At 33.9% G+C, this 288,358-nt stretch overlaps 5 protein-coding genes across 6 annotated transcripts in view; 4 read left to right on the plus strand and 1 right to left on the minus strand.

Moving 5' to 3' along the window:
- Nucleotides 1-33,642: 33,642 nt before the first annotated feature.
- On the plus strand, nucleotides 33,643-171,236 carry GLI3_1 (Transcriptional activator gli3). The gene is made up of 11 exons (XM_051213838.1): nucleotides 33,643-33,714; nucleotides 72,302-72,531; nucleotides 128,062-128,594; nucleotides 133,318-133,642; nucleotides 149,490-150,097; nucleotides 151,721-153,663; nucleotides 156,124-156,273; nucleotides 158,303-158,560; nucleotides 160,835-161,896; nucleotides 163,791-164,220; nucleotides 166,672-171,236. The coding sequence occupies exons 3-11, from the start codon at nucleotides 128,282-128,284 to the stop codon at nucleotides 169,227-169,229; spliced, it is 7,647 nt and encodes a 2,548-aa protein (XP_051069850.1). The 5' UTR covers nucleotides 33,643-33,714; nucleotides 72,302-72,531; nucleotides 128,062-128,281; the 3' UTR covers nucleotides 169,230-171,236.
- Nucleotides 171,237-182,749: 11,513 nt separating this feature from the next.
- GLI3_2 (Transcriptional activator gli3) lies at nucleotides 182,750-222,936 on the plus strand (the record flags this gene model as incomplete). 2 transcript variants are annotated; one of them, XM_051213839.1, is made up of 17 exons in its annotated part: nucleotides 182,750-182,813; nucleotides 185,023-185,156; nucleotides 185,197-185,421; nucleotides 185,458-185,739; nucleotides 190,983-191,137; nucleotides 191,804-191,939; nucleotides 193,742-194,428; nucleotides 200,064-200,519; nucleotides 201,746-202,041; nucleotides 206,020-206,341; nucleotides 207,602-207,879; nucleotides 210,934-211,239; nucleotides 213,454-213,586; nucleotides 216,063-216,291; nucleotides 217,807-217,972; nucleotides 220,839-221,066; nucleotides 222,066-222,936. In XM_051213839.1, 16 exons carry the CDS (start codon nucleotides 185,147-185,149, stop codon nucleotides 222,369-222,371), a joined length of 4,215 nt encoding a protein of 1,404 aa, XP_051069851.1. In that variant the 3' UTR covers nucleotides 222,372-222,936. The 2 variants fall into 2 exon arrangements, with proteins under 2 accessions (XP_051069851.1, XP_051069852.1); XM_051213840.1 differs by lacking the exon at nucleotides 182,750-182,813 and having other exon boundaries at nucleotides 185,121-185,156; nucleotides 185,211-185,421; nucleotides 201,746-206,341; nucleotides 216,063-221,066.
- A 20,551-nt stretch (nucleotides 222,937-243,487) lies between these two features.
- MS3_00010669 (uncharacterized protein) lies at nucleotides 243,488-255,960 on the plus strand (the record flags this gene model as incomplete). The annotated part of the gene is made up of 9 exons (XM_051219064.1): nucleotides 243,488-243,691; nucleotides 243,730-243,810; nucleotides 243,846-243,906; nucleotides 243,946-244,082; nucleotides 244,116-244,274; nucleotides 244,307-244,385; nucleotides 247,263-247,390; nucleotides 250,172-250,354; nucleotides 255,351-255,960. The coding sequence occupies 9 exons, from the start codon at nucleotides 243,488-243,490 to the stop codon at nucleotides 255,480-255,482; spliced, it is 1,164 nt and encodes a 387-aa protein (XP_051069853.1). The 3' UTR covers nucleotides 255,483-255,960.
- An 8,319-nt stretch (nucleotides 255,961-264,279) lies between these two features.
- Nucleotides 264,280-268,452, plus strand: MS3_00005754 (uncharacterized protein). Its single transcript, XM_051213841.1, has 4 exons — nucleotides 264,280-264,425; nucleotides 265,451-265,578; nucleotides 267,196-267,349; nucleotides 268,304-268,452. Exons 1-4 carry the CDS (start codon nucleotides 264,379-264,381, stop codon nucleotides 268,326-268,328), a joined length of 354 nt encoding a protein of 117 aa, XP_051069854.1. The 5' UTR covers nucleotides 264,280-264,378; the 3' UTR covers nucleotides 268,329-268,452.
- A 7,077-nt stretch (nucleotides 268,453-275,529) lies between these two features.
- KLHL18 (Kelch-like protein 18) overlaps nucleotides 275,530-288,358 on the minus strand; it is a 13,501-nt gene continuing 672 nt past the window's right edge. Inside the window, exons 4-6 of the mRNA XM_051213842.1 lie at nucleotides 286,746-287,339; nucleotides 285,115-285,353; nucleotides 275,530-283,860 (exon numbers count right to left, since the gene is read on the minus strand). Of these exons, the coding sequence (XP_051069855.1) occupies nucleotides 283,637-283,860; nucleotides 285,115-285,353; nucleotides 286,746-287,339 (1,057 nt within the window). The 3' untranslated portion in view covers nucleotides 275,530-283,636. The remainder of the gene's footprint in view (nucleotides 283,861-285,114; nucleotides 285,354-286,745; nucleotides 287,340-288,358) is intronic.

Consider the following 288,358-nt stretch of genomic DNA (forward strand, 5'->3'; position numbering starts at 1 on the left):
CGGAGAAATCAGGACTTAGTTTTATGCCGCCCAGACAAGGGTGCAGGAATTGTTCTTATGGATCGTATTGACTATGTTACAAAAATATCTTCAATATTATCTGATCCTGTCAAATTCTCTATTGAGAACGTTCAAAAAGACACTACTGAAAAAACTGAACAAATGCTATTTAAAATTTTGAAGAAAATGAAAGATGAGGATATTATCAATCATGACCTCTATGAACACCTCAAACCATCTGGTTCTGTTGTACCAAGACTATATGGACTACCAAAAGTTCATAAGAATAATAACCCACTACGTCCTATACTGGATATGAACAATTCTCCCTATCACTTAATCGCTAAATGGTTAGTTAACATTCTACAACCTGTTAAAAATCATATCAACAAACACAATGCTCTTGATTCCTTTGACTTTGTTGACTCCATTAGAAATATCAATGTATCCGGTAAAAAAATGTTCTCATTAGACGTCACTTCTCTTTTCACAAATGTTCCTCTCACAGAAACCATTTGCTTTTTATGTGACTATATTGAAAATAATAATCTTGATATGCGTATCCCGATACATTACCTTAAAGAACTACTTCTAAGATGTACGCTCAACGTGCAATTTAGATTTAATGATATTTTCTATAAACAAATAGATGGAGTTGCAATGGGCTCTCCATTGGGTCCTCTCCTGGCTGATTGTTTTATGGCGAACCTAGAAAATTCGGTACTTCGACCAATAATTGAAAGATTTCATTTATATAAAAGATATATGGATGACACTTTCATTATTTGCGAAGAAGACAGTGACCTCAATGATATTTTGAATATTTTCAATAACTGTCACCCATCAATCCAATTCACCTTAGAAGCAGAGACAAACAACGAATTTCATTTTCTTGATATCCATTTAAAAAGAATGCCTGACGGTTTATTACAGAGATCGATATACAGAAAACCCACTTGGAATGGACAATACACGAACTTCCACAGTTGGGTTCCATTAATTAGAAAAAGGAACTTAATTCATTCTTTATCCTCAAGGATCAGGCGAATTTGTTCCAACGACACAATAGATGGGGAACTATTTTATCTTCGACAGACCCTCATCAAAAACGGTTATCCACCGAGATTCATCGATAGAAACTTGGTACCTAGACCCCATGATAAAGCATTGACAGTAGAGAAAAAACTCTATTTATGAATATGGAATTTAAGGGAGATACAGCTGCTGAAATCCTAAATAAACGGATTTCGAAATCAATGAATAAAACATTCCACGCAGCTAAACTTCGAATCATCTTCTCTAGCCGACCTACCATTCTGGGGTGTGTAAAGGACAAACTTTCGCTTTGGGCCACTTCAATGTGTATCTATAAATTTACTTGCTCATGTGGGGCATGTTACAAAGGCCGCACAAAGCGATCATTATCCAAACGCATCTCGGAACATTATCCGGCTTGGCTTTTGAAAGGGGAGCGAAAAACAATCACGAGTTCTATACAGGAGCACTTAATCAACTGTGGACATATCGCTCCAAAAGACTCTTCGTTTAAAATAGTTTACAGAGTCAAAGGAACTGGATCGAAGGGGGTTCGAATCAATATTTTATGCACCGCAGAGGCATTGGCAATCCACAAACTAAAGCCTGAACTTTGCGTGCAGAAACGATTTGTCCAGCCTCTTATCCTTCCTTGGCCTTAATGGGTATGTTGCTAGGTTGTTGTTGTTGTTTTTTTTTTTTCTTTCCTAATGCACTTTTATTATTATCCATATTTTTAAATTACTATTTTGCACTTTAAACTTTAATCATTTATTATTATTACCTTTTACAAGTTTTCTTGATTATCATTCAGTTTATTATTATGACCTTTGTTGTTTTGTCGTTTTTCTTCATATCTGTCAATCTGTCAATTGGACTATTATCTGACCCTTAAATTTTGTTCTTCCTTACCCCTTGATTAGTACATTAACCTCATTTGTTATTTATTGTCGAATCCATTTTTTTGTGATACAACCCTTTCTATCCTTCTATAGACATACATTTTCCATATAACTATATATACGAATGTACAGCTTAAGTAAATGATTTCGTCGAAAAGAAAATTTTCTTCGCTGAATTCTCTTTTTCTTATTAATTAAATAATTGACTGTTATTATTCCGCCAAAATTACTTTCGTTTAGTACTCAACTAAGCATATTTTATTTAAATCCTTAAACATTCGCACAAAGAGTCACCAAATGAAGTAGTCATTATTCAATTCGTATGTGGGCTGGGATACTGTCCGGGTCCCCAAATTGCGACGGATTGTTCTCTTACGAAGTCACTCTTCGAGCATCTGGTTCGGAGGTGTAATCCACGAGGGAGTGGAGCAATATTAGGATGTGTGGTCCCGTGGTAGGCGGTGACGAAGAATGGGTATATATGCTGTTTTTCCCTCAGGATCCTGGAGTTCATGTGCACCGTGGGTTTGGAATCAGTGCTTCTCAACTCCCCTACGTGGGTTCTACTTACCTACCAACTCAGTTTAAGCGTCGGATATTCGTTTTCGGTCCCCCCATTTTCGTAAACAATTCCTCCGCCGCTAAAATGTGATGAATAGGACTTCTCTGGTAGTGGCTATATAAATGCATGGCTATATGAGAGCATTTCGAGATGGAGATGGGACTCTTTCCAACCTCGGCCGTACCAGGGAACTTGGCGGCAACTAAGCAGGTAATAATGGTCTGATGCACTTGTCACAAAATCATCTCGTTGAAATCAACCTTTATGTTTGAACAAATTGTGTACTTCATCTAGACTGACAGTGCTTTCATTTTTAGGTTTTCTGCTTGGGAATTGTATGAGAAATTAGGATATAATGTACTAAATATCTGTTATGAATAGAACCAGAGTGGCGACTTACTGATACTAGCTTTGTACGTCCTTGTCTTGTTTGATTATGTATCCAACCAAAGTTAGTATAAGAAGCTTTGTACTGAGGAGACATAAAGAATACTAGGAAAGTTTAAGTGATCAATCTAAAATGTACGTACAGTAATCAGCATATAATTTAACATAAGTAATCACTTCGTAGGTCACTAGTAACAGTTAGATGTATGAAGCACATGAATAAAAACATTTTCGTACCGTGCTTCTCTTTCAGATTGTTTATTAATAGTAACACTTTGGAGAAGGAATCATCCAGCCTCGACAAGAAACATGACACCAATATAATTGCACTAACATTTTAACTTAAGTGCTTTTTCAAATTATAAACAAAATTCGTTTAAAATTATGGTTGTATGTATATAGTTTTTATCACCATAATAATTGAGCATATTTATGTTGTTTGGCTTTAACTTTCAGAAGTAAAAACTTATTGGGATGCCTGGAAGTTCTAGTTTTGGCCATTTAAAAGATTAGTTGATGGGGTTTTGTGAAGATTACATTTATAGACAGCATCTACCAGAAATTAATGTTGGTTAAGGTATCTTTGGATGGCGTCTCAATTGCTGTAAGAGTTACATGACCAAAAAGTTCCAGGTTCGATGCCTGATGGAATCTTGATTGCTCACTCATGAGAAGTCTTATACTAGGAAGAAACAACTGTCAATCAATAAACGATGAGCTTTGAATTTTGACTATATTTAAAAACGGAGGTGAATCCGTAACGAATATAACCTAGTGAATAAGAAATGAAAAGAGTTAGTTGACTAGATCTAATTTTGAGATGGTGGAGAAGATTTGTAGCTCAGGTGGATGATTTTGGTGGAGTTTTGTTCTCTGAGCTGGATGGTTTGATCTTATTGAATAAGAACCAATCAACATCGAGGTGCACAGAACAAGCTGTGAAACACCTATGGAGAAATTCGAACACTTCGATTCTATCTGAAGTTTGTGCTGATGATGTCGTTCAGAAGAACGATGAAAGCTCCACGACCAAACCATCCGGCTCAGAGAACAAAACTCCACCAAAATAGATCTAATTTATAATTTAAATTATGATTAAAAATCCACTTAACTCAATAGAATAAACATTGTACACATTTACACTAAGTCTAGTTGCTTAGTTAATCTTCTAGTAATTTTATTATCATTACCAATATTCATATTATTATTACAATTAATAACATTACAGTTGATAGTACATACCTATTCGTTGATATGGTAATTGACGATGTTCTAACTTTATGTATTTTATGACGTAATTAATATACATATATGCTTATTGAATACTTTTGTCCATCTTAAGTCACTGAACTCTGAAATATTCATTATCATAAATATTCAAAATGTAAAAGTAAGTAATTTGACTTGTCTGATTTCTAATATTAACATTGGTAATTACTGAGACAATGACATAGTTGTGATAATAATAATAATATTAATGTCAGCATAATTAGTAACATATGTTATTACTAAGTTATTTCAGTGTTAGTTACAGTGTATACAAATGAACACATTTGTATACATGTACAAAAATGCAAACATTAACACACAAACTTATATTAAACCTATTAAACGAGGTAAAAGTCAATTCTAATTCATCTCATTTACAGGTGGGCAAAATAAGGTAAATTAAGGTGTTCTATTGTCGGAATGATAAAAAACAGAAATATTAGTAGTATCTAACTTATATTTTGACTAATATAACAACGAAGAAGAAAAAAAAGAAAAGACAATTAGTGAAAAAAATAATAAATTGTTTTGATTATTAATATACTTTATTCTGCATGATTGAATTTTCAATTGACGACTAATATTCAGTAACAAAGTAAATGATGATAACAAATTAAACTTTAAATAGACAATGGCACCATGTCATCTTAGACTATTAATGAAAACTAAATGTAGGGAATCAATCACTTAAGGAAAATTTGTTTTTCAATGAATTAGTAATATTAGTTAAATGTAGGAAAAAGAAAATACACCCTGTAAGTAATATATATATATATATATCCACAGGAGATAGCTATATCGGGCGTACTACCAGGCAACTTAACCAACGAATGAGTGAACATCTATCAGCTTGGTATATAAAGGGCCAGATAAAAACAATTCACAGTTCTTTCTTGACACATCTTATTGATAGCGGTCTTGCTGTAGATAAATCGAAATCATTTCGAGTGATCTATCGTATACCTCCATCATTTCCCAATGGAGTTCGTTCCCGCCTCCTACATATAGCTGAAGTCATAGGAATTCGTACATATAACCTCAATTTATGTGTACAGAAGAAATTCGTAACCCCCCTATCCCTTCCATGACCAGTTATAACTTAACAAACGATTGTTTAAAATTTTTATTATTGTTATTATTTATTTATTTTAAAGCAATTAGTCCCTTTTTATAATTTTTGATAGAACAATGAGAAGACGGGGTTTATCTGAAAAATGTGATGCAGTTGCGTTATGCATTTCGAACAATCTGGTCACACATATACTTATCAGGGCATTTTTATATGAAAATACTAAAGGTCAAACAAATAAAAGTCCATACACATAGTTCCCTTTATCATTTTGAAAAGAGCAAGAACAAACATTCTAGCAGAATAGCATGAATTCATTTTTATTTCGTTGGTTCTCGTCAGCTGCTTACAACCTGTGATATTTAAAATAATAATTAATGGGTTTAAATTACTTACATAAAAGAGTTTGATTGGAAGTTATATTAAAGACATATTCAAATAAAAGTCCAATTGAAATAACTAAGGGGATAGAAAGAATAAGAAATTGTCACGTTATCCTAGGCCATAGAATGACTTAAGGATTACCAAGGTAAATTCAAGGTTACGACAAATTGTTTTTGTACACATAAGGGGGGGGGTTAAATTTACGAATAGCCAGGGCTTCAATAAACTTAAGAATTCGTCCTTGACAATTTCTATACAACATTCTAAATGCTGTATTAATGTTAATTTTGTGCCCCGTCTCAATTATATGTTTTGCTATCGATGAGCTTGGTTTTCTACCTCCTACATTGATCGGATCATTTGACACACATTGATTTTGAAGCCATCTAGGCACATGTTCATTGACCCTTGATTGCATTGTTCGATTACTCCTCCCTATGTTTGTGTGCCACACAAACATGTAAATTTGTAAATACAATGGGATATGACGTAATCATTAGTGCATTGTTTGGGTCTATTAAGAATCATGGCCTTAAACTTTTCAATCACAACCAACTGGGCAGCATAATATGTATTCTCGATAGCTGCTTTCAATCTGTGCCTTAAAACTATACTGTTAGATTCGCTTCTATATGCTAGATTGATATACACTTTTTTCTTTGGAACTGAATAAATTAGAGGTCTTGGCATTAACTGACTTTTGCACCTATTAATAAACTTGAGTGGATAACCATTTGCTATTAATGTGTCAGTCATTTTATTCTATTTTTGTTATCACTAGCCTTATTTTCACATCCATTATTTGTTTGTAATTTTCCGTCTCTTTCCGTTTGTATTCTTCACTATCTAATTATTTACTCACTTCTTATTACGTAATGATTTCAATGTTTTGTGTTGACTATTCCAAGTCTATTTACCCACGTTTGTTTGACCTTCTATTGCCAACGTTTAACTATTGATAAGAGTTTTGTTATCGTATTTTATTATTCTTACTACTATCAGTACACCTGTCTTCCTATTATCAACTTGTATTTTTACTTATTATGTGTGATGACCTATTCTATTTCATTGTGATTATTGACCCATATTGCCTTGATTGGTTTACATTTCCGTATAAATATTCATGTATATTACAGTAAAGCCTGATGACGATCTAATTGAAAACAATTGTTTGCTTACATCTGTTTTTCTAATAAGCGTATGTGTTTGCAGTTCTCATCTTACCCATCACATATTTGTAACTTATTTTTGTTCGACTATAAATATCGATTCACGCTTCATTAAGTCAAATTGGTTCACTCGTCTTCTCCATTTTGTTTTGCCTCGTTTTCCAATCAACGATTGTACGGAATATACGTATCCATATTCTTGTATTTGACTTATTTAATTCTTGAAAACCTGGAAGCACTGGACGGCCGTTTCGTCTAGTGTGGGACTCCTCAGCGCACTACTGAGGAGTCCCACACTAGGACGAAACGGCCGTCCAGTGCTTCCAGGTTTTCAATGGTGGTCTAGCTTCAACCGACTCATGATTTCAACCTGTGAAATTTCCTAAAATCTCCACAAAACTCATCCTTATTTAATTCTGTTATTCATTAACACGAATTAAGTTGATAATTATGTACGAGGACTGACGATGTATATAATTCGATAATGATAATCACACGATCAAATTGAAGTCACTAAAAAAAACAACGAATAACCGGGAACAATTACCATCCCTTTAAACGATACTAAACTTATTCTATCCAATTATAATATTCTTAATAAAAAACATAACATATACTAATCTCAGTACATAATGCAGTTTTCTGGATTGATTTGTACATTAGAAAGGGAATTGAATAAATCATTTCTTTAGCTGATGTTGTGGTGTGTGTTACTTATATTGACATAAGCAGTATATAATGTTAGTCGTCAACAGAAGGTCTGGCAGCAGAGAAACAAGGGGATCGAACAGTAAAGAATGGAAACAGGATGCAATTTGTATGAAAATGCAAGAACAATGTAGTCTGAGTCATTTTGAGACAATTGATGGACATTTTGCAAATTAAGCATTTACTTTACGATTGTTAGATTTTATTAACATGTCCTGTAATTTTATGCTAAACACATTCGATTGTCCTCATCGGTGTTCTTGTTTGCTACAATGTTGGTTCATACAGAAATTGATCTTTTAAGTTCGCCCATTTGTTATAGCAATGGTCATTGATGTGATGGAAAGAAAAGTCAATTTTCGATTGATTTACTCAGTATACGTTTTGTTCAAGATTACTTCCGTTTTGATTCAATGTAATGATTACTCAATGTAGTATTTGTTTTCTTTTCTCGTATGATATTTTATTCTGTATAATATGCGATATTCTTGTATTCCATTGACATGAACTATGCTCAGTCTGTGATTTGTTATATATGTGATTTCATCCTAATTACTGATCAAAATGGGTGTACAATCAATATATAAATGAGTGTATTTTCTACTAGGGTCGTCGTCGTCGTCATCGTGTTTTGGGGTTAATAAATCATCACTTATACCAGTCTTTGTGTTCTTACTTTCGCGTCGTGGGAATTGCAGAGGTTTCTCGTTTCGAGTATAAGTGATAAGTGTTTCCGACATAACAATCAGTGACCACCAGATACAAAAAGTAGCATTAAAAGAGCCAAGACAATAAGCATTCAAACGACAAGTTACAACAGTCATAATTATGATTTATAAAAACCAGGGATCTGCTTGTAGTAACAGAAATATTTTTAGCGACACTTTTTTTTACAAGGGGAGATTTATTTGGCAAAAATCTTAGAAGATAAATTAACATTCAGACTCATATACCAATTAAACTTAAGGAATATTCGTTACAGAAATGATCCAATTGAACATATAAAGTCAAGAAGAACCAATCAGTTTATTGAAAATTCTTTGAAAATCGAATAAACAAAATTCACACTGAATGATATAATGCTTAAAAAAGTATATGAATTTGTAGTAGCTTCGCTTCGTTAATCAATCACATTTGTAACCGTTATTATATAAATCCCAATGATGTTTAAAATCTGAAGGCAATAAGAAGCGGTGACTACAATTTATTAGCGGATAGTGTAAATCACAAAGATATAAGCATATCGAGCAAATTTGAATCAGAGAGGCGAATGTGTGTATGCGAGGCAGATTTATAGTCAAATCGAATAAAACGCAGCTAGGCAAAGCAAAGGCTAATAATAAGATTCGAGTACATATGTACATGGGAAAGAGAATACCTCGTCGAGAGATATTTAAGCGGTTAATATTTAAGCTAGAGAGAGATATATGTATAGGCTGTCATGTGATCAAGCGTACACATTTATACAGACAAGATATTGATCATGATAGTACAAAGAAATATGCGAATTGTTACTACTCAAATTACATTGTCTGTTAAATAAGTTCATAAAATTTAGCCATAATCAAAATTAATCATAGGAGAGTTGATAGAAATTTTAATGTTGATTTCTTCATAATATTTGGTATTTTTGGATTTACTATCCACTAAAAAGAAGCCAGACAGTTGAGCTTAATGATCAACAGGTCCTGGACATTTATTTAACGTTACTTCGTAATCCTCAGAAACGTTTAGCTTAACAAAACTAGTATTTCTATCTTGTTCATATCTTATAGAAACTAATAATTCTCTAAATTATTCCAAATATGTCATATCGTTAAGTACCAATCAACACAAAACTTAGATCTATAACCTTCTAACGATCAACTCCAACTAGCTAAAATCTGCATTATGATACACCACGATATCATAAGAATCACACAGTTGATTACATTGTTACTTAATCGATAGAATTCAATAAATATTATTTATTGTATATAATAGGGATTATTAATATAGATTTCGATTTTATCAGTAATTGTTGACTGTATTGATGCTTAGCGACTTGTTATCATCACTACTTGGTATCAATCAATTGGTTTTTCTTATGTAAAACCCCTCGCAAATTTTTCTCTTGGTTTACTTTTTCATTGAAACACAGTTCAACCATTATTAAAAATGATATCAGAAGAGAAAAAAACAATAAAAAATTCGGTCTCGCGTGCGAACGCATAACCTCTAGACTACTAGGACGGCATCTCAATCAAAAACCTAATAATCTCCACAACTCTATACCGATAATTACTATGTGCTCACTGGTGACTAGCTTCGTGAGGGAATTCTCGAAGTTTATATGAGAAGCCGTAACCAGTGGAGCTCATCCATGTTGGGTAGACACATGTATCTACCTCAATACAATGAAAAATGGTCTCACGATTTCGTGGATTGGTTGAGGTTAGACATTAACAACGTTGGACGCCAGCTCAGTGGTCTAGAGGTAAAGCATTCGCGAGCCAGACCGAAGGCCCTGGGTTCGAGTCCAGCGAGGGAGATCGTCGATGCGCACTGCTGATGAGTTTCATAATAGGATGAAACGGCCGTCCATTGCTTCTATGTTTTCAATGGTAGTCTAACATCAATCGGTTCATGATCTCAATCAATATACTTTTTTAAGCTCGAAATTCAATATACACAAACATTTACCTAATAAGTTTCTTAATCTTACTGATCAAAACACATATGTGAAATGATATAACTGTGATAATCTAGATTGAAAATTAGTATTCAAGTTGAAAGATTCCTGCTTTTTATTTTTCCGAAAGTAGGCTTCCCTTTAAGTGTTTGAGACTAGCTTTTAATTGGTCAGAGAAGCAGTACATGGAATAAATTTATAATACACTTTCAATTTTATCTTATAGGTGAAAATGAAAACCGATAGTTTCCAAAACAGTGATAACATGATCGCTGTAAGAATAAATAAATCGAGATTCAATTCTATGTTGAGGAGTGTTATATCAGAATGAAGGTTGAAGTAATGGTAACCCCCAGGACTAATTTATGGATTATTATTGTTATATATATTGTTACTGTATAGTTATTAAGTAACTGGATGAAGATGCGTCTATATTCCTTTTGTTATCTCTCTTCGGCCGGCACATTAATTACTGTTATATGATTTAATATTTTAAATCTGTTACCAGTTTTCTATTTAAAGTCTCCTTTAATCATAGCCACTTCTTGGCTTGTTAATGTATGATTACTACTTTTTGTTTTGTGTAATGCAAGTAGTAGAAGCTGGTTGCTGACTTATAGACTCAAGGGAGTGATAGAGAGAAGTTAGAGAATCGTGGACCAATAGGTACATAGATGTCAACTTAAGGTTAATATTGCTGGTGAAATGTGTATTAGTGAAATCCGAGATATTAAACCGTGGAGTAAATAATAATCGCGAAATAAACCAAATTAAATTCGGAACTGTCATTGGTGAATTGTCACGTGATATTAGCCAGCGGTCTTAAGACTATTGGTAGTGGGTTCTCACGCAAACTAATCAATGTTCAGAACTCAGTAGTCTCATCCAGTTCCATTCAGTGCTTGATCTAAGAAACCTACCTTCAAATTATACAGTTTGACAGCTATTTGATGTTAATATGGAACTCCTCCATGTTTTTATAGTTGTTTAACTAAGATCAGTCCTTAATGAACTGAAATTCTACAATCTTTGCTAGCCCACTATAGTAATAAAAATGAATAACTGTTAATAATCAAATATGTTTTACTCAGTTTTTTGATAATGGAGTTAACGTTTTCAAAAGAGTGGCAGATTATTTGACTAAATGGAAGTTATACTCGATTGAAATTTTGTTCCTTTCATCTGATAAGACTGTTAATAAAATCATAGTTACGGTTGGTCAATCATGTAGGAGTTACCAATGTCATATTTTTCTACTTTCGGTGTTCATCAAGTTCTATTGGTCGAATTGAAGCGTTGCCACTAGTTCAAGTGACTTGACATCACGTTTACAATGTTGAAATGTTAAATGATTGGAGGTTACCGATAGGAAATCGTGGACCTGGGTTTCATGCCATTTAGCATTCATTAATAAGGTGTACCTGTAATCTTGAAGCAACTGGTGCTTACTGGAAGATTCCACCCCATTTCGTCTGGTATCGAGTCACTTAGGCTACCAGCTTCATTGTAACTTGATCGATAGTATCCGGTCAGCACTTGTAGGATTAGACATGAATGATAATAAAAACACCAAATTCATCAAGGGAATCTATCTTCAACAAATTTATTATCAAGCTTTACAATTTTATAATAATTCTAGATTATGTAGCGTAAATACTAGCAATAAAAGATTGTATATGTGAAAATAAAAAAACGTTAGAAAGCATGATATTGGTTACCACTCAGTGATCAATAAATTGTAAACACATATCAGTCATACAGGAAATCAGTCACAACCCAAATATGAAAGTGATAACATCTCTGGCAATGAAGGTGGGTGACACGGAATAGAATCCGTTCCAGTTCTCTCAAGAATAAAATTACGTCTTGTTGAGAAGTTTCTACTGACATGAAATCTAGATTTATTGCTTTTTTTAACCGATTATCTCTAATATGTCTCTAATACAAAACAATAGTTAATATTATTAATAGGTTTAAGATAATTTCCATCATCAGCCTATTTCAACTGGTAAATTACTAAATAATAAATCATCTTGAAAAGAACAAGAACGAAGATTCTAGCAGAATAGCATGAATTCATTTTATTTCGTAGGTTCTCGTCAACTGCTTACAATCTGTGATATTTAAAATTCATAATTACATAATGGGTTTAAATTGCTAACTGAATATTGTAAATATATACCTAATGTGAAAGAATATTCTACAACATTAATTGTGACAACAGTTCAAAAGTGGGTTAGAAACAATTGATTACATAATGAATAACATTGATAGGAATGTAGTGAGTAGAGTTCAGTTGAAAGATTATTAATTTGAAAGATAGTTGAAAAAATAAAATAAAATCCATGATGTAATAAATAAAAAAGATATGGCCGAACTGAAAGGAGAGCATATCTTAGATTTTTTGAACATGTTCCGAAAAGTCTTAGAACAAGGGGAAGAAAGACTCTGAATAGTGCAATCACCAAACATCTTGATAGAGGACATCAGGTAGGGTGATTAGTAAGCAGCCAAACTCCAGTCTTCTGAAGTTTGCTGAAGCCATTGCCATCAGGCGTCAAAAACCTGACCTATGTATTCAAAAGGAGATGGTTATTAGGCTTTCCTTGCCTTGGTGACAAATATTCTTTCACTGCACCTTGAACTTTTTTCCCTTTTTTTTCTTTTGTATTTATTACATCATGGATTTTATTTTATTTTTTCAATTATCTTTCAAATTATTAATCTTTCAACTGAACTCTACTCACTACATTCCTTCAATGTTATTCATTATGTAATCAATTGTTTCTAACCTACTTTTGAACTGTTGTCACAATTAATGTTGTAGAATATTCTTTCACATTAGGTATATATTTACAATATTCAGTTAGCAATTTAAACCCATTGTGTAATTATGAATTTTAAATATCACAGATTGTAAGCAGTTGACGAGAACCTACGAAATAAAATGAATTCATGCTATTCTGCTAGAATCTTTGTTCTTGCTCTTTTCAAAATGATAAAGGGAACTATGTGTATGTAATAAATCATCATTGAGAAATGGTTTTTATCTAGTATGAGATAAACATTTATGACCCTATCAAAGATTCAACTCAATTCCTTCAATTTTTTTACAATTTACAAGTTAACTTTAGATTATTAAGTTGATCAGTATTAAAATGGTCAATTTTACCAACTTCTATCATAAAAATAAACTTTAGAAAGTTGATAGATGCATCTAGTAGAGATGCCTAATTTCATTTCATGATTAACTAGTTTTTGACACTAATTATCAACTAATTAAAAAAAAAACGAAAAAACACATTTTTAAAGAAAATAATGAAACTGATGAATATTTTAAATGACAATAATCTATTTCATGATGGTCATATGGGAATTCAAAAGTTCTTGAAGTACTTGTACCGTTGTACATATAGGTAGATAGATAGATAGATACAACATAGTTCTACAAAGAACTAAAAGAACTTAATTGGAATTAAATAATGTATATGTACATATCTAAACATTCGTGAATATGTTTATGTGTGTGCATATTTGTCAGAGTATGAAATTTTCAAAATTCTCAAGAAACTAGGGTAGAGAGTAACAAAGCAGAGAAAGAGAAAGAAAGAGTGTATGTGTGTGTGTGTGCAAGAGAGAGTGAGTGAGTGAGTGATATAGAAACATGGTGAGTGGGAGGTGATATAACATAATGATTTATTATTTTTATAAATTATTCAATAATTGTTCCATTCATTTCTTTCAAAAGAAAGAGTGATGATAGTGACAAATAAGAAAAAAAAAGAAGGAAAGAAATAGTTGAATGATGAGAACTACAATAGAAAGAGAGGTATATTGTCATATTGTCAAGATATAATGACAAGTATTATTACCACTACTATTATTATATTTATTATTTTTATCATTATTACTTATGTAGCCTACATTTTATTATATGATATGCATTTCTCACCCTTTTAAACTAATCAACTTCTACTATTTACTAATATGTACAAGTATATATCGTTTCTTAGTGGAAAATTATTTGAAAAAACGCCATAAATATTAAATAGATTGTTTTTAAATGTATTACATTATTGTGATGTTTACTAATTAAAAGAAAAGTAACAGATTATTAGTAAATTGTTGGTTGACATGACAATAAATCTTAATTACTAGCTACCAACGAAAGATTACAAACTAGAACAAATAATTTTGTAAATGTTGAATAAGTTAATGACTATCTGAGTATAGTAGTTTAATAGATATACAGTTGTAGTTTGAAATGATAAGTAAATGGGTTCGAATTTTATGGTGAGTAATTAATTCTAGGATGAGTTCTAAAGAAGGAGAAAATACATTTGTTGAATTTCACTGTTAATAATAATAATTCGCATATACTTAAACTTATGACAAAATGATTGCATCAGGACAATTCAATAAGATTTCATGTATGTCAACAGAGATTAATCAAACGGTGATTTGAATATTAACTAATACCTGAATTAATAATGTTATAATTATTTTATTGGGATAGTATTTAATAAACTTTTAAATCAAGCAATTTTTAATTGGTAAATCATAAACTTGAAATGAACGCTTGTCATATGTTACTGTCAGACTGACATAAAAGTAGTTGGCAAAGTTAGAAGGTTAGAAACCTTGTAAATATCCTGTCAATTGATCTTTGATTGATCATTGTGGTAGTTAGTCATGACCTGATAAATATTTTGCTATGAGAAGGGGTTTTATGGAGATTTTAGACATTTCACTAGTTGAAATCATGAGTCAATTGAAGCTAGACCACTACAGAAAACCTGGAAGTACAGGACGTCCGTTTCGTCCTAGTATGGGACTCTCCATCAGTGCGCATCCACGATCCCGCCCCTCGCGAGATCCGAACCCACTAGTGACTGACTTCAAGAGGCATTTCTTGGAGTTCTAGTGAGAAGCAGTGACCAGCAGAGTTCAGCCGGGTCTGTTGCGAGATATTAGCTCACTGGAGACAATGGTGTACGGTGGCGCAATTTCGTTAGACATTAACACCGTTGGATGCTGACCGGCTCAATGGTCTAGAGGTTAAGAACTCCTGCGCGAGACTGATAGGTCCTGGGTTCGAATCTCGTGAGGCGAGGTCATGGATGCGCACTGCCGAGGAGTCTCACAACAGGCCAAAAGGACCATCTAGTGTTTCCAGGTTTTCCATGATAGTCTTAATCAATTACCTGATGATCTCAACCATTGAAATATTTAATCATCAATATCAGTAAATCACATTAATCTTTTAGTTTGGAAAATAAATTCAAATAGTTTACCAATTTCAAGTTTTAACAAATAGTTTCATAGAACAATAATACTGAATCCATGAGTGGTATTAATGAAACTCTAAAAATAATAAGAAATTGTTACTACCCATTAAATGAGATAGTTTGTGACTAGATTTATTTGTTATTATAACTTGACTATATATACAATACATGAATTATATATATTGTTTAAGACCACCTATATATGTATATAGATATATAGATAAATGGAGTAAAATTAATTAGTTTAGAATGATGTTCTTTCTAAATTATAATATATTATTTGTCAACTTTAATTTCATTGTAAATTAACAAGTATGCCACCTATTGTTTTCAATATCACTAGTTGAATTTAACACCTTAAATTGTCATATTGAATAAGACAGATTTATATTTATAATATATAATTTTGAAAAAGACCAAGAATAAAGATTCTAGTAGAATAGTATGAATCCAGTTTATTTCGTCTGGAACTCATCAGTCGCTTACAAGTTGTGATATTTAAGTGGGTGTGGCCCCCTAAGAAAACCACATGTTTCGGTTTGGGCACCCGGACAATATCCTAGCCCTCATACAAATCGAATGATTTGTGTAGCGCATATCTTTTTGGTGCCTACTTGTACCAGTGTTTATGTGTTTAAATAATTACATAATGGGTTGAAACGGTTTATATGAAAGTGTTTAGTTGAAAGTTATATTTAAGACACATTAATATAGTATAGCAGGGGTGTAAATACACTGAATAGATCAAATATTGTAAATATAAACCTTATTTAAAAGAACATTCTACAACATTGATTGTGACAATAGTTCAAACGGATAGAAACAAATGATTACATAATGAGTAAACTCTGTTCTAATCCTATAGGTATTAATACAATTTTAAGGTGTTCTTCTGCATTCAGAATTCATTATCCATTTAAAGCTGATAGAAACTAATTTTGAAAATGTCGGTGGTAATGAGATGTATTTTGACATTAAAAAAAAGATTCTATTCAATGAGTTGAAAGTGTCAATCAGCATTTATTCGTCTATTCTATAGACCTGAATAGATCTGTGAAATTTCTTTATGCTAATAGGAAATTATAATAAAAATTGTTTCTCAGTATATACAGTATAAAGTGATCTTATATCGAAGATTTATTAAGATTTGGTTCTTTATAAATCAAAGGATTCTAGTATTATTTGTGACCACAATATTTGCAACTTTTAATTAACAACACTTAATTGGTTTGAATAACTCCGCCTGGAGTCCCTCCGGGGGCTACTGCTGGTCCCAAGCCCGGATAAAGGAGGAGGGTTGGGCATGGGGTTAGCGACCCCATCCCGTAGAAAACTAACTCGCTAAAAAAACGATAACCAGAAAAAATTGTCCGACTGCGTCACAAGACAAGCCCTCACATGGAATCCTCAAGACCAAAGGAAAAGAGGAAGAACAAAGAACACATTACGCCGGTTAATAGAAATAGACATGAGAAAGATGAACAAGAATTGGATGGAATTAGAAAGGAAGGCTCAGGACAGAGTGGGTTAGAGAATGATGGTCTGCGGTCTATGCTCCATTAGGAGTAACAGGCGTAAGTAAGTAAGTAATTGGTTTGAACATATTTACCGATGAATTCAATAAGTATTCTTTCAAACTTCTAAGAAATGTATTTATAGAGGTAATTCAATAATTAGATCCTTTTATATTTACCCAATAATCATAATAGACGTAGAGAGATTGACGAGATTAGTTTGAACTTTTTCCATGATATCAATGTCATGTGTACATTTAAATTATTCGTAATAATTATTACTACTCATAAGTAATTCTGTATTTTTACGCAACAAATATTCATTAACATTTTACATGATTACATGATACCAATCAAAATAATCAGTGTCATTTTGCTTGTATTACTGGTTATGTCATTCAGCTTAGTTTTGTAGCTAGCCATACATGTAAATGACTCGTATTGTAAGATATGTACATTGTTTGTCTGTGTTAGGTAGTATACCATATATATATGCTCACTTGAATTGATTTAGGAGCGACATTTGATAATACTTTCGTTCCTGAGATTACAAAAGGAATGTTTCGTAATCGTTTATTAATCACACAGCAACAAACACGCATGCACACTTAAGAAAAATATATATACATATCAAACTAAATATGTGTTATAAATCAATTTATCCAGTTGTATCTGAATTGAGGCGAATGATTTAGTTTTGATTGTTTTTTTTTTAAATTCATAAAAAACAGCTAGGAATTCTGCATTACATAACTGTAATTATTACACTACATTTATTAAAGAGTAAGTATATTGCAGTGTAGATGTTTAAAAATTCTATGTTCCGTAAAATTATAATCATCATGTTTCTGTTTAATAAAAGTAATATGTGAAATTAATGTAAACATGGGCATTGATCATGTCGTTCCTTTAGAAATCATCATTCATGATAATGTAAGTTGTTTTTGATGCTAGCGAGTTTCCTGACCTAGGTGATCTAATTAAGGAAGTTTCATTACTGTCATGGAAAACACTGAAAGAGCTCAATACATGAAATGACAGCTTTTCAATTAAATAGTCTAACTCAGAGAATCCAACAATACCAAAAGCATTCACTTAGGTTGTAAATCATCTCCATCGCAGTGAGCCACTTTGGTTTCAAAAAATCTGTCTATGACCGCGAGTGATGTGATGAACGATACCTCTCAGTACCGGTATAAACCTTCTTTTTCACTTTCAGTATGAGGTTGTGGAGATTGCTGGATTTCATTGAAATCATAAACCGATCGTTGTTGAACAACCATTGAAAACCTGGAAGCACTGAACAGCCATTTAGTCCTAGTATAGGACTCCTCATGAATTCAACTATTAAACTTACTGCAAACTCCACAGATCCCCACTCTGATAATAGTCCTGTACCCACTAGTGACTAGCTTCAAGATGAATTTCTTGGAGTTCTAGTAAGAAGCCGTGACCAATGGAATTCAATTCGTTTCAGGCGGAGACAGTTATCCACCTCAGGCAATGGTTAAAGGTCTTAGGAAGATCATGGACTGATTGAACTTAGACAATAACACCGTTGGATGCCGGCTCAGTGATCCAGATGTTGAGTGTTGACGCTCCCAAATGCCCTGGTACAGCCGAGAGTGGGTAGAGTCAGCTCTCCCTCTCCAAATGCTCTCACATGGCCAAATGAACACAACCACTGCCATGGATGTCCTACCAACTGCCTCCTCGCGGCATTACTGTTGTTTACGAGGACGAAAAGCGAATGTCCGGCGTTTTAACCGGGTTGGTGGACGCGGAGGGTTCACCTAGGAGAGTTGGAAAAGCCTGATTCCGAACCAGTGGTGCACATGAGCTCCAATATCCTGGAGGAACAAATAATGTATGAACCAATCGTTTGCCACCGGCTACTACGGGACTACATATCCTGATGTTGCTCCATTGCCTTGTGGATAAGAACTTTAGGTCGAAGGCTCCGGGTGTGGCACCCTAAGAAGGCTGCCTACTTCGGTTTGGGCGTCCGAGCAGTAGCCCAGCGCTCACACAGATCAAACGACATATGTGGCGCATATCTGATTGGTGTCTCCTTGTACCAACGTTTATGTGTTTAGATAAATAAATAAATCGAATGGTGCCCCTGAAGGACCTGAATTCGTTTCCCAAGTGCAGGATCGTGGATCGCTCTGCTGATGGATCCCATACTAGGACAAAACGGCCGTCCAGTGCTTCCAGGTTTTGAATGGTGGCCAGCTCATGAATTCGACCATTAAAATTAATACAAACTAGTTGTTCAACGATTTTCTAAATCTCTGTTGATCAATAACATAAAGTCAGTTTATGTTCGACTGTAATTTCGAATGTAAATCTTGTATTTTAAATTAATTTTTAAACTGTACACTTACAAGATAAATTTATAGGCAGTAAATAATAAAATATTTTTTTTCACCTTTAAAAATCCTTTGATATTTAGGTTCATTTCATATATCATATCATATTATTGGATTACTGAAGTTTCATTATGAATACAAGTGATAATCGGTCACTCAGCAACATTTCATGTTAACATGGCCGGTCATCAGAAAAATCAAGAGTGGAAAAGCAGCAGAACCTGACAGTATACTATCTGAAGCTCTGAAGTCGGACATAAAGAAATCTGAAAACATGCTCCACATTCTGTTCAGGAATATTTGGGAGAAAGAACAAGTGCCGATGGACTGGAAAGAAGGGCACCTCGTCAAGATTCCAAAGAAAGGAGATCTGAGCAAATGTGAAAATTACAGAAGCATTACACTACTGTCAGTACCAGGAAAGCTTTTCAACAGAATGTTGCTGAACTGGTTGGAAGATTCAGTAGAAATTCAACTTCAAGATCAACAGGCCGGATTCCGTAAGGATTGGTCGTGCACAGACCAAATTGCAACACTACGGATCATCGTCTGAAAATCAGTTGAGTGGGACTCGTCACTATACATCAACTTCATTGATTATGAAAAGACATGTGACAGTGTAGATAGGAGGACATTATGGAAACTTCTTCGATACTACGGAGTCCCTGAGAAGATTGTCAATATTATCCGGAACTCATACGACGGACTACAATGCAAAGTCGTGTATGGACGACAGCTGACAGATGCATTTCAAGTAAGGACCGGAGTCAAACAATGCTGTCTACTCTCTCCCTTCCTCTTTCTTCTGGTGGTCGACTGGATTATGAGGACCTCGATATCTGAAGTAAAACACGGAATACAATGGACAGCTCAAAATCAATTAGACGATTTGGACTTCGCAGATGACCTAGCCCTCCTATCTCATACACACGAACACATGCAGATAAAGACAGCCAATGTAGCAGTAGTCTCTGCATCAGTAGGCCTCAGCATACACAAAGGGAAAACCAAGGTCCTCAAATTCAAAACGGAGAACAGCAATCCAATCACTCTTGATGGCGAAACTCTGGAAGATGTAGAGTCCTTCACATACCTGAGAAGCATCACCGATGAACAAGGAGGTTCAAATGCAGACGTAAAGGCGAGGATTGGCAAAGCAAGGGTCGCATTCCTACAATTGAAGAGAATATGGAACTCAGAACAACTTTCAACCAATATCAAAGTGAGAATCTTCAATACGAACGTCAAGACAGTCAGTTCTACTGTACGGAGCTGAAACTTGGAGAACTACAACGACCACCATCAAGAAGGTACAAGTATTTATAAATAGCTGTCTTTGCAAGATACTCAACATCCATTGGCCGGATACCATCATCAACAGCCTTCTGTGGGAGAGAACAAACCAACTTCCAGCGGAAGAAGAAATTAGGAAAAGACGATGGAAATCGATAGGACATACATTACGCAGATCACCAAACTGCATCACGAGGCAAGCCCTAACTTGGAATCCAGAAGGGAAGCGGGAAAGAGTAAGGCCAAAGAACACATTACGTTGGGAAATGAAAGCAGATATGAAAAGGATGAATAACGACTGGAAGGAGCTGGAAAGAATTAGCGAGGACAGGGTTGGATGGAGAATGCTGGTGAGCGTCCTAAGCTCCTTCACGAGGAGTAACAGGCGTAAGTAAGTAAGTAAGTAAGTAAGTAAGTAAGTAAGTAAGTAAGTAAGTAAGTAAGTAAGTAAGTGAAGTAAGTGAGTGAGTGAGTAAGTGAGTGAGTAGGTGAGTGAAGTGAGTGAGTGAGTGAGTGAGTGAGTGAGTGAGTGAGTGAGTGAGTGAGTGAGTGAGTGAGTGAGTGAGTGAAGTGAAGTGAGTGAGTGAGTGAGTGAGTGAGTGAGTGAGTGAGTGAGTGAGTGGGTGGTAAGTGAGTGAGTGAGGTAAGTGGGGGTGAGTGAGTGAGTGAGGTGAGTGAGTGAGTGAGGTGAGTGGTGAGTGAGTGAGTGAGTGGGTGAGTGGTGAGTGAGGTGAGTGAGTGAGTGAAGTAAGTGGGTAAGTGAGTAGGTGTGAGTGAGTGAGTGAGTGAGTGAGTGAGTGAGTGAAGTGAGGTGAAGTGAGTGAGTGAGTAAAGTGAGTGAGGTGAGTGAGTAAGTGAGTGAGGTGAGTGAGTGAGTGAGGTGTAAGTGAGTGAGTGAGTGAGTGAGTGGGTGAGTGAGTGAGTGAAGTGAGTGAGTGGGTAAAGTGAGTGAGTGAGTGAGTAAGTAAGTAAGTAAGGTGAGTAAGTGAGTGAGTAAGTGAGTGAGTGAAGTAAGTGAGTGAGTAAGTGAGTGAGTGAGTAAGTGAGTAAGTGAGTGAGTGAGTAAGTAAGTGAGTGAGTGAAGTGAGTGAGTGGTGAGTGAGTGAGTGAGTGAGTGGTGTAAGTGAGTGAGTGAGTGAGTGAGTGAGTGAGTGAGTGAGTGAGTGAGTGAGTGAAGTAAGTAAGTAAGTAAGTAAGTAAGTAAGTAAGTAAGTAAGTAAGTAAGTAAGTAAGTAAGTAAGTAAGTAAGTAAGTAAGTAAGTAAGTAAGTGAGTAAGTAAGTAAGTACCTGTTAACTCTTATTTACATCAGACGGTACGTTGTTGTAACCAGAATATTATTTTGAGATGTTGGCTAAAAGTAACAGCAATGAACAAAAGACATGTCAATACATTCAGTTATCAAAATCCCGTAACCCGACCGAAATAGTTTTCTTGTAAGGAAAGCCAACCAATGTTTGCATAGTGACATAAGTTTAATATAGCATGATCATTGTAATAGCTTGCAAATTTTTTGATTGATTGATTTATATCAAATCTGAGGAAAACGTATGCACGAAAAATTCATCACAACTAAACTGTAAAATATTAGGTTACTGGAAGCAACCAATAGAAATCTTTGGACATTGGCTTCGAGCTGATTGACACTTATTAAAGAAAAGCATCTACAATCCTGGGGAAAATTACATTTTTTCTGTGTTATTCAGTATCACAAAAAGCATGTCACAACCGAAACATTCGAATTGCAACCGACCTCACTAAAATTTAATCTATACAATTTAATCACAATTAATTAAAATACATACATGATATCACTTACTATTCGGAATTCGATCACTGTAAACTACCACTATTACTGTTATTAGTAACCAACCAAATATTGATAATAAGCCCATCAATTATTTACATAGAATGATTTTAAATAGCATTCCATATATTGAAGCTATTCTGTTCTACCAAATACATAGTTCGTGTGATTAACTACGAATGATATAGAATTAACTGAAGAAAAAAATCAATAACAAGGAATATACTAAACCAGAACTGTCTGAGGTGCTATATTGAGTTTGTACTTGTTTTAAGACTGTTCTCATCTAGCACACATACACACAAGCTCTGTAATAATGACCGATCAATGTGTGCATTACAAGAATATCTTTAATTTATTATGTACTTGATGCAAAAAAGAAGGAGATCAATTAACACAATTTATGTCAATTCGTTTTGTTATGCGATAAATCATGGTCTATCTGATACTTGAGTAACAAATAACAGAAATTCGACTACTCTTTGTACAGTTCATAATCTTAATTATTGGCGTCTAGAACAGGTATGATAGTTTCACCTAACTTTATTCAACCTATTCTCACGCCAATTTATAAGGTAAGTTCCAATGAGAAGTTGTTGAGCACGCATTACACAACCTAAGTGTATCATTCGATATGACTAACAAAATCAATTGACTGACTTATTTTTCCTGACTGAAATTAAGTGTATAACTTGAAATGTTCTTAATTAATGGTTCAGATGAGTGACTTATCGTAGAAATAAAGGATATAATAACTGTTGCTTCATTCTAAATGCTCCTAGAAAAATATATAATAGATGACCATTTAATAACCCCATTTTTGGAAGGTGTGCGTTTATAGTCTACTCATATTTAACTGATTACTAATCCGTTACGGTGAAAGTACTTTTCTAGAAAAAGATAAGGAAATGACGATCATTGAACATTTTCCAAAAGGTATGTGAGAACTACATACAAACTCATATGTATTATTTGCAAATAACACCTAAATCAAATACCCATATGATATATTTGATAAGCTCACCAAACATTCAGCTATTTCACTTTAGTAGTAGTAGTAGTAATAGTGTTAGTAGTGTGGTGTATGCTACTTATGCTTGCAGATATAAGTAGTATGTAGTGCCAGTCTGAAGTGGAATACCTGGCTGTAAAGATTGCAATATGGAGAACAGGAAAAAAATCGGAGAGTGATCGAAGTAACATCAAAACTAGAAGAATAATGCAGTATATGAAGGACAACGCAAAGAAAATGTGCAAATGGTGTATTTGATGTATGATTTTCATATTTTAATAAACCAGTGTGTGGTTTTGCATTAAAAAATTAATCGCTTTTCCTACCTGAATTCTTGATCACTATAGTAGTAGTGGTCATAGTTTAGTGATTCAAATTTTCCCAGTATTGGTCGAGTACAATTCTGACTCACTTTCCAATATAACACTTGGTTACATCAAGAGGTTTTAGTTTTTCTATTTTTGTATGCATTTATTTTCCAATTTTTAGGTTAATTCCTTTTAGTTCAGGAAAGTGTTGATCTACTCAGTTTAAAGAATTCACGACTGTGAATCAAAAAAATAATGAAACTGCACGGCGTTTGGAAAGAAATGATCTTTTAAATCACTATTTAGAAGCATTGATAATGCAGTAGTTGATGGTGTGGATAATCATATTTTAAAGTTATTTATGGTAATAGTAATAGCTATACTGCATAAGTGTTGAAGTCATTCAGGATACATATTAATGTTCAGTCTTTAAAGGTTGATGAAATTTGAATTGCCGTAACAACTGAAATTTCTCAAATAATCCCATCCAATATTTCCTAATGTTGTTTTGAGATCTAATTACATAACATTTATATCGCAATGGAAATGATGGTCATTTTTCTACGGGATGTCCTGGAACTAGATTTTTCAATTTCTAGCAGTTAACAATGATTGTAGTTTATGTTGACTATTACACTCGACAGTTCATTTTTAAGTAAGATATAACTCTGACATTGACTAGAATAACTGAGTAGATTGATAGCATTTGTTTAACGGCGAAGAGCTTGATTATAAAGTATTTACATGTACATAACTCTTAATCGTTCAATCACAACGTTCAGTGTGTTTATCCATCTGAATCGTCTTTTCGTCTGGTCACTGAGTATTAAGCTAACGCTGGACTTTCGATACATTGAACCTCTTGACTCCGTTTGACAGTTATTGAAACTTTGATGGCACGTTCCACTACATACTACTTACAAACAATCTTGTGAGTAACATCCACTACGTCTACTTTCTGACAAGTGAAATAATAAAATCAGCCTTCTAAATCTGTTTATGTCTCACAATTTGTACCTGATGTAATCAGATTATTTTTCATAATTATGAAACTAAAGCAAGTTGATTTTCATGACAATCACTTACATATTTAACACAAAATAATGGTAGTTAAATACCCTAAGTATAACTGAATTCAAAATTTGTTCAGTTACTTCATAACCTATAGATTCATCGAGAATCTACTGTGCAATATCATAACTCCAGTATTTTAGCATTCGAGTCGTTAACCAGTTAGCTCGTTGATAATGTATTCGACTTCCGTACTAGACACACCGGGTTTGGACATCTTAACAACATGTCAACGCCTTCAAACTCACGTTTTAGTTTTGATGATGAAAATGGGTAAAAAAGAAATCTAAATTTTGCAGTTCAACATAAATTACTTACGCCTGTCATCCCTCGTCTGGAAGTAAAGGCCATCCACCAGCACTCTTCATCCAACTCTGTCCTGAGCAATCCTTTCCACTTGTTTTTAGCTGTTATTCCTTCTCTTCATGTCTGCTTCTAGTTCTCGACACACTGTGTTCTTCGGCCTTACTCTTTTTCGTTTCTCTCTAGGATTCCAAGTTAGCGCTCATCTCATGATCCAGTTTGGTGATTTCTGCAATGTGTGTTCTATCCACTTCTAACGTATTTTCATAATTTCCTCTTCAGATGACAACTGGTTTGCCATCTCCCACAGAAGGCTGTTGCTGATGGTATCCGGCCAACAGATGTTAGGTATTTTCTGTGGACAACTATTTATAAATACTTGCACCTTTTTGATGATGGTTGTAGTAGTTCTTCAAGTTTCAACTCCGTACAGTAGGACTGTCTCGAAGTTCGTATTGAAGATTGTGACTTTGATACCAGTTGACAGTTATTTTGAGTTCCATATGTTTTTCAATTGTAGGAATGCGACTCTTGCTTTGCCAATCCTCGCCTTTACGTCTGCGTCCGATCCTCCTTGTCCGTCGATATCCATACCTCCCAGAGTTTCCCCGTCAAGTATGATTGGGTCGGTGTATTTGAGGACCTTGGTTTTCCCCTTGTGTATGCTGAAGCCTACTGATGCAGAGGCTGCTGCTTCACTAATTGCCTTTATCTGCATTTGTCCGTGTGTATGTGGTAGGAGGGCTAGGTCATCTGCGAAGTCCAAATCGTCTAATTGATTTTGAGCTGTCCACTGTATTCCGTGCTTTCCCTCAGATGTCCAGGTCTTCATAATCCAGTCGACCTCCAGAAGAAAGAGGGGGGGAAGAGTAGACAGCGTCGTCTGACTCCGGTTCTCACTTGGAACGCGTCTGTCAGCTGTCCTTAATGCACGACCTTGCACTGTAGTCCGTCGTACGAGTCCCGGACAGTGTCGACAATCTTCCCAGGAACTCCGTAGTGTCGAATAAGTCTCCATAATGTTCTCCTGTCTACACTGTCGAATGCCTTCTCATAGTCAATGAAGTTGATGTATAGTGACGAGTCCCATTCAACTGATTTTTAGACGATGATCCGTAGTGTCGGAATTCGGTCTGTGTACGACCAATCCTTACGGAATCCGGCCTGTTGATCTTGAAGTTGAATTTCTACTGAATCTTCCAACCAGTTCAGCAACATTCTGTTGAAAAACTTTCCTGGTACTAACAGTAGTGTGGTCCCTCTGTAGTTCTTGCATTTGCTCAGAACTCCTTTCTTCGGTATCTTGATGAGATATCCATCATTCCAGTCTGTCGGCATTCGTTCTTTCTCCCAAATCTTCCTGAATAGAATGTGGAGCATGTTTTCAGATTTCTCTATGTCCGACTTCAGAGCTTCAGCTGGTATATTGTCAGGTCCTGCTGCTTTCCCACTCTTGATTTGTCTGATGACCAGCCATCCTGATTTCTTCCGTCGTTGGTGAGTGACATTTATAGGAAGGTCTTTAGGCGCTCTCTCGATGTCCGGTTGATTCAGTGGAATTAGTCTATTCAAGAATTCCCCAAACTATTCTACCCATCTGTTCCTCTGTTCTTCAATCTCAGTGATTGCCTTGTCTTATTTGTCCTTGACGGGTCTCTCTGATTTACTATATTTCCCTTTTAGTTTCTTCGTCGTGTCTTATGGTTGTTTCATATTCTCTCTTACAGCCTTTTCCACTGTTGTTGCTAAATCTTCCATGTATTTCTGCTTGTCGGCTCTAATGCACCTTCTCACTTGTTTGTTTACTTCTGTGTATTCGGCCTGCTCCATGACTTTTTCTGTTCTTGTTCGACTGTTGTTAATTACTGTCTTCTTGTTCTTCCTTAAATACAAATTATTAAATTGTTAAGCTCAGTGGGTACCAGTGTATTTTTCTAGTCGACGAAATCCAGTCATCACTTAGAACTGTACAATATGACACTGATTATTGATCAGTGACTGTCTAATACGAACCAATTGTTGGCTGATGTTTTTTAGAATAAAGAAGTTATGCAGCTTGTTGAGCCGAATAGTCTTATATCATGAATTAATAGTAGTTATAAAAAAGTAACCCCCCGCCCTTAAGATAAATCACCGTGTTTACTACAGAAAAACGTCATGAGATGATTTCTGAAGTTCTCATAAAAGTCCATGACTAGTGGAGTTCAACTATGTCTGGTTTAAGACAAAAACCACCAATGCAAGTGGATGACTATTGGAATGTACCGCAAAGTGACTGAAATTACAAATATAAGTCAAAAAAAATCCACACCGCTGATATGTTACAGACAAGGAAGAAACACCTATCTATCATTCTTGATTTTTAATGGTTGTTTAACTATGATCATTCTGTGATGTAAAATTTTCACAAGGTTAACCAAAAGATATCGATCTTTCTCTTAAAAAAAAAAACAAACCCGGAAGTAACTCACAAGATTTCAAGTTCTGATTCCCTCTCTTTAAGTTAACCACAAAAAAACTTGTATAAATCAATTTTCCAGAACAACTAATCAATATATCTGGCTAATATACACAATTCGTAATTATTTCCTTTTTTTTTACTTCACATGTATAATAAATTAATTCCTTGTTGAAATCTTTCTCTATACTCATCATTTTGTGTGCAGCATATAAAAACAAAAATGATAAAATGTCTAATGATTTAATAAGTTTTAATGTACAAAGATTATATTGATGAACATGATCATTATAGTAATGTAAGCCATTATAATAATAATAATAACTATAGTGATAAACATGTATGTAATTCACTTTAAGTAACTTAACCATCTATTTTTTTAAATGTTAAACCTTGATGTATGTTTATGTGTACACTTATATAGATTGTTCTCCTAGTGAATCACATAATGATTTTCATCATACCTACACGTATTCATAACTATTATCAATGAATATGTATTCATCCAGTACAAAGTTCATATCGGTTTGTTTGTTGTTGTGTCTTTTTGAATAGTATCTAATGTTTGTTTTAATGAATGATCTTTTTTGTTTTGTTTTTTTTTCAAAAAAACCAGACTTTTTTATGAAAAGTGAACTAGATAACTTTCAAATCTTATAGAATGCGTCTTGAAAAGAGTAAGAACAAAGATTCTGCTAGAAGGGAACGATATGTATGAAATTTCTCAAAGAAAGCATCTTGCAAGAGTTCCATAATTTTCTAAATATTAATTGTTATATTCCCTTGGTGTTGTTTTATTTGTATCTTCCCATTGTTATTTAGAACAGCAATTGATATATATCTGTGATCAACTAATTCTTAAAAACAGATCAAACTAAGATTTATATAATGTAATGATAATCACAATTGATTGATAACTGGGTGGTGATCGATTTCCTGTGTGTCAAGTCCTTATTTAATGCAGATCGAATGCTATCGACCATGTTGCAATGTGGCCACAAGTCTAGGTGACTTGACATTGCGGGCACGGATAGCTCAATGGTAACGTCTCTGACTGTGAAGCTGGGTGACATGGGATCGAATCCTCCAGGGAGCACAAGTTCCCTTAAGATTACAAATACACCTTGCTGACGAGTGCCAAGTAGCACGAAACCCGGGTCCAGGGTTTCCTGTTGACTACTATAGATAAGAAACTTATTGACTTTTCAATAACACAATAACTATTCATTTACTAAATACATTAATTTACATAAACAAATGATTTCCATTTATTACATAGAATACATAATTGAATAACATCATATTTTCTTTACAATATTACAAAACACCACCCTCAAATGCCCTAGTACGACCGAGAGTGAGGAGCATCCGCTCTCCATCTCGAAATGCGCTCACATGACTACGCGTATATAGCCTCTGCCAGAGAAGTCATACTCACTGCCTTCTCGCATCACGAGTGTTGTTTACGAAATTGAGAGGATGAAAAAGTGAATGGCCGGCACTTTAACTGGGTTGGTGGACATGAAGAGTCCACCTAGGGTAGTTGGAAAACCCTGACTCCAAACCAATGGTGCACATGGGCTCCAGTATTCTGAAGGAACAAATGGCGTATGAACCAATCGCTAGTCACCGGACACCATGGGACTGCGTCTCCTTACGTTGCTCCACTTCCTTGTGGATCATACCTCCAGGTCGAAAGCTCGTGGAGTGGCCCCCTAAGGAAACCACTTGCTTCGGTTTGGGCACCCGAGCAGTGTCACAGCCCTCACATATATCAAATGAGATCTGTGTGGCGCAAATGCATTTGGTACCTCCTTGTACCAATATCTATGTGTTCAAATAAAAAAAACCAAAAAGACACTCAAATGGTAATAGTTTAATTGAAAACGTACCAACAGAAAATGATTATTTGAATCTTGGACATAGCAACAAGCGGAAATTCCAAACTGCACACTTTAACTAACAATTATTGGTTGGACGATGTAACACAGATGTTTTTTTTATAACCTTAGAATAAAAACTAAACTAAATGCTATAGTTTAATCAAGATCAGTCTTTGTCTACTTTTTTTGTTTATTATTAATGATTAAAATTTCTTGATTATAAGATTCAATATGACTTCGGATTTGATAAGCTGATCATCTGTCTGGTTGAATAGATGAAGAGTTGTGGGTAATCTACAGCTTGTATCGCATTCCGTATTGTTTATCCTTATTTTTTTCAATGGATAATACAGATTTTAGTCTGAAAACTATACTTACATTTTTCTTATCAAAAGTAATGATGACTGTTAATGTCTCAAAGTATAAGTTGAAAGACAACATTCAAAAAAAATAATCTCAGATTGTTTCGAGTAGTTTCCTATCACTTTAAAGTCATTAGAATTTTAATAGAATATATATATATATATATATAATAGATTCTTAAACAAAAATATCATAGAGTTCCACTTGGTAGCCTGCTTAAACATCTGGGCTACTTGTTCATGACATCTAGATATTTCAACAAGTTATCTATTTTTCAGTGGTTAATATCATGACTCAGTTGAAGCTAGACCACCATGAAAAACCTGGGAGCATTGGACGGCCGATTCGTCCTATTGTGGGGCTCCTCAGTAGTGCGCATCCACGACCTCGCCCCCCTGCGATATTCGAACTCAGGACCTACCGGTTTCGCGCGCGAGCATGTATTGGCTGTGCTTCATTGACCAATCACCCTAGTAACCGTTATCATATAATCCTCAACGGTGTTTGAAATCAGAAGGCAAAGAGAAGCAGCGACTACAGTTTTATTAACAGATAACTCAGACCACAAAGCAGAGGCAAATAAATGAGTCAGCGAACCGAGAGTGTAGAGTGTGTAGAGTGTAAATGTGCATGTATATATATGGGGAAATGAATGGATCATCGAATCAATTAAACAGCTAATAATAAAGCTAGCAGACTGAATATATGCGTAGGCGGTAAGTAATGTTCAAGCATACATATTTCATTCAAGCACAACAATAAAGGTACAATAAGTTGTTATAGTACGGATGACTCTGTCCGGTAAATAAGTTAACAAAAGGGCTTAACTGAATTAAACGAGAACAAACTCAATTGCACGTGAGTTGCTATAATCACTTAACCACTAAACCACTGAGCTGATCGGTATCCAACGTGGTTAATGTCTAACTTCAACTAATCCACGGAATTGAGCGACAAATCCACCATTGTTATCAGTGGGTTACTATCTTACAACAGACCTAGTTGAACTCCGCTAGTCACTACTTCTCACTAGAACTCCAGGATATACCTCTTGAAGCCAGTCACTAGTGAGCATATGTTGATTAATATCAGATGGGTCGCACAATCTCGTCGATTGGTTGGGGTTAGATATTAACACCATTGGATGCCGACTCAGTGGTACACTAGGTTAAGCGCTCGCGCGCGAGACTAAAGACTCTGAGTTCGAATCCCACGAGAAAGATCATGGATGCACACTACTGAGGAATCCCACAATGGGACGAAACGGCCGTCCAGTGCTTCCAGGTTTTCAATGGTGGTCTAACATCAATTGGTTCATGATCTCATTCAAGAAAAAATTATTTGGAAAAAATATAATATGAGATAACAGCATAGAATTAGAAAGTTAGAAGAAAGTGAATCAAAGTGTAGTGTAAAAAAAATAGACAATAAGATTTTTAACATGAAAATACATCATATAATCTGTAAGTAATTCATGTCAAGAGTTTATATCAATTAGAGAGTCAATGGTAATCAAATAGCTCTGGATAGTTTTTTCTTTATAGTTTGAGATTTTCTAACAGAGAAGACCTGTTTTCATCTATGAAATTGAATTAAGAATCTATAGATGTAATAGTTTGATGTAAAGTAGTTGAAGGTAGTTAACAGAAATTTCTACACCTATGCTTTATTCTCACTGGTACTTGTTAGTTAGCTGTACCTATAATCTTAAGGAAATTGATGTCTATGAGATTAGATGGTGGTTGGAGGTAGTCAACAGGAAACCCTGGACCCGGGTTTCGTGCTACTTGGCACTCGTCAGCAAGGTGTACCTGTAATCTTGAGGGAACTGGTGCTCCCTGGCGGATTCGATCTCGTGTCACCCAGCTTCACAGTCAGAGACGTTACCACTGAGCTATCCGAGCCGTGACTAACCTCCTGTAGGACTGAGATGCACCAGTTCCCTCAAGATTACAGGTACACCTTGCTGACGAGTGCCAAGTAGCACGAAACCCGGGTCCAGGGTTTCCTGTTGACTACCTCCAACGACCATCTAATCTCATTACATAGTGCCCGCAGTGTCGAATCACCTAGACTGGTGGCCACATTGCAACATGATCGATAGCATTCGATCTGCACTAATAAGGACTAGACAAGCATGAGATTGATCACCACCCAGTGATCAATCAATTGTGAATTTGATGTCTTTTTAAATTAGAAATTGCGTCATCTACCAGCATAGTTTGAAATTTTTCCAACGAACAATATGGGCAGTGACTGATCTGTAAAACTGATTTATTTTCAACAATTGTTCATTCAGTAGTAGCCAATGTCATGTTTGTCTAGTATTTAGTACTAATTCAATTCTATAGCTTTGATGAATACATGATTATATTGATAAAAGCCGTTGTCTGAAGATTTTGCAAGGATTATATATATACATAACAATTCCCGAACTAATTAACTAAGATGTTGTGTTACTAAATTAAGCCTGTTGTATCTAGATGTGTATTTAGTCCAAGAAAACAATAAGTAAATTCACTGAACCTAGAGTCTTTACTGTAACTAAGTGACCAGTCTGTTCATGTTTTGAAAAGTGAACAAGAAAATCAACACGAAACAAGAATGATCAGAGACTTTCGTTATTACATTTCTCACAAAATAATGCAAAAAGCCGCTGCAAGTACTCGATCGCGGACAGACAATCACAACAATAGACATATACTACTTACCAATCAAATTTTAATTAGACAATTTCAGTCTATTAACATATCTGCACCCGACCTAAAACATTGGGATGACCGCTAGTACCATAGTAACGGGAGACAGTTTAAATTCGGGCGTCCAAGGCCAGCATCAAAAAATACACATAAACAATAATACATTTGTGGTGTGCATATGCACTCGGTGTCTAATACATACACAAACATCCTACTTAATTATGACTATACTATTTGTTACAATGGAAGGGAAACAGTATCTTTAAGATATATAAACAATTTAAATCAATATAAAAATACCAAATTTAGCTACAGATACCTTACACTCTAAGTGTACAATATGAATATGTTTATCCACTTTCTTTATTGTGCCTGTTTATGTCTATCCACAATTTTAAATCAGACGGAACTGGTCATGAGAATTAGACTTCTGCTTTTAAAGTTAACTTCAATAAACCATATTGGTTATCAAATATTCTCACTAATGCTTTTAGTTCATATATGTGTACTTTTATGCCTATCACCCCTCACCTGTTATTCTCCTCCGCCACAATTTTCACTACCACCAACCTAGCGAGTAGAACTCAACAAAACATAGCACGACACAAAAGAAATTAACATTTATCACATTAATGAAAATACAAATAAATGATATAGTGGTGTAAAATACCGATCTCGTGATAACATATCTCTCTCTTGCATAGTTGTATGTTACTACTTTCATACAACTTCACAATAGATAAACGCACATATATACACATGTAATACAAGGAATTGTATTTCAGCTATTTCGTTGATAACAATTAACAGTAATATACTCATTTCATAATCTTTATTTTCGTCAACAAATAAAAATAAAGTGAATATCGTGAGGACAAAACAAAAACAAAACACACTGAACAGTGACTAAAGCCAACTGGAATTTTTTTTTCGCCAAAAAAACGAAATACGCATCGGAAAAACAATTATTTATCTTTCTTGAATTGAAAGAGAGCTAAAAGAAATTAGGCTTTTTTAAAAAATATATACATAGTGCGAGAGAGAAGAGATTTATGTACATAGATTTGTAAAGGAGTAATGATACATTTTGAAAGGAGCTTTCCTTATCTTTTCGTACTTTATTTTCGTTGGTCTCGTTGAATATACCGTGTACAACAACCTTGATAATTTGATTTTAATTATTTTCACGTGAGTTTTATTATAATATTTTTGTTGCTTGTTTCATGTAAACTTGATCGATTGATATACTCATTTATATTTAAATGAAACGAGTATTATTACCAGTTCCTGGAAATTCTTCTCATGTGCTTGGACGCATTTGATTATGATTTTCATTTGTCATAATATTTGATATTCATTAGTAAAGCGTGTTCACACTGTTGAAGGGATTTCTACTCCATGTAAAACTCAAACACGTAGCACCCAGTGTCTATAAAAGGAGTTGCCACTGAACCACTGGAGCTATTATATTAGTGACTTGACAGAACATTCAATTCATAGATTAGTATACAAAGCAGTTGCGATTCAAGTTGCTAGGTGAATAGTAGGTAGATGTTGAAGCTTGGTCAACAGATTATGGGCACGATATTTAAGAAAAAACTATTTGAATCGGAAGATGATTCTAGTTCACATTCTGATTTATACGTTTTATTGATATAAACTAAACTTACTTCAGTTTAGTATGAAAAGTCAGATGCATAGGTCTTTTATTGTGAAATATATTACAATCTCTAAAAATTGTTTAATAAAGAATAATATAAAACTATAAAATCATTAACATTTTCTACATCCAATCGATTGATATCCTGAATTAGTAGTTGAAGATGCCGAGTGACATGGTTCGAAACCAGTAACAATGACCAAAATTAATTTTCCACTGTTTGTGTTCCTCTGAGTGTTGAGCTTCAGTATTCATCAACACCTATCGTTTTGTTCTTTCTACTTGAACTATATTCTTAATATTTAGTCTTCCTCATTATGATTATTACCACATTATTTGCATTAGTTTACCATTCCTCTTGTTAGTTCCATCTTTTTGCTCTGACATGACACGTTAAATTGATCTAACATGTATTTGTACAAAGTTCTTTGATGATTGTGACATATTACAACCGGCTCTAAACATATAACATCAGATTCGTCTTTCGGTATTCTTTTTTATGATCAAGCTGAATTTAGTAGAGTACGCACACTTATATCTTCAATGCTTTATCGTAAAAAACCAATGAAAAGCTATGTTTATTCTGGTTTGCGGCTACATTAGAATGTTTACTGCAGGTTTGAAGATTTTTTATTTGATCATGAGTGATATCATCGGTGTGAAAAGAATTAGACTAGGCTGAAACAACTGCTTCATGCCTTCTGGTTTTCAATAATCCCTCTACTGATATTAGTAGTAGTAGTAGTTTCCAACCAATAAATTAAAATCATATGATAACAGTTGCTAAAATAAATTAACTTACATATCAAGATAATTAGACCAAACTCAATCTCCTTAATGTTGTTGTCAACATGTAAAAAGGGTGTGTTGTGATAAAACATATTGGCATCAAATTTATAAAGAAAATATTAGTAATTTATACAAAACTATATTCAGTTGGTTTCCTTCACACAGAACATACGTGTCAGGAACCTTGGTAATTCTATTTTGCTTATGACTTATCAATGGGGAACTCGTACAATGAGAAGAATATTATAAAGGAAGGATTTGAATAGAATTATTTCTGTCAATTTAGTTGATCTTACTTATTCTTCTATCCTATTAAATAATTAACTTATGCCTTGTTAATAGTTTTATTTGAAAATTTCCATTAATTAGTCTTGTATTAGATAGTAAGTTTTGTAATTAAGGGCTTGATTACATATGATAGGCAATCATAATTAGTCCATTAAACGAAACTAGAACGGGGAAATTTATTATAGTAATTATACAGTTTTAAAATAAGCACATCAAATGTTTGATCATAATGACTGTTTAGAGGTAATGCAAGAAAATTGTAAAATATTTGTTTTTGTTTCCCTATTTATTGCATGTTTTATATTCTCAAATATTGTTTAAGTTAATCATCACATTCAAAGAATTCTAGGACATTTTACAAATAGTATCGTTTTTCTACTTTTTATCAAAATGATTACTTCCAACTTTAGAAGTAATTGGCACTAGTAGTTAGTAAAATTCGATAAAAAGAACATTTAAGAGACTGAGAGGAATCACCGACTTTAACACATGATAGAAGCGAACATTTAGTTGATCACTAAGTACTGACTTACGTTATGTTTATTTAATCTTTAAGCATTGGTCGAATTTATATCGATCAAGTCACAATGAGGTCCATCAGTCTGAATGACTCAACATCACATACAGTATGCTATGTTTGCAAGTAGTTCTTGTTGATGAGTAATAAATAACACAATACCTAGATCCAGGGTTTCTAGCCGATTACCTCCAACCACCTAATATTGTGAGATCATGGTCACTAATACTATTGAACTTTATCAAATTAGAATGAAACAGTATATAATACTCCTCTTAACTTCAAACAGATATGTGTAAATTATATATTTTCGTAGTCGTTTACGAAGGGAATTATGTTTTTATTGGAGGTATTTATTGATAATTTCTCCATTGTTTTTTATCTATCAACTCACATAATTACAAGTACATTTAATTTATCAGTTCACTAGCCTCCCTCCCTCTCTCTTTCTCTCTCCCTTGTTTTCTATGGGGATTTAATGATCACTTTTACAAATCAACCTAAATCTCTATTCAACTTTATTCAATGTCATTGATATATATATACTTTCTTGTAAAATTTTGTTTCCAAATAAGACAACAATTTAATCTACATATCTTAATTTCTATCTGTCTATTCTCATTTGTATCTTAGTTTTACATCTAAAACAAAAACATGTTTATGAATTGCTTAATTATTAGCATATCATTAATATCACCTTTGATTTATATATATATATATATATATATATATATATATATATATATATATATATATATATATAGTTCAAACATCAACATGATATTTTAAGAAATATTAAGGTCATAACATTGAATATAATTTGGAAAACAAACCCAAGGGTTTCATAGCCCTTTTTTTGTTTGTTTGTAAAAAGAAACCCCCAATTTGTTGCATGTTTATTTAGAAAAGTAAACAGATTGGTACCGTTTACCCTTAAAAAAATGTGTAAATATATACATACATGTATATTCTTTATGATACTATATGTAAATTGTCAAATGATCATATATTTCACTTACTGTTTAATATTAAACATGTTTTACCTAAAATAATAATAATACTAATAGTAACAATTATTATAAGCAAAGATGGATGGTGGTTAGCAGTGGAATCCAGGACGTGAACTCAGTACTGTTCTCTTCAAACGCCATTGTGTTATCCACTTAACTACTGAGTCCTGATAGCCAATTGCTTGTGCAATGGGGTGACGTTTAATTCATTTGGTATTGTTTTACTTTATCTCAGTAGCTAAGTGGATAACGGTGCTGGGTTCAAATCCCAGAGTGAACATCAACTATGAGATGCAGGTACGTCCGGCTGACGAGTCCCAGATAGGATGAAACGCGCGTCAAACTGGATTCCACTGCTATCCACTATCCATCTTTGCTTATAATGCTTGTAAATTAAGGCAATATCGAGACAATACGCACAGTGTGCACATATGCCAATAACAGACTGATCAATTGCAGTCCTGAACATTAATGGGAAGATTCAAGTAAACAATATCAAGTGAATAATAATTATTATTACAGATTTTCTTGACAAATGTAAAGATTGAGTAGTTTTATTATCAGCTTAACTGTAAAATCTTGGTATTATTCAAGATGAAGCAAATAAAAAGTTATTAATTATAAAGTTGCATTTATCAGGAAAATTCAACTTGCAAAATTTTTTAATATTGATCAAATGTGTTCTGTTTGTTATTTTCTTGGCCATTTACTGAATGAGATCTGGATAATGAAGTATATTATTCATTATGGATATCATTTCAAGTATTAACTTTGATTGTGTTTGGGTTTCATGTCTAACATTCTAGGCTGCTCTATACTGATATGTTCATAGAAGACAGTGGTAAATAACTTTGAATTCTTAAAAAGAAATGTCTAATGAAAATTTCAGTCTAATATAGAACACTTACCTGTAAAATAAGAGGAAAATTAACTGGGAAGGATGGATAAAACACACTGACTGAACATTGAGAACGTCACGTACAATCCCAATCATAAAGTGATATAACTTGAAAAAAACCATAGAAAGTATAGTTCTTCTATCCTAGTTTGGAATTTCCAAGAGTTTCATGATTCATTTCCTCAAATAGTTTTGAATCCGAAAGTATCAGGTCTAGCCGTCAGTCACTCAAATGTGATATAAAAACAGGCACATGTGTAGATCAGTTCAAGTTCTCATATCCTATTATCTCAGTGAGTTTAAATTTTCAACATAAATCACAGAGAAGTAAGGGTATTAACATGATAAATGGTTATTGAAAAGATTACGTATCTCAGACACAGTTTGAAAAATAAAAAAAATATTTATGAGGAGTTTAGAAACTTAGGTTTCAAAGGAAGACAAAGAGTGAATGCATCTGCACTATTGTAAATGATTTTTTAGCCATATCATTTAAAGTCTATGCCCAACAATTATGTTAATCACACGAACAATAAACAGTTAGCCTATATCTTTCTACATAGATCAATCCAACACTTAGTGTCTATATGCGAACACAAAATAATATTTAACTAATGAATCAAAATCCCTTAATATAGATGTATAATTTCAATAAATGATTACTATGTAATATTATCCTCATTTCAAATCTGCGACGAGTAATAGGGCCTGTCTTTATCAATCATCACTCTTCTAATTTCAATATTAGCCACAACTGAGTATACAATTATTGTAAACGTCAGTGTTTCTATGCATAAAATATACACATATATCATGCATATATTACACTTTACAATGTTATTAAGTAATCGTTTCCTTACATTAATATTCTTGTCATATAGTTTATTAGTTAATGATATTACCTCTCCTGTATTGATTAAACCTAATAATAAGATAACGACATATTTTGTGTAATTTTCTCAACAACAAAAAAATTATTTTTTAGTCATGAAATTTTGTTCAAGATAACTTAATATGAAACCATAGTAACTTCTATGATTCATTTAAATTTGGTTGGAAACTGTTTTAAATTTCATGTGTATGTGACGATATGGTCCCGAATTCAATTGCTGTATATATATATATATATATATATATATATATATATATATATATATATATATATATATATATATATATATAGATATATGATGGATGTACCCTATTGACTTTATGGGGAATCGATAAAAGGATATTAAGATTTTGTGTAATCTAACGGTAATGTCATTAGTAGTTTTCAATATTGATCATTTACTGCTTATTTATGCTGAAGTGAATAGAATACATTGGTATAATCAAATTATACTGCGACAAATCTATATGTATGAAGGAATATGGTTTGACAGTACTAGATGACATTTCTAAATATATATTTTTTCCATTAGTGACGTAATCAAAAATATAGATTGTCTAAAGAAGTCACTTTCCAAAGGTGAATTTTATTTAACGAATTCCATGAATGATCATAGTTGCAAAATAGTTAAATGTTTATACAGTCTTTATAGTGAAATGATTTCACTTTAATAATTCGGTGGTTCTTGTTAGCAATGTTGAACTACTTATGTCATTCAGTAGTATATCTTCTATAAATATTATTTTTCGTACATTTCACATGGTCACTACTACATTAAATCCTAAACCACTTGTAATTCGTCAATAGGATTATTCTTCTTCTTGAAACATAGGAAATTTTAACGGTTAAACTTTCTTTTCCTTTTAAAATCTTTTAATAATAAAAAAACACAATTGACAGACAAACTATTTTATGCTAACCTATTCTGTGAGACCATAATTTATGAACGATCTTTGAGCGACGCTAGATTGACCTCGATAGTGTCCACTTAATAACTAGGACCAAATGAGGATTATAAACCAGTGTGAAAAATTTACAGTTGATGATTAAGGTTAGAAATTAGATTTTGGGTTTTCATCACGAACTAACATCAGATATAATGCCAAAACTCTATTTTGCCAAGCAGATGAGTGAACTTTGAGGCAAAATCGGAGACTCGTTGTCTTATACGTGATTGGTTCATCCATAAATGATAGTTTCGCTACGTATTCATTTTCTTCCTTTATTTTATTGAGATATCAATATTTTTAAGTTAGTTGTTCATATAATTCACTAATAATGCACATCATAGTGAAAAATTCACTTGTACATTGAACTAGTTAATAGGATGAATTGAAATTTGAACAGATTTTTTTTAATAAAGTAGACTTTTTATACCTTTCATAATAATATTTCTTCGTTAATGTATTCAACTATGAACCATAAAATAGATGAAAAACTATGAATGTGAGAAATTACTTAATCATAGAGTATTTCAGTAAGATATAAGAATCCTGATTAATATCTGATATTAATTCTGATATTAATCAACATATGCTCACTAGTGACTGGCTTCAAGAGGTATATCCTGGAGTTCTAGTGGGAAGCAGTGACCAGTGGTGTTTAACCGGGTATGTAGTGACATAGTAACTCACTGATGACAATGGTGGATGTGTCGCTCAATTCCGTGGATTAGTTGAAGTTAGAAATTAACACGTTTGGTTTGGTGGTTAAGAGTTCGCGTGTGAGACTGATAGGTCCTGGGTTCGAGTCCCGCGAGCGGGATCATGGATGTGCACTGCCAGTGAGTTCCATAATAGAACGAATCGGTCGTCCAGTGTTTCCAGATTTTCCATAGTGGTCTAGCTTCAAGTGACTGATGATCTCAACCACTGAAATATAAGAATGTATTTGTTTTTTTCAAAATACAACGAATTAATTCATTTTAAAATGATAGACGAAGAAAAATTTTTGAGTAAAATCTCGAATGCTTCTTATCTATAACGGGTACATTCAAGTTTTAACTAAGAAAGGATAGCATGATTGGCGAAAACGGTATTAATAAAAGTGGATGGTGATGAAACAGCTATTGCTTGACTTTTATCCGACTTTTAGAATTCTACATATAAACTCAAAATATCACATTCCATGTAGGTTTATTGTTCAAAATCCAAATGTGATACAGTTCGGTAAACTATGTATTTAAAATTCTGAGTTGACAATTTTTGTCTAGCTGATGAAGCTGCTGATCTTTAGTTCACATATTGGAATTCTCCTTCACCAGTTCTGGTTAAACAAACTTCAAACTACTATCAGACTTTATGTACCACATGTGGCTGATAGGTTACTATAAGTTGGTGACTAATCAGATTAATAATATTCAGTTTTCTTCGTCGATAAACAACTATTTAGTTGCTTGGCACTGTACTAATGAATAATAACGGAACTCATTAGAAGTATCTTTTGCCCAGATTATTGATTTTTATCACAGGTTATTGTCAGCTGACATGTTCAATCACATGTGAATCGAAACAGCTGTACAATTCTTCCTTCTTTCCTATTTTTTTCCAGTTGATACTATTCTTTGAGGGAAAAGTCACTTCAAACTGAATGATCATTACAAACTCTATGTTATATGAAGTAGGATAAAGTTAGATTGATCAAGTTACAAAAGAGGGATGGAATCACAGTTTAGATAAAATCAGAATGCTAAATCAGCCTATCCATCTTTGAAATTATTGATATCTCCATCAGTAGTAGTACGCAATTTTACCTAGTAAATCACTTATGTTCGTTTATTTGAATTCCAATAACTAGTTAGATTATTTTTATTGTTATGCATTGTATTTCATTCAACCTCGTTAAAAATGTATTCATATCATTTATGAATCAAGTTAGAATTCCAATTATCTCCATCCTTAATCGATAACATTGATGAAGACACTGATGTTATCGAATGTGACTATAATATGTGCTTGAAATCCATTTTACTTCATGGCTATTTACAATAACAATTTGTATTTCAGTGGTATGTACAAGTTATGGTAGCTTATGATTTACTCAGAATTATTAACAGTAGTATTGTTAGTAGTACTGCCATTATCGTCAAGATGATAATCAAAGTCAACGCTGTCAACAAATTAACGTATTGATACATCTTTCTCTCTCTATGATTGTGAATGCTTGATTCTTAATTGAAGAACATCCATATTTATGCTTATATTTACTGTTATTATTGCGTTTTTCAATATAGTTGATAATCTTTTGTGATTTTACTATTTCCCCTTTTCTCTCTTATATATATATATATATATATATATATATATATATATATATATATATATATATATATGCTCTTACCTCTTCGTACAGTTGGTTTTGTATTATTATTATTATTATTATTATTATTATTATTATTATTATTAGTGTTGGTATTACCAGTCATTTGTTTTTCTCCCTCTCTATACTATCTCTTATGTTTATTTTTTGGTTATCTATTGTGATAATCTGTATTATTACAGTATTGACAATAAGTATTCTAATGAAAACAACAATAACAACCGAGTCTTCAAATAGGCATACATTGTGATTTTTCATGTTTTGCTTTCTCATCTATCATTCTCATCAGTAGTATCAGCATTATCTTCATTGCTTCTGTACAGGTCACTTACTTATTGTATTCGTATACACATGTCTAATGAATGACTGTTTATTTTAAAGCAAATGCATACTGTACAAACTGAATCTATTTAGTATTTCACAGTGAGGAGGGAAGAGATGACGAACACAGTAAACCATTATTACCCAGTCTATTTGTCTCAGTATCTTAGTTGTGAAATTTCATCCCTGTTTACGTGGTGTGCTGTCTTCTTCAGTCGATCCATCTTGAATCGAATCATCATGATGAAAAAGATAAATCTTTTGGTAATGACAATGGTGATAACGTGTGTATGTGTGCATATGTAACGTGAACTTATGCTACCTATGAATAAGATGAAGAATATCCAATACATACACACTACATCTGACTCATCATTTCCCCTGTACTAACATTTTTGGCAATTATCCCTTGTTTATATATTGTTTTAGTAACAATATTCTATAAGTCAGGTTAAAGTATGCAATGTAGTTAGCAAGTTCATAAACATTGTTATGAAATATTTCCTGTTTTAATATTACTATCATTAATAGGATTAGAAATGGTAGTATTAGCAGTAGTAGAAGTAGCATTGTTGATGAAAACAATAATTTTATTTTGTACAATAACATGATTTATCTATTTAGCATTGTATCTTTGTTTGGACAGAGTGTAGACATTTCTCATTGCCACTTATTTAAACTTTGCAAACAATATTAACAAATCTTTTCTAGTTCTTTAAGTTTCATTGTACAGTTATTAGATTGGTAAGTAATAGAATATTGTTTTCATTTCTCAGGTTATTTATATACATTTATGTACATTTTCTCATATATAGTATCTCTATGCATCTATGTATTTACTTAGATGTACTACAATGAAAATTATAAGTGACAGTAATCGTCATATGAACATAATTACTGTGATTTATAACCACAATTCGAGTTAAACAGACAAACAAACAAACAAAAATAACAAGAAAAACATGCAGACGAATAGACATATTATTTAGTAGTTCGTTTTAAGCGTTTCTCTAACCGCCTTTTTTTTCTTCTTTTCATTGTTTTTTTTTCTTTAAAGATCTTCTTTAATCTATTCTAGGCAACTGAAATAATTCCCGCTTTTGCTTGTTTTTCTGATGATTATTTATTACTGTGATTATTGTCTTCGCATTGTATTGGTTTTTAGTGGACAAGATAATCTGTAGCAAATTCATTGAATATTTAGTTTTAAATTTACTCTTCTCATAATAATTCCGACAACAATTTTTTCATTGAATTTTTTTTAGGGTAAGCATCAATTTCATAGGCTTGGTATTATTTCCCATCAAAACTATTACTTACTTACTTACTTCTGTTACTCCCAATGGAGAATAGGCCGCCGACCAGCATTTTCCAACCCACACTGTTCTGGGCCTTCCTTTCTAGTTCTATCCATTTGTTCTTCATTCTTCTCATGTCTGTCTCCATTTCTCGATGTAATGTATTCATTGGTCTTCCTAGTCTCCTTTGACATTGAGGATTCCATGTGAGGGCTTGTATTGTGACTCAGTTGAGTGCTTTCCTCAATGTGTGTCCTATTCACATATAGATAATATTTAAAAGGAAAATTATAGTTTGAGGTTTCCTAACAATGTTACGTTTTGAGGTAAGAAATAAGTACTATTTTTGTGATATATTTTCGTGTTGAGATTCGGACATTAAACCATCCTTTTCATAAACAGTTTATGAGTATCCAGCTCATCATCCAATCTAATTGAATCATTTTTTCCTCTAATACATATGTATTGTATTAACCAAAGCTTATCAATCTATTTTTGACACTAATCTGTACATCTTGGGACCGCGAGATGATAGCAACCGATGGTTAGAGGCATTGAATGACATGGGTCAAAATCCTTTGCAATGGCGCAGGTGCATACACTCTTTGTGTTCTCCCAAATTCGAATCTCCTGAATCCTCCTTGTCTCTTTTTTTCTCTTCCCAAATTTATTTCACTGTATTATACTCTTTAAATAACACCTCCAAACACTAATCTTTCCGATTACTGCTTATACTCTTACTACCTCTACCACCACGGGATTTGAATCGACAATTGTATCTGTGTGCTAATGTGGTATGGCAACTCGAACTGATGTACGTACATATAAAGTTCTTCGTTGTTACTGACTGACTGACATTTCTGTAAATAGATTAGTTTAGTACCATTATGGATCAAACAAAATAGTACAGTTTTTCTTTTGTCATTGTAGTGATATAATAATATTAAAATAATATAATGATTAGTTGAGATAGTTACATTTTAACCACTGTTCTATGATTACCCTTATTGAATGATTTGATTCGTTTTAATAATTAGAAACTCAAAAGAAAAGAATGATTCAAGCTTCTATTACTGTCAATAGTAACTTCATCAGCTCGTTATGAGCAAAAATAAATGAGAAAATTGAAACTTATGTATACCTATTATACATGATAATAAGACATTACAAAAACTAAATATTTAAAACGGCACACAATACAATATTAAAATAATAGACTGTTAATTTATTCGAGACTACCATAGCTTATTGTAAAATGAATGAATGAATAGAATGGTATACCTAGAAAATGTAGGTGTGTAAAATAGACAGAACAAGAGGATAATATATATATATATATATATATATATATATATATATATATTCATAGCTAAGGATAGGTATATTTAAATAAAAATGGAAATAGATTAACATATTAGGTGACTAGAAGATGGCGCTAGATATCGTCTAAAATAAATTTAACAAACAATACACGCCCAGAACTTGGTATATATGACTGATAACAAACTTCATATTATTATTATTATTGTTGCATTTCTAGCCGAGTAGAATGTACAAGTATATTCAATGTGTGGATTATTATTGGCAACAACACCAACAACAACAAGAAAAATAAACTCAGTGAATTAGTTATAAGGTTAACTGTGGTGGTTATTGGTTAGAGAAATTCATTTTGATTCATTGTGAGATGAATATTATTGTTGGTTTCATAATTAACTTTTATTTTTATATGTCTAAGTTAATAAATGAATAAATTCTATTCTGTAAACAATTATAGAAGACTTTCTGGTTTACAATCAGGTTGATATATTAAGAAGGATAATATTGTTAAGGATAATAGTATTACGGTAAATTATTTTAGAAAGACACGGTTCATAAACTGTTTTGAGAGAATATTTGTCATAAGGATTCTAATAATGTAAAGAACCAACTGGTAATGATTGTCTTCCAAGAGGGGGAGAACTAGGAAGTCACATTGTATATTTTATCAAAAATCGATTCTTGTGCCGTTACAGAGTAACTATAATTATCTACAACTAGAGAAAAAAAAACAGAAAATAGAAAAGATGGGAAAATAATAACGAGCTATTTTCAAGTAAACATGAGGTGGTCTTTTGAATAATTTATTGATATTTTTAATCATCATAATGAACAGATATCATCTTGGGAACTGATGAAAACTAGGAAATGTTAGACACGTGTTACACTCTAAGTTGGGCTTCCTCAGATATACACTCCTACAAAGTATCACATGAAACTGAACCCAAAAATTTGAGGTTTAACAGTGTACATCATACCAGTAAGCCGATAATATATATTTTTGGAATTATTCGATCTGGAATAGGATTTAATCTATATGTGGTATCATAAGTGGGTAATTGTTTAATTCTAACTAATTTCACGACTTACGCTTGATATCAATTTGTATTAAAAACTGTCTTCATAATATACTATGCTAGACAAACTGCAGATTAATTAGCTTGTATGAGGTGGTCTGCTTTCATTCGTAAGAATTGTCGAACTGACATAAAACAACGACAAATTTGTCTTGAATTTTCAACCGTATTTCAGTTGATTTCAATTTTTTTCATTAAAAATCACGAACTGATCAAAGTAAGACAACCATTGAAAACTTAGACCGCCGTTTTATCTTAGTATGATTGATTTTATCTTTAAAGTAAACGAAATTTTTTAAAAAAATTCAACAACATGAATATTAGATTTGCTTATCATTAATATTATGATCATTATAATACTATGTTTATTGGTGCATAGATGCATAATTAATGTTACCGATAAAATTATAATTAAAGAAGAAATATAGATAAATCAGCGTAGAAAAATTTCTTCTTGATAGACTCCGGGCTTGAATAATTCAATCATCAAGGCCTCTATAGAACACAAGTTATTGATTCGTGCTTCGCTTCAACTAATTTATTCGACTATTATAGGTGATTTTGAAAGATAATTCTGATAAAGAAAAGTGATATGAATCAATGAGATTTTATTGTATTGCTGTGTTGGTTGTTTTGTAGTGACTTTTTAAAAATCAAAACAGATAATGTTCTGAGATGGATTTAAAAATCATTGGTTATGTTGGGTCAAGGTAACCTGCCCTATAGCTTCAAGAGAAAACTTTTTAATTAACACTCAGTTTTTGATACCTTCATTAAATTACCCATAATTATTATTCATTGGTTGTTATCATTTCTATCTTTTTTCATTTCATCTGCCAGGTGGACGATTGTTTTTATACTTCAAATCTTTAGTTTTTTATTTATAATTGTTTCCACGACATCATTATACAATCATTCGGGGATACTGAAAGTCTCTAAACCCTTTATAATTCACTCTCTACTTTTCAGTAGACTAATATATATATAAATGCTCTGGTACGGCCGAGAGTGGGGAGAGTCAACTCCAACTCTCGAAATGCTATCAAGTGGCCGCATGCATGCAAGCACTTCTAGTGAAGTCTTACTCACTACCTTCTCACGGCATTACTGTTGTTTACGAAACTGAGAGGAGGAAAAACGAATGTCCGGCGCTTTAACTGGGTTGATGTACATAGACTCCATGATCCTGAAGGAAAAAACAGCGTAAGAACCAACTGTTGGTCACCGGCTACCGTGAGACCGCATCTCCTTACGTTGTTCCAACGCCTTGTGGATTAGACCTTTAGGTCAAAAGCTTGAAGTGTGACCCCCTAAGAAAACCACCTGCTTCGGTTTGGGCACCCAGGCAGTATCCCAGCCCTCACACAAATTGAATGGTTTATGTGGCGCATATGTATTTGGTGCCTCTTTGTAGCAACGTTCATATGTTTAAATAAATAAATAATCAATACTATTGTACAGGTTTAGTTTCTGGAATGGAAAATTTTCTTAGTTCAGTTGTCATAATGATGTCATGATTATTAGGAATGTTTATTCCTAGACCTTCGTCTACTGAATGTGTTTTTTTTTACATATCAATTTATTTCTTAGAAGAGTTAGAAGTATTTATCATTGAGAATGAATTGAACAGAATAAGATAACCACAGAAACAGTATTAACAGTTGTGTGTATAAAATAGTCTTCTCATGAAGAAAAGAGTCAATTCGAATGTATTTCAGTTTTGTTTGAACCATCATTATTTAATTCTTCCTATAATGAGTAGCATTATCACTATTATTATTATTATTATTATTACCGTGATTGCTGTTAGTTACACGACTCATTACTTATAATAACGAATTAATACTTCCATAATCAATATCAAACACCAGTCAAACATGTAAGTTACAAAATACTTCACTTATTCCCCTTAATAAAAAGTAAACAGATTAACATTTCATAAAAATGCCTACTTATAATAATCTTTTGTCTTTTCAAGTCGTGTCATTCATTTTCATATTCATTTCGTTATATATATTTATACAATATACTGAAATTATTGTCAGTTTTTATCGGATTAAAACTATACATTATTCCTTTTTTTATTGCCGACACTTGTCTTAGGTGAAGTACACTTTAAATTATTTACAAATAAGGGATAGGGAAGTCGTCCGCCGGGACACTCAATCAACTGAATAGACGCGTAATATTTTCAAATAACTGGCTATAATTTTTTTTTGAAAATATTCATTTATCTTATTAATTTACTTAACAGAATTTACTTATATATATGCGCCTATGTAAGTTATACAACAGTTATGCAATAACTATTCTGTCAAGGAAAATAATCTTTAGATGAATATAATATTTTCAGAAGGGGTTTGTGGAGATTTTAGAAATTTCACAGATTGAAATCATGAGTCAATTGAAGCTAGACCACTGCTGAGGAGTCCCATACTAGGACGAAACGGCCGTCCAGTGCTTCCAGGTTTTCCATGGTGGTCTAGCTTCAATTGATTCATGATTTCAATCTGTGAATATAATATTTATAATGAATATTTGAATTTTCAGTATAAAATAGATCGAAGACGAATAAACTTGCTTTGCATGAGTTTTTTTTTCTTTCTTGATCTCAGGTAAATATCGATCATGTAAATAGTAAGTAGCAACTAATTATATTAAATGTTAAATCTCCTGCTGAGCACCTTGTATCAAATTTGTTAATAACAGTAATTAACTTATGGTCAACGTTTGTATTGCATTGCTTGGTTAATCTCGATCAATGATTATATTACGATTGTCGAAAATTATACTCTTAAGATTGTACAGCTTAAGATAATTAAGCATTAATTTTAAGAAAACCAAAGAGATTTACTTTATGATCAAACAGAATGAAAACGATTTAGTAAAGAAATGGTAAATCTTGAGTGAATGACACTGCCTGAAAGAAACTTCTATTTAATGAACTGTCTTTATTTGCCTTATAATAGATGGTGTATTATTTGCTATCGTAATAAATTATCAATGGAATATCAAATCATATTGTAAATGACTTGAGTTTAATTACTCGTTGCGGACAATATAAAGACTCCTTATTAATCAGTGCTGGGATGGTAAATCATTCATAATGGATAGCAACATATGATTTTTCTATGATATTATAATTTTCATCTGGAAATATATATGATGGACGAGTGATTCTGCACCCGGAGTGAGACATGAAAGTTATGGGTTCACATTATTAAACAATCTGAAACTGGAATTAAACAGTTATTCAGTATTGACCAGTTTCTTCGTTTGTTATCCATTTAATATGAGTTCATTATGAAAATGACTTCCATAATGTTTTTCATAAAACTTTACAAAATAAAAATGATTCACCTATTTAGTTAATGTTCACATGTGTATACTTCATTTGTAAAACTATCTAGTTTATTATTAGTACTTTGGACATTTACCAGTAATATTACAGTCTAAAATTTAATAATTATTCATTAATCATAATTCCAGTTAGTTACTAGCATTGGAATCCATAACGACCGCTTTGTTATACTTGATACTTATTAGCTGGACGTAGATACCGTCATTCCAATCTATTTGTTCAAATTGAAATTCGAACACAGTATATATCACATCACACTTTAGTTACCTAGCATTATTTAATAAGCATGATATTTATTATTAGTAACAAGATTTAGTAATTCATTCGTTATTTATATCCAGAATTGGATTTGATCTAATTCAACTGGCATTTAGGCTTCTTAGATATTTGATTACTATTATTATTATTATTATTATTATTGGCTTTATTCAATATTATATGTTTGGTACAATATAGAATTCTCAGCACAAAGTATCCCAACAAGTTTGCTTATTTCTTGATCAACCCTTGCGATAAATACTGAGTTGTCTCCGGTTAGATGTTAGCAGTTCAGGAATCGACATCTGACTAGTCTATATTCTTTCCGATGCATATTACCAGTAACCACGATGTCTCTGATTGGGCTCTATTGTAATTTGTACAGCGAAATGTCGTGAACTTTTCAGAAATGCACCTAAATAAGTTATGCGATCATTTGGTATAATGATGTGTTAAAACAAACAAGAAAACATATGACTTGTTAAAAGATCCAAATGGCAGGAACAGGTAGCCCAGATATTTAAGCAGGCCGCCTTTCAATATATTCTCTTATATAAATTAAAGTTTTAGTGTTAACATCAATATTGGTAATGTATATGTATCCAACTGAATGGTCTTAAATACAACTCAATATATATCCCGAAATCCACTGAAACTTACTTATTTACTTACACTTGTTATTCCTCGTAGAAGAGCATAGGCTGCTCAGCAACAAAATCCATTGAAAACTAATATACAAAAAAATCTTATAAGATTTTATTTTATTAGCAATATTTCAGTACATTCATTCAAGAGGTGAATCCATCAACAATGAGTCAATACATTAATACCAAGAGGAAAGTATAAACCTTTATGAATAATAATAATAATAATAATAATATGTCATTCTTAAGCTTAATTAATTAGTAGCTTCATACTTTGATAACATGATAAAGTTATTGCATAACTTCGTTAAATTTTTTTATGGAAAACAAAACAAGTAACTTGTTTACATACCTACAAATTTTAATTGTAATGTACTTCAGCACTAACACAAATATTATTACTTTAGAGAATATATATAAATTATTTTTTCTGATGGAATTCCACTGAATACTTCATTTTAAGTACAAAAACTTGTAAAACATTTCAACTTTAACTTTTAAAAATGTCACATTTGAAACACTCAACAACAGCAACAAAGATGCACAACATTCAATGAAGAATAGTTTATTTTATTTGTATGATGGATAGCAACATAAATCATATGATTTATTGAAACTAGTCGGTTATTATTTGAAAGAGAACAATTACCTTAATGACATAGTATAATTGTATATTGAAATCTTTAAATAGATAGATAGAGAGATAGTAGAAAAAAAATTACTGTTTAATGCTCAAAGATTCTTCGATAGTAGATATAAGATGAAATTGTTTATAATAAAGAAGTGACAAATTTATAATAATCTTAATCATAAGTCATAAGCTGCCAATGGAATTAGTATAACTTGAAGTTAATAGTAAATATTGTGTTTTTTGTGATATTATGGAATAAATTCCAAGTAACAATTATTATTCATTGAAATTATGAACCAATTGGTGGTAGGCCACCATTGAAAACCTCGAAGCATTGAATAGCCCTTTCATCCTAGTATTGGACCATTCAGTAGTACGTGCCCGTGACTTTGCACACTTAGCTCAAAGATATTCCAATAGTAGGTGTAGTTATATTTTAATGAAGTGACAAAAAAGTTACATTTTAATAAGGTCAATCATAAGTTTTAAGTCAGAAGTTATGTAATAAATTTGTTTTTGTTATTTACAGGTATCGTTGTGTCTATGAACAATATATTCATGAGATTGACTTTCTAGTTCATGCTTTTACTACTTTATGAGTGTTAAAGTTTTAGAAGATTTCGATTAAGATTATGACAAAAGTACAATGAATGACAATAAGAAAAAACAGGAAACTCTACAATATCAATACTTCTCTTGTCTTGTAATGTCTCATACTTACTTACTTCCTTACTTACGCCTGTTACTCCCAATAGAGCATAGGCCGCCGACCAGTATTCGCCAACTAACTCTGTTCTGGGCCTTCCTTTCCTGTTCTATCTAATTTTTGTTCATTTCCCTCATGTCTGTCTCTTTGGTCTCATAATGATGTATATTTGAATTTTCTCAAAATAAGAACAAGATGTTTTAACTAAATTCGTAAATAACCAAATACCATTACAAGTTAATTTGATCTAATTACTCCAATCTGAAAATAACTAAAGTTTGGATATTTTACTATCCTTCGTTCTTTATATGTATAATAAATATTTGTGCTCATTATACTAAATAGTTATTCTTAGTGACTGATGTAGACTTAATAATATTTGAAGCTCATATATTGTACAGATAACATTGTAATTCGCCGATCAATAAAAGTTTATCAGAAGGGGTTTGTGGAGATTTTAGAAATTTCACAGATTGAAATCATGAGTTAGTTGAAGCTAGATCACCATGGAAAACCTGGAAGCACTGAACGGCCGTTTCGTCCTAGTATGGGACTCCTCAGCAGTGTGCATCCACGATCTCGCACCCCGCGAGACTCGAATCCAGGACCTATCAGTCTCTTTCCAGGCGCTTAACCAACTAGACCACTGAGCCGGCATCCAATGGTGTTAATGTCTAAATCCAACCAATCCACGAAGTTGCGCCACCGTACGCCATTGTCTTAAGTGAGCTGATATCTCACAACAGACCTAGTTGAACTCCACTGGTAACGGCTTCTCACTAGAACTCCAGGAGTCTCTCTTGAAGTCAGTCACTAGTGAGCAGATGGTTATTATCAGAAGGGGTTTGACAGTTAGATCGGAATCTTATTTAAGTTATCGAAAATTCCTATTTCGTTACTTATAAAACAATCTAAATGAGTGTATTAATAACCTTTGCTTGAAACTGATCTACAATTCAATTAATGTTATTCTAAATTAGTTTGAAGCTACCAATTTCGACAATTACTTGAAAAGGTAGTAGTATGCTAGTTGTCAAATAAATTGTTATCAATGACATTTTTATCAAAAAAATTTCAAATTCCATGAAACTATTACCAAAACGTTTAAACCTTAATTATAATAAAAGATCATGAATCGACTGAAGTTAGACATTCAGATTGTTGAATGCCGGTTCAGTGGTCTGAAAGTTAAGCATTCGCGCACGAGATCTAAAATCCTGGATCCGAGTTATGCATGTGGGATTGTGTATGCGCACTGTTGAGAAGTTCCATACTACGACGAAACGGTCATCTTATACTTTCAGGTTTCTGAATGGTGGTCTAACTTAGTTTGACTCATGAATTCAACTGTTTTAATAACAGTAATAATAATAATAGTTACATCTCGTTAACACTCAATTATATTAATTATGTAGTATAATGGATGTCAATTAAATGTCTAAAGTTATGAGTTCCAGTTTGTAGCTTCAATGTAATCTTCTAAATTCTTTTGGTATGTAAGTATATGGAAATAATAAATTTATAAAATGACGAAACACTCATCTCATGAATATATATACTTGTTTACTAAGTCATTTTGAGATCATGAAGACATCAACATCTGAAGGGAAACGCGGGATACAGTGGACTTCTAGGATGCAGTTAGACGATCTAGACTTCGCAGATGATCTGGCCTTTCTATCCCAAACGCAACAACAAATGCAGGAGAAAACGACCAGTGTAGCAGCAGCCTCAGCAGCAGTAGGTCTCGATATACACAAAGGGAAAAGCAGGATTCTCCGACACAACACAGAATGCACCAATCCAATCACGATTGACGGGGAAGATTTGGAAGATGTAAAAACCTTTACATATTTGGGCAGCATCATTGATGAACAGGGTGGATCTGATGCAGATGTGAAGGCGCGGATCGGCAAAGCAAGAGCAGCATATCTACAACTAAAGAACATCTGGAATTCAAAGCAACTGTCAACCAACACCAAGGTCAGGATTTTCAATACAAATGTCAAGACAATTCTACTGTATGGGGCAGAAACCTGGAGAACTACGAAAGCCATCATCCAGAAAATACAGGTGTTTATTAACAGTTGTCTACGCAAAATACTTTGGATCCGTTGGTCAGACACTATTAGCAACAACCTACTATGGGAGAGAACAAACCAGATTCCATCGGAGGAAGAAATCAGGAAGAAGCGCTGGAAGTGGATAGGACACACATTGAGGAAAGCACCCAACTGCGTCACAAGACAAGCCCTCACATGGAATCCTGAATGCCAAAGGAAAAGAGGAAGACCAAAGAACACATTACGCCGGGAAGTGGAAATAGACATGAGAGAAATGAACAAGACTTGGATGGAACTAGAAAAGAAGGCCCAGGACAGAGTGGGTTGGAGAATGCTGGATGGCGGCCTATGCTCCATTAGGAGTAACAGGCGAAAGTAAGTAAGTAAGTAATATATAAATACATATTGAACTCAAACTGTAGACAAAAAAGAAACGTGATTCATTTACAGTTGATAGTGTATTGATAAAAAATAAAAAATGACTCAGTGTGATATGCCATTCATAATTTTAGACTGAATAGTATTTAATTGGATTGCACACTAAAGCAAAAAGAAAAAGAGAAACAAATACACTCGAAAAGGATATACATGCATATCTATATGAGATATCATGAATTCTATCACTTTAGACTGTACCCGAAACAATAAAAAGGAACCTAATAATCATCATAATATATTTTCTGTCTACAAATACATATGCATCAGTCACAAACAGACTACATCTAGATTTGTATTACATCAAAATGAAACAATGGAACAAATAAATGAATGCATGAATAAGTAAATAAATAGGTATCATTATATATATAACACACAAAATGGTTGGACAACACAAAAGCAACAATAAAAACAAAACAATAACATGATAACAATCAGGAAATTTAGTAATTTGAATTCAATCATTTCATTTAAATAAGTGAAAGTAGATGTTTTGATAAATCATTCGATGTATGAGGAGTCCCACACTAGGACGAAACGGCCGTTCAGTACTTCCAGGTTTTCCATGGTGGTCTAGCTTCAATTGACTCATGATTTAAATCTGTGATATATATTAATTATTATTATATATTGGTATACTCAAATTACGTACTTACTTACTTCCTTACTTACGATTGTTACTCTCAATGGAGTATAGGCCGCCGACCAACATTCTCCAACCCACACTGTTCTGGGCCTTCCTTTCTAGTTCTATCCATTTGTTCTTCATTCTTCTCATGTCCGTCTCCATCTATCGTTGTAATGTGTTCTTTCGTCTTCCTAGTCTCCTTTGACATTGAGGATTCCATGTGAGGGCTTGTGTTGTGACTCAGTTGAGTGCTTTGCTCAATGTGTGTCCTATTCACTTGCAACGCCTCTTTCTGATTTCTTCCTCCACTGGAATCTAGTTTGTTCTCTCCCATAATAGGTTGTTGCTAATAGTGACTGACCAACGGACCCGGAGTATTTTGTGTAGAGAACTGTTAAGAAACACGTGTGTCTTCAGGATGATGGCTTTCGTAGTTCTGCAGATTTCCGTCCCATACAGTAGAACTATCTTGATATTTGTATTGAAAATTGTGACTTTGGTGTTGGTTGACAATTGTTTTGAGACCCAGATGTTCGTCAGTTGTAGATATGCTGCTCTTGCTTTGCCAATTTGCGCCTTCATATCTGCATCAGATCCACCGTGTTCATACTCAAGTTAGTTTGATTGAAATAATTTTCAACCAGTAAGTTACACAGTTTGAATCTCGCTTCACTTATATTATGCTTTAGTAAACAATGAATAACATTGTCTTATATCTGAGGTAGATCACCTGTCTCTACTTGACACGAACCTCAATCAAAAATTCAACAATCACAACCCTATACTGATAAAGTATATAGGCTTTATGACTGATGCCCTTTGAATTTGAAAAATCTGTAGTTAGTACTTCTTATTCAATAAACGAATTATTTCATTATCTTTCATTAACCTGTAAAAATTACATTTTTTCACTACTGATTCCTACCTTATCTACTTACGTGTTTATCATCGTGTTGATTTTAATATCTTCCTCATCCTATTTGTTATCTTTTTCTGAGTTGTTGTGAAGTTTCACTTATTCAGTTGTATATGCAAATCAAGTTTGCCTTTTATTTCACTAGCATTAGTAATATTATCAGTTCAAGGCTTAAGGGGATACTTTACCAAGAAAGTATAGTTCAATGATGATTTTTAATGAAATATCCAGATATGTCAAGTTGAATTATGCTACGTGGTTGGAAACAGCTTATGGACATTCTGAATAAATAAATAATTAGTACTATTTGATACTGTTCAAGAAGTGATTACTGAGTAGTACCTAATTCCATGTTTACTTAGAACTTAGTGCTGGATAGACAGCATTGGCCAAACATTTAACTGTACCAGTGTGGGTCAAACACAACCGAATCCGACGCTGAAAATTGATTTCTTCAAGATGGAAGATATATCTTGATGACTAGAGTCATCTAACATGAATTTTAGATTTATCGATCCCTCTATATTGCATTTAAACATCTAACTTTGAAATATAACAAACACAATGTGAATTTCCTTCAAATCAGTGACCACACTGTAACTTGATCGATAGAATCCGGTCATTATTAAGGATTAGGAGATATGGTACTTACCACTACTAAGCGGTTAATTTGGGTAGATTTAAAAGAAAGTCTGTGTTGTCCTAAGATCAGAGAACCATCAATCTCCCACTTACGAGATTGATTATTTTATTAGTCAGACTGACGACTTTATTAGGCTACCACCGATTAGAATCGATTTTCAGCTTACATCATTTCAGTTTTGTCCCTCAGTTATAGTTTGGCTTATCTGAAACATTTATCAAAACTACTAAAACATTCAATCTTAATCATTGAGGTTCCCATGAATCTTTAATACAAAGATATCATTCACTACATTAAACAAATTGATGTCTAATCTTCAGTGGATTAAACTAACATTGAATTTTCATATACTATTATAAGCTTAATTTAAATATTGTCTACAATTTATGTCATCTTGTTTTTATTCATTTTAAAATCCATTTGTTTAAATTTTGAATGATTAAATGGAAAGTATCATTGTATAATGTTAACCACTAGTTTAGTTGATCACTTATTTAGTTAGTTAGTATTGTACTCATGAACATGTGTTCTGTTGTATCTCAGTGACAAGAGCAATAGGGATAGGTGAAATGAACAAGAAGGATAATATAGGGTGTAGAGAAGAAAAAGAAGAAGAAGAAATACAATTTATTATCAGTGCCGATAAAACAGTTAACTGATCTTTGAATTTCAACTTCTGTTCATGTTGTATATATGTATATGTTGGCATGTAAATTCTTAGCTAGGTTTGCATATAATCAGTATACAACTTTAAAAATTCTTCTGAGGTCTTGTAATAATAACTCTGCATATATATATATGTATATATATATATATATATATATATATATGTGTGCTTAATTTTTCACACATCCGTTTGCTGACAAAAATGACAAGCAATATGATAAATACGCCGCTCAGCTTTTTCAATTATATAGACAAACATATGTATATATATATCTGCATACCAAAGTGTGTATCCATATTCTAATTAATAATTCCTTCCGTTTTACCTTTTCAAAGGAATATAATGTACTATTGTTATTATTATTATTATTATTATTACTAATATTATTACCATTATTGTTATTAGTGTACTGTTAGACACCGACATATGAAATAGTGTTTAGACTAAAAATGATCAGTACAGATGGGATATACCAAATCATTTACATAGATTTATTTTTGCATATTAATGTTACTTTCATTATTATTATTATTAAAGTGGATAAGAGGAGTGGAATAAGCTAAGACATGAAATGATTAAAAAAAAGTATATATTAATACATAATTATTGATGAGACCAAGTAGAGATGAAATAAGAATACATGCTTATTGAGATCATACATTTAGACAGATAGTAAAAGTATATATAGTGTACAATTGATGACGATGATGATGATGATGATGAGGATAATGATAGTGAAGGTTGATTAGTTAGTTAGTTAGTTGGTTTGTTGATTAACTGGGTGGTTGGTTGGTTTGTTGGTAAAGGAAAAAAAATATAATTAGTCTTTTAAAATAGGTTAGTTCGCATTTCCGGGCTTTCAGTGGAATTAGACAATTTCTCTTTATACTATTCAAGATTTTCTTTTCATTTGTCATGATTTAAAAGTTGATAAAATCTTTATATGAAGTCTTGATGGGCTTCTTTTTTCTATTATTTTACTTATAGTCTTATTTAAATTTATTCTTTTTTTTAATTGAATAGTAATAATGATACGAATTTCAAGACATTTACTTTGTAGGAAGTATAATGATATTTCTATTAATTGTTAATAACTTATAAAAGCGAGAAATTAAAGGGAACAAATTATAGAGAAAATAAGACTATATAGACGTTGGCTAGTTGCAAACTTTATTTTATTAATTTTCATTATGAGGGTTGGTTAGTTAGTTAGTTGATAGAGTAGTAACCTAATGGTTATAAGGTTTAGCTTTCATCAGCCAAGTTGCAGGTTTAAGCCACGCTCACTCTGTAGGGAATGAGAATATGATGGGTGGGGACAACTAAATATATTTTGGTACAACATTACAGAATGTCTTGGTAAAATCTGGGAACCATAAAGTAAGTACTACTTCATTTGCAAAATATACAATTTTCTCAGACTTGACTGTTCCTTCGTTTTCATACTAATCATTCTCTGTTCTCGTTCTTCTCTCTTCAATTTTCTTAACTTTCTTCCACCAGGCATTTCACTTTCGATTGGTGATACATACTATTTATATTTGTCAACATCAATTTGAGGAACCGAGTAGTATCGCTATCCTTCCTACTTAGAGTGTAGATAGATGCAAAATATATGAGTCTATGTATTGTAAATGAACAGATAAGAATATTAATTTGATCATTTCAGGTACTTTCAGTGATGATTAGTGAATAATGAAGGAGGATATACTATAACAGAATAGTATTATATTATGAATTTCAAAGATATATATGCTCAGTTGGTCTGTGGGGTATAGTAGTATCTTAACCAAATAAATAACCAGGCCTTTCTATTTATACAGTCTATTTGTTTAAGCATTAAACTTAATAATTGAATCAGTTGAATTGTCTAAGTCTTTTACACTAAAAATTGATAGATAAAATAATATAGTTCATGAGTAGGCTATCAGCAAAAAACTTATAATAGACACACTACAAATAAGTATATTATACCACTTCTGTTCATTCATAGGAATTGAACAACATTTTAAATGAATATAAACTTTTAGGTTATTGGATTTATAAGATATTAGAAATGATTGTATATTTATTTATGATGTAACAAAGGGGATTATTTTAAAACACTAATATATGAACGAAGAATATTCTTAAATTCACTTGATGGTGTTTTACTTGTATCTTCCCATTGTTATTTAGGACTGCAATTGATCAGTCTCATGTTGACATATGTGAATCCTGTGGGGATTGCCTCGATGTAGGCTTAAGTCACAAGCATTTTAAGCAAAGATGGATAGCAGTAGAATCCAGGACGCGCTTTTTGTCCTATTTGGGACTCATCAGCCTGATGTACCCGCATCTGTGTTGATGTTCACTCTAGGGCTCGAACCTAGTACTGTTCGCTTCAAACACTATCGCGTTATTCACTTTGAAGAGAACGGTACTTTATTGTTTATTCCTTCAGAATGTTTTAAATTTAGCCTACCCTCATCATTTTCATACTGTACTTCGACTGCTCTATTATTATTTTTGGCAGTAAACGTTGAGGATAAGAGAAATTCAATCAGAAATGAGCAAAGTTCTTCAAGATTAAGTAGCATATATTGAGATTTAGAATGCTATCCACTTAATAAAGTTGATTAGACTTAACGACGAAAACACCATAAAATACTAGAGGCTATGTTTAAAACTACGTGGTACAGATTAGAATTTAGAGTTGGGATTACGTTACATTTCGACCTAACTTATTACCTTTTATCCTGAATCTTAATCCAAATTCAAACCCCTTAGACTGAGCATCTTAACACTAAATCTTATGTCATGAATCATAATTCCTAGGTCTAAATCCTAATCTAACTATTAGTTATCACTCATTCATTCTTGACTATTTTCTAATTGGCTAATTATGAACAAAAAATTTTCAATAAAATTTAAACATTCTTGATTGAAATCATGATTAGATCAATGCTAGACCACCATTGAAAACTTGGAAACACTGGAGGGCCGATTCTTCCTAGCAGTGCAAACCCACGAACTTGCACATAGGATTCGAATCTATGTTATTCGATCTCGCATGCAATCACTTACATTCGACCTTATTCCTAATCTTTACCACTCAATTAATTTCTTCTTTTACAAAATATGTTCCTTTAACCAGATTCTTACTGTTTATATCAGTATTATAATATTATTTATGAATTGATTGTGATCTATCTTCAAGACATCATGTTACTGACAATGTTCATTCACGTAATAGAAATTTAATTTCTTTTTATTTAGTTCCCTTTACTTACTTACTTACTAACTTACTCCTGTTACTCCTAATGGAGTATAGGCTGACGACCAGCATTTTCCAACCCACACTGTTCTGGGCCTTCCTTTCTAGTTCTATCCATTTGTTCTTCATTCTTCTCATGTCCGTCTCCATCTATCGTTGTAATGTGTTCTTTCGTCTTCCTAGTCTCCTTTGACATTGAGGATTCCATGTGAGGGCTTGTGTTGTGACTCAGTTGAGTGCTTTGCTCAATGTGTGTCCTATTCACTTGCAACGCCTCTTTCTGATTTCTTCCTCCACTGGAATCTAGTTTGTTCTCTCCCATAATAGGTTGTTGCTAATAGTGACTGACCAACGGATCCGAAATATTTTGCGTAGAGAACAGTTAATAAACACTTGTATCCTCTGGATGATGGCTTTCGTAATTCTCCAGATCTCCGTCCCATACAGCAGAACTATCTTGATATTTGTATTGAAAATTGTGACTTTGGTGTTGGTTGACAATTGTTTTGAGTTCCAGAATTTAGTTTTCTTCAGCTCAATAATAATAATAATAATAAAAGTTCAGTTAATTAAAACATTGTTATTCCATAAATCATACAACTATTTTGATAGACATTTTATGTTTACTCATACTTCCTTTTAATCTCTTCTGTTTTTCTATTTGTATTATGTTATTTTTCATTTCATAACTTTAAATATTAAAACTTGAATAACAACCTATACAAGTTTCTCAGTTACTGTTTATCAGCACAACTCTTATCTAAATTCACTTGGTGTTGTTTTACTTGTATCGTCCCATTGTTATTTAGGACTGCAATTGATCAGTCTCATGTTGGCATATGTGAATCCTGTGCGGATCGCCTAAATATAGCCATAAGTCACAAGCTTTTTAAATTCAACTCTTTTTAGTATTATGGTAATAACACATTTGTAAATAGAGAATAAGAATTTGTCAGTTTATTATAATTGATCTTTGTGATATGAGTGTTTATCGTTAGAAATGTTTAATTAAACTGATTGTTAGCAAAGATGGTCAATGGCTAGTAATGGAATTCAGGACGCTAATTTCGTCCTATTCCACTGCTAGCCGCTATTCATCTTTGCTTATAATGCTTGTGAATTATGGCAATATCAAAGTAATAGGCACAGTATGTATATATGACCATAAGAGACTGATCAATTACAGTCCTAAATAACAATGGAAAGGTTCAAGTAAACAATCGAAGTAAACAATACCAAGTGAATTTAAAACTGATTTTTAGCTTATTGTTTATGAATTACCTTTGTCATTTGATTAGTTTAATAGTGTAATTTCACACCTCGTATATATATATATATATATATATATATATATATATATATATATATATAGTCAGTGTCAAGTTTATTATATTGTTAGTGTGTTATTAACTAATTGATAAGTATGGATATTATGATGAATAGGTATGGTAATAAGCTTCACTGAACATGGATATTATCATGAGAATCAATAGTTATTCTTCTTCTCCCTATTACAAAATTGTAATTCCAAACAACCTTAGACTTTTTAATTCTTGTGTAAAGCATATTTTCAGTTGGTCAGTGAATTGAAGTTCTTAACTAGTCAGTTGTGCTATCTATAGATATCTGAACCATTGAGTTAGTATATTATACCTTTCATTTTTTACAGACTAGGGTTGTAAATCACTAGATTAAACATTAGTTCTCATATACTAAATATATATTATAATTTGATTAGCTGAGTATCGTTTTCATATATTACTTAGTAGGTATAGATGAGGATACTGTAAATGGGTCAAACCATTTTATTTTACTTATCTGATATTTATATTACTGTGCTAAACTGAAAAATATCAAAATGGAACATAATAGAGCAGTGTCTTTATCCATCTAATCACCATAAGCAGTAAAAATGGACACAAATTTTTAATACACTTAAAAGTATGAATTCATTCACCATGATTGTTTAAATCTTGCTATTGTTGATGTCAAGGACTACAACTGGTCAATTTCTTTTGAAATATGTGTACCATAAGTGAATAACGTTGATATTCTTGTGAATTCATGAGCAGAGTTGAACAGTAGCTAATAGCGGAATACAGTATTTATATACGCTAAAAGGAACCTAATAATCACAATCCTGAATATCAACAACAGAAAAATTCAAAAAATCTTTATAAATGAGCTTAAATTCATCTGAGTAGCTAGGTGGACTCACTGTCGCAGTGGATAACGCGTTCGCCAACTTCAGTTGGCGAATCTTCAGTAGGAAAAAGTCTTATCCTGGACTGCATTACAAGTTACTATTCAATTCTACTTTAAATACTTAAAAGCCTGTTCTATAAATAAAAAAACAAGTGTGGGAGATAAAATATTTTAAAAAGTCGAGAAATATCGTACAGCGTTACTATGCATAAATAGGTTTAGGTACATTATCTCCCATTTCCTTAAAATGTAACTTGTTTTTACGCAGCGTAATATTTAGAATGGTGTAATTCTTAATGTTTATGCATTTAAACAAACAAACAATGATACACACAAACACCTTGTAAATAGGCTTTTTTTATAGTGTATTAGACATAAAATTTTTTAGGTATTTATTTTGCAGGAAGTACTCAGAGTTATTTGTAAGTTAGTGACCAATTTTCTTGTTTTCTGTTATTTTTAACTAAAATATTAACGCAGAAATTGATGTAGAACACTCCGTTTTTGTTCAATCGTCAAGTTTTTTTTTCTAAAAAGAAATAGTGTATATCATACGTACGATATTATGATGGTTTGACATACAGACCATTTTATTCAATAGTTGAATTCATGAGTCAATTAAAGCTAGACCACCATGGAAAGCCTAGAAGCACTGGACGGTCGTTTCATTCTACTGTGGAACTCTTCAGCAATGCTCATTCACAATCCCGCCCACGGGATTCGAGCCTAGGGCCTATCGGTTTCGTATGCGAACGCTTAACCTTGAGACCACTGATCCAGCATCCAACGGTGTTAATGTCTAACTTCAACTATTCTTTATTAATTATTGCTTCATATTAAGTGAATTAATTTTTAACAAGTTAATTTTAAAAAATAATTGGTCACTAGTTAATTCTTGTTTAATTTTTTTTCTGGACAAAATATTTGTTTGACCGCCTATTAATCAAAACACATTTAAACAATAACTATTCAGATACAGTCTGTTAGTCGAAATAATATGTAAATCATATTAAATAACTAAAGTGGCTTATTGCTTAAGTTGTTCGAATATTAGCTATTAAGTCAATAGTTTGAAATCTATCCCAACAACTTTAGTTTAGGTGACCGGGTAGTATCATTAGCCTTGATAATTTTAGTATGGCTCAGATCTAAGTCATCTATTAAATGGTTCAATTAAAAGTTTAAAAATGTCTTGAGTATATGTATTAGTATCCATGTACTGTAGATAGAATGTATGTATACATTAACCTCAAACTCAGATATTATTATTGGTGTTTTGATCGGTTGAAATATTAATGGTTAACTTTGTTTTTCAATGTTTAACCAAGGTTAATTATCGATACAAAAACATCATTTTATCTGTAGAGAAAATAAAATAAATCAAATTGAACGTTGCCCCTACCAAAACATCAGCAACTGTGAATACCGAAACTTGATTTTCAAATACTTACAATTATAAGTTGTATCATTTAAGACTATCTCAGATTGTAAGGACAAATGATAAATATACAATTATTTTTAGTTTAACAGTACTAAATACTGAACTCCACCTGTAGCTCTTCCAGAGTTACTGCCGGTCCCAAGCCCGGGTAAAAGAGGAGGGTTGGGCATGGGGTAAGCAACCACATCACGTAGGAAACTAACTCGCTAAAAATGCTAACCAGAAAACCATTTAAACTCTGTCCTGGGAGTTAGGTCTTCATTTAGAAGAACTATAACGCCTGATGGTGAAAGCTGAGTTCCTTCAGAAGTCACGAGGTCGATGCCCCTTCTAACAACTAGAGCAACAATTTTTATAGGTACATAGAACGTCCGGACAATGTGGGACCAGTAATAAATATTCAAACAGTTCTAGTTGATTTTAATTCAGTATAATTTGTGTAATCTGTGAAACTAGCTAATTAGTAAATTTTCTATCTAAAATTCCCAACGGTTACACAATGATGATGAACTTAACAGTTTTTTTCGAATGTATAAAGGTGTAGTTTTTATTTGAATATGACAAGTGAACTTCACTTAATCTTTGAAATAAGTTGAAACCTATCTATAATGAGAAAAAAGAAACCGAATGTTAGGAGATATAAAACGCTAAAACATCTTAGGCTATCTCAAAGTAATAAATGTCATTCGAATGGCTGTTTGAGTTGAGAACTAATAACAGGAGTTTCTAACTAGACAGATATTTGGTTTTGTTTTCGAAATTCATCTACCAATAATCAACTATTTTATTGGTTTTCATCATGGACCAACCTTAGAGAATCACTGAAAACGAGAAAGGGTTGGAAGCTATGATCATTGGAATTCAGCCATATCGGATGTGAGGCAGTCACCCAACATTAGTGCCGAAAGATGCTTATGCGATATTATTTATCAGTTTGAGTCAGAATTAACAATACCATAATTCCCTGTGTTCCACTGCCGTCGTGGTCTCATATACACGCAATTGGGGAGTCCCATACTAAGACGAAAGAACTGCCAAGTGCTTTTTGGTATTTAGTGACTGGGTTATTAAATTTACTCCATGATATAAACTACAAAATACAACAATCTCTACAACTTTTACTGATTCATCTTTCTATCAATTTTTGTTTTGTAGCTTTAATTAATATCATTATAATTTTTATTTTTAAAGTTGAATGTATGAATGAAGGTTATTTAGTTCAAAGTTCATTTTCAAATATAAAGTGATAACAAAGAATCATTAACTATTAAGAACAACTAAATAAGTAATTTTAATAGTTGAATTCATGAGTCGATCTAAGCTGGATCACCATTATAAACCTAAAAGTACTGGGTGGCTGTTTCGACCTAATATGGGACTCTTCAGCAATGTACATCCATGATCTAGCTTAGATCAACTCATGGATTTAACTATTAAAATTTTAACAATGAAATAAGTGTTTCACTTAGATTTGTAACTCTTCAGAAGTTTTCAAAGGCAAACATTCCTAGTGGTCTAGGAATGGTTTTATTTTCGCTTTTTAGGAAAATATCAGTAGCAAAATATAGAGCGTAATTTACATTTTACTTATCTCTTATCATTATACATCTAATCATTATCAGCCTATCTCTCATTTCTACGTTCAATTTTTACAGAACATTCCAAATTAATTATCATCAATTAGTCATTATTGTAATAAGAACATTCCACCAGTTAAATTTGTCTATATAACATTTGACAATAATAATCAGGTTTTTCTTAACTGAATATTAAGACATAAAACAACAACTACGAATTGTACTCATTTTGGGAAAATATGTGGTATATATATGATGTACAATGTTGTGTACATCCGTAGTGTTTTTCTTTTAGATATGATTAATTAAATTATATACAATGTTATCTTTCGGAATTTTAACCTCTTAACTATTCATCTAATCGTTCAAACTAATGATAATATGTTGATTAACCATCTGTATCAATGGTATTCATGTTTAGCTAGATGTGAATGTAAGTGTATGTTTCCATATGTCTATTAGTTTGCTTAAATCATTGATAGCTTCAATGTTATGAATAGTATTTCTGATAATATTAGTAGTAATAGTAGTAGTAGTAGTAGTAGTAGTGCAGTGAACGGGAACACGGGTGGGGACAAACAAATGTATCTTAATACAATATTATAGAATATTTTGGTAAATTTTGAGAACCATTCAGTAAATGTTTCATTTGCAAAATGTCAATCAACTGTCTCAGACTTAACTGTTCTTTCGTTTCCACACCAATCATTCTTTGTTCTTGTTCTCTTCTCTTCAATCTTGTTAACCTTCTTTCTCCAGGTATTCCCTTTTCAACTAGATGATACATATTACTTATATCTGTCAATACCAATAGCACACATCATAATCATACCAAAGTGAGTAGTATCATTTCTACTGTCTGGTGGTATTTAAAAAGACGAATTTAAAGAAAAATCACGATTCAAATTGAATTTTAATGAGCGGAAACTAAGTAACTTATTAATGTATTCACGGTGATTATTATTATTTTTATTAGTAGCAAGAAGATGATGATGATGTCCGGTTGACGTAATTGATGCTGAAGGTGATTGAGATGAGGATTATTAGGGGGGGGAGATAGTAATTTATTAATGAACATCATTTCAACTCGAATCGAGGAAAAAAGCTTTAATAGTTTATTTTCTCACAGATTTCTCGATTTCATTCATATGTTTTTGGTTAATAACCGGATATAATGACGTACATTTGAGAATGAATAGTTATAACAAGTGTCACTAGTAATGTATATAATAACAATAATAATAATCGTCATCATAGTATTAGACCAGAGGAAATGATTTAAAACGATGTCAACGGCGTCATTAAAAATAAAATGAACACAAATATTTCACAAGTTGAGATTACTGAATTATTGAACTATATGTATTCATGATTATACACCTATGTGTACTCTCCACTCACTCACTTACACACTCACTCACACACACACACTCTATCTCCCTAGTTAGGCATATGTGTGTTGAGAAGTTATCTACCTTGAAACATTATCACAAGTTAATTTATTCTATACTAACTACATTTTTATTTTCTACACATAAACACATTTGTAATTCAATCAATCAGTCAATTTTCAATCAAAATATTAAAAAAAGCAGGCACTGTTTACTCATCTTCATTTGTTTTTTGTTCCACTCATTTTGTTCTCAACAACATCATTTGTAAAAATGTAAATTTACTTTATTATTATTATTTTTTCTAAACATTGGCTATAATTTACTAAATTATTGTCTTAGAGACAGGAAATGAGTACTTACCGTTCTATACATTATTTGTCAGTAACAATATTGGTGTTCGTCAATCGTTTTTTTTTCTTTGCTTCTATTTTATAAATATCTATACTTAAATATGTGTACTCACATATACTACTTACATACATGGAAATACACAAATGTACTTAGTAATAAAGACAATTATTCACTCAGTACATGTTTATTGTTGTATTATTTTCATGAATAAAAGAAACAGGAAAAGACATTTAATATTGTTCTATTCTCCATTTAATTATGTATTATAGTTCATTTAAGTTTGATTCATCTATTAAGTTGTTCTTGTTAGAATCAACCGTATGAATAAGAACTTACTAACTATGTAACGTCAGTGTTACAAATATTTACTATTAGGCATGGAAATCTATTGCTTTGAGAACATTTCATGAATACATTTTATATGTATCTGTATAGAATGCAGTTTTTGGTATATATATGTGAGAATACACTGTTATATTATGTTATTAAAAAGGTAACTTTCAATCGGAATTTTATAAGTATTTGACCCTTTTACTATTAGTATACTCATTTCATAACCCTAGATACAACGAATCAGTCATGGATTGGAATCGACAAAGGTTTGTATACCCATAAAACAACATTAAATCCAGCAGTTATTGTCACTTGGATTTTAGTACTTAAAGTACAAGAAGATTTTTATTTAATTTTATCAGTACCAACGATTAGACAAAAAGATAATAGTTATTACCAAGTTATTTATTAGCATTAATCTCAGGAATCTTCATACATCATACCAGTAAAAGGATATATGATAATGAAAATTTTATGTTGTTTCCTTTTTTAAGAAAGCTGACCTCTCTTGGGTATTTTCTCTGAGGTTAAAGATCACTGAGGAACTTCTCTTTCACATGCTGAAAGATAGTATCGAAAGTGGAATGTAAAGAAAGACCAGAGGCTCGTGAGCTTTTTTTGTATATATGAGTGTGTTTTTATTAATCACTTACGTATATTTGATCATGTATACATAGTACATATATTCACTCACGTATCAGCTTATAAAAAGATTTCAGCAATTAACCTTGATGATAGGATATGCCACAGGTATTCTATAAAGTCCATCAAAACAAAAAACCAAAGAAAGCGATTTCATGGATGGTTTGATTATAAAATCCAGTTTCTAAGGTTCATGCTTTGCTATTCACTATGTACTAAAAAGATCATATGTGGATATTTGCATCTTCGTATTGGTGAATTTCCATCGGAAGTGTGCGGAACAGAGAATGAGACTCTACCGTGTGAATTCTACTTATTTGGTAATAAAATCTGTAGACTTATCCAGATCTTGTAAAAGAAAACCGAAAGTAAAACCATATACTTTCTAAGAAACATTTTATTGCTAGAAGTAAATGAGATTACTGAAAAATTACCTGACGGTTGTTATATCATTTTACCGATCACATGAAGTCTTTACTTAGTATTTCTACTATAATTGTATTTTGTAAAATACACTTATTTTTATTATCACTAATATGTGCTTTGGGGTTATATATTAACCGTCACTTTACACACAATATTATTCTTGAGTCTCCTCATACCTAGTCTTTTCTTTTACTACTGATGTTGTTACTACTTCAACTATTCTGAAATTTTTCTTGATCGCTTTATTTCACTGCACTAAAAAGGTATAGCAACTTGAACCTAAGGATATGTATTAGGTTCTACGTTACACATGACTAACTGATTGACTAACTTGAATCTAATGGTTTTAAATCACTCAATCTCAAGATCTAATCAGATTAAAATTACCACAGTAAGTGCACAAAAGTTGAAATATTTTCCTAATAAATATATCTATATGAGTTTAACTTGTTGTTCTTCTAATAACCAGAATCGTTATTGTTTGCACAAAACAGTGTAAGTTGGTATTATATGTAAAGATAACCACCAATACTGAAATCTACGAAACGTATTTTATCCTATTTTAGACATAACAGTTGAATATACATACATCTCAATGTTAAGGTTCACATTAAAACTCAAACCCAATACTCATCACTTTGAATACCAAAAACATCAGCCACTAAGTTAATAAATCATTAGAACTACTAAGTACATCTTGAATTATACTATTCACCATTTAGTAAAGATATCATTAACCTATTACTACAGGTAATATATCAAAGAATCTGCCAAATGAAACCTAAGGTCACCTGACATCAATTAAACTCAGTCTTCAACAACAGAAGATTACGAATCCTTACAGATGAAAATAATAATAAAACATATTAACAGAATATAATTTATTCTATAGATCAAAAACCAATCATTTCCATTTTCTTGTGTTTTACCCAACAACAACAGAAAAAAACCCAGTGTCGGTGTTTTCTTTTATATACAAATCTATTTTCTTTCCTTGAACGTGTATTTATGAATAATTCTTGTATTCTTTTTTTTCCCCAAAAGTACTTGTTTTAACTAAATATACTAATAAATCACCATCCATACTAGTAACTACAATAATAATTCTTCATTATTATTATTATTATTATTATTATTATTACTATCAGTATCATTATCATTATCAGTATTGTTAAGTAGTATTCAGTAAGGTTAGACATGGATTATCATTTCTGTGTTTAGGCTGATTAAAGAAAACTACGAGTAATTCACGAACATGGGAAATCAGATTTTTATTAGTATTAAACTGATCATGAATATTTTTCCCCTTTTTTTCCTTCATTGGATGTGTTTACACTTGAATAGTATACACTCTTGTTGTACACACACATATACATGGATATATACCAACATTTGTAATATACACTAATAGGTAATATAGTTTACAGGAAATAGACTAGGTTTTCCAGGTATTTTCTTTATAATAAATATTTTTTTACATCACTTAAGATAAACTATTCATTTAGATAATATTTCTATTAATAAGATAATAATACGAAATATTGCTGGCGTCTGCTGGGATCACCGGGTAAGTAATAGTGAGGTTAAACGCAGGGTATTAGGGAAAGATGGTAAATCAGTCAATGAGGTTGTGAATCTTCATCGACTGAGAAGTTTGGGCCACGTGTTACGTATGCCCGAACACCGATTACCACGACGTGCAATGCTAACCGGTGCTGGAGATGGTTGGAAGAAAGTTAGGGGCAGACAAACCAAAACGTCGCATCAGTGCTTGGAGTCACTAACTTCTGGTCTGAACCATGTTGGTAGATGAAAACTACTTGGTTGTGGTCCGCGTGGCTATCGTAACCAATGGTTGGAGACTCTTGGTGACATGGCTCAGAATCGATCACAATGGCGTCGGTGTATACACTCTATCTTCCCTTAAACTAAGAGATTAAAATTGCTTCATATCTTTCTTTCTACGAACTAATCCCTTCTTCCTGTACTATATACTTACTGCAATCTTTCTTTAATATATTACCACCTCTGAATTAACTACATTTATATATCCGGTGTCCATCTTGTTGTGTTAATGAGGTATGGCAACTTGGACCGATGCATATATGTGCCTGGTCCTACGTTGTAGCTAATTGACTGACTGAGATAATAATACAGGTAGTTTTTGATAGGAATTTTTTAATAACTATTCATCATTCCTTCTATGGTAGATTTAAATTAGACTTGCAATTATAATTAATTGTACAATCCGTTTTTGAATATTCTATCGTATTAGCTAAATATCCTAGAATATATCCTATCTTTGATGATGTGAATACAACGGTTATCAAAAAATTGATATTAATACCAAGGTTTAACTTGATAGTTTCAAATCAATTGAGCATTAGGTAGAGAGTACTATTTAAACTAGTATAGGGGGTGTGGAGATTATTGAGTTTTTGATTGAGATCATGAACCGGTTGATGTTAGACTGCCTTTGGAAACCTGGAAGCACTGAACGGCCGTTTCGTCCTGTTGTGGGACTCCTCAGCAGTGTGCATCCACAATCTCGCTGACGGGATTCGAAACCAGGGCCTTCAGTCTCGCGCACGAACGCTTAACCTGATGGACCACTGGGCCGCCATCCAGTGGTGACAGTCTAACACCAACCAATCCACCAAATTGTGTGACCATCTTCCATTGTACTGAGGTAGATACCTGTCTCTACCCGACATGGATTAACTCCACTGGTCACGGCTTCTCACTAGAACTTGTGTTAATTTAATTTCGATTATTTATTTATTGTGAAGAAGTGGCTTAAATTAAGTCACGACACGTCAGAAATACAATTTTTCTATTGATTGGGATATAACAGAAATATATGTATTATTATTAATTTTCAAAAATCTCCGATCGTTATGTCTTAACTCCTTTGTTAATAGAAAGAAGTGATTCCTCCACTTCTTATGACTCAGATTTATTATTAGGATTTCTTGATCCTATAAAAAGATTAAATGATTTAATTGTACTAAAATCTATGAATTGAAATACAAAGATTATGTTTCTTTTTTGTAGGAATAAAAGGTTGAATAGGTCAATGTAAATCAGATAGATTGATAGCTATGATTAGTTCAAAGTGAAATTGATCTAAACTTTAAGGATCTGGTTTTATTTATTTAAGTAAATGTAATTGGATAGAATAAGAAAAGAAAAATATGATATGTATATTAGATAATGACATTGAAGATTTTTACACGAGATCAGAAATCCAATGTTTCAAAAAATGATTGAATTTGAAAAGACAAACAGCTAGATTACGATTCAATAGTTAAATGGTATTGATTTTATGGAATCATCTAAACTTTATATGTATCAATGTATGAGCCTTGTACACTACTGACGAACCATGGATTGAGACAAAACAGACATTTATTGCCTACCGGTTTTAATTAATTTTTCAACTGTTTATTTTGAATAACAGAATCGCTTATCTAGAACTCCACGTGTAGTCTAAATAAGGATCATTAGATTCCCTTGGTACATTTATAGTTCTGAGTAGGTATAACACGATTCTCGTCTTTCAACTGCAGTCAAATCATGGTCCAATGCAAACATCAATGAATGTGTGTGACTGTTTCACTCATAAATATAGTTAATTCAACGGTTTATGAAACAAATTAAAAAGTTTTCAACACGAAGATGATCTTTGGTTATTTGAAGTTGCAGTTTGTAAAGATTTTGTGACATTTTTTAAACTCTCCCTTGAATTACCCAAATAAATAAATGTATCCTATTCAAGTTCTTTCATTTTATTATTTTTTTTTCACAGTTTTTTGGACTGATGAACATTGTACATAACATAAAAAAGATGAGGAATATTTATAGTTGTGGAAAAGGATACTAGAAACGCTGTGTCCTCCGCAGACTTTGATCCGTTATCATTCACACTACTAAACTATCCAGGTCAAATTACGAAACGTATTCAAAATAACTCCAAATCGGTTTCTCTTTAAAAAAATCTGATTAGAACTCCTGACCTACGGAGTTAAACAAGCTACGGTTAGTGATGTTTGATATTTAACGATATTATTATATTTGATAGTGATGCATTGAATATTGTAAAAACCTATAAACCTCTGACTACTGGTCATATAGTTCAGAGCTAACCAACTCTCTGGTAGAATGTAAAGCCATAAATTGAAATTCTGGCAAATTGATTCTTTATTAGTTTTTATAATGTCGTAAAAAATTATGTTACCACTAATTAATTCAATATTAACTGCCTAATTCAGTTATTTATCCCATGAATATGTATAATTGCTATTGTCATAAATCTGGCAATGAATTTCCAATTTAGCAATAATGCCAAACTAAATATACTTCTTGAATAGTTGTTAAAAACCTACTGAATATTACAGAGTACTGTATAGCTTTTATGAACAATATAAATTAGGGGTAACAGTGGAATCTAGGATCCAGGTTTCATACTATTTCAGTCAGGTCAACTGGATGTATCTACCCCTTAGTATCGATATTCGCACTAAGACTTAAATTCAGTACATTTCTCTTCAAACATTGAAAACGTTGCCTACCAAGCTATTTAGTTCATATAGCCACTTACTTGTGTATCTGGTACAATCAATACTGGCATTCAGGTGTATCCAACTGGCAAGTCCCAAATACGACAAAACACTGCAAGCTATAATCACTATCTTCTAAGAAAACAGATAATAAAATGTCTAGTATCAAAACAATCTGGACAGGATAAGTATGCTAATCAAGATTGATGAAGATTCAATCAAAATTATCAATCACAGGATAGTTCAAATACTTTTAAATAATGTTATATGTATTAAATAGCCATTTTATAGTGATCTTAAATTTCAATCAATTAAATTCCATAGTTTCTATATTATTTGTAGTAGTAGTAGTAGTAGTAGTAGTAGTAGTAGTAGTAGTAACAAGGGGTATGAACTTATGGAAAAGTTCCAAATAAAGATGAAACAATCATTGAATAATTTATAGATTTATCAATTGACTGTGATAAAACTATTTGACATGATCATAATGTTATCTTTTGTTTTCGTTTTACTGTTGAATTAGTTCAATATTATATTCATGAAGGGATTGATTACTGATCTTATCCATTATGATAAATTCTCTTAATTTTTTATTTTTTGTTCTCTAGTAAAAATGAGTCATATAAGTAAATTTCCATTTGTTTAATAATTGAGAAAAAAAGAAAGAAGAAACTTTATTGTATCTAGTACAAATGACTTATGTTGATGTACGTGGTCTCTTTATTTAGGCATAACAATATAGAATTAATGATTGACCACAATTACTTAGTAAATATATATATAGAGAGAGATATAGACCTCTTCTCATTACTTTTTATACCATCTACTCTTCTTTGTCTAATTCACTAGTAATATACTTACTTGTCTAATATTCACCTACATTACATTGAACTAAACTAAATATTAGTAGTATTATACATTTTTTTTAAAAAAGTGTATTACAATGTAGAACGATAAAGGAAGGGATGTAAGTATCAAAATATTCCTCTTTTTTTTGTTAAAAAAACGCAACTTCATAGTGAATCAATGATGAATTAGAAAAGAAAAGAAAAAACAAACAATACTTGATTGACATTTTTTTGTGTCTGTGTCCATTTTCATTACAATAAAGTTACTTTTTTTCATTTGTTTGTTTCATAGAACAAACAACACAAATCTAGTAAATGAAAGCAATAGATTCCAAAAGATTAAGCCAAAGATGACACTGTCTATACATTTTAGTGAATTTTTTTTATATGATTAGGAAAATAGGAGAAACTGAGAGAGAGAGAGAGGGGAGAACGGGGGAGGGTGCAAAGTACGAAAGGGGACAACAAATATGCCCTATTCAAATTTCTTTGCAATTTTTAATCATAAAAAAATAATAATAGGTAAACAAAGTTTCATAAGAAGTTGAGTCATCTTTTGAATACTTTTTTTTAAAGTAAATAATAAATAGTCCACAGGTGGATATTTTACAATCACAATGCATTTGTCATTATATAAGGGTGATAGACAAAAATTATTCGAATGGATACAATAAATGATTAGTTCACTTTTATGTTCAAAATAACTCAGACTTAATCATGCTAGTGAGGATTGTAAGAGATGAGAATATTTGTGTACGTGTATGCATTTGTCGCATAAACAGATCTTTATTGAATAGTCTAAAAGTATAATGATCACTTCAAGACTCGATGGTTCTAGGTTTCAACCCATGTTATAGTAATTGTGTAGTGCATAGTAGACGAACAACTGCAATACCGATTCTCAGTGTTACTTTAACTAGTGTTCATTCGTGACGAAAATTGTTTATTAATTATAAACAGAACCTTTACGAATCTGAATACGTCCAGTAAATATTATCTGGTTTATATGGTACTATTATGGATACTAATAAATAAGATTAGAGGTGAAAGTACACATTTTGACTACTTTAATAGACTCTAAAATAATCTTAAAGAAATAGCCAATTAGAATATTGCTAATATGAATCAATAGTTTGTAATATCAAAATTCGAAATGAGCTAGGGTCAGGTTAATTAGTTTGGGTTAGATTAAAGGTCTTGACATAGAGTTATGATTAAGACTTTGGATCAGTTATGGTGTTAAGAGTCCGTAATAATGGTACAAAGAGATAGAATGCTTCGTAGCCATATTAATGAATGCCTATACAGTTATTTCAGTAATTTCAAATTAAAAGAACCTTTAGGTTGTTTTTCAAAGGTTATAAATGATGCTAAAATGTTATATATATTATAATTCAATTTGTTTTATATTATTTTTCTTATCAAAATCTAGTCATTTCTTCATAACCCTATTAAGAATCGCTCAAATGCATCAACAATACGTAGTTTTGATATATTTATCAAGCTTTTGTTTACTAAAGATTGGTAGATTTTACTTCTTACTTAACTCTTAGTAAGATACAAACAATTAGTTGGCGCTTTCTGAATTTCGAGATCAATCCCAATAGCTTACACCTTAATTCTGATTGGTTCATCAGTGTAATATGCTTTTATCAGACTAGCTATTATGTACTCTAAGCAATGTACCTAATTACTAGGTACACGCTTACGTACTCATTTTTGAGATATAATATCTGTGTTATGCCTGATGGTATTGTCCGTTTGTTCAAAACCAAATCAATTTACGGATTGCAGACGGGGCTTCTAATGAGGAAATGGTTGGCCGATATCTGATTGCCTTTTTTTAACTTTTAATTATGCTTTTTACCCCTCGTCGAGGAGCATTGTCCACCCACCAGGATTCTCCATTGAACTCCGTCCTGGACAATCCTTTCCAGTTATTTCCAGTTGCTATTCATCTTTTTGATATCTGCTTCTAATTCCCAAAGCAATATGTTTCTTGATCTTCCTCTTCCCTTCTTCTTTCAGGATTCCGAGTTCGCTAACCAGATTGTTTTTCTTTCCAGTAGATTATTACTCCATTCGGATAAAGTAAATAAAAACAACTATATCGTTGATATATTTTTCACCTCGTCTTTATTACTACTGATACTATGTTACTCAAAGAAGACATTTTGAATAATCTTTTCTGTCATACAGTAAATAAATTTACAGATGTTCTACTTTCTTTCCTGATAAAAAGGTTATTTATTCTTAGGTTTCTTTGACTCACCGTTTTTATTTCATCATTTAACGTCATCAATATCATCATCGCCGTTGTTTAACTATTCGAATAAGTGTATACAATGCCTCTGTCTATTCATAACATTTCATATAAATTGATAAATATACAGATTTTTCCGAAAAAATAGAAATTTCTCAGTCTTGTGTCTGACGTGTATTGTCTGGGTGTGTGTTAAGTTTTTTCTCTCTTCTTCTGTGGTTACTTTAAATCCTTTTTTTCGAAAAAATAAATGCACCACTGTATTGTGTATGCATTACAATAAACTAAGATATCCGTTAGATAGTATCTCAATAAGAGAGAGTCTAATTTAACGTATGATACAATCCGATAAGTATGTATATATTCACTATATACTAATTGAATAGGTTAAAAATGAAACTATGTCGGTATTTTATGTGTATATGTGTGTACTCGTTTTTAGTTATTTAATAAGTAGTTACATGAATGTTTAAAACTAACTACACCCACATGTATACATACACACACTCTCTCTCCCATTGTTTTGTTGTTGTTCCTTTGCTTTCCCACTTCTACATCTTACTATCGTACAAATTTTTTTCTGTACTGAAGAATAAAGTAGACACTGACAAATACGAGATGATATGCTAAACATTTAATATATAAAAATTTTAATTTCTATATATGTATATTCCATGAGGAAGTCGATTGGGTTGTATTATTCTGTGCTAAGCTTATGTTTTATGAAAGAAAAGAAACAGACCAAACATTTCTTTTCATTTTGCTTTGTTTGTTTTGTTTATGCTTCAGATTTCATTCTTTTCATAAATGATCAACAAATTTTACGTGTATATTTTGTTTCTATATTCAAGTGGTATTTGTTTTTATTTCATTTTATATTGACGCAAAATGTATTTTCACTGAAAACAAGTCATGATGACATTTTATCATTAGAAAATTTATCATTTACACAATAGACTTGATATAATGGTTACAAATGTTGTTACTTTGACGTGATGGTTGGGCTTGCCTATCATGATGAACCAGTCGAACTATACTGACTGGAACAATCGTTCCTCAATGTTCTACCATGCCAGACAGGTATGTTGAAGAGCGACAAAATTAAGAGCAGTAAACCCGAGGTCTGAGGGTGAAGTTATACTGCTGACTGTACAGAGGTATGATGGCAGTAAGATGTTTCCTTCAGATAACTAGCATAATAGCTATGCCGCCTTCCCACAAGAAGGGGTGAGGTTAGAAAACGTCGACCCTAAAAATGAACACCTTACCTTATCCCACAGACATCCGTCTTCAGCGGTAAAGTCTCAACAAGTACGGAGCTAACACGGAAACTACTCACAAAAAGGTCGTGTGTGACCGACCTCAAGCAGTTGTCCTTTGTGCACAGCGATCACGCTCTCGGGTCACTAAGACAATCTCTGGTTTAATTTTCTTTTCAAGTACCTCCAGAGGAACCCTTCCACGGTGTGAGCAATCGGGAAGTAATAACCGCACTCATACCTCTAATAGCACTCAAGACCATTGTATTCATACTAATTGGTTACACTTTAGTGATTCATTTTATAGGATCTGTCTGCGAAAAGACCTTATTTTTATTTTTACAAAACATTGGTCATAACAAGAATCAATCATTGATGTTTATAATACTAAGTGATAATATTGTTGAAATTCCATAGACGGATGGAAATCAATTAGGATAATGAGAGTTACTGACACATTACCTTATTTTATTTCATTCAATCTTATTTTCAACTAAACATATACACGCAATTGCTTGTGCTTTCTAATTCTTGACTTATGGTTAGTTGATTTAAAATATGAGGCAACACTATAATTTATGAATGAGCTAATTAGGTTTAAGATAGAGAGTCTTGGATTTTAGTAAAAACTTCATTCATCTATATAACTGACTAATATTCTAAGATTATAGATGATGTCAGTTCGTTTTGAATGCCTTGATTCTAATTCCTTACCCTAACTTCTAGTCCCAAATCCAGAATCTGATTTGTAATCCTATTTAGCCTCTAGTAAGTAGGTGAACTTTCTTGAGTTCACTGTGGCGTTGCTCAAATGTTGTTCATACATTACAGTTTCACTGAAAACTGATCAGTTCATCCATTTTATGCAATAATTTAGAAGAATAGATTTATTTGATTCAGTTTTTACGGTCTCTCTCTTTTTATTCACTATCCTGTTGAGTAAAAAGAAAACATATATTTGAAGGCATGTAAATATTCGGCTTCAAGTCAGATGCTCATTCCCAGAACTATTTAGTGTCATTCATGAGTACTGAAAAGATATGAATTATTCATTCAATCCTCACTTCACAAAAATGGATGAACACTTTTTAACGAAGAAAATCTCTTTGATAATCTCATATTCTCAATCTCTACTGATAAGCATTGAAAAGTAATTTTATATGTGACAAACTATGATAAACTGAGGAATATCACATCATTCAGAGAAATTATCACAGATAGCCTAACTTTCTTAAGTATCCAATATAAAATTCTCTAAAAATTGTAATTTATTTATTTAAACACATAAATATTGGTACAATGAGGCACCAAATACATATGCGCCACACAAATCTCATTCGATATGTGTGAGAGCTGTGATACTGCTCGGGTACCCAAAACGAAGCAGGTGGTTTTTAGGGGGCCACTCCCCGAGCCTTCGACCTGAAGGTCTGATCCACAAGGCAGTGGAGCATCGTGAGGAGATGCAGTCCCATGGAAGCCGGTGACCAACAATTGGTTCATACACCATTTGTTCCCATAGGTTACTGGAGCCCATGTGCACCATTGATTTGGAATTTGGTTAAAGCGCCTGACATTTGCTTTCCGTCCTCTCATTTTCGTAAACAACACCCCCCCCCCAAGAGAAGGCAGTGAGTGATGGAAAAATTATCAAACGGTTGAGTCTATGCATTAGTCTTAGAGGTATAAAAAATAATAATTTATTGATGATTTTCAAATTACATTTGTCCACTTTAAGGTGATGAATAAAATAATAGTTAGAATGGCTCCTAAGGATATGAAAGGATATGGTGTCGAACATTATCTTTTCGTACATAGATATCAGGTTTGAAATGGTGAATTACTATAGTTTCAGTTGTATACTAATCTTCTATGAGCCACTAACTTCTTTTAGCTTATGAACGACGTTGAACGATAATTCGCTTGGTAGTATGTGATTAGACTATGTGACCATGTGTTCAATGATGGAGCAAATTGTTTGATTCGTTTCATAATGATAATAAAACTATTCTTAGAAAATAAGCTAACATAAATAGATACTTTCAAAAATTTACATAATAAGGTTATATTCTATCGTTTGGCGTCAATTCGAACATCTTAACTAATAATCAACAATCAATTATCATAACTTTTAATCATTACGGAGGTCAAGGATTATTATAGTTAATGTATGAAATTGTAATGTATCTATTATCGAAAAATGCCTAGTAATAATAAGGATGAAATTATCGTCATGTCTTATTATTTACTGATATAAACAAACTTTAGTGGCGTCTAGCATGAAATCATAGGTAGACGGTCTTTACAAAAACATGTTAAGATTCAATGAACTATATTTGATTTCATTCTAACTTTATTCTAATGGATTTTTTTTCAAATAACACTGTCAGCTGGATATGTGTATATGAGCTTACAGCTGTTAGAATACAAAAATGCTGATAATATAACGGTCATTATCAACAATACCCGGTGATAATCACGCTACATCATGAACCGGTATTGAATATATGCCACGCAGAAGTCGAACTAATTCACTACTAGCACATGATCTAACTTTGAAGTGAAGATTCCTTTTTACTATCAATTTTTGACTTGTTCGTGATTGTAGATACACAGAGTGATTAGAATCATTTCACTGATCTGAAAATCAGTATTATAGTAGTTTGGAATCAGCACCAAAACAATAATCAGAGTGAATTGATATCAAATAAAGAACAATTAAGAATCTGGAAGAATCAGAAAACTCTTTTAGTGTTGTGCATTATTTAACGTTACTCATTAGTAATATTTTCAAAATATTACCATAAATATCCTTTGTAATTTAGTCAATGAAGCATAAAATAATAAACCGTATCGCAGCGAATCATTATACAAAAAGTGATGTAACTTTGAAGTTATTTATGACTTTGAATAACTTTCATATCAAATGTTATTATTTTAGCTTGTTAACACTTACTAACACCTATTAATTTAGTTAGATTTCAGTACTATCTAAAGGAATTGTATTAACTACATTTCAAGTATAGTTTCCTGTAAAACATAAGTATTTATTCAACTTATGATAATCAGTCAGTAACCTTATTGGAGATTTGATGAATAGAGATAATTTCCAGAATAGGGGTTGTGGAGATTGTTAAGTTTTTGATTGAGATCATGAATTTCATTGACAAGCAAAACAGTATGATCAATTTATACTTTTCTAATGACTATATTTTGTCGCTATTGAAGTCCTGAATAGAGTCATTCATGATTTGAAATACTCAATAATAGCATTAATGATGATAAGTAAGTTGAGTAAAGTAGATTAGAACATAAAGACTATCTTTTAATCTTCTCTGGCTTAAACTAAAATTCATTTTTCAATACTGAAGATTCATCCTTTGTGACTAGTTGTTATAATTAATGTTTCATTTTGATATTGTCACAAAATTGAAAATTCATAATTATAATAAATATTTAGGCGATACTCATACGACGAACTACAGTGCAAGGTCGTGCATGAAGGACAGCTGACAGATGCATTCCAAGTAAGGACCGAAGTCAAACAAGGCTGTTTACTCTCTCCCTTCCTCTTTCTTCTGGTGGTCAACTGGATTATGAAGACCTCAACATCTGAAGGAAAACACGGAATACAATGGACAGCTCAGAACCAATTAGACGATTTGGACTTCTCAAATGACCTAGCCCTCCTATCGCATACACACGGACAAATGCAGATAAAGAGAGCCAGTGTGGCAGCAATCCATGCGTCAGTAGGCCTCAACATACACAAGGGGAAAACCAAGGTCCTCAATTTCAAAATGAAGAAAAGCAATCCAATCACACTTGATGGCGAAACTCTGGAAGATGTAAAATCCTTCACATACCTGCGAAGCATCACCGATGAACAAGGAGGATCCGATGCAGACGTAAAGGCGAGGATTGGCAAAGCAAGGGTCGCATTCCTACAATTGAAGAACATATGGAACTCAAAACAACTTTCAACCAATATCAAAGTGAGAATCTTCAATACGAACGTCAAGACAGTCAGTTCTACTGGACGGAGCTGAAACTTGGAGAACTACTACAACCATCATCAAGAAGGTACAAGTATTTATAAATAGCTGTCTACGCAAGATACTCAACATCTGTTGGCCGGATACCATCAGCAACAGCCTTCTGTGGGAGAGAACAAACCAGCTTCCAGCTGAAGAGGAAATTAGGAAAAGACGATGGAAGTGGATAGGACATACATTATGCAAATCACCAAACTGCATCACTCGTCAAGCCCCAACTCGGAATCCAGAAGGGAAGAGGAAAAGAGTAAGGCCGAAGAACACATTACGTTGGGAAATGAAAGCAGATATGAAAAGGATGAATAACAACTGGAAGGAGCTGGAAAGGATTGCCCAGGACAGGGTTGGATGGAGAATGCTGATGAGCGGCCTATGCTCCTTCACGAGGAGTAACAGGCGTAAGTAAACAGTGAACAGATATTAAAATACAATATGATTTTATTAGTCTGAGAGCAAATATTTATTAATGATCTAGAATGGTAATATTCTTAGTGATTAAAAATCAATAAACAGTTTACCAAATTGACTCAAAGAATACAATACTATTGTAAACTTTTCTGATACAGATTTCTTTACTGACTATTGTGAAATGTTACCAGTGTTTTAATCTGTAATATATATATATATATATATAGTACTCATTGAAAGTAAACAGTAATTCAATATATTATAAAAGCATACACTATTGAGTCTTTCAACCAAAGCCAAGAATTGAAACCGCAATGTCATCTTGTACATCTAAAACAATAGAAAATAATCATTCTTTAACCAATTTGACATTTTGTTAAATTATTTTGTAACACTTCAAAGTGTAAAAGTATAAAACTTTAGCGGCATAATAACTTGACAGAATTTTTATTCTCTAGTGTATTAAAAAGTGACAAATATATTTTTAGTTGGTATGTGTATTATTTCCCTCTCTCTCTCACTCTCTCGTATATATATATATATATATATATATATATATATATAGAACATGAGGGTTGGAGGGGTAGTTGAATAGTTAGGCAACAGTAAATTATTTTTCAAACAATTAAATCAAAAAAGAATATGACCATGATATGTTAGAGATTTTTCCCACCTTTTCAATCCTTTATTGTAACTAGTGTTGCTATTGTTGTTGTTGTTGTGACTGTTATTTGAGACTAGTTCCGATAGTTTGAACAAAAATATAGAAAGTGAGAGAGAGAGAGAGAGAACGAGAGAGTGAGTGAGTGAACTTAATCCTAAACATTTTACCATGACAATCAGAAGAGATAATTAATGATTCATTTTTCATTTATTATATGTTCATTTATGTGACTTAATTCTGTTCACATGTATGTATGTGAATGTGTTTGTATTTAGTTGTCAACCTTAAGATAGGGAATTGTACAGTCGGTTACTTTATGAATTCCATATTAAAACATAATAAATTTTAATAGGGGGTTACTTCATTATAATAATTAGTAGTAGTATTATTATATTAAATCAGAAAGTAATTGATACTTCAAAGCATTTAGAAAGTTATTTTTTTTTCGCATCAGATTTTTTCTGTGCCGATATTATGCTTCATACGGTATACAAGAAACTAGAAAAATTCATAATTGAGATCGTTAGTAACAAAGAATACCCTACTGATCACAATGGGCTAACCAAATACAAAAACCCACATCTTTATTCATGTTTAATTCACTAGAGGATTCTTCTTAGTTTTGTTAGTAAGTAGGGTAATTTGAATAGAGTGTCTAATGTTGGTGCGGGTATTTAATTCATACTATTTCCTCATTTTGTTGATGAATTATTTTTACGCTTAAATTAGTCCACTAAAATTCATTTATGGTTAAAATATAAACGGTTCAAAACATGATCCAATTTCTTTATTCTATTTAATTTACTGAAAGTCATTTGTAATATATAAACCATTCTGAATTTCTCAGATATATTATTTGTTTTGATGGAATCTTACTGTTTAAATAACAAACTGATCTTAGTTAAACAACCTTTGAAAACTAAGGAGCATTCAATAATTGTTTCGTTCTGGAATTGAACTTCTCAGCGGTATTCATTCACGATCTCAGGATCTTAAAGTTTAACTGAATTTAAAACTGTGATCCATTTAAAATGCGGTATGTACGTTTAGGGAATTATTGATAGTTGATACAAATTTCAACTCTAATGATTGGTTTTGAATTATTTAATAAGACTTACTGAAGTTTTAGTCCGTCAATAGTTGGAATCCTGCTAAAGATCAATATTTCTGTCCGGTACTCTGTAATTTAATATGTAATAAGATTGTTAATGAAAAGAACTTCAATATTAAACCAAATTTCATTATCGACAGAAACATCAAGCAGACACTTTATAGAAGGATATCTACAGAAATCACTGAAGTTTATTTCTATGAAAGTACGTTTTCTTCATTAAGTCTCATAGTGATATTGTTTTCTGGCTGCGAAGTTTTCACCAACGATTTAGTTAAATCAGAAAGATTAATAGTATCATCACAGACTTTTTATATTTGTATACATTTTGAGAATTAACGGATTAAGACAGTTTAATATATACTTTTTGAGTCATCATAACACTTTCTGTATATGTAAAAGTTTTGCTACTATTAGGCATTAGTAGTATTTTAAGGTGATCTCTTTTATATTGAGTATATATTGAATAAGAAAACCATAAAACCATGCTATATAAGTCAGCAAACAGGTTACCATATACACCTGATTGCTTATAACTTGATTATTTGGGATATTTTACAATATACAATACTGTATGAATTTGTTCGTTTATTTATGTATGCGCGTGTACGTTTTGACAAACTAATTAGTTCAAATAGTAATAATAATACAGTAATTATCTTTTTCCAAGAGGAGGCCGAGTTCATCTCTTATTCAAGTTAAGAACAAGTAATAACTGCAATAAGAAAAATATGTACATTGCCTAATTATGCTGGAGAACGATAGTATTCAAATGGGTCTGTGTAGGTATATGTTTGTAGATGTGTGTGTGTGTGTAGACGTCTACTGTTATCACTTCTTACCCAGTAATAGTTATGGTTAGTAATACCTTACTTCTTCCTGTATCTTTGTCTCTCTGTCATACTCTTAGGTAATAAATAATGATAATAATAACAAATAATACTAGAAATAGTGGTAGCAACAAAGAGATTAAAATTTCCTTTAAAAAGTTTACAGATTACACCACTAGTCAGTTAGAATCATAAAACGAAGGAAGAGAATTGGGAAGGAAAAAGAAAAATTATATTTTTATGACCTCCCTCATTATTACTCCTTCTACTGTTATCTTCACCATTTTTTTTAGACATTAAAACGTAAAACAAAGAGAAATGCTTATTAAAAATCTTATGATATAAATAAACAGTTACTTGTTTTAACGTACATTATAATACAGTGAGATTCATTGAAATGTTACTTGAAACTGAATTCTTGAATTCTTGAATACTTCAAGTTTAGATGGTAGTTTATATTGTAGATTAATAGCTAATGAGAAGAAATTTACATTTTATTTTGTAGTTCTCATTTGAAGTATTCGACAATGAATACTTTGAACTATATACTGGTTCAAAACTTTTACATTAACAAATAACTAGCTAATTTTGACTCATTTATTGAATGCAGTTTCATGTATTAAGCTTCAATTACACTGTGCATGAAAATTAATAATACTAAGTGATATTCTCAGTCTAATTCGCTTTAACAAGGAATAAGACACAATGGATGAGTACCGAATGTTTTAGGTCTTAAACAACTACTCTATTCATTTACCTGAAATGAACATCACTTAAAAGCAGAGTTTAATTGTTTACCCACCGCATCATAAAACAATTAATTCAACAAAAGAACCCTTTTCAATTAAATGTAAAGCTTTGAAAGTCAACTCCTTGTAGAGGATTCCTTTACTAAATTATTTATTTCAATAATATGTCTTACGTATCTGAATATAATCAATAGACGCCCCTCAATCTGACTTTCTTATCGATTTTCAATCATGAGCACAACTTATCTAGAACTTTAGTACTACCATAAAGATTTGAAATTACAATCAAACATATTACTATTGTTATTCACATCTTTAAAATTGAAACTAGTAATTAATAATTCAGTTTACACTCCTTAGTTTAAATTGCTACTACTATTCAGTATTAATATCATCCCACTGAAATGTTTTGTAACATTATAGAGTACATGGATAATAGATGAAATATGGGTAATCGTGCAAACTATAGCACATGTTTCATCACTTTTTAGACTCATCAGCTTAATATACTTGAATTCAAGGATTAATGTACCCTCTGAGATTCGAACCCATTAACTTTTGCCTTTGACACCAATATGTTATCCACTTAGCTACCGATTTCAAATAGCTACACACTTGTATGAACGGGTATGAATTACAGAGTATAATTTCAATGCATGTCAATGTATCATCTTAATGATCAATGATTTTCTAATAGTTTAATCAATTGGTTAGTATTAATCAAAAGTAAACATCTTTTTTTAAAAAAATGTTTCGTCTTTTTCAAGTAAACTCTGTTCAGTGCATAACTAAAACTTCATTTATACACATGATAAATTAAAACATGATCATGATTACTTATATATACATTCCTTAGAATAATCCACCATAATCATAAAACTGAAGAAAAAAACAACCTCTTTCTCTATTTCCCTCTTCAGTCGAGGTACTTTTAATAATTTATACATATTCACTGAATACTCTAGTTACAGTACAAACTAATTTCACTAACTGAGATATCACTTACGTACATAAATATATACATATAAATAAATATATATGTATATCAATGTGTATTCCTGTTTATTTGTATGATTCTACAACAGATTTTGTGTTTATAAAAGAATAAATGTCCCTATATATCCCAATAATTGTATTACTACATCTAACAATAGTAATAATAATAATAATAATAGTAATTATAATGAAGTGAACTATACGTCAAACGAAAATGTACTTGAAATACAAGACAAGAAGGTTATTGAAAAAGTAGAGAAGACATTTCCTTTTATATAAACTATCTTATTGATACAAATAATATAGTGTCTTGTAAACATATATGTATATATGTATGTATAATACATAAATATGTAGTTGACTGGTAGTTTGTCAGGTTCGCACCTCCACATAAATCTACCATAATAAATGAGATTAGGATTTGATTGTATAAAAGACGTAAAACATTACCTCATTATATTATAAATCAGTTTATATGTATTTGGCATATATATATATATATATATATATATATATATATATATATATGTATATATATCTACGTTTTATTTATATATGTGTATACTTGTTTAAATAATGTCCATTTGATTTGGTTTAAATCTTATTTTATATATTAAATAAAAGTGGTTTATATCTCTTTTTATTTCGAAAGAGAATGATTATATCCATTAGCTTTACTCATTAAAATATATGTTTGCACTAAAAAAACACAAAATAGAGAAATCTTATTTGGACATTTAAAATACAAAATTGGCTTAGTGACTGGAAGAAAAAAGAAAATGAATTTAGCTGAACAGTTGTACTATTTAATAATGAAATGAATAAGTCAGAATATTTTTAATTACAATTAAATAGAATTTAACTACGTTGAATTCATGGGAATTTTGCCGGCTCAGTAATTTAGAAGTTAAGCGATCACGCGCGAGACTGATTGGGTGCTTGTTTTGAATCTCGCAAAGCGGGATCGTGGATGAGCACTGTTGAGGAATCCTATAATAGGACGAAATGGCAGTCCAATGTTTCCAGGTTTTCAGTGGTAGTCTAGCTTCAATTGACTCATGATCTTAATATTTAAAACACAATTAATATGAACGAAGAATATTCTTTTCAATAATTTCTTATCAGGTTCGACAATTATCTAATATTAATAATAATCCATAAAATTGATCAGGTTTAAGACAGTACACCATTTAAAATTGTGACATGTGAATCAAGGGTTGTTGTTTGTCATATAAAATCTAATTGTTAATAAGCAAATATGGTTAGTGGAATCCAGGATGCTCGTTTTGTCTTATTTGAGACTCATCAGCCGGATGTAACTGCATCCAAGAGTTGATGTTCGCTCCGGGATGCAGGTATACCCAGCTGACAAGTCCCAGATAGAACGAAACACGCGTCCTAGATTCCACTATTAAACACTATTCATGATGAATAACCGTAAATCTAATTCCCAACCCTAACCATCAACTGTGAATCATAATCCTTATTCTTCAAACTGGTTTATAACCCTCATTTAGCCCTAGTAAGTAGGTGGACGCTCTCAAGATCACTTAGGCGTCACTCAAAGGTTGTCCATAAATTATAATCTCACCGGATTATCATAAACTTAAACTTTCTTCCTATGTCAGTTATTATTTTCTATCTTATAAAAATAATCTATTCATCAAGATTGTATAAAATGATCTGATTAATGGATGATTAGCATGATTCGCTTATAGTAAATTAATTGTGTGATAACTTATTACAGATCGAACGAAACATTAAAAGCTTGTAAAATATAAACTTAAATATTTTTTCCAACGAAATCAGAAGACCACATAAGGAATCATTACAGAAAAAATACCCAGGAACATATAAATAGTGGAATGACAGAATTATCGAAAAACAGATGGCTGAGCATTTCAATTATAATAGTTAAATATTTACAGTAAAAATACAGTCCGAATTCCTGAAAACCAGTGCGCATTCAAAATATTCAAGTATACATTATGATAAATAAAAAAGAGACCTACCAGATTTTCAATTATACATCAAAATACAATGTTTACATTTCTACATTTCAAAACAAATATGTTCATACACATAATCATGTACATTCATCAAATGGAATTTATCAACACAACCAAAAAATTATTCTTTATTCGACTCAAAAATCCTCAAATTTTTCACCACATTCACCTAATCATTGTTCATATGCACTGAACTGTTTCTGTATGTCTGTTGATTTGCAAGGTGCGAATGTTCAGTTCACAGAACATAGAGCTGAATAGAAAGAGAGTGAGTGAGTGAGTGAGTGAGAGTGTAGCGAACGAACAACATAGAGAGAGAGAGAGAAAGAGAGTTGAGAAAGTCTATTTTTGAAATATCTCACATGATGGAAGTAGATTAGTTGCAAGAATGTCAGTGATTATGTAAAAATAGAGTGATTGTGTAATTGTTTGTGAATGAATGACGAGAGAATTCACTTAATTCTCTATGTGGAGTATGATCTGGAAATAAGACATTTTGATGTTGACAATTTCAATATAACAATAATAATAATAATAATGGTTATGATTGGGATGATAATAATGACTGGACAATTCGACACAAACTATTTTATTGTAATTACCTGTTAAGTGAAGTCAATGTCACTTTCCTACGTATAGTCAAGTTTAGGGAATTCTGATATTTTAATAACTAAATCGATGATCCATTGGTCATTGTACTAGAAGGAGTTATTATACTGTCTTGCAGTTCATATTCAATAGTGAAGAAAAATATATTTCATCATTGAGAAATTACTCATCGTTTGATATCAAATCTACTGAAGTTACCGCAACTTGTTACAAGAGTCAAGCATTCATATAGCATGAATAAATCTTCATTGTACATACTACAACTACAATGAATCTTATCAATAACTTAAACGGAAAGTGTGAATGCGATGAGCGAGATTGTAAACGTGTAGCCTAATTTACTATTTGCAATCCAACCACATATATTGATTAGAATTACTTCTTACCAGTTGATATGAATGTTCGGTGCTTTTAACCAAAGCTAATCCGTGACGAAAACTACAATTTGAGCGACCTACATAAATCCTATTTACATTCATTATTATTGTTATTTCTCTATGATTGACTAGGATTATTCATATTGTATTATGAAATATAATGAAATCAGTGAATTCATTCAATTAAATAACTGATACCAATTTTCAGTTATTCACTCCATAAAACTATCGTTATTATTATCATTATTATTGTCAATATTATTATTATTATTAATGGCTGTTTGCTATTATTCTTATTAACTGGATTAATTGTATATGTATATACTCTATCAATGTTATAAACATGAAAATGTAATAAACCCTGTACTTGAAATAATCAATGTTATAAATGATAAACATTTAATTATTATTTTACTGTTTGTGATGAACATAATTAATTTCAATCATCTATCAGGTATGCAAAGTATACGGTATTGAAAATACTTACAATTCAATGAGAGATTATCACAAAATATACATATTTATTTATCTTCCTAATCTTTGTCTGATGACAACCATACACAGTGTGAAGCATCATTTGTTCATAAATTGTTTCTGTGTAGATATTTTCCTATTAACACTTTCCATTTAAGTTATTGATAAGATTCATTGTAGTTGTAGTATGTACAATGAAGATTTATTCATGCTATATGAATGCTTGACTCTTGTAACAAGTTGCGGTAACTTCAGTAGATTTGATATCAAACGATGAGTAATTTCTCAATGATGAAATATATTTTTCTTCACTATTGAATATGAACTGCAAGACAGTATAATAACTCCTTCTAGTACAATGACCAATGGATCATCGATTTAGTTATTAAAATATCAGAATTCCCTAAACTTGACTATACGTAGGAAAGTGACATTGACTTCACTTAACAGGTAATTACAATAAAATAGTTTGTGTCGAATTGTCCAGTCATTATTATCATCCCAATCATAACCATTATTATTATTATTATTGTTATATTGAAATTGTCAACATCAAAATGTCTTATTTCCAGATCATACTCCACATAGAGAATTAAGTGAATTCTCTCGTCATTCATTCACAAACAATTACACAATCACTCTATTTTTACATAATCACTGACATTCTTGCAACTAATCTACTTCCATCATGTGAGATATTTCAAAAATAGACTTTCTCAACTCTCTTTCTCTCTCTCTCTCTATGTTGTTCGTTCGCTACACTCTCACTCACTCACTCACTCACTCACTCACTCTCTTTCTATTCAGCTCTATGTTCTGTGAACTGAACATTCGCACCTTGCAAATCAACAGACATACAGAAACAGTTCAGTGCATATGAACAATGATTAGGTGAATGTGGTGAAAAATTTGAGGATTTTTGAGTCGAATAAAGAATAATTTTTTGGTTGTGTTGATAAATTCCATTTGATGAATGTACATGATTATGTGTATGAACATATTTGTTTTGAAATGTAGAAATGTAAACATTGTATTTTGATGTATAATTGAAAATCTGGTAGGTCTGTTTAATTTATCACAGAATATTTTCTGATTAGGAAAGTAATTTAGATATTTACGCCGTTCGTGTTTGCGTAGTTTTTTTAAACTTTTTTTTGAGTTGTATTTTGTGTACTTCTCGATAATCATACCCGAAGCATTTGAATTACCAACTTGATTCATTTGTTTTTGTTCGTTCTTCGCGTGAGTTATGTACCGATTTATCAATCTGAGCTATTCATAACTCTTCCAAGTGACTGCTTGAATCAATTTCCTATGCTTTACTAATAACGCCAGGCTAAATGTACACAACAACTTGAACATGAAATAAAATGTGAGAAGTATGAAAAGAACGCTTTACTTCAAGTTTCGTTTGTGTACTGAAAATCAAGTGTATTTATAGTATTTCAGTTGACCTTTGGCATCTTAAAAGCTCTGGAACTGTACAAAATATAGCATCAGGAGTGTCAATTATCCTATCAGAAATGTGACACATTACTTCTAACTTTCTTACTTACTTACTTACTTACGCCTGTTACTCCTCGTGAAGGAGCATAAGCCGCTCACCAGCATTCTCCATCCAACCCTGTCCTGGGCAATCCTTTCCAGCTCCTTCCAGTTGTTATTCATCCTTTTCATATCTGCTTTCATTTCCCAACGTAATGTGTTCTTCGGCCTTACTCTTTTCCTCTTCCCTTCTGGATTCCGAGTTGGGGCTTGACGAGTGATGCAGTTTGGTGATTTGCATAATGTATGTCCTATCCACTTCCATCGTCTTTTCCTAATTTCCTCTTCAGCTGGAAGCTGGTTTGTTCTCTCCCACAGAAGGCTGTTGCTGATGGTATCCGGCCAACAGATGTTGAGTATCTTGCGTAGACAGCTATTTATAAATACTTGTACCTTCTTGATGATGGTTGTAGTAGTTCTCCAAGTTTCAGCTCCGTCCAGTAGAACTGACTGTCTTGACGTTCGTATTGAAGATTCTCACTTTGATATTGGTTGAAAGTTGTTTTGAGTTCCATATGTTCTTCAATTGTAGGAATGCGACCCTTGCTTTGCCGATCCTCGCCTTTACGTCTGCATCGGATCCTCCTTGTTCATCGGTGATGCTTCGCAGGTATGTGAAGGATTTTACATCTTCCAGAGTTTCGCCATCAAGTGTGATTGGATTGCTTTTCTTCATTTTGAAATTGAGGACCTTGGTTTTCCCCTTGTGTATGTTGAGGCCTACTGACGCATGGATTGCTGCCACACTGGCTCTCTTTATCTGCATTTGTCCGTGTGTATGCGATAGGAGGGCTAGGTCATTTGCGAAGTCCAGATCGTCTAATTGGTTCTGAGCTGTCCATTGTATTCCGTGTTTTCCTTCAGATGTTGAGGTCTTCATAATCCAGTTGACCACCAGAAGAAAGAGGAAGGGAGAGAGTAGACAGCCTTGTCCGACTCCGGTCCTTACTTGGAATGCATCTGTCAGCTGTCCTCCATGCACTACTTTGCACTGTAGTCCGTCGTATGAGTTCCGGATAATATTGACAATCTTCTCAGGAACTCCGTAGTGTCGAAGAAGTTTCCATAATGTCCTCCTATCTACACTGTCGAATGCCTTTTCATAATCAATGAAGTTGATGTATAGTGACGAGTTCCACTCAACTGATTTTTAGACGATGATCCGTAGTGTTGCAATTTGGTCTGTGCACGACCGATACTTACGGAATCCAGCTTGTTGATCTCGAAGTTGGGCATCTACTGCATCCTTCATCCGGTTCAGCAACATTCTGTTGAAGACTTTCCCTGGTATTGACAGTAGTGTAATGCCTCTGTAGTTTTCACATTTGCTCAGATCTCCTTTCTTTGGAATCTTGATGAGGTGTCCTTCTTTCCAGTCCATTGGCACTTGTTCCTCCTCCCAAATCTTTTTGAATAGAGGGTAAAGCATGCTTGTGGTTACTTCGACGTCTGATTTCAGTGCTTCAGCTGGTATGTTGTCGGGTCCTGCTGCTTTCCCGTTCTTGATTTGTCTGACGGCCATTCTAATTTCTTCCGTAGTTGGTGGATTGACATCTATAGGAAGATCTGTGTGTGCTACTTCGATGTCCGGTGGATTCATTGGAGCCGGCCTATTCAGGAGTTCCTCGAAGTATTTTACCCATCTGTTACGCTGTTGTTGAATTTCGGTGATTGGCTTGCCTTCTTTGTCTTTGACCGGCCTCTCTGGTTTACTGTATTTCCCTGATAGTTTCTTCGTTGTATCGTAGAGCTGTTTCATATTTCCTTCTCTAGCAGCTTTTTCTGCCGTCGTTGCTAATTCTTCCACGTATTTCTTCCTGTCGGCTCTAATGCTCCTCTTCACTTGCTTGTTTGCTTCTATGTATTCAGCTTGTGCTTGGACTTTCTCTGCTCGTGTTTGGCTGTTGTTAATTGCTGTCTTCTTGTTCTTCCTTTCTTTGATCTTGTCCAGTGTTTCTATAGAGATCCATTCCTTATGATGGTGTTTCTTTAGACCGAGAACCTCTTGACACGTTGAAGTTAATGCTTCCTTGATGCCTTTCCAGTTGTCCTCCATGGTAGTTTCTTCTTCTTTCAGTAGATTGTGTAAGGCTTGGAACCTGTTGTTGAGAGCTATCTTGAATTAACTGAGTTTGTCAGTATCTCGAAGGAAGGCTGTATTGAACCTTTGTATTGCTGTTTGTCCACTTGTCCAGTTCTTTTTTAGCTTCAGTTTTAAATTGGCTACAACTAGGTGGTGATCTGAAGCTACGTCAGCACCTCTCCTGGTTCTCACATCTTCCATTGTCCTTCGGAATTTTTTTTTGATGCAAATATGGTCTATCTGGTTCTCTGTAGTGTGGTCCGGTGAGATCCATGTAGCCTTGTGTATACGTTTGTGTGGAAATATTGTGCCTCCTATGACTAATTTGTTGAATGCACACAAATTTGCAAATCTTTCTCCATTTTCGTTCCTCTCTCCCAGTCCATGTCGTCCCATAATATCTTCATATCCAGTGTTGTCTATTCCGACCTTGGCATTTAGATCTCCCATCAGAATGGTGAGGTCCTTTCTTGGGCATTTCTCAATGATTGACTGCAGCCGCTCGTAGAACTGATCTTTAATTTCGTCGTTGCTATCATTGGTGGGTGCATAACATTGGATAATATTCATTAAGATCCCCTCCTTCTTTGTTTTGAATGATGCTTTGATGATTCTGGATCCGTGAGATTCCCATCCTACAAGTGCATTTCGTGCTACTTTGGACAGCATAAGAGCGACTCCCTGAGTGTGTGGAGCATTGTCCTCTTCGTGACCGGAGTATAGCAGCATCTCTCCCGTAGCTAGCCTTTTCTGTCCAGCTTGGGTCCAGTGGGTTTCGCTGATTCCCAGTACTGCTAAGTTGTATCTCCTCATTTCCATTGATATTTGACTGGTCTTCCCGGTTTCCCACATTGTTCGAACGTTTCATGTACCTATAAAATTTTTTGCTCTGGTTGTTAGAAGGGGCATCGGCCTCGTGGCTTCCGAACGAACTCGGCTTTCACCATGAAGCGTCATAATTCTTCTAAGTGAAGACCTTCTAACTCTCAGGGCAGAGTTAAAATGGTTTGGATTATTTTTTCTGGTAAGCGTTTTTTTAGCGAGTTAGTTTTCTACGGGATGGGGACGCTAACCCCATGCCCAACCCTCCTCCTTTACCCGGGCTTGGGACCGGCAGCAACCCTATAAGAGCTACAGGCGGAGTTTCTAACTTTCTAGATATTTCTAAAAGACTTACATTCAACAACCATCGGATAAAATGTTTCTCAGCTTTTACAGGACCTCTTCAGACTTTGTCGAGGAATACATTAGATCTCCTCTACATCTTTTTTTTCTTTCGAAGATAAGACTCAGGGTCTGCTTGCCATATCAATTACCACTATTATTACATCTCTTTGTAATAAAGCCTCACTGAATTTAATTTTTATAGAAAACTGTGAATTGATTTACTGTCATTATCATTATTATATTATATAACCACCATTATTGTCAGGTAGTTATTGTGTCAATAAAATTCTTAATTGTTACTATGGTTTTAAATTTTGAAGATGTTTAATAGGGAATATGGATTCCGTGTTTAATTGATCAATTATATACACTATTGATATGTTTGTACTTAATGATTTCTTGAATTCTGTACCTTTTATGTGTATGAATAGTGGCTTCTGTATAATGATGTTTTTAAAGTAATAAACATCAGGTGATTAGAGTATATTAGATTATACCTTTCGGTACATGAGAAATTCCAGTGTAACACTCCTAATACATTGCAAACTAGAATGAAATTAACGTTTAGTATTTGTTAGATCTTAAGTATTTCCTAAGTACTTTGAATTCTTGATGGGAATCATTTGTACAATGTACAAAATCTTTACATGAACACTTAAGTTGTTTTCTAGATTTTACTTTATGCCATAGATTATGTAGTGAACATATTCAAATTACTATTCCCTTGTATTTATTTAAGAATTGTCACGAACCTTTTTTGTTTGTTTAAAAATTGTGGTGAATAACATCTAAGATGTCTGATTTCTTATATTTTACACATAAGAAGGTATTACGTAGAAATATACGCTTTTGTATTTTCATTCGATACTTATAACTGAGATAAAAACTATGACAGTCTATCCAACACAAATAATTTATTAAGTATGTCCTTGACTTTGCATTTGACAATATATAAAATGTAATTTTTTCAGGATTCAGATATTGTCATTTCATACATCTAAATGCAGTTCTCAACAAAGTTCACCATTATACCTTATCATGTAGCCTGGTAGGTATAATACATTACATACTATTCAATGACTATTTACTTTGTGTATCTTAGTCCCACATGTTATTAGTTGTGACATTAATAGTTCCAGTGGTAACATTATTAAGCTTTAGCACAGAGTGTGATTCGTTTGAATCTCATGGAGAGTATCTATTTCGTGAAAGTTTTGAATACATAATGTTAATTAATTTCAGCTATCATGATTGATTTTCTGTATTCAGAGACATTAAGTCTCTATCAATCATATAAATTTATTGATGGTTTTCCACTTTAAAATACTCTTACATCTATTTTGAATTTCCCAAATATATCCCATTCATTAGAACTGAATTACTGAAATAATTTCTCTTTGAGGTAATACACCTATCAGTGAATTCTCATCTCAGTTTCTAAGCAATCCACATTTACAACTTTGTTTGTAGCCTCATTCTTTGTTCTTGGTGAACCCACTCTACATTGTGATTTCATTCAATTTTTACTATTTCCATTGGTCATGTCTTCACTTAGTATACAAGAAAGAATATGATTCAGGCATCTTAATATCATCTAGTAGTCATGAGTTTGAGTCGTTTTTAGAATCAATTTTAATTAAGTATTTAAATATTATATCTACTTCTCATGTAACGTGTGCGCTTCAAACTTTAATTAATATGAACATAGATTTATTAGTTGTGAATTATATTAGGAAACTTTTTCAAACAAACGACAGGTATATCATCTTACCCCTTTTTATTTCCCTACTGTTCTAGAGAGTGGTTAAATATAACTTTCCGTTGACTCAATATGTATCACATCGTTAATAATATGTATATTATAGTCATAATAATCGAATAATTTTGAAAATTTGTTTCCTCTTCTTTACTGTCAGTTCGACATTTTGTATATATATGAACGTTTATCACTAAGTGTATCTCTCGTAATCTGTCCCTCTCTCGCTCTCTCTCTTTCTCTGTTTGAATAAAATTAAAATTCAAAAGTGCAATCGAGTTAGCAAGTTAGTTAGGAGTAGACCAGTTGGAATTGAGTTTACCTTTTTTTGGCTGACAACTTATAATTATCATTTCAAATTGATAAATTCCTTCCTCTATCTTACTCTCTTTGTGTCTCTACTAGCTTATATGATCAGTAATTTTATGTGATTGGGGAGAGAAAATATCTTTCTCATTATATTTACATTTTTGGTTAGGAAAAAAACCCAGAAAAACTAGGGAAGAAAATGTTAAGATCTCTGAGGTTGAATTAGAAATGAATCTTTTTCCCATGTTGTAAAGATGTTGATATTTTGTAAATGAAATGATGGCTATATTATAGTGATCTTTGAGGAAGATGAATTGGGAATGAAACATGTAAACAACAATGAAAACATTAAATTTACCATTATATAGTCTATAAATGTTACTGAAAAGAAAAGGAGCTAAATCACACTGTTGGTTAAAACTAACTAGTATCCTTACTTAACCTTCACATTAACATCTCAATGTTGCCATTAATTAAAAAAAACCCAGCTAATAGATCTCAGTTGCCTTTAGCGAATTTTGAATAGTCGTTAACAATGGAATACGGTTCGTTCCGTTTGTGATTTGTTTGCTAAAAGTACCTATATCCCAATTTCGATGTCCATACTGAAATTTCAACTATCACAAGACTAATCTATTGAATCTAGACACTCATTGATTTATTCAACGGGCACAATATTACTCGTAAAGTTTTGTATTAGCTTGTTGATGATATTCAGAACAAATGATCATCTTTTCATTAACAAATATTCACGAACTCTAAACAAAAGAATGAATTAAATATCATCATATGCGAAATTAAGTAATCGTTATAGTTTTGTCTAGATAGAAATTCAGATAATCTTCAATAATTCAAATAGATACTGATTAAAACTAATTATCTGTATAGTTTTGTTACCAATTATTATCATCTGGAAAGTTACTGTGAATTTAAAACTGATGATCACTTATATCATTCTAGCTTAAAACTACTCTGAAGTATTCAACTTTAGGAAAATGGGATTGAAACCAGAATATAAAGTCATAATATGAGTACGAAAAGTTTAGATCACTAAGTCCGAATAAGCAGAGATTGATCGTGGTAACCAATATAATCTAAAGCGTGTTTTTCGTCCTATTGGTGACTCGTCAACTGGACGTACCTGCAAACCAGAGTTGATGTTCACTCCTGAACTTGAAACTAGTACCGTTCGCTTGAAACTCCACCACTTAGCTCCTGATATTACTATAAGTGTCTTGTATCAATAAACTATTTACGATAGATAGCTCAACATTTTCATCAGTACTTGTATGGAGGTACATCCATCTGACGAATCCAAAATGAGATAGAATATACTTTATGGATTCCAACACTAACCTAAACCTATCTACATTAGTGAAATAATTAAATTACGTTTTAGTTTAGCGACGAGCTTAAATGATTCTACATCTTAAATGTTCCAATTATTAAAGCTTTGTATCTACATGAGACGTTTTCACAATAGTAATGGAGATTGTATAAATGTATGTTAAATGAATTATTAAAGCACAGTGTATCATTTTATTTTTAAATGGCATTACTACATTTTTCCCCTTAAATTTAATCTAAACTACATATAACTCAATCATTTAAGGTATTGGTTCAACTGAAACAAACAAAATTATTTCTAGATTAACTTTTCTTGTTTGTTTTTTCGCTAGCTACTTCAATAAATTCTTCTTTTCCGATTCATTGTTAATCTCAATCATTTGTCCGAACAGAAATCTAACTTTTACAATATGCTTCATCACACTCAGACTAGTTAGTCAGTCAATCAGTAAGTCAGCTGTTTAGTTAACTCTTCAGTTAGTTGCTTATTGTTTGTCAGCATGTACATGTGCATTACAACGAATGTACCAGTGGGTAGAGTCATTTCTTTCTCTTTTTTCTTCTTCTAAAAATGTATAAACAACAGATATACATATTACTATGTAAACTTGGCTTGTAAAGGAGGGTGGGTTTGGAATAGTGTGACAACAAAAGAAAACAATTCTAACATTAATTTGCATTTGTTGCTTTTTTTATCCTCTTCTATTAAAACTATCATAACGATAAGAATAACAATGATAAACAATTGGTGCGAACATTTCCAAATTTTAGGCTTCATATAATATATATGTATAACAATGACGGAAAAAACATCTATACACAAACACATTACAGTTAGAAGTGTAATTAGTTGCTGAGTCATTCATGCTTGCCCATATATAGATGCATGTATATATTATCACTTGATCGTGGGAATTCAAAACAAAATCAGTTAGTAAGTAGGACCCATTGATCATCATATTGTTAAATAGTACTATTATGACTCATTATTATACGTCTGTCATCATAATACTGTAATGGAATACATTTTAAACTATTTTCATTTATTCACTGAAGTACATTCACTTTATTCGGCAAATCATAGTTATGAAGTGGTTAAACTAGATTAGTTCGTGTGGAAATGAACTCAGTTGATTTCATTCATCATTTCACTTGTCATAGATGCTTCATCGATTCCTTGTTGGTTGGTGAATAATAAGATCTCTGTACTCATATGAATGGATCATTTAGTTCTATCATTTTACACTACTATTAGCTATTAGAGGTGGAATGAACTGTGTATTAGTCCTCTCAGTATCAATTTATAGTCGTGAAACATAAACATTGTGAATAGGTTGCTAACATTCGAAGGAGTACTTGTGTAGACTAGAATCAAAGTGTGTGTAATGATGGGGTTAGTCGTAAAGCTATGAGTAAACATGATGATTCACTTGATGACTTCGTAAACTTTTATCAGCTGATTTGAATGAAATATGTGTTATGTATTGTAGCGGTGATATGAGTAGGTTGGAAGAAGACTAGAGACGATTAAACCTAAAAATTCCATCAATAGATAAAGTTAGTGACTTTGCGTGAGTTATTTTAGAAAGTTTAGAACTCCTGGTTTTCATCAGTAAGACGAATGTAAGTTCTGGTAGGAGAACTCGTACATACATTATTAATTTTATCAGACGTTCCATACCAAGAGTAAGCTTACATATTTATTAAACATAATGTAGTAGACATTGGTTTAATGGTATAATTACTGGCTGATTTAAAATATCATCCAAAAATTCCTACTTAGCCATTTATGAGCACTTCCTTTTTGTCAGGTTAGCTTAAAACAATTAAAATCGAGACTTTTCTTATAACCGATTGATATAATAATAATAATAATCGTTATCAACCAAAGGGTTTGTGAAGATTGTTGAATATTATTGAGATCATGTATCAAGCTAAACTAGGCGGCCATCTAAAACAATAAACATCTGTTTTGCCCCAAAATGTGAGCATACAATTCCTATACTGAGGACCAAACCTATAATGAAGAGTACTCAATCTATAGAACATTAAGCCGGTATCCAAAGATTTTCCAATCACTCTTCAGTTAATTCGTGAAACTAAATAATCATCTTTCAATGCTATTGATGAGTTACTATCCCATACTCAATCTGCTTTAACGCTTCTAGCTATAGCACCCTACGTAAACTTCTCGAATTACCTCTCGATGTCAAGCATTTGTAAGCACAAGTCTAATGTTTCGTAATGTTCAATGGTTAACTAATTTAGGTTGGTTCATAATCACAGTAATAAACATAATGACAATAATAATTACTAAAACCTAAATAATGTACTACCCATTGAATTGACTAATCTACTTTTCAATACTACGATATTTTTACAAAATGTTAAGCGGATATCTTGAATTTCATTCAAAAGATTAATAGTCATTACAATGTAGTTGTGAATTATTTAGTTAAAATTGTCCTAGAATAAGGATACAAATGATCTTTTTTCTTTTTTTTCTTTTAAATTCTAACATTAATATATGACTATAGTCTGATCATTTCTTTCTTTTCGTTTCCTTTCTTTTCTTTTCTTTTTTTTTTGCTTTCTCGACCCATCTTAAAACTTATTCACATTGATGATGGATAATAGTACAGTGAAATTTTTCATTAAAATGTTAATTTCTATGTTTATTGACTATTTGTGATTATATTTTATTTTTGTTGTCGCTGTTGTTGTCGTCGAGCAGTTATCACTATTTCAAAGATCATCAATCTTAGTTATAGAGATGTAAAAAGAAAAGAAAAACAACAACAAACAAACAAAACGAAACAACAAATTACATAACTGTAATGTTTCATTTCACATAGTTCGAAATAATAATAAATATATATGTATATATGTCATGAAAATAAAAAAATTACTACACTTTATCAAAGTAGTATTTTAGTATAGATAAGAAAATGTATTTAACATTGGTAATTATTAATAAAGACATTTTGTTGTTAGGATACCTTTATCAATTGAATGGATTGGGACATGTATATTATATGTTGATTAGGTTAGGAATGAATTCGAAGAAAGCTAGAGGCTGGTAAACCAAAAAACATGAAGTTATTGACTTTGAAATGATGAAGAAGATTTATAGCTTCGGTGGATCGTTTTGATGGAGTTTTGTTCTCTAAGCTAGATGATTTGATCGTGGAGCTTTCATTGTTCTTCTGAATGATATCATCATCAGCACAAACTTCAGGTAGAAGTGACTTCTACTTGAAGTCTACCTGAAAGCTCCACGATCAAACCATCTAGCTCAGAGAACGAAATTGACTTTTGATTGAACTATGTTAATAGTTAATAATAGACTATTTGATTGAAATCAAAGAGATTATTATGATCAATTGTTGAAGATGTTGAATGATATGACTCACAATCGGTCGTATTATGCTGAGTAAATTCATTCTGTATATACTCTTAGATTTTAAATCGGAAAATCATTTCAAAACTTGTGTTCCATAGATTTACTTTTGTCGAATTATCGGCTTTATGATTAATCATTTTTGTTACTACTTCTGCTACTTTGGTACCCATCTTGATAATTTCACTTCTCAGTCTTGATGTTCTGTGAGGGCTGGGAGCTATGGACTTTAATGTCAGGTTTTAAGTTGTTTACAGTTGAGTAATCAAAGAATTACTTAAATTCACGCAATGCTGGATAATTTTTTCTTATCAAGGATTGAGACACGTCCGCAGTGTAAGTCTACACAGCTATACATGAACTCAAAGCCATAAGTTTCAGGTTCAATTATAAAAATATTATCTGTGACTCAATCCGGTATGATCCATTGGCCAAAGTTTTCAGTCTGGAATGTTATGTAACACCCATTTGCTATTTCTGACAAGCTGCTCTCTTACTCTAAACATAATCTACGTGCATAGCCAAGGAGAATCAAGCAAGTAGCCTGTACTTTAATGCATGTCAGTTATGGTGGCAACAGTTTACAAATAAAATATAGTCTCCCCTTCTCCAACGCCCGTCTTAATGCCAACTGAAATGATTATTTTTGCATAGCAATTTAGTATATGTATTATAATCACAGTGTGTAAATTATTAACTAGACACTTCCAGATGACATTTGGTTGTAAACTGTTGTAGTTCAATGGTGAATTGATAAGCGTCTAAATTCAAGTAAGAACATTCTGTAATACATAGAAATGTGTACTTTAATTTCTGCTACTTAATATCACCAACAATTAGTACCTAATCTTTGATAATAGAGAAGGACCAGTTTAATAATCTTACGACCCCTGTGGTGCGTGCTACTTATATTGATATAAGTAGTATATAACGTGAGTCAAAAGAACGTAATGTCTGGCAGCAGAAGATGGAGAAGATCAAGAAAAGAAGAGCGAGAAAACAATGGAATTTGTAAGAAATCGCATGAACAATGAAATGCGAGACATTAGATATGATAGAATGATATTTTGCAAATTAACGATTTACTATATGGTTTTTCTATTTTACCAAGTAATTCTGTAATTTGTCCTAAATACAATTTGGTTGTCCTCACCCGTGTTCTTCTTCACTACATTTGGTGTCGCTGCCTCCACTAAGGATGAAGATTCCATGGCCGAAGGAGTTTGAGGACGGAGATGTGCTGAGCTTCCTGAAGGAGTTTGAGGCCGTGGCGGAGCTGGTGGGAGTGAAGGAGTCGGAGGCACAGTTGTTGGCGTCACAGTTTATCGAGAGTGTGCCTGCCACCGTCTCCCAACAACTGAAACTGGTGAACGCAGCGCAACCGATGGATATCAGTGAACTGGCGAAGGTGACTCGTCAGCTGATGACGCGAACAGTAGCTCCAGTCGGGTGCGAAAAGCAGGAGATGAGTAATGTCGAGAAGAAGATTGAGGAGCTGGAGCGTGAGATTGCAGCAATACGAGTGAACAATAAAAGGAACGATAAATGTTACGCTTGTGGAGGGACAGGACATTGGAAGTTAAACTGTCCAACAAGACGAAAACGCAGATATGTTAGACGTTACAACGAGTGTTCTTTCTATCCTAGGAATCTGGGGATTGTTGCGTTAGTAGACAGAGGGGCAGTATATACGAGAGTGAACATAAATGAGCGAGATTTAGTTTGTCTGATCGATACAGGTGCAGCAGTATCGTTAATAGGCAAAGAGCAATGTAAGAGAATCAAGCCGTGTACATTAGCTGTCCACACGATAGGGGGCCATATGTTAGAGGTGTTTGGCGTATCTAACAGTATCGTAAAAGTGGGGGATGCTGAGATAAATTTTCCGTTCGTCGTAACCACAAGTTTATCGAGACCGATATTAGGAGCAGATTTCCTAAGAGAAGTAAAAGCGATAGTTGACTTAAGAAGCGGTAAGGTGGTCACGAAATATGGTTCATTGACAATACACGAAAGTAGCGAAGTTGCTGAAATAAGAGTTGCAGCGGATGTCTCGTCAAAGAAGCTAAACATTCACGAGTTATGCAAAAAGTATGCCAAACTATTCACTGGAGATGGGGAGCCGTATGGATATTGTGACAGAGTAAAGCACGAAATACCGATAAAGAACAGTCGAGTAAATATATTTGCAACACGTCGTGTCCCGGTGCATTTAGAGGCCGAGGTAAATCGTCAGGTCCAGGAAATGTTAAAAGAAGGTATAATTGAGGAAGCGGACAGTCCATATAGCTCGCCGGTACTCTTGGTAAAGAAACCAAATGGAAAGTATAGATTTTGTGTCGACTTCAGAGAATTGAATAATATAACAGACCTGAAGCCTTGTGCAATGCCAACAGTGGCGGAAACATTAGATCGGCTACAGAATGCCACGGTGTTTACAGTGCTGGATTTACGGTCAGGTTATTGGCAACTGCCTATAAAACAGAGTGATCGAAGCAAGACAGCGTTTACTGTACGTGATAAACAGTATCAATTTAAACGAATGCCGTTCGGGTTGGCGGGTGCACCGTTCACGTTCAGAAGATTAATGACACTGCTGCTCAAGAATCTAGATAATGTCGAGGTATATGGCGACGATGTAGTTGTGCACAGTCAAACAGAAACAGATCACATCAAGCATGTGGAAGCGGTCTTAAAGCGAATTGACGAATTTGGACTTCGGATTAATAAGGACAAGTCGCAGATAGCGAGAAGTAGCGTCACATTGTTGGGACATAAAGTGGGAAATGGAGAAATAAAACCATTGCCGGAGAAAATTCTTACCATAAAAAATATTGCAGTACCTAATTCGAAAAGGAAGTTGAGACAGTTCCTGGGAAGAGCGGCGTTCTACAGTCGGTTTATCAAGAATTTCAACGAAATAGCAGCACCCTTATATAAGTTATTAAGCAGCACCAAGTTTACGTGGACTGAGACTGCCGAACAAACGTTCAACCGAATCAAAAACATGCTAGACGATCGCCAGATGACGCTCAGACTGCCTGAACCGGGAAGACTGTTTACAGTGGCCACAGACGCGAGTGATCATGGTATAGGTGCTGTGTTGAGTCAGGCTGATAGAGTGGTGGAATACGCGAGTCGCGTCCTCACACCTGCTGAACAGAAGTATTCAACCATCGAAAAGGAGTGTTTAGCGATCGTGTGGGCAGTGGAAAAATGGAGACCATACCTTTTAGGTAGACGATTTCACATTGAGACCGACCATAAACCCCTGCAGTGGTTGAAAACAGCAAGAGACCCCCGAGGGAAGTTGGCGCGATGGATGATACGCCTGCAAGAATACGATTTCAGTATCGGCCATGTTCCAGGAAAAGAAAACGTAATGGCAGATTACTTGTCAAGACCAGACATGGAAGCCGACCTGCCATTAACAGCATACGCGGTGAATAGTTTAGAGGGAGACCCATTAGAACTCGTCCGGCAGCAGAAAGCTGACCCTAACCTTCGAGAGGTAATCAGAGTGATAAAAGAGGGAGCAGACGTAGATAAACGAACAATGGACAAGGAGGTAATAACGCTGCTTCGGCAAAAGGACCGACTGAGAGTGAACTCATATGGAGTGCTGACCTGGCAGGACGATGATGAAAATTGGGTGGCGGTGATCCCGAAAGACTGGCGGCGCAAAGTGATACACGAGTGTCACCAGGTAGCACATACAGGCATCGCAAGAACGACGGACTTACTACGACAAAGTGCATACTGGCCGAGCATGAGAGAAGATGTGGCTGAATACGTGTTAACCTGCCAGCAGTGTCAGCTAATGAAAAGCGATCGATACACACAACCGCCATTACAGTCAATCCCAGTAACCGCAGTCGGTGATCTATGGTCGTTGGATGTGATGGGACCGTTTCCACAGACGGCGAGCGGTAACCAGTACCTGTTAGTGATGACGGAACATGCTACACGTTGGGTAGATGCCGTACCCATTGCAGACCAGCGGGCAAGGACAGTGACCGAGGTGGTAATCCGGCATATTGTAGCGTGTCACGGAATACCGAAGATGATATTAACTGACCAGGGTCCCTGTTTTGAAAGTGACGAGTTTAAAGCCCGTTTAAAGCAGTTTGGCATCAAGAGAATACGAACTACACCGTATCATCCTCAGACAAACGGGCTTACAGAGAGAAACAATCGGACGTTAAAGGAATGGTTAGCATCAAAAGGAGGAAATTGGGAGAAAGAGTTACCATTGATTTTGCTGGCACATCGTTCCTCCACACAAGGAACAACCAAGAAGTCACCTTTCTTGCTCATGTATGGCAGACAACCACGACTTCCAATGCATAATAAGACCTGGCCACAACAACAGAAGTGGACGACAACAAGGTTAAGAAAAGAGAGGAGAGAGGCAATAAGGAACGTGAAAAAGAAACAAATATCAGACACAAAGAAGGCAGAACAACAGAGGAGAACGTGGAAACCATTTGCAGTGGGGGACCTAGTAAAGTGTAGAGAACGAAAAAGTAACATAGCAGGGGGAGCAGGGTCGGGGAAGCTGGCCCCAAAATGGGAAGGACCGTATGTTATAACGGAGAGACGCGGCTCGGTCTACACTATTCGGAGAGAAGACAAGCAGAAGCGCGTAAATGCTAGTCAACTACAGAGATGGTTTCAAGATCATCATGGGTGTGAATCACGAAAAGCACCAAAGAACACAGCGGTACGGAGATCAGAAAGACTACGACAGCAACTTGTTAAAAGGGGGGACGAGTGTGGTGCGTGCTACTTATATTGATATAAGTAGTATATAACGTGAGTCAAAAGAACGTAATGTCTGGCAGCAGAAGATGGAGAAGATCAAGAAAAGAAGAGCGAGAAAACAATGGAATTTGTAAGAAATCGCATGAACAATGAAATGCGAGACATTAGATATGATAGAATGACATTTTGCAAATTAACGATTTACTATATGGTTTTTCTATTTTACCAAGTAATTCTGTAATTTGTCCTAAATACAATTTGGTTGTCCTCAACCGTGTTCTTCTTCACTACACCCCTATTCGTTAGCTGTGAGATGAATTTACCAAAGTTCCAATAGAAAACTGTCACCTGTTCTGTCGAACACATTAAGCGTGAGGTGTTTAAATCGTTAATGTTATCGGTTAAAGATTGATTTGTTAGTCCAATGTTATCATACTCATTGTCAAACGTGATGATACCAGATTCACACAGTGCAGTAGTCTAAGACGAAACAAAAAAATAGTCCCAGTGCCTACTGAGTTTTCAAAATTTGTTCTCCTAATTGATATAACTTTATTATAAACATTTTCATTCATATCATAAGATACGGTCATAAATACCTAAATTATCTGCACCATTTGAGATGTTATACCAATTACTCTCTGTTCTTTTTAGCTCATCTAGTGAGTGGATACCATATGTTAAGGTGTAATTCTTACTCAAGATTTTATTTCTAACTCTTCCACTGTATTTATGTTTTCCATCCGACATGCTGGGGAAAGGCTCCACTGACATGTTCATAATAGATATGTGAAGATGACTTCAGACAACGTTTCGGCATGAAGTACTCACCCATTAAATAGACGGAAAGGTAAATGAGAGTACTGTATACAGTACATATATTAAACATTGAAACCATGCTGATAACCTTAGCCTCACCATCATTTTGTTCGTCATCTATTCAATCTGTACAGTAAAAAGGAAAGGAGATTGACATGAAGCTTTCTTTCTAGGGTTATTTTCCAAATACATCTGAAGTTTATTCTCTTATGAAAATAAGAGTATATCAATGTATTTGTGATGAGTAAGTTAACTGTTTGCTTGCATCTAGCTTATCTATCTGTATGTATATATATAAACTTATTAAACGTAATGTTTGTGTTCACTTCATTTGATAAGTAGACTGAAAGACGAATCAGTGTATTGTATACTTGTTCTTATATACATTTGTCTGCACAAAAGTTGTTTATTCTTCAAACTTTTAAGTCAAAAATAACTTATTTGACGATATGCATCAAATTATTTGATAAAGAACAGAAGAACACTTTCATAAATGATCCCTGTTTTTTCTATTTTCTTATGCTTGTAAAATTCTGATGAGTGATAATGGTTACGATTGAACATAAGAGACAAACTTCATGTCAAACTCCTATATATATATAGACATAATGGAACATCAACTTCAATTCATTATCCTACTTTGTTCTATGGTTACTTTAAACAAAATTGCAGATATTTATATTTATTTTTAATCTGTGTTTTCCGTCTTAGTTTTCACATTGAACATATTTACCTACTTATTCTTGTTTATATTATTAAAATTATTGATAATGTTAGCGGCTTCGATTCTATGTATTAACTGATGTGAGATGTTGTCGTTACTGTCATTTTTCTGGGTGCCTTCAATTGACTGATACCATGATTTGCATATTTTTACGTACATATATATATATGGATGTGTTATCTCTATTTATGATTAAAAAAACAGGTTTATTGGTATTCATTCATTCATTCATTCATAGTACTGTTGATGAAACTGTCACTCATATATGAATAGGTTAGCAAATCATCATTAAGATTCATTCATCGGCTGTATCATTTCAACAGTATTAACATGTGAAAGTAATGAATATAGATAAAATGAAAAAAGCTGTTGATAGATGTGGAGTTTATAAAACCACTGAAGAGTATACAAGGTGAATGCTTAAAAGTAAAAGATAATTTTAATTGATAAATTTATCTTTGGTCATATTTTCATTTGTCACATGTCATTAAAAGTAGAAGTATAAGCTACTATGTATCACTTTTTTTATTATTCACATCCCTAAATGATCTTTGTGAAACAACCATTGGAAATCAGGAAGCACTGAACTAGTGTTTTATCCTAGTATGGGACTCCTCAGCAGTGTGTATCCACAACCTCATCATCCATTCTTCTTTATTAATCTAACCAAGGAGTTTTTGTACACCTAGCGAACATGCACATGAACATTCACATACAATGACCTGCAAAGTAGTGGATTTATTCACAAGTGTGTTTCTGTAATTTCTTATCCACTAAATAGTACAATCTGGCTTAATTTAATGTACTCTGTATGACTATGGTTTTACAGAAATCTCATTCAGTTATAAATGGGTTACCGAAGTTGTTTAATGGATTATTTGACTTGAGGGGTATTATTGTTGAATTGAGAAGTGAAGTAGACTTGGAGTGATACTCTATGAATCTTTATTTTTTGTGGTGTAAACATAAGATTTCATAACTGTTTACATAAAAAAATGTTGGATTAAAGCTAACAATGGAATATAAACATCGCATTTCACCCTATTTGAGACTAGTTAGCGGGATAAACTGTCATCTATGTTTTGGTATTCACATTGATCCTAAGAATATCAATTTTCATTTCGTAAGTCATTGCTCTATTTACTGGGTTACATAATTCAGATAACCATTATCTTGTGCAATAAGTTTAGATTTTACATATGAGTTCGTATTTTCCAGTCATTGATGTTAAGAATTATAGTTGATTACTCTTTATTGGCTTATGTTTATTCCGAAATGATTGACGAAATATTGACATTTAGTCTCAAGTTTTATCAAAGCTAGATATTATTGAATTGTTGAGTGAATATATCGACTCGCTTGAGTTTTATAGATCTCATTTGATGTGTCACGTATGATTAGTCGATAAGTATACAATTATATATATTTTTTTAAAACTCATTTTTGAGAATGGAAGTGTTAGATCAAATTAAAGTTAATCTTCATCACGAACTGACAACCACTGGATCACCACTTATGAATGATAGATCACACTGGTTCTTATTCAGAACTCCTTGATAATATACACATAAATCTAATAAGTATAAAATTCAGAATTTTCAGATGGAAAGGATAACTGGACCTGTATTAAGTTGGAATAATCTGTATTTTAGAACATCAATAAAGTTCTCCATCGACGATATATTTTGAATATGAAGTATTCACTTTTAAATCATCTAAATAAATGAATAGTTTGACTATGACTGAACCATTATTGAATTATGCATTAAATCATATGTTTATACATTACCTAGATGTTTACTAATTCCACTTGTTGAAATCATGAGTCAATTGAAGCTAGACCACCATGGAAAACCTGGAAGCACTGGACCCCGCTTCGCCCTGTTATGGGACCCCCCAGCAGTGCGCATCCACGATCTCGCACCTTGCGGGATTCGAACCCAGGACCTACTGGTTTCGTGCGCGAGCACTTAACCATTAGACCACTGAGCTGGCATTCAATGGTGTTAATGTCTAACTTCAACCAATCCACGAATTTGCGTCACCGTACACCATTGTCTTCAGTGAGTTCCTATCTCACAACAGACCTGGTGGAACTCCACTGGTAACGACTTCTCACTAGAACTCCAGGAGTGTCTCCTGAAGTCGTTATTTTGTACTAAATTGATTTATTACTTATTTATTTTAATACACAGATATTGGTACAAGGAGGCACCAAATACACATGCGCCACACAAATCTCATTCGATATGTGTGAGGGCTGTGATACTGCTCGGGTACCCAAACCGAAGCAGGTGGTTTTTAGGGGGCCACTCCCCGAGCCTTCGACCTGAAGGTCTGATCCACAAGGCAGTGGAGCATCGTGAGGAGATGCAGTCCCATGGAAGCCGGTGACCAACAATTGGTTCATACACCATTTGTTCCCATAGGTTACTGGAGCCCATGTGCACCATTGATTTGGAATCCGGTTAAAGCGCTGGAAATTCTCTCTTCGTCCTCTCATTTTCGTAAACAACAGTAATGCCACGAGAAGGCAGTGAGTAGGACTTCCCTAGAAGAGGCTATATACGCGTGGCCATGTGAGAGCATTTCGAGAGGGAGAGCGGATGCTCTCCACCCTCGGCCGTACCAGGGCATTTGGGGGCATAACTTCTATTCAGCACCTTTTTTGTCTTTATCATTGTAATGCTTATATTAGTTAATAACAAGTTCAGATGTTACAAACCGGTTATTCTTACTTCTAATAATACTAAATGATTTTACACCAAGTTTTTGTGAAAATTTAAACAAAACAAAAAAATACACAGACATTGTAATGTTATGCAGTTTTTATTTGCATTATGAAATATATTTCATAAATATTCCTTAGATCTTTCAAGAATATTCAATTCCATGTAAATTACCAATCGTATACTGTTTATGGAAAGGTCATAATCAACACTTTGTAGTTTCTCAACGAAAAAAAAAGAAAAAGAAAAGAGAGAAAGTGAAATTTCTAAACTTTACTTATCGAGAAATCTATACATGTAAACAACTATTGGTAACTAATACATGTACAGTATATATATATTTATTGTATTGACCAATCAAATGATTAATGTATTCAAGGTACAAATATGATTGGTGGAAATTTCAAAATCCAGATACATTTATGTTAATCATTTGATTTAGTACAATAGTTTTACATGAAACATAATTATGTAATATTTTCTTGTCTTGGAATTTCTCTTCATTTTATGGTTACATTTCAATTAATAATTATTTTTTTCGGGTGTGTGTGGGGGGGAAACAAACACAAATTTAACATGATTTTTTTTTGCTAGAAAGGCAAAATTAGTTGTCATGCATGTTCTCTGATTATTATTTCTTTCTTTCTTTATATTTTCCCGTTAAAACCATTGAAACATTTATTTGAATATTTAAAAAAATGTTGATCTAATATTTATTTTAGAATTTTTATGTGGTATTTCAAATGTTGAATAGAATTGAAATTTAAAACATGCGTTTTATTTAGTTAAGGACTTGTCAAATCGATATACTTGTATCTTGGTGTTGATGTCTATACTAAATGTCGAACTTAGTTCCATTATATTACTAATTTACAGTGACCTGTAGTTTGTACTTGATATTATACTGTGTTTAAGTAATATATCTTTCTGATAGTACATAAATGATAAGTGAAAAGTAGCATAATGTTGCGAGAAGTTTAGGACATGATTGATTACTTACTTACCTCTGGTACCACTCATGGAAGAGCATAGGCCGACCACCAGTGTTCTACACGCAACTCTGACTTCCAAAATGTGTGTCCTGTCCATCTCCATCGTCTTTTCCAAATTTCTCTTTAGCTGGAAGCTGGTTTTTTCTCTCCCATAGTAGTCTGTTGCTGATGGTATCCGGTCGACGGACATTCAGTATCTTGGGTAGACAATTGTTTATAAATACTTGTACGTTTTCGATTATCGTTGTAGTAGTTCTCCACGTTTCAATTCCGTACAGTAGAACTGTCCTGACGTTCATACTGATGATTCTGACTTTGATATTGGTTGACAGACATTTAGTTTGAGTTACATATGTTTTTCAACTGTATGAATGCTGTCCTTGCTTCGGCAATCCTTGCCTCTACGTCTGCATCAGATCCTCTACGTACGTCGATGATGCTACTTAGATACGTGAAAATTTCCACCTCTTCCAGAGTTCCTCCATCAAGTGTGATCGATTGGTGTTCCCTGTGTTGTATTTAAGGATCTTGGGTTTTATATTGTGTGTTGAGGCCTACTGTTGCAGAGGCTTCTGCCACATTGGTTGTCTTCACCTGCGTTTGTTCGTGTGTATGAGATAGAAAAGCTAGGTCATCTGTGAAGTCCGAATCGTCTAATTGGTTCTGAGCTGTCGACTGTCATGTCACATAGTTGTTTCATATCTCCATGTGTTGCAGCTCTTTCCACTGTCGTTGTTAGCTTTTCTATGCATTTCCGTTTGTCAGCTCTAGTGCTCATCTTCACTTACTTGTTTGCCTCTGTGAATTCAGTTTGTGCCTTGAATTTTTCTGTTCTTGTTCGGCTGTTGTTGATTGCTGTTTTTTTGTTCCTCCTTTCTTGAATACTGTCCAGGGTTTCCATAGAGATCCATTCCTTATGATGATGTTTATTGTGGCCCAGCATCTCCTGACACGTTGAAGGTAGTGCTACTTTGATCTCTTTCCATTTGTCCTCCACAGTAACCTCTTCCTCTTTGAGTAAGTTTTGTAGGGCTTGTAAGCTGTTGTTGGGAGTTATCTTAAATTCGTTGAGTTTGTCAGTATGTCGAAAGAGGGTTATATTAAACCTTTGTAATGCTGTTTGTCCAGTTGACCAGTGTTTCCTTAGCTTCAGTTCCATCTTGGCTACAACTAGGTGGTGATCTGAAGCTGTGTCAGCTCCTCTCCTCGTTCTCACGTCTTCCATAGACCTTGGGAATTTTTTACTGATGCAAATATGATCTATCTGGTTCTCCGTGGTGTCGTCCGGTGCGATCTATGTAGTTTTGTGTATGCATTCGTGTGGAAATATTGTGCCGCCAATTTGTTGAATGCACATGAATTTGTAAATCTTTCAACGTTTAAGTTTCTATCCCCAAGTCATTCCATGTCGTCCATGATATCTTCATATCCAGTGTTGTTCATTCCGACTTTGGCGTTTAGGTCTCCCATCAGGATGGTCAGGTCTTTTCCTGGGCATTTCGCCATGATTGATTGCATCCTCTCATATAACTGATCTTTATTGTCGTCGTTTCTGTCATTGGTGGGTGCATAATATTGGATAACATTTATCATGATTCTCTCCTTCTTTGTTTTGAATGCTGCTTTGATGGTCCTGGATCCATGAGTTTCCTATCCTATAAGAGCATTTCGTGCTTGTTTGGACAGCATCCGTGCAACTTTGAGTGAGTGGAGCATTTTCCCCTTCATGACCGGAGTATAACAGCATCTTTCCCATATCTAGCCTTTGCTGTGCAGCCTGGTTCCAATTGGTTTCTCTGATTCGGAGAACCGCCAAGTTGTACCTTCTCATTTCCGTTGCTATTTTACTGCTCCTCCTGGTCTTCCACATTGTCCGGACGTTTCATGTACCTAGAAAAATTGTTGCTCTGGTCGTTAGAGGGATCTGATCTAGACGTGAAGGCGCGGATCGGCAAAACAAGACCAGCATATCTACAACTGAAGAACAACTGGAACTCAAAACAACTGTCAACCAACACAAAGGTCAGAGTTTTCAATACAAATGTCAAAACAGTTCTACTGTATGGGGCGGAAACTTGGAGAACTACGAAACCCATCATCCTGAGGATACAAGTGTGTATCAACTGCTGTCTGTCCAATATACTTCAAATCCGTTGGTCAGTTACTATTAACAACAACCTACTATGGGAGATAACAAACTAGGTTCCAGTGGAGGAAGAAATCAGGAAGAAGTGTTGCAAGTGGATAGGACGCACATTGAGGAAAGCACTCAACTGTGTTACAAGGCGAACCCTCACATGAAATCCTCAAAGCCAAGGGAAAAGAGGAACACCAAAGAACACATTACACCGAGAAATGGAGACAGACGAGAAGAATGAACAAAAATTGGATAGAACTAGAAAGGAAGGCGCAGGACAGAGTTGATTGGAGAATGCTGGTCGACAGCCTACGTTCCATCGAGAGTAACAGGTGTGAGTAAAAAAAGCATAAAAAAAATGGTTGTTAGAAGGGGCATTGACCTCGTGGCTTCCGAAGAATCTTGGCTTTCATCATGAGGCATCACAATTCTCCCTTCACTTCTGAAAGCAGAGTTTAAATGGTTTAATTTTTTTAATCTAGTTGGCGTTTTTTTACCAAGGTTGTTTTCTATGGGATGCGGTTGCCAACCTCACCTCAAACCCTCCTCCTTTTTGTGGGATTGGGATCGGTAGTAGCCCTAAATGAGCCACAGGCGTTGACATTATTGATAATAAGTTTTAATTTCTAGCTCGACCCTAATCGTCAGTTATGTTTTTTGTCAGCCATTGTAGTGCTATGCAAGCCTTCATAGCTTATTCAAGCTTTCGGACAAACCAGTTTATTCATTCTCTTTGAGTCAAATTTTGATCTTGTTAATTATTCGCTTATCAACCTTGACTGTTTTTATGTGGGTATATGTGTGGGCACTTCTTATCCTCGTCATCATATGTCTGTAACTTATTTTTGTTCGACTATATATATCGATTCACTCTTGGTTAAATTGAGTTGGTTCATATGCCTTCTCCACCGCCCATCATTTTGTTTCACTTCGTTCCTTTGATCGTCTGTCTGGATCAATGCTTGTACAAAATATACTTATTCAAAATTCATTCTTGTATTTGATTTATTTTCATTCCGTTATTCACCAACGTGTTTTAAGTGGATGATTATATGCAGGGATTGGCAACATGTATATTCTATTCATTCATCCGATCAAATTTGAGCTAGATCCTAGGGCCTTAAAACTATAATTATTGGAGATGTATACATAAATTATTTTACCATTTGGAATTATTTGGAGGTGTTTTGTTGCAATCGTTTGTATCGATCATCATACTAAAAATAATCAAAATCCAGTTGGAACGAATTTTTTTTAAAAACTTTAAGAAGAAAGTATATGTGAGCAATTTTATGTCGATGAGGCAGTTACTCACTGAAGACAATTGTGGACAGTCGCACAATGTCATTAATTGGTTGAAGTTAGATATTAACACTGTTGGATGCCGGTTCAGTGGTCTAGAGGATATGTGTTCACGCGCGAGATCGAAGGTATTTGATTCGAGTCCCGTGTGCGGACTTCTAAAAAGTTCCATACTGGAACAAACCAGCTTTCCAGTGCTTCCAGGTTTTCAGTGGTGGTCTAATATTGATCCATTCATGGTATGAATCTAAACTTAACAATCTCCATAACCCCATACTAATACATACAAGTACTGTGATAAGCAATTTAAACTAGAACATACTAAGCTTCAAAATTTAATTTAACAATTTACAAAAATACAAATGTTACAAAAGTATATTTACATTGGATATGCTTTTTTTTCTTAATTCTTTGTTCTAACTAGGCATTATATAAAATGTAGAATAGAACAGAGAGAGATAGAGAGAGAAAGAGAGAAGAATAGAATGTAGGCAATTTCATAAAGTATTATCTTTATGCATATACATATTGAATACTTTGTGAATGTTTTCTTTATCAGTAATCATATGTTTATTTAGATAAATTTAAAATAAAAAGCAGATAGAAATATAAACATTACAATGTATTGATCAATTACAGAATTGCATAACTCACCCATGTATATATATATAGTTGTGTAGAATTAGTTTCATTTATAAATGATATTCAACAGATTAACAAATTGGAATTTCCTACCAAAAATTGATATTAGTTAATCATAAGTAACGTAGAAGCTGACGTATATGTATGTATCTGCTGAATTTTCCACATTACATCAGTACAGTATGTTGAATATATCAAGACAAAACTCAGTATAGTAGTTAGATAAGTTGTCATGGAATACATTGGATATGAACAATATGATTCAAGAAGAAAGAATGAATTAGTAGAATTAAAGGTATAATTAGTTTAAGAATAACTGATTGATTCCGAGCCATATCATCTAATGACTCCAACCACTCATAACAATCATGTTGAAGTCCCTAACTAGGTAGTCTGCCCCTGATACATGGCTCAATCTAACAGTCAGTGACTTCATAGATTGATGTCAGGTTATGGTTCGATAGTAAAGACCTACTCTTTATTTGTTTAATCTTAGTTTTTATACTTTCTTAAGAAGCTGAAAAGAATCAAACTGCTAGCTCAGAGCTATATTACTCACAGTAATTGACAGTGATTAGTTTTTTTTATTTGATCTTATGTGTGGGAGTTCATGTAAATATTTCTACACGTACGGAACTATTTAGTAAGGTTAATTGAAGACTGTCAAGTTGGAGTAAGAGTGATAATTATAATCAGTATCTGAAGACATTGCACAACATGGTTCAGAATTATTTATGGTAATCCGAATGCATTTTCACTTTGTCTTCCTCGAGATCGTGGGTTTAAAAATTAATCGTTTTACTTTTTATTCCGCTAATTCACTCTTTCATCTTAGATGATGTTATCTGTATCTAATGTTTCCCACTAATCTGACAACATTTAATATACTAATATTTGTCTTTGTATCTTTCCATTGCTGTGCTGATGTAGTGCTATAACTTAATTCGATGAAAACGTGTGTCAGGTTCTATGATGATTATAACCGATTAATTGTTGCGATTACCCATATTGCTGTAAGTGACTGAATAGATTTAGTATTATTGAATATTATTACAAAGTAATGACAGTTAATTTACCTAATGAGTCGTGTACTTTTTTGATCTCGTTCGTCAAATACTTAAATTACTACTAAGATAAACATATTTTCTAGTACTTCCCGGAACTTCAAAATCATTAGTGACTAAATAGTCACTCAATGATTCATATCAGTTAACCAACTCTAAAACTAAACTCTTTGTAGTATTCACGTTTCATGAACTTGAAAACTGATTAGGAATAAATTGTCACAATTATTCAACATACCATATATATATATATATATATATATATATATATATATATATATATATATATATATATATATATATATATATATATATAATATTGACAGTTGATTAATAATATAAAATTAATATGAATTACTCAATTAAAGTTTTAAACTCTTTTATGTAAATTCATCTACAGATAATAATACCCATTACTATTCATCATTTTAAAATGATAAAAAAGAATTTCAGCTCAAATGGATATACTTTTTTTTGGTTTTTCAGTTCTTTAAGCTTCATCATGAAGTAAGCTCTAGTGATATCGTTTAGAACAATCATAAAACTTAATCAATTATATCATTATGAATCAAAGAACTCAAATGACTTATGATGTAATCACATACAAATACACATTATAATGTGGGGGAATTATTGTTCAGTAATGAAATAAAATAAATTAACATGTACCATTGTTGTATTTTTAAAGAACAACCATGAAAAACTCCTTTACATTCTTTTTAAAAAATATTTTTGTGTTAAGATTCTTTTATTATCAACTACCTAGTTTCATTTTAGAAAAAAAAATGTGCCTTTTATAATCTTCAAAATTAAACTTATTGATAAACTAAACAATGTAGAGATTAGTCAGACTGACCACTGAATTTATATAGATAGATAGATATCCTTAAACAATATAAATTTCTGAAGTAAAAGTCATCTCAGTTTAGTTGCCATGGCATATAATGAACACATATTGTAGATTTGTGTATATCTTTTTTTGTTGTTGTTCAAAATTCTTTTATTTATCTTTTATTTCATTATAATCTGTAAATTAGAATGTTGTCCCCTTCTCATTTTCATCATGAATAATCATTACATTTGTCTAGTCTTGTATTAAATTCATTAGAGTTTTTGTTAGGATGTATAAATATGTAGGTAAGTATGATGATAAACAGAAAAGAGAGATAGAGAGAAGGGGAGAGAGAGAGAATGAGTGAGTGAATATAGTGCGAAAGTGAAACAAAGAAAAAAAATATCAGTGACAAAAGATGATTTATAAATTTGTCATTTGACTAATTTCCTTTTCGTTTTTTTCTTTTTTTGTGAGGGGGGGGTTTCGAGTTATTTCTCTTTTATTTTTATTTTTTTTTTAAAAAATGTTATCTTCTTTGAAGATGAAATACAAGTAAATTTGTTCTTTCATTCTGTATGTTGTATTTGTATGTTTAATAATCAGTTTGAAAATAATTTGAAGATACCATGTATAAAATATGGTTACGAGATAGTGGAACAGAGGGTTATGAGAATAACAATTAAGTTAAAATGACCAACATGGCGGATAATCTGAATTTTTCGTTAGAAACTGTAAAAATGATTTTTTGTTTTTATATGATCAGTGCATATATAGATCATAACAAGTAAAAAATAATTTAGTATCATAGAATGAACTTCAGTTGAAGAATAGATATGTCTGTTTTAGTCAGTAGATTGGTTACTGGTAATTCCTGATATAGTATCAATTTATGATCAAGATTGTTATAGGTAGTTGAAGATAATTGACAAGAAACCATGAACGTTGGTTTTATTACAGTCTGGGCCTCTTCAACACATTATACTTGCTATCTTAATTTACCTGATACTCCTTATAACAACCAAACCCACATCACACAGCTCTATTATGTAAGATATTGCCACTGATGATGGAGAAGATTTGTAGCTCATGTGAATGATTTCAGTGGAGTTTTCTTCTCTGAGATGGATGGTCTGGTCGTGAAGCTTTCATAGTCTTTCTGAACGACTTCATCAGCACAAACTTCAAGCAGAATTGAAGTGTTCGAATTTCTTCACGAATGACTCCCAGCTTATTCTATAGATTTCAATCTTCATTGGTCTTTAACCTGTCGTTATTTAATTCTTTATTTTGATTGTATCTCCCATTGATTTGATTATTGGTTCTATATTTGTCTATTATAACTGTCCATAATAATATGGGACCACGAATCAAATCAATGGGAGATACAATCAAAATAAAGAATTAAATAATGACGAGTTAAAAGTCAACAATAACCAATGAAGATCGAAGTCTATAGAACAAGTTGGGAGTCATATGTGAAGAAATTCGAACACTTCACTTCTACTTGAAATTTGTGCTGAGGATGTTGTCCAGAAAAAACGATGAAAGCTCCACGTCCAGACCATCCATCTCAGAGAACAAAACTTCGCTAAAATATTACCACTAGACTATATGGACAGGAGTGAAATTTACCTACATCAGTAGAATATTATGTATACGTGATCATAAAAAAGTTTAATAAATTATGAACATTGAGTATTTTGCCTATTTGGGTTGATAACAGAAACTATTGTCTATTCATGTGGAATTTTCATTTACCAAATTGTTAACCACCAAATACGATCGCTTTATAAAATAGTGAGATAATATTAACTATAGTCGAAATAACTAATATTGGAATGATAGTTTTCATTGACATTATCAACTATTCCTACAATATTAATTAACCGTAATAAAATAAAGACCTAAATATAGAACTTTCAATTTTCATGGTTAATTTAGTATTAATACCCATTAGCTACATCTAATAAATCACTTAAGATCAAAAAATTGCATCATGCACACATAGAATAAAATCAATTTCATCCTATTGTCTTGATTTAAATCGTTTTTCAGCTGATATCAATCAATGATAATAAAAAGATATTAGTGTTAGGATGGCTTTGGGAAGCACGACGAAGCTCTTATAGGCTCCAAAGAAGACGAAGAGATTCCACTCAATCAGCACTTGATCGAGCTTTCTAGAATATCAACGTGGTATGCTACGATTGGACCATTGCATAACTCGCTTCCTTGTGGATTGGCTAAATTATAATGACGTTATAACCAATGCTAATAACTATGCATACTCATGTTTTTTCGTATATTTTTGATTTTTTTCATATTAATCACTTCCCCCGCTTCTTCTGTCTTCTGATTTGGGACTGTAGTGTTCTACACATTCGAGTGCCGTTAGTTGTTTATTGCATTCTACCGTAATCAAGTAGAAGACATAATACCTAGTTACTCCATGAATTATCTGATTAAATGACCAGAATTTAAGAATAATTGATGATTTACTTGAAGTTATGTATTGTAAAACTAAGAGAAGGATGTTAGAGTTTCAAAAATGGTTGGTTGATTGGAAGGTAATGACCAGTGGCTCATCAATAACATTGAATATTGGTTAATCTTTTTATAAATTTTAATTTAAGTGTAAAAGTGTTTAGCTGCAGCCAAAGAATTTACGTATTGATGAGAAATTCTCAATTGGATAGATGGAAATGTGAATTTCAATACAGTTATTCAATTAATATCAGATAGTCAAATGTTGGAATAGGATTTTGACTTGAGAGATATGTAAATGAAACTTAATGTCCATTGAGGGATGATTTTTTAAAACCAAGAGAAATATATATATATATATTTCGTTGAAAAAGCTTGAACCGAATTGCCAGGCGAAACATTGGATTTACTTCCAAGATTCATGTGTTTAAGTTTTGCATTGTCAGATTTTTAAAAATATTTATTTCCCATACCTTAAGTCAGTATCGTTTTGCACTGTCATTCAACTTATATAAATGGCTGATACTGATCCGCTCTATTTATGGACACGTAAAATTGTCATAGAAGCTTGTTTTTTTTTGTTGTATAAACAAAACGGGCATCCATAATGATATGTCAAAGATTAAGTGTTCTAACCTCTATAGGTCGTCAACATAGAAACCATAGTTGAGTATAAGTTGTACACATTTCAATATTATTGTTATTATTATTCTCCATTTGAATTTATCTTCGGCATATTTTTTTTATCTTCACCATTGAACCACCAAATGTTTATTGGCTAATATATCTAGTAATACCTACTATGAATACATCATTTTGATGTTCATCATCCAAAATATCACATATATCAAACATGTAGATAAGTTTAAGTTGTTTTGAACAAGAACTAATGACTAATAAAAACTCTTGTTTTCCCTCGGGTTCTTTTTCTCCTTAGTATTGTTATGGTTAATAAATGTTAATATTTATTTTACACGAGATTTAAACAAAAGATAAATCGGTGGAAGGAAAAACCCATTTCAAAGTGAAAATGTAATGTTTATTTGTTTATCCCACGTTTCTTGAAGTACTAAAACCTCAATAAAAAAATAAATTACACATACTTATATTTCATGGATTTATTTTTGTTTTTTTGTCTTTTTTTTATTTTTTACTAACTAACCAACTAACTAGATAACACGCCATCTCTTACTTACTCTCTTTGTCTCTTCCCCCTCTCCCCTCTCTCACTCTGATTTTCACTTTGATTCTGTATACAAGTGTATTTAAGTACACAAATAAATAAATAAATAAATATTGCAACCGTAAAAATACATAACGAAAAGAGAAAAAAATTATTGTAGTTAGTCAATGATAAATATTTTCTTTTCTACTGAACTCAACTTTGGTTGAGTATAACAGTTATTAATACAGATGTGATTATTAATATTACTGTTATTATTATTATTATTATTATACTCACTGTTGGAAGTAATATATGTATTCAGTAATATATTCTTGAGAAACTTTACATTTTATCATTGACCAACCAATCTAGATTATAGTTTAAAATTATTGAGATTTATGTCAATAAACAGGAAGATAACTCAGTAGTAGTAGTAGTAGTATTGGTAGTAGTAATAGAAATAGTACTGTTATTACAGTGATAAATATCTATTGACACGCAAATACATTACCATACATATACACTTTCATAATAAAATAATGGGAAATGCTCATTTTATTTTATTTATTTGTTTTCCCATCATTCTAATTTACCATAGTACAAAAGAAATATTCAAATAAAGAGCGGAAAATAAATTGGCGGCAAAATCAAAAAAATATTTTGTAAATATTTCCTAGTTATTATTTATATGTATCGCAGTTGTTGATATTTTCTCTTGTTCCGTAACTATTATGAGTTCATCGACAGGTTAACAGTAAGAATTTTTAAATTTAATTTTCATGCTCATTGTCACTTGTCAATAAGGTAAATTCAAAATTTTGATAAAACTGAAATGCAATTGCCAGTGAACTTCAATCATATCAGATATGAAATAGTAAACTACATATGGCGTTCGATTATCTCGAATTCTTGAGATTTAATTAAAATTAGAAATATAAACTATTGAAGGTTCTAAGTTCGACCTCCCGTGTAGGATATGGATGCACACTTTTGAAGAGTCCTAGACTAACACAAAATAGTATTTAAGTGCTTTGTAACTTCTAATGATTCCTTAACTTGACCAGTAATGTAAAGTAGAATACAATAACGTTACTCTCTTTGAATTACGTCTCATCAAGATAAAGTAAATATCAGATAAATTCTATTGCTATTCATAATTCAACAGGACTTGTGTTATTTAAATCCACAGTCGGATGCCACTTTGGTAGTCTAGAGGTTGAGTGTTCATATGCGAGATCAAAGGTCCTGGATTTGAATAGCGCGTGCTGGATCGTGGGTATGCACCACTGAGGAGTCCCATATTGGAACGAAACGGCCGTCCAGTGCTTCCAGGATTTCAATGAGAGTCTAGCATATATTGACTCATAAATTCATCTGTTTAGATTCATTGAAACATATCTTTTATTTCAATGAATTCTGAATAATTCAAAGCAATGTTCAAGTGTGAATTTTCACGATTTATTTTCTCCACAAAATAATTTTGTTTAAATTGGATAATTATCTAACTTACATAAAATTTTTAACTACTTTTCTTTTTCAACTGATGAGATCATGATTCAATTAAAGTTAAACCAGCATGGAAAACCTGGGAGCAATAGATGGCTATTTCGTCCCATTGTGGGACTCCTCAGCAGTGCGCATCTACGACCCCGCCCCACGGGATTTTAACCCACGACCTATCGGTCACTCACACGAACGCTTAACCATTAAACCACTGAGCCGATCGGCATCCAACGGTGTTAGTGTCTAACTTCAACTAATCCGCAAAATTGAACGACACATCCACCATTGTCTTCAGTGGGTTACTATCTCACAACTGACCCGATTGAACTCTACTGGTCACTGTTTCTCACTAAAACTCCAGGATATACCTCTTTAAGCCAGTTACTAATGAGCATATGTTGATTAGTATCAGAAGGGGTTTTGTGGAGATTTTATTAATTTCAATCGTGGGTGTGTCGCTCAATTTCGCGGATTGCTTGAAGTTAGAAATTAACACCGTCGGGCGCCGACCGGCCCAGTGGTCTAGTGGTTAAGTGCTTGCGCACGAGACCAGTAGGTCCTGAATTCGAACCTCGCGGGGCGCGGCCATTGGTGCGCACCGCTGAGGAGTCCCACAATAGGACGAAATGGTCATCTATTGCTGCCAGCTTTTCCATGATGGTCTAGCTTCAATTGACTCATGATCTCAAAAATTGAAATCACTAAAATTTCCACAAAACCCCTTCTGATACTTTTCTATTTGTTTAAAGAATAATTTGAATTAGAGTTATTTTCTATGTACATTGTGTAAATTGTGTAATCATGTTATGAATTAAGTTAACTATAGAGACAATATCCTCAACTATTATTTCAAATCTAGTTGTGTTTTTTTTAAATAGTTATCCCTATTCAATAATACTAAATAATCATAGAGAATAGAATAACTTGAATGTTTCACTTTAACGAGTCCAAAATTCCGATGATTCATATACAATGTAAGGTTCCTATATGCATAGTGATATACAGGGTAAAGTTTTGATTTCGTTTAAAACAAACAAACATACACGCACACACTTGCAAATCTCTGATTTTTGTTGTTAAAATTTTCAACTTTGTATAAGTATATTCGAGATGTTGAATTTTATCAATTATATCTATTTACTTATAGTTGTTATTTAGATTATTAATTTTAGTGCATGTTTTTCTCTTTCCATTTGTTCATTCCTTCTCATTGTTGTTACTAAGTGAACTATGACATTATTAGAAATGATAAAGATTTGTCTCAGATCTGTTAATGTTTATATGGGTTATCTGTTTACTTGTTGTTTTTTTCTATTAGGCGATAATTGAATTAAATAATATTTCAGTGTTTAGTGTAATCCCATATATAGATATACGGGTAAAGATGTATATTCTTATTCATATTACGAACCGAAATAAAGAAATTTAAAGAGAATATGTAATTTCAAGTTAAAAGTTAGAAACAAACGATTGTTCATAAAATTTATTAATATAACTGAAAGTTTTACATATCAGTGGTTGTACATAGTACTGTGCAAAACTGAACTCATTGTGTTCCCGTTGTATTACTATGTTGAATGAAATAGTTTTGTAGGGATTTTTTTCTAATATTCTCCCATTGACACTATTTGATGATGAATATTACCTTCAAATCGTAAACAGTCTTCCATATAACTTAATTAATTAATTCCATTAGTGACTAGCTTTCATAATTAGTTAACTTTAATTACCAGAGTGTAAGCTTGATCGCTGGAGTTAATTATTATGGAAATAAGAGATAATTAGTTATTAGACTCATCAGGAGTCCTGAAGGTTTCCTTGATGAAATATTGTAGGTGTTCATTACTGGGCGATTCAAAACTAAGAACTAGCTAAGTGGACAATGTGATGGCGTATGAATCGAACGGTACTGGGTTCGAGTCCCGGAGTGAACATCAACTTTAGGATGCAGGTACATCCAACTGATGAGTCCCAACTAGGACGAAACGCGCGTCCTGAACTCCAGTGCTAGCCACTATCCATCTTTGCTTAAAAAGCTTGTGACTTAAGGTTATATGGAGGCAATCCGCACAGGATGCACATATGCCAACATGAGACTGATCAACTGTAGTCTTAAATAACAATGGGAAGATATAAGTAAAACAACATCAAGTGAATCTAAGGAGAAATAGTTGTTAATTCGTTAGTGGTTTTCAATGGTTTCTCTCAAATGATGTTAGCTTGTGATGGAAATTGTTATAAAATCACTCCGTTTATTTAATATCTGAAATTTCACACTTTTTCAAGGCTACATACTGTCGTATACGTTTTTTTCTTTAATATTAAACATGGTTCGCTTCATTAACTTACATATGATTAGTAATATTTACTCCTTTTCTGTCGGACTAATAATTACTGTATCGGTCACGTGAAGTTATTTAACGGACAATCAATTGATTTGTCTCATCGTCTGCATTACTTGAAACATTTTGTTACTTATCTGTTTATCCCATTTTGTATGTGTATGTATGTATGTACTTGACCTACAAAATACAGTGATGACACTAACAATAACAGTTATAGGATAAGTGTTCCAAATGTCAACTAATTGTCATTATTCCAATCTTCTAATCTATATTTGAATACTATCTCATTTTCATTTTGATTACAAGTAGCAACAAGATTAGTAATTATAACAAACCTTCTTAAAAATAGATCTATAAGATAGAAGAGAAAAAAAACACCTTCTTGTGTGCAGTGTCTTCAGTGTAAAAATGAATAAGTGATTGTTGGTCAATAAAACTTGTTAAATAGATAATGAATACAGTTATTTTTAGTGCATAGACACTGAATGTGAAATAAAAATGAACATAGGAATGTAACAGATAAATATAGACGTGTAGAAGTTTAATGATTTTCTATGCGAATATGTTGGGATTGGTTGACTGTCAGAAAATTGGATAGTTTTCTGTTATCTATTGAATATTTTTGAAAAGAAAAAAAGATAAAACAGAGTAATATTTGAATGTCTATAATAAAGAAAACCGTGTTTAATTTGACTATTTCTTTAAGCATTCTATATCTGTTTTCCCTAGCATTCCAACAGCAACATCATCAACCACTATTACTACTGATGTAAGTGATAATAGTAGTATTAGAGGAATACGTAGGCATTTGACAGTTCTTTGGTATCAATACATTTTTGATTGTCAAAAAATAAGAATTTTTAGCTTATATACAACAAACAAAGAACACTGACATTAACATAAGAGCACAGCTGAGAAAATGAGCAGAAAAAACTAAGTGAAAAAAATGAATTCATCATATTCTACTTTCTATTAATAGATTTTTAAAAGGGTTTTTACAAGTAATGGTTGTTTGGTGATTGTCGGCAATTTCCTAGGAAGGTAAATTCTTCTATTTTTGTTGTGGAATAACAGGTTTCTTTTCAAAAGAACCTATGCATCTATCTATCTTTCTTTCTACCATCTAGCTTTCACCACCCTCTGCTGAAGTTTCTTCTTTGATATTCTCGTCAGTTAAAGTTATAATCTCCGACAATACTGAGCATTGAATGAGTATATATATATAAATACTGATTTTTGCTTGTTTGAACAGGAAATACTGTTTTGTGTGGTAATATGGTATATATAAATTATATCAATCTGTAGAATAATACATTTGCATTAAGAAATCAGTGAACATTTAGGATGAACTTAACTAATTTAGACAGAGTTCAGATGGACATAGTTTGTGTTATTTTAATACTTCACACCTAGAAATGATTTATTAAGTTTACAATCTGATTTCATTTGAATTTTCAAATTCTATTCAATGTTCAATATAACATTTGATTTACTATATTAATACAATAGGAATGATATGTTCCACATTCTTAAAGCAGATAGTACAGTTCAAATTTTAATTTATCCAATAAGTAGATAGAATGTTTCGTATCAGCACTTTAATAGCTTTTTTGTTTAACCACTAACATAATATAATTTGTTTGTAAATGTGATCTACTATCGACAAATTAGTTGAATTGATCAACATTGAAACTCTCTAAGAATCAACTATCATCTACTAAAGCTCATTGATAAACTTAATAGAAAGAGACCGTCTCACATTGTCCATACATTCCATATACTTAACTTCTTTGTTGCACTGGATGTTAGAAGGGGAATCAGCCTTTTGGTTTTTGAATAATCCTAGCTTTCATCATGAAGTACCATAACTTTTCTACATGAAGATTCTTTGACTCAGGGAAGAGTTAACATGGATTAGTTGGTTTAATTTGGTTAGTGTTTTGTTAGCGAGGTTATTTTTTACGATTTCCACCTTTCACTTGAGCTTGAGACGGTCAGTAACTTTTAAAGGGCCCCAGAAGGACTTAAGACAGGGAAGATACCGTTTACAAAACACCCATCTGTTGATAGTTTTTCAATGGAAATAAAATAAAATTCTTCAATAACACATCAACTAGAGTCCATCATAACCCACTGTGAAAATACAAGTCTACTAACTTAAGCAAGGCTTGACATGTATCCGTTTCATGCTACTGCCAATAGTTTATACTGATGTAGAGTCTGGTAAATGTTTAACCGACTTGTTTCGTAGTGAAACGTCGAATTCGATGACGCTTGACGGGAATACAAGGACTGATGATATGGATTTAATTGGTCCCGTAAAGAAATCGGATTGATACATGAATACATACACTTATACACTAGTTTAACCCATATTTAATGATAATCTGAATAGTCCTATTAGATAGTTCATTTATGTACTTAACCAACTAGGATGAATCATTCGGATATATTTTCATTTGTAGATTTAATTAAAAATGGGTTCTATCTATCTATCTATCTATCTATCTATCTATCTATCTATCTATCTATCTATCTATCTATCTATCTATCTATCTATCTATCTATCTATCTATCTATCTATCTATCTATCTATCTATCTATCTATCTATCTATCTATCTATCTATCTATCTATCTATCTATCTATCTATCTATCTATCTATCTATCTATCTATCTATCTATCTATCTATCTATCTATCTATCTATCTATCTATCTATCTATCTATCTATCTATCTATCTATCTATCTATCTATCTATCTATCTATCTATCTATCTATCTATCTATCTATCTATCTATCTATCTATCTATCTATCTATCTATCTATCTATCTATCTATCTATCTATCTATCTATCTATCTATCTATCTATCTATCTATCTATCTATCTATCTATCTATCTATCTATCTATCTATCTATCTATCTATCTATCTATCTATCTGTCTATCTATCTATCTATCTATCTATCTATCTATCTATCTATCTATCTATCTATCTATCTATCTATCTATCTATCTATCTATCTATCTATCTATCTATCTATCTATCTATCTATCTATCCTTTCTCAAACTATACTACTTGACATTCTCTAGAAGATATTTGACCCCAAAGAATAAAAGTAATATGGCATAGAAATGTTATATATTTTGTTTTAACTATGTATGATTTTCTCAAATATTATCGACTAAGTATACTTTACATTGCTTTTGTTTTCCTTAAATCTCCCTGTGTGTATGTATGTAGGTTTCCTTATTTATTTCGAAGTATATCAAAACTGCAATGATAGTTGGTTATCAATGATCAATTGGAATATTTGTTATGCATTGTTCACTTTACATCTAGATCTACATGAGACAATTCACTTTTATTCGATGATTAACAATAATACAACGGATTATTTATAAAAGAATACCATTGATGTAGATTGATTTCTGTTCTTGTATATAATAATAGATTGAAACTAATGACTGGAAGTGACTCATCAATGTGTGATCTTGAAGTTAAATCGTCATTATCATTGACAAGTCACTTACATGAATATCAACGAAATTCATTTTTTCACATTAATACCACTACTATTACTACTAATGCTACTACTACCATTAATAATCATATTAACACAACTCCTATTAATAATTATCAACAACAAAATGACACTATGTATGACAATAATAATGATAGTGATGTGAAAATCAAGTCATCTATGAATGATTGTATTAGTGACAATAAAATAAATGATACACATTCTACCACTGTTGTACACGAGAAGAATGAAAGTAAGTTGGTGTATGATTGACTTTATTTATTCTTTTTCTTCCAATGATATTTTTTCGATGTAATAATCATACGCCACATGACATCTCACCAAAGAAAACGGACAAGTTCCAAAGGTAGGAACTAAGTTGAAATACACCGAGTCATGTATTTTCGCTAGGGTCTAAAGCTGTTAAAACCTTCTGGTACAAAGGCTAGACCATTATTAAGTTGGAATTCATGATATATAATGTAACAGTTATATATTTTCATCAGTAATGACTATCTTATTCTTAATTCTGAGTTCAAAATCTGGTGAAGTCATGAGTAATTACTACTGATAAATTCAGAAATAAGGTGAAAAAGTTACTCGACACTTCTTGATTTTCAATGATTGAAAACGCTTTATGATGTAAGTCTATTCATAATGAATTAATCTCTTTTTATTATGAAATGATACAGACATAGTTTCTAAGATAAAATACAAATACTCTCTTCTCTGTTTACAAACTCTTCAATGAACAAATGAATGAATAGAATAGAGAAGTATTAATATAGACGCAAAGTATATTACAAGACAGCAATCAGAAAAAAAGTGTGTAAAGGTGAAAACATAAACATTTATATGAGAATTAAATAGAAAATTTTGATCATATAAGCAAACGACTACAACTGGTAACTGGTTGAAAGATCACTGATGACCTCTATCATAGAAGTTTTTCACTGAAATTATGAATTCAGTCCTTTGGATATCAATCATCGTACGAATCTACATTCTACTCATTTGATTAATCTTTGTAAATTTCGATAGAACAGTGAGAAGACGGGGTTTATCTGAAAAATGTGATGTAGTTGCGCTATACATTTCGAACAATCTGGTCACACATATACTTGTCAGGGCATTTTTATATGAAAATTAATAAAGGTCAAACAAATAAAAGTCCAATTAAAATAACTAAGGGGAGAGAAAGAATAAGAAATTGTCACGTTATCCTAGGCCATAGAATGACTTAAGGATTACCAAGGTAAATTCAAGGTTACGACAAATTGTTTTTGTACACATAAGGGGGGGGTTAAATTTACGAATAGCCAGGGCTTCAATAAACTTAAGAATTCGTCCTTGACAATTTCTATACAACATTCTAAATGCTGTATTATTGTTAATTTTGTGCCCCGTCTCAATTATATGTTTTGCTATCGATGAGCTTGGTTTTCTACCTCCTACATTGATCGGATCATTTGACACACATTGATTTTGAAGCCATCTAGGCACATGTTCATTGACCCTTGATTGCATTGTCCGATTACAGATTGTTCGAAATGTATGGCGCTAATACATCACATTTTTCAGATCAACTCCGTCTTCTCATTGTTCTATCGTAATCTTTGTAAATTGTAATAAATCACAAAATTATTCAGAGATTACACTGTATACACAAATTATTTTAAAAGTTTCCATAATTTGTGCATCGTTTCAAATTATCCAATGATCATCCTGAATTAACAAATAGTTGATAAGTGAATTTTTCTCATTCATACGTAATATCTAACTAACATTTTAAGCACTATTGAACAAACTAACATTGTCATTTATATTGAGATATGTGATGATTTGTTTAGAATCCACTGATGATACCTAAAGATGATTTTTTCTTTAAATCTTAAAAACTGATTGAAATTAGAAATGTAAATTATTCAGATTGTTGGTTAAGTTAAGCGCTCTCAACGAGACCTGTAATTCCTGTGTCAGATTTCTGATAAGGTTATAGATACGTACTGATAAGAAATTTTATATTAGGACGAAATAATTATTAAATCAGTTCTTGTTTTCATTAGTTGTCTAACTAAGATAAATCTATATTGTAAACTATGAATTCTCATTCACACCAATATAGTATTAAATTCATTGTTTCAAGGTTATCATTACTTATTGACTTACTTAAGCCTATTACTTCTCGTGGAGGAGCATAGGCCACGCACTAGTACTCTCCATCCTAACCCTGTCCTGGATTCCATTGCAAATTATTATCCGTTTCTAGTTTATAATCCTTGTGAAATTATGAATATAGTTTATAGAGATTAATATAAAAAAGAAAATTAATTTTAAGTAAATTATAATTAACAGTGAGAATTATGGAGATTAAAAAAAATTTGATTAAATCATAGAACGATCACTGAAATTCTATATTGCTGAAAGCATTGTCTTGTATTTGTAAATCATTTATGTATTCACCGTCAGAATGATTGCTAATTGAAAGAATGTAAATATTGATAAACTATGAAAAGAAGAAACATTCAAAAAGCCCCATTTTTCAAGACTTTCATGTATAATGTAATGACTGGATACTGATATGTTGAGCGGCCTATGCTCTTTCACGAGGAGTAACAGGCGTAAGTAAGTAAGTAAGTAAGTAAGTAAGTAAGTAAGAATACTGATATATGCAGTACTAAAAATGAACAACATAGTAGAGAGGACGAGTATAATGTACTCTACATTTTGTACAAAAAAATAAACACTTTATGACCTCAATTCATATATCTATTAGACAAACTACATACTATCGGTTGTGATGTTTTTTTCACATTAAACTGTTCATTAATTTTTTTTTTGAAATAAGATAATTAACTAGGAAATACAGAGAAACATTTTTATTAGTTATGTCAACCACCCACCATGTTTCTATCTTCTAAAAGATTATAACTAAAAACTAGTCAGTAGTATTATTAGTAGTTAATAATAATGATAATAAACGATTGAATAACTGTGATCATATTCCAACTCCTTTTAGTTAGAAAATATAATCCATAATAATAATAGTAATAATAAAGATAAACAGGTGGGTGAAAATTGAAAGGTGGCAGGGAGATAGAAACCAGTTAATTGTACAATGAGAGATAATGGTGGAGATGATAGATAACAAGACAAATATATCTTAGTTATGTTTGAATGAAAATTAATCATTCTACATTCATGTTAATTAATGTAATCATTAGTGTAACAAATAATAATAATGATAGAAGGAGAAACGAAATAAATTACACCATTTCATACGTTATAAAGGCCACCAGGTAGAAAATGGACTTCTTTACAAAATAATAATAATAAAACTATTAATGATTAATAATTAATGAGTAGTTTCACTAATATCTTATTGATTATTCATTGTATATTGACTTTCTGGTCAACATTTTATTTATTCAATGAAATAGTTAAATAAACAATTGATATTTCATGTTTCTTATTTCCCTTTAGGTGTTAACTTTATAATTATTATGAAAGTTTAACCGAAATTTAAGTGTAGATTTATAAGATTAAAGTTTTCACCTAAATAAAATGCCATTAATAAGTTAGATATTACAATGATTAATTTTAGAAGATGAGAAGTTTAGATTCGGTAAACAAGTTATCCAAATTTTATGATTGTTGGCAGTTTTCTTTTTGAAAAAAAGAAATATGTTTTGAATTTCTAGAAACCCATAGTACAGTATTGTGATTTTTAGTATACGATCTGACAGACTTGAATCGAAAATAAGCGTACAATAGATGGGTATATGAAATTTAGCTCATAATTTGGTTATATAAACTTCAACTACTCATTAGTAGATCAAATGTTTTATAAAAAGTATGGGATGATTTTTACAATGGAATCATGCGTTTGTTAGTTAAGGATATATGTTTTCTTAAGAATAAGATTAAGTGTAACAATAAATATACTTATTCAGTAGACTGAAGTAAATTTGACTCCTTAAGATTTCTACTTATAAGCACTAAAACCTTTAAACTATTTTTAGTAGGTAAAATTGGATGAGTAATAATATAATTTTTTTTCCTATTAAATACCTCAGTATAAGTTGTATAGTTGCAGAGTAAACTGTATCGAAGGCAGTAAGTTTTTAAAACTTTTGAATACGTTTCTATTGGTTTATTTATCATTCAACTAAAGTTATAGGTTTAGGGTTGTTCTTCATTTTCAATCTGAAAAACTGAGTATCATAAATAACCACAATTTAAATTGTGTTACTTTACGAAACCATTCAGTTAAGGATTCATGATAATGTAGAGGTCTCCTCCGAAGCCAAATCGAATGAACTGAGAAAAGCTAGATGATCAAAGTGACGCACCAGTTTCATTATGTGATATTCGTGAAGCCTTGGTCTTTATCGAATCCTTTAGATCAGCTTCACAATTTCTCTATTATGTTGAATGACTTAAGACCACGGCGTATATTGTTTGAAGTTATATGATTGTAGGGGATCAATGTAAAAGACAATTCATGTAATTTTTGCGACCAGGCAAGTTCGACCTTGTAGGGTGTGGAAGACTTATTCAACAATGAAAGTGAAAGATGGTTGTGTAATTTTACAGATTGATTGAAGTGTAACGTGCAAAATACTGAACGCTGGCTATGTGATCTAGAAATGAGATGATTGTAAAGAAATCAAACGTCCTCGGTCCCATCTTCTGTGGAGTCGTAGATATGTACTAATGAAGAGCCCTGTCCTGGGAGGAAACAACTGTCCAATGCTTCAGATCTTTTGGTGATTATCAGGCTATGGTTATTCCACGAAGACTGAAAACCTCGATTTTAATTTACCTGAATGGTAATATATTCAGTTAGCTAGTCAATTATTCCATTACCTAAAATTTTCTCTCTTAGTAATAGGACATTAGGTTTAGAAATTTTATTCTACGGTTTACAATGTCTTTTTTGTACACTAAACGTCAACTTCTTTTCTGTTTTAAAGATCCTAGAAGATCAATACCTTTGACGAATGCATCAAGTTTAGAAGGCGGTAATAATAATTTTCAAACAATGCCTGGAAATACAATTCCATTTCTACCAATCTCCGCTACACATGATGGCCGTTATGAATGGCCACCTTCAATGAGGCATTCATCAGCTAATAATGATCGATTCATTCAAGGAATTAACACAAACACTGATACCAGGCAAGAAGATTTCAGAAATCAACTAATAAGTAATAACAGTAATAATTATGACTTCAAATCCGCACTTCCTACCAACAATATGGTAGATGATGAAATTAATCAAACGAACCATCATAATTTGTAAGTTATTAATCTCGTTTTTTCGAATTGTTTCTGGGTTAACTTTTATGCTCTGTTTTTTACGGGAAAATTGGAAACAGTGTCGTGTATAATGAAGTCACTAAAACAATCCATTACCATAGTAACATGATACATTTGGTGTTAATTTTTTTCAAACTGATTGGTTTAGTGATAAAGCCTTTATTAACTCTCTAGACAACAAATAGAAACTCCAGATAGGATTGAGTTGATGATTTTTGTTACGTTTGGAAAAAGTTATGTAATCGGGTTGACAAGAGCAATTAATTAGTATATGCGTATTGAAGTGGTCCGTAGTCATAGTTCATCATCAAAACATTCAGGGATTTCACTAATATGACATTTATATATGAATCATATATTTCTTTTATATCAAATATAGACTTCAATTTTAATGTGTTTGCGCTTTCACTGTAAATATATAAATGACCAAGAAGAATGGCTGAAGATAAAGGAATTATAAGACTACTGAATAGAGTATTTATAGGAAAGAAAATTGTTTGAACTGTAACAGCTTTCGTTCCGCAAGTTACAAATTATGTTTGGTCAAAACGATCTCTTTATTAGCTAAAATATTATATTCAAAACAACAAATTAAGTGACAAATTAGACGTTAGCGAAGAAAAATTAATAACGAATGGGTACCCAAATGCCTTCTGTTTAAAAGGAGACGAGATTTCAGGAAGAACAGATGGAAGATTCAAGGGCACATTGCTAGTTTCATTATATAAGACCAAATGTCCTTTAAAATAGTCAAAGATAGTCCAATGCCCTTTGAAGTCACCTTCAGTTACATACCTGAATTTATATATACCTGGCGCAGTAAATATTCAGAAATGACAAAGAGAAACGTTTCTGCCAGGTTATCTGAACACGTTTATAGGAACCTATGCCTGAAAGGCGGTAAAGTATTCATATATTCAGTCTTCTGGTTCATGTTGAATAGTGCATATAAATGCAATGCGTTCGAAATAGTTAATAAACAATCAATACTGATTTCACCCTGTTATGCAGAAACAATCACTATCAAACGTTCTTGACCTGACCCACATGTACAGAAAGACAGAATAGATTTAATTTCTGCTTGCGGGATCGTAAATGGGAGTGTCATAATAAGGAGAAATGGTCGTACAATGTCTCCAGCTTCCCAATGGTAGTCTAAACTAGATCAGTTCATGTTTTTAATAAAACTATACACCCAGTTACTATTTTTATAACAATCACATAATCATTTTATTTTAAATCTGATTATTAGCAGCCATAATAGTACTCCTTTCATTCTGCAGTGCTATTATTTTTACTATTCTGATACTTTTAAGTATATAATTACTCATGAATCATAATTATGTTGAATCATATATTTCGGCTCCTATTCTTATGAATTCTGGGTCCATTTCGAAAACATCCATCTAAAATTCATTGATTAATGTGTGTTAAGTCTCTGTTTATGATTGAATTACACCTTATAAATGTATTCTTTTTGATAGCTGATTAGAAACTACAAACTTCTCACATAACAATATCTGTCAATCAATAATGAAAAGTATTTCTATCTGTTTTGTTGATCCAATGCTTTGAGTTTCAAATCTCTTTCGTTCTTATTATAGTTGACTAGATTATTCAATGATTCTTGTGGTGAATGAAGAGATTAAAACATTAATATGATCTTATATAATCTCATGTTTGATTTTTCCGACTCAAAATCTCTTTATATTTCCTTTTCTATTTTCTTCAACTCGATCTTCTTAGCTTTCTGTTGTCAGCGTTTCCACTTCCAATCGGTTTTACATACTACTTATGTCTATCGACATAAGTAGTCCTAGCTAGTAGGTGGACATTGTCAAGGTCACTTTAGCGTCGCTCAAAGGTCGTCCAAAAATCATAGTTTCACCAAAAAAAATCTAATAAAAATCAATAAAATATGAATCTGAGATTTTATTCAAGTTTTTAGGAACATTTGTGTTTGGAAAATAATGATTACAAACAGCTCTCTAGGACAAGAATCCAATTTTTATAGGACGTGAGACACTGACAGCTTTTGAGATATAACAAAACAATACTTCCTAATGACTACTTTAACTTCATTTATGTAAAGAATAGGGAATATTTGATGATTGTAAGAGATCGACAGAAAGTCCTGGAATTAGGTTTAATCTCATTTAGTCATCGTCATATCTACAAAGTAACTAATGTTTCTTCTGGAACGAACTGTTCGTGTTAACTGATTACTAAGTATTAATGAATGTTATGTTTGTCTTGTCTTTAGTGTTAATTAAATTCCATCGATCAAGTTGTAACATATTCACTAATTTAAGTGAATCGATACCCCATGAACTAGTAACGGTATTAATACTATTTTGCTACGTAAAAGTGTTTATCGACGTGAGAATAACTTAACATATAAAATAATTCACAATGTTTATGAACTCTTTAATGTGTTATAAAATTAAACGGGACTATGTATACGATAACTCAATGTACTGGGTTGTTAGTAAAGTCATCCGAACATTTGTTTGTGCAGACCAACTCATTTAGATAAACATACAGACTCATTGTTTGGCTCTATGAGACTATTTAACTATTTCATTAAAATCTAACCTGACAAATTCATATTTAACTGACTGTTCTGAATTATGCAATAGTGTCCATGAAACTTTATGAATACTGATACTTTCATGGATGTTCAAACCAATCTCAGGACCTTTTTCAATCAGAACTCCAAGTCACTACTTATCTTTTATGAAATCATATCAAGTACAATAATAGATCATTGGATATAATTTGTTTATGGTTCTCTTGGACAACACTATTCTATCAATCTACCTTGTATCATCGACATTGAACAAAAAGAAGCAAATATTCATTTACTGAATGTATTTCCATAAAACATTTAAGTCTTCATTATAAGATCTTGCGTTTCTCATGAACGCTAAGGATTTTAACTTAAAATATGTACAATATGAACGTTTATTCTTGACTAAACATATCAATGAACATCAAGAAATCACTATTCATTACTTACTTACCTACTTACTCCTGTTACTCCCAATAGAGCATAGGCCGCCGATCAGCATTCTCCAATTCACTCTGTCCTGACACTATTCATTACCTCCGATATTTTCATGGATAACAACTAATTTAAAACGAAAATATTACTTTATTTATATCATCATTTCTTAATGCAGACTTTAACAGTAGTTTTGTTATGGTTGTTGCTAGAATATTGTTTATATAATTAGCTAATTCAATAATAAACAAAGAAAAATCCGTTTTCATTTTTCTATGTTACCAAGGCTTATCAAAAAAGAAAAAACGCAGTATCTAGTTTATCTGTGTTGTGATCTTGTTTGTTTGTTTGTTTGTTTGTTCTGGTTTAAATTTTGAAACGCTTACCTGCCTACCTTTTTTCAAATGGAATAATCAATAAACATAGAAATTTATGTTTGTTTTTTTCCTGTTTTAAGATAATAAAAAAATATGTGCAACAGGTGTTTATGTTTGTCCATCTTCCACGTATATATACAAATGTAACACAGATACTCACAAACTAAAATTTGGACACTGATTGTGAGGAGAAACAATTACATATCGTGGATCGTTGATCGCGGATGCGTACCTACTGTTGAGTAGTCCCACAATAGGACGAAACGATCGTTTGGTGCTTTCAGATTTTCTATGGTGGTCTAGCTTCAATTGACTCGTGATCTCAACTACTGAAATTACTGTAATATTCACAAACACCCCCCTATTCTGAAACTAAGTATACATTACATGTTTTTTTTAAAAAAAATATTTAGTTAGACAGTATCCAAATGTCATTTAGTTGTTTTGAAGTGTTTGTAAATATATTTTACGAATCAGAGTTCATGTATACATATCTAAATATTTACAGAAGTGGGTATTGTATAATTGAAACATATAAATATCTTTATTCTGTAGATTTTTAACAAAGAGTAGTAATTAGTTGCATAATATCAGAAGGGGTTTTTGTGGATATTATAGTATTTTAATAGTTGAGATCACGAGTCAATTGAAGGTAGTTCACCATGGAAAGCGTAAAAGTACTGGACGGCCGTTTCATCCTATTGTGGGACTCCTCAGCAGTGCCCACCCACGGTCCCACCTCGCGACATTCGAACCCAGGCTTTCCATTCTGGTCTAGCTTCAACTGTCTCATGACCTCAACTACTAATATTATTTAATGGTTAGATTATATGTAACAGTCTATGTTGATAAATTTAATACTTAATATGTCGTAAATAATTAAAGGTAAAATAAATCAATCCATTAACCTATCATAAAGGTCTATGAACGTGAGTTTTTTTCTGTAACATAGTTTCAATTCAGTCAATTAGGAGTATTTTTTAAGATATCATTTGAATAAAACTCCATAGTAACTTAGTTTTATTCCCTAAAATATTCAAATCCCAATGCTGTCATAGGATTACTTATTCAGTTATCAAGTAACATAGCTACCGATCAAAGGACCTAGGTTTCTGTCCAGCATACAGGATCGTTGATGCACTCTGCCAAAGAGTCCCATACTGTGACGAAATAGCCTTCAAATAATTTCAAGTTTTCAATAATAATTTAACTTAGATTGGTTCATAATTTCGACAGTCTTCATAAGCCCATACTAAAAACTTTTTTTCTAATTTTAGTCATGTTCCTACACACACAAAACATTTATCACAGATATTGAATTACACATATTTAAACGTTTGACAAATTAGTTTAAATTAGTATATATGGATGGATCTTTACATCGTTATTTCTATTTATGTAAAGATAGTCTGTTCATATATCTTATTGTATTCAATCTTTCCGGTAAATTCCTCGTATGATTTAAATATAGTTCATCATAGTAAATTGTAGCACCTATTAGGATTCATTTTGAGTGCAAGTATTGGTTAAGTAAAGCCAGGTTCCAGTACATTTTATGCATAAGTAATTCGAAAAACTGAACTATCAAGTATATATATATATATATATATATATATATATATATATATATATATATATATATATATGGATGAGCACTGCTGACGAGTCCCAAATACGACGAAACGCACTTCCTGGATTCCACTGCTAGCCACTATACATCATTAAATCTCAAGTATTCAAAATAAATCAGAAGATTTCTAGATTCAATACATGCCATTGATCGTGTTATGTTCACTAATATAGAATGATTTACTTTTCAAAACTAAACTTCATTTTCATTTTAAACAACATCATCATTACTTGTATCCGGGACTACAATTTCAACAAAATATCAAAGATAAAATTTATTTAATTTTCCAACAAAACTATTCTATTCTTAATAGTTGAGACCATGAGTCAATTAAAGCTAGATCACCATGGAAAATCTGGAAGCACTGGACAGCCGTGTCATCCTATTATGGGACTCCTGAGCAGTGCGCATCCACAATCCCGCGTCGCGAGATTCGAAACCAGAATCTATCAGTCTCGTGGACGAAATGACCGTCCAGTGCTTCCCGATTTTCCATGATAGTCTAGCTTCAACTGACTCACAATCATTATCATTGGTTTCTTCTATTTATTAACATAGAGATTACCATCAAGTATTCAATGAATTTTTCTAATCATTAATTAATTGAGAATAAAAAGAATAATACCGAAAATAGTTATATTGTCTATAAATTACATTTTATAAAGATTAAAGGAAAAAAAAGAAAAAAAGAAGGAGAAAAAGTAGAAGAAGAAGAAAAAGAAAAAGAATGAATATCAGATGCTTTTAATGTTATTTATAATTACAAAATGAGACATGTGTTATTTAAGTCCATTGAATAAAACATATGTTGAATTTTAATGAATTTTTAAATTATTTAAACAAAAAAAAAGCAATATACAAGTGTGAATTTCTACTCTTTTATAAAAATGAAATTAACTAACGAATAAAATGTAGTGTAGTATAGTGTAATGTACTGTAGTATAGTGTAGTGTAGTGTAATGTACTGTAGTATAGTATAGTATAGTATAGTGTAGTGTAGTGTAGTGCAGTGTAGTGCATTTAGTCATTTAATTTGTGTGCAGACATACATTGACGATACAGATGTTAACCCCGTTTATTTTTTATAGATGAAAAATAACAAACTAATTTTATTCATCTAATATTGTTCAATTCAATATGATTTGTTTAATTATATAAATTTTAAAGAACCTGTTTTGTTATTGATTAAGTTGAGAGATTGTAAATGTTATCTTTCTTTAAACTAATGTTTGAAATCGTTATGTGATCTTTAGGATTTGCATTTACTTCTTTAATTAAGTCTGTTACTCTTTGTGAAGGAGGATAGACCGTCTATCATCATTCTTCATTCAAATCTGTCCTGGACAATTCTTTCCAGTTGTTTCCAGTTGCTATTCATTATTTTCATGTCCGCTTCGAATTTCTGAAGTTGTGTGTTCTTTGGCTTTCTTCTTTTTCATTTTCCTTTAGAAGTCCAAATTAGGGCTTGCCACAGAATGCAGTTTGATGATTTCCTCAATGTGTGGCCAATCCACTTCCAATGTTTTTTTTATAGTTTCATTATCAGCTCGAAGCTGGTTTGTTCTATCCCACGGTAGGCTATTGCTGATGGTACCCAACCATAGACAATTGTTCATAAATTATTTGTGCATTTTTGATGATGGTTGAAGGAGTTCTCTTTAGGATTTTTGGACAGTAGAAAAGTTTGTATTTGATTAAACTAGAATAAATAAATTTAGTGAAAAACCGTTCAGCAGTGATAGTGCTTAAATACAATATAAAATCATTGGTACTATGACAAAAGAATTACAATTCTTTATGAAAATTTATACAACTGATCAGATGAAAACACTTTTCGTTCTGAAATTAATTTCTGTGCGATTCTAAGTACCCAACATTTTTTTTCTTTGTTTTTTGTAAATGCATTAAAAACGTATCGTTCAGAGTGATGTAAAAAAGAGCATCTCCTTGAGAAAGTAAATTGAGGTGTGAAGTATCTATGTATATTGACTCACAGATCATACATTCAATTGTAGGTGGTCACTGCTGTGCAGTCTCAAATCACAACGAAACAATATAATTGTGATTCTTAGTTTTAAATGATCAACCAGCTGAATATAGTCTATTGTGGTTTACAAAAATATGCCTCTAATTTGTAGGAAAGAATAATAATAAAGAATAAAGTAATGTCAATGGTTAAGATCATGAGTCAGTTGAAGCTAGACCACCATGGAAAACCTGGAAGCACTGGACGGCGTTTCGTCCTATTGTGGGACTCCTCCGCAGTGCGCATCCACGATCCCGCACCCCACGAGATTCGAACCATAGTGATCTAGCTTCAACTGACTCATGATCTTAGCCATTGAAATTACTACAATCTCCACAAAACCCATCTAATAAAGTAAAATTCAAATTGAAATCTTATTCTTGTACATGTTAATATACATTTCATACTATTGAGCAACAATAAATAGTTAAAAACTGTCCAAGGTTTTCAGAAGTAATAAGGCATTAATTCAAAGCGTTTTTAACCCTGAGTAGATAATTGATCTATCATTATGATTTTAAACAAATAAAATCAGTGTACAGTGTTATAACCATTTGAATTCATCTCTTCAATACTACTGATCAATTTGAATTGTTTCCAATAAAGAAATTCTATTTATTAAACATAATGAATGATGTGATTATATTAAAGTTTCGGTTATCATTCAATTGGAAATCTCTGATTTACATTTACTTTCAATTTGAATAACAACAGTAACAATAATATTGTGAACCAAGTTTAAATACAAGAATTACTATTATGGATATTTACGAAACTATGAGATCCTCACAATTGATTGACCACTGGGTGGTGATAAATGTCATGCTTGTCTAGTCCTTATTAGTGCAGATCGAATCCTATCGATCATGTTGCAATGTGGCCACCAGCCTAGGTGACTCGACACTGCGAGCATTATGTATTGAGATTTAGATGGTGGTTGGAGGTAGTCAACAGGAAACCCTGGACCCGGGTTTCCTGCTACTTGGCACTCGTCAGCAAGGTGTATCTGTAATCCTGAGGGAACTGGTCGCGGCTCGGATAGCTCAGTGGTAACGTCTCTGACTGTGAAGCTAGGTGACACGAGATCGGATCCGCCAGGGAGCACCAGTTCCCTCAAGAATACGGGTACAACTTGCTGACGAGTGCCAAGTTGCAAGAAACCTGGGTCCAGGATTTCCTGTCGACTACCTCCAACCACCATCTAAACTATGAGATCCTATTTAGACAATTGGTTTTTCTTATCGTTTTATGTGATTGAAACTTTAAAAAAACTTTATTGCTTAATAAAAAACAATATATTATAATCAAAATGTTTAGATAAATACTAAGGTCATAAAAAGGTGTTAAAAATCAATTTAAATTTACTTAATTCTATTCAATGAATCTGGACATGATGTAAGTCAAAATATATTTGTGTTCCATCGATTATTCTGTCCCCGAATTCCCTGGTATGGCCGAGGGTGGGTAGGTGGATTAAGCTCTCCCTCTCGAAATGTTCTCACATGGTCACGCGTATACAGTCACTGTCAGGGAAGTCCTACTCATTGACTTGTCGCAGCATTGCTGTTATTTACGAAGTTTAGTGGATGAAAGGCGAATGTCCGGCGCTTTAACTGGGTTGGTCGACACAGAGAGTCCACGTAGGGGAGTTGGAAAACCCTGATTCCATACCAATGGTGCACATGGGTTCCAAGATCGTGAACGAACAAATGGTGTGCGAACCAGCCGTTGCTCACTGGCTACCATGGGACTGCATCTCCTGGCGTTGCTCCATCGCCTTGTGGATTTAACCTCCAATCCGAAGGCTTCTGGTGTGGCTTCCTAAGAAAACCACCTGCTTCGGTTTGGACAGCCGGTCAGTATCACAGTTCACATAAAAATCAAGTGACTTGTGTGGCGCATATGTATTTGATGCCGCTTTGTACCATTATTTACGTGTTCAAATAAAATAAATAAAATAATAAACTCATTATTCTAGTGTACATAACCGTTTCTTTGTTAATTTGTCTACTATTTCATTAAATTATAATTTATTTAGCCTAAATACTCGTTAGATGTAAAACAGTAATTTAATCATATATAAATATGTGCACAGATGGATAGGGATAGGATACTTGTTCGTGAGTTTATGAAACATTTGCTTCTCAATATTCAACATATGTATAATATCTAGCATTTACCGTCCATTTAATAAGTGAACGTTGAATAAAGGTGTAAAATTTTCACTGAGGATTTTATTTCAAGCTGTAACTTTCAGTTTATCTGACTTTTTTTTCATCAAATAAGTTCAGATGCTCTGCCAAAGATTGTTCACAGACGAAACATGTAGATAGCTTTAGATGATCGAAACGAAAGTTCCAGGGATAAATTACACTCTTCTATGCAGCACTGATATATTAAATGAACGGGAGAAAGATTTCCTAAAATGCTAAATATATAACTTTTATCTAACATTGATAAAGGATGGTTATCTTCACATATTGGATATAGTTGTATTTTATAAGAAACGGACATCGAAATAATATCCGTTAAAGCCTAAGGTAAATACCACTTAACCAGCCTACATGCTATCCAGCACGAAGCCAGGTACATGCTTTATTATATATTTTTGGGTCATTATAATAATCCATTCTCAGGTTCACATACGGAAACCTTGTTACGACTTTTACTTCATCTAAACACTTGAATTAGGTCATCTTCTCAGTATCAGTCGAGCGGCAAAGTCACTCCAACAACCTCACTAAACCATCCAATCAATAGTAGCGATGGGCGGTATGCACAAAATGAAAGGACGTAATCAGTGTAAGCTTATGATTTCCACTTACCAAGAAATTTCTCTTTCACGAGGAATAATTACAAGCGTCGATCTTAGTCACAATGGTGATGAAACAGTTTGTCCAACCCTTTCGGATTAGGTTTCAAAACTCGCTAACACCATTATTGTAACACACATGTAACTCCGGACATCTAAGAGCATCACAGACCTGTCGATACACAATAGAAATTTTATATCAAAATGTAATTATTTCATTATCACTAAAAAATGGTATTTTCTTAAGATGATGTTTGGAATAATTCTATTTTATTAATGAATCATAATTGAACTTTGAATGTGTGTGTGTGTGTGTATTCTTTTCAACAGTTCAAAGTATACTATGATACTTAGTAGTCAGTTTACTTTATTTAATAAATTGTGTTAGTTCTATTGAATATTGACAATTGAAACTTACTCTTAACACTTTTATCAAATCTAAACAAAATTGTTTAGAGAAGGAAAAAAGAGATGATACTTCTTTTGTTTTAATGTATTAACACGTTAGAACAGATATATAGATAGATAGATGGTACTTATTTTCCATACGATGAATAAATGTTGTAACTACTAGTTTATAATAAGTAGACACTGTCAATATTATTTGATTGAATGATGTAGATTTCAATTTGTTGTTTCTTTTAATGATCATTGATGAATATAATATACACATTGTAGACAGACTCTGATTGAAATATGTGAGTTAGATTGAAATGTGAGAAGAGAGAGAAAGATAGGAATAGACAGTATTAATAAATTGTAGTATTAGCATCACTCAGCCTTAGAAAAAACTTTAAGTAAACTATCTTTACGGAGGTCTTAACTTGAAATTTTATCAGGTGTATAAATTTGTCGGTAATTTATCACATTCTTGTCCTCCGTTTATTTTTAAACATATTGATGTTGGTAAAAAAACTGATAGAACTCTCTATTGAGTATATTCTGTTGAAAGCCAAAACAAGTTTGTAAGAAAATACTTGTTGTTGGGTAGTTTGAAACAATCAGTAAGAACCTCTGAATTTGCATTACATGGCAGTTGTAATTTAATTGTATAGTTTATTAAAAAGCTTGAAACTCAAACCTCTATCATTCATAATCATAATCAAGAGGCGTTACCGATGAGTTAGTCTAGGTGTAACTAAACTTCGATAGAACTGAGGTGCTCAAATTGATGATTCATCGATTAGTAATGAATATTGTATTTATTCATAGCCTTTAATATTGATTTTATTTAACCATTACTTAAACACCTACATGTACCACATACGATATTGAGTCATTTCGATTTGAGATCACAGTGCAACATAATCGATAGAATTTAACCATCATTACAGACAAGACTAACACAACATTGATCACCACTCAAAGATTAATAACGAGTGCACTAATAAAACTTCTCAAACAATTTCTAGTAATCAGAGAGGGGTTTTGTGAATATTATAGTAATTTAATTGTTGAATTCATGAGTCAATTGAAGCTAGACGAATATAGAAAACCTGGAAGCACTGGACAGTCATATCGTCCTAGTGTGGGACTCCTCAGCAGTGCGCATCCGCTGACGCAACTTCATGGATTGTTTGAAGTTAGACAATAACAACGTTGGATGCCGGCCAGTCCAGTGGTTTAGTGATTATGCGCTCGCGCGCGAGACTGATAGGTCCTAGGTTCGAATCTCGCGAGGCGGGATCGTGGATACACACTGCTGAGGAGTTCCATACTAGGACGATATGACTGTCCAGTGCTTCCAGGTTTTCTATATTCGTCTAGCTTCAACTGACTCATGAATTCAACAATTAAATTACTATAATATCCACAAAACCCCTCTCTGATTATATTTTTTATTTAAATACTGTAATTTGGTTTTTAGACAAAAATAAGAAAAGTAAAAAATCTGAAATATGAAGAGGAAAGAAACAAAAAAAACATTGTGAAAATAGTCTTTATTGATGATTGCTTCATTGCACTTGTTTAACTGACATAGTGAAATAAGTTTTCTAATTTCTGAAAGATATTTTTGATTTCTTTACAGTTAAAATCACGAGTTGATCTAAGCAAGACTATTATCGGAAACCTGGAAGTATTGGAGGGTTGTTTCATCTTAGTATAGGACTCTTTAACAGTGTGCATTTACGATCCCACATGCAGGATTCAAACCAAGGACCTTCGGTTTCACGTGCGAATGCTCAACCTCTAGATCATTGAGTCGGCATCCAACAGTGTTAATTTCAATTAATCCATGATATTGTTGAATTTAAACACCTAGAGAGACTTTTATAGATAATCTCGAAACCATTGTTTTAATTGTATACTGTAAAATTTAGAGTAATAATAGAGATGGCAATGTTACCATTATAATCATTTCTACTAGTTATGTTTAGGTGGTCAAGAAGACATTTTTTTCTAAATTTTTATTTTATAAGAAATCTAAATTTGGTTTTATGCTACCAAAGTGTATTTTTTTTCTTTCTACAAAGATATCTCTGTTGCTATCTTTATTCATCTAGTTTATTCTAAATAACACATTATGTTATCGGCAAAATATACGAATATAATGTTGCTGACAATATAGAATTAGATAATGTTGTCAACTAATATAATTTAAGATTTATCACTTTATGCTACTATTTTAGTTATATTAAAGAGTTAATCCATCATATACCTTATCACTTTCTTATATATTGGGTTTTTTGAAATATTTATATATGTACATGTTAAACATACTGTAGTGGTTGTACTTCGTTGACCAATCACCCTCGTAACCGTTATCATATAATCATCAACGGTGTTTGAAATCAGAAGGCAAAGAGAAGCATCGACTACAGTTTTATTAGCAGATAACTTAGACCACAAAGCACAGAGGCGAATGAATGCGTCCGCGAACCGAGAGTGTAGATGTACATGTATACATATATAGGGAAATGAATGGACCATTGAATCAGTTAAGCAGCTAATGATAAAGCTAGCAGAATGAATATATGTTTAGGCGGTAAGTAATGTTCAAGCATACATATTTCATACAAGCACAACAATAATAAAGGTACAATAAGTTGTTATAGTACGGATGACTTTGTCCGCTAAATAAGTTAACAAAAGGGCTTAACCGAGTCAAATGAGAACAAACTCAATTGCACGTGAGTTGCTATAATACTTTATACATTATTATAGTTACAACATTTAGTTACCATAATAACTTCTGTTAGTATGCAGGGGGTAGATTATATAACATTGGTTATATTTTTAAAATATTATTTTATGTCAAAAGTACTGTTATCAGTCATTCTATGGTAGAAGTTAATGTGGAAATTTCTGAATAAATTCTTTGATCGATTTTAGGGATTCTTGTTTTATGTAACAATAAAAAAAGCATCCACGACCTCGCCTACTGAGAGATTCGAACCCAGGAGGCGAGGTTGTGGATGCGCACTGCTGAGGAGTCCCATAATAGGATGAAACGGCCGTTCAGTGCTTCCAGGTTTTCCATGGTGGTCTAGCTTCAATTGACTCATGATCTTAACCATTGAAATTACTATAATATCCACAAAACCCATCTGATAATAAACAAAAGGTTAAATTATTTGAATAATATTCATTAAGTCAACAGACAGCTGAGCAATTTATTTCAGGTTAATTAGAATAGATAATAAATGGTTATTAATTAGAAGGATTTGAAAGAAGGCATACTTACTTACTTACGCCTGTCACCTCTCGTGGAAGAACATAGGCCGCTCATCAGCATTCTCCATCCAACTCTGTACTGGACAGTTCTTTCTGGTTATTTCCAGTTGTCATTCATCCTTTTCGTATCTGCTTCCAATTCTCGATGCAATGTTTTTTTGATCTCCCACTTTTCCGTTTCCCTTCAAGATTCCAAGTTAGCGCTTGCCTTGTGATTCAGTTTGATGATTTCCTCAATCTATCTCATATCCATCTCCAGCGTCTTTTCATAATTTCCTATTCAGCTGGAAGCTAGTTTGTTCTCTCCCATAGTGGTCTGTTGCTGACGGACATTCAGTATCTTGTTGTTCAACTGTAGGAATGCTTTCCTTGATTTGCTAATCCTTGCCTTTATTGTAATAAGGTATAGTAATAGAATTTTCAGAGTATTTAACAATGAAAACATAACATCACTTGTATAAATTATACCGACAAGTTAGATCAACCTCAATTCATATTACTGTCGATTATTCAGTTTTAATCTTTCTGCACTACTGTTTTTTCTTCACTCTTATTTTGCACTGATGAGTAGTTTATAGAATTGAACCAATCAACTCTCTATTAGTTGTTTTAAACAGGTGCGTTATTTAAATGAATAATAATTTGCACAAAAGATGATTTACATTATAAACAGATCCGTTTTAATCTATTTAACTAAAATATACATGAAACTTCAAGAGAGCATCATCATTCTAGACATTAAAAACACCCCTTGTTGATAAATATTGGTTGAAATCATGAGTCAATTGAAGCTAGACCACCATGGAAAACCTGGAAGCACTGAACGGCCGTTTCATCCTATTATGGGACTCCTCATCAGTGCGCACCCACGATCCCGCAGCCCGCGAGATTCGAACCCAGGATCTATCAGTCTCGCTCCAGGCGCTTAACCAACTAGCCCATTGAGCCGGCATCCAACGGTGTTAATGTCTAACTTCAACCAATCCACGAAGTTGCGCCACCGTATACCATTGTCTTCAGTGACCTGATATCTCACAGCAGATCTGGTTGAACTCCACTGGTTCACTAGTCACTGCTGAGGAGTCCCACAATAAGACGAAACGGCTGCCCAGTGCTTCCAGGTTTTCCATGGTGGTCTAGCTTCAATTGACTTATGATTTCAATCTGTGGAATTTCTAAAATCTCCACAAACCCCTTCTGAAAATATTGGTTAGTTTAAAACACAGATCTAAAGTCTTGTAGTGATTCCTTTCAAATTCTAATATTAAATTTACAAGGTGAAGCTTTTTAATCACCTCTCTATACACCTTTGAGAGATATTATATGAATATGGATTCACAAAAAATTAAAATTTTCATTGTATTTTTACTTTAAGTTATTTTATAGAACTTTCAGTTAGAAGGTGTTTTCTAAAGTTCTATTCCACACATTAAAGTTAAACTGATAATAGTCAAAACAAAAATGGAATATCAGAAGGGGTGTTTTGCAGATATTATCGTAACTTTAGTAGTTGAGATCATGAGTCAATTAAAACTAGACCATCATGTAAAACCTGGAAGCACTGGACGGCTATTTCGTCCACGAAACTGATAGATTCTGGGTTCGAATCTCATGAGGCGAGATTGTGGATGCGCACTGCTCAGGAGTCCCATAATAGGATGACTCATGATCTCAACTATTAAGAATAGAATAGTTTTGTTGGAAAATTAAATAAATTTTATCTTTGATATTTTGTTGAAATTGTAGTCCCGGATACAAGTAATGATGATGTTGTTTAAAATGAAAATGAAGTTTAGTTTTGAAAAGTAAATCATTCTGTATTAGTGAACATAACACGATCAATGGCATGTATTGAATCTAGAAATCTTCTGATTTATTTTGAATACTTGAGATTTAATGATGTATAGTGGCTATCAGTGGAATCCAGGAAGTGCGTTTCGTCGTATTTGGGACTTGTCAGCTGGATGTACCTGCATCCCAGGGTTGGTGTTCACTCTGGGACTCAAACCCAGTACCATTTTATTCAAACGCCATCGCGTTATCCACTTACCTATCTTTGCTTTAAAGGCTTGTGACTTAAGGCTATATCGAGGCAATCCGCACAGGATCTACATATACCAACATGAGACTGATCAATTGCAGTCCTAAATAACAATGAGAAGGTACTAGTAAAAACAACACCAAGTGAATTTAGTTTGAATAGATAGTCAGTATTTAAACAATTGGACTTTGCTTATCAGCTATAAATTTGAAATAATATCTGATTCAAAACAATTTTTTTAATTGCATGTTCATACTGTAGGCCACCATTTGCAAATGAAAAATTGTTGGATTCTGTACGATCTAAAAATGTTAACAACACTTATAGTAGTAACAAAGTGGAATGTTCTTCTCCAGATGCTAATATGGTTGCAGCCGTTGCATTCAATGCTGTCCGTAGATGGTTTACTAATTCATCAACATTAACTAATTCAGATAATACAATGAAATCAGTATGGAACGAAAACATGAGAACAGGAAATTCTGGTACAAATTCAATTGGTTTCATGCATCAATCGAATATATTACATTATGCATCATTAAATTCTCGTTTACAACATCCACTGCCACCCCCACCATTAGTTTTGAACTCAAATGTCGGTAATACAACCACACAAAATTCAACATATAATAATTATGGAATGTTTATGCATCGTGGACATCATAGTAGTGGATATGTCCCAAATCATACAGCTCCAATGTTACGTGGAGGTAAGAAACGGTCTCATTCCCAATCATCTGTAAATGAATTATTTGATATATCAAGTTTAACAAGAAGTTCTCAAGGTTCATTGAATATCATGCAATCTATACGTGGTTCACATAGTATGGGACCAAGTGCTGAAGGTTCATATGGTCATTTATCTGCTGGTAAGTTGCTATAATAGTACTATTATGTAACATTGGAACGCTGAATAGCAGAATTTGATATAATGTTTAAGAATATATATAAAATGTAGTATATCTAATAAGTCGACAGTTAGATAGACAACAGTAAAAAATCTATATCAGCAGTTCATAAGACACGGGCATTCATAAATCCCTAGTTAAACAACATCCCATGATGTTTAGTAGGCATCAAAAGAATGATAAATAAACCAAGATGGTGACCAATATCATGTTTATCTAACCTTTTTAAGTACAAATGATTACCTATTAATTTACAGTGTGATCACTAGTCAGAATGACACGATATTGTATGGGCAAAGTTATGATATTAGATTGTTGAAGGTAATTGGAAAGAATATAAAATTATGACATCAGTCACTACTGAATAGGCAATCGTCTCAGTTCAACTGGAGATTATTCATGGCCTGAATACTTCAGTGCTAACATCTCACACTGTGAAACTGGATGATGCATGTCCCACTCAAATTAGAGGCACTGATTCTTTTAAGATTGCAGGTATGCTTTTTTGATGAGGGCTAACTGGCATGAAACGTATATCTAGGATTCCCAACCGGATATATCCAATTACCTAGCATGAAAACTATTGTAAATACCGAAAGTAATTTCTTTGACTGAATCACTATACAACAGAAAATGTTATAAAAGCATTCAACTGAAATGCTGACGTTCATCATCGAACATTTGATGTTAAGATTTTAGAAATGAATATCAAGAGGTTTTGGAATTATATTTTATGAATCTTAGGCAATTAACAGTATGTGAATATTCAAAAAAAGGAGGGAATTGTTGGGTCATATGGTACTCCAATAGGATTCATAAGACACTATGGCTATTCAAGTATATATATATATTGAATCTTATTAATTGCCTTCGTCTTCGCCTTGCCTAGCTATGTCGTACTTCACTTCGCCTCGATTTGACCATAAATCCACCTCCGTATTTGCTTGGACGCACACATTAGACTCTCTGCTTCAATTTGCCCAGTGTCCTTGTAACTTGGTTATCTGTGCTACCGCTTCGTATTGCCTTCTGAATTCGTACACTGCTGGAGTTTATTTAATAACGGGTGACTGATAAACGAAGCCTAAGGAATTATCCTGAAACTAAACCCTTACAAGTTCAAGAAATCGCCTTCGACAATGTCTTGAAAGTATTTGATAGTGAAACTTGTATATTTGTTTCAACTCGTTTTTGACTGATAAGCTAAACATGATTTCATGCTAGTGATTGTTGTTTATATTCTTTACGATAATTTAAAGTTGGGAAAATTAGACTCAATGTACGAAAACTGAACATAGTTGGTTATGTCTTTTATAATCATCCCTTAGGTCTTTTCAAGTTGCACGAAGATTATTAGCTCATTGTTACTTAAAGTATGTAGATTTGAAGAAAGATAATAGTCAATAATAACTTAGGATTGTTACTATTATTCATATTTGACCCGTACTTCTATGCTTTATTTAGTTAATTTGATATATTGTTTTCCTCTAAAATCACTTTAATTTTTTCCTAGATTTTTAATATAATGATTAGAACTGGTCTTAGGGAAAAATTATTTTCTTTATTTCATTTCCATCACTAAAGCTTCACTTGGTGCAAGTCCTGGCGCTTCATGTGATATTCGTCGTACACTAAGCAGTAATGGCAACTCTTCACATACTGCTCCACCGGCTCCATTTAGTGAGAGATCACCATTTTGGTCACCTAATTCGCCACATTCAACAGGTAGTGGGTTTGATAATTATCAAACGTCTTCACATAAATCTTTACCGTTACCGTCAACTTCACAAACATGTCAACAACATTCCGGATATACATCTACAAGTGGTAGTAGTGGTAATCGTTCAACTGGTTGTTTAAATCGTGCACCTTTTGGACATCTTGCGGTTTTATCCTCATCAAATTCATTAAATAAACAATTGCAACAACAATCGGATCCTAATTCTCTGTTCAATTGTTCAATAGATGTTCCGAAGAAACCGACAACTAATTCTCCTAATATGATATTACCATCATGTAGAACATTAGGATTATCTACCAACAGTGTTACAGCATCTTCATCAGAAATAACAAAAAATTGTACTGATAGTGTTTTACAGTCAGCAATGGCCTTCGCTGCAGTTGCAGTCGCAGCTGCGGCAGCCTCTTCTACAACCTCTAGCATAACAGAGAGAGAAAATTCATCTTTATTGAATAAACATGTATTGGAGAATACTTTTCATCGTGAATGTAGAAATCATAGCTTCCATCAGCATCCATCAAGTGAATGTGAGTCCTGTTCATCGACACTTACTATTGGCAATAACAATAATAAAGTAAATGAATCAATCAATTCTATGTATAATAATCTAGTTCCTTCATGCTTTATGAAACCAACTTCCTCTGTTACCAATAAAAGTTCTGCTACTACTACTGACAATGATAAGAGTAGTACTAATAATCTCCCAACAGACAATCGAAATATATCTTTAAATAAGTTACAGTGTTATAATAACGATACCAATGCTAATGATACTTGTATGGATGCAACTAATAATGAAAATATCCAACAAGGAGTATTGAGAAAAACCATACCCTCTACTCCTTCACATTTTCAGTTATCTTCTAATTATTCTTCTACAATTTACAATCAGTTAACGCATAACAATTTAAGTAATAAATCTACTACTGCTTTGAATAATGATAACGACGTCAATAATTGTAGTAATATGCCTTCATCATTTACAAATCCTTTACATTGGCCATTTGAGTCAATACCTACACCTGACTGGTCACATACATGGCTTAATCATAATAACAATAATACTAATAATACTATAAGATGTCAAAACAATTCAAATGAAACAATTCGAAGAAATGGACGAGTGAAAATTGGACAAATCGATTTAAATTCAACGGTATTATCCAAAAGTGAAATGTCCAAATTATTAATGAATGAAAATACTAATAATAATCATCATCATTTATTTGGTAAAAGTAATAATCTTTTATGTCCAACATTAACAAAAGACTTATTAAAACAACATTGTGCATTAAATAACTCTAATAACAATAGTTTATCAAATCAACAATCTTCTCAAAGAAAACAAATTGATGGTACATTGAATCAAATGCGTAGTATTAAAAATTTTAGTCGTACTTGTCGTACAACACCAGTATTAGAGACAATAACTCCAGGAATAACCACATCGATAACAGAGACATCAGTAGTTGCATCATCATTATCAACAACAGCTGCAACATCAACTACTACAGGAGTATTTAAACAAAAAACAATTGAACATTCACATAAATGGCAAAATCAAAATGTATTTAATAGTCGTAAGAATTCAACACGTGATTCTAGTAACAATAATATTAATAGTGGAGTTGGACATTGTTCAGTTGATGAACCAGATGTAGATGAAGATGAAGAACTAGATGATGATGGACGTGTACCACAAGAAGGTGATCCAGATTTTGTTGAAACAACATGTCGATGGGGTGATTGTACATTACAGTTTGATGATCAAGATGAATTAGTAAAAGTAAGTTGTATATACATATAAGCTAACAGTATTGTTTTTTAGTTGAATCTTCATCAAACTTTGATCAACAGTAGTAATATATATATGTGTGGAAGAGAAATATAAGAAACATCAAAGCAGTATACGAGTCAGTTATGAAATTGTAATAGATAACATAACCAAACATAATCACTAAAATGTGCAAGTTTGCAGTAAAATGATAGATGAATTATTGATGATCAGAATAATGGAAGCTTGTTTCAATATTTAAACATAGAAAGTAGATTAAAACTTCAATATATAAACATCGCTTCCGAAAGGAGTTCACTTCTCCTACATATAGCAGGAGCTACAAAATTGGATTAAAAACCCTAGGCTATGTGTCTAGAAGACATTTGTAGCCTCCTTAGCAGTTCTTTAGATTGGTGAAGTATAAAAAGAGATTTGGCGATACTATAATTTATGGATGACCCAATGAGGTATAAGATAATAGATTTCGGATTTTGGCGCGAAATTCACTCATCCATTTGGCTAAATAGAGTTTTGACATTATAGCTGATATCAGTTCGTTATCAAAACCCTAAATCTAATTCCTAACCTCAAACATCAACTGTAAATCATAATTATAATTCCCCACACTGGTTTATAACCCTCATTTGGTTCTAGTTATTAGGTGGACACTCTCAAGGTAAGTCTGGCGTCGCTCAAAGGTCGTCCATAAATTATAGTCCCACCGTTTTTTCTACCTCACACACTTTCGTATGGGTTGTACAGGATCTAATTATTTCAGTACTTCTTATTTGTAATTTTAATCATTATTATTATAATGTCTATCTTTTTAAGTTTCAACCAACATCTTATGTTAAAACATTGATCCAAGCTTCGTTATTTTGTATAATTTGTTTCTGAACAACTGTTCATTCTAATTAATTGAAATAGTTATTCTAAGATGTAAAATGATCTGTTATAAAGAGTATCTTATTTAAGGAACTTTTTCATTCAATATCTTTCATATTATGGTACATTTTCGAAGTGTTTGAAAGAGGAAAGTGGATTTTCTTTTTGTGTTTCTTAAGCTTATAATATATTTGGGCGAAGATAATCAAAAACCATTTTTCTAGAATTATGACAATCATTCTAGTCTTCATAAAATTTTAAGACAGTTAATTTGAATCATTACATGAAGATAATATCGGTTGATCAGTTAACATAATTGTTTGATATGTAAAAATCGCAATGGTTGAGATCATAAGTCAATTGAAGCTAGATCACAAAGAAAAACCTGGAAGCACTAGACGGCTGTTTCGTCTCATTGCGCGACTCCTCAGCAGTGCGCATACACGATTCCGCCTCACGAGATTCAATCCCAGAATCTATCAGTCTCGCGCGCGAGCGCTTAACCATTAGACTAATGAGCCGATATCCAACGGTGTTAATGTCTAACTTCAACCAATCCACGAAATTGAGTGACACATACACTATTGTCTTCAGTGAGTTACTATCTCACAATAGACCCGATTAAATTCCACCGGTCACTGCTTTTCACAGTAGGACGAAACGGCCATCCAGTGATTCCAGTTTTTCCATAGTGATCTAACTTCAATTGACTCATGATCTAAACTATTGAAATTGCTACAACCTTTACAAAACCCCTTCTGATATTATACATCTTCTTGGTAGCATGTCACACTTTAATTATGCAATTTTAAAGAGTAAGTGGTCCATTTCAATATCGAATTACTTAACTGATAGACGCATCAGTTAAAGGGTTACTAAAAACATTACCATAATATATACAAAAACGCCTTCTGATATTAATCAACATATGCTCTCTAGTAACTGTCTTCAAAATGTAACTTCTGGAGTTCTACTGAGAAACCGTGACCACTGAAGTTCAGTCCATGTCTAGTGCGGGACAGCTATTCATCGAAAGTCTGTATTTTTCACTATTTTCTAACCGGTATTAGTTTTTTTTATCTTATTGTGTAGTCTAATTATTTGTTTTAATGTTATGTCATTGTTATAATACAAACACTTTGATGGTCACATTGTGATCTAATTAGTTAACTTGGTCACAAAACAATTTTATTTCAATCTATATTCTTAATGTTCAAGTTTTTCAATAAATCAAACAGCTTTCAAATGTATCTGATTTTCCCCCTCCCAAGTATCGGTATAGATAATCATTCCTGTCCAACCTAGCAAACCATGAAATCTCATGATATGAATATTCTTTTCAACTAGATCAACATGAAGTTTCCCGAAAGTTGCAAAACGTATCCGGTTTGATATGGAGTGATTAACGAAGTAATATATATGATTTCAAATAATGCGCATATTAAATATAATTTTGCAGTCTGATAGTTTTCATGTTGATTATTTAACCAAAACTATCGATTTCCTTTATAATTTTCTATAAAAAGTTATACTACTTTTTAGTAGGTAAAAATTATGATTAAAAACATTTCTGTTTTATTTTAGCATCTTAGTACTGAGCATATTGCAGGAAATAAAAAAAGTTTCGTTTGTTTATGGCGAGAATGTGTTCGTGGAACTAGACCATTCAAGGCTCAATATATGCTTGTTGTACATATGCGTAGACATACAGGCGAAAAACCACATAAATGCATAGTAAGTATCAAAAGATTTTTGTTTTAGTCTATTCCTGTACGCATAGTATTGAACTGTTTCGCTGGTTTATGTGTGATTAAAAGTATCACAAAACTTTTAAATAACCCTGCAACTGTTCATATAAATCACCACAAAGTATCCCCTTTATTCGTATTTAATGTTTGTTATTGAATTATTTCTGTTGACCAAATTAAATGACTCCGTCTCAAATAGCAGTGGAATCTATGCTTACTGAACAAAAGTATTTGTAAATGGTGGGATCAGAGCTAGGCTCCTTGTTTGTTAACTTACATCAGGAATACATATCTGAGATGTTGTAAAATTATTTACTGGTTTCAAGGTTTATCTTAAATTTAAATTATTTCACGAGTATCAGGTATTCGTTGTTCACTTTCTAGTAAATGGTCGATATCGACCCTAACGATGTTAGTGAGATATATGTTCCACTTAACTTCGTACATATTTTGCCGACTTAACACGTTTTGAAAAGTAGAATATCAGAAGTCGAATACGAAAATGATTTTAGCTATAAGTATTTCGGATATCCGTTCATACAGACAGACGATGAGAGATACGAATCGGAAAAGGCAAACGCCCTTATTCAATCAGCAGTTAGTCAGTTATTCTTTACATTGGATAAATAATATATATAGTTTGCTGATATCCAATAAGACTAGGAATAATGAACACATCTAATGCAGCCGCGCGTAAAAGTGCACATAATATAGTTGACAAGGTCTTAGATGACAAAGTACATTGGACAGTCATCATAAAAATGATTAAGTTGGGATGACATAATTAATAGTCAGACAAAAATAGACTTCGTAAGGGTGTGATAAGAACTACTATAAGTAGAGTAATTATGTGAAATTCCAAAAACTTTATATGAAAACGATAACAAAACACATAAGGCAGGATGCTGAAAATTTAGGATTTCATAAATTTGTTCTATTTATTCACTTACTAATATTATTCTTAAGGTGCTCTTATTAGGAGTAACTATTGAGTGAGAAAACTTAAAAAGTTCCAAAGTATTTCCACTTTTTCATTAAAAGTGCCCACCTTTCCGCATTCTCAACTAGATATTGTTATGAAGATTATTTACTTACTTACTTGAGCTTTTTACCTCTCGTAAACCATAGACCGTCGACCAGGAATCTCCGACCTACTCTCGCTTGAGATTCCCTTTCCAATTGTCGCCAAATGCTATCCATTCTTTTGACATCTCCCTCCATTTCCTGACACAGTATGTCCTTTGGTATTTTCCTTCTCCTACTCCTTTGAGGGTTCTAAGTTAAAGCTTGTCTAGTTATCCAGTTTGGGGATTTACACAGTGTATGCCCTATTCACTTCCAGAGTATTTTCTTGATTTTCTTTTTATCTGGAAGTTGGTTTAGTTTCTGTAACAATACGTTATTATTAATGATTCCTGGCTAAAGGATCTAGAGTTTCTTGAATGGACAACTGTTTATAAATACTTGCACTGTGTTGACGATGGTTGTAGTAGTTCTCCAAGTCTCAGCTCCAGACAAAAGAACTGTTTTGATGTTCTTTTTTAAAACTATGGCTTTGATGTTGGCGGATAATTGTTCTGGGTTCCAGATTTTCATCATTTTCAGGAATGTTGTCTCTGCTATGCCAACCCGCAACTTCATATATGCATCAGATCCCTCTTGTTTATCAATAATGCCGCCAGATACGTAAACGTTTTCGCCTCTTCGAGAGCTCGTCCATCAAGTGTGATTTGGTTGATTGTGACAGTAACAACATTTTTTCTCTTCATAGCTTATATCGTGAACTGACCAAAGATAGATAACCTTTTAAAACCAGGAGGTACTGACTGGTGATGTAAACTAAGGAACTCAACAATCTCCACAAACCTTCACAATAATTACATTTTGGGCAATCATAGATAACATTGTCTTTCAGTCGTGTGGTTTATGATCCCAGTATATAATCAATGTCATCTTTATCAATATTTCAATTAATTAGTTCTCAATAATATTGACCAACTCTATTTCATTTTTAGTTTGAAGGTTGTACAAAGCGTTATTCTCGTTTGGAAAATTTAAAAACTCATCTTCGATCACATACTGGAGAAAAACCTTATCAATGTGAAATTCCCGGTTGTAATAAAGCATTTAGTAATGCATCAGACAGAGCTAAACATCAGAATAGAACGCATAGTAATGAAAAACCTTATACATGTAAAGTTGATGGTTGTTCAAAACGATACACAGATCCAAGTTCTCTACGAAAACATGTGAAAACTGTTCATGGTGCTGAAGTAGGTTATATGTGATAAAATGATAACAATTAAAATAAGCATTAAAAAGTATTATTTCGATTATGTATGTTTCTGTCCCTTTGAACTGTTGTCACAATCAAAGGTATATATTTACAATATCCAGTCTATTCAATCTATGATGTATGATTGAAATATCTTAGCAAACATGAAATGGATTGTTTTACATTTTTAATATCAAAACGAGAACAGATCTTGAATTTTATTTTAGACTGAATGTACTTTTTCTAAATAACCTCGAGAAACAAAATCTTTCTTCATAATACATACTCACTATTACAGAATCTAATGAGTACAAAACCATTGAGCCAATATGTTAAAAGACCTAACGGTTCACATTTTCAGTTTTAGATAATTTGTAGTAGACTAAAGGGATCAAAATGAAGAAAAGTGCATTGATCTATAAAACAACATGTTCAATAACTCAATCAAAGGTTGACGAGCACCCCTTTCATGTTACCGCCAACTGTATTTATAAATTTACATGTACTTGTCAAAGCAGCTACATTGGCCGAACAGAAAGGAGGGTATATCTTAGATTTTTCGAACATGTTCCAAAAAGCATCAAAATAAGAGAAATAAAGACTCTGAACAGTGCAATCACCAAACATCTCTTTGATATAGGACATCAGGTCGATACCTTGCAATCCTTCAAGGTAATTAGTAAGCAGTCAAACTCCAATCTTCTGAAGTTTGCTGAAGCCGCTGCCATCAGGCGTCAGAAATTTGACTTATGTGTTCAAAAGGAGATGGTTATTAAGCTTTCTTTGCCTTGGTGACAAATATCCCTTAGCTTCATCTTAAAAAACTTTTCTTTAAACTCTTTCTTGCATTTATTACATCACTGAGTTTTATTTCAACTATCTTCCAAATAAATAATCTTATTTTATCAACTGAAGTCTACTCACTTTGTTCCTATCGGTGTTTACTTTAACTGTATTCATTTGTTTCTGGCCCTTTGAACTGTTGTCACAATCAGTATTGTAGAATGTTCTTTCACATAAGGTATGATATTTACAATATTCAGTCTATTAATTTTATTTACACCCTTGTTATACTATATGAATATGTTGAGATTAGATGGTGGTTGGAGGTAGTCGACAGGAAACCCTGGACCCGGGTTTCGTGCTACTTGGCACTCGTCAGCAAGGTGTATCTGTAATCTTGAGGGAACTGGTGCTCCCTGGCGATAGCATTCGATCTGCACTAATAAGGACTAGACACGCATGACATTGATCGCCACCCAGTGATCAATCAATCGTGATTACATCTCAGTCCTACAGGAGGTCGGTCGCGGCTCGGATAGCTCAGTGGTAACGTCTCTGACTGTGAAGCTAGGTGACACGAGATCAAATCCGCCAGGGAGCACCAGTTCCCTCAAGATTACAGATACACCTTGCTGACGAGTGCCAAGTAGCACGAAACCCGGGTCCAGGGTTTCCTGTTGACTACCTCCAACCACCATCTAAATCTCAATACATAATCCCCGCGGTGTCGAGTCACCTAGACTGGTGGCCACATCGCATCATGATCGATAGCATTCGATCTGCACTAATAAGGATTAGACACGCATGACACTGATCGCCACCCAGTGATCAATCAATTGTGATCCTATGAATATGTTTTCAATATAACTTCCAACCAAACCCTCTCATGTAAGTAATTTAAACTCATTATGTAATTATGACTTTTAAATATCACAGGTTGTAAGGAGCTGACGAGAACCAACGAAATAAAATGAATTCATACTATTCTGCCAGAATCTTCATTCTTGCTCTTTTCAAAATGATAAAAGGAACTATGTGTATGAAAGATCTGTATACACAAAGAGAAAGTCTATTATGTGGAAAGTTATAAACATAAACACGTATCTATAAAAGAACAATAGTAATTTTGTATTTATAACTGTAGAACCTGATGAAAACGTTATCCAGTATAACTATTCACTCTAATACACTTTATCTAGGAGCTTCCAGAAGAATTATAGTCTTGGTATGAATATGTTAATGAAAGACAGTGTAATCAAATATGGATAATCAAACGAGCGATATAAACCAACAAACATTCAATTTTGGATAGATATTCCAGTACTTATTGTACTTAAGTAAAATGAACAGAATAATGCTAAGAATGGATTGTGAAGTAAATTCTTTAAAATTAAATCCAATTGAGACAGTAAATTATTTCAACTATTAGTCATAGGATTAGGAATAATATGTACAAATGGAAATTCTGATTTTTGTTTTCTTTTGGTAGGTTTATGCAAATAAAAAGCATAAAGGTGAAAGTTGGAGTGATCGACCTTGTGGTGGATCTGGATTCGGTGGGGGACATCTATTTGGCAATAGTAATCCAGGTAATAATAACAATAGTTATCCTTCTCAAGATAAACGATCCAATGGTTCAATGCCTGGTACACGTGGAAGATTTGGTCCTCGCGGAATGAATGATAACGGCAACATATTTCATCGTGGAACCTTTATAGATCGAGAGCAACGCCCATCTTCATCGTCAAATCCAAGAGATGGTTGTTTAGCTTGTCTTACTAATCCAGTTCATACAACTTCAATACATCCTGTAGATATCAATAGCGAAAGCATTATCACAGAATATCCTAATCAAGATTTATCGAAGTTGAAAAGATCCAGTATAGAAGAGTTTGGTAGAAATACTTCACATAATATGAATTGGTATTTACCTGAAACTGATAATCAAAATGTACACTCTAGTGTTTTAATGATGACATCATCACCAGCAGTATACAATACAAGAAATGATTATTTCCCTAGTTTGAAATGTGAACATTCCATTTATCCAAATTATTTTAATTTTGCGCGAAATATGTTTCATACTGAAGACACAAATCAAAATGATCATAATAATAACAATAATAATTTGGCTTTATCTTGGACATCACCGACAACACCATCACCATGTGATAACTTACATTTAAATCAAAAAGTTAGTCCATCTATTACATTACAATCTTTATCGACCATATCAAATCCTATTCAATCATTATCATTATCAATAGACAATTCAAATAACTTAACAAGTATGAAACAGAAAAATCTTATCACAACTATTAACGAATCAGTGACTATGATAAGTAATGAAAATCCTAATCAATCCATACCAGTATGTACTTATGGAACATCAGATGATTTGGTAAAAGATTTCAAAAAATCATTAAAAACTGAAGATAATAATTTAATATGGAATTGGAAATATTCACAACCGTCAACTGATGAAATAAATAAAGATCATTATAATAAAAAGCATTCCATTTTACAATTTGATAACCAAGATATAAAAAAGGTATGTTTATTTACTGCTAAACTAGTATTTCCCATCATAAATGTATAAAGATAAATTGAATGGATTCAGTATGTGATTAAAAAAATTGTAATGTTTATACTCTTCAGTAATTATTTTAAGAGATTATTATACATCTGAGAAGGGTTTTTGTGAATATTATGGTAATTTAATAATTAAATTCATGATTCAATCGGAGCTAGACAATCATGGAAAACCTGGAAACACTGGACGGCCGTTTCGTCCGCGAGACCGATAAGTCCTGGGTTTTAATCTCGTGAGGCGGGATCGTGGATGCGCACTGTTGAGAAGTCCTACAATAAAACAAAACCGTCGTTTAGTGCTTCCAGGTTTTCTATGGTGGTCTAGCTCCATCTGACTCGTGAACTCAACTATTAAATTATTATACATTTCAATAGTTGAGATCATGAGTCAATTGAAGCTAGATCACAAAGAAAAACCTGGAAGCACTAGACGGCTGTTTCGTCTCATTGCGCGACTCCTCAGCAGTGCGCATACACGATTCCGCCTCACGAGATTCAATCCCAGAATCTATCAGTCTCGCGCGCGAGCGCTTAACCATTAGACTAATGAGCCGATATCCAACGGTGTTAATGTCTAACTTCAACCAATCCACGAAATTGAGTGACACATACACTATTGTCTTCAGTGAGTTACTATCTCACAATAGACCCGATTAAATTCCACCGGTCACTGCTTTTCACAGTAGGACGAAACGGCCATCCAGTGATTCCAGTTTTTCCATAGTGATCTAACTTCAATTGACTCATGATCTAAACTATTGAAATTGCTACAACCTTTACAAAACCCCTTCTGATATTATACATCTTCTTGGTAGCATGTCACACTTTAATTATGCAATTTTAAAGAGTAAGTGGTCCATTTCAATATCGAATCACTTAACTGATAGACGCATCAGTTAAAGTGTTACTAAAAAGATCTATCAATTTGGTTCATTGTGATTTTTTAACAGTGAAGAAAGAAAATATATCTTGGATGAATTGGACATTGAAATAAACAGATAGAATAGATAGGATAAACTAGAAGTTTCGTTATGAGTTGTACGATTTCAAGTACACGATAACTGTTGGATACATTTTTTGGCATATATATGTATATAAATAAATTATGATGGTATTATGATTTCCCTTAGACTTGTCTATTAAATAAACTTACATTAAGTTAACAGTTCCTGAAGCTTCTACATTTGGTTATAATTAACAGGAAGAGGTTTTGCTTAATCTCAACTAAATTGATATTTGCATAGAAATCTGAACTCATGAAATCATGTTTTGATAATAGTGAATTCATAAAGTAATTAGTAAACAGGAAGAGTTAATTTATAGATAATAATCAACATGAATATCTTACTTGCCTACTTACTTACACCTGTTACTCCCAACGGAGCATTGGCTACCAATCACCATTCTCCAACCCACTCTGTCCTTGACCTTCCTTTCTAGTTCTATCCAATTTTTGTTTATTCTTTTCATATCTGTCTCCATTTTTCAGTGTAATGTGTTCTTCGGTCTTCCTCTCCACCTTTGGTCTTGAGGATTCCAAGTAAGGGCTTGCCTTGCGACACAGTTAGGTGCTTTTCTCAACTCCGCCTGAAGCCCTCCTAAGGTTACTTCCGGTCCCGAACGCGGATAAAGGAGGAGGGTATGGTAACAAGGTAAAGATCCATAGAGAATCATTGAATTAGACTTTTATCTTGTTATGTAACTCTGATCAATTACATATAAGATTACAATAGTCTTCTCTACAATAGTAATTTCCCTACATAACTATGTAAATTATATATGAATGTAATCTCATTGAAAATTAATTTACTATAAACATTATACTTTAATTATACACTTTACTTCTATTTAAGCCATTACCTGAATATTTATCAACATCATTAGAATCTCAATCAAATACACAATTTACATTAAATCTAAATGATCAAACAATGAATCAATTAAATAGATCAATGAATAATGATCATTTCAATGAGATCTCAACTAGTTTTAATGAAACATATCGTGAAAATAATTTACAATTTAATTTCCCTTTAAAATGGAAAATTGAAGATACATTAGCTTACTCAAAAAATTTGGATAATAGTAGTCAGATAAACAATAATAGTAATAATAATGAATTAAATGAAGAAACTTCTCCTCAATCAAATCAAAATGAATGTATTTCAAATATACCATTAAATAATCCTTATATGGAAGATGTGACAGAGCAGAAATCTCAATTATGTTTAATAGAATGTTCAACTCGATTAAGATCAATACAAGATATTTGTTCACCGAATGGTAATTATCTTTCATTTTAATTATTTTTGATATTTTTTTTTGCTGATTGAAATCATGAGTCCATTGAAGCTAGACCACCATGGAAAACCTGGAAGCACTGAACGGCCGTTTTGTCCTAGTACGGTGGCGCAACTTCGTGGATTGGTTGAAGTTAGACATTAACACCGTTGGATGCTGGCTCAATGGGCTAGTTGGTTAAGCGCCTGGAGCGAGACTGATAGGTCCTGGGTTCGAATCTCGTGGGGTGCGGGATCGTGGATGTGCACTGCTGAGGAGTCCCATACTAGGACGAAACGGTCGTCCAGTGCTTCCAGGTTTTCCATGGTGGTCTAGCTTCAATCGACTCATGATTTCAATCAGTGAAACTTTTAAAATCTCCACAAAACCCCTTATGATTGTTTTTTGATTGAATGAACCTTTAATTAATGTACTGTTTAAGTTAACTGATTTATTTTCTATAATTATTAGCAGGTTTATATTTGTATATATCTCTTGATAATAAAGATTTTAGCGAGACTATAATTTATAGACGCACCAAATAGATTTAGGAGAATAGGTCTTGGATTTTGGCGCGAAATTCACTCACCTATTCGTCCAAATAGAATCTTAGCATTTTAGCGGATTTCAGTTCGTGGTGAAAAATTGTAAATCTAATTCCTAACCTCAAATATCAACTGTAAATCATAATTTTAATTCCCCACACTGGTTTATAACCCTCATTTGGTCTTAGTTATTAAGTGGACATTGTCAAGGTCACTCTAGCGTCACTCAAAGGTCGTCCACAAATTATAGTCTCACCAAGATTTTAACTGTACGAGGTGGATAATTACAGTAAACTTACCAGATACATGTTGACTGATTTAAAGTTTATTTGTATGCCGATTATGAAACGTATGACTTTAAAATTATTAGGGTTTCTGGGCTTAATTACCTGGAATTCCTTTATTCTGATACAAAATTTTAAAAGAAAGCAGCCTATTGGATAGCGTTACACGAATGGTGTTTTGCGACATACAGCTAGAGAACATATATATGTTCAATTCATATGTAAATTCAACTGCTAGGTTTGGTTTTCTTTGAGTAAACTGGGAAATTTCCGGGAAATTCATAAAACGTTGAGATCTGTTTATGTAGATAACACGTTGGATAAATCAGCTTTTCCAAATGAATCATTCGCTTCAGTGATGCCCATAAGGACTAAGAGTATAATGGAATACAACCACTGAGCTTCTGCTTGAATGAAAATAATCCACAAATGAGGTCTCCTAAGTTTTTCAATCGCTAATTTAGTGTCCAAATGACTGCTAAAGAATCGAATCCAGGACAATGATCTGATCTTAATATTTTAGCAAGATAGTACAAGTCAATAAATTTCTGTGCGAAAATTTCTAAATGACGAGGGAATTGAAGAGCCTGACTTTTAAGTACATCCAATAGTATCCCGAATAATGGAAATGAATATTGTATAAGTATACTACAAATGGGAAGTACTTTGAGGGGGTTAAGATTGATACAATCTACATTTTACAAAGTTCCTATGAGTTCAGTTTTAATACATATTGGACAGACTGTATATAAATGGAACGAAATCATCATAATAATAGTAATAATAACTTACGCTACTATTCATTATTATAAGTTTCGTTACAGTAAGGAATTGTTAGGGTCATTTGTATAGTACTGTAATAAATTTCTCTTCAATATACACTCAAATTGCAATTAGTCAAAACATATATCCTACAGAATGATTTTTCAATGGTCAGTATTTACTGCTACTTGTTGTTAGCTGAGATTTTTTATCAGTTTAAATGCTACAACCATTTTTTTTCACTCATCAGTAATCGGATGCATGAAATCCAGTGTAATCGCCTGTCGTTTTTTTCAAAGGGCATACAAAGAGGAGAATATTCCAACAAACTCAATGCTTTTATTTGAGATTTACAATACTTTAATATCGCAGCAGGTTGCAAGCCTTTCATAATACTCCTCTTGGTACAAAAAGTTAGGATTTATAATTAGTCTGTTCAAATGGATCCGAAGCACGAAAGTTTATCAAAATATTTGTACACTTAGAAAATATGTTGCCCAAATATTGAATAGACTGTGTGAAGTAAACGATATAACTTTTTTATTATGTTAATAACTACTACTGCGTAATAGATTGTCATTTAGTCGCTATCTATCAAACAATTTTCACTGACTAAGTTATTAATCTTTACTAATAACCTTGTATTAATGTTGTACGGCTGATGAATAACTGTGAGAATGAAAGACACATGATGTGATCATACTAGTTGCATACACAGATCATGTAAAGCTATTTGAAATGAAATCACATCCAAGTTATTAAGTTAATCACTTAAGTTAGCTATTGTCTTGAATCCTACTGTTAATGGAAATCCTTTCAATAATGATATGGTATTTAATTATGATTTTCTAAATTTATTGTAGATATTTGGGATTCAGAGAGTGCGGCTGCATCATCCGGTATTGGGTCAGGTGTAACAACTACCACAGCGTCAGATAACAGTAATCCCACCGCCCAGAATCATCATCACCAACAACAGCAACCGAAACACTCTCATCAACATCAAAACCGAACAAAGTCCATAAATTCAGACAATAACTATTCAAATCAAGATAATGTTAGTACTATGGATAATCATGAAGCATTTGTTAATAATGAAAATATTAAAAGTGACCTTGGCTCTAATGATCGATCCTCTTTATTTGGAACACCAAGAACAGATTCAAATTCTACTGGTTGTTCATATGAAAGAACATTTAATCCACAAATAACTCATAAGAATGATAATTTATTACATTCTTCATGTACTTGTATACAAAAGCAACAAAAAAGAGACAATTCACAATCTACTTGTTGTTATCATACAAATTATCATGATCAATTGGTAGATGGGAATATATCCTCTCAATTAGATTCAGAACAACTTAGTGCAACAAATTCTCAAGTAAGCAGTGGAGTTGGTTCAATGACTTCATCAAACGCTGGTAGTGGTTGTAATTGTACCGGTACAGGATTAAACAATACAAATATAAATGTTTTAGAGAATGCCAGTAGTAATGCTAGTAGCAATATCTGTGTTAATACATTACCTAGATTTGCTCAAGGTGACAATTCATCCAAATTAACTAATGATTATCCAAATAACTCACAAGTATTCAATGAAGATGATAATAACATATCAATAATGTGGAGAAAGTATTATAAATCATATGGTTATTGTTCACCGTGTAACAACCAAAGTGAAACGTTTTATCCTGAAATATTCAATTCCGAGACGGAGTGTTATTCAACTACACCGGCAACTGTATTAAATGGTTTCTCTTCTACTGTTTTCCCTGTTCCACCTTCCATTTCAACATATCAATACCACCATAATCCTCATCTTCATCATAATCATCATCATCAGCAGCAATGTCATTCACAAAATAACCTTGACTTAGTTATGTCAAGTTCAAATCATAATAATGATGAAATGCACTTTTCTCCTCACAGTTATGTTCATTCAAGTTCATCTAATTCATCACCATTCAATTCAAATCGTCCACATTCTGTTGAAACATTTTCGCATAATAATATAACGAACAATCGTTTATTTGAACATAGACGATATACACATACTTCATTATCTACTAGGAATAACAGTCATGTTAATGAAATGAATAATACTATAAATCAAACTAATCCAAAGCATCCATACAATATATGTCTTTCTTCTATAAATAATAATAATCAATATGATATGAATAGTAATATGATTTTGAAGAGACATTCTATTACTGATGATCGATGTCATGTAAATGGAACATGGTCTACTAATGCAAATAATGGTAATGATAATCATCATTATTGGTCACATCCATATTATACTAATCAACAGTCTATAGGAAATCAAATTCCTAATTGGTTAAATAAATCTGTATTAACATCATCATCATCGTCAACACTGACATCGACATCATTAACAGAAGCTATGAGAACACATAATTCATCAAATAGTTTATGTGTAACATCAAGATTTAATGATTCAATAAACTATTATCAAGAATATCCTAATTGTTGTCAACCAACAATAAATTCATTTCAAATAAATCAATCTTCATTATCCTCAATTATGTCCACAAAAACTTCTGCAAAACAACACTCTAAATTATCTTGGACAACAGATGATAATTATTCCGAATATCTTAATTCAAATCATTCACAAAATTCATATATTCAATCTAATCGTTTGATTAACATTAATCATTCTAGTAATAAGGACAATTTAATTGAAATAGATCATAATAATCGAACAAATATTCAAGGGAATTGTAATTCTGAATTAAACTGTTGTTATACAAATTTTCAGAATAGTACTACACAATTGGAAAATATAAATCATATAAATACTAATCCATTATTGATTTCGTTAACTTCATCTCAATCATTTTTGATGAATTCATTCAATACAACATCCATAACAACAACAACAACATCTGAACAAACTCCTTATTCATCTTATCATTTAACCTCAACTTCAAATAGAGTTCATCAAATAAATCAAAGAGGTGTTGAACAAATAAATAAAATGAACAATTTACATTCATCCACAATAGCTTCAGTGACAGCTTCTGCAACAACAACAACGACAACGTCTACAGTCAGTAGTTATCAGAATTTAAAAGAAAGAGAAGTATACAATTTCCCCGTACCAAATTCTCTTCATACATATATTAATCCATTTCATTCATCTAGTTCATTGTACAGTTCTTTCTTACAATCAGTTTTTGAAGAACCAACATACACATCATCATTATCATCGTCATCATCATCGACATCATCATCACCATCTCCATCCTTATTATTATCATCGTCATCATCAACTCATCTCGGTCATTTTAATCAATTATTTGTAAATGCTGATCCTATAAGTAATAATCTAGTTGTCTGTAATATGTCAACTATGGATACTGATTGTACACCATTTGATTCATCTAATTAAAAATGTATTGTATAGTTATTTCAATAAAAATGTGATAATACAGTATATCAATTATGATCACAATCATTTTTTGTTGTTGTTGATATATTGATGAAAACTGGTGAAAAATGAAATCATCCTTCTAATTCTTATTTACTTTCTTTCAACTTCACATCTTTTTTGTTGCTGTGAGTTATCAATGATAAAGTTTTATGTTTTTGCAAACTAGTCAGTATAGTTTGTAGCATTTGTTGTTGTTGTTGTTGGTGGTGGTGGTGGTGGTGGTGGTTTGTTATTATTTCATATCCTTTAATAGTATCAGAATTAAGTTAAAAACTATACTCTCTTTAATAATTGTATATTATTAAAAATTGAAGCCGGTGTCATTTCTACACCTTCATTCATATTAATTGTATTGTTCGTTAAAGGAAATAAAAGCGCCATTTTTTCCGTTTTTTTTTATTTCTAAGCATTATTTATTGTTTTTATCACTCATAGATACTTTATTATCGTCTGAAAATTAGCTTATAAATAATTCAAGAGAACAAAAAGCATATGTATTTATTGAATGCGTCGTTTATTCTGTTGTTGTTGCTGTTGTTGATGTTCTTGTTTATTTTACTTCTTTTTCCACCTACTTGTATATCCGGTCATAGAAATATATTGACTTTTGAGTCTTCATTGTTTTCATTTCAAAATCTTCATGATTTTTCTATTCTTTCTTCTTTCTTTTTTTCAAATGAAAAACAATCAAAATATACATTTTGCTAATTATCTCTCATAACTGGTTATTTAATTAAATTATTCATTCATCAATTTATTTTAATCATCCATTCAAAAGTTTACATTGAAAATAACACAAGAAAACTAAAGTTTAAACAAACAAACAAACTAACTAACTAATAACAATCAAGAAATGATAGTTACTATGCTGAATTAAAACCAGAATTTGTTTTCTTTTTGTCATTCAAATCATCTGTAATTATAAATTTATTTTCCAAGTTTCATATTTATGTTTTCTTTCTAAAAAAAAATTTAAAAAAATTAAAAAAATCAAAAACAATTCCTATCCCTTTTTAACAAACATATATTGACTAAAAAGAAATTGAGATTTCTTTAACTTTAATACACATGGATACCAGTTCTAAGAATATTGATCAATGTTCCATATAGTTTTGTTCTATTATCCTAGAGTTGAATATTCACAATCTGGTTTAATGTTTTAATTACCCCATGGATACTACACATTAATATACAAATAAAACTATGATAAATTTTATTTAATTTTCGTCATATAAAAATCAATTATTATGTAAACTGTTGTTATTCATTTGAATATTTTAATATCTCTAATTGTGTTTTGATAATAAACCAGTTAGTTATAAGATTTAAACATTGAATGAAAATTCAGATTTCAATAAATAAAAGTTCCAATTTTCTTTCTGGTAACTTTTACTATTTTCTTTCTAATTTATATTTATTGTATCCAATTTAAAAAAGGACATACATTATGTTTTAAATGAAACATTAAAGGTTACTAGGTTATCATTAGATTCCTGTTCTTCTTTCTTTTTTTTTGTACTACTAATATCTATTCATATGACGGACATTGTTAACTGACATCTTAAAGTGAATAACGTCTGTTGTAATATCTTGTATAAATGAGTACACATTCAGTAAGAAGTTATGTGTTTTTCTAGTGTGTTTATTTTATCTTGTTTTATTTGTTATTCGAACGATATCTAAATATTATTTTATTATAAATGTAAAATAATGAATAGATAGCTATTTCTATATATTTTTAGGTAGTTAATTACTCATTTATAGACTGAACAATTCGCTTTTCACATACAAGAACTAACCTTCAAACTGTATACATGGTTTTCAAACATTCAATTCCGAAATTAAACAGAATAATTAGGTTCTATTCCGTTGGAGAATTTGTTACTTCTAGAGGTTTTAAACGAAAAACTCGACCTCGCTTGTCTCATAAAACAAATACACATAAATGATTTTTAATATCCCTGGAGATTCTTTAAAGCAACTTGTTTTTTTTTCAAGTAAAAGTATAGGATTGATTTTAGAAGGAAATTTGTTTTTCTATACGATTGTTTTCAACAAATGTCCAACTGAATGTCACTGTATTAGCCTCGGCGAATCAGGGTATATGATGTTATTTATTCGTAGAGTCAGTGTATACTACTATTTCTTCAGAGTAGTGTTTTACAGAAAGAATTATCTCTAATCTCAGACTGTGGGTATTCTGGCAGTTAATTTAAGTGGATAAATAATAATCGCAACTGAAAAATATATTGGATATAAGGAATAACGGTAGATTACATATATTTGTCTAAAATTTCGCGTTTGGAAATATCAAATCCAAAAATAATTCCCAAAAAAGAGATAAATTAATAATCACTCATAAAAGGGATTACAGTAGCAGTAAAGAGATTTTAGAACTAAATCAACAGATCAATATCTACTATCTTATTGATAATTATCTAATAATAGGCTTGGTCGTAGACTAATATTCTAGTTATGACTCATTGGGAAGGGTGCGGCAAAATTAAATGGGGAGAAAGCTGCAGGCTTCAGTTTAATAATTGCAAGTGCGCCTACAGATGATCATTTACAGTAATTATTTAAACAGCCCAAAGTGTTTTTCAGAATTTGGAGATACAATGTCATAACAAATCAGGTTGTGCTGGGTTCTGTGTGATCAGGCCGTCATGACAAGATAATAATTGCGTGGTCTAAGGATGTCACAGCTATTCAAAGCTTGACAACGCTGTTGTCTGTAACACCTTTGTAATCAAAGATCTCAAATCCAATTAAACCAGAAACAGGGAATGAGGGAGTTTGAAAATATATTTGGAAGATAGTCTGTTCATAGAGAAGTGTGTGATCTAAACTGTCTAGTTGTTTAGAGGGATGCGTTGCACGGTACACCCACTCTTGATCTTTTGCAGATGCTTGACCTAGCGTCTCCAGCTAGGATGTGTTCAGTATAACTAATTAGGTCAGTATCTACCTGTAAGACTTACAGATCCATTTATTTAAAGAATTTGTTTGGTACTACAATTCTCGTCCTCTAATCCTTTATCGATCAGTTCACCTCTGATATCAGTTCGACAGGTACAAGCAGAACCTAAGTACCAACTGACATATCAATAAATGGACGTTAACCAGGACCTTAAGGTATATTGGTCATTGAACTCCTTCTGACTCAGAAGGCAGTCGGAAGACGATGATGAAAAGTAGTCCAATTTTGTGTTGTACTTAATTCAGTTGTAACTCCGAACTCATATGCTAATATACCTGAAGTGTCTGACCACACAGCAACAAAACTATAAAATTATAATACATGTATGACTTAGTGATATGAGACAATAGTAATAGGTAAATAATTAATGAATGGTAAGTTTAAAGTGATAAGACATGTGATTACGATTTACAGATTAAACAAAAGATTTGAAATAGTATGCTATAAAAATACAACAGCCTAAGAGCTCGCTAACTTTATGATAAAAATGTAAATGATAATCTTTCTCACAATAGTTTAGAAAGTCATAATTCCGCATTATTCGTCCCATTAAAAGTATGAAGGTAGATTCATTTGACCAGCCTCCACGACCATTAACTGTTCATCTTGGCTGAAGCAATCTCCAAGATTCAGTTTTCACGATCCGCTGACGCTTAATGGTAGCTCGAAAACAAGATTCTTATTTTAGTCAGGGAAAAGGTTAACCTTCTGAATCTGTAGGGCCAGTAAAATGTTACTGAGCCCTATCAAAATCTTCCGGGAGTTGGGTCACTGAATATCGAACGCGCATGGTATGCCATGGACTGGCACATGCGGTGGTGATCTCGCTATCGTCTCTGTACTCATTCTTACTAATATATTTCCATAACAATGTCCTTTGTGTTATACGGTCTTTAGAGCAACAATAGTACTTTGATACGTTGAAGGGGTGATCTACGTTAGATGTTGACCGCGAGATATGACTTCGAAGTCAGCTGGTTCATCACACTACTTCTATGTAACTCCAGCAGGCCTCTAATAATTCGACATAGATCATAAACGTTGATGATCAACAAAACTAAATACTATGGTTGCTATGACAAACTAGTTTTTGTTAGCGAGTTCAAATTCGCCATATTTTGTTAATTAACTAGACGTTTGTGTGACCGTCTACAAGACCTTGTACCGAAGTCCCACCACCGTCTATTTTACTCATCTTAAGAACAAACCCAATTTTACTGGTAAAACATATTTGGTAAAAAGATTAAAGAAATACATAGTTTTCATACATATTAAAATGAACGTCCACGAAGGTCGTTGGGTGTGTCGTAGCAGTGTTCAAAACAGTTTTATATAGTAGTGGGTGGAATAAGAGAGATTTTTAAACAAGCCCCTTTATGTTAACGAGACAGTAAGTCACCTATATATGCATATTATTTTTACTAAATCTCTTACTTATGGTACGTTAAGCGTTCTTTGTCTGGTTTCCGTATACCACATCTACACCGAGTTGCAACTGGTCACACATATCTCACGAATCTCCTTTAATTATTTGAACTTTGCAGTAACCTCTATGGACTAATCACAATGGCTACGTGAATTCATTTACAACACCAATACTTCTCCAATTTAAGTACTCATATTTTAACTCTGAGAACTCTTTGTTTGTATGTGTGTCTATATCTATAGGCTGATTTGTCACTTATTTATTTGCCTCTATACGATATATCGTTCATCTGATATGAAAAGTGATCGACTCTAAACTAAGTGTCCATTAGCTGGCAATGGATGGTTTGTACACTACTTTCTCCCGTTTATTTTTACGGTCTTTCTGAATGCGCTATGATCCCTGAAATAAAATTCTTCCGACTATCCTACCTAACTTCCCTTGTCTCTATGAGCATCGAACTTGTTGCCAATTATAGTTGCAGTCTCCTGACAATTCCAAGTGACTTCCTGTCGTCACTCTATGTACAAGTATCCATAAGTTATGTAAATGTAGAGGCTTCTGCTGTAAACACTCGTTGGTTGCTCTGATGGCCAATATTCATGATACAAAACACAGCCTACACACTTTTACCATCTTTCAAGATAAGAGGAGAACGGACGACTACACAGGATATAAATTTCTTAATGACATTTATTAATCTCAATCACTTGCATATAACAAAAATTGTCTCTCGTAGTTAAAAGTCACATCATAGTCTTGAAATCAGTAAAAGAAACCAGTAACCTTAACACTTATATTTTCTGTTTCTCCCTTTCCACCGCTCTTGAACGATCTACAACATATGTGTGTATTGGAGACAAACAGAATGTAGTGTTTGTATGCTCTAATGATCCCCTTGTACTTAATCACCCGCTTGATATCGAATTCTAAATACAACACTTATGCTCACCTAGTTCTGTCTGGCTTAAATTGTATTATTTCTTGGATTCCTAGTTCGCATAATTATTCGAATACTCCTAACCATCACCATACAGACACAGGTAAAACGAATACATAGGCCCAAAGAAAACAAATTTTGGTACGCATAAAAAAGAACGACTGTAAAGTGTAATCGAAGGGCAACAATGACTATGCTTCATTTACTTATCACTCATGAAATTATGTATTTTTTATAAACGGCATTAATTTTCATTGACTCATCTTTTATATTCCCTACTACTATTAGGTATATATCAATTTCGTTGCTCTCTTTTTCCTGCTAATAGACCATATTGATTTTCATTTTTGTGCTAACGATGTTAATTTGTGTTTTTGGAAACATACCGTTTTCAAAACCAAAAGGCCTGTTTTTGCTAACTTTGGCCAAGCTAAGACGTTGAGTTTGACACCACTGGGTAATAGTTTAGAAATTAGTTTGTCATTGATAGTCACCACAGTCCTCATAAATGAATTACAGGTATTTTGGTGCTATTTAATTTGTGAAATGCAGATATTACATAGCCGATCAACACTAAAATCCATGAGCATGAGCAACAGGGGAAAATTTAAGTTTACTATTCGGTAGTGAAAACCTAAAGAATAAAACAGATTTCACAGCCTTAATGAATGAAATTTCAGTGTCCGTATCTTCTTGTTTTACTAATGAACACATTAAGTACCAGGTAATTCCGATGCTCACTACTTCAAATTGATAATATACGCACACACCAACTTGGAATGATTTTAACTGCCTATCTCATAACAAACCGAATTTCCTACCCACTCTCTTTTCCCAAGCAAGCACAGTGAAGGCAAAGATCAAAAGCCATACAAAATGAATAGCCATTCCAAACACATATTTGCTTGTCGGGAACTCTCAAGTGAAATTGTGGTGTTTGGATGAACTAATGATAATTTTGTACTTGATGACTGCCAGATTTCGAATTCCAAACACTATGTTCGTTAATAAAAGGGATCATTTCCTTACATTCATCGGAAAATAAAATTGCAGTTTATTAAAAATTTTCTCACTTCCAGAAAAACATATTTCACTTCCTTAGGCAACTCTCTATGAGTTACTATTAGACCACGTAAAGTGTACAAATTTTGAATGCAGTAAAAGAGAAAAATTCATAAAATGATTTTTTTAGGACATCAAGAATCCCACTATATTACGACGCCATCTCAATCCAATGCATGCTCAAGGTTATGCAGATAACAATCCATTGAGGAGTTGAGATACAGGTCACGAAGATGAGAACAAGTTCGGTAAATGCTTGTCTTTTGTCAGGTTTGCTCATGTAATTCGTGCGTATTTCGTAGTGCCAAATGTTTTAAATATGGTAAAATTGGATACATTCTGTCAGTTTGTAATACCACTGTACGTTTCGCTGCAAGTAAAGCAAAACTTTGTAATTCTGATCCTATTAAGTTGAGTGTTTCTAATGATCATTTATCCTTACCCATGATTTCGAAAAGCAGTATAGAGTCACATGGCAGTTCAGAATCAAATGGAAGTCAGAATCATTGTGTGATAAAAGTTTCTGGCCAACCAACTTTTTATCGGATTTTTCATGTCATAGTACTAAATATAGTTTCTTCTAATAAGATCGTATACAGTTTTGTTAGATAGCATTGGATTTCAGTTCACACAACCGACATATTGATCAAATACAATACCAGGAACTGGGTGAGTCTGTTCCTATTTCAGTTGTTAATGCTAGTAGTAATGAGTACATGCTAGATAATACAGAGTTATTGTGACATGTATATTCAATGATTTTCGTAACAATGAAATAAAGACCACATTTTTCCGTCGTTGTCACACTTTATATGTAACCACACTTATACTCAATATCTATTGTTTCTCTGTAACAATGGTAAAAGAAACAGGTATATTTGTCTGATTGTATCCACACACTACCGCAATCATTGAGAAGTATAAGCTATCTACGCCGTCTATCCTGCTTTGTTGGCCACGGCCTGTTGATTGAAGGTTATAAGAGTGTTACAACATACTTTCGGGCCTTCCCACACTTCGCTGGAGACTTGGCCCGGATTATAATTAAATAGTACTATCGGATTTAATCTTTCTCATTACGCCGTTGGTGTCACCATGTGCAGAGGAACCTCTGTTAATCAAGTGAACTCATTTGTGGTTATCTTAGAGAGCAGCATGCAAGTAATATTCACTTCATAACAAGTGTTACCATTTTGTTATTTGATAAACCATTTATATTGTAACTATAATTAGTTACGTTTTGCTTTACTGATAAACAGACACTTAGGTTTGTAGAGTGAATTCTTTTAGTATATCGTCGATGACTTTACGTATTGTTATATCTTGAATAAACTCTTTTGCTGGGATCCAGCACAAAGTCTACATCCAGTGCACAGTCAGACAGATAGGCAACTGTGGCGGATGTGGTGTTTTTATGAACCAATGATTCTGTTGTATTTGATGACTGCCTGACTTCGAATACCAAATACAATACGTTCCTTCGTGCTTACCTAGTTCATATTGGTCTAAATTGCGTTATTTCTGGGGTTATTAGTTCGTATAATAATTCAAATACTCCTAATCATAAAAATCTAAACCAGAATAAAATAAAGGCCTCTACAATATCTGAATAACAAAATTATTATTTACTATCTGTAGTGAGATCATTATTTACTCAGTAACGAATTACATAATGAAATTAACCCAACAATAGAAAGTAAGCGCTAATTAAATTACCAAGACTAACATCTAAAGATCCAGAGAAGTATAAAATCCAGCCCAACAAAGGCTCACCACGGGGATTTTCTGATAGTATGCGGTCATAGATGTGTTACTGTGTGTGGCAGGATTGTACTTTGTGTACTCTCCTCTTGTAAATACCATGAAATGCTGTTTTGTCAGACTAAACATAGAGACGCATTGTGAAGTTCAGCCTCATTTCCAGATGGAGTACTGATACGGACCTTATGAAGATCACATAATACTAAATCGTGAACCTGAGATGGGTTAATAGTGGCTTAGGAGTATAACCACCTTGCGGATACAAGCTTCCTAGGTTTCCCCAATGTATTTAGAATAATTCTTTACCGCTCGGTATTGAAACATTTCGGCTAATTAACCGAGTAATCCTTCATCGTGCCTACTACCTCAAGAACAATATCTATGTTCTCACAGTAACTAAAACGTTACCTTGACTACAATACAGACCCTTTTTGCTCACCTAGCAGCAATGAACTCGTGACACGCGCGACAATGAAAGATAAAGTTTTAACGGAAATAACATATTGGAAATCCACCCACAGCATTTTGTCAGAAAGCACTGTGATTGACTTGTTTATTCCCTTGTCTTGTATTTCAACACTTATTCAAGTCTCTCATAACAGCATTTTATGTTCTTCAGTCTTACCCGTCTGGACTTTAATTATTAGGCTTTGTTTACTTAATTAGTTACTTAATTTTACTGTTGCACGTTACCAGACCATTAGCAATAACACCGTGTTTGAATAAACTCAAGGTCACGGTGTGTTTCGGTACATGCTTGTCAACCTTTGACAGTCTGCTTGGAAAAATTACTGGAATCCTTGAAAAAAGACACCTGGTCCCGTCCTGGTGGGAATATTTTATTGATTTCCAGGTATAAAGCACTTGTTTATTGACTATTACGTTTGTTCTTTAGCATGTAAGTTTGTACCAGAGAAACCGTTGACTGTAAAGAATAGGTTGTACCGTTTGTTGTATTTTGAACTTTTGACATAATATTTTTTCTTCCTTAAAATGGGACCGTTTGAATCGAACACCGAGTTTGTGTTTTGATATAATTTAATACGAGTCACTCAGAAATGTACAATACCTTATTCAGAAGAACATACTCTGACCTAGTCGAATAAATTTTGGTTCATTAGTTCTGCATTCAGCCGGATATTTTTACTTCGGTAGTTACGCAAGGAATGTCGTCATCGTGTAACCTAACACTCATAATCCTCTCTACTTATGTGGTGTGATAAGCTGGACTTTACTAAATCTCTGTCATGAAGACGCAGCAAATACTCAGTACTCAGTGTGTTAACTTTCATTTGTTCCTTACATTAGTAACTAATGCTTATATTATTCCGATTTTATCGGGAACATCCCCAAAGACCCTCACGAGACTTTCCCTTGATGAAGAAACATTGTTATGCAAATTATCCCAGAAAACACTAACCCTGATAATTTTGTCTATTATGCTGAAGAGTTGAGGTTCACAAAACAGTCCCTCAAACTTATGAATATTTTATCCCAACAAAAAGCACCATTGTCTAAGAAGAACAGAGTTTCTGTGCTTTTCCTTCTCTCCGAATGTCGGCTTCAACCAATGAGTACTTTCGAGCCAACAATTCCTCGTTACAGACTAGAATTCATAAGCATTCGGACAGGTCACACTATTCGAGGATTAAAATTAAAAGCAGATCGGAATGAAATATTCCACTTTTCCTTCCATCTAAAACGGATATTTTAAAAACGTTTTAAGACCAAAACCAAATCGTTTACGTGTGGAGTTCTGTTTCACACTCTGAGTAGTAAATTACTCAAATTCTCTACTCGAAATTGTGATATTAGTACTTTCTGTTGATACGCTCAAAACGAGATTGGATCTTCATGGTATTATAAATTTCCAGGATCAATATAGGTCGAGTGACCTCCTATACTAACTTCTGAAAACCGAAGATACAGCACAGCAAACTGCAGTGTAGGCATACCTTACACTCTTTGCAAGTTATCGAATCCTAAAGTTTGCTACCGGCTAAGGTGGTCCAAGCGATATCTAAGAGTCTTTCAAGAGGAAACCTGATACAATCTTAGAGATTCGGAGCAGTATTTCATTATGATTTATTATGACTTGTTTTGCTTATCAAACATACCTAGGTTCATACTTGAAGTTACCGATGATCCACTACTACCAGATAAGGAAGCCTGTTAGTCAAAAGCTTCTTTTATGTTGTACACAACCATTAGGAGCACTCAGTGGTGTTCGAAAGTTTCAGTTTCAGTTTGCAAAGGACAGGAGGCTTGATGGCTTGTGTTAATCCTGGCAATGTTGGTCTCTCAGTTGATCCAACTTTCTCTTGAAAGAGTCGATAGATGGAGCCTCAACCACTTGCTGAGGTAATGAATTCCACTCGTTGGTGATCTGATGGGAAAGTCGATAGTCAGTTGGCAAGTAATTTGTTCTGGGCTTGTGAACTATTTTGGAGTGTCTCCATAAATTCTTTGTTTTGGAAGACAAGAAAAATGAGGGCATATCAGGTGCAAAGTTATCACTAAGCAATTTGAAAACTGTAATCAAGTCGCCTCTAGTTCTGCGATATGACGACGGGAAAAGGTTCAGCTTGGCCAGTCGAGATTCATACTGAAGCTTCGCTATTCCGGGAATCAGCTTCGTCGCCGTTCTCTGAACCTTTTCCAGAAGCTCACTGTCTTTTTTAAGCAGGGGCTAGCCGCTCGCATGCAGTTCTCAAGTTTAGGACGAACGAACACTGTATACAAAGTCAAAAACGTTTTGGTGTCGACATGACTAAAAGCTCTACGTATTGACCATAACGTTCTAAAACCTTTGAAAGCTTTTGCACGGCAGTGTGCAGTAGTCTTCACGTCTTGACTAACGATAACTCCTAAGTCATTATATATCTGGACGACAGGTAGCTCAGTGTTATTCATCGTGTATGTATCTGTGCCTTGATGACCGATATGCATCACGACACACTTGGAAGTATTTATCGGCAACTGCCATGTTTGAGACCATTCAGATAATTTCTTCAGGTCATTTTGAAGTTCTAAACTATCACTCTTACATCGTATCGTTCTCCATACCTTGACATCGTCAGCATATAGCAAGACCGATGATGATAGGAGACGAGGAAGGTCATTTACATACAAGAGGAATAGCACTGGCCCCAAAACTGTACCCTGAGGCACTCCAATAAGCACAGTTTCCCAGCTAGATAACTCTGAGTTCACCCGTACTGTTTGTTGACGCCCAACTAAGAAGTCTTTTATCTACATCAATAGATTGCCTCCAATCCCGACATTTCTTAACTTATATAACAGCCAGTTGTGCGGAACTTTGTCAAAAGCTTTGCTGAAATCAATGAAGGCTACGTCTACAGGTAACTTTTGGTCCTTAAGAGTGCACCAGCTTTCATGAGCCACTAATAAGTTAGTGAGACAAGAGTAACCTATTCTGAAACCGTGCTGGTTCTCCGAAAGCATCCGGTTTTTATCGAGATACTTAGACAGCTCCTTCCGAATAATCTTTTCTAAGATTTTAACAACCACACTAGTCAAGCTAACGGGTCAGTAATTCTCAGGTTTGTGTTTCGTACCTGTTTTGAAGACAGGACTTACTATGGCGTTTTTTCCTGTCTTTTGGTAAACGACCCTGCGTTACGGATAGGTTAAAGCATATACCTAAAGGGTTTGCAACGAATTTAGCTAATTCCTTTAGTAGCCTAGGATGCAATTCGTCGGGCTCCGTGGATTTGTCCATGTCAAGCTTATTTAGCAGGCCAAAGACGTTGAGTTCTTTAATGGTCACGCTGTCCAGTGTTTGTGTAGGGGGATTTGTGTGGACCGACGGGAAGGATGTTTCTATGGTATATACATTTGCAAAGCAGTTTGAGAATACTTTAGCCTTTCCAAAGTCGTCCTCCACTAATGATGCGGCAGTACTGTTTCTCCATAGTGTAGGAATATTTCCACTTGTTTTTGTCCTTTAGTTTATATAGGAATACAAGCGTTTAGGAAATTCTATGGATTCCTTAACAATTTTTCTTCGTACAACTTTCTAGACTTACGGAGAGTCGAGGTACAGGTATTCCGAGCTTTTCCATACTGAGATTTCGTCCCATCAGTCCCCATAAGCCAAAATCTATCCCAAATGTTTCTTCTCTTACGGAGAAGGATGCGAACTTCCCTACTGAACCATGATGGAGGGTTTCTCGGCCCCTTTGGTTTAATCCAAGGAATATGGAGAGCGGTAACTTTTAGGTATAAATTTCGAAATACGTCCCATGCCGTTTCAATTGAGGGCTCTGAGTCTAATGCCCAATCTACTGACGATGCTGAGTGCATGGTGTCTTGCATGTTTGCTTTCCAGACGTTAGGTCTGGATTGAGCTGACGCATGAGCATGTTCGACAATTATATGCAAGTCGAAGGTTGGAACTACATGACCCTTTTTGCCTAGGGGTAGCATATAGTCGAGGTTCGCAACGTCATCCTCATAGTGAGTCAACATGAGATCTAGTAAGGATGATTCGGAGTCCGGGTCGTACGTAGTCGCTTCTTTCACATGTTGCACTGGGGCACATGTGATAACCACATCAACTAGTTCCTGCTCGAAGGAATTATCCGACAATCCAGTCTACCGTTGGTGCATTAAAGTCCCCTAGGATTAGACATCGACCACTTTGTGACCAAGTATTGAGACTGCTTAGCAGGACCTCATTCACCCCACAGCTTCGACTGCGACAGACCAAACCAAGCAGTAGATCTTGTCCCTTGCATTTCAAGCGGCAACTTACTAATTTACACGTCCCACTTTCATGGGATACACTGTCGATAATGGCAAATTGGATGGCATTCCTAATGAATAGAGTTTAAGCAGATTGAAAACTGCACTTCGCCTCAATACCATGTATCCTTATCAAATCCTGCAGAAATAATCAGAAAATTGTAGGGTCACCTGCAATACATTCGCTACCGAAAATAGAAATGTAGCACACTGTATTATTGTTTCTTCGGAAGCAGGAACGATTTGAAACAACAACACAATAGTCAGAACTGGCGTGAACGCGGCGTACTGGCACAACAGAAATATATTTAAAAATCGAAAGACGCGGTTCGAGTACAAAAAGGGAAGCTTATCACAATATGGGTTCATTCATTGTTCTGCAGGTTTAGCCTGCGTAAAGCTTGTTCCTCTTCTTCTAGTACGTTCAATCTTGGTTACCCTGCAATAAGGAAAACAAACTCACATTAGTAACGTCATATGTAATGATTTTTATTACCGTTACAGAAACACCGTTCTAATTTTCCGCTCATCACAAGTAAAACTGATATTGGAAACTGGATATCCGCGGGAGTTTTGAAAGTCACTCGATTAACCAAACAACTGAGGGTATGTCTATGCATCGTCCAATCATTGTCAGACTTTCAAACAACAATTATTACCGTGGTATTTTTTTAGTATTTTGTCGTTCCCTTTCGATCCACATCTTATGGGCCTTTTGCGTCACCTAGGTCAACAATTTAAGATAATGCGTAGTGGCCATACTTATATATAGACACTTAGAAAAGTTCAAAATCATAGAATCACTGACAAGTTAGGTTAGTTCATATTGCGTGATAAGCGACCAAACCATAACACCCAGGGCTGGCTTGATATCATAGAACATTGCTTAGTTTTGACTTCGGACGCCTCATCATACATTCATTAATTCACTGTTACATTGTCCTACAGGCATATGTTGAGTCGAATCAACATTTCTTTTTCAATGATTATTAAAGTTGCAAGGCAGTGGCCCCGTCTTTCTAACGTTAAGATATTCAGTGTGTACTGTCAGGGATATGAAGTCAAAGTCTTGCCTCCAGTTGATGGTTGATAAATCTCAAATAAATATATGCTTCCATGTCAGCTATATTGGGGAGAAGAGTCCAACAATAATAACACCAATGATAATGGTCCAACTTACTCAGCCTCATTCTACATCATATGACAAGACAGATCCGTTATTCACCTGGCTAGATCTACTTATTATTATTATTTTTATTTAAACACATGAACATTGGTACAAGGAGGCACCAAGTAGATATGCGCCACATAGATCATTCGATTTTTGTGAGGGCTGTGGTACTGTCCGGGTGCCCAGATCGAGGCAGGTGGTTTTCTTAGGAGGCCACACCCCGAGCCTTTGACCCTAAGGTCTGATCCACAAGGCAGTGGAGCATCGTGAGGAGATGCAGTCCCATGGAAGCCGGTGACCAAGGAATTGGTTCATACGCCATTTGTTCCCACAGGACACTGGAGCCCATGTGCACCATTGATTTGAAATCCGGTTAAAGCGCCAGACATTCGCTTTTCGTCCTTTCAGTTTCGTAAACAACACCCCCGCACGAAAAGGCAGTGAGTAGGACTTCCCTGGCGGAGGCTGTGTACGCGTGGCCGTGTGAGAGCATTTCGAGAGAGGGCGGGCCCACCCGACTCTCGGCCATACCAGGGCATTTGGTATATCTTGTACAGTGAGAGATGACGGTCACTGGTGTCAAGTTTAGTCACCAAGATTGTCGGCCAAAGTGTAATAATTTAGTCGAATTTAAGGATTGCGCAGTTATGACAGTATAAGGACTTTCGTACTATCATTACTGCTTCATTTATTTTGACTTCTTTGCTATTCACCTTGTTATTTTCACTTAGTTATCCCAATGTGGTATGGGGGCTTGGGTTAACTCATATTTGTGTCGGGCTCTACGTTAACTATGACTGAGCGACTGTGAAAGCTTCAAGTTTGCCTCATAATGTTGGCCAAACTACCGTCCATCAGCCCATAGAAAAGCTCAGCATTTGGCTGCTCGCAGCCTTCATCATGAAATTAGATTAAACATGACCTAAAGATCTCGGGGGCCAGAAAACCATTTGTGTGTAGCTGTCATACCTTGTCTAAGACATCTCAGATGTGAAATCGATAAGCTTATAGTTTTCTTGCCTTAGAACATTAGTTTTATCCAGTAATTTGTAGAGAACCGATATTAAATAAATCTTTTTATAAACCTTATAAGTTTACTAGGTAAACCTAATTCATGGACGACCTTTGAGCGACGCTGAAGTGACCTTAGAAATGTTTACCTACTTGCTATGGTCAGCCAAAACGCTATTTAGGCAGATGAATAAGTGAATTTCGTGTCGAATTCCAAAACCGATTATCTTAAATCTATTTGGTTCGTCCTTAAATCATAGTCTCGCCGTCAACTGCTACCTGTAAATATGTCCCGTCAAGTGAAAAGTGGTTGGTCCCAATGATATTTCTAAACTGTTTTCCTATTATTGCTGTGCAGATGAACATGTTAGCGGTAGCTGATAGGTCTAAAAGCATCACCAAACAATTCAGCCTTCACATACGGGTTGACTCGTTTATGGGAATCAAGACTGAACATGGTTGAATTTTTACAACCTACATGATCACCTGTAAACCTGGACCTTTACCTATCATCTGCAAATTTACTAACTACTGTGCAAGTGGTCCCCTGATTATTGATCATATCTGTTTTCTTGCATGTTCTCCCCACTTAAATACATATCAACTAAACTTGTGCTATCAATACTTTTTCAGCACCCTAGCTTATCCATTAATATCTCCCAAGCACCAGTTCTTCAGTTTCTGTGGTCGTCAGGCCTATAACTGAGTAGATTAAGTGCGTGGCAATTTGGATGGGAACTGTTCTTCGGTGTCAACCATGGAGCCAGGTAACTACATACAAATAGATAATAATCTGTTTGCATTCAGTGACTTTGTCGCAGATCTTTAACGATCCGTTGTTTAATGACATTTCCGAAAGTTTTTTGGATGGAATCGATGTAAACGATTTCTCTTTCGATGTGTCTACATTTTTCGATAGCCCTGATGCGAAAAATATGGATGATGAAGCTGTCTCTAGCCGGTCTGAGAAGACGACTTTAGAATCACTTCTGAAGTCTGAACCAACTTCAGACGTTTCTACAACAAATACAGGTTAAACCAATTAACTTCATGACATGATTCTTTTAGGGCTGCAACTATGGGAAAATGAACATAACAAACAGAATTTCTCTTGGGAAATTCCATCTGTCCATCGTTCTACATTCCCTCAAGTAAAGGTAGATGGTCATGTTTGTGCACCCATTCAGCGTACATATGAAGTACCACTAATATCCAGGCTGTTATGCGATTCTGAAATCCAAAATCTTAATAAAAACGGGGTAGACTCAAGTAAGTCGTGTCCCATTCAATACTCTTCGAGCAGCTCAGGTGCTGAGAAGACACACTTTGTGATCAACAAGAATGAAGAAGGTAAATGTCTTTATTATTCATTTTGACAATTTTGTTCTGTCCTGATGTGGTGCGGTAGCTTGAACCGACCCACGTATGTACCAGGTTCTGTTTTGTTTATGATTTATTTATTTGAACACATAAATATTGGTATATAGGGGCACCGAATACATATGCGCTACAGAAGTCACTTGATTTGTGTGTGATTTATTTATTTATTTGGACACATAAATATTGGTACAAGAGGGCACCAAATATATATGCACCAATGAGAATTCGAAGAAAAAAGGAACAATAACGAACAGATTAGTGTAAGATAGTGTAATAATATTAATAATAGTAATAATGGGGAACCGGAAAGGTACAATCAGAAGAAATCTTTCAGTTAATGAAGATACAACCGTTTTTTTTATGAAGTAAAAGAAGGTTACAGCAGGATCGCCACTGGCTTCTATTCTGAGCCATATCTGATAACGTCTCTAGCCACTGTGTCGCATCATCACTCGGACCCCAGCCAGAGAGTAGTGAAGAACCAACACAAGCCAGCCCTTTGCAGTTTTCTTTTATACCACGACACCACCTCTTCGCTTTTCCCAACTAGTCCCAGCGTCGGCAATTAATGCACGCCGTGGAATTCTCTGAGACAACATTCGTAGAACATGTTCAAGCCACCGAAGTTGATGTTTCAAGATGGCGACACGAATTGGATTATCGTCTCTGTGCTCGAACACACGATGTCGACCCTCTGCATTACTAACATAGTGTTGCCACTGGATGTCAGCAACCCTTCGGAGACAACGATGATCAAACACAGAGAGTCGTCTAACATCCTCAACTCGGAGAGGAGCTGTGGTACTGCCCGAGTGCTCAGACCGAAGCAGGTGGTTTTCTTAGAGGGTCACACCCGGAGCCTTCGACCTAAAGGTCTGACCCACAAGGCAGTGGATAAACGTTATATATGAATACTTTCTTTCCAGACCCTGTTTCTTAATATTTTCCATCTTAAAAGTGTGCTGTGCTTTACAATGTTTTCACCATAACGTCCATGTAACGTTGTTTTTGAGATATGTTCGATGAAATTTCGACTATACGAACTTGTGGTTTGAAGGCGAAGTCGTGGTGCCCGCTGTATAATGTGACGATAGTAAGGCGTTTTCCTCGGACAACCAGCTTCTGCAGCAATGCTGCCTTCTCATAAAGGAATGAAGGTTCGAGAATGTCGATCCTAGAAATAGCATTTCAGAGAACAGTTCAACTGGCCTTCAGCTACTCTACAACTACCCTCCATTCCCAAACAATGTGAATGGAACAATGAAGTAGGTCCCCCAACTCTAGCAGAAGTTCAAAAGGCTATAGTTAGTCTGAAACGAGGAAGGGCAGCTGGTCCAGATGGACTGGCTCCAGAGGTCTTTAAGGATGGTGGTCCAATTTTAGCGATTAGGTTGACTAATATTTTAGCTAAGATCTGGGAGTTAGACGTTATCCCATCTAACTGGTCACAATCGCTTATCGTCCCAATATATAAGAAAGGGTCAAAATCATCCTGTGACAACCACAGAGGGATTAGTTTAACTAATATAATATCTGAAATACTAGCCTCGATAATTATCGGACGCCTAACTAGGACTCATGAACTGCAAACACGAGAGACTCAAGCTGGCTTCAGACCTGGTCGTGGCTGCATTGACCATATATTCGCCATTCGTCAGGTTCTAGAACATAGGCATACTTATCGGCGTCCGACAATGGTGGTCTCTTTTGACTTAAAAGCAGCATTTGACTCTGTAGACCGAGAGGTTTTGCGGCAGTGTCTGTCATTGAAAGGCGTACCCCAGAAGTACATAAACCTTGTAAAGGCTCTTTACTCGAACACTACTAGTCGAGTCAGAGCTTATGGCGAACTGTCATCTACTTTTGCAACCTCAAGTGGTGTCCGTCAAGGCTGTCCACTTTCCCCATTTTTGTTTAACTTCATCATAGATCTACTGATGGGAATAACATTCTCGTCGACTGAGTTCTCGGGTATTGATCTCCATCCAGGAGGTCCACTTATCGACTTAGAATACGCAGATGACATAGTTCTGTTTGGTGAAGACGCTGACAAAATGCAGAGTCTTCTGGTAGCACTGAGCGACAATGCCAGAATGTTTGGAATACGCTTCTCTCCCTCTAAATGCAAGTTGTTGCTTCAGGACTGGTCTATGTCAACACCTGAACTAAGGATAGGGAATTAAATAGTCGAACGCGTTGACAACTTCACTTATCTTGGAAGTCTGATCAGCCCTAATGAGTTGGTGTCTGATGGAATCTCTACACGGATTCGAAAAGCTCGTTTGGCTTTTGCCAACTTACGTCACCTGTGGCGAAGGCGAGATATCCGTCTATCAATAAAAGGACGAGTATACCGCGCGGCAGTCCGTTCTGTTTTAATTTACGGCAGCGAAACATGGCCATTAAGAGTAGAAGACGCTCGTAAGCTACTAGTATTTGACCACAGATGCCTTAGAAATATTGCTGGCGTCTGCTGGGATCACCGGGTAAGTAATAGTGAGGTTAGACGCAGGATATTAGGGAAAGATGGTAAAACAGTCGATGAGGTTATGAATCTTCATCGACTGAGATGGTTGGGCCACGTGTTACGTATGCCTGAATACCGATTACCACGACGTGCAATGCTATCCGGTATTGGAGATGGTTGGAAGAAAGTTAGGGGCGGCCAAACCAAAACGTGGCATCAGTGCTTGAAGACACTAACCTTTAGTCTGAGCCATGTTGGTAGATGCAGACTACTTGGTTGGGGTCCGCGTGACTTTCGTAACCAATGGTTAGAGACTCTTGGTGACATGGCTCAGAATCGATCACAATGGCGTCGGTGTATACACTCTCTATCTTCCCTTAAACTAAGAGATTAAAATTGCTTCATACCTTTCTTTCTGCGAACCAATTTTTTCTTCTTGTACTATATCTCTATATGCAATCTTTCTCTTATATATTACCACCTTTGACATAACCACTGCTATGAATCCGGTGTTCATCTTGTTGTGCTGATGCGATATGGCAACGTGGACCGATGCACATATGTGCCTGGTCCTACATTGTAGCTGACTGACTGACTGCCACCCCACCTATTTTCATTGCCGGCGGTAAGGCCCTAAAAGTACAGGGCTAACTCACCTAGGACTACTCAAATTTTTTTCAGTGTAGTCACCCGCTATTTAGCCATTGGTTATTTTAATGATTTCATAGCAAGTCCCTTTGGAACTTCCTGTTACTTTGTTCGGTTAAGTTTTTGCAGTCAACGCGTTTTCATTCCATGGCTTAATTTTCTAGCTGCTCATTAAAATTAAACTACTAATGCATATGCATAGGATTTGGATTTTGAGTCATGTCATTTGAAATTCCTAACTCAGTCAGTCATTCAGTCAGCTACAACGTAGGACCAGGCACATTTATGCATCGGTCCAAGTTGCCATACCTCATTAACACAACAAGATGGACACCGGATTCATAAAAGTAGTTAATTCAAAGGTGGTAATATATAAGAGAAAGATTGCATATAGAGATATAGTACAAGAAGAAAAAATTGGTTCGCAGAAAGAAAGGTATGAAGCAATTTTAATCTCTTAGTTTAAGGGAAGATAGAGAGTGTATACACCGACGCCATTGTGATCGATTCTGAGCCATGTCACCAAGAGTCTCTAACCATTGGTTACGAAAGTCACGCGGACCCCAACCAAGTAGTCTGCATCTACCAACATGGCTCAGACTAAAGGTTAGTGTCTTCAAGCACTGATGCCACGTTTTGGTTTGGCCGCCCCTAACTTTCTTCCAACCATCTCCAATACCGGATAGCATTGCACGTCGTGGTAATCGGTATTCAGGCATACGTAACACGTGGCCCAACCATCTCAGTCGATGAAGATTCATAACCTCATCGACTGTTTTACCATCTTTCCCTAATACCCTGCGTCTAACCTCACTATTACTTACCCGAAATTCCTAACTACTGGATATAAAACATTAGGTCGAATGTGTATTGCCATTGGAATTTATTTGGATTATGTGATTTTTGGTACGAAGAGCACGAAAAATAAGTGCCACATAGAATGCATTGGCAATATTATGAAGCGGTAAAAGAGTCATACTAAATAATCAACAATTAAATGAGATAGTATAAAAAAGTATACAAGATACGTGTAAAATATTATTCCGTAAAAGATATTGTTCAATTTAAAATGCAGATAAGATAAATCTCGTTCAGCTAAAATTACTTGATTTGATGAAGAATATGGTAAAACAAAGCACGCCAAAATTGCCATGGACTCCTATCTTGATCAATGCAAGACAATGTTTCAACCCACTGAGCTGTGTGACCTTAACCAGGCAATCATGATAAATCAATAGACAGTCTATACAATGATCATATAGAATTATAACACAAACTTGCCACCACCATTTTTTCTACCTAGTTCTATCACTGGCAAATAATACGTTATGTAAGCTAGTGTTTCAAGATGATGAAATCAGTTGAATTTTCGTCACTGCGTCCAAACGCACATTGTTAGACCTTGGCATTACTAACATGTTTCTACCACTAGATGTTAACAGTCCTCTTCAGACGATGGTGATTGACCACAAAAAGTCTTCAAGTATCCTAAACTCGAAGAAGTTTAGTTTCGATAGTATCGAGCTGTGTTGTATCACCAGGCTTTTACAACCAGACAAACATCACGATAACTCTAGAAACGATCCAGGTTGACTTAAGCTGCTCTGGCTTCCACTGTACGTAAATTAACTCCTAGTAATACTACTCTTGTTTTTTGATTACCCATTAGACCGATCCGAGACGAAGCACATGTTTTGGCCTTTAAAACATTTCTCGTTAATGATGTTTTAACATAATGCAGTCATGAAGTTTGTGGAACTTTCGTAATTTAAATCAAACTGATATTAGCTAAACGATCGTTGAAAACCAAGACTCACTAGATGTCTGTGTCATCTTAGTATGGGGATCCTTATCAGTGTTCATCCACAACCCCACTGGGGATCGAACCCAATGATCTCCGGCCTCACGCTTAAACACTTAACCGCTAGAACACTGAGCCGGGACCTAATGGTACATACGTCGAACTTCAATTATCTGTATTGCCTGCGGTTGATAACTTTTAATCATGTAACTTGTTTTCTCACTACATTGTATTCAAAATCTTTTCTGGCTTCTGTATTTACTGACCAGTCGGTATTCTTTACATGTTTATTTTAAGACAACAAGGTAAATGTAGAGCAATGTGAACAAAAACATGAAACCATTAAACGAGCACCTCATAATGCTATTGAGAAACGTTATCGTGCCAGTATAAATGGGAAAATTGATGAACTCCGTAGGCTTCTAACGCCTACATCATCTACTGATGTTAAAGTAAGTTATGAATTTTTCGTTGTTAAGAATCTATCTAAATGCTAGCTGGCTGTTGGATTGTTAATCGGATAAAATATGATTGTGTACCATAGAACTTAATTAATGGCCATTAATCGTGCATAAAGCTGAATACATTTTATGCTGGAACTAATAATGTCGGTACTTGAACATTTTCACTCGATGATTATGGGTTGAATGTCTAGACCAGTAGTAATCTGCAATTGCACCGCTCATCCTAATGTGTCATCTATTTTTGTGGATTGCGTGGTAACACTTTTCAACCACATTTTTATTAATTATACTAACTGTTACATTCAATTATATTATTTTTCTACCGTGTTTCTTTGAATAAACACTGTTTGCCCGCTATCTTACACTTTTGAGTATATTTCTTACGAGCAGGTCATTTTTGTGTAAACATTGCTTCTTAAGTTAAATATATACATTAGTGGTTAAATATTATGCTGGAGTGGTGGGCCAAAGGTTGCAACACTCTTTTCAACCATTAGATATCAGTTTCAAACCCACCTACTATAGTTTGGGCAGCCGAGTATTGGTATCACAAACACTCACACATATAGCGCATCGCAGAGTCAATTACATAAATTTTCTTTGCTTAAAGTAATTGGATGTATAATATGTTATTTTATTTTGTATTTACTGTAGATGAATAAATCTGCTGTTCTTCGTCGTGCGATCGATCGTATTCGTGAACTTGAAGAAAGAAACGCACAATTGAACACTGAGTTAATGGCTTTCCGTTCGTCTAATGCCTCAAACGTATCCTACGTTGATTCTGATAGTAAGCAACAGTGACCCTAATAATGTCTAAGCATGTTGTAATCATATTATGCACTGATAGGTAGGATCAGTTGTGTAACATAGATCGTATAGTTCACTTTGTTCTCTAAGGAACTCGAATGCATTGTCTATGGTTTCTAGAAGATATTTAGTTCAACCTAGTTTTAAGATATTCTCATTTAAGACACAACTCTTCAAATAAAAGTATAGCTCCTTCCTACTAAATGTGGTACTTTATAGATGAGAATTCTTAATATTATTATTTCTCGTAGTTGCTTGTAAACAACTGTGCATACAAAAACTTATTCATTATTGATAACACTGAAGCTGCATGAAAGTCATCAGTAATCGGCTTATTCTTTATTTATTTATTTTTTTTTAATTATTAGAAGCTTTATTCAACATTATATTTTTGGTACAACATAGAATTCTCAGCATAAAGTATTTCAACAAGTTTCCTTATCTTATACCTTGATCTATTGTGACGATAAATTTTGAATGATGACCGGTTAGATGTTAGGAGTTCGGCAATCCACATTTGATTAATGTTCATTCGTTTCAATGCATATTGCCAGCCACCATGATGTCGCTGATTGTACCTTTTTGTATCACGTATAGCGAAAGGTTGTAAACTTTTCATAAACGCGCCTGAATAAATTGTGCGCACAATAGACATAATGATATGCTAAAACAAACAACAAAACAGATAACTTGGTGAAATATTTAGATCGGAGGAACAGGTAGCCCAGATATTCAAGCAGGCCGCCTGAGGCCTCCCTTTACTAATCGAAGTAAACATAATATTAATCAGCTTATTTTCTTACGTCAACATAAATATTGATCATTAAGGAGACTGAGCCATGTGTTACATAGAGTTTATAAATAGTAGATAAATAATCAAGTTGATATTGTATGCAGTTGGTTATTCATAAGCAACGCAATAATCTGGCACAAATATTTATTAGTCGTTATGCTACGTCAGTATAACGAGAGTTAGTCGTTGAAAATTTGGATTTTGAAGCACCGAGTTCATCTACATATAAGCCGTTCAAAAACTTCAAAATATTAATTTAAAAATCCACAAGCTAGTCCGAGTCCTATTCTTCGAAAAATTACTACACATTATAAAAATTACCTTTTATTTCGGTGTTATTCTTTGAACTGTTTGCTTGAAAATGAAACAATAATTTCCTTTTGAATGCATCATAGCATGAGTTCACGTATACAATTGAGTCTGCAACACTAGTAACTGTTTCTGTTCTACACCGCATAAAATTAAAATCACTTTGAATTAATCAATCAATATCTGTCTCTGTTCGGATACCATCATTTCCGTAAAATCAAACGATGATTAATAGGATTTTTCGATGTTATGCCTGGCTGCATTTGGAACCGTTATTTCTAAAGCGAAATCGAATTAATTGATTCGCTGTCTCTTCAAATGTATATTTGAAGTGATTTACTTACTCCTGTTGACTCTAGTAGAAGCACAGGCCGTTGACCGGGATTCTTTAACCAGCTCTGTCTTGGGCTCTCCTTCCCAGTACTTTCCAATTGCTATTCACTCTTTTAACCTCTGCCTCCAATTCCCGAAGCTAACCAGAAAAAATATTTGAAGTGATAACCTAAAATCTAAGCAGTTTGTCAGTTTATCATATACACTTTCTCTACACACACTGTGCTAAGTTATTTTTTAAAGGATGCACTAAAAGAGTGATTAATACATAAAAGTTTCGATAGAAATTTACATTACTTAATCAGTGTTACTTGTGTTCAACCACATATTTTGTATTTTCCTTGCAGAAAGTACATCCGAAAACGAGTTACTATCATTTGAAACATCACCATCTCTAGACAATAAAAAAATGAATGATTATTATCATCAATGTAAAACTTCTCCACAAAGTTTTTCCAGTGAATGTATACCATCATCAATTAATCAGGTATTTCATTTTACAGGTAAATCTATTCAACCAACAAATTTATCACCATATAATTCAAATGGAAAAGGAGTATCAGTAAAAAAAATGGAAGAATATTCTAATTCATTTCATTCATCGTCATTATCTTCTGCATCATCATCTTCATTATCATCACCGCCATCACTTAATTCGCCGCCTAATTTCCAATTAAATAATGATATTAAATTTATTACTAATTCACAATATTCTTCTGTTTCACCACCATCATCTTTGTCATCATCATCACCACCACTAGGAATATCTAACGGCATTGTCATTCCATCATTTATTTTACGGCATCATGATTTATATGATAATAATTGTATTAATAATGAGAATTTACCAACCCATCAACAATATCAATATTATCATCCATTATCATCGGCCTCTTTACTACAATCGTCAACTACTCAAAATTCTTATGGATCGCAACAATTATTCTGTACACCACATTCAACTGTTATTTTACCTGAACAATCAGTGATGATGAAAGATGATTGTACTCGTAAAGTTCATCGTAAACGTTTAGGTTTGTTTAAAATTCAAAGACTTACTTTTTAAATATTTTGTTGTTCATTACTGAATGTATTTAGTTGTATCTCTTTTGAAGTTGGACATCACAGACTGAATTTAATTAGATAATTATTAAAAATCAGAAAGTAATGGATAGCTGTTTCATCCCAGTATAGGACTTTATAACAATGCGTATCCACAATCAACTTCTTCTGTAACTCTTCTAGGGCTACTGCCGGTCCCAAGCCCGGGCAAAGGAGTTGGGTTGGGCGTGGTGTCAGCAACCCCATCCCGTAGAAAACAACCTTTCTAAAAAACCGCTAACCAGAATAGACAAATTAAACCATTTAAACTCTGCTTTCAGAGTTGAAGGAAGAATTACGACGCCTCATGATGAAAACCGAGATTCTTCGGAAGCCACGAGGCCGATGCCCTTTCTAACAATCAGAGCAACAATTTTTATAGATATACATGGAATGTCCAGACATTGTGGCAGACCGGGAGGACCAGTGAAATAGCAACGGAATTGAGACGGTACAACTTGGTGGTTCTCGGAATCAGCGAAACCCATTAGATCCAAGCTTTACAACAAGGGTTAGGTACGGGAGAGATGCTGCTGTACTCCGGTCACGAAGAGAAAAATGTGCCACACACTCAGGGAGCTGCTCTGATGCTGCCCAAACAAGCACGAAATGCACTTATATTATGGGAATCCCATTGATCCAGGATTATCAAAGCATCATTCAAAACAAAGAAGGAGAGAATCATGATGAATGTTATCCAATATTATGCACCCACCAATGACAACAATGACGACAATGAAGATCATTTCTATGAGAGGATGCAATCAATCATAGCGAAATGCCCAGGAAAAGACCTGACCATCCTGATGGGAGACCTGAACGCCAAAGTCGGAATGAACAAAACTGGATATGAAGATATCATGGACGACATGGAAAGACTGGGAGAGAGAGAAAGGAAAATGGTGAGAGATTTGCAAACCTGTGTACATTCAACAAGTTGGTTATAGGCGGCACAATATTTCCACACAAAGTTGAATACTATTATTGGCGACGACGGTAGAAATAGGTTTTAGAACAGAACATTTCCAGACACACTATCAGTTTGATACTCTGACCAGTAGATCTAAGATATAATATGCGTGAATATTCACTTACAAGACTAGTTTTATGTGTCTTAAGAAAGCTATTTATTGGTGGATTTTTCATAATACATCTTAAAAATAAGTTTAAACACCACGCAACTTTAGGGACAGAAAAAAACAACTTCAGTTTTCAGTTATACAAAAGCAATCCATAAGTAAAGTTTACTTATGACCGACTAGTAAGACTAGCAGAATATAAAAATACGGTCGGGATAAATGAGAGTTATTCGACGTTCGCCACTATCTATCTTTGCTTTTAATGCTTGTGAATTAAGGCAATATCGAGGCAATACTCACAGTATGCACATACTCCAATGAGAGACTGATCAAGTGCAGTCCTTAGCATCAATGGGAAGATTCAAGTAAGCAATACCAAGTGAATGTAATCCATTTTTCTTCGTTTAAATCCCAAGAATTGTTATTGGAGCGTTAAATATCAGGAAGAAACAAAAATACAACTCGTTAATTCAGTTATATTTATTGGTTAGAACAATTAACCTATTGATATTGTAAATTGAATACATACTTTAAATTATTGACTCAATGTCAGTTATCGCCAGTTCATTCTAGTCTAATTTGACCTTAGACCAGTTAAGTAAATCATTTATAATTTTGTGTATTTTCCATATAATTGTTTACTCATTTGTCAATTATTTGTTGGTACATAAATAAGTCCTTATCTCTACAGTATTACCATCTATCTTACATCGAGTCGTCTTATTCCGTTGTAATAAGTAGCAAATAGCAGTTTTTTTCGCACTCGTAGCGAATAACCATACCAGTAACAGTACCAGTATTTTGTCAACTTATTACAAATACACAATACTTTAACTGTCTTACTATAAGTAATAAAATATTGTATGGTAAAAGACTTTCCCATTTATAAAATATACACTGTGATGTACTCTGGTAACTTACTGGTTATTAAAATCTAATTCATATTGTAGTGTCTAAGCCCCATTTATTTATTATTTAAATTGAACAAGATCGGAGTTTTGTTCAGTTCTTGAATTATCTAAAAATCGCAACAACAAGTAAACAAATAAGTCAACAGACATATTTGAAATAAATAAATGGAAATCCGAGTAATCAAGAAATACTTTCTTATCCTATGTTTTCCAATAAAGAAGCAATTAAAACAATCTATTTTAAAGTTTCAAAAAGGTTTTAATTTGTGTAGAATCTTTGTTTATTGATCTTAACTATCATTTCAATTATGATTTACTGCAAAGTTAATTTCTTCGATCGACTTTATACCCTGAATACAATGTTGAACTCATTCACATAATAAGGGGCTTGTTGTTGCATTAATTTGACATTCAATACATAGCAACTTTAATCATTTTTTTAATGAGTTGTGTAAATAATGTACTAAGTGAAAAAAATCTCAATTTCTGATAAGTGGTGAGAATTGTTAGATAGAATGTTATTTGTATTTACAACATATAATGAAATGTGGGTTAGTTCATGTTATTTTAGAACTGTACGTAAGTAAATTAAGCGTTCCTCTAAATAGTATGAAATTTTGAAAACAAACTATCTAGGATTCAATATTTTAAATAGTGTTTACCAGTGAAGTCTAATACTTGTATTTCTTTACAATAAAAATCAGATCGATTTACCTGCATCACAGAGATTATAGTTACACTGAGACTTGTATCTGGCACCTATCATGTAGGAGGTCAAAGTCTTATCAACTAGTTCATTGAATTATAGCTGCAACTGAAGAGAATTGCGCAGGACAAAATTGGATGGAGAATGCTGGTGAGCGGCTTATGCTCCTACACGAGGGGTAACAGGAGTAAGCAAGTAATTAAGTATCCGCAACCAAAAACCAAAGACAAGACTCAGGCTCAACAGTGGGTGATTGACCTTCAAATCATTGAGTTGGTTTCCATCACTGTACATTTGTAACTCCAGTCAATTCACGATATTGCGTGACCATCATCATTTGTATCTTGTTTTGTGGTCAAAGTGTGAAAATAAATTGAGTAAATATGGATGCACATGTTCAGCTGTGGGATAAAACGTATACTTCGCAAATGAAGACATAATTAGATCAACAAATTTTTCAGTTTTCAATGATTGACGTGGCTAACCTATGTATTACGCTTATGTATATCTATCATCACCATTGTTAGTTTCTAATTTCATCTGAAATAAGTTGGGAAATAGTCCTGTAGATATGGTCAGAATAAGACATCGATCAGTCACTTATAACCTGTTTAAGTTACCATTACCACACTAGCACAGGGAAATAAAATTATTTTAAGATAAATCTCAGAGTAGTAATCGAAAAATTTGAATATAGAAAAAGAAATAAAGGGTATGAAGAGAACTCGGTACTGAGGTTCTAAAAGAAGCTAAAGGGTGAAATTACCGGCGCCATTGCGAACAATTCTGTGCCATAGGTATCATCACTATGGTTTGACTTGATAATTTCAAATAAATCGAGCATTGGGTAGATTGTTTTAATTAAAAATAATATATTTGTAATATCCCAATGAGTAGAAAAATTAAATTTTATGACGCTTCGTGACTCAGTGCAAGCCACTTCCTCACAGAATAGATAAACAAATCTTGGTTGTTTATGGCTTAAATTTATCTATTCTTCTTCCTCTATATGTTTCTTCTCTATCAACTTATATTCTTCGCCTTGTTTTTATGTTCTCTTCACATATTGTTCCTCTGGTATTTTTATAAATTACACTAGCTTGAACTATCCAGCTAATTAGGCCATGTACCCACACAAACAAATTTATCTCATTATTTAACTAATATTTTTCAGTCGTATACCATATTAGTAGTGTGGGGTGTTTTTGTAGTATTCTTATTCAACATTAATTAAGCATAAAACAAAGACTGACTATTTATCATCAGTCTTCTATGCTTATCACGAAACTGATTCGTGTCAACTAGCTTAAATCTTAGTAAATACAAGTTAACTGCTAGTTGAAGGGAATATATATAGTCTGTAAACAATACCTAAAAACATTAACATTTAACCAACCCAGCAACTATTTCACGTTTCATGTGATAAACTTTAATGGAGTTCAGTAAGCTAGAAATTTCTATTCAGGATTACAAGATGAGTGTATAAACCGTAGCTCCATACCTGAAAGTGGCCATTAATTTGTATGATATATACTTGATGATCCTTTTTATACAGAGCACTGTTAATGTGAACTTCTGTATTCGCTTAACATCAAGACAAATTAGTTAAGTATATATATAATATTCATCAATGCCTTTCATTTGTACGAACAGTTTAGTGGTTTGATTGAGTTCTTCAAAACAGTTTGAGTAATATAATTATCTATTTGATTTGATTTTTTTAATAGACCCTACCCAGCGGTACTGACATGGGGTTATACAGAAGTTCGTTAAACATTTTTGGCAATATTTGGCATTAAATTGTTGTGATCTAAAGTCCTTTTTAAATACTGCACATTGTCCGAACTCTTAATTAACTCAGATAGATAGAGGAAAGAAATAAGATTGTGTAGAATGCCGTATTAGGATACCGAATGAGAAAGCTTATAGCTTATATGTTATCATAGGTAAACGGATAGGGACTTGACCAGTTAGATAATTCAATTACGACAATTTCATGGTTGCCTCCCACTTACCATCCAATCTTGAGACATAACAAGACTGATTGGATTTGCCCAGTTTATTGTGCGTATATTCGGCTAGATTTGATAATATTGTTCTTATTATCCGTAGACATTTTATTTATCTGAATTTGATCACTCGGAAACTTTAAGAACTTCATGTCTTTAAATATCGATTGTTACGTTTCTGTAAAGTTGAACCCTATACTCACACTGTTTAATAATTGCTTTTAGATCCTTGTAAATACTACAAATTTGAAAAGTGAGTACAGTAAATAAAATGTCTTCTAAGCTAATGCAAATGTACCGAATATCAATTTGTATAAATCGTGACATCTAAATGGAATAGAATATCTGTCGATTGCAAAAACCAGATTGTTATTTATCTCACTCATTTCCACTCTAAACATTTAGACAAGTATTAATATCATATTGATGTTGAAAAAAATGTTGTTTACTTCAGATCATTTTATTTTGTTAACACTGAATTTATGCATAAATGTTAAATATTTATTTTTCTTTCTTAACGATTCATATTCTTTCGACCTTAAGTTAGAAATTAGGTCATTTATTGACTAACCAAAATATCTTCTTAACTTTCTATGTTGTTTTGTTTTGTTTATATTATATACATGTACATATTAAATTTGGTCACTGTCTGGCGTGATTTTATTATGGAATCATATTTGTATATGTTTATTGAAATAGTTTATTTGTTAAGTGTAAATAAACTCATTACAACTCGGTAACCAAATGTCACGTGGTGGTATTCATTTTACACCCATTTCTCTGTTTTATATATATATATATATATATATATATATATATATATATATATATATATATATACTGCTTTTATCTTCTACTTTCAGCCGATGATTCTAATGGTGGTGGAGGACGAGGAGCATCGTTTACTCCGACCAAGGCAAGATGTGGCCATTTGCTAGTTAATCATGACTTGGAAGTAAAAAAACTAGCTGTCCCACATGTAAAAGAGAAATTCAACTTAATTTCAACAAATAACATTTATAATAATAATAATAACAATAATAATGGTAGTGGTAATCGAAATAATACTATACAGGCACAGTTCCCTACTGTATGTCAGTTATTATGTGAAACAAATTCATGTTCACATACACCTGTGTCAACAAAAGCTAATATGCCAAATTCTATTGTAAATCAACAAAATCATCCAATTGGTGGTGGTTATAATGAAGTGATAGCCCGAACTACTCTATGCGTTGCTGCTTTATGCCTTATTGCTTTCAATCCAGCACAAATAACTAATCAAGCATATATGAATACTGGTGGTACTAGTCCAAGAGGTAAATTCATTAAATATTACTAAACCTTTTCTTAACTAATGTTATTTTATGAATATAGGTGGATGGTGGTTAGGAGTGGAATTCAGGACGCCCGTTTCGTCTTACCTTGGACTCGTCAGCTGGATGTACCTACATCCTAGAGTTGATGTTCATACTGGAACTCGAATGTTGTTTTATTATTCAGTTCTATTTTGCATTTCTGGCTTTCTTCAGAATATCTTGGATTAATTTATAACTTACTATAACTTTTGTTTTGTAAAATACTTTGATATACAAATGGTTTCGGTAATACTGTATGATTCAAATGAGATGACGTTTTGAGATACTGCATCAACTTTAGCTAAATGGTATTTATCTCAGATGATAATACAACTCATTAATCAAAGTACCTGGACCTGTAAATTTTGATCTAAGCTACACTTAAGTTGTAACATTTGGTGATACGACTCGATAGGACAAACCGAAAACCTCTCATATCATTTCAGATTTTTTATTTTTGTTGAGTACGTTGCATCTAACTTCAACGTTGTGCTCACTTATTGCGCCCAATATATGCAAGTAGTGCTTCCAAGATATTTATTAAATTAAATACTAGTAGCTTAAGAATATCCCCTATTTTTAAAAACCTTTTCTTCATAACCATAAAATAACATGGAGCAAAGTACTAATCCGTTCACTCGCCTTTTGTTTGGCAGATAGACCTGCCTACGCTACAAGTGACTAAAGTTGGCAGAAGCCAAGTGAGCTCTATCACTCGTACCCAAACTATAAATTAGAAGAGTAGCCGAACGCCTTTGATTATTTTAGAATATTTAAATATCAAAGCTCACGTGGTTGTACTTAGTATACATGACCATAGTACACTATAAATAATAAATTTGTATAAATATAAATATATTTATGGTACGAATTTAAGTAACTGGTTTATGATCAATTTGTTACAGGTAATAAATGACAAACGATATGTACAACATTTGGTCAGTCAGATAATTGGAATTCAGGCATTAAAAAGTTAGATATCGGTAAACCAATCGTCTGATCAATGCACATTAGGAAGATTCATCAGACACAATAACTTTTGAAAATATTTACACTTTTAATTCATTCGTCTATTGTTAAACAATTGAAGTATTACTATATATATATATATATATATATATATATATATATATATATATATATATATATATATATATATTGTTATTTCATTATTATTTTCTTCGTAGACAATAAAATATCAAATGCTAGAACTTTGCTCTCGTATTTCGATGCGTCTACCAGCACAACTTCCAAAAGCGGGAACATAATCGCAACAATTATCCCTAGTTCATGGCTTATATCAATAATATATATTTTACAATGGTGTATTGCTTTATTATTATGTTCATGGGCTTGTTATAAAAAGCACATACATGTCCATCTTTTTAATTATAGTTATTATTGGTCAAAGACAAGAAATACTGTAATCTCATCGTATGAGGTTAAATCACATTTTAGACAAGCTAATTTAGCTATTAGTCAGGTAAAATACTTTTCATATTGATTCAATTATCTATTTGAGCACATTGATTACATACACATGGATTAATTGACATAACCTAGTGGTTATCATGAGAATTAATGTTTTTATTTATTTGAGAGTAAATTTATCTGTATCTTGTTTCATTTTGTTGAATTTATGTCGTTTGACGTATAATATAATGAAAATAATTCAGTTCAGTATACCAGCCCTACTCAAGCACAACTTTATACAATCAAGTTCTTATGGTTTATGTCATGAACTGACCATTGAGAATTAAGAATTACTAGACAGTTACTTTTTTCTAGTATGGAAGTCCTCAGTAGTACACATCCAAAACCCTACCGGGGACCAAACATGGGACGTACAGGTCTCAGAATGGTCACCTAACCTTCAAATCACTGAGTTGAGATTCAATGATTTCTGGATTTTGAACTTCAGTTATTTTCTATAACAGATAGACCGAATACTTAGGTTTAGTGTTTGGGTTTTATACCTTTTATTTCTGTATATGTGTGGCGGATGTTGTACTATCATCTTTTATCTACTACATTAAGCCTTATCTGTTCATTCATTAAGTGCAATGTTTATCACATGACATGGGAAATGGATTTTACAGTAGGATTTCTAGCTAGACCATCGCAAATAAACGAACATTTGATAGTTGTTTCTTTTTGGTTTTGGGACTCATCACTGATCAAAACCAGTTTTTTCATGTTTTACAATGATTACGTTAACTTTAGACCACTGAGTTAAAATCCAGCAGTCTACACCTAAGACTTCAATTTCTGTTCATCATTTCTGCAGAGTTAGCTATTCTTTGACTCTGTTAGTCGTAATCTACGTGGAGCTTGGCACATATGTGGATTAATTCAAGTTCCCAAACCACATCCGCACAAAGAGATGAAGTTAGCAAGATAGATAGAAAAAGAATCAAAATAATGAGGAAGTCTAAACATTTAGAATATGGTTCGAAACGATAAGATTATATGTGATGTATGAAATAATACTGGAACTTATTGTCTTGATGAAGTTAGTAAATGCATTTGCACAATTACGACCGATTTTCAGTCAATACCATCCAACATCTCCAAATACTGATCATCGTTGTTGAGAGGACTTCTGTGAATTAGTGTGCACCTACTGCTAACATGGCTAAGACCCATAATCAATGGCTTCATGCACTGATGCTGCGTCGAATAACTCATTTATCCCGACCGTATTTTTATATTCTGCTAGTCTTACTAGTCGGTCATAAGTAAACTTTACTTATGGATTGCTTTTGTATAACTGAAAACTGAAGTTGTTTTTTTCTGTCCCTAAAGTTGCGTGGTGTTTAAACTTATTTTTAAGATGTATTATGAAAAATCCACCAATAAATAGCTTTCTTAAGACACATAAAACTAGTCTTGTAAGTGAATATTCACGCATATTATATCTTAGATCTACTGGTCAGAGTATCAAACTGATAGTGTGTCTGGAAATGTTCTGTTCTAAAACCTATTTCTACCGTCGTCGCCAATAATAGTATTCAACTTTTGAGTATTTCTAAAGATTATTTCTGTTGCTCAGTGTCATTGCATCCCATTTACTAAATACTGGTTTATGTGCTTACTTACTCCTGTTACCCCTCATGGAGGAGCATAGGCCGCTCGCCAGCATTCCCCATTCAACCCTATCCTAGACAATTCTTTCCAGTTGCTATTGATCCTTTCCATGTCTGCCTCCAATTCTCGACGTAGTGTGTTCTTTGGTCTTCCTCTTTTTCGTTTCCCTTCAGGATTACAGGTTAGCGCATGTCTCGTGATGCAATTTGATTATTTCTTCAATGTATGTCCTATCCAATTCTAACGTCTTTTCCTAATTCCCTCTTCAATTGAAAGCTGGTTTGTTCCGTTCCATAGCAGGTTATTGCTTATGGTACCCAGTCAATGTACATTGAGTGTTTTGTGTAGACAATTGTTTAGGAATACTTGTACTTTTATGATGATAGTTGTAGTAGTAGTTCTCCACGTTTCAGCTTCGTACAGTAGGACTGTCTTGACATTCTTATTGAAGATTCTGACTTTTATATTGACTGACAGTTGTTCTGAGTTCCATATGTTGTTCGACTGTAGGAATGCTGTCCTTGCTTTGCCATTCCTCGCCTCTACGTCTTATTCAGACCCTCCACGTCCATCGGAGATGCTACCTATATACATGAAACTTTCCATCTCTTCCAGAGTTTCTCCATCAAGTGTGATTAGGTTGGTGTCGTTTATCTTCCACGTATTTCTACTTGTCAGCTCTAATGTTCTTCACTTGTTTGCTTCTGTGTGTTTAGCTTGTGCCTTGACTTGGCTCTTGTTCAGCTGTTGTTAATTGCTCTCTTCTTCCTTTCTTGAATCTTGCCCAGGGTTTCCATAGAAACCTATTCTTTATGATGACACTACTTGCGGCCCAACATCTGACACCTTGAAGTTATTGCTTCGTTGATCCCTTTCTAGTTGTCCTCCATAGTGGTTTCTTCTTTCGGTAGATCCTGTAAGGCTTGGAACCTGTTCAGAGTTCTCTTGAATTCGTTGAGTTTGTTAGTATATCGAAGGAAGGTTGTATTGAACCTTCATAATGCTCTTTGTCCATTTATGTGTGAGAGGTAGCCTAAACTGAAATTGATTAAATGTGGTCGAAAGATGTGACTTACTCTTTGACACCGAATGTTCTAGTTACTCATCTGCTGGCTATAACAGGTATCATTAATCCAGAAAAATAGTTAAGTGATGAAAAGCGCTAATTTCTTTGTTAACCTCTTCGAATTCCTCTGTTTTAATTTGTTACAAATCCATGAACTGCTCTCAAAATTTATTGATTTTATAATTTATCCATTTATTATTGATTTGAACACATAAATAGTAGTAAAAAGGGGCACCAAATATATATGCGCCACACAAGTCACTTGATTTTTGTGTGAGCTGTTATACTGTCTGGATACCCAGACCGAAACAGATAGTTTTCTTAGGGGGCCACACCCGGAGCCTTGGTTTTGAAAGTCTGATCCACAATCCAGTGGAGCAACATCAGGAGGTTCAGTCCCATGGTAGCCAGTGAGCAACGATTGGTTCGCACACCATTTGTTCGTTCAGGATCTTGGAGCCCATGTGCACCATTAGTTTGTAATCAAAGTTTCCCAACTCCCCTAGGTGGACTCTCCGTGTCTCCCAACCCGGCTAAAGCGCCGGACATTCGCTTTTCATCCTCTCAACTTCGTAAATAACAGCGGTGCTGCGATAAGGCAGTGGATAGGACTCCCCTGATAGTGACTCTATACGCGTGGCCATGTGAGAGCATTTCGAGAGGGAGAGCTGACTATCTTCACCCTCGGTCGTACCAGGGCATCTGGGGGCTTGAGTATGTATCGGGGGTGGGATTCGAACCCACGCCCACATAGTGAACCAGAACACACAGAAGAACACTCCTTAGACCGCTCGGCCACTGCGACTACAGTTAGTTTGGGGTAATTCCTTTTTAAAAAATGATTAGAGCATTCTTTCAATGCAAGACTAAATATGCATAAAGTCGATAGATCGTGTGACTGACGCCCAACACTTCAAAATTAATCTTAAACACGATAAAAGGAAGGCAGAAGTCAGAGGATAATGAAAGCTTGAAATTTGAAGGAGAAAAAATTATATGTAACAAAATATAACCTCGGGACAGTAATATTAGCAGAATAGTATAGAAATTAAATAATCAAATGAACCAATAAACAGTTATTACGGTTTTCCCCACTCTAAAAAACTAACAGATGTTGACTAAAAAACAAGATAACCTAACGACTCCCTTTTACCCTCACCTACTTTATGTACAATAATTCATTTTCGTTTATGTCCATTAACTTCAAACTCAGTTTAGATTTGTTGATGGGTAACGGTTTAGAAAGTATGTAGCATATTATTATTATTATTATCCTTACTAACCTGTTTTTATCCTCATTAATTATAGCTGACTTGGTCTGTTGCTGATTATCACTTGAGGCAATGCTTGCATTCACTTGGCAGTACACATTGCGAATTAACTCCATCTGGATCAACGGTTTCTTTTCCTCGATATATTTATTTATGTATATGGTTTCTAATTAAATTCGGAATCAACTTGCTTAGTATAATTTTAATCGAATTGCCCTGTTGGCTTTGGATGTGTTCTTTTAAAAAGAAGGTAGATCAACCTAATCCGATAATAAACAGTGGTCATTCATACTCTAATGAAAAGAGTATCATCTCTGCAGCTGAAGTTCGTCTACGCCTAATGGAGTTATATTTATTTGGTTAGTTAGTTGGTTCTTTACGATTGATTTTCTCTCTGAATTGCTAGGGTTTATTGATTTCATCTTTAATTAACGTGTTGAGAATTAGTAAAATACAGTCCATAGTCATAACGCGAATTTACCTGTTTTTCAGAAACATTGAACTCTTTGCATTATTGGATTTTTTAACAACTTTGTATCTTAACTTCTAAGAGGAAAAATATCAAATGCAATTGTACGAATTACGTCTTTTGTTGGTTTGCATCATTCTTTTTAATCATTGAGTACTTCCGAGTTCATCTACTGGAAGATTAGCCTTGCCTTCTAATAATAATAATAATAATAATAATAATAATAATAATAATTATTATTATTATTATTATTATTATTATTATTATTATTATTATTATTATTAGTATTAGTATTAGTATTAGTATTAGTATTAGTATTATTATATAAATTATTCCCAAACTAGTTCTGCGTTGAATTAATGTTAACTGCCTTTAATGAGCTAATAAGTCAATTAAAAGTGACACAGAATCTATCACGTGTGTGTGTCGTTCCAAGCTACCACATCTCATCAGCACAGCTAAATTAATACAGAGACTATAGAAGTGGTAGTATCAGTGATAATACAGAAATATATTAGACACGGAAGATATGATTCAAATTAAACGTAACCAGTTTTTGTGATATTCCGTTTATCATCTTGTTATGTGTAAGTATGGTGTTTCTTTTTCATTTCTTCATAAAACCACTTTTTATACTAGTAGTGTGTAGTTCAAAGATAAGTCACTCATTATTATGGAGTTCATGCTAAAAAAAAAAGTTCAAACGCCTTCACTAATTAGCTGTTTGTTTATCCTGACAAATTACTAAGTAGTATAGGTAGTCTCACAAAGTTAAAGATATGAATGAAAATTCATAGAAATAAAAGACATCAAAGAGTCACTTTTATATCTTAACGTTTTTGTCATCCATATTCTTTCTTTTTAGTCTCTTTACACAAATGTTTCTTTTCTATTATAATATTTTTAATAATCGGTTAATATTTTGATAATTAATGGTTCCGTAGGACTTAATTTTGTTTAATTAATTACATATACAGTTGGTTAAATAAAGTCGTAAGTTTCTTTTTCCATTCTTTAAATTACATTGTCTGATACTGTTTAGTTTTTTGTCAAGAACAAAGAGAAAAGCGAGAATAATAATATAATTCGTATTCTTAATAAAAGTTTTTTTGGTTCTTATTTTGCCTTTTCTTGTTTCTTTCTATCATAGACTATGTGCCGAAAAAAGCAAATACAAACAATTCTATGCTTTTTAAGTTCAACCGTTTACTGGATAGTATCTCTCTAGCTGTGATGTGTATTCACGATTTTCTTCATTCTCTATCTACTCAACAAATATATTGTACCAAAGACAAGTTACATGAAAGTAATCAAAATATAGGAATATCATCAGCTGTTGATAACAAATTGCCTATCAATCTTTTACCTAGACAAGGTGTAACACTTGGACTCTTTCTAAAACGAAAACTTGGGATGTATTATCTTGGTGTAAATGAAATATTACATTTTATTAATTTTTTGATCGTTTAATATGTAATCAGTTTTTTTTCTCCTGTTAAATTTATCACATACAGTTATTAGACGATAGTGAATTCTTACATATTATTCACTAGAGTAATGAATGTTAACTTTGAATGATCAGACTAGTTGATAGTATATGACCATTCTCGAACGTGATGCGAAATTAGAAATGACATGAGAACTAGAGTAAGTCGGTTTGCATTAAGATTTAGTTGAAAGGAGGCAAGATGATTTATAAAACCAATGATTACTTTACAAATCACCCTTCTTTCCTCTGTCGACGTTCTTATCTCTAACTTGCGTATTATTGTTTAAATATATTTTTTATTTAGTCATTTTAGTTATATCTTTATTCGTTCCATAAGTTTTCTTAGTTTGATTCTGTGAGGACGGTCCGCGGGTGAACTCGAGGAAGCTCAGAAAGAGCCGTAAATATTCCATCCAATCATCTTTTGGTAGAATATTTCAGGATTCCTGCGTGTAGTTTCCCTAGTAAACAAACGTTAACAACCCCCATTATGCGGATTGGAGAACTATAATGGTGATTTCGTTTTTATTAAAAACTATAAATATTTGACGGTTTTGTACCATACCATACCATAGGTTGGAAGAAAGCTAGGGGCAGCCAGACCAAAACATGGCACAGATCCATGAAGTCACTGACAAGTGGACTGAGCTATGTTAGTAAGTGTAAACTACCTGGTTGGAATCGCGAGATGATAGCAACCGATGGTTAGAGACCTTGAATGACATGGCTCAAAACCGTTTGCAATGGCGCAGGTGAATCCACTCTTTGTGTTCTCTCAAATTCTAATCTTCTGAATCCTTCATGTCCCTTGTTTTCTCTTTCCAAATTTATTTCACTGTATTATACTCGAATAACATCTTCAAACCCTATTCTTTCCGATTACTGCTTATACTCTCACTACCTCTACCACTATGGGATTCGAATCGACAATTGTATTTGTGTGTTAATGTGGTATGGCAACTCGAACTGATGTACGTACGTACGAAGTTCTACATTGTTACTGACTGACTGACCATAAATGACACTGGAATAGCATTTCTTCCACTTGTCTTCTCATTTGCAACTTGGAGGGCTCTAGCGTTCGAGTGCTCTAGTTGTACGCGGTATAATAAGAAACTAAGCTCTAGATATAACAACTGGCGACGAGGTTAACTTATCAAGATGTCCTTTACCTTTGACCAACTTGAGGCCTTGCTGGAGCGTCAAGAAAAAGGTTACGAACTGTTCCAGATTCGTATTTTAGAAGCTCTAACTCAGCAAATGAACCTAAATCAAAAGGGGCTTACAGGTGATCCGTTCAAATCCCATGTCGACCACTTTATTAATTCTATCTATGAATTTCATTTTTATGGTTTGGCCGGTGTTACATTTGAATCGTGGTTCAAGAAATGCAAAGATATATTCAACGTCAGCCTAGAAAAATTTGATATCGCAAAGGTCAGAGTATTGCTACGCAAACTTGGCACAGCTGAACGTGAACACTACACCAACTTCATTCTCCCCAAGGATCCCAGAGACCTTTCATTTGATGCAACGGTTGTAACTTTTTCGCAAATTTTTGGTGAACAGTCATCTTTGTTCAATATTCGTTGCCAGCGTCTGAAGTTGGCTAAAGCTGGAGACGATGACTGGATGCAACATGCTGGCACAGTAAATCGCGAGTGTGAGCGTTTCAAATTATCAGCAATGACAAGACCAGTTTAAGTGTATGACTTTTGTATGCAGCTTGCAGTCACCTGAAGATGCTGACACCAGAACCAGAATTCTGAGTAAAATTGGACAGTATCCATATATAACGCTACAAGAAGTGACTAGTGAGTGTCAGAGGTTGGTAAACTTAAAACGTGACACTTCTATGGTTGGAAACAGTGTCTGGCCACCATACGTATGGGTAATAAATGGCCAGAAAGATTCTCTTTTACGCAAACAAAACAGTTCAAACAGTCAGTTCCCATCCTCGTGCTGGTTATGAAGTTAGTGGCACTACAAGAAGTTTTGTCCATATAAAAGCTACCGTTGTACTAAATGTCAACGTAAAGGACATAAAGAATCCTGCTGTAAAAAGATATGTCGTCGTCGTGTTTTGGTGGTTAATAAATCTTCACTTATACCAGTCTTTGTATTCTTACTTCCGCGTCGTGGGAATTGCAGTGGTCCCTCGTTTCGAGTATACGTGATAATCAGATATAACAAGTAGCGTTCAGTTGACAAGACATAACAGATTCTAGTGTCAGTATACAAAACTTACATTTCAGTCATTGGCTAATGAGAACTAGAACTTTTAACTAAAATCTGAATAGCGCTTTCAGATGGTATAATATTATTTAAAAAATTTCCTTATCGCTTGTCAGTACTAATGTCTCATATTCTGTTTGTATCCAGATGAATGGGCTAGTTTCACTTCCTTTCTCCATCAATTTTATCCACTAAATCTATGACGTTTTATATGAGTCCATAGTGTGTAATAAATTTTAGTTAACTGTATACTACAGTTTATCTAGTAAATATCCACATTAATTTGCTAAATGAACTACTTATTTTTTAATAATTTTCTCACTGGCTCCAGAAAATCTGCTAACTATGTTGCTATTGGAGTAATAAGAGGATCTAGACACGTCTAAATTTGGGCAAAGAAGTAATCTTGCTTTGCGTACTTCAGGCAATTCATGTTTTCCTGGTATTGTAATCCATGGCTCTTCCTCATTCGTGTGAGGAATTCAATCAGTTATTTTATTATAATCATTTCAGTCTTTTTTGTCTCGGTGACATATTATCACTCTAGAGCGAAATGGTTAGCACATCTCCTGGAGCCTTTAAGAAGACGATGGTTACACAAAGAATGTGAATGATACATTTATAACTCCACACGTGATATTGACTTAATATTTTTTAGAAAATTTTTTCAATTACTTAATATGATGTATTTAATCTCTCATCCCTACTTTCTTGTTGTAAATATGGCGCCACTATCTTCTTAATCGTGCACTAAATAGTCTCTGATCATTCGTATGACAGTTCATGTGACTCTCCGATTTCGTTTGTCGAAGTTATGGATAAATTGGTTCAATAATTCAACATTTATCGAATTAATTGTTTCAAATCAAAAGTTGAATTCATGCGCTATAGGTATCAATACAACTTATTCATCATCATCATTGACCAGATCTTCTACAAAGGCGGTTGGTTTACATGACCATTCATCCAACAAAAATCTGTCACTAGCGAATTATACAGAAAAGAACATTATTAATCAAATATTGATTGAATTACGCGAGCATATTACTTGTCATTGTTTAAAGGTATTCATTTATTATTATTATTATTATTATTATTATTATTATTATTATTATTATTATTATTCAGTTCATTTATGTTGTTACCACCTAACGTTCATTCGCTTGAAAGATCGGAAAGAATTCACCAGGTTATATCGTTGTCTAGTCCTTCTTTTAGTTACTATCCTTCATCACCATTAATATATCTTTGACTTTAAAAAAGCATTCTTTTTCATAAAACCTAAATCTAGATCACTTAGTGTCGTATCCAGCTATGCTATCACACAGTTATTGAAATCAAATTAATATCTCATACTTAAACACAACTGTTATATTCAAATTGTCACTGTATATCATAAAGGCTTAAGTGGAGGAATTCCTTTTGAGAGTGAATCTTATTTACTCATAAAGCTGTATGTTTTAAGTTTTTTAGAGTTTCAGGTCAGTGTTTTAAACACTTGTCATTTATCATCTAACAAGTGTGGGAAATTTTAAACATATAACCTGTTAATTAAAAGTCGAGTGCTTTAAATACTAATATACTGCTCTGGTTATAAATGCAATAGCACATCATAAAGTACCATTAGCTTCTGCTGGATAAATGTTTGATATCACTCATACTGTATGTACTTGTGGATTGTTTGTCACTGTGCATGTAATCGCTAAGGATAAACTGTTACTGCCTCCGCATTCTGGTATTTGACCTGACAGTTTCATTCCTCCGTCCCAATGAGACATGACAACCGATGAACATACGTACCACGTTCTACGTTGCGAATGACTGAATCTTCAACCCTGAGTTAGACTGACTAAAATTTAAGCACGTAATTAATTGATTTTCGGCTTCACATAACGTTGCGGTTAACTGACTCACTTGGACCCCCCATCTGGATTTGGTAACTCTTGTCTGTCAAGTATTTGGTAGATTAACGACATATTCTCCACTATTTTTAAACACTTATACAACCTATTCATCCACATTGTATATTCTGACTCCTAATGTTTAATTACTCAAACAATATCAAACATAAGACATTACGTCGTGACTTCGTCTTTATATCTCTCTCACATATTTAAGATTTACTACAATTTTTAATCTCAAATTAAGTAAACATTCAAAATGAAAGAGTTTTCTATCTTTGTTATTTCACAACAATCAGTTCATCTAAATGAATTCTAACTGTAATAACAAATATGAATCTGTCTTCGTCAACATCGATTATCTCTAAACTTTGATTTTCTCGCTTTCGAATTCGTGTCTTCATAAAACAATTGGTGCGTTCCAGAAATCCACACTGAACTCTGTATTATAATATACACACTTTTAGATGGTGGAATTTGACTTGTGTTTGAAATTTAATGATAATCTGATGTTATAATTGATTAGTTTATGATAACAGATTAGTAGAGATTTAACTATTAGTTTGTTTTACACACTGACTTCACTAAGTTATTGTACCCTCATCGAATAAGTTGGTTGTGTGATATATCACTAATGTCCGATAAATACTCACCTCGACGCTTTGTATTTACTGGAGAAGGAGAAGTTTGGAAGAAAGCCAAAAGGTAGTCGAGCAAAAGCAATGATTGTTGGAATGAACTTTTTTTAGTGGTGCAAACTACCAATGTTTGAAGATGCTGGGTGATTTAGATCTAAATGTTACGCCGTGCTTCCGATGTACTGAAACTCTTCACTCCGTCTGACTACTGTGACAACTTCGAGGCCACGTTCCGCAACATACTACTTACAGGCAATCTTGTGGATAGCGCCCACCACATTGGCATTGAATGTTTTCAGTCCTTCGGAGATTGAGTTGCTTAACATCACCGACTCAAAGAGGTCAGGTTTCTCAATCACAGTGCAAGACTTCTGCCACCGGTGCGTTGTAGATCTGACCTTTTACAGCCAGACTAACATCATGAAAGGCGCCAGAGATGGCCCGGAATATCATAAGTCGCTCTGGCTTTCACTATTCGTGAATCTAATCGTTCACGCTACCACCAGCACTTACATAGCTACCCAGATACTCAAATTTCTCTATTACTTCTATCTGCTCACTACCAAGAATAAGTACATGGACAGTTTTGCAAAAGTACTTTGGACTTAGAAAGTATAAAACGTTGATTGCCAACTAAGTAAGTTCTGGTTGCATGGCTTAGGTATCATCACACAATAAGACATACTTAAAGTTTTTAGCTCTATGGTTTATGTTCTCATCGTTTATTTTCTAATTGTAGGTTATATTGTATGGTAAAGTTGATCAGGTGAAAAGTTTACAGTCATATATTCATCTACTGTCGCAATTATCACCCTCATTAAATGTATACAATAGTAATATGAATAACTACAGAACTAGTGAAATTGAATATGGTTAGTTCATTCGCATATTTATATATGCAACGTTTACATTTTATTATCTACTCACTTCTTATAACACTATAATCTTTCATATTATTTTTATTATTGTTGTATCTTATTATTATTATAATATATCATTATCACAGTTATTATATTCAGTAATTTGTACATTCTTTATTATGATACATCTTCCATTTAATAGTTTGTTATTCTAGCCAACAAAGAAACAAAATGGTTATGATCAACTATAAACGTTAGAATCACACTATTTTTGTATTTATCTTGCCACTAGTTATTATTAGTAGTATTTTATGATATATTATTATTAGCTCGTTATGAAATACAGATTTGTGGTATTACTTTCGGGTCACATTCTAAGCGTAAGAGCCAATGATACTACCCGATTTCCCAAAGCGGAGTGGAGCGGGGCTCGAACCTGATTCTTTGGAATTACAGGTCAAAAGCCTTAACTCGGAAACCACGTTTCCGCCTTTATTCTTGAGGGTTGCTACAATAACTCATTAACCGCATTTTATATCATGACTAACAAATGAATTCAAAACACGTATTGCATCCCTTATGAGACTTGTTAGAAGTACATATGCTTGTAGAGTATTATAAAAGTCAATTCTGAGTTTCAACAAAGGAATTCTACATAATGTTACATTGTAAGATAAAATTTAACTTAGATTTAATAGTTTGTAAGCTAAATATGAATACAGAATTAATGATAATTATAGTTATCCAAAGATAAGAAAAGTAATAATATGTGATAAACGAATCACATTTATGACTTAGAGATTTGTTAATATATTAGCTGATGTGGACTGGTTTGGTAATGATAAGAACTAAGCGAGTGTTAACCATGCTGCACATGGATACATAAACAAATTGAACAAACTCATAGGCAGTTTTCGTCATGAACTGACGTCAACTAAATAGAAGCACTAACAGCTAACATGTACTTCAATGTTCACAAGATAATACTCTGAATCAAAAACACTTTGTTCTGTTATACAGTGTCCGGTTCTGAGAGTTATCTTGAATTCGTTGAGTTTGTCAGTATGTCGAAGGAGAGTTGTATTAAACTTTTGTGATGCTGTTTGTCCAGTTGTCCAGTGTTTTCTTAGCTTCAGTTCCATCTTGGCTACGATTAGGCGGTGATCTGAACCTATGTCAGCTCCTCTCTTCGTTCTCACGTCTTCCATTGACCTCCTGAATTCTTTACTGATATAAATATGATCTATCTGGTTTTCCCTGGTGTCGTCCGGTGAGATTCATGTAGCTTTCTGTATGTGTTCGTGTGGAAATATTGTGCCGCCTATAACCAACTTGTTGAATGCACATAGGTTTGCAAATCTCTCACCATTTTCCTTTCTCTCTCTCCCAGTCTTTCCATGTCGTCCATGATATCTTCATATCCAGTTTTGTTCATTCCGACTTTGGCGTTCAGGTCTCCCATCAGGATGGTCAGGTCTTTTCCTGGGCATTTCGCTATGATTGATTGCATCCTCTCATAGAAATGATCTTCATTGTCGTCATTGTTGTCATTGGTGGGTGCATAATATTGGATAACATTCATCATGACTCTCTCCTTCTTTGTTTTGAATGATGCTTTGATAATCCTGGATCAATGGGATTCCCATAATATAAGTGCATTTCGTGCTTGTTTGGGCAGCATCAGAGCAGCTCCCTGAGTGTGTGGCACATTTTCCTCTTCGTGGCCTGAGTACAGCAGCATCTCTCCCGAACCGGTAGTAGCCTTGGAAGATGTACAGGCGGAGTTATGCGAGTTATAAGAGAACGTTTAATAATTAGCCTACTTCACAACACCAAATATATGTAAACAGAGAACTCATGTGTTTGTGCCTATAACACTTCCTAAAACTACCAAGTCCGGGACCCAGCATGTTTTTAAATTCAGTCAGTTTGTGATATTTTGTTATTTTCATCCAACTTCATTTACATGTTTCTTTCCTTCAGTATAGTTCACATCTCATGATGCTGCTTTTTACTGCAACGTTGTAAAATTCTTTCAAGTAATCACTATGAGGTTCATTGTTATTACTAAATTTTTAAAAATAATCTTGATCCAGGCTAAAACAACAGTCGATTGGCCCTTGGTAGTTTTCATAGTGAAAACCATTCTCAAATTATTGCATTAATCCACAAAAGCAGTTTAGCTATGTGTAAATATGAAATACAAACATTAAAAAATTGATTGGTTTTTACTGTTGTATTAACCTCTCATACAAAAGCATTGGTGTTGATATGAACCAGCCAAATATTTAGTTGTTTTTTTTTCTGAGTTGGATGGTTAGAGAACCATCCACCGAAATCATCCACTTGAGCTCCAAATCTTTCCCATCTTTGTAGGTTTAACTAATCTCCTCTTTTTATTCACTAACAGTTCAAATGTACACTGAAAGTTTTTAATACATACTTCTTGTTAGCATTTTTTCTACACATATGTTTTCTCTCTTTATAGAAGAAACTAGTGATCAAGTTTCATGTGCTCACTGGTGGGCTCAAATGTTAAATATTCTTTGGGAATATAGGTGTGATCAATTGACATTACCTTTACAATCATCATCGTCATCAAAATTGTTGGTAACAAGAAATCAGTCAAATCAAGCATATCATGTTGTTACACCTCAATCACTTTTCAACTGTCCTTGTTTGGGTGATCTAGTTAAAGTTTTATCGATCATTAATAAGTAAGTTATCACCATTGTTTATATCATACATAGTTTAAAAATGTATTTGTGGTAGTCAGCCAATCATTAGTTATAATCAACATAAAGTCTAGTGCATATGTATGGGTTAAACCGATTAACTATGTCACATTACCTCGACAAGATGAAAGTAACAAGATAAATAGCCAAAGAATTGAAATTATGTTGCAACAATGATAACAAGAAAGATTAAGTATTAAGAACATGGTGTGAACAAAAATAGGATAAAAACATTATGCATGAATGAATATTGGGACTCAATATATGGCGGAAGTCAAAATGTGAATGCATCTCTAACATCGAGACAAATTTTCAGTCATATCACCTAACATTTCTAGCCACTGTTCGCGATCATCACGCAAACCTCGAACAACTAGTTTTCACACTTCTTTTTTTCAAAATATTTTATACTCATTTTCTGTTATTCTGTTGTAAGTATCATAAATCTAGTATGGTGTGTGCTACTTATATTGATATAAGTAGTATATGACGCGAGTCAGGAATGTTATGTCTGGCAGCAGAAGATGAGGGGAAAATCGAGAAAGGAAAAGCGAGAATACAATGGAATTTGTAAGAAAACGCATGAACAATGGAATGGGAGACAATGGATTGGTGTTTGCAACAGGAACAGTCCAGTTTGATATGATGCATTGATATTTTGCAAATTGACTATTTATTATATGGTTTTCAGATTTCATTGAGATAGTCTGTAATTCTTGTGCTAAATACATTCGATTGTTCCCACCCGTGTTCTGTTCACTGCACTAGTACTACTAACCTCTGAGTTGAAAATTAAATGTATCAAGGTCAGTAAGCCACATTTGTATAGTGAGTTGCATAAGTTATATAATGAATTTTCGATAGTAACAGATCTGAACAAAGACTTGGGGACAATTTTGAAGAGAAAAATAAATAATTGTTTTTTTTTAAATTTTAGCCTTTTCATGAACTTTCAAAACCATTTATTATCAGCATTAACTAAAAATCATTTTGAAGAACTTTATATGTTATTACACACGTGTTAAACCGGGAATTCATTGGATTTGTACCAAAACTGACGTTGTGTTGTGTGTACAAACTACTCCGTACTATTTTTTCACATCCATTTTCTAAGGAACTAATATTGTGTGGAAGTGTATGGTGTACATATATATTTCAACTACATAGATTTCTAAAGGTTTACAACTATTTTAAGTTATTCTCATGGATAAAAACTCTATCTCTAATGTAAATACAACTATTTTGTTGATTCTATGATATGTAAACAGTGCTTCAAAGAATGTATGTTCATGATAATCATTATATCAATATTACAATTCGCTTTATTTTTCATATATCCTGTTCGTTGTTTTTATGATGTATTTCTGATCAGATTTTATCCTTAATAGGGTTCATAAATGATAATGACAAACCTAAACACTTTATAGTTTTCTTTATATATGTTTAAAAATTGATAAAATTAAATATATCATTGATTTATTTTTATATATTTCATAGATTTGATTCTTTGGAATGGAAATCAACTTCTTGTATGCTGCACAGTGTATGTTCTTCAGTAAGAAATCTTAGGAAATCTTGTCGAAATTTGACTAATATCAATACGATCAATAAACAACCTTCTGAATCCGATCTTCAGTTAGATTATATGCGATTCAACTTTCTGGTATGTTCTTATTGTTGTTGTAAAATTCATTATTTGTATTTCTGTTGTTGAGATTTTTCATTTGTATTCATGAATGATCATAAAATATCGCTTAGTCTTTGATCAGTTTACCTTAACTTGTTATGACTTATGGCCCTATCAATTATCACGTGGCAAAATTGCCTGTCAGAACATCAACTAATATGAGCTTGTCCTTGTGCTAAACCAATGATGCGTTAACCAGCGCGAGCAGCCTTGAGTCAACTCTAAGTCCTTATTGGTCCTTGGTATAGCAACCTCTCACCTAGCCTAGCCCGTTCAGTACAGAACACAAATAGCCTCTGTTGTATGGATCGTATATTTCAGATATACTTGGTTTATATACAAGTAGACCAGGCTGTATCACACCATAAAATAGAAAATCATAATTATAAAAGATCAAGCCAAAAGTGGCTGTGAGTGTGGGATACTGTAACTGATGAATTGGAAATAAGTTGAGAATGGTAAATCGTATATCAGTAGCCAATAGGTCAAATGAAGCTTATGATAGGAAGAGTACGAATACACAATTTATTGACTAGGCGTTATAATCCACTGTTAACAGTTATTCCATTTAGCTAGAATTCGCTAACACGTATCAAATTGTGTTTTTAATTCTTTCTACTACGAATATAACTAATTTTAGCTATTATCGAGTTATTGGTGTATCATTGAAAAGGAAGCAGTATTATATATTATGATCTCTTTGTTTCAAATGAATCGCAAACTTGATACACTTGTTGGTCATTGGTAATCATTCAGTAACTGTGACAAATCGCTTCTCGTCCTCCCATACATAACTGATTGCCGTTTAGTGTCCATTTTTCGTAGACTTCTAGACACTCAGTTACCAATGCAGTGGACGCTACTCACAAAGTTGTTTGTAAGTAGTGTGTGGCGGAGCATAGCGTCGAAGTTGCAACAGTTGTCAGACAAAGTGAAGAGTTTCAGTGCATCGACAGCACGGCGTCAATCGAACACTTGGAAGCCAGTCGAGAGGACAGTTCAGATTGCAGAACACACCGGAAGATACAAATGGACCATTGAAGACTATGTATATGTACTATGTAAATACTTTGTAGCTTCTCGCAATAAAGATACCTCCTGCTTATCGTCGTGTTTTACACTACTACCTCGACGCACTATAATTGCTAGTGTAAGAGTAGGCTAGAAGAAAACTAAGCACAACCAGTTTAAGGCGTGATATCAACCTATGATATCTCTAATTGTTGGACTGAACTGTGTTGCTAAGTTTAAATTACTTAGTCCATGTGAACCAGGATTGATCTCAGTAATCCAGTTGCATTCACTCTTTGTCGTAAGATACTTATACTTTTTGTTTCGCAAATCCATTCTTCTCGAGTCGGATTGTTGCTACCTAATTTTTCCTACCACCACTGATACTGTTGGTACTTTTTCCACTCTGGAAATCCTAAACAAGGTCGGATAGTGGCTCGCAGTGGAATCCAAGATTGGCATCTTACTCCATTTGGGACTGGTCACTTGATTATGCCTGCATCTCTGCATTGGTGTTCACTCTGGAACTGGAATTTAATTATTTTAGCCTCAGACACCATTGCAATATCCGTTTAAATACTGAGTCGAGACAGCTATAAGCTCGTGCAACGAGAGTCTACCATAATTCAGCTGTAAGAGTTTGGATCTTCGCGTTGTTGAGGAATACAATTGACCAACCTCTTTTGTCATATGTACCTCAAACACTTTAAAGTGTTTGTGACTAATGTTAACACCAAAGCAATCCTCTGAGGATGCACATATAACAAAAATGAACTGGTTGCTTGCATTCCTTACATCAACGACTGAAAGATATAAACCCTAGGATTTGTCTTGACAATTTCATCTCGCTGTCGGGATATGGTTTAGTCAATTTTCTTATTACTAATTGAATAAAACGTCTATATATGTATCTTAATAACTTGTTGAACAAGTACAGATCTATGTATTTGGCTTTTAGTCAATAATTTATTATGGGGTGATAACCTGTTATATCTGCTTGGTTTCTCAAATCTCGATAATAAAAAATCAAATGACTTAACTTCTAGGCAATCTCCCACTTACTACTGTTTTGTAATTAATTATCATACTTAAGATCTTATTTTCTGAACTGCAAAAATTATTTTTGTTTTGTGTGTGTTAGTGATTATGACGTCCGATTTTCACATATATGGTACACATATTGTGTACTATATATTTCTCATTCAACTATGTAGTATCATTACGACTTTTATAGTTTATTGAAAAACCTCAAGTTTATAGTAGAAAAATACGAACACAATCCAACCTACTTTTTCTAATTCCTTCGCTGATGTAATATTAGTGTAATAGCATGTTTTTCATATGACTCTAGTAAACGATACATTTTTTTTCTACTCGAAGTGCTTACGTCTAGTATTGTTATTATTATATGTTGTACATACTTAACATTGTTGAATTGTATATGTAAGCTTTGATGTTGAAATTTCATTATTGCCTATTTTACCTACTTATTGTTATTATTAGATGTAGATAATTGTTTAATTAATGCCATAATTTGACATCTTTCTCTCTCTCTCTCTCCCTCAATTATAATTCAATGACGATATCAATCATCGTTTTTATTTCGGTCTCTTATTTGTTTTACATAAAACTAGAATATCCGCTAACCACTCACTCACACATACATAAAGTAGGGCCTAATACTTTGAAGTTTTCACAAGTATAATAATAATAATAATAATTATTATTATTATTATTATTATTTTTATTATTATTATTATTATTACTATTACTATTATTACACTAAATTAACTGATTAGATAAATTTCTCAAACATATTTTATTTTTCAAGGCTTGGTCTATGATCGCCACTAGTTGGTTTATTGACGTTTTAATTATAAAATTAAAAAGTCTCAATCATAATGATAATGGTGATGATAAAATAATGAAGACTATAACAACCAAAGCGATGAAAGATCGATCTACAGAAGTATTTCAAGGCTTTAATGATGCTTTGTATTTATTACATCAATTAGTTGATTATTTTAATATGCCTGCATCGAATTGGATTAGAGTAAAGGTTGGTTAAAGTTAAAAATTTAATTTACTTTTACATAATTACAATGTGAATTAAACTTAATTTTTAGATCATTATTCGTAAAAGTTTCAATTACTTTGTTATTGATATTCAAAACTGATTTTTAATCAGTGTTCTTTGTTAAATGTTCATTCTTATGTTGATCGTCTCAATAAAGCCATTTTGTTGGTCTGTCTAGCTGATCAGTCTCAAATAAAACAAATCATGTGTGTGTTGTACTTCACTGTCAGCCATAAACTATCTATTCAGACTTGGGCTTCTGAAAGTTTCTGGAACTATACTAAGCATAGTAGCAGGATAGGTAATCATCCAGTTAAAAATGTGACACCCGAATCCGCCCTTTGTAGATGTTTCTGAAGTCCCTTACTGGGACGAAACAACTGTCGAATTCTTCCTACCTCCGCATGGTTTTCTAACTGAAACCTGTTTGTGACTTAAAATATGTGATTCATTAGTAGTATGTAGAAATCGGAAATAAAACGATGGATACGTCACACATTTATTACGACAGCTAGTTACAAGTATGGTCTGGCCTGTCCTCTGATAAAAACTGGCTGTTGGCAGCCGCATGTCATGCAAAATGTTGTGATCTGCCACGTATTCAGCAAACTATTCACTCGGCCTAATTACCTAGCTGGTCCACCGTATGAGGAATAGAAAACACTAGTGATCTTTAGGAGCTGCGTTGGTAAAATAAATTAATCTGTACAGTAACCGTATATATATAAGCTTGTGACTCGTGATCCTTTTGACCTGGGAGCAAAGTATTATCTGTCTTGGCTTCAGTGATATACTACGAGGGTGAAGAAATCATCTCAACATTTAAAAAGAGGACGTAATTTCGCTGAACTAATGGAACCAACAATCTTTTATTGAGGCTAATCCGAGTCATACATGATAACATTGATTCTCTGTAAAATTTAGATTATACTTATTATCCCCACATTTATTCTCTTTCTTTCAATATTTGCTTCTTTTTAGTTACGAAATGCGGAAGCTGTTCATCGTTTGCTAACTGGAGCATGTCCGACTCGTGCACGATTCGCTCTCTTACAAAATTATAGTCTCTCTTGTTTGGCTTCCTCTTCTGTTTCAGGGAATATTAAAGATAATCCAAACAAACTGGAAAATAGTGATATTTCCATTTCTAATGTATCTAACCATATTAGTAGTTGTAATGGTCAGAATCCACTTGACTGTCATGATCATTTAAATGGGAATGCATCTGCAATAGTTAATCGGTCATCACAGAGGAATGGTATGCTAATACAATCACCGGGATGTTGAACGTATTTTTGTTTTTCGTCGTTTCAAAAAGTAAACTTTTGCTATCATTATAAATAACTTTCTCATTAAACAACGAATAGATAATCAACTTTTTTTCACAATAGCAATCAGTTTTCCCAATCTCCTTTTTGTATGACAAACAATTTTCTTCATTAATGTCTTAGATTTTAGTCATTAAAGATTTTGGTTTCTTTCGTATCGTATCAGTGACTGGTTAAGTTAACTCGTTGCTAACGAGAAAAGAACCTAAGTATTACACAACTAACTGTTATTGTCGAGCAAACTTATGTGTTTCATCCACTATTTTATATTTATATATAATTTCTACTCAACAGTTAATAAATCATAATTGATTAATGCAGTCAGCTTTATGTAGTATGATTTATGAATAAATGTTTGACGTCCGACTTATTACTAGGTCTTTATTATTCTCATAACCTTGGTAATTTGTTAGTTTCATAAGGGGGAAGGGTAGAGAACTAACAAAGAAGAGAGAAGGTAAAGTAGAGAGTAGAAATCAAGTAGTCAGGATTATGAAAATTTTTTATTATCATTTTAATAGGAGAATTTTAATCATTTCATCAAAAACTAAACATCTGATTATGATTATCTCGTGCTCTAATCAATAAAAATGATCAGGTTTATGATTATTATCACTATTGATTTTATGGAATAGTTTTGTTTTAGTATGATTATTTTAAACGTTTCCAACTTATTTCTGTATAAGTCAGTTGGCTTGTGATATTAAGTGGTACTTTGGTACTTGTAACACACTCCAATTTATTTGACTCGCTATCCACTGATTATGCCAACTCAGTGTTTCTGTCAAAGTCGGTTAGTTTTTGGTCGACAGATATAAATATATGTTAGTCATGAATTTATTTGTGGGACTTGTGGCCTAATCTTTAGATTTATCGATTCCCGTAGTTTCGAACTAAGTAAATTATGATTCATTAAACGACTGAGTATATATCTTTATGAGTGGTGCAATGACTCAAGTTTCAGCCAGCAAATATGCACATTCACAATCAGTTGTACTCCTTTATGTTTGTCAATTTATTGAAGGGACTTGGCGCCATTTTGGTTCGGATTATCATACTTTGTGATAACACGGAAAATAGTTATCAGCAAGAGCCTAAAAATAAACTTATTCCAACTCCTGTGAAAGTGTTACGTTTTAATAAGTCCACAAATGTACATGCAAAATTTTAGGATGAGGATTGTCTTTCCAGGTAATCCAGATTTTGCTACTTTCATAACTTGAATCACTCTTGTGCGGCGATCCACGTGAAATCCTGGATGTAGCTTCACTCCTAACCTATAAATGATCGCAAATTGTGAGACATGGCTGATGTACTCTCTGTGTAAGAAAATAATACGCAAGAGATGTGATTCTATACTGCGAAAAACAAATAACCCAGGTTGGCGTTCCTACCATTTTACCTATGACAAGTCGTCCAGAGATTGCGTAAATCCCTAAATTTCCCCCAATCTCAAGACATCTACAACAAGCTTCGGGAAACTCCCCCGGCACCCGTGACAGTAATTGTAGTCGGTAGATTTAGTCATGTTTTGTGCATCATAGATGTAATGGTGTGAGTATGTTATCTTGTTGTCATTTGCATTATTTTTGCAAGTTCTAACAGTCGTATACGAGATCCTATCCTCAATCTGCAGGAGGAAGATAGAAAACTGATTGTCACATACAGCTAAATGTAGGCTTACCGTAACTTGAGTTTAAGCAGACTCGTGAACTACTTATTTGTTGTTGCTGGTAAAAGTGACTGAAAAAATCCGTCCACCTGATAACCCATAGTCATCTCCGTTTAATATGGTGCCTAAAAAGGTTAGCAGTGGTTAATCATTTGGTCCACATGACCAATTAAACTCACTATTTTCGACAACTCAAAACCTCCAAATAAATGAAGGTGCTGCTTAGACGAAATGATATAACAAATAATTCATGCTGCGCAATTGTTGAAACCCATAATTTATGACTAACGAATGCTTCACAAATGGATACTAATTAAATAGGAAGTCGGGACAAAATATTAGGTTATAAAAAGCCGTATGTCCGATTTTCAACTACATGAGACCGTTTTAATGAGCGAAACACCTAGAAGACATTTACAGAAGAATTATGCAGCAATCGTTTGACCAATCACTTTGTACTGAGTAATGGATATGTAAGCTAGTGCTCGTAGTCTAAAAGTAAATTGTATGAACTAGGAGTATCAGTGAGCAAATTAAGACCACTCATTGTAGCTATGATGGAGACTTGGTTAGTCCATGATTCGCTCGTTACTTCAGAATTTTCCGAATACCACTGTCTAAGAAATGATAGACATAAGTGTAGAGAAGGAGGTGGCGTCCTTTTTTACATAGTTAGTAATATAAATATCCTCTCCTTTGCTTGCGAATCCCATGACAGTGCAAATTGTGAAGTCATTTGCTTTGAGCTGACCATCGGATGTCGCACATTTATAATCAATATCATCTATCGCAGCCCAATCTGCTTAGCGGATGACTTAAGTTTAGATCACATTCAGCTATGAAGTGCAAATAACAGATGTTTCATATAAAGAGACTAATGAATCTGATATTAGTTGGACTGAGATGGACACGAAAAGATTTATAAACTCCTTTGACAGCAGGTTCCTGATAACAATAATGGAGCATGCATTAGCGCAGCATATATCCAAACTCACACGTTTTGGTGCTAACCAAGGTTCTTCTCTGTTGGACTTGGTAATCACTCATGAGACTAGGGATATTGTCGACCTAAATATTCTTCCAGCATTAGTGAACAGCGATCACGCTGTTTTGTCATTCACGTTTAGAACTAGGGACATGTTATACGATTAGTTCACACTCCGCCCAAATGTATGGAAAGCTAACATATCAGCCATTCAGGAATGCGCTGCTAAGACAGACTGGTTTGTAGATACTAGCTTATCAGTTGAAGAAGCATGGTCTGTATTTAAAGGTAAGTTTAGTTAAGTTACGTCCTCGTTCATTTCAAAACTGGCACCGCGAAGACCGAATAACAGTCCATCATGGATAACGAAAACAGCCAGGAAACGTCTTAGAAAAAGGAAGAAGCACTGGAATATGTTCATCTCTACTGGCTTAGAACAAAACAGATCCAGTTGTAAGATTAGGAATACCTGTAAAGCGTTAATAAGTAAGACTAGACTATCATACGAAAAGCAATTGGTTAGGGATTCTAGATATAGCCCGAAACGGTTATTCTCGTATATAAAAAGGCGAACTCAGAGAAGCGATGGAATTCCATCACTTTCGATACAAGAAAATCCGTTAATCTTGGCAGAAAATGATGCCGAAAAGGCTGAAGCTTTATCGGAATATTTTAGTAAAGTATTTTCTATCGATAATGAGGAACGACTAACGATTAACTGTGTTTGTAGCTTGTTGATGGACCCTGTAGTTGTTGAGCAAGGTACAGTCTTAAGACTAATTCGACATCTCAAACCTGATAAGTCGAGTGTTCCTAATGATATTCATCCTAGGATTATAAAAGCCCTATAGAACGTAATTGCTAAACCTATAACCATACTGTGGCAGTACAGACTTCCAAAAGACTGGAAAGACGCAATATTTAGTCAATGGACTTCTTAAACAGTTTTCTGTCGTAAATATTTAATGACACCACAATTTTTACACACAGGTATTGTAAGATCCATTTCGAATGTGTTGTGTGTTGGTGAAAATCCCTCCATGTATATACTTGTACTTTATTCCTATTGATCACATTAGTTGTACATTGTTGTATTTTGATTACATTTGAATTGTTGATACTTGTATTTTTTATTATAGTTTTTGTTTTTATTACGCATTCACTAAGTTTGTGTTTCTTCCTGAACTGTATCTGTATTGTTTTACTTGATACTCGTTCTTGGCGGTAGCCATATTGATTTGTTCCTCCTGTTGTGTGTGATCTATCCAGTCAGGATAGAATAACGTTCATTTGTTGTAACTGGTAATTTTTCCTCATCTTCTATCAACTTCTTTATTTATTGTAATTTAGATTTGATTGATTGAACAATCATTGGTTGAATAGCCGGGTGATAATATTTGTTTAGGTAACGATTTACATTTAAATTTATAATGAATTATAGAACCGCTATTTACCCGATTACTTGTTTTGATTTCGACGGGATAAGGCGCGTGTCTAAGGTCTTCAGTTGGCTATTCTTCAACATCCAAACCGTGGTTTGGATCCTACAGTTCTAAACAATTATAATTTGGCAGAAATCATTTGGCAATCGTTCGCGGATTTTGGTTATCGTTTCTGGAAATAATTGGTCGTTTCCCTTATAATGCCAACTAATCGTCGAAGGAAATCAAGCTCAAAGTTCGTTGATGTTAATTCAAAGGATAAATCAGTATCAATAGAAGATAAGGCGGCTATAAGGATTGTGGAAGGGGGCACAAGCTTCGAAAATGGTCATTTTGCGGTTCCTGTACCATGGAAAGTGAACTCAAATATGAAAGGGAGGAATTATGAAGTGGCAAACAATAGACTACAGAGCTTGAAGCGTAAATTGTTGAAAGATGACATTCTGTATATCAAGTATACAAAAGGTATTGAAAGTAATTTTATTAAGGGCTATGCGGAGAAGATCCCTGAAATACAGTTGAGACCTAGTTATCACCCCCGGTGGTACTTACCTCACCATGCAGTTTTAAATCCGAAAAAGCCAGCGAACTTTGCCTTGAATAAGACGGCCCGAATATTCTCTGATGGTTATGTTGTAGATGATGTCAAGAATAATTTCTATGTTGATGATTGCTTGATATCCATTCCCACTTGTGATCAAGCAAAGAGTTTCGTTAAGTAGACAAGTGAATTATTATGTAGAGGAAGTATGCAAAAACTGACCGATCTTGAATATTGGTTCAAATGTCCTACTTTATTGCATGGCGAATTTTATATAACAATCACTGACTGTCCGGAACCTACTCCTGACGATATTGAGTTTAGAAAAACTGCTGTGGTTAACTCGAGTAGTATAAAGTACAACAGGGCACCTGTTCTCTCTTATTATTCCGAGTGGTTGAAATTAGTCAGAGCTGTAACCTGGTTTAGAAGGTTCATCGAATTCCTGATGGTACTTCGTTTACCGAGTTGTGAAGGATCCGTTCATCTAGGATGTTTAAAGGTCAAGGAGCCTGACATCGCCAAGAGTAAGAATTTATTGATGGTTCAAAAGGAAGTGTGTGGAGAATTATTTAATGAATTTAGAAACAGAAGTAAAGTAGTAAGTCCTGATGATCTGAAAGGTTTATCACCGATAATGCTTGATGGGTTACTCTGTGTTACAGGTCGTCTAAGCTACTCAGAATTATTAAATGCTTTTGAACATCCAGTAATTTTACCCAGTCGACACTTAGTGACGGAAATGATAATTAGACATTGTCATAAAGAACCAGGACACATAGAAAGGTCATTAGAAAACGGATATAGATATGTGTTTACTTGTTTGCAAACATGGGCAGTACATATTGAACTGATGTATAGTTTGATTACTGATTCATTTATAATGGCCTTATTACGTTTTATTGGAAGAAGAAGGAAACCTCCGGAGATTTACAGTGATAGTGCGTCAAGCTTCATGGGAGCAGATTCTGAGTTAAGGAGGTTTGTGCAACAGTCGAATCAGCAGGAGATAAATATTGAATTGTCAGCGAGGTCCTCATCCAACAGCATGGGTGTAATTTGGGGAAGAGTGATTAAGTCTATACCAAGACTGTTATTGTTGATCACAAGAGAACAGGTGAAGCAGGTCTCCTTGAAGCTTTGGATTAGTCTTTGTTGTTATTAATGTAGTGAGGTCGAGTAGGCGTACTGTTGTAAGTCCTACTCGTTCCTATAGTGTGATATGTTATATAATGAACCATGACCGTAGGCATCAAGGTAGCTTGTGTGGTATGGAGGGATTTTGGGGGCCGGTGTAAGATCCATTTTGAATGTGTTGTGTGTTGGTGAAAATCCCTCCATGTATATACTTGTACTTTATTCCTATTGATCACATTAGTTGTACATTGTTGTATTTTGATTACATTTGAATTGTTGACACTTGTATTTTTATTATAGTTTTTGTTTTTACTACGCATTCACTAAGTTTGTGTTTCTTCCTGAACTGTATCTGTATTGTTTTACTTGATACTCGTTCTTGGCGGTAGCCATATTGATTTGTTCCTCCTGTTGTGTGTGATCTATCCAGTCAGGATAGAATAACGTTCATTTGTTGTAACTGGTAATTTTTCCTCATCTTCTATCAACTTCTTTATTTATTGTAATTTAGATTTGATTGATTGAACAATCATTGGTTGAATAGCCGGGTGATAATATTTGTTTAGGTAACGATTTACATTTAAATTTATAATGAATTATAGAACCGCTATTTACCCGATTACTTGTTTTGATTTCGACGGGATAAGGCGCGTGTCTAAGGTCTTCAGTTGGCTATTCTTCAACATCCAAACCGTGGTTTGGATCCTACAGTTCTAAACAATTATAATTTGGCAGAAATCATTTGGCAATCGTTCGCGGATTTTGGTTATCGTTTCTGGAAATAATTGGTCGTTTCCCTTATAATGCCAACTAATCGTCGAAGGAAATCAAGCTCAAAGTTCGTTGATGTTAATTCAAAGGATAAATCAGTATCAATAGAAGATAAGGCGGCTATAAGGATTGTGGAAGGGGGCACAAGCTTCGAAAATGGTCATTTTGCGGTTCCTGTACCATGGAAAGTGAACTCAAATATGAAAGGGAGGAATTATGAAGTGGCAAACAATAGACTACAGAGCTTGAAGCGTAAATTGTTGAAAGATGACATTCTGTATATCAAGTATACAAAAGGTATTGAAAGTAATTTTATTAAGGGCTATGCGGAGAAGATCCCTGAAATACAGTTGAGACCTAGTTATCACCCCCGGTGGTACTTACCTCACCATGCAGTTTTAAATCCGAAAAAGCCAGCGAACTTTGCCTTGAATAAGACGGCCCGAATATTCTCTGATGGTTATGTTGTAGATGATGTCAAGAATAATTTCTATGTTGATGATTGCTTGATATCCATTCCCACTTGTGATCAAGCAAAGAGTTTCGTTAAGTAGACAAGTGAATTATTATGTAGAGGAAGTATGCAAAAACTGACCGATCTTGAATATTGGTTCAAATGTCCTACTTTATTGCATGGCGAATTTTATATAACAATCACTGACTGTCCGGAACCTACTCCTGACGATATTGAGTTTAGAAAAACTGCTGTGGTTAACTCGAGTAGTATAAAGTACAACAGGGCACCTGTTCTCTCTTATTATTCCGAGTGGTTGAAATTAGTCAGAGCTGTAACCTGGTTTAGAAGGTTCATCGAATTCCTGATGGTACTTCGTTTACCGAGTTGTGAAGGATCCGTTCATCTAGGATGTTTAAAGGTCAAGGAGCCTGACATCGCCAAGAGTAAGAATTTATTGATGGTTCAAAAGGAAGTGTGTGGAGAATTATTTAATGAATTTAGAAACAGAAGTAAAGTAGTAAGTCCTGATGATCTGAAAGGTTTATCACCGATAATGCTTGATGGGTTACTCTGTGTTACAGGTCGTCTAAGCTACTCAGAATTATTAAATGCTTTTGAACATCCAGTAATTTTACCCAGTCGACACTTAGTGACGGAAATGATAATTAGACATTGTCATAAAGAACCAGGACACATAGAAAGGTCATTAGAAAACGGATATAGATATGTGTTTACTTGTTTGCAAACATGGGCAGTACATATTGAACTGATGTATAGTTTGATTACTGATTCATTTATAATGGCCTTATTACGTTTTATTGGAAGAAGAAGGAAACCTCCGGAGATTTACAGTGATAGTGCGTCAAGCTTCATGGGAGCAGATTCTGAGTTAAGGAGGTTTGTGCAACAGTCGAATCAGCAGGAGATAAATATTGAATTGTCAGCGAGGTCCTCATCCAACAGCATGGGTGTAATTTGGGGAAGAGTGATTAAGTCTATACCAAGACTGTTATTGTTGATCACAAGAGAACAGGTGAAGCAGGTCTCCTTGAAGCTTTGGATTAGTCTTTGTTGTTATTAATGTAGTGAGGTCGAGTAGGCGTACTGTTGTAAGTCCTACTCGTTCCTATAGTGTGATATGTTATATAATGAACCATGACCGTAGGCATCAAGGTAGCTTGTGTGGTATGGAGGGATTTTGGGGGCCGGTGTAAGATCCATTTTGAATGTGTTGTGTGTTGGTGAAAATCCCTCCATGTATATACTTGTACTTTATTCCTATTGATCACATTAGTTGTACATTGTTGTATTTTGATTACATTTGAATTGTTGACACTTGTATTTTTTATTATAGTTTTTGTTTTTACTACGCATTCACTAAGTTTGTGTTTCTTCCTGAACTGTATCTGTATTGTTTTACTTGATACTCGTTCTTGGCGGTAGCCATATTGATTTGTTCCTCCTGTTGTGTGTGATCTATCCAGTCAGGATAGAATAACGTTCATTTGTTGTAACTGGTAATTTTTCCTCATCTTCTATCAACTTCTTTATTTATTGTAATTTAGATTTGATTGATTGAACAATCATTGGTTGAATAGCCGGGTGATAATATTTGTTTAGGTAACGATTTACATTTAAATTTATAATGAATTATAGAACCGCTATTTACCCGATTACTTGTTTTGATTTCGACGGGATAAGGCGCGTGTCTAAGGTCTTCAGTTGGCTATTCTTCAACATCCAAACCGTGGTTTGGATCCTACAGTTCTAAACAATTATAATTTGGCAGAAATCATTTGGCAATCGTTCGCGGATTTTGGTTATCGTTTCTGGAAATAATTGGTCGTTTCCCTTATAATGCCAACTAATCGTCGAAGGAAATCAAGCTCAAAGTTCGTTGATGTTAATTCAAAGGATAAATCAGTATCAATAGAAGATAAGGCGGCTATAAGGATTGTGGAAGGGGCACAAGCTTCGAAAATGGTCATTTTGCGGTTCCTGTACCATGGAAAGTGAACTCAAATATGAAAGGGAGGAATTATGAAGTGGCAAACAATAGACTACAGAGCTTGAAGCGTAAATTGTTGAAAGATGACATTCTGTATATCAAGTATACAAAAGGTATTGAAAGTAATTTTATTAAGGGCTATGCGGAGAAGATCCCTGAAATACAGTTGAGACCTAGTTATCACCCCCGGTGGTACTTACCTCACCATGCAGTTTTAAATCCGAAAAAGCCAGCGAACTTTGCCTTGAATAAGACGGCCCGAATATTCTCTGATGGTTATGTTGTAGATGATGTCAAGAATAATTTCTATGTTGATGATTGCTTGATATCCATTCCCACTTGTGATCAAGCAAAGAGTTTCGTTAAGTAGATAAGTGAATTATTATGTAGAGGAAGTATGCAAAAACTGACCGATCTTGAATATTGGTTCAAATGTCCTACTTTATTGCATGGCGAATTTTATATAACAATCACTGACTGTCCGGAACCTACTCCTGACGATATTGAGTTTAGAAAAACTGCTGTGGTTAACTCGAGTAGTATAAAGTACAACAGGGCACCTGTTCTCTCTTATTATTCCGAGTGGTTGAAATTAGTCAGAGCTGTAACCTGGTTTAGAAGGTTCATCGAATTCCTGATGGTACTTCGTTTACCGAGTTGTGAAGGATCCGTTCATCTAGGATGTTTAAAGGTCAAGGAGCCTGACATCGCCAAGAGTAAGAATTTATTGATGGTTCAAAAGGAAGTGTGTGGAGAATTATTTAATGAATTTAGAAACAGAAGTAAAGTAGTAAGTCCTGATGATCTGAAAGGTTTATCACCGATAATGCTTGATGGGTTACTCTGTGTTACAGGTCGTCTAAGCTACTCAGAATTATTAAATGCTTTTGAACATCCAGTAATTTTACCCAGTCGACACTTAGTGACGGAAATGATAATTAGACATTGTCATAAAGAACCAGGACACATAGAAAGGTCATTAGAAAACGGATATAGATATGTGTTTACTTGTTTGCAAACATGGGCAGTACATATTGAACTGATGTATAGTTTGATTACTGATTCATTTATAATGGCCTTATTACGTTTTATTGGAAGAAGAAGGAAACCTCCGGAGATTTACAGTGATAGTGCGTCAAGCTTCATGGGAGCAGATTCTGAGTTAAGGAGGTTTGTGCAACAGTCGAATCAGCAGGAGATAAATATTGAATTGTCAGCGAGGTCCTCATCCAACAGCATGGGTGTAATTTGGGGAAGAGTGATTAAGTCTATACCAAGACTGTTATTGTTGATCACAAGAGAACAGGTGAAGCAGGTCTCCTTGAAGCTTTGGATTAGTCTTTGTTGTTATTAATGTAGTGAGGTCGAGTAGGCGTACTGTTGTAAGTCCTACTCGTTCCTATAGTGTGATATGTTATATAATGAACCATGACCGTAGGCATCAAGGTAGCTTGTGTGGTATGGAGGGATTTTGGGGGCCGGTGTAAGATCCATTTTGAATGTGTTGTGTGTTGGTGAAAATCCCTCCATGTATATACTTGTACTTTATTCCTATTGATCACATTAGTTGTACATTGTTGTATTTTGATTACATTTGAATTGTTGACACTTGTATTTTTTATTATAGTTTTTGTTTTTACTACGCATTCACTAAGTTTGTGTTTCTTCCTGAACTGTATCTGTATTGTTTTACTTGATACTCGTTCTTGGCGGTAGCCATATTGATTTGTTCCTCCTGTTGTGTGTGATCTATCCAGTCAGGATAGAATAACGTTCATTTGTTGTAACTGGTAATTTTTCCTCATCTTCTATCAACTTCTTTATTTATTGTAATTTAGATTTGATTGATTGAACAATCATTGGTTGAATAGCCGGGTGATAATATTTGTTTAGGTAACGATTTACATTTAAATTTATAATGAATTATAGAACCGCTATTTACCCGATTACTTGTTTTGATTTCGACGGGATAAGGCGCGTGTCTAAGGTCTTCAGTTGGCTATTCTTCAACATCCAAACCGTGGTTTGGATCCTACAGTTCTAAACAATTATAATTTGGCAGAAATCATTTGGCAATCGTTCGCGGATTTTGGTTATCGTTTCTGGAAATAATTGGTCGTTTCCCTTATAATGCCAACTAATCGTCGAAGGAAATCAAGCTCAAAGTTCGTTGATGTTAATTCAAAGGATAAATCAGTATCAATAGAAGATAAGGCGGCTATAAGGATTGTGGAAGGGGGCACAAGCTTCGAAAATGGTCATTTTGCGGTTCCTGTACCATGGAAAGTGAACTCAAATATGAAAGGGAGGAATTATGAAGTGGCAAACAATAGACTACAGAGCTTGAAGCGTAAATTGTTGAAAGATGACATTCTGTATATCAAGTATACAAAAGGTATTGAAAGTAATTTTATTAAGGGCTATGCGGAGAAGATCCCTGAAATACAGTTGAGACCTAGTTATCACCCCCGGTGGTACTTACCTCACCATGCAGTTTTAAATCCGAAAAAGCCAGCGAACTTTGCCTTGAATAAGACGGCCCGAATATTCTCTGATGGTTATGTTGTAGATGATGTCAAGAATAATTTCTATGTTGATGATTGCTTGATATCCATTCCCACTTGTGATCAAGCAAAGAGTTTCGTTAAGTAGATAAGTGAATTATTATGTAGAGGAAGTATGCAAAAACTGACCGATCTTGAATATTGGTTCAAATGTCCTACTTTATTGCATGGCGAATTTTATATAACAATCACTGACTGTCCGGAACCTACTCCTGACGATATTGAGTTTAGAAAAACTGCTGTGGTTAACTCGAGTAGTATAAAGTACAACAGGGCACCTGTTCTCTCTTATTATTCCGAGTGGTTGAAATTAGTCAGAGCTGTAACCTGGTTTAGAAGGTTCATCGAATTCCTGATGGTACTTCGTTTACCGAGTTGTGAAGGATCCGTTCATCTAGGATGTTTAAAGGTCAAGGAGCCTGACATCGCCAAGAGTAAGAATTTATTGATGGTTCAAAAGGAAGTGTGTGGAGAATTATTTAATGAATTTAGAAACAGAAGTAAAGTAGTAAGTCCTGATGATCTGAAAGGTTTATCACCGATAATGCTTGATGGGTTACTCTGTGTTACAGGTCGTCTAAGCTACTCAGAATTATTAAATGCTTTTGAACATCCAGTAATTTTACCCAGTCGACACTTAGTGACGGAAATGATAATTAGACATTGTCATAAAGAACCAGGACACATAGAAAGGTCATTAGAAAACGGATATAGATATGTGTTTACTTGTTTGCAAACATGGGCAGTACATATTGAACTGATGTATAGTTTGATTACTGATTCATTTATAATGGCCTTATTACGTTTTATTGGAAGAAGAAGGAAACCTCCGGAGATTTACAGTGATAGTGCGTCAAGCTTCATGGGAGCAGATTCTGAGTTAAGGAGGTTTGTGCAACAGTCGAATCAGCAGGAGATAAATATTGAATTGTCAGCGAGGTCCTCATCCAACAGCATGGGTGTAATTTGGGGAAGAGTGATTAAGTCTATACCAAGACTGTTATTGTTGATCACAAGAGAACAGGTGAAGCAGGTCTCCTTGAAGCTTTGGATTAGTCTTTGTTGTTATTAATGTAGTGAGGTCGAGTAGGCGTACTGTTGTAAGTCCTACTCGTTCCTATAGTGTGATATGTTATATAATGAACCATGACCGTAGGCATCAAGGTAGCTTGTGTGGTATGGAGGGATTTTGGGGGCCGGTGTAAGATCCATTTTGAATGTGTTGTGTGTTGGTGAAAATCCCTCCATGTATATACTTGTACTTTATTCCTATTGATCACATTAGTTGTACATTGTTGTATTTTGATTACATTTGAATTGTTGATACTTGTATTTTTTATTATAGTTTTTGTTTTTATTACGCATTCACTAAGTTTGTGTTTCTTCCTGAACTGTATCTGTATTGTTTTACTTGATACTCGTTCTTGGCGGTAGCCATATTGATTTGTTCCTCCTGTTGTGTGTGATCTATCCAGTCAGGATAGAATAACGTTCATTTGTTGTAACTGGTAATTTTTCCTCATCTTCTATCAACTTCTTTATTTATTGTAATTTAGATTTGATTGATTGAACAATCATTGGTTGAATAGCCGGGTGATAATATTTGTTTAGGTAACGATTTACATTTAAATTTATAATGAATTATAGAACCGCTATTTACCCGATTACTTGTTTTGATTTCGACGGGATAAGGCGCGTGTCTAAGGTCCTCAGTTGGCTATTCTTCAACATCCAAACCGTGGTTTGGATCCTACAGTTCTAAACAATTATAATTTGGCAGAAATCATTTGGCAATCGTTCGCGGATTTTGGTTATCGTTTCTGGAAATAATTGGTCGTTTCCCTTATAATGCCAACTAATCGTCGAAGGAAATCAAGCTCAAAGTTCGTTGATGTTAATTCAAAGGATAAATCAGTATCAATAGAAGATAAGGCGGCTATAAGGATTGTGGAAGGGGGCACAAGCTTCGAAAATGGTCATTTTGCGGTTCCTGTACCATGGAAAGTGAACTCAAATATGAAAGGGAGGAATTATGAAGTGGCAAACAATAGACTACAGAGCTTGAAGCGTAAATTGTTGAAAGATGACATTCTGTATATCAAGTATACAAAAGGTATTGAAAGTAATTTTATTAAGGGCTATGCGGAGAAGATCCCTGAAATACAGTTGAGACCTAGTTATCACCCCCGGTGGTACTTACCTCACCATGCAGTTTTAAATCCGAAAAAGCCAGCGAACTTTGCCTTGAATAAGACGGCCCGAATATTCTCTGATGGTTATGTTGTAGATGATGTCAAGAATAATTTCTATGTTGATGATTGCTTGATATCCATTCCCACTTGTGATCAAGCAAAGAGTTTCGTTAAGTAGATAAGTGAATTATTATGTAGAGGAAGTATGCAAAAACTGACCGATCTTGAATATTGGTTCAAATGTCCTACTTTATTGCATGGCGAATTTTATATAACAATCACTGACTGTCCGGAACCTACTCCTGACGATATTGAGTTTAGAAAAACTGCTGTGGTTAACTCGAGTAGTATAAAGTACAACAGGGCACCTGTTCTCTCTTATTATTCCGAGTGGTTGAAATTAGTCAGAGCTGTAACCTGGTTTAGAAGGTTCATCGAATTCCTGATGGTACTTCGTTTACCGAGTTGTGAAGGATCCGTTCATCTAGGATGTTTAAAGGTCAAGGAGCCTGACATCGCCAAGAGTAAGAATTTATTGATGGTTCAAAAGGAAGTGTGTGGAGAATTATTTAATGAATTTAGAAACAGAAGTAAAGTAGTAAGTCCTGATGATCTGAAAGGTTTATCACCGATAATGCTTGATGGGTTACTCTGTGTTACAGGTCGTCTAAGCTACTCAGAATTATTAAATGCTTTTGAACATCCAGTAATTTTACCCAGTCGACACTTAGTGACGGAAATGATAATTAGACATTGTCATAAAGAACCAGGACACATAGAAAGGTCATTAGAAAACGGATATAGATATGTGTTTACTTGTTTGCAAACATGGGCAGTACATATTGAACTGATGTATAGTTTGATTACTGATTCATTTATAATGGCCTTATTACGTTTTATTGGAAGAAGAAGGAAACCTCCGGAGATTTACAGTGATAGTGCGTCAAGCTTCATGGGAGCAGATTCTGAGTTAAGGAGGTTTGTGCAACAGTCGAATCAGCAGGAGATAAATATTGAATTGTCAGCGAGGTCCTCATCCAACAGCATGGGTGTAATTTGGGGAAGAGTGATTAAGTCTATACCAAGACTGTTATTGTTGATCACAAGAGAACAGGTGAAGCAGGTCTCCTTGAAGCTTTGGATTAGTCTTTGTTGTTATTAATGTAGTGAGGTCGAGTAGGCGTACTGTTGTAAGTCCTACTCGTTCCTATAGTGTGATATGTTATATAATGAACCATGACCGTAGGCATCAAGGTAGCTTGTGTGGTATGGAGGGATTTTGGGGGCCGGTGTAAGATCCATTTTGAATGTGTTGTGTGTTGGTGAAAATCCCTCCATGTATATACTTGTACTTTATTCCTATTGATCACATTAGTTGTACATTGTTGTATTTTGATTACATTTGAATTGTTGATACTTGTATTTTTTATTATAGTTTTTGTTTTTATTACGCATTCACTAAGTTTGTGTTTCTTCCTGAACTGTATCTGTATTGTTTTACTTGATACTCGTTCTTGGCGGTAGCCATATTGATTTGTTCCTCCTGTTGTGTGTGATCTATCCAGTCAGGATAGAATAACGTTCATTTGTTGTAACTGGTAATTTTTCCTCATCTTCTATCAACTTCTTTATTTATTGTAATTTAGATTTGATTGATTGAACAATCATTGGTTGAATAGCCGGGTGATAATATTTGTTTAGGTAACGATTTACATTTAAATTTATAATGAATTATAGAACCGCTATTTACCCGATTACTTGTTTTGATTTCGACGGGATAAGGCGCGTGTCTAAGGTCCTCAGTTGGCTATTCTTCAACATCCAAACCGTGGTTTGGATCCTACAGTTCTAAACAATTATAATTTGGCAGAAATCATTTGGCAATCGTTCGCGGATTTTGGTTATCGTTTCTGGAAATAATTGGTCGTTTCCTTATAATGCCAACTAATCGTCGAAGGAAATCAAGCTCAAAGTTCGTTGATGTTAATTCAAAGGATAAATCAGTATCAATAGAAGATAAGGCGGCTATAAGGATTGTGGAAGGGGGCACAAGCTTCGAAAATGGTCATTTTGCGGTTCCTGTACCATGGAAAGTGAACTCAAATATGAAAGGGAGGAATTATGAAGTGGCAAACAATAGACTACAGAGCTTGAAGCGTAAATTGTTGAAAGATGACATTCTGTATATCAAGTATACAAAAGGTATTGAAAGTAATTTTATTAAGGGCTATGCGGAGAAGATCCCTGAAATACAGTTGAGACCTAGTTATCACCCCCGGTGGTACTTACCTCACCATGCAGTTTTAAATCCGAAAAAGCCAGCGAACTTTGCCTTGAATAAGACGGCCCGAATATTCTCTGATGGTTATGTTGTAGATGATGTCAAGAATAATTTCTATGTTGATGATTGCTTGATATCCATTCCCACTTGTGATCAAGCAAAGAGTTTCGTTAAGTAGATAAGTGAATTATTATGTAGAGGAAGTATGCAAAAACTGACCGATCTTGAATATTGGTTCAAATGTCCTACTTTATTGCATGGCGAATTTTATATAACAATCACTGACTGTCCGGAACCTACTCCTGACGATATTGAGTTTAGAAAAACTGCTGTGGTTAACTCGAGTAGTATAAAGTACAACAGGGCACCTGTTCTCTCTTATTATTCCGAGTGGTTGAAATTAGTCAGAGCTGTAACCTGGTTTAGAAGGTTCATCGAATTCCTGATGGTACTTCGTTTACCGAGTTGTGAAGGATCCGTTCATCTAGGATGTTTAAAGGTCAAGGAGCCTGACATCGCCAAGAGTAAGAATTTATTGATGGTTCAAAAGGAAGTGTGTGGAGAATTATTTAATGAATTTAGAAACAGAAGTAAAGTAGTAAGTCCTGATGATCTGAAAGGTTTATCACCGATAATGCTTGATGGGTTACTCTGTGTTACAGGTCGTCTAAGCTACTCAGAATTATTAAATGCTTTTGAACATCCAGTAATTTTACCCAGTCGACACTTAGTGACGGAAATGATAATTAGACATTGTCATAAAGAACCAGGACACATAGAAAGGTCATTAGAAAACGGATATAGATATATGTTTACTTGTTTGCAAACATGGGCAGTACATATTGAACTGATGTATAGTTTGATTACTGATTCATTTATAATGGCCTTATTACGTTTTATTGGAAGAAGAAGGAAACCTCCGGAGATTTACAGTGATAGTGCGTCAAGCTTCATGGGAGCAGATTCTGAGTTAAGGAGGTTTGTGCAACAGTCGAATCAGCAGGAGATAAATATTGAATTGTCAGCGAGGTCCTCATCCAACAGCATGGGTGTAATTTGGGGAAGAGTGATTAAGTCTATACCAAGACTGTTATTGTTGATCACAAGAGAACAGGTGAAGCAGGTCTCCTTGAAGCTTTGGATTAGTCTTTGTTGTTATTAATGTAGTGAGGTCGAGTAGGCGTACTGTTGTAAGTCCTACTCGTTCCTATAGTGTGATATGTTATATAATGAACCATGACCGTAGGCATCAAGGTAGCTTGTGTGGTATGGAGGGATTTTGGGGGCCGGTGTAAGATCCATTTTGAATGTGTTGTGTGTTGGTGAAAATCCCTCCATGTATATACTTGTACTTTATTCCTATTGATCACATTAGTTGTACATTGTTGTATTTTGATTACATTTGAATTGTTGATACTTGTATTTTTTATTATAGTTTTTGTTTTTATTACGCATTCACTAAGTTTGTGTTTCTTCCTGAACTGTATCTGTATTGTTTTACTTGATACTCGTTCTTGGCGGTAGCCATATTGATTTGTTCCTCCTGTTGTGTGTGATCTATCCAGTCAGGATAGAATAACGTTCATTTGTTGTAACTGGTAATTTTTCCTCATCTTCTATCAACTTCTTTATTTATTGTAATTTAGATTTGATTGATTGAACAATCATTGGTTGAATAGCCGGGTGATAATATTTGTTTAGGTAACGATTTACATTTAAATTTATAATGAATTATAGAACCGCTATTTACCCGATTACTTGTTTTGATTTCGACGGGATAAGGCGCGTGTCTAAGGTCCTCAGTTGGCTATTCTTCAACATCCAAACCGTGGTTTGGATCCTACAGGTATCAAGTTAGGATCTGTTGTGTGCTTCTCCAAGACACAATGTGAACGCGATGCCTGTTTAGAAACAGAATATAAAAACCGTACTAACGCATAAGCCCAAATAATTACCCGTCAGTATATTCACATCAACATTGAAGAGCAACAAAACAGGTGGGTAGAACACTTCAAGGAACTCTTGAATCGACCAGCTTCACTGAACCCACCCAACATCGAAGCAGCACCCACGGACCTCCCAATCAATGTTGGCCCACCAACAATTGAAGAAATCAGCATGGCCATCAGACAAATCAAGAGTGGCAAAGCAGCAGGACCGGACAACATCCCAGCAGAGGCACTAAAAGCAGACGTAGCGGCAACTTCAAGGATACTCCACATTCTCTTCAATAAGATTTGGGATGAGGAACAAGTACCAACAGACTGGAAAGAAGGACTTCTGATCAAAATACCGAAGAAAGGCGATCTGAGCAAGTGTGATAACCACAGGGGCATCACTCTTCTCTCAATACCGGGAAAAGTCTTCAACAGGGTATTGTTAAACAGGATGAAGGACTTCGTAGACCCCCAACTTCGAGACTAACAGGCAGGATTCTGTAAGGTTAGATCGTTTACAGACCAAATCGCAACTCTACGGATCATCGTGGAACAATCAATTGAATGGAACTCATCACTCTACATCAACTTCATTGACTACGAAAAGGCATTTGATAGCGTGGACAGAACAACACTATGGAAACTTCTTCGACACTACGGCGTGCCCCAGAAGATAGTCAATATCATACAGAGTTCATATGATGGAATCCTCAAGGGAAAAGGTGGAGAATAGGAAGACCAAAGAACACATTACGCTGAGAAATGGAGATAGACATGAGAAAAATGAACAAGAATTGGAAGGAACTAGAAAAGAAGGCCCAGGATAGAGTGGGTTGGAGAATGCTGGTCAGCGGCCTATGCTCCATTGGGAGTAGCAGGCGTAAGTAAGTAAGTAATATTCGCACCAATATACTGCTACTCATTTTTATTGACTTTATCTTTTTAACAACCTTGCTTGGGAAGCATGTTGACTGCAAATCAATGTTGAAGATTATTATTCATGCTCGTGAAATTGGCGTGTATCATGCTCTATTAGGAATTTTACGGCATTTACTGTAATAATTTACACAAGTAGGTTGAGATGTAATAGAACATGCTGATTATAGAGCCATGGGATAACATAAGGTACATATGAATATGATTGATGTTATCATCAGTAATAAAATATAGCAGGAACATGCCATTTTTAGAGGCATGATCAATAATTTACAACAAGGGTTTACAGATAAGATATTACTCAAGTAAGGTTAGCAAATAAACAAATTCTGAACTTTATGATAGAATATTCACGCTGATATGTAGCAACAGATAAGGAAACTGTCTAATGTTTTGATATATACTTAGATGTTCGAGGTCAAATATTTGACAGATCTACAGATAGGGATCGTCTAAAGTTTTAAAAAACCATCGATACGATGTCATCAAACAGTTGAACAGACGTTTGCATCCTGATGTCCGAACAGCCATTAGTTACATTACAGAGAGATTTTATTACCGTAGTAGGGGTAAAGATGTGAAGAAGTAGGTACGCTCCTGTGTAAACTGTCAGAAATAAATGGTGGTTAGACACAAGGAATGTCCTTTGCGCTCTTCCAAAACTTCCGACGCTCGTTTTGAACGTGTTCATCTTCATCTAGTAGGACTCTTATTAGATTTAAATGAACATTTACACTTTAACGTGTACAGACCGTTTCACAGATGGCCTTAAGCAGTATCCACCAAAGGAAATTACCACTGACACAGTGGCACGCGTCTTTCTCGGATGATGAGCAGTAAAGTTTTGTTCCCTTTCACAAAAAACCGTGGACGCTGGTTCCTATATATATATATATATATATATGATTCATCGATGCCTTTCTTAGTTTTACTTTGTACCTAATCATTGCATCGGCCTCTTTATTCAAGTACATTACATTTACGTTTTCTTTTTACTAGCAGTCGTCATGTTAGTATAGTGCCTACAAATCCGGTGAACTGATTGTTTGTTTTTAAGTACATCAATTCCGTTTTAAGGGAACGTTGGTTGTAGAATCAGACAGTACATCATATTTCATGCCTATTTATTGACGAAATAAGAAAGTATTCTCTGTTTTGATTTCCTGACTCTACCAGCTAACAGTGATCAAATTGTTGTTTCACTAACATTCAGAATTGAATCAACAGTTGATAGGCAGCTTGTCATCTGTTAATAGATCGTAAGGCTGACAAACTATCCGCCTCTGTAAAGGCTTGTATTTTCTAGTTATACATCGATCAGCGCTTAGTCTGTAGCCTGCTAGTAATTGAAGAGAAATGCTTTCATAACGTCGTTATTCACTACACAATGCCCGAATTCAATGACGAATCCTGAACTTTGTCGCTCGTGCTGTTTGGCAAAACTGAACTGGCGTAACAAAAGTTTGTATTTCGAAATAGGGTTTGACTCGTGACTAAAATAATTTAAGAAATAAAAAAATAGTTCAGGCGTCTGTAAAACTAGTTAAGGTAGCCGACTGAATATTTTAGTATATTCAATTTATAATAGAGGAAAGTTAATAAAGTTGGGTCGAACTAGTAAACACAAAAACGCATCCAAGAGAATACCCAATGGTACCTGGTTTTAGGAGTAATTATAATTAATATAATCTAGAAAAATCCATAATTATCTTATTAAAAATTGAGAAATTCGTAATTACTTAGGAGAAAATTCAACTATTTTTTGGATAATTTGTAGGCGTTTTACGTTTTGAAGTTACCAGTCGTGTCAGAGCCATGATCTGCTTCCGATTAACATGAAGATGGATAGGTGTTTCAGTAATATGGCATTAACAATTATACATATAATAGCTTTCAAAGCAGTAAGTGGGATGGCCCAGCCTTGCAGCTCATCACTACAGAGCGACATAGTAAGAGGGGTGGTGATCATCATGAAATGCAAACACTATTATTGTTAGAATGTCTTAGCTATAATCCAATAGAAATCAACCAAAAGGGTAGAATTCGAGCTACTGTGATCAAACTGCACGGTATTAGTGAACATGCGAGTGTTTTTTCAGACATTTATAGGCTATATATGCACTTTTTACTTCAAAAAACAAACTACGATAAAATGTGTTTTATCGTCTCACAGAAAGGGAACTTTTCAAGGCCACCCATTTTCCTGTCGTCTGTTATCCGCGCACTAATGAAGGCGTTGATACTAATCGGCGGTTATGGCACTAGATTACGTCCGTTAACACTTAGTATTCCCAAACCACTAGTCGAATTCGCAAACAAACCAATGTTACTACATCAAATCAAAGCTTTACTTGAAGTATTAGTAAAATAGACTATATTCTGTTTTAATTATAGGTTGACATTACTGAAATTATCCTTGCAATCAACCGTGAAGCTGAAGTTTTGGAATCGAGTATAAGAGAAAGTTGTGATAAAGTAAGCGTCAATCACTGTGCACTTGTATTTGTAAGGTAATTCAAAACACCAGTGTAAAAATTGTATTTTCTTACGAAAAGGAAGCACTGGACACAGGTAATGTGTCTTTCATTCCTTTTATTCTGATTATTATAGGAGGTCCACTTGCACAGGCGGCGCCATTTTTAGCAGGAGAAAGGTTTTTTGTTCTAAACAGCGATATCATTTGTAATTATCCTTTCAAACGAATGCTAGAATTCCACTTATCTCACGGAAAAGAGGGTACAATGGCAGTAAATGTGTTTCTATTAGTTTCAAATACCTAGGTCACAAAAGTTGAAGAGCCGTCAAAGTATGGTGCTGTGGTGCACAATGACCAAACAGGTCTTGTAAAACGTTTTGTCGAAAAACCATCGGAATATGTCGCTAACAGAATTAACGCTGGACTCTACATTTTTGAGCCTACCATTCTCAAGCGTATTGAGGTGACATTATTTGCAAATTCCGTTATTTACAGGCCAAGCCGATGTCCATTGAAACAGCTGTTTTTCCAGCAATGGTGAGGGATTCTGAACTGTACTGCATTGAGTTCTCAGGTAAGTAGTGGTTTCCTGAAGACTTTACCAGTATGATATCATTTCACACTACAAATCCATTTGTTGTTCACTCCATCACTCTCAACGTAGGACCTGATACATATGTGCGTTAGTTCAAGTTGTTCCACTACATTATCATAGCAAGAAAATATTGTCAAGGTAGACCTTGGACTAAATCTCAGACCAGAGTACAACTTTCACTTTGACTATTGTTCTTAGAACAATCTTTTGTTCAAACTTTTTGATGAAGAATTTATATAACTACCAGCACCTGATTAGACAAATGTCTCATAACTGTCAACCGAATTTGTTCGAATATGAGTGAAGGTTTTTAAACACCTTGTTTTTTGAGAAATTCATTAATATTTTGCTTTTACAGTGTTATATCAGTCACTTATACCTTGATGTTAGTTAGCGCGATTTGAAAACGTTCAGATACTATTTAACACATTTTTAATGTTCTGTTGTTATAAGTGTATGCATTTTGAGAATAATATTACAAGCTTTATGCGTTTCTCTGAACTATCGTAGGTGTAAGTGTAACTCATACATTTTCGGAACATAGTGTTTCACTTGTTATGAAATGTATTAGGTGTCAAAGACACAAAGCCATGGTACCACTGGTGATTAGCAACTTTCAGGTTGAAACATTGAGAACTGCAACACATATTGGCTGGAATTTCCAAACTTTAAAATCATCCTCAGAGAGACAAATGATCCCTCTGATTTGCATTTTTGGAGCATTGTACTCAAAACTGTCAGCTAGTAATGATCAAACATTGTGAATGATTTTTATAATTCTTGATCTATAAGTTGCAACGTCTTTGTTTTCAAGTTTAACGGAAAGGTAACTGAAGGTAATGTCGGATGCTCTAGTTATGTAACGGTTTCAAATAAGTTTATCTGGAAAGCCGCTTTTCAGAGTCACTTAACCGTGGTAGACTCGAAAAACACCAACTCTGCTCAACGTCAAGTCACTAAATTAGTGCTTTTAGAATTCGTGTTAATACTTCGGTTGGCGATACCGAATAATATCATTAGCTGGCACACAAAGTGAGGATCACAGCGGAATATGAGAACCTGTTACTGTTTATTGTACTTTTGCCACTTCACTTAAATGAATTAAAGTTCACAACGCTTTTCAAGTTAGTCGGTAAAATTTTATGACAGAAACGAGGACTTAAAATTAGATTAAGGGGCATGTACAGCAGAGGTTTAATAACGTAGTGATTTTAGACGCACTAATTTTTATATGAATGTTTTTACTATCAACTAATTTTCCAGGTGCAAATTAGTTTAACTAACTTTGGGCAGTTGATACTAGCAATAACAGCGTTAGGTAGGTTGAAGTTTGAACCTAGGCTGTACTGGCTGAGAGTCGAACTCTTTAGTAACTGAGCTATTACTCCAATGTTATACGAATACTTCCAGATACTTAGAATGTTGTTAGTAAACCACTTGAATTCATACACCACAGTAGAGTCATAAAACAGTATGAAATAATGAAGCACATATACTATGTAAAATTTTCTAATATCGTTATCTTGTAAGCAGTTTTACCTTTTTTGGTCTTACCATTTGTGACCACTGGAAACATTTTGTTGAAGCCGGTTTCGAAAGTTTTAAGTTGAGACTCATCAGATGAATTTATGTGGCTTTATTTAATAATGTCATATTTTCTGCACGTAAATACGACATTTACAATAAATGCTTTGTCATGGACTTTAAAATTATTTATTCAGCTATCCAAAATGCTAACCATGGGTACATCTGCATCTAAAGATTTAACCAATATCATTTTAAGGTATCAATAGTTATACCACAGAAATGATAGAAACGTAACTTCTTGAGGTCTGTGTCAGGTGTTTTGTGATTTGCAGGGAATATATCTGCTTTTCAGCAGATCTAGGTCTTAACAAACAAAGTAAGTATTCAGTAGCTAGTTATGTAGAAAAGCTAGTGATTAAGATATAGTATACGTCTTGCATTCTAAGTTATCTATTTTTCAAATAATAGTGATAAAATGCTTTCTAATATTGTTTATTTTTCGACACCTAAGCAATATTCGGATTGAGGTGAATAATATGTAAGATATGCATTTAGTATCATGACATGTTACTTTTGGAACATGTGTACCCTGTTCTTATGGTGTTTTGTTTCAGTAACTAAGGCAGATGGTTTGAGTTTTATTAGATACATGATGCCTTGTACAGACAGTCCATCTGAATTGTCTTCATTTCTGTGAATATAAAAGCCAAATATCAATGTCTGATATGACGGTAATTATTTTTATACTGCCCGTTGTGATGTTTATAATGTTTGTTCGCACAAAATATATGTTTTGGTACTTCATGAGTAAAGTATTTATATATAATACTTTGTTAGTCGTATGCATCTTACATGAACTTGGCGGGTGGTTGGAAATCATAATTCGAAAAGCTGATTTCGATTATCAAGTGATATTATACCAAACATTTTGTCGAATTGTTAGTTCGTTGTGTTTGAATATCACACTGATCGTTATTTAGTTTGGATTAGATCATTTTAATAGGATATACGATCACCATATTTAACTCACTTGAATTTACCATAAAATAAACCTAATCACTAAATCAAGCCTGTGGTATAATTACAGTTTATACTAGATTACATTATTCTATTGTCACTGCTGCACGTGGTTACAATGTTTTTAAAATGTCCAGTCTACATTTTTATTATTAACCTGAATATTCAAAGTCTACAAAACAGTTTATTGTCAACTGTTATGATATAAATATTAATTATCCTTTGCCTAATCATTTTTGAAAATGTTTACTTTAATGCTTTAATATAAATAATTTTCTACTGAATTCACTCGACTATTTGCTTTCACATAAGGATTTTGGATGGATATTGGTCAACCTGCAGATTATCTAACGGGCATGCGATTATATTTGGGCCATTTATATGAATGTAAATCACCTTTGTTAACAGTTGATCCGAATTTGATAGGAAATGTTTTTGTCGTGAGTTTTTATTTACGTTTAATAAACATTTCATTTACATGTGGATATAATTGGTTTTTCCATTCAAAAGACTGTCATATGCAAATCATATAAGGAGAGTTCCTATTTTTCTTGATTGAGATGTGTATAGATTTTGAGAACATTTTGGGATAGCTTTTTCATTAGAGGAAATAACATGAACACGTTTAGATCACAGATCAATCATTGGTGTTTTATAAAACCTAGACGTGTGTGAAGGAACCCAGTAGTATCTTTCGTTTTTACAGTGTATGGGTGACAACTCTACCTCCAAAAAACACTAAGAGGTTACTGAACCGAATTACTTACTTATCATAGTTAATATATTTAATATTTAGCTAGAACACAACTTAAAATAAAGTCCAAAGACAACTTATTCCTTTGATTCTTAAAATCCATTCGCAGTTATGTTAGATTCGATTAGCTCAGTACCTACGTGTTTGATTGTAAAGCTAGGTGACAGAATCAAAGCCGTCAGGGATCACCAGTTCCCAACAATGCTACTGTTATGTCTGCAGGGTTTCCAGTCAACCAACCACTTTACATCTCAAAATGAATTTTTTTTACTTGGAAATTTATTCGAACACATATAGTCGACATCCTTTCTTTATACATGTGCATGGGATTCATCTTTAATATGAGCATTTACTTGAACAGAGGAATAAAAACTAGATAGAGCTAGTCTTAATTTTTTTCAAATATGTGTCATGACGTGTTAATTAACTGGAGTTATTTACAGCGAACGTCCAGTATGAACAAATGCTCTTCGCTTTAACTGGTTGTACGTCAAATCCCTTTACCTTTGATTCATCAAACACTGAGTAACTGCCATTCGTCCTGTCTTTGGACTTAATTTATGCGATAATGTTGTAGTATTATATACTGTATGATTGAATAAAATCTTTGGTGCCCGTATCGACTCCTTATGAAACTCAAGAGACTTATGTTATCTCTTTGATAAAAGAATTGATCCAATCCAATTTGAAGTGGTTAGGATTATCCCCTTGTTAATATTTTGACTGGAATTCGATCAGTTTTGGCTAGGATATGTGCATCCTCTGTAGATTGCCTCGACAAAGTCATCATGACACAAGTTAATATAGAATAAGTGGGATATGGCAAGGAGTAAAATTCAGAACGCGCGTTCTATCCAATATGGAACTCGTCGTCTGGACGTACCTGGATCCCAGAGTTGATGTTCACTCCCGGACTTGAACCCTGTAACGTCCGCTCCAGCCAAGAATGACCAAAGTCCAGTTCAAAGATCAACAACTGGATAGTCCAAACCGTTTCATGTTGAACTAAAACACATATCCATTGCATAACTGATCAACTTAGTAGCTACGTAAATCAGATTATGGGGTTTCAAGAGAACGGCACTGGGTTCAATTTCCAGGGTAAATATCAACTCTGGGATCCAGGTACATCCAGCTGACGGTCCTCAAACAGGACAAAGTATACGTCCTGAATTCCAATGCTAGCCAAAGTCCATCTTTTCTAAATTAATCCAAGTTTTTCCAATCTCTGTACACATGTATTTGCACTTGCCAATTATTCGATTGCAACTGTCATTGTTTTTATATGGGCATATGTATGCGTGTGTTTAGTTATCACTTAATATATTCGTTCCCTGTTTAGTCACATTTAATAAAATGAAGTAGGTTGGGAAGCCTTCCTTCTGGATTCATCTTTTACAGCCTTTCTGAATAAATGAATACCCGAAATAAATTCTTCCAACTCAATTTGTACTTGGCTTTTGTTACCGCTGTTGACCAAGAGGGTTAGCCTAACGTAGAATTTATATTTCACGGTTCATTCATAATCGTTCATAGTGGAGTCAGTGTGTTGCCATGAATCGAGTTTATTATTCACATTCTCTTTTTCTAATATTCATTCAAGATTCTACGGTGAAAGGAAACGAAAATCCCCATAGAAACTCTAAAGAATTTTACTTGTTCAATACAATTATCTTTCTTAGCTAAGCTTTTATGACCATTGTTTAGTCGTAAAATGCTACAATATTTTATCATTTGTATTTGCATAATATGAACGATCGGGATTTAAAACTAAAAAGTATAGAAATAGATAGTCTGTATAAAAGAACATCATGGATAAGAAGTTAAAAATCAAAGTCCTATTCTTTTCCAATGGTTTGTTCGTGAAATCTTTACCATGGATAACTAATGTATTTCTGATGCGGACTCATACCCGTTTCAAAGAACTACTCAGCTTCACATTCATGTATATCTCGTTTTGATGATATTTTCTCAGTCGAAGGTGAAATGTCAACTGACAAACTATGCGAATAATAAAACACCAGGTCACCTGAAACATAAGTTTGATTAACAATTTTTAAGTGTTAAAACTTTTGAGGACAGTTATTCAGGAATATGATTTTTATCTAGTCATTCGTAACATCTTCGTAGATAATCTAAATATTAAAATGTCACGCGCGTTATCTTCTCTAGGGAAATATTAAAACATGTTGAAAGTTTACAGTATGTACTTAAGTATCATAAAAAAAGTAACTTTGATTTTTATCTAAATACTTTATGGAAGTATTTCCACATGGTAATTCTTGGTCAGTTATCAAGCTGGGCTATATATACACTGAAGAGTGGAGTAACTGTTCATCATCAATGTCTGGTGTTTTTCAAAAGAGTAGAACACCACTGAATGTTTTTTGTCCTGTTGATTCGATAAAATTCGGTTAATATGCTCCTCTTTTCTCACTTCTTTTTTTGAAAATCAAACTTTATTTAGCATGAAACTGCAAAAATAGGTCACGGTTGTCGAATAGGCCCTAATGTGACCATCGGTGCAGGTGTCATAATTGAAGATGGAGTACGTATATCTAACTCAGCTATCTTTTCAAAATCAATCATTAAATCTCATTCTTGGTTAAATAATTGTATTGTTGGCTGGAGATCAGTTGTTGGAAAATGGGTAGGTTAATTTGATTGCAGAAGTATTCTTTCCATATTAGTTTAATTGAGAAATGTCCTCGTTAATCTATAAACCAGTTAGATTATCAATCAGTTGTAAATATCTCAGTTTTACAGAAGGCCAATCGCGACCCGACTGGCTCAGTAATAACGTCTCAATCTGCAAAACTGGGTGATGAAGGTTTAAATCTCATAGGGAACGTAAGTTCCATCAATACTCCAGATGGGGGTTTCCGACTAGTGACCGACTACCACAAAACCTAAGTCTAGCATATCCTGACGACTATCTCCATCCACCTAACATAACTATGAAATTTTCTTGCCACTGATTAGTGTTAACATGTATATTTGTTCTCAGTATCATTACGTTGTGAAAACTTTTGTTTAAAGCACTTCATTTACAAAATTCGATATGGTTCTTTGTTTGTTTGTTTTTCATACTTTTATAAAAACTAAAAGTGGTTTTGTGACCACTAATCACTGTTTTCCTTAATTAAGTTTGATTTTGAATCATCATCCTAAATTTAGATATTCAGGAGATATCATTTTATATATTTATTGGAGTATAAGCTCAGTATGAAATGGGAGCATAGATTTATGTCTAGTTAATTGATTCGTACTTTACTGAGGAAATTTACACATTTAGTAAATTTCATTAAACTTTTTTTGACAGTAACACTTTACTTAACCCCTTTTCACTTAAAATTTAATAAGGAATAGATAAGTTACATGCTTTTCATTTGATTATCTGCATTTAAATTCGTTGACTCGGCATTCAACTAGTTGGTTACTGATTCAAATTAATTATGAATGGATCAGTTTGAAATACCGTATTTCTCTTGTTTCCTTGCGTTTATACTTTTCTTTGCCTCGTTTTCCAGTTTTTCTCTACCAGTGGTGTTTTCCTATTATTAGTTTTATATTATTGTATCGTACCGTGAAGTATGAGCGAACAGACCATATTTTCCGTTTTATGATATTTAAAATTATCTGTCTATCTATTTGGAACAGGGATATTTCGAAATTCGAGATTATCATACTAATCATCTGAAAATTATCTACACTTTTCTATGATATATTGGTGATAATCCTCAAATTTTCAGTTTGCAGTCAGTCAGTTATGAGCAATATCGAAGATAGTACATTTGTGTATTATCGCAAGTCTGTATACTATAATATCACGTCCGAACGGAATTAACATAATGAAATAGTAAAGGAGTCGAAGTAACTGATAGTAGTAGAAAATATTAAACATTGAGAATATCGTTCGAGAAGAAAGAGTGAGAAAGTAAATATGAATGGATATTAGAGCTCAAGATCTAGATTAAGATATAGAATGAATGGATCAGCACCACTAAATCCTGAGATGTATCAGCCAAAGTCTCCAACTATCCGTCATGATAATTACACAGACGCCAATCAAATGGTCTCAACCCATCAACATGGCTCGGATTAACAGTTCATCATTTCACTAAATGATCCTACATCATGATTTGCCCTCGTGTAGAGTTCGTTTGCATTTTTAGTTTTTCAAAAAAAACTTACAGGATCTATCATTTACTGGATAATGAATAAATGTAATTGGCTTAATCGTTTCAGAATCGTCACATCAAGATAACTACTCTAAAAAGAAACAACATAAATGTTACCAGACACAGTAATTTCATTATACTAACTTTCAAAATAAATCATGTAAAAGGTCAACATGTGACTAATCACTATGACAGTATCGAACTTTTTAATGTACTTTTAATAAGAAAGATTGTTCAACTTCAGACTAAATATCAGTGATACTTCAGTAGTTCGTATTCAGTATTTTGGTAACAACTTATGACCTATACTCACATCTTTTTTAACCAAATAGTTAAACTTTATTAGATTTTTATATTACATTAATCTCTCGATGATTATCTAATTATGGAATGAAGTCTATGCTTGATCATTGGGTTCATTGCATAATATTACTAGTCAAATTTCTCAAACTGTAGGACACTATGTTTTTTTCAGTTGAAAAGAATTATTATTTTTTAGACAAAGCTAATAGATCAGTCAGCCACAAACAACATATGACCTCAAACAGATATGGACTAGCACAATTTACTACAATTCCTATTAGAATATCTCGTGGGAATCAACAATTTAAATGAAGAAAAAGTCAGAAAAGTAATTCCAAAGATAGCAGAGAAACTACTCTTACCAAAGATATGTTTGGAAAAAAATTATCAAATTTGAGAGGGAAAGGTATAAAATAATATTAAAGAAACAATTTGAACAGGAAAACAATGAATGACTGCTTCTATTTTGGCTCGTATTTTCCAAAGTTTCCAACCACTGATTAAAATTCTTGAATTGTTCTAAACCAGAGAGTTTACATCTTTCAATATACAGATCAGACTAACCATTAGATACCCGGTTGATTAATCCCATATGTTATTTAAGTCACCCTAACTGTTTTCCAATCTACTCGTTACTACTGAACGATATTGTATATGGAGTTTTTTTTGGCTGGTTGAATATTGTGTAATTCAAGTGTCAACCACTTCAGTCTGTAAATGTTCACAACCTTATCAATCAGTTGACTATATATACCCAGCATGTTCTTCGCCTAACTCTCAAAGTGCCCATCTAATATCCCCACTGTACATGGGCAGTAATCATCGATTAATAATGAATTTGATATACAATACCTTTTTTAAATAAACCTAACATATCAGGATCAAAGATATGTATATTTATTAAGGCTGAGTGATCGTTCTATCATTTTGATAAATTATTGTTCACAGTATTGTTTGTATCTTATCTCTCTGTTTATATAATTAAAATATCAGTTAAAAATTATACTTCGAATATCAGCTAGCAGTTTAATCAAAGACATGCTTGTCATCCTATTTTGGGATTTATCAACTAGGTGCATTTTTATTCAATTCCATTTACTAGCAGACTAATTAAACATAATTTTCAAATATAAGCAGTGAAAAACTTAAAACCCTTCTAAAAATAAAACATTAAATATCATATAGTTTTTCACCATAATACTGTTTTGTACAAATTTCTTTACATAAGTTTGCCAAAACTAATGTGATACTAATACTCAAAATATTTTATTCATTAACGTTCTAGAGGTAATTTATTCTACTAATATATTTAATGTATTTTCGGCCTGAAATAAAATATATCATTCGTGTATATAAATGCATTTGTCAAACGAGATTAGTAATTGTCACTTTTGTTATCAAAAATTGAAATATTGACATGTAATTCTTGTCTTTAAACAAGGTTCACGTCTTTTCTTCAACAACTCTCAGGAGATTAATCTACTTTCGATTGCATTCAAACTATTGGCTTCTGTCATACTTCGTAGGTTGTTCAAAACTCGAGAAAGATTGACTCGCGAGGATTAGGCTGGTTTTAACTCTGGTCGCGGATGTATTGATCATATCTTCACCCTCCGCCAAGTGTTAGAACACCGTCATACATATCAAAGGCCAACAATCGCAGTGTATCTTGACATCAGGGCTGTGTTCGATTCGTTGGACAGGACTGTTCTGTGGGATTGTCTATTGAAGAAGGATGTGTCTGTGAAGTTTATCAACATTTTGAAAGCACTATATACTAACACCTCAGGCAGAGTGAGGGCATACAACCACCTCTCTCCACTGTTCCATTCAAGCAATGAGGTTATCCAGTGTTGCCTAATCTCACCATTCCTCTCCAACTTTGCCATCAACAATATTCTGGAAACAGCTCTGATAGATATAGGTAATGGTGATGTGGATCTGTTGCCTGGAGAGAGACTTTCCGGCCTTGAGTATAGGGATTATATCGTCTTACTGTGCGACGATACCCAGGCTATTCAATCCACACTTAATCAGTTGACAATCAACGTCCGAAGTACGGTATAGTCTACACCTTCAAAGTGCAAAGTGCCTCTACAAGACTGTCAGGACCCTGAACCTGCACTCACCCTGGGTAGTGAGCAGATAGAAGTAGTCGAGAAGTTCGTGCATCGAGGTAGTTGTGTAAGTGCTAGTGGTGGCGTGAGAGATAAGATCGATTCACGTATAGTGAAATCCAGAGCGACTTATGCCAATCTGAGCCATCTTTGGCGCCTTCGTGATGTGAGTCTGGCTGTAAAAGTTTGGATCTACAACACGTCGGTGAGAGTAGTTTTGTTCTATGCTTCTGAAACCTGCCCTCTCCGAGTTGAGGATGTTAGACGAGTCTCCAAGTTTGGTCATCATTGTCTCCGAAGGATTACTGACATCCAGTGGCAACACCATGTTAGTAATGTAGAGGTTCGGCATCGTGTGTTCGGGCACAGAGACGATAATGCAATCGATGTCACCATCTTGAAACACCGACTTCGGTGGCTTGGACATGTTCTCCGAATGTCGTCCCAGAGAATTCCACGACGTTCATTATTTGCCGACGCTGGGAGTGGTTGGGAAAAGCAGAGAGGTGGTCAGTGTATGATGTGGCGTCGTGATATGAAAGAACGGCGTACAGGACTGGATTCTGTTGATCCTTCAAGACTCTCTGGCTGGGGTCCGAGAGATGGTGCAACACAGTGGCTGGAGACGTTTTCAGATGTGGCTCAGAATAGAGGCCAATGGAGATCCCTTTGTGACTTTCTTTTATTTTCTTTATAAAAGTGAACGTAACTTCTTTATGTGGAAGAATTCTTTCTGGGTGTCTTTTCTACATGAACTGTTTATTATTATTTCACCTTCATACACTTATTTCTGTTCGTTCTTCTTATTCTTCATTATACTCTTTTTACATTCTCTTTCTCTTCACAACTTCATTGTTATTATGTGGCACATATGTAACTGGTGGGCTCTTATACTAATGTTTGTGTTTTCAAATGAATAAACATTCAAATTAAGTAGTATATATTGAATATAAGAATAGATGAATAACGTTATAAATGAATATTTTTACAATAATAGTTATTTTTATAGCCTATGAAATTTTAATTTTATTTTTGTTTTTCGTAGGTAAGAATGGAAAATGTTACAGTTCTAGGAGAAGATGTAACTGTGAAAGATGAACTCTTCCTTAATGGAGCACTTGTACTTCCTCATAATTCAATATCACAATCTGTTTCTGAACCACATATAATTATGTAATCTAATTTCTATTGTTTGTAGTAAATCTAGTATATTGTATATGATACTTGTCATTTTGTAAAACATTTTGATTTAGTTATCAGTTACTGTGAATTTGTGAACACTTTTGAACAATGTCATGTACTAAAATGTTTTCAAACTTGTTATATTATAGTTACAAGTTTATTTATTTTTATGAAATCTGGATCCATAGCTTTTAATATTCTAAGAAATTTTGAACCTCTTATTCCTTCATGGGCTGCTTCTTAATTTTCATTGATGTTTTTATGCTGTTTAGTTATTATTATTATTACTGATTTGGTGGGTGAGGGGTTTCTTTCTAATTTTATGTGAAATTTTTTAAGGAAGACCATAGAATTTAATTCATTTTGGTAACATTGATAAACAATCATAAATACGAAAGTTTGGTTTTATAATTTCATTTTATGAAATATTCATTGATATTCATTTTCGAATAAGTATTTTTGTTATAGTGTCATCTCTTCTTTTGATAATGTTCGAAACAAGAATCCATCAGATTTTTGTATGAGAAGATGGGTCATTAACTTTTCATTCTTGTGATGGATGAAAATCAAGAACGTTGTTATTTGGTTTATTAACTTCTCCAAGTTGATTAGCTCTTCAATATGTTGTACTCTGTGCTTCTCCTGATAGAATACGTGGTTTCTATTAGGTAAAACATTAACACAAGGGGACTAAAAGTCAAACAGTATAAAAAATATCTCATGCATATTCCCATCTTACATGTAGACCAGAGTGTTTTACAGGCAATGAATGGAGGTTTGTCACTTGACGAAACGTAAGAGTTTGGTCACCCATAATCCAAATATGTAGAGAACTGGGTGGTTAGAGAATTTAGTCTTTGGTTGACTTGGAGGACCATGATATAGTTGTGGTTTAAAGTTTTCATAACAAATAGTCCACATTCTTCAGGGGTTTCAATTAAGTCCAATATAAACACTTCAATCTTGTTTTGCTAGTCAATAGGTTTGAAGAACTGAATTAATGGTGTAGACTTTTCGATCATTCATAAACACACTTGTAAATCTTTGATGATGTATCAGTGGTCGATCATCTGTTAGTTCTGTGTAGTTGAGTTGTTTTCTTTGTTCTTTTGTTAAATTATCGCAAACCTTTCATTCTATATTAAAATATCGATTGGACCAATCGAAGATGGTAGATTTGAAGCGTTGTAATTCATCGTCAAAAACAGAGATGACATAGGTCTGATTGACCAAATATCCTAACTGACTATGTGTATCCCATTCATTTAGTCTTTTTTATTAATTTGTTAAACTGCCAATAAAATGCATTGAGTAAAATAATAAGCATTGGTTTCATTTCTCTGCGTTTTCATCAGAAGACTAAACACTAAACTGAACATGATATGTCTTTCATATAAACTGATTACTTTGCATGAAATAGCATATTCATTTTTTAGTAAACTGTCAACAGAAACTAATGTATTGTATTGTCCAGATCTATATCATTTTTCGTCTGTTGTTTCTTGACAAAGGTTTAACAAAAACTATCTCACTACTGAAATAACATTAAGTTCATCGACGTCATATCTACTATATCAAAATTTAATATACTTATTATCCTAGATTACCATGGAGTATTTTCACAATTGCAAACATTCATACTTCAACCCGCACTCAAAAATGGGTCATTTATCTGTAAAGTGACAGATCCTAACAATGAGCTATTCACAATGTAACTGCTATTCTACTGGTATAGAATAATCAGGCGGCTTATTAACAGTTGATTTGAACTGTTTACTTTTCTATTCAATATTTAGCATTAACAATTATTTTTACTAAGTTCCAAATCTCTTAATAATCGTCAAACACATTTGAAAGTATATATAATCAAATATTAATGGGCTATAACTTCTTTAAAATCTATAGTCATTAATTCACAAAACAACGGAAAGAATACACAAAAAAATGCAAATGAACAAAGTCTTGCATTAAGTTTAGTTGGAGTTGATTGATAACTTAAAACCAAAACAAAATAGAAAACACGAAGTTCTGTTTGTTAACCGAGTTGTTTTAGTTGAGATCTCAAATCGGTCTAATTTAGAAAACCATTAAAAATCCGAAAGGAAAGGATGGCCACTTCATCTTCAACACTGCGGATCTACCACCTCGCAAACAGAAACACAATGATTTCAATCAGTTTATTTCAGCGTAATTACAAAGTCTTTGTCTAATATTTTGAAGAAATTGAATGTCATTAAAACGATCAATAATTAATTAAAATTAACCATTTTATCTCACACAATTATTCCAAAGTTAACATTCTTCATTTCAGTCATATAAAAATGCGTTATCTCTAAATGTTTATTAGTATGGGGGTTGTGGAGATTATTGAGTTTTTGATTGAGATCATGAAATGATTGATTTTAGGCCACCGATGAAAACCTAGAAGCACTGGACAGCCGTCTCGTCCTATTGTGAGACTCATCAGCAGTGCGCATCCACGATTCCGCTCGCGGGATTAGAACACAGGGTCTTCAGTCTCACGCGCGAACGCTTAACCTACCGGATCATTGAGCCGGCACTTTAAACACTATCATGAACTTACTGTCCAAATTTTAAAGAATATAGTAGTTCAGAATAGTACTCATAAACTATTTTGTTGATTATAATTCCGAAAGAATCGTCCTAATATTCTGGTGATAAATTTTTTTTACATGATAAATGTTTTCCAACTCTTCTGGTTCTTTTCGTGTGTTATGTTATGCTATTTATTAATATTCAGTAGTTTGAGTTCAGCTGAAACATTTTTATTGGCTGTAAGTTGCTCCATATGATCTTTCTTTGTCATAACTAGACAATTATCGCGTCCGTCAATACAATTATTTTGGTGTTTTAGATTGCTCTAATACTTTGATCACCTTTTCTGCCTTGCATGTGCTATTCTTTGAAACCTTTTTTTATTTTTACCGGTATTTTTGAAATAGAGAGCTTAACCTACATTTTTTTAATACTTGTTTTGCACTCGACATTCATATTCTAATCTTAGATTTATAGACTAAACTTCAATTAAATTCATATTGAATTGCTTAAATGACTCACTTTGGATATTATTTTGTCTATAACGGTGTGAATGATTTTCCGTTGAGTATCTGATTAACACTAGTGTCCTCATAAAAACTTTTCGACTAAAAGCTCAGCACACGAACATGTACTTCGTAAATGAGTTAAAGTTAAAACACATTTCAAGAATAGTGAATTATTAGGCTTGAGAAAAAAAAGAAGCACCTGAACCGTATGGTAGAAACGATTGAATAATAACATTTCACTTTATGTGATTCACAATTATTTTCCCTTCAATTACTTTGGATGGATAAAGATTTTATTGAATATTACGGAGTCCATAGGAAGATTTTAAATCGTTGAAATCAAACCATATACTTAAATATCCCAAAATTTATGCCAATGGTATTTGAATGTAAGAACAGATGGTTAATATATGTAAACTGACTAACAGATAATTAAGTCTTATTAGATATTTCCACAGTTTTATTTCATTTATTCTTTCATATATACGTGATTTTAGACATTATATTACTAAAAATATGTAACTTTAACTAACGGTTTCATTGTCCAGTTAGACTGAAACCTTGAATTCAAATGCTTTACTTTCAATGTCAAAACTGTGAAATTACCCATCATATGGAAGTGAATTATGTGAATTTCCCGATAGCAAACTACTTCAAACTTTAAGAAATTTAAATATTTCGCTTAACTATCAATCATTTGTTTGATGAATATTTCATTAATATCAGAAGGGGTTTTGTGTATACTATAGTAATTTCAGTGGTTGAGATCATGAGTCAGTTGAAGCTAGACTGAACTGTATGCTCTAGAGTAGATCAAGCAGATTGACAAAAATGTGTCTATATGGTAGGATCTAGGATTGAAATGAGGATATTCAAATATAGAATCAACTTTGGTATTTTGGAATTTCATGTATTCATTATGAATTATTCTAGTTTTGGATATTTAATATTGTAAAGATTTGCGATCCTAAGGCATATTAGCAAAAATTAAACACTTTATGATAATAACAGTATCCGTAGGGTTTTTGTGGAGATTGTAGTAATTTCAATAGTTGAGATTATGAATCAGTTGAAGCTAGACCACCATGGAAAACCTGGAAGCACTGGACAGCCGTCTCGTCCTATTGTGGGGCTCCTCAGCAGTGGGCAACCACGATCACGCCCCTGCAAGGCTCGAACCCAGGACCTATCGGTCACGCGCACGAGCACTCAACCACTAAACCACTGAGCCGGCTTCACCTGACTCATGATCTCAACTATTGAAGTTACTATCATATCCACAAAACCCATCTGATACTAATCAGCATATGCTCACTAATGACTGACTTCAAGAAGTATATCCTGGAGTTCTAGTGAGAAGCAGTGACCAGTGGAGTTCAACCAGGTCTGATGTGAGATAATAACTCACTGAAGACAATGATGGATGTGTCGCTCAATTTGGTGGATTAGTTGAAATTAGACATTAACACCGTTGGATGCCGGTCATCTCGGTGGTCTAGTGGTTAAGTACTTACTTACTTACTTACACCTGTTACTCCTCGTGAAGGAGCATAGGTCGCTCACCAGCATTCTCCATCCAACCCTGTCCTGGGAAATCCTTTCCAGCTCCTTCCAGTTGTAATTCATCCTTTTCATATCTGCTTCTATTATCCGACGTAACGTGTTCTTTGGCCTTCCTCTTTTCCGCTTCCCTTCAGGATTCCAAGTTAGAGCTTGCCTCGTGATGCAGTTTGACGATTTGCGTAATGTATGTCCTATCCATTTCCATCGTCTTTTCCTAATTTCCTCTTCAGCTGGAAGTTGGTTTGTTCTCTCCCACAGAAGGCTATTGCTGATGGTATCCGGCCAATGGATGTTGAGTATCTTGCGTAGACAGCTATTTATAAATACTTGTACTTTCTTGATTGTGGTTGTTGTAGTTCTCCAAGTTTCAGCTCCATACAGTAGAATTGCCTTGACGTTCGTATTGAAGATTCTCACTTTGATATTGGTTGAAAGTTGTTTTGAGTTCCATATGTTCTTCAATTGTAGGAATGCGGCCCTTGCTTTGCCAATCCTCGCCTTTACGTCTGCATCTGAACCTCCATGTCTATCGACGATGCTTCCCAGATATGTGAAGGATTCTACATCTTCCAGAGTTTCGCCACCAAGGGTGATTGGATTGCTGTTCTCCGCTTTGAATTTGAGGACCTTGGTTTTCCCTTTGTGTATGCTGAGGCCTACTGATGCAGAGACTGCTGCTACATTGGCTGTCTTTATCTGAATCTGTTCACGTGTACGTGATAGGAGGGCTAGGTCATCTGCGAAGTCCAGATCGTCTAATTGGTTCTGAGCTGTCCATTGTATTCCGTGTTTTCCTTCAGATGTCGAGGTCTTCATAATCCAGTCGACCACCAGAAGAAAGAGGAAGGGAGAGAGTAAACAGCCTTGTCTGACTCCGGTCCTTACTTGGAATGCATCTGTCAGCTGTCCTCCATGCACTACTTTGCACTGTAGTCCGTCGTATGAGTTCCGGATAATATTGACAATCTTCTCAGGAACTCCGTAGTGTCGAAGAAGTTTCCATAATGTCCTCCTATCTACACTGTCGAATGCCTTTTCATAATCAATGAAGTTGATGTATAGTGACGAGTTCCACTCAACTGATTGTTCGACGATGATCCGTAGTGTTGCAATTTGGTCTGTGCACGACCGATCCTTTCGGAATCCAGCTTGTTGATCTCGAAGTTGGGCGTCTACTGCATCCTTCATCCGGTTCAGCAACACTCTGTTGAAGACTTTCCCTGGTATTGACAGTAGTGTAATGCCTCTGTAGTTTTCACGTTTGCTCAGATCTCCTTTCTTTGGAATCTTGATGAGGTGTCCTTCTTTCCAGTCCATTGGCACTTGTTCCTCCTCCCAAATCTTTTTGAATAGAGGGTAAAGCATGCTTGTGGTTACTTCGACGTCTGATTTCAGTGCTTCAGCTGGTATGTTGTCGGGTCCTGCTGCTTTCCCGTTCTTGATTTGTCTGACGGCCATTCTAATTTCTTCCGTCGTTGGTGGGTTGACATCTATAGGAAGATCTGTGTGCGCTGCTTCGATGTTCGGTGGATTCATTGGAGCCGGCCTATTCAGGAGTTCCTCGAAGTATTCTACCCATCTGTTTCGCTGTTGTTGAATTTCAGTGATTGGCTTGCCTTCTTTGTCTTTGACCGGCCTCTCTGGTTTACTGTATTTCCCTGATAGTTTCTTCGTTGTATCGTAGAGCTGTTTCATATTTCCTTCTCTAGCAGCTTTTTCTGCCGTCGTTGCTAATTCTTCCACGTATTTCTTCCTGTCGGCTCTAATGCTCCTCTTCACTTGCTTGTTTGCTTCTATGTATTCAGCTTGTGCTTGGACTTTCTCTGCTCGTGTTTGGCTGTTGTTAATTGCTGTCTTCTTGTTCTTCCTTTCTTTGATCTTGTCCAGTGTTTCTGTAGAGATCCATTCCTTATGATGGTGTTTCTTTAGGCCCAGAACCTCTTGACACGTTGAAGTCAATGTTTCTTTGATGCCTTTCCAGTTGTCCTCCATGGTAGTTTCTTCTTCCTTCAGTAGATCTTGAAAGGCTTGGAATCTGTTGTTGAGAGCTATCTTGAATTCATTGAGTTTGTCAGTATCTCGAAGGAAGGCTGTATTGAACCTTTGTAGTGCTGTTTGTCCACTTGTCCAGTTCTTTTTTAGCTTCAATTTTAAATTGGCTACAACTAGGTGGTGATCTGAAGCTACGTCAGCTCCTCTCCTGGTTCTCACATCTTCCATTGTCCTTCGGAATTTTTTTTTTTGATGCAAATATGGTCTATCTGGTTCTCTGTAGTGTGGTCCGGTGAGATCCATGTAGCCTTGTGTATACGTTTGTGTGGAAATATTGTGCCTCCTATGACTAATTTGTTGAATGCACACAAATTTGCAAATCTTTCTCCATTTTCGTTCCTCTCTCCCAGTCCATGTCGTCCCATAATATCTTCATATCCAGTGTTGTCTATTCCGACCTTGGCATTTAGATCTCCCATCAGAATGGTGAGGTCCTTTCTTGAGCATTTCTCTATGATTGACTGCAGCCGCTCGTAGAATTGATCTTTAATGTCGTCGTTGCTACCATTGGTGGGTGCATAACATTGGATAATATTCATTAAGATCCCCTCCTTCTTTGTTTTGAATGATGCTTTGATGATTCTGGATCCGTGGGATTCCCATCCTACAAGTGCATTTCGTGCTACTTTGGACAGTATTAGAGCAACTCCCTGAGTGTGTGGAGCATTGTCCTCTTCGTGACCGGAGTATAGCAGCATCTCTCCCGTAGCTAGCCTTTTCTGTCCAGCTTGGGTCCAGTGGGTTTCGCTGATTCCCAGTACTGCTAAGTTGTATCTCCTCATTTCCGTTGCAAGTTGACTGGTCTTCCCGGTTTCCCACATTGTTCTAACGTTCCATGTACCTATAAAAATTTTTGCTCTGGTTGTTAGAAGGGGCATCGGCCTCGTGGCTTCCGAACGAACTCGGCTTTCACCATGAAGCGTCATAATTCTTCCAAGTGAAGACCTTCTAACTCTCAGGGCAGAGTTAAAATGGTTTGAATTATTTTTTCTGGTAAGCGTTTTTTTAGCGAGTTAGTTTTCTACGGGATGGGGACGCTAACCCCATGCCCAACCCTCCTCCTTTACCCGGGCTTGGGACCGGCAGTAACTCTAGAAGAGCTACAGGCGGAGTTTAGTGGTTAAGTGCTCGCGTGCAAAACCAGTAGGTCCTGGGTTTGAATCTCGCGTGGATCGTTGATCGCGGATGCGCACCTACTGTTGAGGAGTCCCACAATAAAATGAGACGGCCGTCCAGTGCTTCTAGGTTCTCCATGGTGGTCTAGCTTCAAATGATTCATGATCTCAACCATTGGATATTTCATTTTCCTTCAATTTCATCTTATGTTACTTAATATTTCATCTGTGGCTTTATTTCCTAATTGATAGATAGAATAGGCCTGTTTCGGAACAATTATTAGTTCAATTTCAACTAATTGTTAAACTAATGAAAACGTTTTAATATATTTACCAAATCATACATAGAACATGTTCTATTCACTGGAGCTAATTTTTTGTTTGTTTTAGAAAATGATTTCGACGTTACACCAATAGAAATCAGTTTTCATGGTTACGTGATGAAAATGATTCATGTTTATTGAACTACTTAAATACCCACAATTGATACACTGGATGATACTAACGAAATTGAGATATAGAAATAACTGTTTGAAATACAATTTACTTTTTGTAATAAACAAATATCATCAATTTCTTATAAAAACAAATTGGAATATAGTTAGCAACGGAATCGACGACATATATTTCATCTAGTATGGGATTTATCAGCCTGGATTTACGTGCATCTCAATGTTTATGTTTACGTTTGAACTCAAACACAATACCTTTTGCTTCACAATAACCATTGTGTTAATCATGGAGACATTCATTTTAGACAATCATTCGCCTATGTAACGAGTATGAATTTTCATCCCATTTTGTACTGGTTTGAATTATTATTATTATTACTGAGAAAATCCGCACAGGATATACATATGCCAACTACGACTAGTCAAAATTCAATTATAAATATCAACAAAGGCAAAATTTAAATCATTACACCTCAATTGTTTACCTACAGAATAACTAAAATAATTAATTCAATATATGAAGCCGATTTTTATGATTTATTGAACTAACCTTATAATCTATAGACATATAAAGGAGTTGGTATGAATTGTTGGAAAATCCGATGTGTCATAAGTAAATTGATTGTAAAATATTCGAAATATATATGTATATAAATGAAGGTCTATTTATCTTCGAATCACCAAAGATAATGTAAGTAGTAAAATTTTTGTATATTCCAAAACTTTATATTCTGTATTTCACAATTAGTACATGAGAGAAATCGAATTAGACTATGTTATTCTGACTAATTAACTTATATACTGAATATATAATAATTGGCTTAGTTCACAATTGCTTAATCTATAGGACAGTGAATTCTACCTTGGTTCATTTATAATAATCTAAAGTTCTTATTAGTATTCTTAGTCATATCATTACTTCTAGTCTGAGCCATGTTGGTAGATTCAGAATACTTGTTTGGGGTCCACGAGACTATCGTAACCAAAGGTTGGAGACTATGGATGACATGACTCAGAATAGATCACAATCGCGAAGGTGTATACACTCTTTGTCTTCCCTTAAACTATGAGATTAAAACCGCTTCATATCTTTCTTTCCACCAACTAATTCTTTCTTACTGTACTATATCGTTACATAAAATCTTTTCTTTATATATTACACCATTGAGTTAACTGCTTCAATGAATCCGGTGTTCATCTTGCTGTGCTAATGAGGTGACAACTAGGACCGATGCATATATGTGCTTGGTCCTAAGTTGTAACTGACTGACTGACTTTTGAATTTCATAGTTTACATCACGGAATGACTATAATTAGACAACTTGAACATCTTAGTAGTGACTAATTTCGGGAGAGAATTCGCCGAGCAGAGTCCTACAATATCGGATGTGATGATGTTACCCATTAATCATATAAAAAAAAGGGATGCCTAGTACCTCAAACTAACTGAAGTTGAAAATGTAAACCATCTGATAGTAACTCAGTTATCTTAAGATTAAGGGCTCGCCAAAACACACATAATACCCCCGTTCATTCTCTGGTGGTATCATGGGCACCCAGAGATAACGAGTCACGTACTGGGACGAAACGTATGCCCAGTATTTCCTAGTATTCAGTGGCTGTCCAAATAAAGCTAGTCAGTGATGTTAACTACAAAAAGAATTATATTTCACTAGAATCAAAGGATTCAATCCATATTAATTTCTTTTGTTTTAGCTGTAAATATATACAAATGCATCACCTTCTAGTGATTAGTTTTGTCACCATTTGTCTACTATTCCCAAATATATTTGCCAAAAAGCAAAAAGAAACCATAGATGTTCCATTTGTTATAGACGGGAAAGGTTAGTTGTATTTTTCTGAAAAAGGATATTTCTTATAAACATTGATCTGTCGGTTAACTAAAGTGATTTACAGGTTTTAATTTATCTTACTGTAAGATACATAAATGAAACTAAATATCATTCGTATTGCGATTATTCTTGCTACTATTATAATAATAATAGTAATAATAACACCAGATATTTAAATTTACTTCAAATACACACCTCATTTGATTAACTATACATTAGCTGTTGTTCAGCAACCAATAATTCATTTGTACCTACCTACATTTTAACTTTGATTTCATGTAATAAATTTCACTTAGATATTTTAAATCATGGTTTACGTTTGAATGATACAAATTTCGATAAAACACTTTCGACCAGTGACCTTAAATAGAACAATCGGTAATTAGTTATAAATTTCAATGGTTGAGATCATGAGTCAATTGAAGCTAAACCACCATGGAAAACCTGAAAGCAGTCGACGGCCGTTTATTACGTTAATCACTAAAATTTATAGGAATGTTTAATATGAATTACTATTCTTTAATAACGAAAAAAATAGGTAAATTTGAGTTATACATAGGCAATACGACTGATTTTATACATTTTTAGCATTAAAAAATAAAATTATTTGTTTATCTAAAAGATATTTAAGTAACAGGATAATATACTGACGACCTTGAGCGACTTATCAGTCACTCAGGAAACGCTGCCTAGTTATAAAATAGTTAACGATACAAAGTAATGAAATAACAGAGGAATAACAGCTTCGATAATGAAAATTAACCGTCACAAGTCAAATTATCCTTTCTAGTAAAGAATAAAGAGCACGTTTACATACATACATACATACATACATACATACATACATACATACATACATACATACATACATACATACATACATACATACATACATACATACATACATACATACATACATACATACATACATACATACATACATACATACATACATACATACATACATACATACATACATACATACATACATACATACATACATACATGCGCACAAGGAGTTGAGCTAATATAAGGCTTATCATCCTATAAAGTTCTCATCACCAAATGAGAACAGTCACAATACAAATTAGTTAGGATTTGGTATTGAGAGTTAAACTGAAGTTTTGAGTTGAGTTTATAAATTAGAGTCAGGGTTTTCAAAATAAATTGACCTCAGTTACAATTCAATGCTTTGTCACCTTCGTGTTTACAAACTTGAGAAACTTAGGGTCGAAATTTAAAATGAGAGTAAGACAGTAAAAACATTATCTAGTTTTTTTAAACACTCATGATTACCCAATGAATAACATTAAGTACTTAGACATACAATCTACCTTAGAAGCAGGTGTATCATGTAATTTAGCTTAAGCACAACCTATAATTTAATTTATTGTTGTATAATAGAGATTTTCATTGAGTTCAAACATTTTAAGAACCAAATATTACCAAGTTTCATTTGGTTAATATTAACATGTACATTGTCTATCACCGATGATTTAACTTTGCTCAAAATAACTAAGGTGTTATTTTACTTCTGATTGGTTAGCTGAAGGCCATCAATATGTTTTATTTGTATCCTTATTTAATTAATTTCTTTCTATGATCCAGGTGATATGATTATTGAAGTTGGTGGAGTGAAATTTTCGTTGAATTCTAAACAAGTTTTAAAATTTAACGATGGTGAAAGTAAAACTGAAATAGATTTTGGATCACCAACACCAGAAGAATTGAAAAATAAGAAAGGTACACGTCGATTAACTGAGTAAGTATGAAAATTTAATTATCATTGTATTATATACATTTCAATGGTTAAGATCATAAGTCAGTTGAAGCTAGACCACTATGGAAAACCTGGAAACACTGGACGGCCGTCTCGTCTTATTGTGGGACTCCTCAGCAGTGCGCATCCACGACTCATGATCTTAACCAATGAAATTACTATGATATCCACAAAACCCATCTGATACTAATCAACATATGCTCACTAATAACTGACTTCAAGAGGTATATCCTGGAGTTCTAGTGAGAAGCAGTGACCAGTGGAGTTCAACCAGGTCTGTTGTGAGATAATAACTCACTGATGACAGTGGTGGATGTGTCTCTCAATTTCGTGAATTAGTTGAAGTTACACATTAACACTATTGGATGACGGTCAGCTCAGTGGTCTAGTGGTCAAGAGCATGAGCACGAGACTGATAAGTCCTGGGTTCGAATCTCGCGGGGGGGGTGCGAGATCGTGGATGTGCACTGCTGAGGAGTCCCACAATAGAATGAGACGGCCGTCCAGTGCTTCCAGGTTTTCCATGGTGTTCTAGCTTCAACTGACTCATGATCTTAACCATTGAAATTACTATAATATCCACAAAACCCATCTGCCTGATCCTACGTTGTAGCTGACTGACTGACTGACTGACTGACTCATTTGCAAAAAAATGTCCATCAATTGTCTCAAACTTTATTCTTCCTTCATTTCCATGCCACTCTCTCTCACTCTCTGCTCTCATTCTCTTCTCTTCAATCTTCTCAACCTTTAGTCACCAGGCATTCCACTTTCGATTGATAATAGATACTACTTATATCTGTCGAGATCAGTAGCACACACCACATTAGTACCTCATATATTTTATTAACAAAACATTTGATAATATATATGTATAATTTTAAAATTGATTTTACAATTGTACAATAATATCACTCCATTCTAATTATTTTTTAGATACTTTGATGAATCAGAAGTATAGGAATGGTGAATATTTATTATGATGATAATCGTTGTTTTTTTCTTTTCATATCATTAAACAACTTGAACGAAGTGTTCTTTTGATCTTTCTTTCTTAAATTAAAATAAACTATAATTAATGGTCATCAGTTTTATCATTGACTTGATCCATTTATTATTAAACTGAAAATCTAAGTCATATTGTAGTTTCTTTTCGATTTTATTCTATATAGGAGGAATACTCTATTCTAAGAATTGAAGTTAGGGTATTTTGACAATAGTTGAAATTTCACAGATTGAAATCATGAGTCAATTGAAGCTAGACCACCATGGAAAACCTGGAAGCACTGATCCTGGGTTTGAATCTCACAGGGTGCGGGATCGTAGATGTGCACTGCTGAGGTGTCCCGTACTAGGACGAAACGGCCGTCCAGTGCTTCCAGGTTTTCCACGGTGGTCTGGCTTCAAATGACTCATGATTTCAATCTGTGAAATTTCTAAAATCCCCACAAACCCTTTCTGATAATAGTTGAAATGCTAATATTCTCAATGAAATTGTCTTAACTACATCTTTACATGTAATATAATAAAATATTTATTAGTAAATGTTTCATATAAGTTTTTGGTTGGTTATATTTCCAAGCAGTATGTATACTGAAGAGTCCCATCATATGATGAAATGGTCGTCCAGTGCTTCCAGGTTTTCCATGATAGGCTAGCTTCAATTGACTCATGATTTCAATCTGTAAAATTACTACAATCTCCACAAAACCTCTTCTAATATGTATGTATAAATACAGGTATGATATCTGGATCTAAATGATTTATTAATGGGTAATGAACATTCTGTAAAGATTAATCATACCGTGTAGTATTTTATTAATTATTTAAAAGAATAGACAGTTAGTTATCTTTACAAATTCAGGATTTAGTACTAGAATATTTGTTCTTGAACACTATGATTTTTAACAAATTTTTATCTGATACATACAGTATACATAGTTATTACAACCCTATGATTAGGCCTACTATTTTCGATACTTCTACTGGAATCTATGTTGTGTATAATAGCAAATGAATAATATACAGTTTTCAAAATTTCATTCATACTCAACATATAAATTTAGAAATTACCATTGAATATTTAAGAACAGATTATTAAAGGAAATGATGGTTCTCAATAACTTCTTCATCTCTTGATGCAGATCGTTTACTCTAATACCGTTTATTCTTCAAACATAAATATCGGTTATAAATTAAATGGAACTCAGTGTGGTATGAAGTATAAACAAAAATGATTTTCTGTATTGTTCGCTAGTTAGTTTCATAATAAACGCAAACATAATCTCTAAGGAAATCAATGATATACTTTGCATGTGATTCACTACATTAAAAAAAACTGTTGTTATTATTGTTGGGGCGAACCAGAACATTCTTAAAGATGCCCTGAAAATGCTAGGAAACATTTTATCCAATCAGCATTGAGCAGTAATTTCGCAGAAACATCTAGAAAGTGAAGAGTTTATTGTCATAATTCTGATAGGATAATTACATATCCTGTCATTATGTTTAGTAGGGTTTCAGGAGCCTATGACCATCTGAAATACTATAAATACCTTCGATTTTCTGTACATAAACTAACCTTGGAGTAAAGCGTTCCTTCCACATTTTGCATCTTTGCTCTCGTATTCAAGTTGTTGTGAAGATTTAGACTACGGCTTAGGAAACTAATAAAAGGGTTCAGTTAGAAGATTTATCATAATTATAATTGATGCCATTTTCTTTTTCAATTTAAAAGCCAACTACAAGTAAATATGTTTTACAATAGAGTGTAGAAAAAGATTACCTATTGTCAAACAATAATTAGTTGATACTTGTGAAATCTTTGATGTGTAAAAAATTTTATGTGGGACTCACACACAAACCACATCAAAGAATTTCGATGAATCTCGACGTTTCTAAAGCAAATGAAATTTTCTGTTGAGTGGTTCAAGCGTTAAGTCATCATGCATTGAACTACCTAGCCAGTGATACTAACAATATTAAATACAAGTCGGGATTACGTCTTAAATCTGACTTGATGTTTCCTTTGGTCATATCTTTAGTCCATTAATAGATAACAGTTGGAAGCATCAAGGAATGATCAGACACAATGTTTAGTCTCATACACTAAAAAATTGCTAATGGCTAATTTCCTGTTTTCGACTCCCAAGTGCGGGATCGGGGATGCACACTGCTGAGGAGTCCCACTATAGGACGAAACGACCGTTCAGTGCTTCCAGGTTTTCAATATTGGTCTAACATCAATCGATTCATGATCTCAATCAAAAAAACTTAGTAATACCCACAACCCAATACTGATGTTTAGGAATACTTGTGCTTTTAAGATGTTTATAGTAGTTCTTCACGTTTCAGCTCAGTACAGAAGGACTGTCTTGACGTTCGCATTGAAGATTCTCACTTTTATATCGGTTAACAGTTGTTTTGATTTCATGTGTACTGTGGTGGTCGGTATTCAATATAATCCTTAAACTTCGTATACAGTTCGTCTTGATAACCGTCACTAGATAACTCCTCAACGGTATATTAATCAGAAGGCGAATACGAAGTGTTGATTACGTGTATTATGGGACCACACACAGATATCCAAAATTACAGGTACGTTAAGCAAACATGAAAGAGTCGTGCCGAAAAGCAAGCAGGCAAGCGAACGAGCGAGTGAGTCAGCGAATACGAGTACGAGTAAGCGAGAGAGAGAGAGCAATGAACATGAATAACATGGGCATATATATACATAGTGAAATGAATGAATCATCGAATCAATTAAGTGGTTAATAGTAAGGCTAGCAGCGTGAATAAATGCGTAGGCAGTAAGCAATGCTCAAGAATGTATGTTCATACATTCGCAACAATAATAAAGATAGAATGATATAGATAAGTTGTTGTTAGGATGACTCAGTCCGTTAATAAGTTAACGAAATGAATTAACCGAATTAAGTGTGAATCAACTCAATTGCGCATGAGTTGCTATAGTACTTCAACTGTAGGAATTTTTCCTTGCTTTACCAATCCCCGCCTTTACGTCTGCTGTTTCCCCAGTTGTCCACTCCTTTTTTAGCTTCAGCTTCATCTTGGCAACCATCAGCTAGATGGTAATCTAAAGCTATGTCAGCTCTTCTCCTGCTTCTCACGTCTTCCATTGACCGTCTGAATTTTTAACTGATGCAAATATGATCAATCTGGTTTTCTGTAGTGTGATCCGGTGAGATCCATGTAGCTTTATGTATGCGTTTGTGTGGGAATATTGTGCAACCTATAACCATTTTGTTGAATACACATAAATTTGCAAAGAAAGTACATTGAACACCTGATAATAACTTACAGACAATGATTTGTTGTTTGGAAACTCAGAAACCATGTGTATATCCATATTCTCGACCATAAGTCATACTCTCAGTGTGTATTAGCTGAAGATGCTATACAGATTCTTATGTTATAGAAGGCTAAAAGAGATTAGGACGTGGCATATACTGGTTGAAATTCTAGTAATTTAACTGTTCAACCACCACGTGACATAATTCACGAATCGTAACAACAAAAATATTACAAATATACTATACACTCATGTTATTTATCATTGTTTAGCATGATCTCTTTTGGTAAATGTCAGGAGATTTAGTTTTTGCATACGATGGATTGAATTATTCTTTGAATTCAAAATTGATCTTGAAAATTGAAGATAGAGACGGCTTGTTAGCAATGAAATTTTACACGGCCGAATAAAACTGAACTAGAAGTAAAATCCTGTACTAGACCAATACTTAAGTAAGTTCAGTACATTTTTATTTCTTATTTTTATCTTTAAGATAAATATCTTATTTTAAATAAACAATTACCGATCAGTCATATTATGCTTACACTAGTCAACTGACAAATAGTAATTAATTTTGTATAGTCCAGTTCTTAGTAGTAAACAAAGTAACAATGTACTCATCAGGCTGTCATTGGATATCATCATATTAAAAACTGAAAGCAGTCAAATAGAACCCCTTGTCCTTTATTTTATGTTGATTGAAACTCATCAACAATGCATATATTCTGCATTTACGAAATCGATGGACAGTGTGAAATTCAAACTAACAACTCAGATGTTATCATTCAGCGGTTCCAGATATCGTGTATATATGTGAGCTTTGGAAATTGGATAGAATGTAAATGTCACCAACTGTAAATAAATAAACTATTCTAGTGAACGAAAACACAATTGGGGACAATCAAATGTGTCTGAACACAAAATTACAGAATATCTTAGTAAAACCTGAGAACCATACAGTAAATACTTCATTTACAAAGTGTCAATTAATCGTTACAGACTTCATTGTTCTCTCGTTTCCACACCAATCATTCTCTGTTCTCGTTCTCTTTTCTTTGATCTTGCACCATTCGAACTGGTTGTCTTCAACGTTCGCACACTAGTGCAGACCGGACAACAGATAGGGCTGGCTATGTCTTTAGAAAATCTTAATATCGACGTTTGTTGTCTATCCGAGACCCGTATTCAAGACTCTGGTGAAGTACTACAAATTCGCTCTCCATCTCTCGCTTCAAAAGGCTTGTTTTACGTGCGCTTATTCGGGGACCCTGTGGCATCTTCGTCTGGTCTTGCTGACGTTGGTGTCGCACTAAGCGCTAGAGCTGAGGCAGCACTAATCGATTGGATACCCATTAACAGTCGGTTATGTGCTGTTAGATTAGAAAGTTCCATCAAAGTGAGAAGAAATCGGCGTGAGAAACGATGTCTGTTCGTCATCTCCGCCTATGCCCCGACAGATTGCAGCCCGGATGCAATCAAGGATGAGTTTTACCACCAGTTATCTGTTCTTCTCCAGAAAGTGCGTTCGACAGATATTGTAGTACTAGCCGGAGACTTGAATGCTCAGTTCGGGCGTCTAGACACAGAAGAGAGTCGTTTAGGTGGCCAATGGGGACTCGTTGGTCGCAGGTCAGATAACGGGGACCGTCTACTGCAACTGTGCACAGACCACAACCTGTTTCTGGCTAGCACTAACTTTCGGCACAGTCATCGCCGATGTGCCACCTGGCGTCCTCCCTCTGCATCTCAAGCCTGGACTCAGATTGAACACATCGCGATCAGCTACCGCTGGTGTGGTTGTGTACAAGACTGCCGCTCCTTTTGGAGTACCTATCTGGACTCTGACCATGCCTTGGTTTGCGCCAATCTTACCTTACTTTTCAGTGGCCAACGAAGTGATCGTCACCAAAGGATTGATGTCAGCAAATTGGTTGCAACTTTTGTTGCAAGTAAGTATCGAACCGAGCTAGTTTCTAGGCTAGCTACCATTCCACCGAAAAGTATAGATAAGCATTGGTTGCAGCATCATGACGCCATGAAAATGGCGTCGCCCATCGACGTCTTGGACGATGGGCAGAATTCTTCAAAGGGCAGTTCAACGGGCCTGCCGCTCCGGCAACATCGGTCAGACTGTCCTGCCCTCCATGGCCGTTGACGACTGATCCACTAAATGAGGCGGAAGTGCGCAAGGAACTCAAACTCTTGAAGCGCTACAAATCACCTGGCCCAGATGACTTACCCCCGTCTCTTTTTAAAGATGGTGGTGACTTTCTGGCTAAGGAACTGACAAATTTGTTTACAAAGGTATGGGAACTAGAGAGTGTACCAACGTGATGGAATGAGTCGATAGTTGTCCCTATCTTTAATAAGGGTTCACGTCGTTCCTGTAACAAATATCGGGGGATAAGTCTACTTCCGATTGCATTCAAACTGTTGGCTTCAGTCATACTTCGTAGGTTGTTCAAACCTCGAGAAAGCTTGACTCGTGAGGATTAGGCTGGTTTTAACTCTGGTCGCGGATGTATTGATCACATCTTCACCCTCCATTAAATTTTAGAACACCACTTTACTTATTACAGGTCAGCAATCGTAGTGTTTCTTGACATAAGGACTGCGTTCGATTCGTTGAACAGGACTGTTCTATGGGATTATCTATTGAAGAAGGATGTGCCTGAGAAGTTTATCAACATTTTGAAAGCCCTATATACAAACACCTCAGGTAGAGTGAGAGCATACATTCACCTATCTCCATTGTTCCATTCAAGAAATGGGGTTAGGTAGCGTTGCCTAATCTCACCATTCCTCTCCAACTTCGCCATTAACGACGTTCTGGAAACAGCTCTAATGGATGTAGGTAATGGTGATGTGGATCTGTTGCCTGGAGAGAGACTTTCCGGCCTTGAGTATAGGGATTATATCGTCTTACTGTGCGACGATACCCAGGCTATTCAATCCACACTTAATCAGTTGACAATCAACGTCCGAAGTACGGTATAGTCTACACCTTCAAAGTGCAAAGTGCCTCTACAAGACTGTCAGGACCCTGAACCTGCACTCACCCTGGGTAGTGAGCAGATAGAAGTAGTCGAGAAGTTCGTGCATCGAGGTAGTTGTGTAAGTGCTAGTGGTGGCGTGAGAGATAAGATCGATTCACGTATCGCGAAAGCCAGAGCGGCTTATGCCAATCTGAGCCATCTTTGGCGCCTTCGTGATGTTGGTCTAGCTGTAAAAGGTCGGATCTACAACGCATCGGTGAGAGCAGTTCTGCTCTATGCTTGTGAAACCTGGCATCTCAGAGTTGAGGATGTTAGACGACTCTCTGTGTTTGATCACCGTTGTCTCCGAAGGACTGCTGAAATTTAGTGGCAACACCATGTTAGTAATGTAGAGGTTCGGCATTGTGTGTTCGGGCTCAGAGACGATAATGCAATCGATGTCACCATCTTGAAACACCGACTTCGGTGGCTTGGACATGTTCTCCGAATGTCGTCCCAGAGAATTCCACGACGTGCATTATTTGCCGACGTTGGGAGTGGTTGGGAAAAGCAGAGAGGTGGCCAGTATATGACATGGTATCGTTGTATAAAAGAAAACTACAAATGGCTGGCTTTTGTTGGACCTTCACGACTCTCTGGCCGGGGTCCGAGAGATGGTGCAACACAGTGGCTAGAGACGTTACTAAATATGGTTCAGAATAAAAGCCAGTGTCTTCCTTAACTGGAATTCTTCTGCTAGTACCTTCCCGTTTCCCCCATTATTATTATTATTATTATTATTACACTATCTTACACTAATCTGCAGTCGTTATTGCTCTTTTTTCTTATACGCACCTTACCTTCTTTTTTCTCTTCCCATTTTCATTGTTTTGTGTGGCGCATATATATTTGGTGCCCCTTTGTACCAATATTTATGTGTTCAAATAAATAAATAAATAATGATGTACGAATAATGCAGTCTAGCACAGACAAATCTCAAATAACATAAATATTCATTCTAACCTAACCAATTTAGTTCATTAAAACTAATGGGCAACAAATATTGACCGCAAACCAAAAATCGCTACATATTTTTGGAAATATATATATTTTAGTTGCTAAACTAGTTTCAAAAGAACCCAGGATAATAACAGGTCTGAATATAAAATAACAAAGATCAGGGAGGTGGGGGGGAAACGTAAACCAATTTGATTGTGAAAAATTAATATAATTTTATCAAGTTCTTTTTTAATATTCAACCAATTACAGACATTTCTGCTTAAGAAACAATTGTCATCATAAAGATGTTTTTATTTTTATTTAAAAAAAGGAGATTCAATTATTGTAGTAAGAAACAAATGCACATAATTGAACTATCGTGTAAGAGATCAAAAAAAAGAAAGTGGGAAATGCGAAATCTACAAAAAAAAAGATACGATAAGGATATTTACATAGAGATAATAAAATATTTAACTGAAATCATATACACATGAAAGAAAGCTAGAGAATATAAATGAGTATAAGTATAAATTAATGTCAGAAAACAATCTATACAAACGAAACAGAAATATACCAATTAGTTACATAGTCACATGTAACGACAGATTATCAGTACAGATGTGTCTCCGCATAATAAATAGATTAATAAATAAGGTATATACAGTATACAATTGAAATATTAACTTCAACAGAACAGTTATGGAACGTGAAACATCTTTTTTGCACCAAAATGAAAAAAAACGACGGATTTACATACTTGTAAAACAAAAACAAAGTTATGTTTTCTACACTGATGATAATGTTACGAATATGTGAAATTAATGGACTGAAGAAGATTGGTCAAAAGGAAGGACACATATACCAACCCATCCCTCATGTGCAATTAATGAAGGTCCAGATGACCATTGCCAATCAGCGAAAGGATTAGAAGAAGATGGGATGACAGAAGATAATGTGGAAGTACCACCATTACAATTGATATTAACTGAAGCGGATGGAATAGATGGTTGATGACTAATTGGATTAGGTTTTAACTTTTCTAACATCATAGTTTTCTGGAGGAGGGAGGAAAGAGTTAAAGAAAATCCGCAAGTGATAAGATACAATATATGGGAAACAACTAGGTACGTTAAACATTAAAAAAATAACAACTATAATACACAAAGCAGTCTCAGTTACATGAAAATGACATTTTTTAAATTCATTCCCCAAGTACTTAGCTATGATGAGCTAAACTCTAGGTTTTGGAGTTAATGTTACTATTCGGTTGCTGAAAAAAGTAGGTGGAGCGGAATGTTCGAACCTGGCGAATGATTGTAGTGGCTGGTACTATGTTAAGCCCAAACAGGTTATTCTAGCTTCTGGACGGATCAATCAATTTATTCTTCTCAAGCCACATCCTGACCTTGTCACCAATACTCTTATTAATCCCGACTACTTTTTATTTGATCGTATGTGTGTTTATTGCTTACGCTATTAATTACATGCCTGTACCTTATTTTTGGTCTAAATATTGAGTGAGGCTTGGTTATATTGAGTTGACTCGCTTTCTCCACTGCGTGTCATTTTGTCTCGCTTCGCTGTATTCTCTTCACTTCGTTTACCTGATTGCCTGTGCAGATGATAAATAAGTGTACGGAACATTCGTATTCAAACCTCATCCTCCTATTTGACTTATTTTGTTCCGCTATTCTCTAACGCAAATTGAGTCGAGAATTATATAGCTGGCATGTATATTCCGATAACGGTCACCACATGATCCAACTGGATTTAGATACAGGGCTAACAGTGATCATATGGTGGCTTTGATATACATGTGAGCCATGATATAAAGCCAAAGGTTACCCAAGCATTGTTAACTTTCAAACATCATTTGCACTACAAAACATCGTCCGTTGGGTTGACCGGTGTTTGAGCATACATGACACATTTCCTAACTACCTTGGCTAATGAGTTTTCGCTAACTCATCAATCGATTTGTCACTCTTATCTATTACTCTGCATCTAACCTCAGAATTGCTAATTCAATTGTACCGAAATACACGAGCAAGGCATCTATGATTGAACCTGTGAATTTCCTGCATTTTTAAAGCCACATTTCACAGCCATAAAATAGAGCGGGGCGAACTGCAGCTTAGTATACTCACTTTTGATTTGATAAATATCCTGCATACGCCACAATTGATTCAAGTTGGCAAGCGCCGATCGAGCCTTCTGAATCCGTGCTGAGATTTCTTCAAAGTTGAAGACTATCAGGACTGATGAGACTCTTTAGTGGCCCTTAATATGACTCCAGTTCGTATGAATGATTGCTATCGAAATATACATATCGTCGATTCTTGTCTATAATTATCGACTCAATCCGCGTTAGTAAATAAAGGGATTAAATAAACCAAATACGGGAATGGATTTTCGAATGCGTATATTTTTTACACTCGTTGATCTGAACAAACAATCAAAGCGAGCGGAGCGTATTGGAGAAGGCAAGTGAGCCAACTCAATTTAATCGAGCGTTTATCAATATTTATAGTCAGAAAAAAATAAGCTACATACATGTGATGAGTAAGATAGAAAATGCACACACATACGCTTATATAAAAAGTCAAGGTTGACAGGCGAATAATTAACAAGGTCAAAAGGTAGCTTGATGAGGATGGATATGTTGTTTTGTCCAGAAGCTAGAATAATCTATGTGTGATCAACATAGGACTAGCCACTACAACTCCTAAAGTAAGTGAATTAGTCGACATGCTCGACTACTTCACTCTATTATCGATTCAGAAGTTGATGCAAACTAGTCCTGAGGTAAAACCTCGCATCTGAAAGGAGAGGATCGCATCTCAAACGCGATTGTATTGTCCCTTAAGGTGGTCAAAAGACTACATTTTGTAAGCATCTCCATCAAATAGGACTATGTCACTAGCGAATTTTACGTTAACAAATGAATTTCCGAGTAGATGAACCATTGGAAAGTCAGACGACGAGAGTGTTATCTTTAAAAGTGTCGATGACGAAGGTAAATAAAAATGGAGAAGGTGGACAGCTCTGATGAACACCACTTGCGGTTGACAATTCTGGTGACATTTACCCCATAAACTCCAACTTGATCAGTGATGTTCAGGTAGTAGTATTATTTATTTATTTAAAAACATAGATACTGGTACAAGGGGGCACCAGATACATATGCGCCACATAAATCTCATTTGGTTTGTGTGAGGATTGTGATACTGCCCATGTGCCTAAACCGGAGCAGGTGGTTTCCTTAGGGTTCACACCCGGAGCCTTCGACCTGAAGGTCTGATCCACAAGGCAGTGGAGCATCGTAAGAAGATGCAGTTCCATGGTAGCCGGTGACCAGCGATTGGTTCATACGCCATTTGTTCCCTCAGTGTACTACAGCCCATGTGCACCATTGGTTTGGAATCAGGGTTTTCCAACTCCCCTAGGTGAACTCTCCGTGTCCACCAACCCGGTCAAAGCGCCGGACATTCGCTTTTCGTCCTCTCGCTTTCGTAAACAGCATTCCCGCCACGAGGATGTAGTGAGTTGGACTTCCCTGGCAGAGGATATATACGCGTGGAAATGTGAAAGCATTTCGAGAGGGAGAACGGACTCTCCCCATTCTCGACCGTACCAGGGCATTTGAGAGCAAGGTTGATGTACTTGTTTAGTACGCCTTTCAATAAAAAACAGTCATAAAACCTCTAAAACAATAAAGTCAAGCACTTCTCTTATGTTTATCTGTGTGTATGAAGATAATTGCAAAATAAATATAAGTGGGAAAATTTTTGCTAGGGTTGTGAATTTTCATGGACTATGATGGCTGAAATATGTGGTATACAAGTATCACGTAATGTTTGTCAGCATGAAAATAGAATAATATGGCTATAGTCTATAAAGTTAATGAGTAATGAATTGAGTCTTTCTGAGACAAAGTTTCTGGTTATGTTCCACCAAGTAATCAAACCAATAGTTGGAGACCTTATGTTTGGCATGGCTTCTTTCAAGCCTGGAAACGCAAACAAATGAGCACACAAACTGAAGTCAAAAAGTTTTCATTTTACAAGATCAAAGGTACATCAATCTTATACCCTTCGAAATACTTCTCATTTTCAAAATTAAAGTTTCCCCGTCATCTCGGTTTCTGCTTCACAAAACAACCATTGAAGTCCTCATAATCATAAGCTTCATCATTCTACCTTCTAGGTAGGCTAGATCAAAACATGGCACAAATCCATGAAGTCACTGACAAGTGGACTGAGCTATGTTAGTAAGTGTAGACTACCTGATTGGGATCGCGAGATGATAGCAACTGATGGTTAGAGGCCTTGAATGACATGGCTCAAAATCGTTTGCAATGGCGCAGGTGCATCCACTCTTTGTGTTCTCCCGAATTATAATCTTCTGAATCCTTCATGTCCCTAGTTTTCTCTTTCCAAATTTATTTCACTGGATTATACTCCTTGAATAACATCTCCAAACCCTAATCTTTCCGATTACTGCTTATACTCTTATTACCTCTACCACTACGGGATTGGAATCGACAACTGCATCTCTGTGCTAATGTGGTATAGCAACTCGAACTGATGTACGTACGTACGAAGTTCTACGTTGTTACTGACTGACTGACTGACCTTCTTGCTAGGTTTGCGCGAACATGCAATTTTTCCGAAATCCGTTAGTTAACGAACTATCCAGCGATCAAAAATACAGAAAGCCATAAGCAGTGTTTTTTCATCGACAATTCGTTCTCGAGTCGTATTATCTTTGCATTCTTTAGGTCCCTTACTGAAACCCTTAGCCTGTTTGGAAAGAGAAATTTTTAAAGAGTTATCTCGATGAACATCATTTAACATGTTATGCACTTTCTGGATTTTCCCAAATTTTCACCAAAAAAGCTCAATAGCTAAGTTGTATAGGTTTGCAGAGATTGCTGAGTTTCATTTGAATTATGAACCGACCAATGTTAGACCACCATTGAAAACCTGGAAGCACTGATTTCAACAATTCCAACAAAACAAATAATTAAATTGTATTTACAAGAAATTTAAGCAACTTTTACCCCATTTTGTGTTGTTCTAACAAATGTAACCGCTTCAGTTGAGTTGCATGAAGAAATAGACTCAAAATCAGATTGCACAGAACATGGATGATGATTACAGGAAACACCATCATCATTATTATCGTCATCATCACCATCAACATGATCGCTACAATTATCAGAAATCTTAGGTTTGTTCAATAAATTAGATAATGTATTATATTTTGATTGTAAAACAGTACTTGATAATTCATAGGGATTTTGTTTAATAGGAGATTTGAAACATTCAACTGTTCGTAGATGAGTGCTACCATCATAACCACCTACGTAGAAAAAAGTCTTTTGATTAAAATGGAACTATTTTATTGACTTTTATTAAAATATTCTAGATAAAATAGTGGCTCATAAGATAAATAACAAATTGATTAATAGACTCATCGTCATGATTCAATTAGTTAAAAGTTGAATAGGTAAAGCACACAATATATAATGAAATTTTACCACAGATGATTAAAATGAATATTTGTTTATTCCGACAGAGTTATAAAAATTGATAATGGAGACTTGGAAATAACTATAAACAACAAACTTCTTTCATTTTACCATAGAGTATGTGGAGATTATTGGATTTTATGGTTTACATCAAGGATCGATATTAGTTACGTAATGATTGAGAACCGATAAAAGCTGGACAGTTGTTTTAAGCTAGTATGGCATTCTACAACAGTGAACATCTATGTGCCCACCAGGGATTGAATTCAAAGACATGTAGACCACTAGATGCTGACGCACTAATCTAAATGTTAAGATCCAACAGCAAGACCTGAAGGACATAGGTTATATCTTTGATAAGGTTGTGGGTGTTTACTATCGAAACGTCTCATACTAGGATGAGACAGTCGTCCATTATTTACTCGTTCTCAAAAATTGTCTAATTAATGTCAGTTTATGATGTAAGCTATTGAATTTCCCCGTTTACTGGAAAAGAAAAAGTATGAAGTTAGAAAAATTTTTACTTCTGCTAGCTTTTGCGTATACCATACACTGTTTTATTCCTTGATTTCATTTGCTTATTTTGAAATATACTTTTTAACATTCACTTATTTCACCACAATCGATATTTTACTTTGATCTTCCCTTTTTCGTTGCATTGATTTCTCTTCTCGATATTTTAATATGAAATTAAATAACCCGTACCCATCCCTATTTGCCCCGAATCCTACTTCTATGTTCATGACTCATGACTGACTGGGTAACATCCCATGAAGTAAATAACTTTCTACCATATGAAGACAATTTTCTACAACTGTAAACACATCCAACACGTTAAAATAACGAACAGTAATACGTTGGACACAAAAAAAAAATATTTCAATGGTGTTTCATCATTGATATTAACCAATAACTTGATAACCATGATCAGGTATACGCAATCACTTTTGAGTATAACTTAATGCGCGGTACTGCTACTTGAATGATGATGTAAATGACTGAAAGTCAACTGCCTAACTACTGAATCATAGATCGGAGCACATATGAACTAAAAGTCGCTTACACTCATATACGTTGTCACCAACAGCAACAACGTATCACCAGCTATGATATTATACTCAAGCCATCGAAAAGACATGACTCACCTATTGCATACAAACAACCTGCAGTTACAGCCAATCCGACTCGAGAACGAGGGACTGACAAAGATGAAATTTCAGTCCATTGTCCATGTAAACCATTACGATCTGGACCAGTTGTAGGATCGAACATTTCAACACTTTGTAGAAATGAAGCACCATCATAACCACCGGCAACAATTATACGATCACGAAACGCAGTTGCGCCATGTCGACATCGCCGATGTAACATGTTAGCTACTGAATACCATACATTAATAGGACTTTGCCGAATACCATTATTCTGATGATCAGTTTCAAAACGAGAGGATGGTGAAAGTGTTTTAGGTAAATCTCCACCTTTTTCATAGCATTCTACTGTTGAAAAAACAGCTAAACCATTGTGTCCGCCAATAGCATAAAGACGACCATTGAGAGCAACAAGACCACCAGCGGATCTGGGTTCATTCAAGCTTGATATTAACTTCCATCTAAAGAAAATAAACCAATCAAATAAAAAACTTAAAGAATTAACGTCATAATATAAATGAGACTATTTTATGCAAAGCATTCGCCGGATAGTAAATAAATTACAGTTTTAAAGTACTTAATGCTACTAAGGTTGAATTCCTTAAAAACTGAATGTCTAACCTAACAATTACTGATAGATACTAAGTTTCGGTTCGCAAGGACTCCTACTAATCAAAATCGAACAGATTCAATGTATTACCGAACAATATCCATTATCATTGATTATTATATTTTTAGTTTGCATGTTAAACAGTTAATCTCCATGGTTCTGTTTTAGGCTGAGTCGTTTATAGTAAAAACCAGTCTACTAATATTTTTGTAAAGTCACAAAGCAAAATGACACAAATGTCAGTCTCAGGGGAATCATATAATATTTGGAAGTTATAGACGCGATTTATCGATAACGGATAATAAGCGAGAAATAAGGATTCATAACTTCCTGTGCACTGGAAATTAACTATGGAAAACCAAGTTGTTTGTTGCATGATAGTGATAATTGTGCATTTTTTTAACAACTCATTTACCAGGTATAGATTTATCTACTTGAGTTCGAGTTAAACAAAGTTTAAAGGTTGGTGATACTATTCGGTTGCCTAAACTAAAATAGATGAAGCTGGGATTCAAACCTGTGATTTAGTGGCCGAACGTTGAACGCCATAACTATTTAGCCACCTCCTCACAGCTCTTCAGTATAGATAACAAGTTTGAACACCATGATTAATGTAATTACTTCAACTTGATCAAATATACTTATAATTAAGTTTAAATCCTGAGATATAATTATTTTTTTTTAAAAATTGCTTACGTATCTTGTTCTGGAATATACATCTCACATGTACGTAAAGATGTTTGACCATCAAAGCCACCGCAAACATACAAACATCCATCATAAGCAGCAGCTCCTGCAGCACTACGTCGACAAATCATTGAAGCAACGGTTGCCCATTTTCCAGTTTTTGGATTATATACTTCAGTTGTACGTAAGCGAGAATTTCCATCGAAACCTCCAATAGCGTATAACAGTCCTAGAAATAAGTAAAAGACAATAATTGCTCTTTAATTATAATCCTAAAAAACATTTTATATACTGCTTTATGGAAGAGTAGCAGATCAGCGATTTAGACACTTCAAGAACTCAAGCATTAGTGACAGATCTGAATTACTATTTACTTAGAAATTTGGAGAAATGCATAATTTACCCATACGGATTCAACAGCCGTTACACTAACCGCTGTTACCTCCTACAGACTTCAACACAGATCCTCAAGAATAAATTTCCTTTCGAGGTGCAGGCAACCGAGAAACGACATCTGTCCTTAATTCTTTTATCATTTGAACCATTTCTAACTGAAAAAGGGTACTAATACATCGAATTCTATTGTAAGTAATTACAAGATTTATTCATTATTGCCTGAAACCACTGCAACACATAAACCCGAATGGTATGGCTTCCTACATTTGTACACTCATATGATTATCATATGTCATTAACATTTGAAATCTAACCATTCAAAAACTTAATCTTTCGACTAATTTCTTAAGTATTCAAACTAAAAGAAGATCAGTTAAATTGCTAAGGGAGAGACAACGAATTTTAATAGATACATAAAACAGAGAACACATACTAGTATAGGTGGGACTGACGATATTACGAACTGAATGACTTAAACATGAATGAAAAACAATTTAATTATGAAGATATCCCGCTTTTATAGATGTAGGTTCGATAGCTATAATTACTTGTCCAATTAAAATGTTTTCAGGATTTTTAGCCTAAAATGCTTCAGATTACAGATATGGAGAGATCGCAACTTTAATTTCTACAGAAGGGGAGAAAGAATACTGGCAATCAGATTTCAACTACACAAATATTTGTTAAGTGTCTTGGTAATTAAATAAAAATCAAACAAAAAGGGCATCCCTTTTACTAAATGTAAACGGATAGGTTGATATTATATGGCTGTGGCTTATCTGTTGAAGGACTTGAATTTCAATGAGTATTCTGAAGTTTCGCAGTGTTCCAATCACAAATGTTTTGACTGAAAATTTTCACATAAAACATGTGGCTTGTAGTTCTCCATATAAACTAATAAGCAATTAAGTTACGCTTTTATGCTACATTTGAAGTTGAACACCTAAGGTTGAAGTTTCAAAGAGTATAAGAATTATCAAGATTATGGATATATAATTTGCAGTGATAACAACGTCAAAATTTAGGTTCAAGGACTTCTTTCTATTATCTAACTATTCAGCATAAAAAACTCGGTATTTAAGCTTACCATTCAAGGCAACCACACCAATACGACTACGCTTAGATATCATACTTTCTGATAATTCCCAACGACCAAGTGAGGGATGATAAGTCTCCACAATCCCATGACATTCCAGATCTGTATTCCAACCACCAACAGCATAAATAACACCGAAAATATCTTGACATTTTCTAGGTCGACAATTAAAGAATTCCGACGTCTTCCATGACATAAGAAGTACATCACGTACTTCATCTAGAATATCTCTGCAAAAGTAAAGTTTTAAAAAGTCTAAATAAGAAAAAAATACTTGTCATTAGTGTAGCAAAGACAAAAACTGATTGAAACTAGTGTTCAGAAATTTCTGAAATGGATCAATTATTTTCACCGTTTAAATATAGTTTCATAAGATATTGATGGTCAGTCTTGAACGCTATATCGGGAAACAGATGTACACATGCACAAGTCGATATATTTAACGTTGAAGCGGTAACAAGTTAAAAAGATAAACAGCGGAGCTGCAGAGATACGAGCAGTTAAAATATCGAGAAAAACAAATCAATATATAATTCAAAACCAACAATGTCTAATGAAAATGAGTATGGGTGACTCTACGACTGATTTTGACCTAGGTCATCTAATGTCTCCAACCATTAGTTGTAACTATCATGTTACATAGTGGCCACAGATCTGTTCTAACAGTCAGGTCTTACTTGACTGGAGAATTAACGACCTACAAGTTGACTTCATCCGATCACCTATAACATTTTATTATGTTTATTTTGTGTTCGTACTCTGTACATAAACATGTTACTTCATCTCTTTGAAAACCCAATCTTCCAGCCAGTGATTGTGTTTGTGATTTGTAATCATTCGGGAGGCTTGGATCAATAATACAGAGTCGTGAGCAGCCACCACTTAACCATACCATATAATTGTAATTTATCTACAGATTAGTACTCAATATACTTACTTTAATAATAGAAAATTTAGTCTTATCACTCATTGAAAGCTCCCAAAACACAAACAATCTTCAAGTAAGAAGCTTGCACCTCTAAAAATGGATTGGTTTAAAAGTCAGAAACTTTAAAACCAGATGAAATATCTCGGTCTGGCCACTAATCGTCTTTTTCTATTACTTGAGTACTGGTTAGGACACGATGTAGTAGTAAGTAGTGGCTGGGCATGGACAACGTATGTCCTAAATATCAAGGTCTATGAAGACTCACAACTTTATGATTTTAGGAATATGGGACCTCAATTAACTTCTAATGTCTGAGATTCAAAGTATCGACACTATCACAATTATGCACCGGTTTCTTATCCAGAGCTTAAAGCCGTTAGGCTTTTGAGATTTTTAAGTAGCTAGTTTACAATTCATTGGGAATAAACACATGAATATACGGATCGAAGAAATTTCCCAGCAAATATCCGATGTATTCAAGCTGAAGTGAAGTAATGGATTAATCACCCAATATTCATCTACCAAGTTTCATATGCCTAAATGCGATTCCAGATGATACAATTTGGGCCGCTTAGTATTTTTAGTTTTTAGAAAGGAATTGAGAATCAATTTGTAAACACACGACTATTAACGTAACTACTTGATATAACTGTTTATTATTATTTGAAACATTTTTGTCTATAGAATAACTTACCTACAACGAATGTCCTTTCGAATAAGATCATGCCGCGAAATAACTGAGAAAATGTAGCTAACTGGAATTAGAGGTAGTCTGATCCGCCTAAGAAGGCATGGAAGAAAGTCAGTGCGGGGTTTGCTATTGAATATTTGTGTAGAACAATGACAACTATGAAAATGATGTGTAGAATGTAAAGAACCATTACAACACGAATTCCGATGACCAATCTCACTTGAAACAGATGGTTTTATCGAATGCACATTACTATCATAATATTCAGGTAGCTCAATTACGTTAACAGACTCTGATATAACAGAGTTCGTCTCAGTATCAGAATTGGACTTTGTTTCAAATTCAACCCAAGACATAATTATATGAAACAAGCGTTCTTCACTGCTGACATTCAGTTCATCTGACTCCAGTAATTCCATCAATTCGCATCCTTCAAGGTTGAAAAATGAAGTTGTGCGTGCGATATCTTCGAAATGTTTGTAGATATATGCCTCACAAGCAGATACCAAGTCTGTACATAGATAGCTCTGGGCGAGATTTCTTATCGGTAAGACTATGTCGACATTCAATCTGTGAAAAAACATCCAAAAAACATCACTGAACTCTATAAAAAGAGAGCACAAGAGGTCAGCGCAGTAAAAAATTACATCAGACTTGAGGTCAGTAACCCTTTCTTTTAATAATATACGACGCACAAACATACAAAAACTACTGTGAATTAGTGGTCTCAAGATGTGAAACACGTTTAGTTCGGAAATATCTTAATTATGAGATCTTAGAGAACGATTACTATAAAAAGCATCGGCAAAAAACGCCGTCATAATAACTAATATAACAGACATCTAATCTCTTTTACCAAGCAAGATGTACACTTTAAAACCCTTTACATCGATATTATATATTGGTTAATCAAACGAAGATAACTTAGGACCTTGTATAAATATGTATCGATCGAAGCTACCAAACTTCACATTAGCACAGAGACAAGACATCAGAAAAATGTAAACAAACTAACAGCGAAGAATAATAGCAGAGTAAAAAAACAGGTCAAAATAGACAAGCGGGAGACTGAATAACAAATTAAGGGACTTACAACATTCAGTAGGAGGACAAACTAGAACTAGCAAATCATTCAACAGTGAATGTAAGCACTTTTCATTGCTATCAATATTATGGCAACCGTGTTTAGTTCAGTACATTTATCAAAAGTTTCTGCCCTAACTGTCACCGAACCTTCACAATTATTAAGTTTAACTATACTTCACCGATGTGACACGCACATCCAATGAACAACCATATTATTCTTTCATAAATCTACGTATAGTAATGTTTATATTGTTTAGCCCATTTAAGAACTTTAAAATGAGACGAAAAGAAGTGGTTCTACTGGCTTTCCTTTACATCAACAAACTGTACATTTTTCACCATAAAGCCCAACTACATTGCAAGAAAAGTGGTTGCAGCAGAGGTGTTTGAGATTAACACATTAAAATATATTATGAAATAAAATCAATTCTCCGACTCTCAGAATTGACCTTTAAGAATCAACATAAATTTTAGAAAGTCATCGACATCCCATGCAATATTTCCTCCGATGAGAAAAAACTAATGTGCGA

Source organism: Schistosoma haematobium, chromosome 3 (genome assembly GCF_000699445.3).
Source record: "Schistosoma haematobium chromosome 3, whole genome shotgun sequence".
Lineage (NCBI taxonomy): Eukaryota > Metazoa > Platyhelminthes > Trematoda > Strigeidida > Schistosomatidae > Schistosoma > Schistosoma haematobium.

Coding starts and splice junctions, on each gene's coding strand:
- GLI3_1 (XM_051213838.1), top strand. CDS start 128,282: ATGACTGGAAGTGACTCATCAATGTGTGATCTTGAAGTTAAATCGTCA. Junction 156,274..158,302: donor AAAAACCACATAAATGCATA/GTAAGTATCAAA, acceptor TTTCATTTTTAG/TTTGAAGGTTGTACAAAGCG. Junction 164,221..166,671: donor AGATATTTGTTCACCGAATG/GTAATTATCTTT, acceptor AATTTATTGTAG/ATATTTGGGATTCAGAGAGT.
- MS3_00005754 (XM_051213841.1), top strand. CDS start 264,379: ATGTATATAAATGAAGGTCTATTTATCTTCGAATCACCAAAGATAAT. Junction 265,579..267,195: donor ATTTGTTATAGACGGGAAAG/GTTAGTTGTATT, acceptor TCTATGATCCAG/GTGATATGATTATTGAAGTT. Junction 267,350..268,303: donor GGTACACGTCGATTAACTGA/GTAAGTATGAAA, acceptor ATTATTTTTTAG/ATACTTTGATGAATCAGAAG.